This window comes from Barbatula barbatula, assembly GCF_947034865.1.
Source record: "Barbatula barbatula genome assembly, chromosome: 2".
In the NCBI taxonomy this organism is placed as follows: Eukaryota; Metazoa; Chordata; class Actinopteri; order Cypriniformes; family Nemacheilidae; genus Barbatula; species Barbatula barbatula.
Window position 1 is genome coordinate 23,717,874 of NC_136767.1, and position 246,632 is coordinate 23,964,505.

The 246,632-nt window shown below is 38.9% G+C and overlaps 11 protein-coding genes across 30 annotated transcripts; 6 read left to right on the plus strand and 5 right to left on the minus strand.

The window, feature by feature from the left end:
- The first annotated feature begins 300 nt into the window (after positions 1 to 300).
- Positions 301 to 11,790, plus strand: LOC306904405 (protein transport protein Sec24C). Its single transcript, XM_079474280.1, has 21 exons — positions 301 to 600; positions 1,022 to 1,304; positions 1,416 to 1,489; positions 1,654 to 1,722; positions 1,860 to 1,971; positions 4,420 to 4,547; positions 4,639 to 4,774; positions 4,980 to 5,083; positions 5,275 to 5,387; positions 5,746 to 5,937; positions 6,028 to 6,121; positions 6,219 to 6,323; positions 6,552 to 6,719; positions 7,194 to 7,296; positions 7,513 to 7,661; positions 7,853 to 7,991; positions 8,953 to 9,074; positions 9,951 to 10,130; positions 10,396 to 10,593; positions 10,756 to 10,845; positions 11,009 to 11,790. Exons 2-21 carry the CDS (start codon positions 1,040 to 1,042, stop codon positions 11,147 to 11,149), a joined length of 2,682 nt encoding a protein of 893 aa, XP_079330406.1. The 5' UTR covers positions 301 to 600; positions 1,022 to 1,039; the 3' UTR covers positions 11,150 to 11,790.
- Positions 11,791 to 12,607: 817 nt separating this feature from the next.
- On the plus strand, positions 12,608 to 57,494 carry camk2b1 (calcium/calmodulin-dependent protein kinase (CaM kinase) II beta 1). 13 transcript variants are annotated; one of them, XM_079477752.1, is made up of 21 exons: positions 12,632 to 12,901; positions 17,365 to 17,459; positions 20,802 to 20,861; positions 21,003 to 21,057; positions 21,515 to 21,580; positions 29,009 to 29,081; positions 32,195 to 32,297; positions 32,485 to 32,568; positions 33,390 to 33,484; positions 34,269 to 34,391; positions 34,496 to 34,579; positions 34,661 to 34,703; positions 40,728 to 40,765; positions 42,623 to 42,655; positions 45,072 to 45,140; positions 46,997 to 47,041; positions 49,265 to 49,313; positions 53,470 to 53,545; positions 53,655 to 53,749; positions 54,238 to 54,472; positions 54,550 to 57,494. In XM_079477752.1, exons 1-20 carry the CDS (start codon positions 12,840 to 12,842, stop codon positions 54,468 to 54,470), a joined length of 1,581 nt encoding a protein of 526 aa, XP_079333878.1. In that variant the 5' UTR covers positions 12,632 to 12,839; the 3' UTR covers positions 54,471 to 54,472; positions 54,550 to 57,494. The 13 variants fall into 13 exon arrangements, with proteins under 13 accessions (XP_079333876.1, XP_079333882.1, XP_079333879.1 ...); XM_079477756.1 differs by lacking the exons at positions 29,009 to 29,081; positions 46,997 to 47,041 and adding an exon at positions 25,353 to 25,425 and having other exon boundaries at positions 12,618 to 12,901; XM_079477753.1 differs by lacking the exons at positions 29,009 to 29,081; positions 46,997 to 47,041; positions 53,470 to 53,545; ... (1 more) ...; positions 54,238 to 54,472; positions 54,550 to 57,494 and adding exons at positions 25,353 to 25,425; positions 51,046 to 51,138; positions 51,889 to 52,029; positions 52,296 to 52,331; positions 52,449 to 52,754 and having other exon boundaries at positions 12,618 to 12,901.
- LOC306906454 (retinol dehydrogenase 11) lies at positions 56,646 to 59,746 on the minus strand. The gene is made up of 4 exons (XM_079477859.1): positions 59,242 to 59,746; positions 58,723 to 58,965; positions 58,157 to 58,459; positions 56,646 to 58,064 (listed from the first exon to the last, which is right to left on the minus strand). Exons 1-4 carry the CDS (start codon positions 59,360 to 59,362, stop codon positions 57,805 to 57,807), a joined length of 927 nt encoding a protein of 308 aa, XP_079333985.1. The 5' UTR covers positions 59,363 to 59,746; the 3' UTR covers positions 56,646 to 57,804.
- Positions 59,692 to 74,125, plus strand: LOC306906386 (tRNA (32-2'-O)-methyltransferase regulator THADA). Its single transcript, XM_079477733.1, has 31 exons — positions 59,692 to 59,892; positions 60,522 to 60,702; positions 60,794 to 60,880; positions 60,950 to 60,977; positions 61,084 to 61,232; positions 61,316 to 61,438; positions 61,537 to 61,657; positions 61,872 to 62,014; positions 62,112 to 62,196; positions 62,291 to 62,418; positions 62,739 to 62,936; positions 63,057 to 63,777; positions 64,003 to 64,155; positions 64,356 to 64,465; positions 64,541 to 64,701; positions 65,059 to 65,192; positions 65,602 to 65,760; positions 65,840 to 65,997; positions 66,080 to 66,205; positions 66,306 to 66,410; positions 66,682 to 66,882; positions 66,973 to 67,123; positions 67,199 to 67,436; positions 68,300 to 68,539; positions 68,730 to 68,928; positions 68,996 to 69,184; positions 69,847 to 70,094; positions 70,693 to 70,863; positions 71,789 to 72,055; positions 72,308 to 72,510; positions 72,687 to 74,125. Exons 1-31 carry the CDS (start codon positions 59,762 to 59,764, stop codon positions 72,923 to 72,925), a joined length of 5,547 nt encoding a protein of 1,848 aa, XP_079333859.1. The 5' UTR covers positions 59,692 to 59,761; the 3' UTR covers positions 72,926 to 74,125.
- A 2,058-nt stretch (positions 74,126 to 76,183) lies between these two features.
- On the plus strand, positions 76,184 to 83,434 carry pik3ip1 (phosphoinositide-3-kinase interacting protein 1). The gene is made up of 6 exons (XM_079475629.1): positions 76,184 to 76,563; positions 76,768 to 76,881; positions 77,284 to 77,400; positions 79,089 to 79,283; positions 79,387 to 79,465; positions 81,637 to 83,434. The coding sequence occupies exons 1-6, from the start codon at positions 76,494 to 76,496 to the stop codon at positions 81,854 to 81,856; spliced, it is 795 nt and encodes a 264-aa protein (XP_079331755.1). The 5' UTR covers positions 76,184 to 76,493; the 3' UTR covers positions 81,857 to 83,434.
- A 140-nt stretch (positions 83,435 to 83,574) lies between these two features.
- On the minus strand, positions 83,575 to 107,449 carry limk2 (LIM domain kinase 2). 2 transcript variants are annotated; one of them, XM_079480862.1, is made up of 17 exons: positions 107,376 to 107,449; positions 107,092 to 107,240; positions 106,483 to 106,579; positions 98,489 to 98,624; positions 93,351 to 93,460; positions 92,645 to 92,836; positions 91,549 to 91,654; positions 90,267 to 90,481; positions 89,731 to 89,917; positions 89,518 to 89,604; positions 88,809 to 88,940; positions 88,272 to 88,328; positions 87,576 to 87,641; positions 86,778 to 86,952; positions 85,733 to 85,788; positions 85,367 to 85,524; positions 83,575 to 85,062 (listed from the first exon to the last, which is right to left on the minus strand). In XM_079480862.1, the coding sequence occupies exons 2-17, from the start codon at positions 107,105 to 107,107 to the stop codon at positions 84,897 to 84,899; spliced, it is 1,956 nt and encodes a 651-aa protein (XP_079336988.1). In that variant the 5' UTR covers positions 107,108 to 107,240; positions 107,376 to 107,449; the 3' UTR covers positions 83,575 to 84,896. The 2 variants fall into 2 exon arrangements, with proteins under 2 accessions (XP_079336988.1, XP_079336989.1); XM_079480863.1 differs by lacking the exon at positions 107,376 to 107,449 and having other exon boundaries at positions 107,092 to 107,353.
- Positions 107,450 to 109,082: 1,633 nt separating this feature from the next.
- LOC306908245 (sodium- and chloride-dependent GABA transporter ine) lies at positions 109,083 to 123,334 on the plus strand. Of its 2 annotated transcripts, none has more exons than XM_079480941.1 (13): positions 109,083 to 109,644; positions 110,524 to 110,658; positions 115,851 to 116,061; positions 116,240 to 116,372; positions 116,607 to 116,741; positions 116,928 to 117,031; positions 117,155 to 117,279; positions 118,333 to 118,445; positions 118,521 to 118,661; positions 119,462 to 119,561; positions 119,679 to 119,779; positions 120,309 to 120,479; positions 120,563 to 123,334. In XM_079480941.1, the coding sequence occupies exons 1-13, from the start codon at positions 109,377 to 109,379 to the stop codon at positions 120,641 to 120,643; spliced, it is 1,818 nt and encodes a 605-aa protein (XP_079337067.1). In that variant the 5' UTR covers positions 109,083 to 109,376; the 3' UTR covers positions 120,644 to 123,334. The 2 variants fall into 2 exon arrangements, 1 of the variants encoding a protein (XP_079337067.1); XR_013787986.1 differs by having other exon boundaries at positions 109,089 to 109,644; positions 118,392 to 118,445; positions 120,563 to 122,095.
- An 8,034-nt stretch (positions 123,335 to 131,368) lies between these two features.
- On the plus strand, positions 131,369 to 163,936 carry wscd2 (WSC domain containing 2). Of its 4 annotated transcripts, none has more exons than XR_013787988.1 (11): positions 131,369 to 131,850; positions 151,375 to 151,489; positions 152,579 to 153,432; positions 157,100 to 157,214; positions 159,153 to 159,337; positions 159,615 to 159,736; positions 160,035 to 160,209; positions 160,631 to 160,795; positions 160,884 to 161,084; positions 161,883 to 163,260; positions 163,329 to 163,934. XR_013787988.1 is itself a non-coding variant. In XM_079480959.1 (11 exons), exons 4-11 carry the CDS (start codon positions 153,036 to 153,038, stop codon positions 162,233 to 162,235), a joined length of 1,713 nt encoding a protein of 570 aa, XP_079337085.1. In that variant the 5' UTR covers positions 131,378 to 131,850; positions 137,851 to 137,968; positions 151,375 to 151,489; positions 152,579 to 153,035; the 3' UTR covers positions 162,236 to 163,936. The 4 variants fall into 4 exon arrangements, 2 of the variants coding, with proteins under 2 accessions (XP_079337084.1, XP_079337085.1); XM_079480959.1 differs by adding an exon at positions 137,851 to 137,968 and having other exon boundaries at positions 131,378 to 131,850; positions 161,883 to 163,936; XM_079480958.1 differs by having other exon boundaries at positions 161,883 to 163,936.
- A 26,800-nt stretch (positions 163,937 to 190,736) lies between these two features.
- On the minus strand, positions 190,737 to 192,590 carry cmklrl2 (chemokine-like receptor 1 like 2). The gene is made up of 2 exons (XM_079481128.1): positions 192,548 to 192,590; positions 190,737 to 191,882 (listed from the first exon to the last, which is right to left on the minus strand). The coding sequence occupies exon 2, from the start codon at positions 191,829 to 191,831 to the stop codon at positions 190,803 to 190,805; it is 1,029 nt and encodes a 342-aa protein (XP_079337254.1). The 5' UTR covers positions 191,832 to 191,882; positions 192,548 to 192,590; the 3' UTR covers positions 190,737 to 190,802.
- A 201-nt stretch (positions 192,591 to 192,791) lies between these two features.
- On the minus strand, positions 192,792 to 195,176 carry cmklr1 (chemokine-like receptor 1). 2 transcript variants are annotated; one of them, XM_079481080.1, is made up of 2 exons: positions 195,126 to 195,176; positions 192,792 to 194,878 (listed from the first exon to the last, which is right to left on the minus strand). In XM_079481080.1, the coding sequence occupies exon 2, from the start codon at positions 194,848 to 194,850 to the stop codon at positions 193,792 to 193,794; it is 1,059 nt and encodes a 352-aa protein (XP_079337206.1). In that variant the 5' UTR covers positions 194,851 to 194,878; positions 195,126 to 195,176; the 3' UTR covers positions 192,792 to 193,791. The 2 variants fall into 2 exon arrangements, with proteins under 2 accessions (XP_079337206.1, XP_079337207.1); XM_079481081.1 differs by having other exon boundaries at positions 195,076 to 195,131.
- Positions 195,177 to 211,202: 16,026 nt separating this feature from the next.
- LOC306908350 (chemerin-like receptor 1) lies at positions 211,203 to 220,887 on the minus strand. 2 transcript variants are annotated; one of them, XM_079481143.1, is made up of 2 exons: positions 220,760 to 220,887; positions 211,203 to 213,029 (listed from the first exon to the last, which is right to left on the minus strand). In XM_079481143.1, the coding sequence occupies exon 2, from the start codon at positions 213,017 to 213,019 to the stop codon at positions 212,048 to 212,050; it is 972 nt and encodes a 323-aa protein (XP_079337269.1). In that variant the 5' UTR covers positions 213,020 to 213,029; positions 220,760 to 220,887; the 3' UTR covers positions 211,203 to 212,047. The 2 variants fall into 2 exon arrangements, with proteins under 2 accessions (XP_079337269.1, XP_079337270.1); XM_079481144.1 differs by lacking the exon at positions 220,760 to 220,887 and adding an exon at positions 215,193 to 215,299 and having other exon boundaries at positions 211,209 to 213,029.
- Positions 220,888 to 246,632: the final 25,745 nt, after the last annotated feature.

Sequence of the window (246,632 nt, forward strand, 5' to 3'; positions counted from 1 at the left end):
GTTTAAAATTGTGTATGTAAAAACGGTTTAATAATTGTATAAATACCATGCAGTATGCAAAACAATCGACATTTTTTGTTCACTTGGCATTTTCAATGACTAGACGATTAATTCAAAAGTAAACCTATACATATTTATTATACGAATATTACTATTTAAAAAATATATACAATTATAAATGATATAACTCAAAATAAGTTATATTATGCTTTCTGCATGTTTTTCCGTTAAATTGTGCATTGAGGGCAAACGTGTGACGGGCGAACTGGTTTTAATATACTGTGCTGCCACCTTAAGGTCATATTCGATATTGCGCATCTTGTGTGTGTACATACAGTACGCGAGATATCCATTACTTAAACGAATACGGCGTGTTGTCTAAACGAAAGGCAGGAGTCCAAATAAAATATTGACTTTTTTATGTTTCTCGAGATGTCTTCTAAGCAGCGAAGTAAATGAAGAAATGTAGACGCACTAACGGAGACCACAAGAGACAGGACACAGGCTAAGCGCTTCCCGTATCAATAACACCAACAATCTCTTTATTATTTAACAGGACGACAAATACAGCTGTCATCTCCCGACGTGACGTATTGTACGGTAAATTGTTATCATGTTCTTTAAAAATAAATATCAAATCAATTGAAATCCGTACATTAAAAAGCGCGTGTAGCACACAGCGGGCTAGCGTTATACAGGTGATGTGGGTGATCAGCTGATCAGTATTTGATACTGTAGTTCATGAATGACTCTTTAATACATTTTGTTATAAAACCTGGTTGTATTACCACTTGTATTGGCTTTGAATGAACACTCTTATGTTTTTTTGGGATCTTGTGTTGGCTTTTATTTGTGGGATGTTGTGTGGCGCTGACACCATTACTGAAATAGGACCCACAACACTAGATATAAAGAACTGTTACAGTTTTAATGGTAAAAAGGCAGCCGATTGTTCATAATGCCATTTGTAATGGAAATAATTGTATGTACTATTCCTCTTTATGTTGTCTGTGATTTTTAGAGGTAAGAAGATGGTAAAATGGATGTTCCTGCAGTAAATACAAGCTTTACACATTTACAACCACAGTCATGGGCCGGACAGAACCACATGACCCCAGCCGTGTCTCCAGCCAGCTGGCAACCTAACGCAACCTGTCCTCCTCCATATCACTACCCATATATGAACCCAAAACATCAGAGCAGCACAGAAGGGAGCTTGGCTCCGATGACCCACGAACCTGTGACCTGCTCAGGGGCTCGGCCTCAGTCGCTGTACTGGGACACGTCACAGCAAAGCTACCAGGGTAAGAATAGATTATTTTATTGTCATGTGTGTACAGAATAATGTAATTTAACCATCTTTTGGAGGACATTCAGAACATTTTAATCCCTTTATTTTTAATCTCCTGTCACAGGTGTATGTAAGTCTGTTCCTGAGATTTCAAACATGAAGACTCAAGAGATGCTGCTGGGAAGCTGCTCATTACCAGTAAGATCATTGCAGTTATCACAAACTCCCACTTACTGTACATTACTGTATAAGAGCTTACATATATATATTTAATATAAACATATCATTATTTTTTACGTACATTATTCATTTGGATTTACATTGGGAACTACTTTAACTAAGACTTTTTGTCTCTTTGTTAGACGAGTCCAACATCAAATTCTAAGTCAGAGTCACGATACGGTCTGGATCCTCAGTTTCTACCCAGTGTGGTAAGCATGTATCTGCATTTTATATAAACACAATATGTCTTATATATTATATAAGTCTGATAGTTCAGGCGTCTTTCCTCTTTTCTGTAAGACTGTGTTGCTTTGTTTCAATGTCAGTTTCCATTTTAAACACACAGGTGCATGTGATCAAAGATGACAGGGTCCAGTGGGAAGGGAAAGTGTTTGTTTCGAAGTCCAAATCCTCCGTTCCCCCTCTCTCCTCAACACGATGCACCCTGGAGGACAGAGGTGCTGTCACTGCTGCCAAATTTAGCCACATCATTTTTGACTTTATTCCCAAGTTCGTATGAAATATTAAACTGCTGTACCTGGTTTTGTTGTACTGAGAAATTATATTGACTTTAACTGACTGGCAGGCAATGATCGATACAGACACACAAAGGTAATGAAATATTGACAAGCTGCTCCTGTCTGCCAGAAACAGCTGTCATGATAAACAGAGAGGTTGTTATTCAGTCTCATAAATGCTGCAACACTTAAAAGTAGGTATGTTACTGTATAGAAAAATGGGACCAACACGAAATATGCTTTAAACTTTCATTACACATCTCTGTTCCATTTTATTTTATACATTATATATATATATATATATATATATATATATATAAATAATAAAATAATTAATAATCATTTATTTTTTAAATGTAAATACTGTATACTTTTTTATTAATTTTATAGAATTAAATATGAGCCCAATGTACACAGTGATTGTAAATGTGATGTGAGCTTTTTTGTTTACTTTTTATTAGATTTGTATGTATATAGTACCTTTGGAGCTGGTTAGTGCATCTAGTCCATATATTATTTTTATTTAATTAGGATTACAGTTCCCTTCCTTGAACCGCCACCTTACCGTGGTGGAGGGGTTTGAGTACCCGAGTGACCCTAGGAGCTATGTTGTCGGGGGCTATATGCCCCTGGTAGAGTCTCCCAAGGCAAACAGGTCTTAGGCGACGGGTCAGACTAAGAGTGGTTCGAAAATCCCTTATGATGTTAAAAATACCAAGGACCGTGACGTCGCCCGGTATGGCGCAACCGGGGCACCACCCTGGAGCCAGGCCCAGGGTCGGTGCTCGTATGCGAGCGCCTGGTGGCCGGGCCTTTCCCCACGGGGTCCGGCCGGGCTCAGCCTGAAGGAGCGACGTGGGGCCGCCTTCCCGTGGGCTCACCACGTGCGGGAGGGACCATAGGGGGTCGGTGCAGAGTGGATCGGGCGGCAGTCGGAGGAGAGTGCCTCGACAGCCCGATCCCTGGATACGGAAGCTAGCTCTAGGGACGTGGAACGTCACCTCGCTGGCGGGGAAGGAGCCTGAGATGGTGCGTGAAGTTGAGAGGTTCCGACTAGAGATAGTCGGGATCACCTCTACGCATGGCTTGGGCTCTGGAACCACACTCCTCGAGAGAGGATGGACACTTCACCACTCTGGAGTTGCCCATGGTGAGAGGCGGCGGGCTGGTGTGGGTTTGCTTATAGCCCCCCAGCTCTCCCGCCATGTGTTGGAGTTTACCCCGGTGAACGAGAGGGTCGTCTCCCTGCGCCTACGGGTCGGGGTTAGGTCTCTCACTGTTGTTTGTGCCTACGGGCCGAACGGCAGTGCAGAGTACCCGACCTTCTTGGAGTCCCTGGGAGGGGTGCTGGAAAGTGCTCCGACTGGGGACTCCGTCGTCCTACTGGGGGACTTCAACGCCCATGTGGGCAACGACAGTGACACCTGGAGGGGCGTGATTGGGAGGAACGGCCCCCCTGATCTGAACCCGAGCGGTGTTCAGTTATTGGACTTCTGTGCTAGTCTCCACTTGAGGAGAGTTCCTTCCTCAAGTGGAGGAGTTTAAGTATCTCGGGGTCTTGTTCACGAGTGAGGGAAGGATGGAACGGGAGATTGACAGACGGATCGGTGCAGCTTCTGCAGTAATGCGGTCGATGTACCGGTCCGTCGTGGTGAAGAAAGAGCTGAGCCGCAAGGCGAAGCTCTCAATTTACCGGTCAATCTACGTTCCTACTCTCACCTATGGTCATGAGCTTTGGGTCATGACCGAAAGGACAAGATCCCGGATACAGGCGGCTGAAATGAGCTTCCTCCGCAGGGTGGCTGGGCGATCCCTTAGAGATAGGGTGAGAAGCTCGGTCACCCGGGAGGAGCTCGGAGTAGAGCCGCTGCTCCTCCACATCGAGAGGGGTCAGCTGAGGTGGCTTGGGCATCTGTTACGGATGCCTACTGGACGCCTTCCCCGGAAGGTGTTCAGGGCCCGTCCGACCGGGAGGAGACCCCGGGGAAGACCTAGGACATGCTGGTGGGACTATGTCTCCCGGCTGGCCTGGGAACGCCTCGGTGTCCCCCCGGAAGAGCTAGAGGAAGTGTCTAGGGTGAGGGATGTCTGGGCATCTCTGCTTAGACCGCTGCCCCCGCGACCCGGCCCCGGATAAGCGGTAGAAAATGGATGGATGGATGGATAGGATTACAGTTACTAAGAAAAAATGATAATATGTTAATATTATAACTTTACTGTATATTAATATCATATATAACTCTTGAAATCTAAACATTTAATAGAAACAATTAAATAATAATCAGCACATTTTTGGTAAAATATAAATTTTATACTATATGTTTGATATACGTTTGATTTGATATCATACTATATACCCAATAAATTGTTGTTTACTTTGCGCTGCAGGTAATGCCACACCACATTTCATCCGCTGCACGACCTACTGCTTCCCTGTAGATGTTAAGTCAGCGCAGAAGAGCCACCTACCTCTCGGTGCAACTGTGCTCCCGCTGGCCGTGCCTGAGAGAGGAGAGGTATTAAGAGAGAAGATGGTTTGACTGACCTTGTTGAATCAGCCAAATGTTTCAAAATGTTTGAAACGTGACATGTGGATGTTTTCTGCAGCGCTCAGTACCAGTGTGTGAAGCAGGGGATTGTGTTAAGGGCTGCGGGCACTGCGGGGCCTTCATGAGCCCTGCTATGGGCTGGCAGGACTGTGGGCAAAGATTCTACTGTCCCTTCTGTGACACACTCTCTGAAGGTCAGCTGGACTTTCTTCTTGTACATGTAGATTATCCAGACTGTTATTTTGTAGATCAAATATATACAAAATCAGTTCAGTTTTGCTACTAAACAAATCTGAATCTTTTTTTTTCTTTCTGTATTAGCAAAGTCACTCTGACTCAACCTTAAACCTTGTTTGGCCTGAAGTGTTTTTGAAACATACTAACTTATCTGTCTCCCAGTGCCGTGGCAGTCCTATCAGCCCACCAATCAGGGCCGCCGTGTAGACAACGAAAGAAAACCTGAGCTCAGTCTCGGTTCGTATGAAATTCTGGAGAAACAGATGGTAAGGATTGACACGACATTGGTTTAAATTTCATTTATGCTCCATTACAATCGGTTACTGCACTTATGACATTGTTTTGTAACAATTTTTTCACTCAAGTACGAGTTAGAATTGTTATTGCATAGCTCTTGTTTTTGGGAAACTATTGTTTTATGTCTTAATTTGCAGTAATTTCTCCATCTTTTAACCAGTCCAATGCTGCTGTGTTGATGCTGGCAATAGATGTTTCTGCCAGCGCGATGAGGACGGGTCATCTAGACCTCATATGCCAGCAGATTTGTTCCCAATTACAGATTTTGCAAGGGTAAGGGACAGTTCTTGACCACCTATTTAGACATGTATATCTAATTAGGTTAATCGCGATTTAATAATATATGTTTGTGAACTGTGCAATATACATTTTGTGGATGTACATATATTAATTTGGCAGTATGTTTTTGTGTTTATAAGTACACAGACATATATTTTGTAAACACAACCGTGAATTCTGGGTGTAATTAAGCGCGATTAATCGCCCTAATAAATATATTCTAAATATATTGAATTCTAGACCAACATTGTATAAACCAGTTCATTCACGATGGATAAAATTAAGTAAATTTCATATTTCTCACGACAAATGAGCTGCAAATTGCTTTTCTTGAACTTGAACATTGATTTAGGACTGAAGGAGCCGACCAATCAGATCTTCGAGTTGGTGTGATGACCTATGACAGTCGGATCCACCTGTATAACCTGAGTCCAGCTCTGTCCCGGCCCCACATGATGATCATCACTGACTGTGAGGAGATGGAACTTCCTTTTTCAGAAGGTCTTCTGGTGCCACTGAAAGACTGCAGACACAAAGTTGAAAGGTTTAGATTTTTTTTGCTAGTGGTTTACCCTTATGAAAAAGATATTAATGTTATGTCAAACGTTCAACAATAATTATTTTTCTTTGGCAGAGTTCTACAGGAAATAGCACTTTTTAAGCCTAAATCAGATGAAAGATGCGCCTCACAAGATCTTCCTGTTTCTGCTGCAGTGAAGATTTTTCAGGTAAGATAGTCCTAAACCATTCACAAAAGCAATTGAAATAAAATTATTTTGCAGTTCATGTTGTTTACAAATCTCTTACTATGTTATATTTCAATAGGCCTCAGAGTCTCCAGGAAAGTTACTGATCTTTCATTCCTCGCCTTTGACTGAATGCACAGAGGACAAAAACTCCTCTGTATTTTTCAGTTCTAGTAAATTAAAGGTGAGCCAAATAATATGGAACTAAACTTGTTCCATTGTTAAATGTTTTAACGATACGCCTTAACACATTTCTATGCTTAAAACAATGAAGTAATAAACTACTTTTGATGTATCGGGTATCATAATCTTTTTATTTTATTAAAAAACAGGACAAATTCATTCATTAAGAAAATGGACTTTCGGTCGGGTATCTCTCAAATTCCTCTGCTACCTTTTGTTTCTATGCAAGTCCATCTTTCAAGGACCAGACTCTTCCACCTCATTGGCTAAAGAGTGTGTCAATCAAGGCTGCTGCATCCACACCTTCGTGTTCTCTGACCAAGAAGTGGGTGGAGCTTGGCCAGGGCACATCCCCTTTCTGACAGGGGGTGGCCTAATCTGCTATAATAGTCTGCAGGTAATAAATGTTGGGTATACTTGCTTGCCATCAAATGCACCCTCATGGCTTGTTATATCAGAACAAGCTCATCTCAAACCTTGGAAGCCCATCAAAACGAACTACTACACAGATTTAAACTTTAAAAACAAACCCATGGTGTCAAGAATTAGCCTGGAATGTTATAATGGGTAGTGATAGCCCTTTGAAAGCGCTCCGTTGTTAATACAGAAGAGGTTGTTAGAGGCGAGTAGGGCCTTTTTATTATCTGCAAGAGTTAGAAAGGTCTCCTTCCTGACTTAGTGCCACCTTAGTTCCATTTTACTGTGTCAGCCCAAGAGGACAACAATTACTGCTTTTCATGAACTGTGTCTGCTAAATGAGGAGAAACCAAGTAGCATTTGTATTTTGTGTGTAGAATCATATACTGTATGAAAAATCAATGTGCAATAGTTTAAGAATTGTAATTTAATTTCATTATTTCATACATTTAAGATGGAGATGGAAATGGAGCAGGAACGCTTCCAAGCTGATCTGAGCAGATGTGTGAACATGCAGATGGCCTTCAAAGCTCAGCTAAAGGTCTTTGTCAGTAAAGGTAATCAAAAGAACATCTTCAAGACGTTCAAACACAATGTTTACATATATGGGTCATTTATAAAACAATGTTATCTGCCTTGAATTCAGTCGTTTGTGTAGTTTGAATACATAGTTACAGTGATTCAACATGAATAACTGTGATTGTATGAATGGCAGATGTTATTTGTAAATTGCTGGTGGGTACATTAACAGCTCTGTCACTATGTCTCTGCAGAGATGCGCATATCTGGTTGCTATGGCGCCTTCATCGCCGGTCCTGACACCAGCCGTGTTGCCATGGCAGCGCTTGATTGGCGCACAGCTATGGCATTTGAGTTCACGCACAACAAATCTCTAGATGAAGCCAGGGGTGTCGCCATACAGGTTGGATGGATGTCATTTGATCGGATGCATGGATACAGTATATAATCAAATCATTGTAATATATGATTCTCAAATTTCAATCATATTTATGGGTTATTCTTTTTATTTTAGTGTAATAGAGATACAAAATATTTGATGAAAGAACAACTTTGTGTGTTTTTGTTCTGATTGATGAATCTCTGTTGTTGTAGTTTGCTCTGTCCTACAGTACGTCCTCCGGCGAGAGCAGGAAGCGGATACACACTGTTACTCTGCCTAGTTCCCATCAGCTGCTCGACACCTTTAGAAGCAGCCAGGCTGAGAGTCTCCTCACATTCTACTGCAAGAAAAGTATGCAAAAGACTGTTCGCTCTGTAACATGCCCATTCTGACACAGTTTGGATCTACAATGTTCTTAAAAGGATAGTTCACCCAAAACTCAAAATTCTGTCATAATTGACTCACCCTCTTGTCATTTCAACGCTCTTTCACAGAACACAAAAGAAGATATTTTGAAGAATGTTGTAAACCGAACAATGGTTGACTTGCAATGTTTTTTTGTCCATGCAATAGAGGGTATGGATGTGTCACCACTTTACCATGTGAGGGGCAAAACATTCTGCAAAATGACTGCTTACAATATCAGGAAATGCAATTCCACATAACATTTTCAGTCGGATCGCCGTCGAGTCCAGCTGCTTATAATTTCAGCAAATAATTGCGTGTTTTAGTCTCGGTCTCTTTGTTTCTCCTATTCTCCTCTGCCATTTTGTTGCGTATTTTATCACTCATATGTCCTGGTGCTCAAGGGGGGGCGTGTCCCGGCGTATTCACATTGGAAAGTTACGGCAATGCATACCCTCTATAGAAGTGAATGATTACCACCATTGATGGTGGAATTTTCATTTTAGAGTGGACTATTTCAACAAGTCAACATAAAATCGTATCTGACCTTGTTTTTACTTCTAGGGCACATTACTTATTGTGAATTGCTAATTCATTTATGGTATTTCAAGAAATGTTTGTCTTTACAAGCACAATTCTGGATCAATACAATAGCCAAATTCCTATTTATGCACTGATTTAGCAAACTCACATTCATGTCTTGTTCCATTCTGGTATGTATCATCTACAATCCAATCAATTTCCAAAAAGATTTAGTCTTGTCCCACATGTTTGTTTTGTATTGACGATCCTGTCCTGTCACATTTAAGCAAACAAATGTGTTGCTAATGGCAGTTCTCATTGACTGATCAATCACCAATATGTCATGTTATCTATCTATTTTAGCTTATCAAATTTTGCATGTCAGTGTATTCTTTAGCCCTGGAGAGTCCACTGCAGTCCTTGCGAGAGGAGTTACAAACAGAAGTTACTGAGATGTTAGCTTGCTTTAGGAGACACAACTGCACTACAGCTGTGTCCCCAGGACAGGTCAGTTAAATTATACATTATCTTTTTCTTAGAGGAACAGTTCACCCAAAAATAATGTTTTCATTTACTCACCCTCAAATCTGTTTGCATTTCTTTGTTCTGATGAACACTGTGAAAGATGTTTGGGAAAATGCCTTAAACAGTTCTTGACCACTATTGACTACCATAGCAGGAAGAATGTTGAAAAGTAAACAGCTCTGGGGCACTTTTGACTACCATTGTCATTTTGCCTACTATGGTAGTCAGTTGTGGCCAAGAACTGTTGGGTAACCGGCACTCTTCCAAAAATCTTTCTCTGTGTCCATCAGAACAAATACATTTATACAGATTTGGGGCTGAGTAAAGGAAGACAGAATTTAATTTTTTGGGTGAACTGTCCATTTAAGTTTTTCTGTTTTCTTTTTAATGAAGGTCTAATTTAAACCATTTCCAACGAATCTTGAAGACTTCCCCCTATTAGTAAATAAAATGTGTGGGGGAAAATCATCCGATTCTGTCAAGGCCTTATGATCAGTTACTAATTTATAAAAGCAAGCTATTTTCAGTCCGCTTGATTTTAATTGCCTTAGAATTGTGAACTTTTTTATGCTTGCTTGAAAATTCAAAGTCTTTAGGAAATGACTGACAGTCGAATGTCCTAGAACTCCAATTGGATAAATTGTACTTGAATGAGTTTCAGCTAATGTTTCCATTAGCTATATTAGAAATGCTTGATGGCTATTCGAGCGCAGTTAACATTACCGACACAGCCGTTCTTTGTGAATCCTATTTCATTTGGATAATGGAGTGAGTGCGTTTTAAATGTGGATCCAAGTAATTGAGTTCTGTGTGAATATTGCTTTATCGTAATTCTCTCTCTCTCTTTCCCTCTCGAAGCTGGTGTTGCCTCAGTTTCTTAAAGCCCTTCCTGTCTACATTAACAGTCTGCGCAAGAGTGAGGTGCTGCTGCCAGGGCTGCGTAGCTCTGTACAGCAGCGTCTACAACTGCGTTGCCTCATTGTCTCCATGGACACGATGAGCACCGCTTCTCAGTTCTACCCACATATTCTGCCTTTGGTGAGAGACAGACATCTAGAACATTCTGTTCATCCATATTAGTCACTAAAACGAGACATTTTTTGTCCGAAATATTTTGTCTTGTTGGCGTTTTTATTGAAGTACATCAAGAGTCAGAAAAATAGGAGCATTCTTATTTTTGGAGCTTAGTTTAAATAGTCTAGTGATAAAGCTTTGCATTGTAAAAGTTTGCATGTGATCTATTATATGTCCTTTTTAATTTCAAAGCAAACTTAATCCAACTTAATGTCTTCACCCTTTACAGCCTGTCTCCGGTGGGAATACCAATATGCCATGCGTAGAAGAAACGGTGCGCTGCACAGCGTCCAGCCTAGATCAAGGGGGTCTCTATCTGATCTACTGCCCGCTGGCACTGCTTCTTTGGGTGGGCAGCCGTGTGCCCCCTCAAACCCTCTTGCAGCTTTTCAACACCAACTCCTTCTCCAGCCTCACATCTGGCAAGGTGAGACAGAGACACGCAGAGCTCGGCTGCGTTTTTCAAACTCAATTTTAAATTTCAAACCCCATTTCCCACCACACGATCTTCATTTTCTTTTGATGCTCATCCACAGGGTGCGCTTGGATTATATTTCTCTGATCTCACTTATGTTTTGTGTTTATGTAGATTAGGCTGCCTGTTCTCGAGAACTTCCTCTCCATCAGCACAAGAGATCTCATATGCTCTTTGCAATCCCAGGCAGCTGTTACTCTGCAGGTGAATGTATCACATGACTCACTTCCAGAATGTTTAAGTGAAGAGCTGACAGGTTGTGTAAATAGAATTGACAGAGTTTAGGCTTGCATTTAACCATATTTGTTTAAAACGTGTGCATGTTTAAACACTGTGTTGTGTAACATTTCTTTTGCTTTTTATACAGCTCAAAATGGTGAAGGAGGGTGACAACTGTGAAGAGTCTCTCCAGCACCTCCTTGTGGAGGACAAGAGTCCTAACGGTGGAGCATCATATGCTGATTTTCTTTTTCACCTTCATGTTAATTCACTGCGACTTATTGTATAATGGTTTCTTGACATACACACCTGGCTGTCAGATTTGACATTTGTGTGAAGTTCTTCATATTGTATTATTTCCCTTGTTGTCTACCTGTCGAGGAATAACATCAATGAGAAACGGCAAGATGTCAGTCTCAAATAAACTCTGCAAGAACTTCTCATAGAACATTTGCTTCTTGAATACTTGAAGACTGTATTAGTTACAAATACAATGTGACCAGTTTAGTTTAAGATCTGTACTCATTGCAGATAAAAGGAAAGAAACACAGAACAGTAAAATTAGTCCTTTAATATTTAAGGGATCCAGATGCCTGCAAATACCATTTGTACTTCCAGGAAAGACTCTTTTATCAATGATTTCTTGTTTCCAGTGCGTGTGTGGCTTTGAATGTGGATTCATATTAATGTTTGGTTGATGACTTTTGTAATTCAAATTAATCTACGAATTGACGATTACAGGCAGTCGTGAGTTAACGTGTGTTAATGTTTTTAAATTTTGATCTCAATATTTAATGTATTTTTAAAGAGTTCCATCAGCGTGTGAATACATTTTCCAACTCTGTTATTTATTTAACATTTATTTTGTATCGTAAAGATATTTGACTACAAATTATGGAAATACCACAAATAAAATTACAATTAATCAGCAGTCATGACTCACTCCTCTGTTTTCCACAGTATATGCTCATGTGCATTTGTTCAACTCCTCCATATACAGAGGGCCAAACGCTAATGAGGATCATTTCTAATGAGTCATACCAAAACTAATTTGCGTAATTGGGGTTAATGATTTTGACATTGGGCTGAGAATATAATATCAGAGTTGGCGTCTACATTTGTTATCTAATGTCCAGATGACCTCAATGAGCAGTATGCTATAATAAAAGGTCATCACATTATAATCATTAGCTGAGAATGTTTTGATTTCATGGATTTGAGCACTAAAAAACACTGAATCCAAGGATTGCCAAAGATGATTGTTTATTATTGCACATGCATTGCATTGGAAAATTAACCATGGTTATATTATAGTAAATGTAAAGTAATCATTTTTTGTGGCAGTTTGTTACTATTGGTATTGTTGCATTTAAGTACAAATGACCACCTAAATATGTTTTTATTGTTAAAAAATAAATACTTAGGGAAGCATCCAGCACAATATCCTAAGCCATTCGTGCACGTGAATGTTTTATGAACGACGTGATATACAATCTTTGTGACAGATATGCTTTGCCTACAAGCCTATTAGTTTTTTATTTATATTTACTCTGTTGGTGTTTTATTTGTACATGTATATGGCTTCAGGCGAAACTATCACCACTACGTAATAGCTTATCGCAATACAAATAGCCCCCTCACAGTTTGCCCCTATTTGGAGTTACAATAACACTAACCAGCCCACGCGCGCCAGTACCGCACGCTATCGATGGGTGTCGCCCGCGAGTCGTCTGTCAGGCGCTCTCGCAGTCTATTTTGAAGGCAGGCAATTGGAGCACAGCGCGGGGGTGAGGACGCCCGCCGTCAGAGTACCCGCTACCCTACACACCATCAACCTGTCATTTCAAGGCATATCGGGCTTTTTTTCGAGCGCAAGATCGAGGCGAATATCCCGGACGTTTGCCGCAGTTCGCTAGCTCGCCGAAAACAAGCACGGTTTTTAAATTCCTAAAGCGTGTCGGAGTCCGAGACGGGAAGACATGGCCACGACTACATGTACGCGCTTCACGGACGAATGTCAGCTGTACGAGGAGCTGGGCAAGTGAGTACTGTTCTGTGACATTATAAATGCTTAATTTGTGAGTAAACTTGAGGTGTGGTGTTGGTTGCACAGGCGGTGTTGCCCCGATAAACTGCTGTTACAGAAGGAGGAGATAGAGACACGCACACCCTAGTTAGCCACCATTAAAAGCCCCTATTATGATATGAAAGCAAACCCCACGTTTCCCTGGATGCAACGTCGCCCATCGGAGCGATGTTTATTTATTTATTTATTTATTTCCAAGTGCACCGTTAATGTGCATTGTGTGCAAACGTTGACGCATGTCATGTGTCTGATATTGTCCTGTTTTGTGCATATGCACATATATATCCTGCCTTTTCAGACGCTTCATTGAAGGTGTAACTTAGCCACGCTACGAACTCTTCACATGTACTTACTTAGAAATGGGCGTTTCTTTGCAGAAATATTGCGATAAAACTGAGTTGATAAATTGCTTGGTTTCCTGGGATTGTTGACTTTGTTTCTGATTATTGAAAGATAAAAAGCATGTAATACGGTCGATTACTTAACAGAGAGGAAATCGGTCGCTTGAGCTCTGGGATTTAATATGGAGTGTATGTAAATTTTCTCTGGGAATCAGATGTAACAGGAACAGTAGTTGGAAAGCGAGGATTGGGAAATGAAGAGCAAGGAATTGTGTGACAAGACAAGAAGTTTATATAGTGATGCTTTTGGGCGTCTGAAGGGACAACACGGCAGGAGGGTTTCGTGAAAGGGCTGATGAACCCCGAGGCCTGAAGTTCAGAGCACAACTTGTTACTTTCTGGAAACATCACTTGGAAGCAACTGAAGATGCTACTTATGTTTGTTACAAAAAATCCTTCTAGAAATATGCAGATGTTGTTGCATGTGATGTCAAAGCTGTTTGGGTCTCTGCCTTTTACCCAGTGCTCCCATCATCCTGGTCATGCAGGGAGATGTGGATATAAAGGAGCTGGAATCTTGTCACCAACACATATGCAGTCTTTATAAATCACCTTAATGGACACTAAGGGCTTTAAACAGTCTGACAAAAGCAGGCTTCATTGATGAGTACTTTAATTATTGGTACTGGTTCATGAATATTACTCTGGGCCGATGCAGTATGTCTTCTGTGCTCACTCACTGTAATGTTCTTATAGTCTTAAAGGTAAAGTGTGCAATTATTGAGGATCTAATTATTGTCCCACTGTAATGGCACCAAATGCTTAAATGTTAAAGGGCCAATGTGCAATTTTTTTCGAACCTCTATTGACAGAAATGCAATATAATATACGTAATTCTGAGGTGTATAAAGACCTTACATAATGAAGCGTTAGGTTTTTATTACCTTGGGATGAGCTATTAGAGCGTGGGTCCCCTTGCATGGAATTTGCCATGTTGTTTCTACTCTAACCCTAAACAGACAAACTGCTCTAAAGAGCGCATTTTGTAAATACATTGTCTCCTCAGGCAAAGAAGCGAAAACGCAACAATATCATGTGCTTCGAAAGCCCCTCCCTTTCGACGGCTCTAACAGGGGTGGAGTGAGCAGTTGGATGCAATTTGCAACCTCACCACTAGAGGCCGCTAAAATCTCCACATTGCTCCTTTAAATGCTCTTGTATTGTTCTTTGGATAAAAGCTGCTGCTAAATGAATAAATGAAAATAAAAAGATCACCATTTCCCAACTCTTCAGCCCTCGTCGGCATCCATTTTTAAACACACAGGAACTCCAGCTCAATCTATTTAACAATATGTTAACATGCTGGTCTGCTCTAAAAAGTTGAATCTTCTTAAAATGGTTTTAAATAAAATTATGCTAATTTGACTTTCTGAACCACCTACGTAAAATATGGGGGCATGGGTGAGGGCTTATTCCAACCCGTGGGTCCTGCTTTCATGAAATGATCTTGCCCACCCCGCCTCCGCGACCGTTAAATAGTAGGGCTGGGAATCACAGGGTACCTCACAATAGGATACGGATCAAGATTAATGGTTCACTATGCGATAATATCATGATGTGATGATACTACGATAATTAATATATTGTTTGGCTATTCTATAACGGTACATCAAAAAAAACTATGAAAACAAAATGCTCATGAAAAGGTTAAGTGCAACATTTGTCTCCTTATTCAAGTCCACAACACTTTTTCAGTAAGTAAATTAATATATTACCAACATGAGTAACATTTCAAGTAAATTGAACATTTTATGCTTAAATTAAAAGCTTATCTTTGTAAACTGACACATTTAAAACATTGACACGTTTAAAAATGTTTATACTGTCACATTTCTAAAATTAACAGCCACTTCTTTAAACCTGGGAACATCTTGGTGTTAACCAGCTTAAATAAAAGAAATCTAAAAAAACATTTGAGTGCAGCAACTTGCATTAAATCTAAGCACATTAACGTTCATTTACAAATATGCATGGAGCAAATTTTATTTAACACGCAATCCTTAAACTCTTTCTCAGACTAGTTTGTTCACGTTTCCCTCGTTTGGGTGTTAATGGCCACCCAGTGGAGCCATGATATAATAACGCTTGGAAATATATTTATAGAGCGTCTTGTTTTATTAATGAATTAAATGATTGATATTTGGCGCAGCGCATCGATTCTTGTATTGCACAGAGAAGGGCGACGATATATTGTCGCACCCCTATTAAATAGACATACTAGGCATTGTAATGTAAAAGAAAGCAGGCTTTATCTTAGCCATTAGATTACATCGCCCTGTAAACTGACAGCCACATGCGCTAAAGAACCATGGAAACCAACATGGTCATATTAATGACAAAGATAGGATAATGATAAACATTTTCAACGTTTACAAATCAGCGTTTGTTTTTCATCTGTATAGAAGAACTCTACTGCCCTACAAAGGCAAAGTGCAGTAAATACACTTTTGGTCAAAATTAAGATAAGGTTTGAAATGGGCTTTGTGACATCTGTTCTGTATATCGACCAGTCTCCTGGTTCAATTTTTTCTTGTTCAGAGAAATAAGAGTGTCAAAATTGCAGTAACTGGCTGCAATGACTGGCTGGTGTGAAAACCTTGAAGGCATTTTTCTCGGTTTCAGTGTTTGTGTAGTTATTGATGACGGAAGCCTTTAACAAGACAAATCCACTGCATCATATTTTATTAACATAATACACAAACCCAGTCGAGAATTGTATTAATAGAGGCCCCCATAATTGGCTCTTGGTTTAGTAACTGCAGCCTCCACAGTCGAACAACCACTCTAGCAGAAGAGTCTGACAGGATGACCTAGGGATGTTTAAGAGGAATACAAAACTGCTGTGTTTGAAGACCACTTGAAACCACTTGAGGTTTTTTCTTTTAATTTTGTTAAAAAAAATATTTTAGTCAATGCTTGTTTGTTTTAGGCCTTCTAAAGTAGGTGCTAGTGATATCACACTGGCAGTTTAGTTTGGGGCTCAGTGCACATAAAAACTGGTCATGCCTTTTAGCCCATGATGACATTATAAACGGTGTTTGCCAGCATGACACAGTTAAGCGCCCTGTTAAAAGTTCAAATTAATTTTTAGAAGATAAATACACACCAGAAATATTGATGACTCACAGTGCACTCACTAATTGTGTCCAATAAAATGCGCTGTAGAACGAAAATGTCCCGCCCCCATCACCATAGGGAAAGCACCAGCACTGAAGAAAAAAAAATTCATTCCTACTCACCCTCATGTCATTTCAAACCTGTATGTGATCTAGGGCTGTCAACTTTAGTCGTTTAGTCGACTAATCGGTCGATGCCGTCTTGGTCGACTGACATTCTCATTGGTCGACCAGTTGCCTATTTTTTTTAGCCTATGTTTCATCCCCAACTTTAAATACTTTAATTTCGGCTATTTAAAAAAAATCACTTAATTTTCAAAGAATTGTATTATTATTATAGTTGTATGTATTATTGATGTCTTTTCGTTGTTGTTTTATAAATGTTCTATGACGATTGTTTAATAAATGTTCAATCAAAATGCAAAACATCGCGTCTTTTTTTTTTTTTTTTTTTTTTAGTCGACTGATCGCTGCGCAGGACAGGACTTTGGTCGACTAAGCATTTCTTTGGTTGACTACAGCCCTAATGTGATCTACAGAACAAGAACGTTGGCCCACATTGACTTCCATTCCATGGACACAAAACCACTAAAACATTTCTCAAAATATCTTCTTTTGTTTACCACAGAAGAAAGTCATATATAAGTTTTGTTTTACATGAGGGTGAATGCATGCTTACAGAATACAATTTTTTGTGGTAAACTCTTTCTTCAATGGGGACTTTTATCTGTGGGTCCCATCATAGGCGTTTGGTTCCTTTTTATTCCCTAAGGAAACAAACAGCTATTATCTGAAGCACTTAACTGGATGTTTTGACTTAACTTTAGAATCTTCACTGTCAATGTAAAGACTCATTGTGCAGTCAGGAAACTTTACAAACACGTGTTTGTCTTTTTACCAGGGGAGCGTTTTCAGTGGTGAGACGGTGTGTGAAATTGAGCACGGGTCAAGAATACGCAGCCAAAATAATCAACACCAAAAAGCTTTCCGCGAGAGGTGAGTTTGTTTCTCCGTCCTTTTTGTACTTTTGTGATGTATAATGGACGCTACAGCAAAGATGACAACATTGAATATTGTACTGACCAAAAATTATTTTGGTTTCAGATAATAACATATTGTATTTTGATTCCATACGTTGTGTTGCTGATTCAAGATTGCTTTCATGAGGTTTATGTGGTTCTGTTAAAAAATAAAATTAAAATTTTTATCAGATAATTATTTTAACAGATTGAACATAAAAAATCAGAACATTTCAAACAGCTTTTCTCAAATATGTTTATGGCTAGCTATTTATAAATCAGTCCGCATCCATGGTAACTGTCATTGCCAAAGGCAAATCCAAAAAGCATAGCTAATTCACAGAGACTACCACTACAACGACAGAAAAGATCTTCCTATTTTACAGCGTCCTGCTGTTGAAGGGTGTAAATCTTTTTACGCCCGTCTGTCCACCCTCCTGAAACCTGAAGCTATCAGTTGCTTTGCCAACATGTCACTCTCATGTCCCTCATTGGCTGTGTGGTCATTGTGGTGAGAATGTGTAATGTGGAGTATAAGCATTTGACATGTATTTGATTCCACACGCTCTGAAAACCATTTTAAAATAGGCTCTGCTTGCGGACATGGATGCATTGCTCACAGTGTGTGCGTTCGTTTCAGTGTATTTTTGATATGTGCTCAGAGGAAATTAAATTAAGGTTGGGAATGTAGATTAAGATTTTTGGTTGTAATTGGATGATGGTTTGGCTAAAAACATTTTGATGGTTAATGTCTACATTCTATTTCATGCCGAGCGAGAGAGAGCACGGTTAAATGCCTAAAGCACAAGACTCTCATCTGACCCAGAGAGGTCATGACCACGGCAAACAAACAAACAAAATAAATTTAAAATGAAGTTTATAAAGGATAAAGAAAGGTAAATTTAAGCAACATTAATTAAGTTGCAGGGATATTTATGTAGTTGGATATTAAGTTGGATTTTGAGAGCATTGCAACAGAAAATGCTGATGCTGAATATACAAAAAACGATTTGGTGAGTTGATTCATTTTGTTTCTTTTTTAGAACCAGTCCGCTTGCAGTGAATCGATTTAGAACTATGATTCAATAATGCATTGTCGCTTTAATGTGTCTTTTATTATACAGTATTTAAGCTGTTCTAGTCCTTATATTACAATTTTTTGAAAACTACTTGTGCAATAATGGCTGGTTGTGTGAAATGCTGAGACTTGAAAATACATAAATATTGAATTTCCATAAAAGGTTGCCCAGCCTTGGCTCATTGTTAACAGCATGGTGCTCATACCAACCAAAATGAAACATTATATTCTTATTACTTTTTGTGTCATTGATTTCCTGCCATTTTACTTGCTAGCTAGTTTTTTAACTTTAAGTTCTTAGAACAAAAATGGTACTGTGGTAACCACATTAGCTACTGTAGAATAGAGCTTCATAGCTGAATTAATGATGGCTGGTGCTCTAGTGTTGCGACAGCTCCAGGAGTATGTTTATAACTCCGAAAATGCCCAGCAGCTGAGTTTAAGGTCAACACGCATCATGTCAGTGACAAAGGGGCGGGATTCCAAACCCAGCCAATAGCCAATCACAAAGCCCTATCTCTGTGATAGGGGCTAAGACGGGTAAGCGTCAAGCCATTAAATCTTAAAATATGGCCAGGCTGAGAATAGCGACAATAAAATATTCAACTTATGAAAAAACTGACAACACAAACAGATTGGCTCTTCTATAAGTAATCTCATTGCGTCATTGTGTTCGGAATAGGAGAAATGTTGGTTCAAATAAGTGATTTTTTTTGGTTTGTCACGAGCTCAGCGTCTTAGTTGGTTACTTAACCAACTAATACTGTAGTTTTGGAATATAGCCTCATAAATCATAGAGCTGGGACGAATGGCATCCTTTCATTTGCAAAAGAATGTTCTGCAGTCACAAACAGCTGTGGTCCGGCTCACCAGTCCAGCGCTGGAGTTGTTGGTATTTGATAGATGGTGACAAATTATTGTGGTATTAGTGTAGTAGAGTTACAACAGGCTTTCTGACCACAAACATGAAACTGGATCAAAAAACATGATTCAGATGTGAAGGGGAAATGGAAAAGTCGGCCAAAAACGTTCCGCTCAGACAGGTGTTGTTGTTACATCATTGATATCGCGAGTCGATATGTTGATTGTCACTTTTTATCTTGTAAAAATGTACACTGGACAGTTATCCTGGACAGAATGCTATGGCACAACCCTACGTCCAACTTGTTTTTTTTGACAAGTTGACCACGCAACTCATTAGAAGGCAGCACGTTTAACATAGTTAAGAAGTCAGAATGCACGAAACACGTTAAACACCCCTTTAACATAGGGATGCATAGGGATTCAGTAACTGCAATACAACAAGGGGTGTGTATTAAAGTAACTAGTGTTAAAATAAGGTGTTTCAGGTGTATTGTATTGCATGTGTTCACAGAATCAGTGGGCCAGATGTATAGCCAAACTTCCTCTGCTGATATCGATTCCTTTTGTGTTCAGCTGTCACAGTTCATTCATATCATTATTAAAAGCAGATTTTTAATTGCATGACTTAAGCAATTCTGAAATGGCTTGAGGCGTTTTGTGCTGCTTTCATGAAACATTAAACCCTCATACTCCTGATGAAAACAAGTATGAATCATAAGTAATACACACATGCTTTGTATTGATCTGATCCAAATGTCTGCACACACACACTGGCAGGATTGAAGGGGATTTTGTCAAGCATGGAGAAGATAATTCTAATATCGTAACTACGATGTGTTTTTGGTCTGGTTTTGGGTCCTCTTCGGTTATCAGTGATGCGCAAGTAAGAGGTTGAATTGACAAAGAACTCCAGGTTTGTATAGCCAAACCTGTATTACTTATTCTGTGGAACACAAAATATGAGATTGGAGATAGAGTGACAATTTGTTGAGATCAAGGGATGTTGATTCTGGCTGAACTATTCCTCTTTCTATCCACCATCATTTCTGAGCCGTGCTGACCCTTAAATCAAGACGGAATATGATCCGTGACGTCGATTTAGCGCAAGAGTAGAAGTTTTGCTTGTTCCTTGTGTGTTTTTTTGCCAAATTCTCCACACTTGACACAATGCTGGCGTAATTAAAATAAGCAATAGTTTATATGTATGTGATATGTCATGCAAATAAGTTGTCAGAGCTATGATTGATGTGTTCTCTGAAAATGTTCACACACCTGCTCTTTTTCACTCGATTTCAGTGTTTATTGAAGTACTTGAATACGAATGTCACTTTAAATCACTGTATGTTTATTTCATTGCTGTATGCATTTGATCCTCAGATCATCAGAAGTTGGAACGAGAAGCTCGAATCTGTCGTCTGCTGAAACACCCCAACATCGGTGAGTTTTTATGATAGTAACATGCAAGCGAGGAGTGTATTGTTAAGGTATAGACTCAACCCGTTATGTTTGAAATGATTTCCCGACATTTATTATATTGTTCCTGTGGACACAAATCCCTGTTTCTCTTTTTTGTTGTAGTTCGACTGCATGACAGTATATCAGAGGAGGGCTTTCACTACCTGCTGTTTGATTTGTAAGTGTAAATGTACTTCCTACCAGAACTGTGCTTAGATTCCCGTTTTCAAAGTAGCCTCGACGCGAGGAACAGCGCGGCTTTAAGCAGTGATTTGGGACATATGTCCCAATGGAGCTTTTTATCAGAATATCGGTTTTCTGTCCTTTTCACACATTGAAGTTCGATGTGCTGTTTAGAAAACAAGTTCAGATACAAGCTGGAACGTTCTGTTGTCCAATCAGCATCCAAGGCTGAATGATCAATTTTATAAGTTTGTTCCGCCCAAAAACATTTCAAAATGGTAAAGCCATCTTTGAAAATCGTAAAAGCCTTCCCTTCAGTTTTACATCCCTTCTGAATTTTCACGTCAAGTTCTCATCTCCATGGCAACTGAGCTCCAGGAAGAGCCGTGCACTGTAGAACAGGAATCCTGTTTGAATTAGCAAATAGCCAAGCTGAACTTCCTACATTTCAGGGTGACCGGAGGTGAGCTGTTCGAAGACATTGTTGCCAGAGAATACTACAGCGAGGCAGATGCCAGGTAACAACCAATGCTTTTTGTTACGTTTCCCCCTTCTGTTTCTCTTTTGTGCTTTTCTCTTTATTTCCTGCCCTATCTTTTCCTTTCTCATTTGCCTTAGCTTGTTGCGCCCGTCACATGTTGCACATACACGTTCAGTGTTGGAGTGTTTTGCATTCGGAGATGCTTGTCAGAACAGCATCTTTCACGGTGCAACACGCGTCTTGCTCATTATCAGACACACGCTAGGTTGAAATGCCACCTTTTAGCCCAAAGGACACCTGACAGAACTGTAAATAAGCAGTGGCTTGAGGAAATAAAGTGTATTCTGTTGTGTGTACTGGATGAAGTGCCCTACAAGAGTATGTGTTATGTCTTTTGTCTGTCTGTTTCTAGATCTTGTTTCCTTCTCTGATCTGTCTCTGTTCTTTCATCACACTCAGCACTCTCACATACGCCAACACCTGCGCACAGAAGGTAGATGCTACATTACTGAGGATGAAATGACACAACACAACAACAGTACATTGCATAGTTTGATTCCCTGTTTGTGTGATTGTTACCAGGGTTTAGAGTATGCAGTTGAGGGTGTTAGTCCTGAGTATTATCACATCCGCGGTCCAACCCATATTTGCAATACCTCGCGGTGACTTCCCTGTGTACATACTGTTTCAAGATTCTTTTGTGGGTTTTTTGACCCCAGGCTTGTGCTCTGGGTATTGTTAGTCTGGAGAGGTGTGGCATGTGCTTAAAGGTTCTGGCCTGATAACTAAACGGGTGTAAGTTCACACCTTGAATCAGGAAAGATTCGGTTACTTCATGAGAAACTCAATATTTAAGCCACTTAATCATAAAATCATGCCGGCATTGCTCCTCAAGATTCCTCTTCCTCTACATTCAGAACATCTGAACGTTTAGTCAAAGTGAGACATATTGTAGTGCTGTTGTCTTGAAGCGGTTAACACCTATTAAACCTGAGAGTTACTGAACTCACAGTCCTGATCTATCACCACCATGCCAGTTGAGCAATGTGCCCTTGTGCCCACGACCCAGCTGTTACGGCATTACACTCACTGTAGCTGAGTCTCTGCTAAAGGCCAGTTTACACGCTTGCGGTGTATTCACATGATGCTTTAACACCATAATGACTGCAATTCCAAGTCAGCATGTTGCGCAAGGGCTTTTATAATACCTGTATATCAGCTCAAGATGCCTAAAAACCACCTGTGCTGCGTCATTACTGCAAATACTGGATTTTCAAGGTGTATTTCAATAAGTTAATGCAATATCATGGAGTCAAATTTAAGATTATACAGTAGGTAAATGTTAATAGATTTGGATATCGGTCGTCTCATTGATTAAAGCTTCGGATTTAAGTGTTTTTGAATGCTATCTGGCTTAATCTTGCCCATTTAGGCAGACGAGACATTAGGGTCAATTAGATGTTGACAAAAAATGTATGCTTGCTCATTTAAAACTTGCCACCGTGATGCTGCATTGTTATGGGTGGTGGCCATGGCGTTGCTATGCAGTTCCAAGATGTTCTGAGTAGATGACGTCATGCATACATCTGGGAGACGTCTTTTTGATGTCTGCAAAGTGTTTTTTTGCTCATCCGCAATACGTCTCTGAGATGTCTCCTGTCAGATAGACATGCTTGTAGACATAGAAGATGTCTGTCAGATGTTTTTGATTTAGAATAAACCTGCCTTTTCTAAGACATTTATCAGATGTTCCAGATCTCCTGATCTTACAGACATACCTGTGCTATCTGGGTTGCATGTTGATTAACTAGCCAAAGTTATTATTTTATTTAATAAAGCTGCAATCTGTAACCTTTGCCTCTATATTGCCATATCTGTTGGAACCTTAACTTTACGTGGGTTGAAGTCAAATGACGTCAAACTGACCTTTAATGGGAAATCATCAAATCATCATTACCATCAACCATAAAAGTTATATTTTATCAATCATAAAGTTAAATCTTTTATCAACATATTAGACAGCAACCTGTAATTTCGAAATCACATCTCAAATGTCATAAAAACAGCCTTCTTGCTATTCTCCATATACATATACTGCCCCTTGGAAACATTATTAGAAAACATGCTTCCACTGCTATGCAGATGATACTCGGCTTTATATCTCATCAAGACCAGATGATTCCTTCCAGCTATCCAAATTGGCATCGAAGATATAAAACATTGGATGACTTGTAATTTCCTTCTTTTAAATTGTAATAAAACAGAAATAAGACTTATCGGACCAATGTAGTCTGCAAATTGAAGGCTGCACTGCTACTCCAACAAATACAGTAAAAGATCTAGACGTTATATTAGACAGCAACCTGTCATTTCGAAAGTCACATCTCAAATGTCACAAAAACAGCCTTCTTCCACCTTAGAAATGTTGCCAAATTACGAAATATTCTGTGTGTTGCTGACGCAGAGAAGCTTATTTATGCATTTGTGACCTCAACACTTGACTACTGTAATGCACTTCTAATGGTTGTCCTGCAACTGCACACTACAACCCATCACGTTCCCTAAGATCTCAAAACTCCGCACTTTTGATATCACCTAGAATAACTTAATCCACCAAAGGGGTTCGAGCTTTCTTATACGTAGCACCTAAACTCTGGAATAACCTTCCCGACACTATTCGAGGGTCAGTCACTCTCCCACTTTAAATCTAGATTGAAGACGCATCTTTTCAGCCAAGCATTCACTTGATGCATAATATGGTAAATAAACCACCGGGATACCTAATTTATTAGATATTATTTACGAGAATGATCTTGCTTGTTCTATAAACACCATGGACTGTGCTGTGTTTTACTTTTTTGTGTTTCTATTATTTTCTCCTGTAAAGCTGCATTGGAACAATACACATAGTGAAAAGCGCCATATAAATACAATTTAATTGAATTACAGATTGCAGCTTTAAGTTGTATTGTTGGACATTTTCGGGGAGATCAGCTGTTGATGAATGTAACAGAAATTATATTGTCCTTTTGTAGAAATATTGTAGTTGCAGGGAAATGTCTGGTTCCTTTCCTAGTTAGCGCTGATCACCTGCAGACCTGCTTCCAACCACCTGCTGTCTGTCTCTCCTCCACAGTCGTCTCACATTCCGCCCTCTTTCTTTCTCTATACTTTCCATCTCTGTTGTTCTCTCTGACACGTTCAACGTCCCTCTTCTGGTGAAGCCCTGCAGTCGTGCGCTGCCCCCTGCCTCCTCAGAGAGGAAAACTAGGGCTTCAATTAACACACGTAATTAGGACTTCATTTTTCTCCCTCCCCCTCCGTTCTCCACCTGTTTCTCTCTCTCTCAGACACCTTCTCTACTGTGTTGTGGCTCTTGTTGTTGGAAGCGTGTCAGAAGCAGAGCATGACGCTAATCTAAATGAAAACTGGTTGGAACTTAGTTTTAACTTGTACCCATGCACGCATTTACTTACTACACCAGTTCTCCACACCCACCTCTCTCTCTCTCTCTCTCTCTCTCTCTCTCTCTCTCTCTCTCTCTCTCTCGCTCTCGCTCTCGTCTCTAATGTTGCTCTTGTTGTTTACAGTTGTGTCTCATGTCTAAATGTTTCTGTCTCCCTACTTTCATCATTCACTTTCCACTCTCTTCCTCACAAACATCACTCTTCCATCTCTTGTGTATCACTTCAACTGCCCCTTTTGTTTTCTTTCATCTCCATCTCTTTCAACGCACTGCCATCACGTCATGTGCCCATTCTCACACCCCCCACTTCTCAACCCCCTTTTCTTCCGTTTTGTCTTCACAGTCACTGTATCCATCAGATTCTAGACAGTGTCCATCATATTCACCAACATGATATAGTGCACAGGGACCTGAAGGTCAGTATGTAGCACGCACGCTGCTCGTATATCGCCTGTCTGTTTGCCTCTGCTTGCTCCTGTCTGTAGCTTTAGCCTGTCTGTCTGTCTGTCTGTTTTTCTGTGTATGGCACCATGGGCTTCCCTTAATCCATTGACTGCTTTCCCGAACTTCCCAAATCCTTTCTCCCTGTGCCTGATCTTTAGCTTGATGCTCTCAAGGTCTCATGATTGTTTTTGCTTTTAACCTTGATATAATTTTTTAGACATTTTGTTTATTTTAAATAAAGTTATTTTTGTTTTTATTCTGGTTATTTTACAATTTTCTGATATTTCTAAAAATAAGCAAGTAGAGTAACTGGTTTTGAAAATATGGTTGAGTAACGATAGAATGTTTTAGTGTTTCTTAAAGGGATAGTTCACCCAAAAATGAGAATTCTGACACAAATTTCTCAACCTGGACACATTTCTTAGTTCTATTGAACACAAAGAAATATCTTCGTAAGAAACAACTAAGATTTCTGGTGCACCATTGACTACCGTTAAAATGGTTGTCAAAGGTGCCCAGAACTAAATATTTTCTCTACACCAGTGGTTCTCAAACTTTTCATGGCCGCGCCCCCCTGTAAACCCATTTAAAGAACTGCCTATAAAAAATACCTCTTTATGACAGATTGATCTCAAGAGATCACATTATAAATGTAACATCCCTGCTGATAAAAACAAAAGAGACCCAATTGAAACTAGGGATGCACCGAAATGAAAATTCTTGAGCCAAACAAAAATCAAACACTGAATTCCGAACACCGAACATTGCTTTTACGGTGTGCGTTTATTCGCAGTTTATCTAACAATCACGGTGTGGTGTCATTTGCCTGACTAAAATAGCGCTTTACATCTTTAATAACTTTCAACAGCTTTAATCAGCCGCCCAAGTTCTGAAATACACACATGAAAAGGCACTTTATTTACACGCCACTCCCTTCACACGCACTCTGAACTCATCGGGAGAGAGAGAGACTTGCGCTTATTATGAATTCACAATCTAAAAGACAGACATACTTCCAGTATTTGATCTACCTGTTTCTTAAGATGCTGTAGAGGTAATTGCTGCTGCTTCCTGGTGGACTTCCTAGTGGACGTTTGCCTACTTTATAGATATTAAGCTTTTGTGCGCAGCCTAAAATTGGACTGCGCAGGACCTACAATGAGTCAGCGCGGCCGCTCACACGCAGCTTAAGACGAAACATTGCCCCGCGTCAATTTGCAATCACGTTCCTCCGCGCATTCGACTGTTTCTCAGTCTACCATCAGCCCCTGGGCTTCAGGAAAAACTTTCCGAAACAATATGAAATAGTAATATAAAACTACTTGTGATTCTCTAAGCGTAACACGCTGTCAAGGATGCGCTCCGAGCTACACAATAAATTTAGTAGATGGCTAGTGACAGCTGCATGCCAGCAGGGAAATGATAATATGGAAAAAGGTTCAAATGAATATCACAAACCTCTGGAAAGCATTGACCTTTGCTGTTATCTTGTGGTAAACTTCCTCACAAGTCTGTACATAACAGATTTATAGCAACATTTCATCTGTTTTTATTCCCTGTGTCCCAATAATCTGTCACAGTTCAATTTTAGTTCTCTTGTTAGTACTGGACAAACTGCATATCGGGCAACTTTTCTCCCTAAAATGGAGGTCCTCAGATTAAATATTTTTTACAGTATTTGTAACTTTATGGTTTGCAGAAAGTAAGCCATTAAATAGCTTTTTTCACTTGCAACGTGGGAAAACGGAGACTAAGACAAATACTGCAATATTTAGTGCTGTCAGTGCAAATCATGATGCTAAGATTACATAAGGCAGCACAGTGAGTTGAGGAAATCAGTTTGAGCGTCAAGTTTTTCGTTTTAAACATCAAGCCTCTTTTATACACGCACACATTTGACTGTACCTTAATGTTTTTAAATCTGGATTATTTTATTTTATGTCCCCTGAACCGCTGTAGCTTGTTTGTACATTTACCTTGGCAAACATAGCTAAACACACATTTACATACATACTCGCATACAGTACACATGCATACTGTACACAGACACACACGTACACATTTGCAGACCAGCTATGATCAGCAGCTGACAGTGGGGGAGGTGTAAAGACAGCATACACACATTCAAACACGCACACTTTCACAAATCTTCAAAACCTTACTTGTTCAGGAATCTATACATATCATATTCATTCTTTCAGTACACATATATAGTCCAAACGTGCAGATTCACGCTCAGATGTGGGTTTAGTCAACATTGTTGGTTGCACACGCTCGGGCGCGGTGTCACACATGGTGCTCTTTTAATGGGAGCCATTTAGAAAGCAAATGCGGCACTTTAATTTACAACCCTGAACTTTACTGCCATACCAGAACTTTACACACATGCCAGCAAACTCGTGGATAATAATAATCGTGGCTATAACTTTATTTTAGCAGCGCACTGCATATCTGTAGCGAGTTATTTTTTATTAAAAAAGTTGTACTGTTAATTACACTTTGATTTCCACAGATTTTCAGTAAGAATACTCCAAATTTACTTAAATTAAGTTTTAGTGAAATTACTGTTTTTTTCAACTAAATACTATATCGATTTACTATATCAGTTTGAACTTTATTAACTTTAATGAAAGTTTTTTTTTGTTTTTATATCCTGCTTTTTTTTACAATACAATTTAAAGATATGTGTTTTCACAATGACATCACATGAAGGAAACTCGCACACCGCTCTCTCAGTTTAGCTAATGAAGCCCCTCTGTCGCTCTTAGCCCTCCATGTGCTGTGTGAATATAACACGCATAACACTTCCAGTCTTAGCCTTTTTCCAATGTCGAAGATTTAACTCGTAGGGATCTAAAATAATGAATAAATTGTTTCACAACCACCAGACTTTTGTGACCCTCCGTGTATTATCACTTGAGTGTCGGATCTGGTGCCAGGCTGTCAAATACCACAACCTTTGTTCTTGAGGTTTTGCCTCGTGGTAGAGCATGACAACATGCGGTGGTCTCATGACAGCCGGCTTACATGCGTGTACACGCATTTTACTACTGTTTAGCACCCACACACTCCTAACACACTCTTGCACTGCAATCACATTGCACCCCTTTATTAATATTTCTACCAAAGACCAACCACTGTGTGCTCTGTAAAAAAACTCAGAATCGTAACGCACATCTTTGTTAATTACATTTTATAATGCATTGTCTATTCAAAACTTATGGTTGTTTGTAGTGGACAGAACTGTACGTTGACAGGACAATCTAGAACTCCAAATTGGTCAATGCTTTGCTATAGTTCGCTATCAAAATATAAATTCTTGCTCCTAATTTACGTAATCCTTTAACCTGATGGGACATTTAGCTGTTTGTGTTTTGTTGCCGTTTTTGTTTTTTAATCTAGTGTTACGCTCATATTCAGATGCAAGGTTTAAGACTAGAAAGATGCCCCGGCCCATTTCCTTTTAATTACTGACCTGCCCCAAATACCCCTTGCCTGTGCACGGGACTGTAGCATTGCTCAGACTAACCTGCGCCCCCTGCTGTTTGCATGCAGTCACTGCATCCAGCAGATCCTGGAGGCGGTGCTTCATTGCCATCAAATGGGTGTGGTGCACCGAGACCTGAAGGTAAGTGACAGGTGTCATGTCCTCACTATTCCTCAAGTGTGTCCTCATAAAAGTCAGTACCCTCAAATCTGTGTTTATCACTGTGTGGATGTGACGGTGACTGCGGTAATTGCGGTTAACGGATCGTTGTTGGTGCCTCAATTGGCTTGCTGTAGAAATGCATTGGAGGTCATTCCAATTTCGCACAGTGATAGCACACATTGTGTGTGTGTGTGTGTGTGTGTGTGTGGCCGTCACTGGTTATTAGATCACTTTCATGAATGTTCAGGTAAGATTGGACTGAAGAGAAATGTCAAATGTTGATTAGGAAACGCTTCTAAATTTGTCTGCAAGTATTTCTTTGCAGTCTGTCAGAACGGTGGATGACAGTAAAAATACAGCTTGTTGTCATGGTTGCACAATAAATCTTTATTTTGTACAAACATCTATGTGGGTTTTAAAGTAATTTTTGATTGTAAAATAATAAACCATTAAAGCACCTCCTTTGCTTCATTTTAAGTTCTCCATCAATCGCTTTTAAAGTCAATCTGTGAAAACCGTTTAGACATCAGGTGCCAAGTCCAAGACAAAGCGTCATGTCTAGATTTGAGCACACTGCACTGCTCCTATCTGACCTTTGACCTTCTCTAACACACAGTGCGCTTCTGGGAAGTGCCGTAAACAACGCAACTAGTGACTCGCCATATATTGCAGCTGAGACAAAATTTTAACAAGTGTCTTAGTTGTGTTATCGTCAATAGTAAGTGTAAAAAAAGTCCAATGCCTTCTGTACAAACACGAATCGGTGCTTTGCCTTTTGTTGTGTGAAAAGGGTGATGCTTACTAACTGCTTCAAAGTGCATGCAGCATGTTTACGTGTTTGGTGAGTGTGAACTCCTGTTAGTTGTTTGTGAATGCATGTATATGTGGTTTGATGATGAATGTGATATTGTTAATATCACAGATAAAATGCACATTTATCCACAGGATTTTGTCACTATACTTTGGATCAATTGTCCCTTTAACATGTTTTGACCATTTTTATACACTTTTCCCTCTTATATCTAAATCCCTCATGCAGTATACAGTATAACCTATGAATTATATTAAGATCTTAAATGCAGAACACTTTTTTTTGTAAATAGGCACAGATGCAGAAATGAACCGTTCAAAAGTATTTAAGTCAGCTACCCATACGTACAGACTTGTTCTCTCAATGTAATGAAATCATTTGTTGGAAAGGAATAAAATGTGCTTTTTGCGATCTTGTTCGTATTGTACTCTGGCAGCACCAATGTTCTGGTTTCACGCTGTGAGTGTCTACCCACACCAATGTGCCCTTCTGAATGGAGGCCTGTGGCACACGCTCCTCCACAGCAGGATTCTGAGTGGGCATGACAGGAATGCCACTGCAGAAAGAGGAGGAGATCGTACACGTGCTCACAGACACAAATACCCTTTTTTAAGCACATGATCAGAATCATAGTCATAGACACACATGTTACTATGGCAGATATGTGTAAAGTAATGTTAAATAAAACTCTATGGTAAAAAATGCTTTTTAGGTCACACTTAGTGTTTCTTAGTGCGTTTTTACATATGAAACATTCTCACTTTAATATAGACTAGTCAAATGCAGTGCATGTAACTTAGCCAAAAGAGTTTTGTTATGCTAACCGTCAGCTGAAACGGAACATGCTTAAAAGGATAGTTCACCCAAAAATTGTATTATTCACTCACTCTCATGTCATTTCAAACCTGTATGACTTTCTTTTGTAGAACACAAAGATATTTTGAAGAACGTTGATGACCAAATAACATTTTTCAGCCTTGACTATTGTATGGACACAAAACACAAAAGTTTTTTCTTGTGTTAAAGAGGTTAAGTAGTCATATACAGGTTTTGAACAAATGATGGTGCATAAATGACGACTGATTAAATTTTTCAGGTGAACTATCCCACCGCCACTAAACCAACTGGTTGACTGTCATGACCCAAAAATGCGTACATCCCCTAATATTTAGCCGTTGCAGAATTTGTAGAAGTGCTTATGCCGGGAAGGTCGCTTTTAGAAGATTTTACAGCAGAAGCCTTGTTCTTAAATAAGCAGGGGATAGTGATTCTTCTCTGCCAGAATATCTCACAAGAAGCTGCTTTTCAAAATACCTCCTACAGTTGAGCTTTTGGGATGGGATTAGTTCCTGGTGATCCAGCCATCAACAGCACACAACTTTAACTTCTCTTTGAAAGAGTTAGTAAGACAGAGTGCTTATGAGGTTAGAGATAATATATTTCATATAAAAAGTGTTATGAAACGATTAAAACTTTGGGTCGTTATAAATAGCGTAAGAGGCTGTAAGGCTCATAACAATACTGTGAAAAGTGAAAAATTACAGTTTTAAAAAATGCAGGAAACTACTTTATAATTGCAGTAATATCTACAAAGTGAAAAGAGAGCGAGAGAGGGCAGCGGATGGTAAATCCACCAAACACTGCAATGCAGGAAAAGCTGCATCCAATGTCACTATCTGCTGCAGCACTTGTAGTGGAAATGTGTGACAGTATCTTCGGTTTGTTACCCTGAACTTACAGACCAGATTCAGTATCATTTTGATTAATAAAATAACTGCACGTGTGTGTGTGCGTTCAGCGCAAGTATTGGAAGGCAGTGGGACTAGAGGGGATATCACATTATTAGCATCCATCAGTGACAGAGAATAATGAGGCTGGATAATCTGGGTCACTCCAGAAGAAAACGCACATCTTTTTACCAGTGCAGACAAATGCTGCCTTCATATCTTTTCTCATTTTAGTCTTTATTTAGAACATTGTAAAGATAGAAAACGCTGCAGCTGCGTTCAGTTTTCAGCTGATAATTCATAATATGGAAGTACAGTAAGCTGTACAAACAAGTGTATATTTCCAGTATATTTTCTTCGATGCAGAAGTTTCTCTGAAACTGTACCTTTTCTATTTCTTAATGTCAAATGGTAGTGTATATATATGGGATGGCTGCTGGTTGTAAGTGCGATAGATCTCTCAAAAGCACTATGTATTGTGTCTGCATGTATAATGTGCAGCACCTTTACTGTAAGTGTGCTTGTGTGTTTGAATTGTCTTTTTCTCCCCTCAGCCTGAGAATCTTCTCCTGGCTAGTAAGTGCAAGAATGCTGCTGTGAAGCTGGCCGACTTCGGGCTGGCCATTGAGGTGCAGGGAGAGCAGCAGGCATGGTTTGGTATGCAATCGTTGCTATAGCAACATACACCTTTAACTTCCTGTGTACACATGCAGACTAACACAATTCGTCAAAAACACCTTTACCTGTCTATTCATCTACACAAGCCGTTTTTGTCACTGTTTTGCTTTGTGGTTAGAATATCTGGAAGTACGTGTTTACTGTGTGTTTGTGTGTGTTTTTACAGGATTCGCAGGGACACCTGGCTACCTGTCCCCCGAGGTGCTGAGGAAGGAGGCATATGGCAAACCGGTGGACATCTGGGCCTGCGGTAAACAAACTCAAACACAGAGACATGCACATTCTTTTTCTGTAGTGACAAAGCGATGCTGTGAGGGTACTGTCGAGTTTTTTTGCCCGTTGAAAAGCTGTGCTATAAAACTATGACTGTCTACCTGTAAATAGGCATAGACATATGGCAAAGTCATGTATTTTTAATGAGGCTTGGCCATTTCTGTTTGTTCGCCAATTTTGGTTTTTCAACAAAGGCGAGCAGATCAATTTTGGACTATGCAATGCAGCACCTGCCTGTATTCCAACAAGTTTTATAAATAATTAATAAATCTGTTTTTTTATAATAATAATAATAATAATAATAATATATACATTTAGGGAGTTTTGTGGTGCTTTTTATTTCTAGCAATATGTAAAATAAAATATTATATTTGTTTAATATTGATTTCTTTACAAAACGTAAATGTTATTTAAATGTGTTTTATTTGTTGACTTGACCACATAACAAAGAAACCAACAAATAAGATATGAGCGCCTAATTTAATACTATCTAAAAAGCATATCAGGGTGACACTTAAAACACATTTTCGCAAAAGGGTGGCTAAAATATTAAATAAGTTTGGATTTGCTTCACATAATCTCATCGTCATATATTTGTGTTGTTTCCTTTATGTATTTAGTTGTATAGTGTGTAAATAGCACAAAGATAGATATTTGTCAAGTTGCACTTCTGAGGTAAAGTATTCTTATTCATCATCATTTTGCTGTCTTTTGAACAGCTGCTGTTTTGGCAGGCATGGGTTTCTTAGGTAGGGATAAGACTTGGAACAGATCACATTTTCCCATGTCTTCATTAAGGTGTCATTCTGTACATTCTGTTGGTTGGATATCCGCCGTTCTGGGACGAGGATCAGCACAAACTCTACCAACAAATCAAGGCTGGAGCTTACGATGTGAGTTTTCTGCCGTGTTTCTCTTTGTGTTCTCATGCTTGTGCTGGCATCCATCGTTATTTCCTTCTGTGTCCCAGTTTCCCACAGTTCTGATAATCTCTTGCTCTAAATGTACTGCAAGTTCGCTCCTAAGTCTGCACTTCAAGTACATGCTTACAGTAGTGCATTGTGAGAAGTTAGTACTGCCCTCTTTCGTTGTTTTATTCTCTCATCTGTTTTAATACTTTTCTGACTTTTAATGGTTTTTGAGATAGGCTCACGTGGTATTACATTCTTTCGCCACACAGCTTGCGCAATTCAAGTAAATTCTCCTGCATTCATGAAATATTTATAAGAGCTCTTTCCTTGGAGAGAAAGTAAAGCAGTGTAAGGAGTTGAAGAAATGTTTAATCATGTGCCGTTGCTGGAAAAAACTGCATGACATTTTGCATAAGCTTTGCGTTGTTGATCAAATTGTAATTTCAATTGTTTTTACTAAAGCTTATTTTTAAAAGGTTATTATAAGCTATTTATTTCCACGAAGTCCCACCAGAATCTGCAATGCAATTTTACTGCCTTCTATAGTTTGTAAAAAATGCTTTTTTGTGGGGTTTTGTTTTTGCTGGTTTCAGTTTGACATTCCTAAAAACTCATGGCTTGATGCATAGCTACTTTTATTGACAGAGCAATATCATTGTCTTGGAGCTTATGAATAAATCTAAATAACTGTAAATACAAAGCCTCGAAAGGAAGATATTTCCCCCCAGCTTGGCTTTCATATCTTTGTTTTTGTTTCCTCCGGTAGTTTCCATCTCCCGAATGGGACACAGTTACTCCTGAAGCCAAAAACCTCATCAATCAAATGCTCACCATAAACCCAGCCAAGAGAATCACAGCACAGGAAGCTCTGAAGCACCCATGGGTCTGCGTACGTATTCTCCGGCTTTATAAAACGATCGTTCAAAAACAACAGTTAATGCCAAATGACAGGTTTAGACACAGTTAACATCTTTTCACCATTTTTTTCCATAGCAACGCTCTACTGTGGCCTCCATGATGCACAGGCAAGAGACCGTGGAATGCCTGAAGAAGTTTAACGCTAGGAGGAAACTCAAAGTGAGTTTGAGTAACACAAGAGCACTAGTTTACAACACGCGTACACTGAGTGTTTAACCGGGGGTTTTTGTTTTCTCACAGGGGGCCATCCTCACCACCATGCTTGTGTCACGAAACTTCTCTGGTAAGTTAGTCGGACATGGTGAACATCAATATTAAGTTTTGAAATGTTTTGATTGACAGCCAAATTGTGTTTTCTGATCTGGTCTTTTATGTGTATGTTGTGATGGTCTCAGTATTTCCTCAATGAGTCTTGTGTCTTGTGTTTTTTTTTTTTGTCTTTTGTTTGCCAAATAAAAACATTTCTGTCACTCAGTAAAAGTTCACATGACTTTTATAGTAACACGTAAAACTGTATTTGTGCAACTATGAGCCTACAACATTTTCAGTTCTTTTACACAGCTCTGACCTCACAGATTTCATGCATGATACAGCGCAACATAGATCAGACCGCACATATCTTTCATCCACGTTTTCCTTTTTAATGACTTTTGTCCTAAATGCAAATTCAAGTCCTTCGGGTTGCACTTTCCTATCTCATCTGTGATGTCAGGGCTCTGCTTATAATCACAATTACGTTTCTACATGTAGTTTTGAATGTTTGGAGTGATGATTCTCTCTGGGTCCATAACAATCTTATATATGTTTCATGTTAGTTGTAATAAAAAATATAGCTCTCATCTACATGAGAAACATGCTTGTCTGAGCCACTCGTCTCTCAAAGTAAAAAAAAAACTACGAAATTGGTGTGACGTGTTCTTATGACTGACACTTTCTTTTGCTGGAGACTAATGAATGATTCTCTGTTACTCTGCCCCTTTTCCCTATCCCGTTTTCTCTTTTGTTCCTTCCTCTGATTCTGTTTTGGTTTTGTGTGGATGGGTACGTATGCTTCTGCGTGCGCGTGTGCGTGTGTCAGTGGGTAGCAGGCAGACCACAGCTCCCGCCTCGGTCACTGCGGCTGCGGCTGCTGTAGCCGCGGCTGCAGGCACCACAGCAGGGCTGGTGGAACAAGGTAGTGCCGCCCTGCAGGGCACAAATCTTCTGCCTCCTTCTGTCTGTACTCTCTTCGACATATTTTTCCTCTTCGTTTCTTCTCTCCCTTATTGTACTTTACATACTTTTTCATTTTATTTCAGTTTATCCTATCCCCTTCCTCTAATTTTTTTGGCTTTCTTCCTTTTTTCTCATTCCTGATTATTCTTCTTTTTATGCTCCCTGTTCCATTCTCCCTTCCTCTTTGATTTTTCAACCCAATCATTCTTTCAATCCTCTTTATCACTTGCCAGTCCATAACTGTCTCTGCATGGGGCCAGAGCATGATGACTCACTCCTTACCTTTACCTGTCTTTCCTTATCTGTCTGCTCGCTCTCTCTGTCCTGTCCTCCACACTTCAGTGTCATTATCCGTCTCATTTTGCATTCAGTTCATGTCAGACATCACATCAAGCATCACATTGAACTCTTATACTGGGCTGTTTTTGACCCATTGTTAGATTGTTATCAAATGATTCATTGAAACAAGTTGATGTCCTCCAAAAACCTCGAAAGTCCAAATTCACAGTTTTTCAGGGACTGGATGGTAATTTTATCCCTTAAAACTTAATCTTTGACCTTCAAATTTTTTTTATATCTGCCCTAAAATAGCTTGAATGTAACTCTACACTTCAACTTTATCAAGTGTACGCAGAAACATGAATATTCAAATGAGCCCCGCCTCCACTCCGTCTTGCCACTCAGTTCTTTTTTTAATGACGACACAAGCACTTTTTTATTGGTTAGATATTTGCAAACACAGAGTGACAAACATTGTAATAATGTTTGTCACTTATTATAATAATTTATCATGAAATATGGAGATACTAACTTTTACTAAGGTTTCAGAAGTACACCTGCGATATGATAATTTATAACCTAGCGGTTCATTTTTCCCCAAGTGTGGGTTAAAAACAACCCAGTGTTTTGAGAGCGTGATCCTCCAGTTGTCCGTAATCCTCACTTTCATCACAATTTCATACATCTTTTATTAATTTCACAGAGTTTCTACACCGAGGCATGTGCATAATGAATGTGATTTCCCTCTCCATCATTTTTTCCTCTCATACGCTCCGTAAATCACTTTTTCTGGTTTATTCTTGTCTCCTTATCATCATCACTTTTCTCGGCCATTTTTATCTGACGCTCATAAGCCAACTTGAGTTTCGGTCTCTGCATCTCTCCTCCTTTCCATTGCTCTGCCTTTAATATATGGTCTGTGAAGTTGAAGTTCACCCCTGTTTTAGGGATGGAACAGTCTGCCTGCTGTTGTGCTGAATGCTGCATGGGAGATTGGACTAATGCATGTTCACTAACATGGGGGGTATGAGATGCTACACGAATCTGGTGCACTTGTGCATGGTCAAAAGTAAATTTTTAGTTTCAAAGAATAGGTTTGTATCTATTCACAGAAATATAATCAGTAAAAAAAATGTAAAGTAGGATTTTGTATCAAAGTATTTATAAGAAAAATATTCACAACACGTTTGTGGGTAGCAGTTTCTCATTCTGTTCCATACTGTGCCTCAAGAATACATTTGAGGTTTGTTTGTAATATTTAATTTGGTTTCCACTGCTCCTTTGTAGACTTCCCTGATGTGGGCAATTATTCACAATAAAGCTATTATTAATTAAACATTTGATCAACAACATTAAGATTTCTAAACCTTTTCTTGCCTATTATTATTCGTTTTATGTACTGCATCTCCTCCAGAACAGATATCTAACATATACAATACATAATTTGGCTGCTTTATATTTGCTGTAAAATATACATTATGGAAAAGTATAAATAATTAAGTGCACAGCAAATGACTATGCGTGTATTTGAAACATACTGTAGGGTTGTGGGGCACAAACTCCGAGTTAATTGTAACATGATTAATTATACAGGCCTGCAATTTTTATTGCTTTGTCTTTTTTCTCACTGCGAGACTAAGTTCATCTGTCACTGTGATAAGTTATAGTTATGATATGTTTTCATGGAGATATTGTACAACGAGTGTTTTGGCAGCATGAAAGTGAATTTCTTCATCATGAGGTTTTTTCTCAGTTGGGCATTTAACGGTCCAGTGTATGAAATTTTGCTGCATCTAGCGGTGAGATTGCGAATTGCAACCAATGGCTCGCTCCAATGCTCATCATTCCCTTTCGTAGAACTAACATTTTATCATGTTTTCGTTTCTTTGCGGAAGTTCACGTGTTTACAAAACTGCTGTAGAGCAGCAGAAACAACAATGGAAAAGCCATGTAAATGGACGTGTGATGTATAGCTCGTTCTAAGGTAACAAAGACATAACGCTTCATTATGTAAAGTCTTTATACTTCTGAAGACAAAGTTATGTGTAATATTTTACATTTCTGTTAATAGATACTGGACCTTTAAGTGTTAATTTGTAGCTCTAATATTTTTAGTGATTGAGCTAAAACCAAAAAGCATTAGGTTGTGCCCTGCTCTCCCTACTATTTCTTTACTTAATAAAAATTTAGGATGTGTACTTTTTATTATGTGAATTGGGAAATATTTACAATAATTGAACATGGAAAGCATTAAGATTACCCCACTAGTCAATAGTTTGTGCAAACCGAACCAAATATATTTTTGTCACAATGTTATAAACCTTATAATGACATTTTCGTAGGAATGTGAAAAACAGCTGTTCTGCAGGAGTACCGTTGACATTGTTTCACCTCTCGAAAAGGCAGGAAATTATTTCAGATCAAATGTACTGTAAAAGGGTTGAGCTGGTGCATTGAGCGTGTGCCTCAATGTGAAGGCCGTGCTGCATTTCTGATTCTGCCTCAACATGCCTGCGATCAAATATTTATGTTGTGCTGCCTAGTCTCTGTTGTCTCCCAACTACCTCCAGCTTGAGCCACCAGACCGCTGCGCTATAGCCAGTTGCACTAAATACTCCACTGATATCTGGATTAGTCTGAATCCTGACATAAACAGAGTATAATCTTATACACCTAAGATTTTATAATGCATCGATTATAATATAGAACATGGTACATGTAGGTTAGTATTTCTGTAGTGATATGGCCCATTTTTGTTGCACATGATGCATTTAAATTGTCAATTTTATCGTGACAAGATCGATTTGGTGCTGCATGTTTTTCTTATAAAGCACAGGAGGGTCATAGATTTTAGAGTAGTGAAACTGCATATATAAATCAGCCTTTTATTTGCCTGCTATTTTTGCTAAATCCTGTTTGTGCTGACTTTGCCCTGCCAAGTAGATAGAATCCCACAGAAAAGTGGTGACTAGTCTCAAAATAAATCAACACACTTTTTGGTTTGTTTTTGGGCTCTGTAAAGAGATAGATGTGTTTAGCGTCACTGTTCATAGAGGCAACAATGGCACTCTGGTATTATGACTTCTTCTCCATTGCTCTATTTTTCTCTCCATTTCTCTCTCTCTCTCTCTCTCTCTCTCTCTCTCTCTCTCGCTCTCTGTGTTAATGGCAAGGTAAGGAGCTCGACTCACTCTAGAGTATTAGATGTTACTTTACTCCTGCTCTTTCTACAGGGACGCATGCTCCTTTCTTATCACTGCTCTCTTTGGGCCACCAGATGGATGGGTTGGTGGCCCAGATACAGCTCTAGGAGGATCTGTATCCGATACCCACCTTCAATGACCTTCCATTTGTGATACTCATCTGCTGAAATACAGCACGTTCTACTCTAAAATTCTCTATTCGTCTCTACAGTATTTTTATGAATGTCACTTAAAATCCTAAACTAAACATTTTGGGTGGTGATTCAGCTGGATTCATTTTTAGTACAGCCCAGAGCTGTAGTCTATTCCAGAGAAGATTTAAGATGTTTAAGGCCAGGAATAAAGCGCAAAACATCTTTTGCACTTTATTAACTGTCTAACTAACTCTACCTTTGAGGCTCAATGAGGAACTTAAAATAAAGAGTGCAAATGAAGGACTTTTACGGTGCATGAAGAATGGATTGTGCGATGGTTATGGATTTTTTTGCATATGTATTTTTAATTCAAAATCAGCAATTGTTGACTTGGATTCTGTCAGATTCGTGCACATTGATGGGTCTTTTTATGCCGTATTATTGAAGTGATAGTTCACCAGAAAAATGACTATTCTGTCATCCTTTTCTCACCCTTGTGTCGTTTCAAGCCTGTTTTTCAAACATGTTGTTAACTGGCACCCATTCACTTGCATTGGTTTTGTGTCCATACAATAGAAGAGAATGGGTGCCAGCGCTGTTTGGTTACCAACTGTCTTCGTAAGAGGATGACTACATGATGGCAGAATTTTCTTTTTTTAGTGAACTACAGCAAAACACCTTATTTTGTGTAGCTCTTGAGAAATCCTTCATCAACTACACATAAAACTGTTTAGCTGAACCTTAAGGTATTTATTCATTTTAAGTAATATGATCTGTGAAATGTTTGATGCTCAGATCGTATAGTGTACAGTCGGTCTGCAGCACCAATTGTTCTTTGTCAGGACACTATTAACAATATGATGCCTGGTAAATGGTCTTGCCACATGTGAGATTCACAAAAAGCTTTGTGTGTAGTTGATGGGTAACACTTTATGATACCTTTCATAACCTTTATGATGTCTTTAAGTACTGTCAGATAATGTATCAGATAACCGGTCATTATATTTTACCCTGAAGGGGTTTCTTTAGCAATAAAGGCTGCAGAGACAGATCGCAAGCATGTATTTTGAGGAAAATATGTTTCTTGGTTGCACGATCTGTTATGCATTATATTTAGAAATCATTACACATTATTGTATTATATAATGCTTATCAGACCTTTAGAGTATGGACAATAACATTGTCATTAAAGTCATTTCATTTTGATTACGTGACCTAATGATCTGTTAAGCATCAAATAATGCTTGTTTAATGTTATGATAATGTATTGAGATAAATGTTGGGTTTTTTCTCTGTAGATCATTTATCACGCTTGTCTCGAAAGTTACTAAAATCTGTTCAATCAATCTGCTTTGCTTTTAGTTTTTATTTTAGGAAACACAACCCTGTGCCCAGCAGGTTTTTTAACATTTGTTGATATTTTTATGTGTTTGATCATGTTTCGCTGATTCATCTCTTATTTTCTTCCCATTGTAGCAGCCAAGAGCTTGTTGAACAAGAAGGCAGACGTTAAGGTAAGAGATCCGTCTGACCTGTGTGACCAAGACCTGACCATTTACCGTCTCAATAACGTCTCTCTTTTCACGTCTCGGTCGCTCCATCTTTCCGTCCTGCTGTTTCACTGCTTAAGCTATCAGTGTTAGTTGGTGTCAAGAGTATTTTCAGTAGCTATTGCACACGTTTCTATCTGTCACTTCATTTTCTGTTTTGTCTGTGTGTGTGTGTGTGTACAGGTAAAATGAAAGAGTATGACTGTAAAACATGTCTTTGAGAAACATCATCGTGTTATAGGGATGTTACATATTAACCTCTTCTACACATGATTGTATCTATGACTCAAAAGCATTACTAATAATTCATATTTACTAATGTAATTTGTGTACAAGGTTGTAATGGTTATTTGTATCGGAGACCATTTTCAGATTAGCTGAAATATGTCATAGGATATATAGTTTTTGTTGATATTGCACCTACCAATAAGATTACGGTAGTACCAGCTACTTAAATCAGAACAGGTACGTTTTTCCCGGCAAGCTGTGTCAATGAGTATTTAACTGAATTTGCTGGACATTTTAGGTGATACAAGGTGATACTGTACACCATCGAGCTCTATCATGTCACAGAGACAGCAATACCCCTGAAAGAGGAGATGAAATGAGGTTTTATTTCCGTCTGCGCCTCTGGGTGTATGAGAGACGTTAAGGAGATGATATAACCACCACAGGCGTAATGCCATTGAGGAATCTTTGGAATCTTCCACAAGACCCATAGTAATTTGATTCATAAAACCAGAGTTCAGAAATGAACTTTTTCAGCGCTTCTCACTTAGAGCGTTCACAGACACACATTCCCTGCTACCTGTTTCTACTTTACCACCTCACTGACTCACACCTGCTAAATCAGTGTGTATTTATGTACGTGCGCGTCTGAGTGTGTTTGAGCAGAGAAATAGCTCAGCTGGGAATGTGACTCTGGTTCCAAGAATAGCTGTGAGTCTGAAACCCTGGAAACTCTTGAGACGAAAATAGCAGCAGAGCGCTCCTCTCATCGCCTAGCAACAGACTCCCCCACATCCTCTCCGGCCATTTTAAAAGATTTGTCGTCTTCTGCCCTTTTACAATTTCTCCTCCTTTCACCTTTTCGCTTTCACCTTTTCGCATCATGATGAGCTACTCTTTTTTTAGGTGTTGTCACTACTTTTCGAATTAACCGAAGCTGACTTTCTTCCTTTCTGCCTGAATGTTTGCGTTGTCACTGGTTATGTAATGCTGCTTTTGAATCAGAGGAGTTTTTTATTCAGCTTCTGAGAACATTGTGTGCTGGATATAACCAGTTCTTGCCGGCACCTTTTTAGGACAAAAAATATCACTGATCCGCACAGTCTGTGCTCGCTTTTCTCTCTTCGCATCTCTGCTTGTCCTTATACATTATTCCTACTTTGGTTCGGGACCATGTTTTTTTATGGAAAGTAACAGTCTTGAGGCACAAACAACTGATCCCAGATCAGTTGACTTTGCATTCACTGATAATTTACTTTACGTTTCCTTTTGCTTTCAGCATGTGTCTCTGTTCCTTCTTCCACACTTTCCTCATCCCAATTGCTCCTTCACTTGAACTACCCTTCCTTGTTCCGCTTTCTTGAGTTTTCCAAAATGTCCTTTTTGTAGGAGAACCCTTAAGTCTACATTGTCCTGGTCTTGCACTGAACCCAAGCCTTCCTATTACCCCACAAATTATCAATGTAAATTTTGACCTTCCACTCCGAAAAAAACAGTTATCTAGCAAGCCAAACAGTTTTTTGTATACGTTTTCACTACTTCACAAAATTCCCCTCCATTTCGCTCTCTTAATTTGTCTCATTTTCTCTCTAGAAGCGGAAGTCGAGCTCTACCATTCAGTACATGGTGAGAATCTTGTTCCATTTACACCCTTATTTCTTACATATTTTTACGCTTTTACTTCCACTAATATCCTCGACTTTCCCTCATACTCTTCCTTTAGATCCTGCGTTTCATTAGATCATAGGATCCGTAATGATGGCTGGCAAAATAAATACCCTCAAAGGTTTTAACGCTTTTCTTCTGCTTAATGCTTTTTACTAGCCATCATACAGTATCTCGGCAGCGGTCCCACCTTGTTGTTTAGTATATCCTGCCCAACACTTCTTCTCCTTGTTGCATTTCCTTACCTTGTGTGAATGTCCACGGACACCACTCATCTTCTGGGTTTCATTCTGCATGTTCATTCTGGAGAATAGACATGCCGTTATCTTCTCTTGTTTGAACGTTGTGAAGATCCTATTTGTTCTATTACAACTGCACCAAACCCTTAAAACTGCTTGCATCCTCACTTTGCATCTACTTGCAAGGCCCAGTACATCATTTTTACAGGTGGGACCCATGTCCTTCATCATATGGCCCAGGACAATGCTTGTATACCACTGGTAAGGGCCTGTTTACTTGGCTAAAACTGGACGTCCATGGAGATCAACAACAAATTATGATTGTTGAGAATGTTCAACAATGGATAATGAATTCCTCTAAAGTGCATTATCAATTACAAACACTGTTTGATGTGTGTATATGTATCCATAGTGCCAAAGTCAAAGTGTGTGTGCGGGTGTGTTTTGTCTATTTATTTGGTGATTATTTCTCGTTCATGAGTATCTAGAAATTGTTATTGTGTTAGGAATTGATCCAATGATCCTCCCTCATGCAGGCACATTCTTTACTAAAAAACTGAATTATCATAGTTTTGTTGTGGTTTCATACATATTCTGAATGAGCTTTTTTGTTTTCATCATAATTTTAGTTTTATTTGTATCTATTTTGTTTTGTGCTTTGCACATGTTGTTACTTATTTTTTTATTGTTTATATTGCTATGTACATTTAACTTATGCTTTAGTTTGTTTTTATAAAAAAATGTAATCAATAATTTTAGTACCTCAAGCTTATTTTAGTTTACTGCTGAGGCAACATTTCAAATTTTGTATATCTTAGATTTTTCTAATAAAATTAAGACCGATATTTGTGACCCTGGATGACAAAACCAGTCATAAGTAGATCAGGAATATTTGTAGCAATAGCCCACAATACATTGTATGGGTTAAAATTATAGATTTGTCTTTCATTCGAAAAATCATTAGGATGTTAAGTAAAGATTCCCTACCCTAAATTATAAAAACATATTTTTCTGAGTGAATACAGCAAAATCGCGAACATAAATGGTCAGAAATTCACCTACAAACTTGGCTTGCTGCTGCCCGCTCTTTGAGAATATCCCACTCAAGTTTGGTATCTATGTAAAGCTTACAATTTCCGCTTTCGGGTGCATATATTCTCCACAACGGCATTACACCGATAAGCCAATAAAGAGCATTAAAACAAACCTGTTTCTTCTTAGCGACGGCCTGTTAAAGCGCCTCTGATGGACAACTTTAAATGGGTTCGAAGCCCGGCTCGCAGCCGGGCGCGGAATGCAAGAAGCCAAGTGGGCAACTTTTGGTAAGGAGAACTGGCGCTACTGGATGAACCGAACGTCAGGTTAAGGCACACGATTGTGACGCTCATCAAACCCCAGAAAAGGTGTTTGTTGATATAGACAGCAAGACAGCGGCCATTGAAGTCGCAATCCACTAAGGAGTGTGTAACAACTCACCTGCCAAATCAACTAGCCCTGAAAATATATGGCGCTGGATGAAGAGGGACGAGATAGGCCTCGGCGAGTAGGAGTGCTGCCGTGTAGGTGCGGAAGCCTAGGGCACGGGTGGAGCCACCATGGGTGCAGATCTTGGTAGTAGTAGCAAATATTCAAACGAGAACTTTGAAGGCAGAAGTGGACAAGGGTTCCATGTGGAGATTGGCTTTATTGGTCCAGGGTCACATTTTATTTTATTTAAAATGTTTCACTATTTTTAGTTTTAGTAAACCAATTACCTTGCTAACAGCTCTTACATTAGGCAACAGAGAAAGAGGACAGTCCACTATCGCCAGAGACCCAGAGTACAAATAAGCATCTAGAACTAATTTGCCTCTACATGCAATGCGACAAATGAGTATAATGGAGTAATTCAGGAAATGTAATTGGCTTAAAGCATTTTATGGACTTCACCGAGTAGTGACCCTGTCCCCTTTCCTGTTGCAGAACAATGTCTCCTGAAAAATAACATTGTTTGACGTAAATGTGCAAGCGGGCACATCATTTACCTCTTAAAACAGATGGTCACTCTTGTGTGTTTGTGCACATGCATGTCGGTCTCTCCCTTCTATTCCTTCTTAACCAAAGCCTTAACTAAATGTCTGTTATGTTTCCCTGCACAGCCCCAGACAAACAGCACCAAAAACAGCATAGTCACCAGCCCCAAAGGAAACCTTCCCTCTCCTGCACTGGTATTTACCTCTCTAAATCCTTCACTCCTCAGTCACTTCCTTCTTTTTACCTTCTGTCTATCACTGTACCTGCATCCATGTTAAGCTTTGAATTCTCTTTGTGTTCTTGTGTGTGGTGTGTGTTCAAGCCAGTATAGTAAATGTTAAACTGCAAATGAATCTTATACCTTTTATTTTAATTCTTGCTAGGTGACAGTGAGAACAGTCACTCATAAATTAGATTAGAAAATCTATTTGAAATCACGTGCAATCTGAGCAAAGACGAAAAAAACGAAAAATGTCTGCTTTCAATGTTACGTAGATTTGAATATTTCTGTACTGTTTATTCATATGTGCTTAGTTATTTTGGTAAATCACTACACGCTCGAGTCATAAATTGCATTTGTCTTGTTGGATTTCAAGGTCTGATTTGATTGGTGGATCAGTTATTTAATGAATGAAAGTTAAACATGTTTTGAACAACATGAGGCTAATTTTCAGTGTTAGGTGAGCTGTCACTTTTAGAAAGGAGGTTACCACTGGAAACATTACACATCTGTGTATTTTAGGATAGTTGCCCTTTAATGCTGTCTGTGTGTGCAGTTTGTATCCTGCAGTCTGTGTGTGGGTATAAGTGTAGCGTGTTTTATAGTGCAGATATAGTTACCCAACCTTGAAGTGAAGTGAGGAGGTGTTTATGATCAGTAAAGACTCTAGCCTTAGTGCTTTGTTTCATAGCTTCCCCTTCAGTTGTACTATTAACTGTGTAGGACACTGCCATGCTATAGATAGGCCTAAATATAGTAAATGTTATTTTAGACAATGTTTAATATAAGAACAAAAAATAACAGGACTACACTGGTAAATAGCCACAAAGACTGATTTTAGCCCTTGGACAGGGCAGAAGAGAGGAACGTACCAAGCACAATGTTCTCTCACCATTTTCTCTCATACACACACACGTGCACGCAAACACACACTCGCAGTGTTTGTCTCATCTTTACATGAGATAAAGTGTAATGGTAGTATTGCCAAAATCCTATTATAATCGCATTACGAGGGATGCGTTTAAACGTAGTCATTTTTAAAGACTGGTAGCGTAACAAGACACATGAAAACTTATCGCATAAAAAAAAATGTTTAACTTGTATGTATGTATTATTTCTTATCAAATATGACCACATTCAGAAATATATACAGAACATTGATTCTTATGTAACGCTTTCATCCCTCAATCCGCGCATCATCTGTTACCACATACACAATACACAAACACACATCACATATCCATTACAAAGTAGTGTTAGTGTGTTAGCACTCGCAACACATCCGTATGTCGACCCTTCGTGTTCGTCATCACATCCTTAGCTTTTAACTGCTGCCTGTTTCAACGGGCAACAGTTGCCATGGCGATGAATACCTCATAATGATGGGGACCGCAGGCTGCTGATTGGACAGTGAGGGAATGTAACTTCCTGCGAGGGAAACTGGGCATTACAGATTTATGCTGTCTGGTGTGCGTCTAGCCAGCAGGTTTCCAGGGATGACACATACACGGAGGAGACAGAGCAAAATAAACACATAATTGCAATGCGATAAAGTTGAAAATCACAGTGACGTACGGTGAAATAGCGAAACATGGTTTTTGTTGGCGGATAAGAAATGTTATATCCTATAGATTATAAAGTCATAGTAATTGTTTGAAATTTAAGTGCGAAGCTGTCTGCTGTTGAACCACTGGTAATTTTTGTTTGGCTTGTTGTTTTTTTACTGGGCTGGCATCATAAACACCCATCCACCCACACACGTTCTCTCCCTCTCATGTTCTTTTCTCTCCTCATGTTTTTCCAACCCCCTCCTCCCCCGTCGCTCTGTAGGAGGCACAGACCACTGTCATCCATAATGCAGTGGATGGGATTAAGGTACCCCCTCCCACCCCCTCTTTCCCACCACTCGTCCAGTTTGAGCTGCATCCCCACCACGCATTTGTGCTAACGTGACTACGCACTGACATCATCCGAGCGTATGTGATGGCTGCATGCATGACCCTTCTAAAGTTTTTTGCATTGTTTTTAATAATACACTAATAACAATTGTTGCCTTATAACAAAACATGCAAATGAGCATACTTGATTTAAAGGAGACCTGGTTAAAAGTAATTTCATTAATGATCTAGTGATGGGAAATGACACTTGACACTTGTAAGATGTTTGCAGCATGAGGCTGCAGAGCAACAGTTGGAAATGTGTGTCATGATAAGAATATTAAACCTGCTGGATCAGATCTCTGTGTTCATGAAGACTGAGACGCAGAGTCCTCTTGTGGTGTTAACTGAAAGTGCAGCTATTAAAATGAACTCCTTCAACTTTAAAGATGAACTGTGTACTATTAAGAATTTAAAATAGGTTGTGTTTACTTACAAAAAAAAATTTGTGAGTGTTTTGGATACCTTTTTTTGGGGGGTCAAATATTATTATTATGTAATGTTTTATTAATTAGAGATGCACCGATATATATTGTCCAGTTATCGTATCGGACAATAAAAGGTATTTATGACACTATCGGCCAATAGTCTGAAAACAGCCGGTTATCAGGGCTGATATATCCTGTCAATCTAAAGAGGACAGAAAAAAGATGAATTTGTGCTCTGGATATAGAAAATGTTTAGAAAGTTTGATGTTTACTATTAATACTCATCATATGAATTAATAACATTCAGAAAGTTAAGAAATATTAATTGAATCTTCAAAATCTATATATATATATATATATATATATATATATATATATATATATATATATATATATATATATATTAACTAAATAATTGTATGCTATTCTGTTTACCAGATACTGGCACAGGAATGATACACTTCACCTTAAAATATTAAAAAGTGAAATAGAAAGTACATGAGGATACATAAATTGTGCCTGTAATTTATATACAATATGCTGAGGTTGTACTTAAATGAGGTCATCTTATTATGGAAAGCATGAACGAAATCAAACTAAATGTGCCAGCAATGTAGAGATGAGGACGTAGAAAGGAATAAGGCCAGTATCCAATGACGTCGCTTGCCTCACTAGGAAGAGCTTCTCAGAAGAGAGCAATGCCTAGATCTGCACAGAGATCTTCTGCCAGTGGTTCTTTTCGATCCTGTATCGTGCTTAATCTGCCCATCAGACCATTTCGCCACATTTGACAGTTTCTTAGTACAGGTGTAATAAGGTCTACGATATAGCTCGGTGATGGAATAAGAGAACAAAAGCCTTTTCAGGAGCACCTAATAATATCGCCCCACATACTGATGGCCTATTTACAGCAGGAGCTGATGTCCTTGCTAATCACTACGGTTACGTTGTGACAGGTGCACTCTCCTTTTTCCCAGGTGACCATGGTCTCCTCCCCCTCAGTAGGTAACATCAAAGATATTGATATTAACAAGATGCGCACAGGCCATTACAATGAATGGGGAGGAATGCAACGCTCAATATGGCCGCTCTAGTGAAGGAAGTCCCGCCTTCCAGTGAAACGAGCCAATCGTCAATCAGTATTGACTGACGATTCTCTGGGGCGGGACTGGCCAGCCTGTGCGCATGCACAAGAGTTGAAGCGATCTCGAAAAGGTGATTTTATATTATATTTAAGCTGAGCAAACTCAGGTTATGGTTCATGTCAGGTTTAATTATTGATAGGACAAATGTTTAATTGTGATTTTGATTTGCTATTAACTGCCCAAAGGCGTTGCAAACATGGCCGCCGAGTGGCACGACTTCCGTAAACGGACATTGGTAGCATTCAGAGGGTAGCGTTTAAGTTGTAGAATGTAGAATTCTTCCTCAGAGCAGTAGCATTTAGCAATAAGATACAAGCAGGCATGCTATATTGTAAATATACAGTACTTGTAAAAGTGTGCTCATGTGTTCAGTATGGTGTTTGAGCGTGACAAATATGACAAGTGTGATTTAATTGTCTTGCTGACGTTGCCATGCATCAGTGAATGGTTAAATGTGTGATCTCCAGAGCTCTGCTGTTGAGATGATAAGTTATGGTGTGTGTCCGCGTGTGAGGACTTTGGCACTAGTTGGTGTTCTTTCAACAAAATGTAAATGCATTGCCTAACTGTGATCTGTGATTATCTCAGGAGTCATCGGATAGCAGTAATGCCACAGTGGAGGACGAGGAAATGAAGGGTAAGAATCAATGATCAATGACCTTGAGTTCAATGGTCAGCTATCAAAACACACAACAAAATACATAAACCTGCAGAATAGATTACAGCCAGTGGTTCTCAACTGGTGGGCGGCGGCCCAAAAATAAGTGTGTTTAGAATAGCTCATAAAAAATATCCAACATTTTTACAATGTCCAATGCAACTGCATTTAGGATAACGGCTTTTTCTGCATTTAGTAACCAAATGTTTTTCTGTTCAGTATTGATTATTGTTATAGTAATATTTTCTTCTGTAAGAAAAATGCAGTCTATGAATAAAGATATAAATAAAGATTTATGAGTAAAGATTGAAAATGTTGTTACTTTTGCACAGTAAGCAAGATATTGTTAACACGTCCGATGTACCAGTTGAGAACCATCTATCATAACTTTAGTGAAGTCACTCCACACTTTTAAAGGCACAGTTCACCGCAAAATACAAATTCTGTCATCAGTTCAAATCTGTATAAATGTCTTTGGTCTGATGAACACAGAGAAATATATTTTTGGAAGAACACTTGTTACCAAACAGTTCTTGGCCACCATTGACTAACATTGTAGGAAAAATTGTTATGGTCCTCAAAAGTACCCCAGAACTGTTTACTTTTCTACATCCTTCAAAATATCTTCTTTTGTGTTCAACAGCAATCTATCCTACTATGGTAGTGAATGGTGGCCAAGAACTGTTTGGTTACAAGCATTTTTACAAGTACCTTTCTCTGTGTTCATAAGAACAAAGAAATGTAAACAGATTCAGAACAAGTGGAGGGTGAGTAAATGAAGACAGAATCTTCATTTTTGGGTGAACTGTCCCTTTAAGCTGAAGAATTGAATACAAGGTTTAGAGTTGAGACCCTTTTCTTTACACTTCTAATGTCAGAAATGGTTCTGTGTTGTTCCTACTTCTGCTTTCTGTGTCTGTGTGAGTGTCTCTTGCCCAGAAAGAAGCAAGGGCACCTTGTGCTATATTTAACCCTAGTGGGAAACAGAGACCCTGGCTATTTAAGTGCAAGTATGCATGTGTGTGTGTGTGTCTGTGTGTGTGTTGGAGGAGGAACTTGCCGCCAAATATCTGGGCAGACTGTGTGCATGACAGGAGCGTGATGTCGTCTTGTCGCAATCACACAAAAGAGTCGGTGAGAAGTGTGTGTTACTTTTAGATGGAAATATATGGCTGCTTGTGAAATTGTTGCGATGAATTATTGTGACGCAGCTGCGAGTGGCTCTCTTATAACAGCCACTGTGGTGTTTTGAGAAGGACTTTTGTTTGAAGAACTTTGTGACTGTGTAAATGTTTATTTTGGAGTAAATTAATTTGTTTCGAGGCAACCATGGAGTTCATTGTACTTCTTTTGTCACATTTTTCATTTGAGTTTTTTCACATTTTGATTGATTTTGTTGATTCACTTTAGTGTATTTTGTTTGATCATGTTAATTGTTCTGTTTTCATTGTAGGTTATAATTTTTATATTTATATTTGTTTTACATCATTCATTTATAGTCATTGTACTTTTTCCAAGCCCTGATAATAACAAAATGACTTGTAATCGCAATAAAGCAGTGACTGGACGGATGTAACTTTACTTCTTTTAAATGTAAATAAATCAAGATCCCGCAGGAATTTTTTTAATTGTGACTAACAATTAAATTTGATTGACGTCAGTTTGAACCATGCTTTCTCTCATGACTGTCTATTCTGGGGGCGTGTCACAGGAAAGGTTGTAGATAACAGTTCAGTTCAGTCAAACCCCAGCTCCCAGTCTGACCCCGCCCACACACCTCCAGGCCCCTCCCCTGCTGTGTTCAGTAAGTGCGTTTATTATGCCATCATTTGCCTTGTGTATGCATATGTTCGATATTGATGTGTAATAAAAAAACATTATTTCAAGTCTTATTTACTAAATTGGTGCCAATAAATGACTAAATGATTGCTATTAAGGAAAATGCACGGACGTAAATCCTATTGACACCCCAGAATGAAACATAACTCACTGACTCATCCAAACTAAACATTGCAGTTTTTTGCGTTATGGATCTTCTTCCAATGTAATACAAGGAATAATCTCATTTACTAGGATAATTCACCCAAAATTAAAATGATGTCATTATTAACACACCCTCTTGTCATTTCACAATGTATGACTTTCTTTCTTCTGCAAAACACGCAAGAAGATATTTTGAAGAATGTCTGCAAACGAAAATCGTCGGTACCCATTGACTTGGTTTTGTGTCCATACCATAGGAGTCAATTGGGACCAACGGTCTTTGTTTACTAAGATTCATCGAAATATATTTTGTGTTTTGCAGAAGAAATTAAGTCATACAGTTTTAAGATGTCAACTGGGTAAGTAAATGAGGAATTTAGGAAATGTTTGTGTTTGGGTGAACTAACCCTTTAAGTTTATTACATGGTTCCCACCCCTAGCCGTTTTCAATATCTTTTCCATTCAAGCATCCTCCGTTGTTTAGTCACAGGACAGGTATCACTGTTACCTGTTCTTTTCTAAGCCTAATTTCTCTCTGTTATTTCTGTCCTGCTTGATTCTGGGCCCACAGCTGCCACTAAGTTCACTGATCTGCTGGGTGCGGTTCGACGGGTCCCGGTGCCGGCATCTGATAGTGAGGGGGGAAACACAACCACTCCTGCTGCTGTTTCTGCCCCCTCCGCTCCCCAAACCCCTAACATTCCCACACAGAGTAAGTCCACTAAGGACCAGATAAAACGCAAAAGATGGTTCAGGAACTTCAATTCAATATAAAACTATATAAAACTAGTCTTGACAAGATATTCAGTGAGATAAAAGTGGGATTGGACCTGATTTTATCTATTGGAAATTGATTTTGTGCACTTTAAGATTAATAAATGCAAACAAATACCTTACAAAATCAACATTGCACCCCATTGACTTCCATTGTATGGACACAAAATAATTTCTCAAAATATCTTCTTTTGTGTTTCACAGAAGAGCGAGTCATATACAGTTTTAAACCACATGAGGGTGAATAAATAGCAGATTTGTTTATTTAGCCACCCGTTTCTCCACGTTGATCACCTTTCTTTCCTTTCAACTGTCTCTCTCGTCTGTCTCTCTTGTATTTTCTTCAAAAAACTCCAGTGTCACGTTTGACAGATCTAGTTGGCAGTGTGCGCAGAAGTTCAGCCCCCCAGACTGACAGTGAGCCACCGGCCCCCAGCAGACCCCTTCCAGCCCCTGCCCCTGTATCTCTTCCATCTCACCCCTCCCCTGTCCCTTCTCAGCCCTCCTCAACCCCCCTACCTTCAGCACATTGTGAGTATAGCGTGTGATGTCAGCGTCTCTGCTAACCTGAGCTGCACACCAGCATGAGGAGTTTGGTTGGAAGTGATGTTTAGAAAGGCATCATTGATGCTACTATATTAACATGTATACCGCTCCACAATGAGGACGACCTAAACCATTTTTAGCTAGCTTGCAAATCTCATCGATCACTATGACATTATTGTTACATCCTGTGTTTGTTGTTACGTGTGCAAATTTAAACATTCGTTTTTTTCTTTGTCATATATAGGTTGTCAGTGAATTAAAGTTGGTGACATTCTAACAAGTTAACAGATTTTCTTGAGGTTGCGGGAAATCTTTGACATGAGAGTCAGAAAGTGCACATTTCTTACAAAAATCACCATATGGAATCAAGTTTTGAGTTTGATAGCATATGAAACGTCCTTGTTGTTGAGCCTTGAGTGTGGGTTTTTAAAAAAGTGGTTGCTTATAAACCCCCGATGTCTTTGAATTGTGGTGCCTTTGGTTGTATTTTCACCCTCTGTTATTTGAGATGTGGCATTCAGAGTCGTGTGAATGAAATCTGGAAATGAAGTGGTGAGTGTAATGTACTGTAGGTTGCTGAAATCTGTTGGAGTGGATGTTCGCACAACCTGTTTTTAATTCCCATGCTCTCGCCTTGTTTGATGCTGCACCTTTTGTGAATTGATGCAGAATGACACAAAGATTAAACAGGATATTAACTTACAGAATGGATCTTTTCCCCCTGCATTGGTGTGCTTTAAAAGACAAGTTTACTTACCATGAATGGACTTCCTGTATAAGAGGGTTTCAAAAAGATGTCTTGTGTTAACACCGGCCTGTCTCCTTTTCTCAGCGCGCAAACAGGAGATAATCAAAATCACCGAACAGCTTATTGAGGGCATCAACAATGGGGACTTTGAAGCCTATGCGTAAGTTTGTGTTTGTGAGCGAGAGAGAAATGTATTTTCTATTTTAAACGTCTAGAGGTTAAAATAACACAACATGATACTAAAACAAGTGGATTTAAATATTTTTTAGGAAAATCTGTGATCCTGGGCTTACCTGTTTTGAGCCAGAGGCCTTGGGAAATTTGGTGGAAGGGATGGACTTTCACAGATTCTACTTTGAGAACTGTAAGTTAAGCCGAAATTGTGTATTTTCTGCTGTTGGTTAGATATCTCTGTTAAAGGTCCAGTTTGTGAAATTTAGCGGCAAGTAGCGGTGATGTTGCGAATTGCAACCAACGCCTCACTTCACCCCTCCCTTTCAAAGCAATAAGGTGGATGACACATGAAAATGATGAAAACATACAAATGCACTTTGTAGCAGTTTGTCCCTCAAGGGCTACTGTAGAAACTACATGCCGAATTCCATTCAAGGGAACCTGCGGTGTATGTAAATAGAAATAGCTAATTCTAGGGTAATAAAAACATAACGCTTTATTATGTACGGTGTTGTACACCTCTGAAGACATTATGTACATCATACGTTATGTATATCATATTGCATTTCTCTCTTTAGATCCTCCTAACTATCACACATTGCACCTTTAATATGAATGAACAAACAAGACTGTTACACTGTTGGATCTTAAGTTTTACTGTTTCACTCCCTGGCACAGTGCTGTCCAAGAACAGTAAACCGATCCACACCACCATCCTCAATCCTCACGTGCACCTGATTGGAGAAGACGCCGCCTGCATCGCCTACATCCGTCTCACGCAGTACGTGGATGGGCAGGGCCGGCCGCGCAGCAGCCAATCAGAAGAGACGAGAGTGTGGCATCGCCGGGACTCCAAATGGCAGAATGTCCATTTCCACTGTTCAGGAGCTCCAGCCGCTCCTTTACAGTGAAGGTACTTTTCTATTATTAATTTGATCATTCATTCAGGTTAGCAAGTATACACACACTGCTAACAAAATGTTTTCACAGGTTGAGCTCATTGTAGCCACATCTGAAAAGAGTGCCCAGCCAAAAATGGAGAGTGCAAGAGAGAGAGAGAGAGAGAGAGGGAGGGGAGGAAGTTGAAGAGAGGGATGAAGAAAAGCAAACCCATTGAAGGGTGGCTGCAAGTCTACAGTCCCCGACCCTCCCACACTGGGCCCATCCCCAACACCTGTCAATCACCTCACCTACCAATCACATTTGCGTCGCCACCCCATCAACTTTACCCCTCCCTCTCAGTCTCCCTCCCTGTACCGAGACTCCCCCCCCCATTGTGCACATGTGTTGTGTGGATTTGGACAGTCTTTGATTATTAAGGATGTTTGAAGCCTCAGCAGATTGTCTGTGAAATGCTTTCCGTCGCATCTTCCCAGTGTGAATAACAACCTGCGTAACACTGATTCGCCGTCCTCACTTACAGTGTGTAGATTTTCAATATTATTGTTATTATTATGATTAATATTGTTATTACTGTTGTTATTAGTATTAATACAAAGGCAATTATACGTGTCACTTATACCACTCATATTCTGGATGCCAATGATTTTTAATTCACGTAAGACGTTTATTTCTGGACATTTTTGGAGAGCATGAATTTTCCAGTATATCTACAGCGGCTGTTTCTATGGCGATACGGAGAGATATCGGCCGCCGTTTATGTACAGGCTTTCGATGTGATTCATAATTTAACGCTCAAGCTCACATACAACAAATGTGTCCGCTCAGGTGTGTTCAATCATTGGTGGACATGCATGGTCTTTGTGTGAATGTTCGGGGCGAACCTACCAGAGCCTGATCTAGAACGTCTGGGGTCTTCCATTTTTATTTACGACTCTATTTCTCTTTTCTGATTTGTGACACAGATTGCAACTTTAGGGCCGGTTGTTAGTATACATTTATACATTTTTAAAAAGAAAATCATTGTTAAGGAAAGCTCGCAGATCGTCTTCAGATCGATGGTTTGCCATACCTCAGTTGATTATGCCAATGCCATCTTATCGGATTCATGTTTTCCAGGAATCTGATGTCTGTGTACGGAGAGATGCTTCTATCCAATGACATCATTAGTTGAGAAGTAAAATCTTAAAAGGCGCTTCTACTTTTCCGGGTTGTAGTCATGGCGTAGGCTTAGAATTACTGGAGTAACGTGATCATTCGGTAATGACTTTACCTCTGAATTTACTAAACAAAATTTGGGTTTAGCTGACAAAGTTGCATATGCTCTTGAGTTGTTTTGCTTTTATAAACGACATTTATATTTCTGTCGTGACATACGGTGTTGAATACTATCGATATTACTCGATTAATATCTAGTTCTGTCTTTGAGAGTTTAAATATATTTTTGTTTGTTGTCAGTGTGTGAAACTCTTTAAAGGAGAGCGTAATTTTACATGAAGAAAATGTGCTCGATCATTTTTAAAGTGTGTTTGCACTTTGGATGGGCAAAGTGCAAGGTGTTTAAAACTCTTTAGTAGAATGATGTGAAGAAGCTCTTATTCGAAAGGGGCAGCAATAGTTTTATATTTTAGATGATGGCAAGAAATAGCTTAACGAAACGAAAGTGATCTTCTATACGTCACACCTCATGCAACTTCGTGCTGATTTATGTCTACTTTTGAAGAGAGAACATCATTCTGATGTCATGTGACTATTGTATCAACCTTGGCAGGAATGACCTTGGAGACCCATGAACTGTTTGTATCCTCAGGTCGTATTTATTTATTAGAGTATCTTAACACAACTTACGTGCTTTTTACTTTCATTCGCGTTTCGTTTGCACACTTGGTCTCATTTTTGAACACTCGTTTGTTTTAAGCCACGTCATATCGGCGATGACTACTGATTACTATTATTTGGAAAAAAGCGCCTTTTAAAGTATTTATCTCAAACCAAGTGACCCCCCTCGAGGCACGCTCGTCTGCTCCAGCGCTCTGCTTGTATGACAGCTGTGTTTTCGTTCTTGGATGTTTTGTCTTATGTTCTGTCTGAGACGAAGTGATGCAAGCATTCGCATTTGTTTATGAGAGTGATCAAAGTTTCACACCTGTCTGCTCACTAAAATAGACAGAACAAACAAAAAAGACAGCATGTAAAAAGTGTACTGTTCTGTGTTTAGCAATGGAAATACACATGTTACGAGTGAAAGTGCACATAACTGTTATCTTTGCATGACAGTCACTTGAACACTAGGTTTGGTGTTATTTCTCTTTTTGATTTTCTATTGAATGCTGGTTTTCCTAAACCTTTCTCTTATCTATTTTATCAGCTTTGTTAAGTGCATATGATATTTTTGTCCCAGGATGACGCTGACAATGGCAGTGTAAATGACGAAGACTATAGCTATGAAAATGCAGATGATATTATGGAAATGGTGATATTTCTACGGCATGCTTTTGTATTAAGCTCATTGTTGTCGACGCAGGGTGACTGATATTTATATTAACAACTATAAGAATACTCAATAGTATGAGACTGCTTGACTTCAGAGAAGCACTTGCAATATTAGAGTAACATGCATGGGATAGTTAACTTCAAAATCAAACTTATCGGTCTGCTGTTGGCAGTGATATCTAACTGCTGGAAGGAATAGGAATTTTTCCCATTGTTATCGGGGGTTTTATGACAAACCTGAAGCATCCAGGCTCTCCCGAACTAAGCAGAGGTAAAATCCACATGCACTAACAGCACTGGACTGTTTTCACTTCACTCGTATCACTGCTCAAATGGAAACAGTACTGAATAGTTTCTCTGAGGTTGAGTCTTCTTACAGTAGCCCTCTGTTAGATTTGTATTTCTGTATAAGATAACATTCTCTTTGATTTCTGATGATTCTTACTCTTGTTATTGATCTATTCTCAAACATGCTATGTGTATTCCCTGACTTAAGCAAACGTGTTCAGGAGTTATAAATAAATGAGATGATTTAAATAGTGAAGAATCTTTTGCATTTTCTTCTTTCTATGATCATGACGACTTTTATGGTGAATATGTATTTCAACAATTCTATATTTCTTGAGGAGAATTTGCTAGTTTGCCAATTCATAATTTGCTTTGCTAATTCATGTTGTTGATGAAATTAAAAATTGTATGCAATGCAACATTACATGTTTAATACAGTAATGTCAACTGGTATTCAATAAATTACACTGTAAAAAGCAATATGAAAAAATAACAAATCACATTCTTCATGTTCCATTGATATGAGCTATCAATGTCACAATCAAAAGTTCAGTAAAGAAAACGTCAGGCCAGCTTAACTAATCTCTCACTGGCCTCCCAAAGTTTTTTTGCAACTCCAGGATCTCTGGCAAATGCTCTCAGAGTGGCTGGCCGACAGTCTGTGAAGTATCCTCCATTGTGTGGAAGAACCTCATCCGATACTGCGCAATACACGACCGTCTGCGCACCGGCCTCAGAGGAAACAAAAAACATGAACATCACCACCTGCATCAGGATCCGGAACAGAACTGAGTAATGGCAGGTCCAATTACTGTGAACATAACCTGAATGACACGGGACAAAACAAACATTAAAAATGGTTTTAAAAACGAGCGTTCACATTTTTTTTAAGAAATAGAAAAAGTGTATATCTCACCAGGGTGAACAGAATATGCCGTCACTCCTTTCCCCTCCATCATGCGAGCCAGCTCCTGTGTGAAGTAAATATTGGCCAGCTTGCTGCGACAGTAGGTAAAAAACGGGAACAGGTTGTAGTTAAGATCCTGGAAGTCCAGCTTCTGGTACTTGTAGTTTGAGCAGGTGAGCGTTATCACCCTGCTGGGGGAGCTCTCTTTCAGCCTCGGGAGGAGGAGGTCGGTTAGTAAGAAATGGCCCAGGTGATTCACGCCAAAACACATGGAGAAATTGTCATCAGTCCAGTCCAGGACGCTAGGCATGCCTGAGAATAAAAACAGTTTTGAGTCGAGGACTTAAGGTTTTTAGCTCTGACAAAATGGCCATGACATGGTTCCAAATATCTTTTTACTTCAAATCCTCCAGTTTATTGAAAAGAAGCGTGTTCTTACTTTTCTAAACAATCAAACTTACTAAAAGGGAACCAAGCGATTGCTAGAAGCCAAACTGTTTTAGAGACTTGCAGGGAAGCCTTTATCCTTTTAAACAGTGTTTGGCCATTGCTTTGACACCCCTGACATCAATCACCTGCATTATTGATCAGAATATCAAGACGCTTCTCCTGCTGTAAGAAGCTTTTACTGAAGTCTCGTATTGACTTCATATTGGCCAGGTCCACTTCCATATAAATAACATTTAAGTTGTGGCTCCTGGATTTGATCTCTCGAACAGCCTTCCTCGCTTTTTCTTCATCTCTGCAGGCGATGATGACCCGGGCACCTCGCAAAGCCAGTGCTACAGCCGTTTCCTTCCCTATTCCAGAGTTCCCACCTGAAACACAATGAAGATTTTATTTAATATAGAGGGAATTTGTATGAAGAGATTTTGATTCACGCAACTCAAACAAACCCCTGAAAACAAAACAAATTGTAAAGGTTTAATCCCATTATGAACGGTACTTATGGTACAGAATAACCATTTATATTCAATGTGATGCAAGGAACTGTGGCAGACATGGACGCTCAATGACACACAATGGTTATGAATGAATGACCTTAAAGATGTTAATGCTATGTGGCCAAGGCAATGAACCCAAGACTCACTCACCAGTGATAAGAACAGTTTTTCCATTTAGTCGCGTCACATCCATGCAGTGCATCCTTCGTTTCATCCATTTTAACACCAAAAAGCACACAAGTCCCGATAATATGAAGTATAACAGAAACATGATCTGTTAGCTTAGCCAGTAAGCGTTAATACAAAACCAACCTCCTTACTGTCCATACAGCATTCAATAAAACGGTTCCCATAAAATACGGAATGTATCCATTCGCAACAATCGTGCTATTAAAAGCACATTAAAAAACCGTTAAGTGACACCAAAGCTTGTTATTAGCAGATAGCTGAACCTAGTCAACAAGCTTGACTTCATGCGGCGCCCGAATAAAACGATCAAAGTACCGCGATAGCGAGATCTCCATAACATCCGGACCACTAGGGGGCGGATGAGCTGTCGATTCATGTTTACAACACACCGTATTGCCGTAGAATGAAAACCAGAAATGAGCTCTCACATGTATTTGTGAACAGCAGCGTAAAAAGTCTGAAACCCGCGTTTAATGCAACTATGACCGTTTTAAACGTTTCAGATGGGAAGGTTGATGCGATTCTAAATTATTTCACGGTGGATGGTAATGTATCCTCTAATGTGAAAGACACGCTGAAGAGTTTCTTGCTGAAACTCACAGAAAATGTCAGGTAAGGAGGTGTGTGAATGGAGATCAGTTAACGTTAAGGACATTTAATCACCAGTGATTGCTGATAAACGCTGTAGTGTTTGTGTTTTGATCAATAAATTGTCACTACTAGATTTAGTGCGAATATTAACCATGATTTTACAGTAACCACAGTTTGACAATGGCATTTATAATAAAACCTCAGTAACCACAAATGTACCATTGTACCAGTAGTTTAACCATCATTTTTGTATTAAAACTAAACACAAATGGTAAATCAAAAAACATGGTTAATCTACTTCTACTATATTAGATTATGTTTTTTTTCCTAAGGGTAGATACATTTAGGCTGATATATATATATATATATACGAAGGGTTTGGTGCCAAAACATGTTATCATGTTTTTATTGTGTTTGTTAGCTGTATTTTTTGTTATTATGTCTTAAATCAAAACAAACCAACTGGAGTTTGATTGATATTGATTGGAATACGCAATAAAAAAAAACAATCAAAAAATTTTTTTGAAAATGTTGGAAAACTGAGTTATCGTATTTGCAGTTTAAAAGCGCTCAAATCTACAATAGGTCTGAGTGCTTTTAAAATGATTTGAAATTTGTTGACAAATGACAAGTTTGCTGTATGATGACAGTTGCACAGGGAAACGGAGCAGGGAGCGGTCACTAGAGGAGGCATTACAGATCCTGCTGAAGATCCCGAAAGAAGAACTTCTTTCCTTACCGACCGCTGCTCTCCATCAACTTGTTCAGCTGCTGTTGGCTTTGCAGATTGAAGCAGTCACAACTTCATCCGTGTGCCACAAATTAGACCAGGTCCTTTTTTACCATTGGCTTCATGTCGACAAATACATTTTATTTTGTTTCATTTCCCTGAAAGACATGTGTTTTTAACTTTTCATTATAGATGGTGCAAGTCTTGGTCGAAATAAACCGTTCTGTTGTCTTTGAGGAGGTTCAACAATGTCTTCGCAACGTATTGCACCAAGAACAGGTACGAGCGTCTACGGTATGTCTTTTCATTTGGCTAAGAGTTGGTTTTGACTGATGATTTGTTTTGCAGGTGCTATCATTGCAAGACATTCAGCTTGGTGGGTATTTACTTCTTCACATTTGTACAATGATGTGCTGCTGTTATTTATATTCAATTTGTTTAAGTAATACGTGTTATAATTTGTGCTCTGTTTCACATATCAGCTTGTATGTTCATGGAGGACAGCAGTGTTGGACGAGAAGCCTTAAAGGAAGAATGCAAGACCCTGCTTCGTCAAGTTGCTAAAATGATTCCTGTTGTTATGTCAGATGAGGTGGCACAAAATGGGCTTCTGTGTTACCAGACTGTCAAGGTAATAAATCTAGTTTTGAAGTTAAACTGCATTACACACTTGTCAGGTGTTTTATTGAATTTGCCTGTTTGCTCTTCTCTCAGCTGTGTTTGCAGGTATTCCAGGTGCTCCCTGGCCAGGTGGCACCGCTGGTCTGCAGTAAAGATGGTGAAAAAACGAGTGTGAGAGATATTTTGGAATTCCTGATGAACGTCATTTTAGGAGAGGTTGGAGCTTGTGGCCACATCTATATTTTGGAACTGTTTAGATGTTTCATGTCTTGTGCAGTATGTAATTCCCAGCTGATTGTGTCAATCAATTCCAGATTTCCAGCAGAGACACACGGTTGTTGTCAGGCACTGCGGTTGCTATGGTGATTACCGCAGTGACGGATGTTCAGTGTGCTCAATCAGCTGCCTGGAGTCTATTGCAGATCACCAACACAGGCAAACTACAGATTTTTACAGATTACAGATTGTCTACAAATGGATATATGATATCCAAATAGCAATGCTGATAAGGATAAAAAAAAACGTGTAATGTAGAGTGTTGAGTCTCAGCATTATTTGGTAAATATTTTTTTAAAACTTATATCGTAACATTTAAGTTATTCTTTGTCAGTTTTATTTTTCTTATAAGATGTAAATTTGTGCTTTCCAGGACCATGGAGATTGACAGTAGGTGAGCTACAGGTGGATTGTCGCCCCAGAGGCCAGGACGGGGTAGACAGGCTTGCCATATCCAGGGGACTTTTAAGTTGCTGCAGAAAGGATGTGCTTGTCAGTCGCCATGGCAACCAAGGAGTATGTGAGCACATAGATTGCTTTTATCAATAATAGGCCTGAGTGCAATATAAAATTGATGGATTCCATATTATCCTTCCTCTTCTGTTCCACGCAGACATGTTTTCTTTTGGATGGCTTATTTCCTCTCATCTCTGCTCTGTGTGAAGAAAAGCTTGACTGTCATTACTATGTTTTTCAAGGTACAATCATGGTCGTCATGGTACAGATCACATATTTTAGCATTTTCTTGTGGTAACAGATACATTGCCGCTTGTATTTATGCATGTCCTGCAGTATTTACCATATGGCTGAAAAGGGTTAAAGAGTGTCTCAGAGAAATTTGGGACATTACTGGTGCTCCTTTGGATTCCGAACTTCAACAGCATCTTACACAAATCATCTGGAGCAATGCAGAGAGTCCGGTAAGCCATGTATATTAGACCGAATCATTATTTTATCCAAAGCGACTTACATTGCATGAGACCATACATTTGTATCTGTATAGTCAATATCTCATATTTAATCAATTATTCAATCTGATTTCTATAAAAGTTTATTTTGGCAACCCTTAGTAGTGCAGTAGTATGAAGACATTAACTAAAAGCCACACAATTCCAAGTTTGGTTTTAAGGGTTCCAAGCAAACAACCAGTAATTGATTTGATCAATCATTAACCGTTCAACCATGTTTTTAACCAATAAAGATCTAAGGGTATATTTCTTTCCGTTCATTTTTTTTATAGTTGGATGGCCTTGCAGAATTGGCACACAGTGCTTTCTGTCTCTTTATTGAGATCTATGAAAAGGATTGTCAACATTTTGGGAATACTGAGAAAAAACTTTATGATGAGTTATTGCACAGGATAGCAGAAATGCCCTGGCAGTCAAAAGCCAAGTATTCACCACTAAGTGCAATTCTGCCATACACGGGCACAAACAAGGTAAGGTCATCAGATACTCTCGTCCCATTATGTATTTGGATTATAATAATACCACTTTCTCAAATGTTAATAAATCGAAGAATAAATCGTAGCATAAAATGTCATTTAACTTCCTAACAGGTTTTGAAACTGTATCATGCCCTTCCCTCTCACATCCTAAAATGTCTCTCCATGAACCACCTCTCTCCATGTGCCTCTGAAGTCTACAAATGCCTACTCCAGGAACAAAAACGTGAGCTTATTATTAATGCGTCCCAGGAAGCCCCGCCCACCGATCAAGACCTAGCCGACCAGTGGGCTCACCAATGGCAACCCAAAGTTCTGGAGGCTATGACTTCGGAAGTGACTCTGCTTCAAAAGAATGCCTCTTGCCATCTTCTGCCTTCAACGTTACGCACGTATCCGGGTGCTTTCAACACTCTTCTGTTAGCTCTGGATCCAACAGTTCCCGGTCACCTTCACACATGGGCTTGTGTCATGAGCGCCCAACGATCCATTAGTGGACATTCTCTCTGGGGTATGAACAGTACAGATTCCCTGAAGACCCTCCGTCTTGCCCTCTCCTCTCTGGATGACAGCGTCCGCCTGGCAGCCCTGAATCTTCTGTGCTGCAGTCCAAAGACTAAAGAAGCCCCGTCACAAGTGGAGTATTCTGCTCTGAGAGACTTTATACCGTTGAATCTTAACAGCGAATCATCGCCGTTCCGCCAGCATCTTCAAGCAGCGCTGAGGAAATTCCTAGTGAGAATAAGAGAGAGCTCTATGGCAAGCATCATCAAAGGTCATAAACGCAAAACGGGACATTGTAAGGAAGAGGAGGCGGTTCTAATGCAAGGAATCGGTAAGGAATGTAGAAACTTGCATTGATGTTCTTTTATTTTCAATTTGACATATTATCAAGTCTGTCTGTGTCAGACCACTATAGAAAAGAAAGAAATTGCACAGAGAAAGAGTTATGATGTGCGATTATTAAAGAGACTTAAGTCTAAGCAGCATCGTTCATGGCGGTTTCAGAACACAGCCATGCAACTGAAAAAAAGGCTTATTTGATGTTCCTATTTTTTAGAGTTTGTTGGCTGGTTAGCTCAGCTGGCATTGGTCTATTTGACTCCTGACAGCAGCTATCAGAGGAAAAAGACGGGTTTGCTCCTGTTGTCTGCTGTGCTGGACACATGTACTGACACCTGGAATCCGGATAGAAAAAAGGGACAACCACCTGGTAAAACAATTTATTTGCATGTTTTCTGGCTGCTTTGTCAAATGCACAGTATATTTAGGCATTTTTCACCCCACTTTATCTGCAAGTTCCTCCATAGTTACCACTGTTGACCTGACAATTTACTCTGTAGAGAAAAAAAAAGACGAGGGGCATTAAATTATTAAAGCAATAATGTGACATTTGATAAATATTTTTTTCAGCTAATATGTCTACTCTGATAAACTGGGCAAAAGATAGAGGAAAGTGGGATTTCTTCTCCAAGTCAAACATGCTGATCTTGATTGGCTGTTTAGAGGATTCAACCAATGAGGTCAGTCTTAAAGAACATTTTGATGTGTGACCCAATTTCTCACTTTTGGATTGTGAACTGTGTTTGTCCCATCAGATCCGTGAGCTGTCTGCAGAGCTGCTGCTTCGTTTTTTTCCCCCTTCTCTACCTGATGACATCACTGCTGTTCTTTTCAGCCGGGCAGAGCGACTCCTCCAGAGCCCCAGGGTCCAAGAGGCCCAGATGGGTGCTCTGATGTTCAAACTACTGCTGCAGAAGTAAGCAACATCAGAATAGTTTGTTAATAAGATCAAATGACCCATTTCATATACGTGTTTTCAGCAGTCCAGATGGAATCTGTTGCCTTGTTTCTTTTTATTTTCAGCACTTGTTTTGGAGCAAAATCTGTAAAATTCTGCAGATAAAGACTGTGTGACAGTCTTATTGTTCGCAACAATCCTCTTGTGAATACTGCTTATTATATCAATTACAAAATAATTACACAGGGTGGTGAATTCGCGAATGACGTTTTAATTCTTCAAAATAGGGCCAGATTTCAGTATGCGTCCATGCAATGCATGATGCAGATCCGTTCTCTGAATATTGCTAAAATTGTGTATCTGTTTGGACTGCAGGGCGGATGGGGTTTCTGAACAGGGAGAGAAGCAGTCCATCAGGCTGATTCGATTTCTTTTGAATAAACTGAAGCATCATTTCCTCACCGCCAAGAGTGACATGCTGCAAGCTGCTCGCACAACACCTATTCATGGTAGGGGTGGAATTTAGACAGTACTGTAGTCTAAATGTTATCTGAAAGCAACATTTTCAGACATTTAAGGTTTTAAACATCAGACATTTAAGGTTTTACAGATTTTTGTTGCCAAGAACAGATTCTAAAGCAAAACTCAACTCTTTCCAAAGTATATGTTCACCCAAAAACGAAAATTCTTTCATAATTTACCCAACCTCATGTCATTCCAAATCTGTGTGACTTTATTTCGCCTGCAGAGCACAAATAATACATTATGAAGAACGTTGGTAACCAAACAACATTGCCCCCCCCCCAAATATGTTTCACAGAGGAAAGAGTCATATACAGGTTTTAAAATAAATAGAGAATATATGATGACAGATTTTTTACTATCCATTTAAATGTGTATCTTACTGTCGTTTCTCAGGCATTGTAAGTGCTCTCCAGAGGGGTTTGATGGAAGTACCAGGAGTCCTGGGGGAGTCACTAAACCACAGTGTTGCGGTTGACATTGTGTGTTTGCTAGAGAAGATCACTCTACTGCTACTGGGTGTCCTGTATGGAGACCAGGACACTGAGGACAAAGGTATGCTAAAACTGCAGGTAGATGAAGTCAATTGTAACTGAACACAATTTGTCATAATAAGACCCTTTCTTTATCACAGAGGTGCCTCCATCGTTCTGTGACATGGGAAATGCAATCAGTTCTCTGATTGGCCAACATGCCGTTGAGGGGGCGAGACTTGATGAAGACACAGATGAGAACGTGTTGTTGTCTGAGGAACATAGTCTGGTGCTGACCTGCTGCTGGGTCTCTTTAAAGGTACAGCTACTGGATGATTGGTCTAAGCGGTTTCACATCACTGATGATGATCTAACGCTATGTCTGTCTTCTCTTTGAACAGGAAATAGGGATTTTTCTGGGGTTCCTGGTGGAAAGAATCCAGACATTGCCGTGGCGGATGACTGTTGGAGAACTTAAAAGGGCTTCTAAACTGTTTAAAGACATCATTCTGAAATGTAGACACTGGGTAAGCACACATAACTGGTATTTTCTTTCTTTCTAAGGTGTACAGACTAGAGTGACCCTTCATAAGTCTGCTTGTCTCTTTTTCTCTCGTCTTTCTTAAGGGGGCAGTAGAGGGCTGCTGTATCGGCTTCACTAAGTTCTGCAGGACTCTCCTGAGCAGCTCTAATCCTGAAGTTAGAGATATCCCAGCCCTTATATTACAACAGGTGGGATGTTATAGACTTTTTATCAACCCCTCATATAAATAATTTATAGGAGTTTCCTATTTGGAAGTTGGGTTATAATAGAAATATGGGATGTTTGTGAGATTCCAAAAGGAATGTAAAAACATATTGATTTCAGTTTTTATATGCAAATCTAAAATAAAGTTTTCTTCTGATCTTTGATTTTGAGTAAGCTGTTGGTTGCAATTTGCAACCTCACCACTAGAGGCTCCTAAATTTCATACAATGGACCTTTAAGTTGTTATCTTTCCAGGGTCTGTTTGTTCTCCAATCGCCACGTAGTACATCAGTGACCCGGCGTGCTGCCGGACTGCCCATGCTTATTTTAGGCGTCTTGGCTGCTGAAGACTCCAGCAAATCTCGCCCCCTATTGGCCCACACTATTAATACACTCTTGGACATAGCTAGAGCACCACTGCCCCAGGACTGGGACCAAACTCTCGACTTACCACAGGTGCAGTAAATCTACCCATTAACTACATCCAACAATATTGCTGGATCTCTCATGTTTCGCTCAAAGCCTCTCTCATCTTTTCTCTTTCAGGTGTGTGCTGGTCACATACTACAGGCACTGGTCAAAGGTTCAAGCCTGGGCGTGGCTGTTCTGCAACACACCCCTGCGGTGACCATTCTGTCCCTTACCCTCCTAAGCTCACCATGCTGGGCCATGAGAAACGCAGCCCTGCAGCTTTACAGTATGATTTTCGTTCACTCACCCATACAAGTCTCACAATTTTCTTTTGCAAATCTTGACCTTTGACCTCTCACAGGTTCTCTCTGCACCAGAATGTTGGGTCAGCACCCGGCCGGCGAAGAAGGGTCCACACATTCCGGCATGTCTTCCCCTTCCTTTTTTAATCTTTACCCAGCCCTACAGCCCTTCCTCCAGGAGGCGCTAGAGAGCGCAGCAAAAGACCTGCTAGACTCTACAGTTCTCCTGCACCCTTCCCTATACCCTGTGCTCACTCTGCTTGCCAAACTACAGCCGGGTGCAGAGGAACAGACACGGTATGATGGAATGCATGCACAGTGATTTGGATCTGACAAATGCATAGATGACAATTTCTCACACCCTCACCTAAAACCTTGCCCTTCAAAAATATGACCGCATATTTGGACATGCAATATGATTGACATGAAGAGAGCATCGCCCCAGGTCCCCCAGGCATTTTATTTGCTATTGATCGAGTCTAGCGCTGTTGACTTACGATTGTGATTTCACACAACACCTTTTTTTAATTGACACCTGTCAGCTAGTAGTAACATTTCTTTGTGACACTCTGTGTTATACACTAGATTCAGGAAGTGTGAGCAATGATTTACATCATGTTTTTTAGATGTATTTGAATATAGTTTTTGTAGAATCCACGCAAACTGCAAAAATAGTTGTTATGTTACAAAGTTATATTTTCTTAAAAATAAATGGAACACAGTAAGTTAATAAAGATGTAAATGTAGTATTTTAATGGCGTGATGCCCCTTATTCAAACATATGAAATTTGAAATCTCATTCTATCTTGTTATATTTCTTTCAAATGTTGTTTTTGGAAGGTGTTTACTATAAATAAAACACACCCTCCATCCCAGTCAGAATATAATAAGTTATCTATTGCCCAGAATCTTGTAAATACAATTATGGCTGGAAGTGTACACTACGATACTTTTAAAATCAGAACAGATTGTTTTTAAACTAGACATCATACACTTGCAGACTTTTTGAAAGTTTTAGAAAGAAACACTGATCAAGTCTGCAGACTTGCACAGACTTTCTGGAAGAAGTCCAGACTGAATATCTGAGCAGAAGTCTTAAAGTGTACAGTATTTTAGCCTTTAGTTGTCCTATTCATTTGGTGTCTTTGGGTTTTTCTCAGTGCACTGTCAGAATTCCTGCCGCCGTTATTCTTGCTTGCTGCAAGTCCAGTCTATGGCGTGCGAGTGATGTCATCCAGGGCTCTTGTTGCCATGATTCCCCCATCCCGATGTCTGGCGACTGTCCTGCATTTGGTGGAAAAGCTCCCGGAATCACCGGACGTTTCCTGCTGTCACAACAGACTACATGGACAACTCTTACAGATAAAAGCCATACTGACAAGAGCACTGAAAACCAACATGTAAGAGTCATTAAGAGAAGTATATCTAATAAAGGAAAAGTCACCATAAACTTAATATCTTATATACACTTTTGCAGCAGAGCAAATGTAACAGCAAATGCATGACTCTTAATGTTTCCCTTAAAATTGATATAGATATCATAGGCGAGTCAAATTCAATGGTTATTGAATTATAATTTGAATCAAACAGACAGTCATCTCTCAGTGAGGTTGTGGAAAGGTTCGAGTCCAGACTGTGGTTGGCATTGTCAAGTCAGCGGTGCCTGCTGGTGCGTATGGCATATGTGGATGTGGTGGAGCTGTTGAGAGGCCATTGCTCTGGTGCTTTCCTGACCCACCTGTCATCTGTACTGCTACAGGAGATTCACAGGACTCCAAACATACTAGAGGTGTGGGTTCATATGCTCAAAATCATGTTGCCCGTAGTGTATATGCTGACATATCTGTTGTCTGTAGGTTGGCTTTGCTTCATTTCAACAAAGCGCTGTGAACTTCCTATGTGAGGATCCTAAATGGGCGTGTCAGGTGTGGCAGAATCTGTCCAATGGCAGTACAGTTGTGAGGCTCTCATTGGTCAAGAGGGCAGCAGAGGGATGTGGCTGGAGAGGGACTGTTTTACAACAGGTTATGCTGAGAGCTCTGCAGGTGAGTTTATAGATCTATGAAGTCTTATTATCTAACCACATACAAATGCAGGAAAATAAAGCACTAGAGATCTGTTTAATGTGTTTTTTTCCATATCCGACTTTAGATCAAATAAATGGGGTGTGTCAGTCATTGTGTTCAGTAATCTTTAAGAACAGGTTGGGTTTGGTCTTGAGATATCCGCCCAGCTTTTATTGTGTTTGCGAGTCAGTTCTGCACCAAACCGGTCCATTTAATGCAATTCAGTCACTCGTTGGCCATCTTGGCAAGCTTCCCGGGCAGCTATTTTCCGTCTAGGCAGCGAGCATACAAGTGCAGCTCCCTTTTGTTTGCTTGGCTCCAATCTGCCGGTGCAAGCTCAAAGAGGACGGTCCCTCCAGTTGAGCTCGGTCCAATGTTTCGTCTAGATTTGAACAGGGAGTTGGTGGGTTCACCACATTTTTTATGCAAGGCTTTGAACCAGTATGCACTATAAAGTAGTATGCAAATAAAAATGAATTACATTCGGCATACATTAATAAATAATAAATGATGCTATAATGTCATAAATAGCTCCACGCATAAGACAATTCAATTTAAATTTTGATGTTTGTAAAGTGTGCTTTCAGATTTATTATACAACCAGAGCAAGAGTTCTCGAATAACAATACCATCACCTGCAGGCCAACCTGAAGGAGGCGCTGTTTCACCAGAATGTTGAGTACAGAGAAGCATTCTTAAAAGCATTAGTGGAGGTTACAAGCCCAGAAGAAGACAGTCTTGGCCCGTCTCATCCCACTTCGCCAGGATTTGATGAGGCGTATCTGCAAGGCTGTGTGGAGGATGTGTTTGAAGATCTGGAGATGGGTCGAGGAGGTCCTGGGTTCATCTCAATGGCTCTTTGTGCAGTTAGTGTGCTCCTCTACCAGAGGTGAACTTTTATATAAATATATGTATTTGCCGTTGATGTACATACAAAATCGAAAATACATCAAAGGAATTTATTTCTTGGAAACTATTTATTGTTGTAATGCTTTTTGTACGCACTTCATTGGTGCTTCTTATTCTGAATATATAAAAACCTTATCCTAAACTTTACTTAAACATTTCTAAACAAGTAATTCAGTCCCAGTTTCAAATATGTGCTGGTTGAAAAGTTGTTAAAATAACAACAAATAATATTTACACAATTAAGTCTTCATGAAAGAGTTATGTTGATGGTGTTTCAGGAAGGGAGGAAACCACCACAGTTCTACACAAAACATACAAGTCTGGCTCCATTCTGATTTTAAAAGCCCATGTTTTTTAATCTTATCTAGTCCAGATTGATAAAACTGTTCCCACAATTTGTTTCTTTTTTTGAATATTATGTTAATCTCTAAAGGTTAAATGAACATAATATTGTTCCTTGTCTGTGCTTTTTGTATTTCAAAACTTACAAATGTTTCTGAGAAAGCCTTTTCAAAAAGACTTTACAGTTAACCTATGGATTTATGAATGCTCTCATACTCCCTCTCTCTCTTTATCAGCATAGACTTGTGCTTGCTTGAGCGCTGGTGTAAATTATTAGAAAAGCACAGATGCCCTGAAGCTCCTGAGGCCCTCAGATCAGCCTGTGCTCGCTCTCTATTTCTATGCGCTGTCTCCGTGGTGACCAGAAGCCTGACGGAAAGCCCTGTATTTAAAGAGATCAGTATCAGGTACTGTTTAATACAAATCATATAAGAGCCATACCATTTCATAATCAAACCACAACTTTGTTTGTTTTTGCATGCAGTATATTGGAAACGTTTATGAAATAATAATAGACGAATTTGCACAGGAACGCAGTAATGTTTGTGCTGTTTTCAAAGTCTTTTTGTTTTTGAAGGACAGGACATGATTTTAAAAATATATATATATGAAGAGTTTGGTTCCAAAATGAGAACTCAAAAATCATCTTTTTTATTATGGTATCGTGTTTTTATTGTGTTCGTTGGATGTATTTTTAGCTATTATGGCCTGAATCAAAAAGCAAACTGCAGTTTGATTGATATTAATTGTAATGCACAATAAAAAAAACATGATTTTTGAAAAAGAATTTAAACTCTTCATTTTTGAATGAGAAAAATAGTGGGCGTGGCTGTCATCTTTCTCTGCTATTTGGTTGGATGTATAAAAACAACCGTTGCATTTTTAAATAGAACTGGCAGCAGACTGACAGTTGAAGGGGAGGAGTTAACAGATGCTCCACCCAAGCTGTCTGACATATGTCATCTAAGATAGATAAGGAAGTGCATTTTCAGATTTTAGCAAAAGGGCACACAAATTCTTAAAAGAGAATGACCCACATTGATCAACTATTTACGATAAACGCTGCAATATTTCATGAAAAAGTAGGCATTGTTATTTTTATTCACTGGGACTTTAATGAAGAATATTTGTATAGAAAATTGTACCTGTAACGTTTTATTAAATGTGGAAAACGACCTGTAAAGGTAATGATAAAGAATATATTTTGGATACACAATAAGAATCTTAAACTTTTAACTAGAGAAATATAAAGCCGTGTGCATCAGACATTGTCAGTCATTGAACAGAACGTGTGCAAAAACATAGGCTTGTTTATGTTTGCATATTGTGTAGGTTGATCAGCACAGGCGTCTATTTGCTTCAAGATGAGAGTCCTGAGGTGAGAGCGAAGGCAGCCATGTTTGCCTCCCTGCTCTTCTCTTCACGACAGCCTGATGCTCCACAAAGATGTTTCTACATGCAGGTGAACCAAGCTCTGCTCTCCCTGCTGAACCTGCTCTTGGAGGAATTCTGGGATACCAGGGGTGCTCTGTATACACTGGTGTGCCACCTACCTGACTGTGATCTGAATGTCATACTACAGGATGTTAAAGAGACAGTGTAGGTTAATACACAAACACATGATGATTCTATAGGTCCAGTTATTCCTTTATCTTTCTAGTAACATGTGTGTGTGTGTTATTTATATATGTTATTTAAGTACATGTTTATGATTTAAAAAGGTAAATGCTTGCATGTACTGTATGTCTACTTTTTCATTATATGCACATTTTTATAGCATGTGTATTTTTATTTGGTGTCAGGGATGTAGTTTAGCTTCTTTGTTTGTAAATGATGATGTCTGGTGGTCAGGTGCCGCAGCCTGTATGAGCGAGATGAAGTCAACGTATTTGCAGAGCCATCTGTGATGTCAGAGTGCCTGCTCCCCTATCTGTTACGTTTGACTAAACGTTACCCAGAATCCTCCACTCTTGCAGAGGACCTCGAGCTCTGGGGTCAAAACATTGTGTCTACTGTCAGAAAGAATCTCACGATTTGTTTGAAATTTCAATTAGGTATGTACCATGCAACCTAATACCTTTATTGATTATTTTTCTTTGTTTAAAACAGATAAATAGCCACCAGTCTGCTTTTTAATACGCCACAGTCGTTCTAATTCTAACTATAATGACTCGAATTCAGTGGTTGTGTAATAATCTTTATAGAAATAAATAAAATGTTTATTGTCTAGGTGATGTACTGAATCCAGATTGGCTGAGTTTGCTGACAGAGCCGCGTTTCCATGCCGCACTTTCTGGCCTGTTCACCAGGGCAATTGTTCTGCTCCAGCTGCTCAAGGAGTGTGATAACATACGACCTTTGATTGACCCTTTGAGCTTATCTACAGACCTTCAGGACCTTTATGGACGGTTTATACACAATGGAGCCTTATTTCCTCAAGCCTTCATTGACGCACTCAATTTTACTTGACTCTCTTTAAAAGACCAAGGGTTCTTTAAGAACAATTAACAGAAAATCTTTATTGATCTGAAGAAGATGCTTTAATGGAGCGTAAACTGTTGAAATGGAATCCATTATGCAAAATTGAAGTAATGCAGAAGAATCTTTGCTTTTCTTCAAGTCAATATAAATTGTCCAATTCAAATAATTCTCGAAGACCGCAGATTTAAAATGCAGTATGTGTAATTCAGAGGGGTTACAAGATTTTCATTGTTTGAGAATGGAAGGTGATTTCTGAAATACAGCAGACTGCAGGCATATGTGCAAGCATGTTCATGTGCATGTACATGTTTGTTGGTGTCAGACTGTGCACACTAAGTGCCCTGGGCGTGAGACTGGAACATTTATTTTTAGTCCAAATAATCCATGCAGAACATTGCACTCATGTGTCATTTCATGTCTTTTTGTAGACCTGTCTGTTTTAAACCAAGTGACCTCAAGTGCAATTGATGCTTGTGTATTTAATAAACACTATTCCAACCGTTTTAGATGCTTTTTTGATAGAATTGTTGTTTAGGTGCTCTAAATGCTTGTTTATTTTGTATAGAGCCCAGTTGGCCCAGTGTTACCATTTTTAACTGAACCTTTCACATTTTCTTTCTTATTTCTTCACTCCTCTCTTCATATCCATCTCCTTATCTTTTTACACCAGCCACTTCTCATGTTTCCACTGCAGGGGTAAATGCATCAAACGGTGATGTAATGGCTTTTGCTGCAACTGTAGAATCAGCCTGATATAACAGCAGGGGAATACTTTTGGTTTTATGCTACATTAGAGGTTTCTCTCCCAAGTCAAGTGTCCATTTTCGGTTCTCAGAGTTGGGCTAGTGATGATTCATGGCTTGGATGTGTGCTCAGTTGCCGTGCAACACCCCTGTGTATCACAGGACACACATTTAGGACACAGCTGCGTATCCCAGTTGCCATAAGCGCAGCAGATGGTCTGAGTTCACAGCAAACACGAAAAATCATTCATGCTTATATAACATAATTTTGTGTACTGTAGATCTTTTTAAATGTTAAAGTGTTGTGTATGACACAAATGAAATGTAACCAGATCTATCCAAAATTAATTTTTAATTGTTTCAGTGAAAGATTCTTCTGTTGTTTTCTTTACTATATTTATACAGCAGTATTTGTTTATTAAAGCATTTTCAAAACTTCCAACAGGTTTAAAAATGATGTTTCTGATTCTGAATGAGTGTTTTAATAGGAGACCTCTGTATGGAAGCGTTTTTATGGCACTGAATGGAGCAGTCTGTTTGTCCAGTTTTTTACCTCAAGGGGAGAACTAGTGTCAACACTGTTGACCTGATTAATATGCTGATGTTTTAGGACCTGTTTTTCTTCATAACCATTGTCTCTTGTAATAAAGGACATCTCTTTATCATGTTGATATAGATAAGATTATTTATTAATATCGTTTATCAAAATAGTTGTAGGAATAGCCTAAGTACCATACAGTATCTGTTATCTTTTTTTACCCTCATGTTATTTCAAATTTGTATGGCTTTCTTTCTTGTGGAGCACAAAATATGTAAGATTATTAGTCACTTATAGGTTTAGTGCCTATTTCTTTTCATAATAGGGATTTAAAAGCAGCGCTTACATTATTATCTACATGTTTTAAAACTTTCGAAGTGTAAATATTGACAGAATTTGAGTTTAAGTGATAAGGGAACCAACCTGGAGACTATACCTTTTTGTAACAGAAAATGGAACACCATGGTGTGAAATCTGCAACGGCATAATAGATGACATGCACACAGATAGTTCACCCAAGCATAAATATTCTGTTATCATTTACTCACCCTCAAGTTGTATAAAATCTGTAGAATTTTATTTTGTTCAGAGGAACACCGAGACAGATATTTGGAAGAATGCTTGTAACAGAACAGTTCTTTCCCAGTTTGCTTTCCAACAAAAGTGTACCTAGTTCTTATATTTTCTTTCATTAAAGGAGACTTAATGTCTTAGGTCACTTTTCTTGTTATGTAATTGTATCAGGGTTTGAGAAGTTGTGTTTGTACAAAAATGCTTAGGAAGAATGTATTTTTTTTGCTGTGCTAATGCCAGAAATGAGACCAGTCTCTTCTTGCTCATTTTGAATCTCAAAAGTCAAAGTGTTTTAATTTTGGTTAAAGTAAAAAAACATCTAATAGATGATCTTGGTGTTGCTGGCACGACGCCATACCAACTAAGCTTTAGGAATGCTATACTGTGTCAAACTGCTGCTGGGTTCTATTTATAATAGTTATGTCGAGCATGTGTTTGTATAAGAAGAGCAATGCATTTAAAACAAAGAGATGGTGTACATGGAGTTATCCCGAATGTACCAGTTGGGCAACTAGACAATTACGTGGAGCAAAAATTGTAAACAAAGCTCGAGATGCTGTGTGTGTGTGTGTGTAAGCTGTTTCAGCTGAAAAGTCCAGATTCAAATGGGGTTTTCCTCCATCCTCAGGGGCCTCTCTGTCTCATTGTTCTTTGATGTCCCAATAAAGTTCTGCTCTGTCACATTTGTTTAACAAGGATGGATGATGTGACAAGCAGAGAATTGCAAGTCGATGATGAATTTGTGTGCAGCTCTTGCCTCTATTTCATTCTTCACAAACGTACGTTGCATGTAAGCTTATTCAGTCAAATGGTTTCCATTAAGTCTGCACATTAGAAAGAAATCTGCGATTTTTTGCATGGTTAAAAAGTCACGCTAAGGAAATGTTTCTAATAAAGCTTTTGTGAAATTAAATCAAATATGAAATAGCCTTTTGAGACATGTTTTCAGAACCTAACAACGATTTCCTGTTTTCTATTAATATCTCTGAGACCAGACATGCCACTATTTATGTATTATGTATCCTAAAGAGGATGCATAATACATCTTTGAGCATATTTGAGAGGAAATATTTGAGCTGTGCACAAAAATTATTTTGCGTAGTTAACAAATAAATGGGTCCTATAGGAATGCAAAAATTTAGAAAATAATAACAACGAGGTAAGTCTCTCTTGTTTTATTTTATCAATGTTATTAAAATATTACACTCAAATCAAATATAAAATTGCATCTGTCCCGTACAATTATATAATATATATAATATATTTAATGTAATACAAACGTAACCGCATTGTAAGTACGTAACTTTACTAAGAATTTGATACGTTCTAAGAACAGTTCTGCGCTAAAGATCGGCCCATGACATCAAGTACCGCGAGATCCACAGTGTTTGAATGGCTCTCGCGGTACTTTAACATCATACACCAATTGTTTTGCGCAGCGTTGCGTGAAAACGAACCGCCCTGCTGTTTTAGGACCCGGAGGACGCGCAGAGCCGCGCTGCAAAGGTTAGTTCCCTACCATCAATCCACAGAGGCTGTTTACAACTCGCAGGAAGAGAAGAAACGCGAAAGCAAGAGCTCGTCTGGAGGGCAGTGTGGCTGGATTCACCACAGGCTCTTTCATACAAACAGACGGTTTTCATTTCTGTTCTTCGTGAATAATTGCTTATCTTAACTCTCCAACTTCGACGGATGAAACAAAATGTTGCGACTGGTTCACTTTGTGTTTCTGTTTGGATTGGTGTCGATGGGCTGTGCGTTAGTCGTTAAAGGTAAGATCACATTTCATTGTATAACAAAAAATGAAAGCTTGATTTAAATACATTTCGACCCAGTTTGCATTTTTACAATGTGTTTTTTTTATATTATATATATCGATTTGCTTTTTGGTGGGTGTTTTGTATTCGAAAAGTAAATATTATGTTTGCTGTAATGTGAAATATATGAAATATACATGAAGTTCATGACTTTATCAGAGTGCATAACATCCGATGGAAGAGACTACAGAGGAAGACAACAGTATTCATTCACAGGGAAGATCTGCCTTAACTGGAACAAGCTAAATCTCAAGTTTAAAGGCTTGGATACAGGTAACACGATGCAACTTTATCATTTCTTTATATACCACAAATCATTTTTTGAGTTTTTGAATTAAAAGTAAGGAAATCAAATGTTTGATATGTATAGTATTTACAGATTGTTTTAGTGCATTAGAGAGTGCAGTATGTAAAGTATCGGTCTTACAGATTATAGATTTTGATGATTATATTATAAGTCATGATGATTATATATGATGTGGGCATCGGCCCAGGTATAAAAAAGCTGAGCAATCACAATTGCATAACCAAGATGAAGGCAACTCAGACACTCACAAACAAAGTCATATTATAAATATAATTTGTGTATGTCCATGGCCGGGTTGGAAAATGTCACACCGAACGTGAATGTTGTTATTAAAAAATGTTATTTGTTCTGGTTTTCCTTGGCTGTAGGTGTCGGTGACCACAATTTCTGTCGCAACCCAGATGGCTCAGAGAAGCCTTGGTGCTATGTATCGGAGTTGAATGAAGTAGGCCAAAAAGAAGAATGTCATGTCACAGTATGCCAAGGTAGCCATTTTACTTTGCTACAAACTATTTATTTAGGATATTTATTACTTGTGCAGTTGTAATTATTTCATGTTACACCACTGACTACAAAACGTTTCATGCTTTTTTCCATTATATTAGGCAATGTTTTTATTTGGAAATGTTATTAATGGACATATTGAAAATATACATGTTATTTCATTTAAATTATTATGTAAAGTTCTTATATTGAAATGTTTGCCTAAAAATATATATGTTCTTATTTCATATTTCTAATTTACTTCATAATACCCTCAGATGGCCTTGTAAGAACCTTTTGTTGCTGATATGGCATTAAACACAAGACAAAATCAGTCAATAAATAAATAATGTCGTATTAAACACAGTTATAATGGAAATAATTATAATATATTCACATAAACATCATAAATTACAACCTAAATTCTTATCTAGAATTTACTTCTACGGAAAGATTTAAAATATTTCTAGCTCGGCACCAAATGGAAAAAATCATGAAAAATATTTGGCTTTGAAACAGGATAGCAGGAAATTTTAACAGGAATCGTGTGATTTAGATCTGTTGAATTCATGCCTTTCTCAGGCATTTCACAAGCATTTCGACATGCTTCTGTTTATCCACACAGTTACACTTCCAGTCGTACATTTTATTCCTAGAATCGAAAGGGAGTTGATTTTAAAATATTTACGTCATTTAGAGATTTGCTTTCTTTTTGTGGGATAATAGAATGTGGTTTAAAAAACGTACACAAAACATTGGCGTTGTACATAACGTTTCTGAACGTTTAAAAAAACGGAGCAATTTAAATCCATATTGAGATCACTGGGCCAGTTGGTCAGCTTTAACACAATGATGTTGTTTCCTTTACTCTTTAACTTCGCCATCCGTCAAGGCCAGATAAAGTTAAACATAACACAAGTCTAACACATCAGCCTTGAGACTTTAGACGGAACAAAGGAAAACAAGCATGGAAACTTGTCTTGCAGCTCTTGGGTAGGCCACGCCCTCTGGGATTCTAATTGGTCTAAAAGAACATGCGCACCACAGTAACAGCTGCTGATTGGTTGCTGAGCTGTTACCTCATTTACTTTAACACCGCTCAAGTGTGTAAACAACTTTTCAGAGTTGAGGGGGGGGTGAAAAAATCTAGATGGCCATAGCTTGAGAAGCCAATGTCAACGGGTTCCACTGTGAATGATTCCTGTGTGACTAAACGAAAGGATGTGCGCCTGATGTCCTATTTAAAAAAATCTAAAGTTATAATATAATGGTATTATTAACAATGCTTTGTGCAAAGAAGTGTTCAAATTTAATCGTATTGTTTCATACTGAATCATGTAATGTTAACATGGAAAAGACATACAATATTTCAATGTAGCTTTGGCAACTTCCTATGAGAAATAAAACAATAATAAAGTAACAGAGTTTGTTTCATGTAGTTTATCAGGTCTGACAGCTCATTCAAGGCGTGACGTTTAATCCAAGTTACAGCTGCAAGAGCAGACAGAATATGATATGAGAAACGATAAAATGTTTCATAAACCCTATTTAAAGTATAGGCGCAAATAAACCATTCATCCTGTATATTCAACAGCAGAGGAGAGACCACACTAGAACTGTTTTGAATTATTCTGTGATGACAGTAGACATGCTAGCGACCTTATATGAGACTATACCTGTCACCCTACAGGGCAAAACTCCACTGAAACCACGGCTGCAGAAGAGTCCGTTCCCACTCCAGCCCCTAGTCAAAGGATGGAGGAGACCTTTGAACCCGCAAACCCCTTTCCCTCGCCGGTGGAGGGTGCGGCGGTGCAGCCCGTCAAGGGAGTCCAACAACAGGTCAGAACAGGACCAAAGACGAAAAAAGACCTCGGGACAATGGGTAAGTTCTAGGACTGGGATAAATAAATCACGCTTTTATTTAGTATGCATAACAACTGAGAAATTCATGTTTGTATTTTGTGTTTCTCGTCGTTTGTGTCTAGGTTATGTCCTTGCTGTTCTCATGATGGCCATCATCATTCTTCTCGGAGGTGGGATCACAGTGGGATACTTCTACAAACGGTCAGTACAACAAACCAAAAAAAGCTTTACGTTTCAGCATCCGAATTGTTATGGTACCTTATTATTGACCTAGTTTATTTCTTAAGCTAGAAGTAGAAGATTTCATCTAGTTGAGAAGTGCAATTTGTGCGACAGTATAAAGGATTGTGTTTACTAGTTACTTTTAAGGGAACATAATGTCATCTCTGTGATCACAAGGCTGGGCATTAGATAACAACACTTAACTGGCATGAGAGAGAGATGGTGGGTGTGGGTTGTTATTGGAGGATTCTTGTCTGTCTATATATAGGAGGTTGTTTTGACATACAAGTGGGTGCTGATATAAACTAAAAACCAGCGTGAGCCTCATGTACTCAAAATGCAGATGGACTGTATTGGCAAACTGCCAAATTTGAAACATATTCAAGTTTGACCCGAAAATCGAATTTAAGAATCATTTTGGCATTTGGTTAAGTATGCTAAATCTAGACTTATTTACAGTATTAATATTTATATTAATAATGATATTACATTAATACGATTTAAGGGGAAAATGTGTTTAACTTTCATGATCCAAAATTATTTTTGTTTTCATCAAACAAAATCACTTTTATAATTTGGGCTGTAATATGACTCAGACAAGTTCTTGACTGGTCCTTCCTTCTCAAAAGGACTCTATCAGGACACCTGATAACCTCGGGCCGTGTGTCAGCTGATTGTGTGATCGGTTTCCTTGCGATTAATGGGCTCAGTATTAATAAGCAGGGCAGTATGATGGGTTGAGAAGAGGCTTCATCTATAATACCAGGGCAATGTCACCCGCAGGAAACATGTTGGGATCTCAAATGACTATAAACTATTAAATGTGGGCTATGCTCAGTCCTTATCAGGCAGAGCTTGCGGCAGATCAAGCAGGGAAGAGCAGAATACGTTTGAATAACTGAGAGTAGGAGGATTGCGTAACCTTTACATTTATGCATTTGGCTGACGCTTTTATCTAAAGCGACTTACATTGCTTTATACTATACATTTGTTTCCAAGTATGTGCGCAATCCCCTGGGATCAGACCCACCACCTTGGCATTGCTTGTGCCATGCTCTAACCACTGAGCTACAGGAAAGGCTGACATGCACAGTCTGAAGGAAAGAGAGAGACACGAGGAGAAAAAGAAAAGCAGGGAGGTGGACATCAGAGAAAAAACAAGAGTGCAGCCCAGCAGTCAAGAATCCTTAACAAGACCACTTCTAGCAACCATTAAAGTACAGTGATCCTCAATACTGTCTGCCATGCTTGGCAGTGGATGATGAATCAGAGCTGGCCCTCTCTCTGGACAGTAGCACATTCATATCTCACCGCTTAAAATAGGAGATACCAGAGCCAGTCTTCAGCTCCTCACTGTTAAATAATACAGTCTAGCTGAAGTGCTCTTCCACTCGATTCATCTTATTCCTCTACTGAATATTCAGAGCTGCAGACGCTGCAAAATAAGACAATAATTTGGTGGATTATGCAAGTCATAATGGTTCTTTGCATCTGTACAGACTGTTAGAATGACTTGGGGAAGCTTTTTTGCGGTTGGATATCAAGAAGTTACTTGGAGTCGTATTGTGGGGTTAGGATGTAAGCTCTTCCCCCCATTGGCTTTTTTTTTTTTTCCATTTGACCAACTTTCCACGTTTTCACTGTTATACGGGAGGGGATGCATTTGATTTATGAATGCTTGTACACAGGGTCATCAAAGTTTTGTAAATATGATTAAAAATTTAACGGGACAAAGGTTCAAGATTTCTACGTCACTAATTAAAGTAACTTACTAAATGCAAAAGAAATTGGAAATCTACGTACAATAGTGGCCAAATGTGATGTCTGGAGAGGGCATGTTTGTACAATATTTTACTTTAGTGGTTAGATTAAATCAATCATGGACAAAACACTTTTAAGATATTTATTGGAAAGTGTATCTACACTAATCTAAAGTGTATCATGGAATATGGGTTTTATTAACATACAGAAAATGTGTTACACAATATAAAACGTGAAGGATAAGGAAAATGAACTAAACTTCATTACAGCAACATAAATTAAACACTTCCAAGGTTTAGGTTCTAAATTATTTGTTTCTTTGTGATGATGACCATGATTTGAATCCTGTGAACCATGAATCATGACACTTTTTGTCGTTTGTCTTGCAGGGGTCTTGATCTTAAGAAACAGCACGACCAGCGCGTTTACGAGCGAGAGATGCATCGCATCACTCTCCCTCTCTCCGCCTTCACCAACCCCACATGCGAGCTGGTGGACGAGAACACCATCGTCATCACGGCCGAATCCAACAACCAGACCCCCATGCAGGAGTTCGCCGAGGGGGGAGACCCACTTATGGGCCCAGCAGCAGGGACCCCCGGAGCATGAGAGAGGAAGTGAATGATCGCCTGGACAGGCTTAGTTATGACACGTCTATGCAGGACTGCAGAATCTCCGAGGACCAAACCTCATGTCCACTTTCTGTTTCTAAGCTCTGTTTCTTTGCGCTGCCTTGACAGCCTGGTTTCTTAGTAAAGGTAGGGCAAATTCCTCTCGAGGGAGCCGTGGAATGATTTTATCCCTGGATAGTGTCCTCGTTTCCTCAATGGATCTGTTGGGGAAAGTAGGATGCTTGGATGAATTGGACAGAGCGTAAAAGGTGGTTTTGTATAAATGTGCATGTCAGGGACATGGGAATAAAATAGAGAATAAAATGCAAGTTTTAAGTGCTACAAAGTTTTCATCTTCATCACAGAGCATGAATACTGAATATGAAAGGGCAAAGGTCCTGTTCACTATTACGTATCAGATCATCTGCCGATATGCTTTTTAAAAGTGGAGACAATCCATACTTTCCCTCCTTTGGTAAATGCAACTGAGATGGACAGAATAGTGTTACTAAACCTGAAATTGTGTACTGATGCTCTAGAACTACTCTTACTATATATCGAGCTGTGCATTGATAAGCAGTTGTTGGTGTTTCCTTTAAAAGCTCTTTCTCAGAGTTGCATATGATAAGTGAAGGTTTTTGGTTGTGAGAGTAGGTCGAAACTTGGATTTCCAGCCGTATCGTCTCGGTCAATCACATTTTGTTGTATCATCGCATTTGTGGTTCATATGAAATGTGTTGAGAAGTGGATGAGACCACAGTGGACCAATCAGAAGAAGTCTGCCATTGGGGGCCTTTCGGGTAAATGTGGCTCCTCTGTCCTATAGGACCTTTTCACAATGACGTAACTAAACTTCCGACTTTTCGCAAAGCAGTGTATCATAACATCCGTCTTCTTGCAACAAACAAGAAGAACTTCCGTTGGGCTGGAATTTAACAACCGTGAAAAAAACTGACAGAACACATATTCAAGTTCTTCTCCTAGCACCTTCGCTAAGAAAACAAAACACTTACCTTCATAATCAAACAGGTACCGTTCAACGAGGAATTTGTATCCTTTATCTAGCTTTGATCTTGTCGTAAGCGAAAATTTGTATGCAAGATGATGTACATCATCTAGCCGTATTTGTGGCAGCTGTGCAAGGGACTTGGTAAACTCCAATCTGAAGCGCTAGCGGAAGTAACGATACACTGCTTCACGGCAGAACGGAAGAAAAGCAACGTCATGTGAAAAGGGCCTATTAAGACCTCTGTGTATGGTCTTGAGTAATGTTCTTTCAAACATAAAACAATGAACCCTTCATCTGAAAAAGTGGTGCAACAGAATTGCAGTATTGGTGAAAATGTTCAAGTACAAGAGGTGTTGAGAAAAGAGATATTTGAACACCCCTTTAACTTTTTTTCCCACTTTGTGTCAATCAATGAACAGTATGAAAACTGTTGTATATTTTGATTTTTAGATTCTAATATGCATTTGCTTTTGTCGATTACATTGGACTGTACGTTACTGCTCATGTTTCCAAAACTTGCATTATGTTTGGCAGATTTTACTGCTGTGAAATAAAACAAGTTTGAAGAAAATTGTTGTTGCCCTTGACATGTAGTATTTTACATCAACTTCCACAGATTTCTTAAGAACTGCTTCACTGAACATTGTGAACAAATGAACCATCAATGACGGACTTAAATACATAGGCCTCTGCATACGGACCATTATGGACTGACTACTGCGTTCTGTTTTAATATGTAGAACAATAGAACAAAACATTTCTAATAGTACTATGCATTCAATACCCAATTTAGGAGCATGTTAAAATCAGAAAATATCATCAGTTTTAATACTTTTAGTTCTTGTGCAAATAAATAAATCGAGCAACGCTGTTATTTACACATATAATATATCAATGACATTTTCATTAATGCCAATACTAAACACGAACAACAGCGCCTCCTTATGGCAACTTTAGAAGGTTGAATTGAGGAAAACTACACGCACTGCTTTTTAAACTAATTTATTCACAAAACAAAAGTGTAAGAAATTCTGCGGGGTATATGTAGTGGTTATAAATTGCCAATATGTCAGTACCTTTGACAGCTAAATCTACAAAAAGAAACTTACAAAGCATTTCACATTCAACAAACGTTTGCCTACAAAATACACATTATCCCAAAATCAGCTGACTTCAGATTTATACAAACAAGATCAATATATCCAGTTTTAATTTAAACATATGTGATCAAAGTGATGATTAAGTTACATCTTTACAAACATCCTCACATCACTCGTTCAACTGCGACTGCAGGTGTTTTATTGCGACTTGCTAAAGGCCTATAGCACTTTGAAGTCAAAATCCAGCATTACGATCTCACTCGTCATTTCACTTGGTTTAGATTCAGTTGAAAATAATAATCCTTGCTGTGCCACGTCAGGCGACTCAAAGATCCCGGTATGATCAACTCGTTTTTATGACAGCTGCTGTACCAAGTGTTAGCTACAATAACGCATTTCAGATAAACCAAATCACAAAACCAAATAAGAAATCAAAAACTTGCTTTTCCCATAACAGTTTCTTCACTCTCTGCCTTTGAATTATACAGTTACAGAGGTCGTGAGCTCAAGTGCTGATGTACAGAAATGAGGAGAGCACGCAAGCAAAACAACCCCCAAAGGGCAGTGCTGTTCAAAAACGCATGACTAAAGTCTTTTCAATAACTTAAATCATGAGAAAATGCTAAATGTTTCTTTTTGAGTAACATGAGCAAACTCAGCTCGTGTTAGGCACTCAGGTATATAGCAAACCAAATAAGACTATTACGAAAGAGAAAAAAAGCGTAAATTTGCTCAAAATAAAGCGCAGGGCTACTGAAATGTACCTGTTCCCTCAACAGTTCAAAAATGCCCTCAGAGATCTGAATGCTGTGATACATATTTTTAAGACATGCTGAGCAAATGTTCCCTGTATGCAAGTCCATTACATATGCTTCAGTTTTGTAAACTCAGCAAAAAAATCCAGCCCTGTGTGTCTTTGCCTCCGTTGCTCAGGTGCTGTTGCCTTCCTGGAGCTCAGTAGCAGCAATGCCACTTGGTCCGTAAGTCCTTAAGAGGTTTTGTTGAAGTTCATCCAGTTCAGCAGGCAGATGAATCCCCAACTCTTGATTCAGAGTTAAGGCCTCAAAACAGTCTTCCAACTTTTGAAAAGCAGGCCTGAAAAATAAAACAGGAAAAGGAAGGGGGTAAGAGGGGCCCCTTTCCACTCATTATGGGGTCATTACAGTTACCATTGTTTATAGTGCAGCTGCATCTGTAGGGATACATTCGTACAGATATGGATAGTTGACACAACACAATCTCCTAGTGCTGTGTAAATGCTACACTTAATCTAAACCTGTTCACAGCACTTTAAAAAAAGTTTTGATGCAATGCCTCGGAACATTGATTTATACACCAACTGTATTGAATGATTCAATTTGTGAAATGTGGAATAAAAAAGACACTGAACATCACTTACCGGTTGTCTGGGGTGAGGTCACAGCAAGCCACAGCCAATGGGAAGAAAGCAGGAGGACAGTCCTGAGGAAGGAATTTCTCCATGAATTTTGGTACACTGAGGCCGAAATCCATCGTTCTTGGAAGACACTCAGGATCTGCGTAAACCTGGCCAATAATCTATACGCCAAAAAGAACCACAGACAAAGTTTGAAAAAAGTTTAAAAAACGGATGAAACATCACGAAACAGAAAAGAACAAAAAGAAAACGACACTGTTTTAACTCAAACCAGCTGAGCACAATGTTTTCATTCCGCGTTCAGACACCCGAATGCCATTTCTTACATAAATGACATCGTTGAGAGTAAACACAACAAACGTGTCTTACCTCACAGAGAACAATGCCAAAGGAGAAAATGTCCACCTTCTCATCGTAGCGTTTACCTGTTCACACACATAAAAAAATAATCAGGAAAAACAAGTCTGCAGCACGCACCTTAGCAGATGTTGGCAATAAACTGGAACACAAAAACAACCAATGGCAATAAAGGCTTTTGACACTAATAACATGAGTATCAAGTGTATGTCAGCAGATTCCAGTCTTAATTTGTTCACTTGTCGATTACCCGATGGCTACTGCAAGTCACTTTGTATAAAAGAAACTGCAGGTCCCCCTGTATAGTGTTGGGGATTATTAAAGGGATTGAAAATTCTGTGATCATTTACTTACCCTCAGATTGTTTCAAACCTGTATAAATGTCTCTGTTCTGCTGAACACGAAGGAAGAAATTGGGAGGTATGTCAGTAACCTAAGCGATCTCATCCCCCATTACTGCCATAGTACAAAAATAAATGCTATGGTAGTCAATGGGGGGTCAGGTTTGGAAAAATCTGAGGGTGAGTACATGATGACACAATTCCATTTTTGGGTGAACAATCAAAGTAAAGCAAGAAATGATTCTTCAATTAAAAGTTATTATTTAAACATTCTGGATAAGAGATTATAGAAATAAAAATGTAAAAGCATTGCTTCAAAAGTGCTTTAAAAGAGGATTTTAACCCATAGAAAGATACAATGTTAACTAGGATTGTCACAGTATATCGGTGATGATAATAACCATTGATACTATGAATAATGAACCATGATAAACTGTGATATTAGCACCCGTATTAGCCCCCTTTCCCAATTTTGCGCCAAGAATGGTTAAAAACTCCATACAGACATAACACAAATGACAGAATTATATACATTTAAAAGAAAAACACCATGATAATATTGTTATTGTTGATTTGGTCAAAATAACCGTGTAATACAAATATGATATTGTGACAGCTGTAATGTGAACCAAAACCTGGTACAAACCCATATCTTTCAGATATTTAGCGACAGTTTTTTACAGCTTTAAATCAAATGTGTAATTTTCTTTCCTCACCATTGAGCATCTCTGGCGCCATCCAATAAGGATTCCCCACCACCGTGTAGCGTTTCTTGCGGTCCAAACGTCTAAATACCCTCTTCTTATTGGTTGGTTTGTCAGGGGCCGGTTTGACCTTATCTTCCACGATTAGACGAGACAGACCAAAATCTGCCACCACGACGGTTTTGTCCTACAGGGTTCAGACAAGCAGAGGGAAGACATCTAAACATCTTTATGCTTAAAATGTAAACACATTTATACACAATGCATAAATCTTATCTCAAGCCTGGTGTATCATCTATCTAAACTTACAAATATATAAAAAATTTCAGTTTTTTTTAAATGGCTTGTTAAAATTGATAGTTAAAATTGATATTAAGAACATTTCTGAGACCAGTACAGAGCATTTCCTGACCGTTTCTATCATCAGTGATGAAACCAACAGCAAAACACTGTCTTAAACGTGTAAAGAGACCCCTCTACACTCTTGGAGGTCCCCCTCATCTCCTACTCCATTCTTTCGTAACTTGTACTAGGCCCTGGCCTATTTTAGCTTTTTGTTTGTGCTGACACAAGCCTGTTAGTTATTCTTGATTATAAAAACCAGCCATATGCATTGAGACTTTGAACTCATTGAGCTTATATTTAGACATTCTGCAAACCCGTTCATCCAACCTGCAGAACATTCAAGGTATATGATTTCACTCTATGCACATTCCTTGGAATTCAACCCCGTGACTTTTGCCGTGTTAGCGCTATGCTCTAGCAGTTATGTGTGGCATGGGAGAACAAGACGGAGAAAAACTCTTGTACCAGTTTGATCAGGCAGTTGTGAGAGTTGAGATCTCGGTGGATGATGCTCATTGAATGCAGATATGCCTGAAAGGGAAGGAAAATAACATGACTTGATGGAATGGGAGATTGAGTCTGACAGTTTCCGTCTCTTCATCATTACAATGTCAACACAAACAGACAGGTAGAAACCGAAGTGGTGTCATCAGAACAACGCTTGGCAACATAACACAACCAAACACCTCCAGCAACACAGGAAATTGACTCCCTTTATTAAATTACTCACCAACATAAGAAGGGCCGTGTATATTTTTGGAGATCAGTGTAATTGGTCGGTCCACAACGTACGCGCCTGGCCTGAAGTTAACTTCCGGTCTTTTGTTTGGTTATAATGAAACAATTTATTTTATATTAAATTTACATTCAAATTAATTGATAATAATATTTTATTGCAAATGGATTGTTTAAATAAAAAATTAAAAAAACTGTGATTTATTCTTGGCGGAGGTCTACCGGAAGTTAAGTTTGGGCCACATAACATGTGTTTATGTTGTTGCCGATGAAACCGCCTCAGCAGTATTAATATACAGCTGGACCAATGAGATTTCAAAGTGGGCGGGGCTAATCAGTATAGCTGAACAGAACAATTTCATCAAAATAATGTATAATCAAAATAAGATTAACATAGATTAATATAGCAATGATATATCCACTTACCATTCCAGACGCAATGCTCTTTGCAAAACTAACTCGCTGTTCCCATGGGAATTGGTCCTGTGAGGAGAGAGAGAAGAGAGAGTGTGAGAGATGAATTGCTGACCTACATTATGGTATGACTGCATGCAACGCTGTCGTAAATAACAGAGGAAATTATTACATAATAGCACCAATTACAGACGAGAACTACTCACACCCAAACTTCTACAGAAATCATTACAGCGCAACAGAGAAACACAAAGAAAGAACGAGATCTCATCTGTAACCCTTTTGTTTTGAAGCAAACCCGGTGGGTGATCTGGAAAACATTCCCACTAGAATCCCTCACCTGGAAACACTTCATACCACCTAAGCAAAGCACACAACACTTATCTAACTGTTTGTGTATGTGTGCTTTCTAGTCCCTATTCCCTGATCTTCTCCTCGCGAAGTTCATCTCAGGTGAGCCGGCACACAAACAACATCAACACGTGCAGATGATGTACGGCCTCTCCCGCAGGCAGGGGAAAGAAATGGGAATAGTGAGTCAAGACGCACCGTGTCTCTAATAAAATCCTTCAACGTTCCGCCCTCGATGAACTCCGTTATCAGATTGAGTCGCTTGTCTTTGTACAGGACCCCGATGAACCTTAGAACGTGTGGATGATCGAGACTTCTCATCACTTTTACCTGACAGAGAGAAAGAGACAGAAATACAAATAATTAGACAGATTCTTCATGATATTCGCACTTAATGGAAATTGGATGAATCTAAGCCTGCTGTCCATCAGAGTTATTTTAGTTTTTAGCTTTATTTTGGTTTATTTGTATCTTGAATATGCTTTTATTTTCATATTGTTCATTTTAGTTTAACTTTTCACTTTATTATTTAGTTCTTTATTTTTTAATATTGTGATGTAGATAAAAAATATATATTTCAACTCGAGGTTTATGTTTTCCTATTATGGTACTCGATGGTGACAAAGAACCGTTTGGTTAAATGCATTGTTCTAAACATCTTTCCCTGTGTTTATGGAAACAAAGAAATGTATACAGTTTTGGAACAACTCAAGGGTGAGTACATGATGACAGAATTGAGATTTTTGTGTCAACTGTGGCTTTAACTTTCTATTATACACTTAGTTTAACTGTCGTTGAAATCACACTCCTGACGTTCCTGACAGCACACAACAAAAGGATGGAAAGATAAAAGTGAAGAGGTAATCGTAGGAATGAAAAACACTAACAAAAAGAAAAATCACAGTACCTCCTTTAGGAATGTTTTTTGCGTCTCTTCATCACAGCGGATAAGCTCTTTCATGACCATCACCTCCCCTGTGGCTTTATGGGTCACCTATAAAACAACACACTGGTTTAAAATCAAGAACAGTTCCATGAATAGATTTTTTTTGTTTGTTTCAATAATTGACCATCTGCATTCACGTTTGTAATAGTAGGTGAGGAAAAAATATGAGCAAACCTTGATGGCCTGTCCAAAGAAGCCTTTTCCGAGGATTTCTCCATGAATGAGGTCACAAGGACGGAAAATACGATGCGAGCAGCTGGAAGGAGAGCGGAGGGATTCGGAGCGCCCAATATCACGGGTCAGAACCAGGGGTTCTTTCAGAGATGCAGAGTCCGGTGACTTACAGCTGCTGTTGCTACGTCTACAACACACAAGCACATGTCCAGTTAAAATAATCGTATTACCAAGAATTTATAAAAAAGATACATCACTACTGTCCTTCTACAACCTCTTATCTCCATACTTTGTGTTGTTTATTTTTGGCCATAAATCATTATTATAAGTCATCCCTTATGTTTGTCTGTGCGTTTTCAAGTATCTAACCGATAAAAAGTATTAAAAAGTGCTGGTCAACTTACCAACACAGTTTTAAAACATCTAAAAAGTACAGCTTTTTTCAATTTCCTGAAAACAGCAGATTTGGACATCCAAGGTTTTGGAAAGAAAGCGGCGATATAACAAAAAAAGATTCAACTGGATGATATAAATACCTGAGGGACCTCCTCTTTAAAGTCCCATTGTCCACAGAGTCGCTCCGCTCAATCTCAGCGTTCGCTGAGGTGGACAGACGCATACGGGAGGCGGCCGGGACACCCAGTTGGTTGCGGGGAGAGCCCAGGCGGAGTCGGTCCAGCCGCTGTCTGACTGGATCATATTCGATCAACAGCTGCAGCGTCTGAGTGGTCCGATGGATGAGGTCCTCCACCTGCAACGACCAATCAGAATTCAGAAAATCACAATGAAACCTGTTTTTTATAAATGTCAGGAACAAGAAAAGGGTGTAGGATGACTTGTATTTAAAACAAAGAATGTGAGCGATAGAATTACAAAGAAGTGCTGGTTATACAGATAACATTTATTTAAGTCCCCGGTCAAAGCAGGGACCTTTAAACACACAAAAGGTATTTTTAAATGCTGAAAAGATAAGACCAACACTGATTTCCCTTGAAACAGAGGAGTATGTTTGACTTTTATATTTTAAGACAAATTCGGATATTCGGAAGTAAAAACACTAAACTGATTTAATGAACTGTAGCCCAGGCTGGTTATTACAGATTGTGACATTTACAGTTAGAGACAGATTGTGACACTGCTAAGATCAGACCAGAAACCCCAAGAGTAAGGGCATGTTCACACCAAGAATGATACAATAACTATAAAGATTAAGCTATCCAAATATAACTTAGTAAAAAGTACTTTTGTACGTTGGTGTAGCGAATGTAGTTATCGTTCTTGGTAAGAAGATGTCTTATGTGCGAGAAAACAAATAAAAATAGCAAATGCACGATGAGAATGATGAGCATTTACACTGTATTGTCAACCTATACAAATGAACACTCCCGTCACAGGTATGAATTTAACTGTTAATCCTACCTGCCTGAACATTTTCACACTTAATGCTTATTTGAAAGAAAAACAGATTACCACCTTGTTTCCGAGACATCCACAACACGTCTTGCCCAAAAAAAAACCCGCTATAAATGTGTGCCAGAAATAATCAAAGGTAAACGGCTACATTTCAAAACAGATTAAATTATGTAAAAAAAACTGTAACTATGAAATATTGTAAATGTCAGTACATGTCACTATTAAAGTCATTACCATGGCATTAAGTAGTGTCAGCATTTATGTACAGACAGGTTATGATATGACTGTTTATATTTCAGATGCTTGTCGTGCCGTTCTTCTTTACTGTCACATTGCTTGAACGCATTAACATCTGGACAATCTCACCCGACCTCAACGCAAACACTGTGGTCAAATAAAAATTACCTCCTCCTCCATCAGCGCTGACACCGGTAGCCCGTTGATCTCCAGGATCCGATCTCCGACGTGTATGGCGTTCCGAACCTCTGGACTAATATGCATCCCTCTAACCCTGTAAGAAGAAAATGTTTTGGGAGATGAAGTCAGTCTGGGAAAATTCTGTCGCAGGCACAGAACAAAAAGTGTCCTGTGCCCTCAATCCACCACCGGCCATCGTATAACCACAGTTATGCAACACATTCCATTTACAATATGTCTGGCATGAGGTGTGGCAGCGCTGCGGTGAATCTCGGAGGTGATAAACAAGCTTCCTCAGCACGGCCATAATACACAGAAGGATCCTTGGTTTATTTATCAACTGAGCCTGAAGTATACAGTTTGCGAAAATCCTTAGTCTTAAACCTCAGTATGCAAAAAGCATGCGAGAAACATCTGGATGGTCTACCGCATCTAGTGAGATTTTTAAGGTGAGACACTTTTCTATCCCACGAGGCCAAAAAAAGTATTTTACAGTCCTGTTTCCCATGTACATACTGTGTACTTATTACAGTTAATATAATAGCTGGGTAATAACTAGGTACTAACCCTGAATCTGCCCCTAAACGTATAGTTACCTTATACTACCCAATACTTTCTTCTGTAAGAACACTGTAAGTAGACTATAGGTACACGTACTGTAAAATAAAGTGCAAGCATTATTTTTATGGTTTGTGTTATTACGTCAAAGATGAACAAGCATATGGATCACATGATGACAAAAACATGGTGGATGTAGTATGTAGTATGCCATCTGCACCACGCATACTAAACGGAGCATACTGTTTTAACAGCAGGGCAAGAAATGGGGGGAGATCCAGGGAGTTAATATCTAGGGGGGACGGAGTATTTCCATGTCGAGGAATTACATCTTTTATCCGTGAAATGGCCTCCAAACATTATGCACATTTCATACAGTAGGTACTGTCACAATTCACAATCATTGACAGAGGGATAAACCTATAGTAAAAGCTCTGTCTGAAAAGAGCTCTTCATCACAACCCCTGAGTGAAAAACACATCCATAGTTGTTGTCGCGTTCAGGTGTTTGTTTGCAGTTGACTCACTCTTTAACCTGGACGCTGACCGTGGCACTGGTGCAGTCTCGAGTGACTCTGACCGAGAAGCCGCGTTTGCCATTGGTGGCGGACGGCATCGACACCAGGGTCACTGTGTGAGGGAGGAGGTCCGTCGGAGAGTCGGCCAAACTGCGTTTCTCCAAGACGGGTGTAAGAACCACCTGCTTGTAGCATTTACCGCTGCGAGTGAGAGAGAGGTTGACAATGATGACTTGACGTTTAGGACAAGACCCGACAAGAGAAAAACCTTTCAGACGTGTTATGAAACGCTCAAGTGTGTCAACATCTCCCTGTGCTGAAAACAACAGATGAGGATAAACAAAGTGGCAAATGATAATTCCTGAATAGACAAGAAAGGACTATTATACAGCCTTTTGAATGCAGAACTTGAATATCATCATAATAACACTAAAAATATAATTTAATATGATCAAATATAACTTTTTATGTAGCTCAATTCCTTGCTAGTAAAGTGTGTAATTTCAGATTTTTCAATTGAATTCAATTTATTTATAGCGCTTTTTACAATGTTGCATTGTTTCAAAGCAGCTTTACATGAAAAAGAGGAAAATTAAGAGGAAGATTTTTTCACCAGTACTTTTTTAATGAATGTACATTGAGTTTTTTCCACTGTCAACATAGTTTTCTCATTGTTTCCTATAGTAAAAAAGAAATAAGAAAATAAAATTCTCACCAGTAAAGTTTGGTGCGTTCTACTAAGGCATAAGTGTCCCGATCCTCAATCACCACCCTGCAGCTCAAACACACAAAGCACTCTGGGTGATATTTATAATCGCCGGCCACCTGAAAAACATGAAATCCCAGTGTTGATGATCAGCACATCTCCACACTTTCACCACGCTTGTCATCTCAAGTCAGACAAGCTATTCCTATAACACTCCTAAACTCTCAATGTCTTCTGATCACCATCTCTGTCAAGTCCAGACGTGGTGGATCATGCCTCTTTGTGCTTCATCTGCTTTGTATTGGTGTGGAACTTCGTCTGTGTGCGTTCCTAGGTAGTGACGCAAGAGTGCGTGCCTGCTTTCTTTCTAACACCTGCTAGTGTCTGGGCCCATCTGTTATCAGAGGTGATATAGTGCGACTCAACTCCGCCCTGTATCCGTGATCCCATGCCCTTAGACAACACATCATTTGGGTCAACCTTTCTCTCTGGAACTCTCTGACTCCCCATTCACAAAAAGGTTTTTGTTTTAAGAAATGTTTTGCGGTTGTCTAGTTTTGTTGCTTGCCCCCGAGTTAATAATTCGAATAAATCGAAAACACACAACCATACACATAACAATGAAGTCTGAGGTCTTCCAGGAAATACACTAGGACCATTAATCCATTTTCTAGCAAACAATTCCACAGCAACACCTTTATTATGAGACAAACAATCAAACACAAATTTGGTTTTAGATTAAACAATTACATGCATCATGTCTCTTCCATTAAAAGCTCGCTCTCACATATGTTTACCTAGCTATTAAAATACATACAAAATACAGACGTTTATTGTTTGATATGAAGCAGATAAAGGTTTGGGACTAACCTACACCTGATTCAGATCCCTACTCCTAAGAAAACAGAAATTTCTAACATTTGTTTTACCAAAACCAGTGTTCGAAGTAATATAAAATTTGTAATCTTATATCTTTTATTCTCATTTTGAATGGAAAACTATTTAAACATTATCCTTAAGCTTTTCATGCTAGCTAAACAGTGAAAGTATGAGATCATGCTGAGGTTTCCTTTAACGTGAAGCACAAAAGACAGATTAGTGGATATGCTCACTGAGCTGTAAATCAGTGATCATAGGGTTTGACTAAACAGATTCTTGGGCAATTCTTCAGCCGGGCAATCTCCGACTTCAAATGCAGACTAAACCACTCGACCGTCTGAGTTTCGAACACGCAGACAAGCAATTACAGAATTTCAAGTCTGCTAGATTTTTGTCTTATTTTAGTTGATGAGCAAACATGTGTCAATAATACAAACTCTTCTTTCCATCTATAGTACAAATAAATCAGTCTACGTTTGCTCTAGAGCCGTGAGTTTGGTGAGCTTGAACCTAGGCTGAACCTGTGAGTAAGGATGATGTTTCATATCTTTGTGCTTACGCGACTCTTACTCGCCTGTGTGTTACAGATAAAAGTGAGTGTGTATGTGTTTCCCATCAGGGCTTTGCAGAAGAGCCCCTCCTCTACAGACTATTTCTAAATTAGATGTTGCAAGATGAATTCTGTCTTTAAACATATGGATCGAAACTAGGGCTGAGCGATTAATTGCATTTAATCGAAGTGGTGCGATATGATTTTCTAATCGCAAAGACTGAGATTTATTATGAGGATGCACAGTGTGATGAGACCCTGCTAAAAAGCGTAAAAAGTCCCCAACGTGCTTGGGGTGGATGCTTGCTCTCTCGTGGCGACAAAGCGGTGCAGTTCATTTGCGTCGCGACTGCTTTGCTCTCCATTTCAGCGTGCTTGCCGCGTGTCTGTTTTTGACCCACGAGCCGCGGCTGAACAGTGCGTCTGTCTCTATTTGTACATTGACCTGTTGTACAATGGCATCAGGGTCGACAGAACGTGGCACTCTGGAAACTTTAGTGTAAAAGAGCAACAGCTAGTCACTATTTTGGCTGTTTTATGTGGATGATACTACACAACAGTGTCAGTTGTTGTGTGTGCTGGCATTAATGCTACATCAATGCAATACTACTAACGTCATGCAGCACTTACACAATAATAAAAAAAACGATATATAGGATAATACATATATTTAGTTTATATTTTTACTTATTTATTTAAAGATTGTCTAGTAAGTTAACAGACAGTGTTTAGGTGGTATGTTTATTACAGTGAAATAACCCGACGCTGTTGTTTTTCAGCAATTATGTTTTCAGCTGTCAAGACAAATCAAGCTGCATATGAAAAGCACAACATTTCTTTTTAGAATATTGAAAAGGGATAGTCCACCCAATAATAAAAATTCGGACATGAATTACCCTCAAGTAGTTCCAAGCCTGTATACAATTATTTTTTGAAAGAACTGAGATTTGTGCAAAGCTGCCCCAGAAGGTTTTCTTTCCCCCAAATCTTCAAAATGTCTTCTTTTGTGTTTAACAGAACTGAAAAAAAAGAATTCCTGCTACGGTAGTGAATAATGTCCCAGAAATCTCAGTTGCTAACACTTATCCAAATATCTTTCTTTGTGTTAAACAGAACAAAGAAAATATATAAACAGGTCTGGAACAACTTATGACAGAATCTTCATTTTGGGGGGACTATCGCTTCAAATATTATAAACAATAATATAACATTACATAAACATACTGACAAATAGTCATATAAATTCTATATAAATACTTCATTACATTGAACATTCAAACGTGTAAATGTGTAAAACACATTCAAACAAGCACTTAAGCCTTGAGGATGTGATTTCCTCTGACAAACTTTCAGAGATTTTGACCCCCCGCTGCTTGTGCCTCTGGGCCCATAACTGGCAACGCACCCTGACCAGAAATACTTGGCATCCTTCGATTCGAACAGAAAAGCCCTATTATGCGTTTTGCTTGCTGGCAAATTCTCGACTCTCCCTCTTTCTTCCAAGTTGATTTTAAGTCCCTTCATTAACCCAATTAAAAAAGTAAAAAAATTTCCCAAGGAATGATATGTTGACAGAATCTCAGATTTATGTTGATATGTCTTCTGTTGGCGTTATAATGAATAGCTCTTCGTTGAAAGGCCATGCAAAGGCATTCTAGACGCATGATGAAACAAGACATAACACTGAGGCTTATTGCAGCCTCCAGATCCTGGTTCCACTGCCCTCGCAAGAGTGAGATCATTTATAACAGTCAGCGATAAAGGCGATCAGACGGTTATGAATCAAGCTTTACTTGAGGATAACAACTACTTCCATACCCTATAAGATTATAAAGGACTCCATCCACATCTAAACTTTTAAGGCAAAACAGATAAAAGAACAGGGGTTAAAGCCGGTGCAATGTGTGATATTAAGGAGCATCTATACAATACAACCGACAGAAATCTAAAATAATATACATAACTATGTCTAAAAGACTTTACATAATGAAGCGTTGTATTACCTTAGAATTACCTATTTCTATCCACATACACCGCGGGTCTACGGAGCACGTTTCGTAAATCTCATTCCGTAAAGAAGCGAAAACGTGACATCACTGAAGTGGTTTGAAAAGGAGGGGTGTAGTGAGCCGTTGGTTGCAGTTTGGAACCTCACCACAATATGCCGCTAAATTGCATATACTGGACCTTTAAATGTGCTTGCCAAACGATTACACCCTGCAACCTTTTCGTTGCCAGCTTAGATCATTCATCACAAGGCAAACACATTATTCATATAACAACAACAATGGTGCTTTCAAAACATCGCTCAGTTTGTTTAAACGATCACCTTCTGCTTTAACCAATGGTGTGAGTTTATTGCGGCACGAGTATGGATATTAACAATAGGAGCCCTATGCGTGGCGTGTATATTTGTCTTTGCGTTGAAGTATGGGGCACGCATTGGGTCTCATCCAGCACTGACGCTCCAGATGCTGTGAATCTCCTATAGTTGTTTCAGCAGGTGACTTTTCCTCCAAGACTGCAAAACTTTGTATTTGAGAGCCTAGACTCTGACATTTCCCACATTCAATACTATATCACCTTTAAACCAACACAGTGTTTCCGTCATTTGTAAAACAGCAAAAGGGGTATTCAAATGTCATTCACTGTTCATGTTATACTTTTAAAAGTGAAAAAACAACATTGTCCTACATTCCATTCTTTACCTTATCAGTGACCTCCTCAGGACCAGCAAAACATCAGCATTTATTGATTTTCTCTTCATTCAACTGCTTGTTGATGCCGTGTAAATATTTACCGAATGAGACAATGGCATGTTATCTGAACTCCTACGGATTAGTCCTTGCCTTGAAAAACCCTTCTTGCATGGTTAAAAGACCCTTTGACTGTCTACCTGATCAGTTCCTTTCCTTTCACAGTGGAATGCTATGAAAGCCAGACAAACACACACTGCCACGCAACAATGAGTCCAGATAATCTTTTAGGCCACATGAATCCGGAAACTTTTGAAAATGTTTAAGTCACAAAAAGCTCTCCATCCACATTGGTATTTTTATTTGACACTTTATTGTATTTTAACGTGTCAGTCAGTTTATGGATTTAACAACGCTATCAAAGGGAATGGCAGGCACAACAATGCCAGTAAACACAGGCCACCATCTTCATTGTTTTGGGCTGAATGGAACACATGAATAAGTAAATCAAATCATTGTTTGACAATATCTCGGTTTTCCAGGTTAAAGTAAACAATGAAAGGAGCTTTTAAAAAGATTTTTCATTTCGAGAACAGAGATCTTAACATAGACGGAAGGCCAAAACATGGACAAGAAATTATACATAAGAAGATATTTTGAAGAATGTTTTGAAAACGAACAGCACCGCCACACATTCACTTCCATAGTATGGCACAAAACCAATGCAAGTGAATGGGTGCCGGTAACGACACTCTTCAAAATATCTTCTTTTGTGCTCTGCGGAAGAAAGAAAGTCATACAGGTTTGAAAGGATATAAGGGTGAGTAAATAAAGACAGAATTATCATTTTTGGATGAACAATCCCTTTAATGTGGACCTCAGTATTGTGCAGCTCATGGGTTCGAACCCCAGATAAAAATAAAAAGAATAGAATGATGCACTGTTAGTCACTTTCAATAAAAACATATGTCAAATGCATAAATGTAAATGCAAAAAAGACAAGACAAAACAGATTTTCTTACCATAGCAGGTCCGGTCATAAGCAGTGAGCAGCCATGGCACAACTCCCCAAACTTCTCGCAGTAGTGCTTGTGACAGTACAGTTTCCTTTCTTTCATAAAGTACCAGTTTGTCAGGAGATCAAAGCACACAGAACACCTGGGGGAAAAAAAAATGGAAAAGCCAATAAATAAAAAACATTCTGTTTGCAAAGATTTTCTTGAGTAACTGGCCTGTTTAGGTGGTATGTTTATTACAGTGAAATAACCCGACGCTGTTGTTTTTCAGCAATTATGTTTTCAGCTGTCAAGACAAATCAAGCTGCATATAAAAAGCATAACATTTCTTTTGTGTACATATTGAAAAGGGATAGTCCACACAATAATACAAATTCGGACATGAATTACCCTCAAGTAGTTCCAAGCCTGTATACAATTATTTTTTGAAAGAACTGAGATTTGTGCAAAGCTGCCAAAAAAATGGAAAAGCCAATAAATGAAACATTCTGTTTGCAAAGATTTTCTTGAGTAACTGGCCTGAGATCAGCTCGAGACAGGGGAGGTACCTGAATGACTGAAATGTTTAGTGAGTGAAGATTGTTTTGTTGGGCCATAAACAGCACCAGAACATGTCACCGCTTGAGGTATTTGACATTCCTTAAAATTCCAAATGTACAATTTTAATATCCAGAAAAGGTTCAGACAAATTGAGGTGATTTGGCAAGAGAAAGTAAAAAAAAAGTTTGAAGTAGATGAAATGAAACTGCTGTCTTGAACTTAAAGGGATACTCCACCCAAAAATGAAAATTCTGTCATGAATTACTCGCCCTCCAGTTGTTCCAGACATGTATACATTTCTTTGTTCGGTTGAACACAAAGAGAGATATTTTGGAATGATGTTAACAACCAACATCTTGAAGAACCACTGACTGTCATAGTAGGAATACAAATTTTAATTGTTTGGTTCTGTTGAACACAAAAGAAAATATTTTGAGGAATGTAGGAATACAAACAGTTTCGGGCCACTTTTGACTACCAAAAAAATTTGGTAAATTTTGGTTAAATTTGTCCCACTATGGCAGTCAATTGTTCTTCAGAACTGTTGCTTGCGAAGATTATTCCAAAATATCTCATTTTGTGTCCAACCGAACAAAGAAATGTATAAATGTTTGGAACTACAGGGTGAGTAATTCATGACAGAATTTTCTTTTTTCTGTGGAGAAACCCTTTTAAAAGATCTGTGGCTGATTTTCAAAGTAAAGCTTCTTAGCTAAGTGTTTCAAGTATAACAAATGAATGACAGGCTTATTTTAATGTCAGGACAATTTTCTTTTTTTCAAGTATAAGGAAGATCTAAAGCGTGTATATAAATGTATATATTTACCTCAACGTCCAACTCACAAACACTACAGTTTAGGAATTTGGGACATGAGCCAAAACTAGTCATGAAACGCTCTTGTTCACATTCTCTCCTGTTGGCCACCCTACCTACAATTGAAACCTGATGTGGGGATGCATGCTATGCCCCTTAAAACTATAATCTATTTTCCAAGGGAAAGAAACAGTCTTAATTAAATTGACTTAACTAAAGACTTTGAAGTGCGCGGAGCGATTGCACCTCAAGGCTTTACAATAAAGGATCATTTGTTTCAAGATGACAAGAAAAGATGCTTGAAAAGCAAGAAGTTCCAATTTACATGCCACGGCTTGTTTCTGGACCTACATCATATGTGAAACACCTAAGGGATGCATAACTTTAGAGGGAAATGTACAGCCGTAAAGGCAGACGATGTTACCGTGCTCAGGGTATATACAGAAATCATGACGCTAAATGTAGTACTTTTTAAGACCTTTTTTAAGACTCTTTCCATACATTCATGGACCTCATCACCACTTGAGGTTTTAATCGTACATTGGCGAAACTTTAACGTACATTGAATATCTACAGACTTATTGCAAGATAACAAAAATAAACAGTCTTTGTTTGTGATGACTCCTTATTAATGCAACAATTCAGAAGGATGGGAACAAAGCCTCAGATAATAAATTGAGTGACTAACCAAATGCAGGGTTTATTAGAAAGAGAAACGAGGCTATGCTTAGCGCCTTCCAACACACAGAGCAGTACGTCTCACAGTTATTCCCAGAAACAGACCTCAGCCATGGTTCCAACTCTTTATCCTCCAACCATTTGCATGAAAACTTGCATTTCCAACAATGTTGTTTAAAAAAACGGGTGTAATTGGGCATCCCACTATTCGACTACACAATGATTAAATTAATGCAAACTTCAGCATATGAGCTCTTTCGACAAATATGAAAAGATGATACAAAATGTAAAATCACTCACTTACTTGCTTGCTTTCTGAAATGAGTGACAAAAAATATTGACCTTTTTACAATATTCTAATTATTTGAGATGCACCTGTACAGAGTAGTTTTGCATACTTCATATCTTTGAAGAGTAGTTAGTTTAATCACATTTATAAAAAGATGGATACAGCTGTACGACTATTGCAGAAAACATACGACAGATGTAGCGGCAGGAGGAACTAAATCACGAACAAACAATACATCAACGCATTATCTGAGACACACATTATCCGAGTAAACTCATTATCCGCAGCCAATCCTGACACGGCGCAGCCAATCTTCATGGTAGGCGGGCCTTTCAATCGCTCGTCCATTGACACATGGGTGGGCTATTTCTTTCATGGGTGTGCTTTTCCAGGAGAATTGCCCAATAAAGGACTGAGAAATATTGTTAAGTAACATTTTGTCATTCATGGTCGAAAAAAATTGTCTGAACCTTGGGGGAGTGTATCGAGCACAGAAATACTACGTAATACATCCAACTCGTTTTTTTAACAAGTTGACCATGTTAAGCATGAGAAGCCAGCACTTTTAAGATTGTAAAGAAGTCGGAATGCATGAAACAGCATCAAATCTCCCGTTTTATACCTTGGAAAAAGGAATATAAGACTTTTTAAGGGCCTTCATTTTCTCAAATAATAATCAACTTTTATTTTTTTAAGACCCCGCGGACACCCTGCATGCAACATACCAAGTATTTCGTGAAGGTAGGACAAAGTCTAGCTAATATAGTGACTACCCCGGAAAAAAAACTATTTTGAATACATTTTAATTTTATCAGGATTTCTAGATGTATAGTGGCCATTCCAGTCCAGTGTCTGTTGAATTTGAACAAAAAGCAAACCTCAGGAGTGACAAAGTCATCCAACAACAATAGATGTGATAAGATAAAAATCAAGGTTTCACTAAAAAAGAACATTAACTTATTAAATCTTTTGAGAATTGTAATTTAAAGGACGATTAAAAAAAATGATCCAGACAAAATTAAAATGCGGCACACTGCTTATGACTTGCGTGACACGGGGCACATTTCAAATCAAAAGCTTCAAATTTGAAAGCTTCCCGCAAAATGCAGGAAAGATGGTCCCTCTTTGGTAATATAAAGCGGGTTTTTGATTTACACACTGTTTAATTTTTTATGATGATCACATTATTTTATATTTGAGTGAGTGAGCAATCTTCTATCACTTGTTTCAGCTTCTTCTCCTGTGTTTTTATCCGGAGGAGATTCGGTACTAGAAGATGCCAGTACAAGTGCTAACATATAACGTTAGCCTATGGTAGTAATAACTAGCTAGTTAAACAAATAGGACTACAGTGAAACCAGCCAGATGATGATCTTCAGAATTCTTACCCACTGACTTCTTTCCAAAAATCCCCAAAGTCTTGTTTGCTTCATTTTCTTTCATTTTTTCTTTCCTGCTCGCTGACTGTCTCAGTTGTTAACTCGCACTCTTGCGGTTGACTGTGCTAGCTCCTCCCCTACCTGCTGCATATCCAGCAGAGATGTAGAAACGGAGTAGCCCATAGGCTACCGACAGTAAATAAATGTATTCTTTAGGCTAGATTATTTTTAAGGTCTATTTTAACAGGCTGTTTGCAGTATATGCAAAGCCAAAGCACAATGAAATAAAGCAACTTATGAGAAATAAAGCAATTAATGATTTGGGGGGTTTACATAGGCTATTGTCCAGTTTCATATTTGCTCAGTGACTGTCATTACATTCGGGGCTGAAGCCCCGGCAAAATTGGCTGGCGCCGCCCCGGTGCTTCACTAATTTAGGCTCATTTAGTTGCATAATTTCGACAGTGCGCTGTATTTTTGCATTTGTCTTGGGTGGAACTCAAGCAAAATAGAAATCTTTGCATACTGTTTTACCGGTCACAAAAACCTCCAAGTTGAAATAATTCTGTTCCAACATTGGCATTAAACTGAAGTAAACTAGCTAGATTTTCCACTGTGAGCGGAGCAACAATAGTGACAGCATGTTCAAACTCTAGGACCCAATGCTTCAAATGCCATAAAGGCAAGTTAACACCAAGAGTTTAAAAATGTAAACATCTCAGCAATTTGCTGCTCCTGGGGCAAAACAACAGGATTACACTCTTAAAGAATATCAGTCACGTGATTGGAAAATAGTAACTTTTTTGAAACATAATACCTTAATGAGGCAGACAGCCACCAGGTCTGAACCAAAGCAAAGTCCAAGCATCCAGGCAGGAAATCATCTCCAGGCCTTGTTCCAGGACTACAATGATCCTCACTTCCACAATGAGGAAAACATGAATGCTCTCCAATGCAGAAGGGATTAAAAATTGAACCTTTAAACGCTCTATTAAAATTATTCGGTCGGTGCACTGCACAAGCAGCTCGGCATGCAGAATGGAAATTTCTGTATGCTTCACAACCAACCAAGTGCTCATATTTAGAGTAGTGCTACAAACTTTTTGAGTCTAAATCAGAGTCTGCACACAGAACGCCAAAACCAATGCTTGATAACCTACTAACAAAACCAAGTGCCCAGGAAAACATCTGGCATGCTGTGTTCTCTGAAGGCCTCTCTTTCTAGCACACCATGTGCCAGAAAAAGGCAAAGAGAGGGGAAGAAATAGAAACGACTGAATAAATATTCACCCAATAGTTTGAAAGCAGGGAGGATGTGAAGCAACAACACACAGCTGAGACGTTCTGATAAAGATCACATTAGTGCGAGACGGCCACCAAACCTTGTAGATCGCAGACAGAATAACTGGATTTTGGACATTTGCCTGGTGGGTGCCTTTGTTTGGAGGAATGTTGACAAGCTCTGTTTCTAGAGAAAGACACAATAAGCCCACGCAGAGTGGCCAGAATTTGTCATCTAACTCTGGGATACCATTTGTGCGCCTCCGGGATAAAACCTGTTTACGAGAGTTGGGCAACCTGTGCTTGTTTAGACAGTGACATCATGGTACTGCTTGGGGATGAAAAGGTTCATGAATCACGCAATAGCAAACACATGAACTAACATCTGTGAGGACATGACAAAGCCCAAAAAGGTGCACACATCTCATAAACTTTCACATGTAATCCAGATGCCACTGTTACGCTTTGGATACTAATTACAAAACAAGACGATTCAAATGATACAAAGCACTTTTACAGAGCAGATTTTATTGTGAAATATGTATTTATTTTATGAATATCTATATCCCTCTTTTGGAGATCTATGTGTTGTTTTAAAGTGATCATTGCTGTTTATTATATTGTAAGTTTGTTTGATCTGTAATTCTAATAAAGAAAAAGTACAAGTATTTCTGTCTTGTTATTGTTTACAATGGAAACAGGAAAGCGTGATCAAATCTAAAGTGGCTGTACAAGGACATTAAAATAATTAACACAACAGAACCTAGAACCTTGAGACTCTTAAAAATCATCAAATATCTCAAGAACGCTCCTCCTTTCATTTGGCTCACCGTTTACACCCAGAGGAAATACAACAGGCTTCAGGTGTAATAAAAGAAATGATTCAAGCTCTGATTTGCACACTCCAAGACAAACACAAGAGATAGAGAAGAGAACAAACACTCCTTCACTTCCTTCATTCCACAGGAGTTTTCACGTTAACAGAGAGGCATTACTCTGACTGTGACAGAGATTCAGGTTCACCAACACTGTCAAAGATTTATTCTACTTACTAAGAAGTAAAGATACACAAGAAAGGAGATAAAGAAAACAGATAGAGAAAGAAAAGAGAGATCAGCAAGAGGAAATGGTTTTGGAGGAGCCGGCGGATATCTTACAGGCCCAACAAAACACTAAGCACTTTTCAATAAAAAGCCCCCATTTATGAAGCTCAAACCTCCCTTTGTAAAGGTAGCAAAAAGCAATCATTTTTGAAGTGTCATAGTCAAAAACAAGGTATGGTTCACACAAAAATACGAGGTTCACCGCTCATGTAGTTCAAAACCTGTATGACTTAATGGAACACGAAAGAAAAAAGTCTGAGAAATGTCTCAGTGGTTTTGTGTCCATACAGTGAAAGCCAAAGGGGTTAAATGTTATTAGGTTACAAAGGTTCTTCAAAATAAAACAATATATGTCATAAAGGTTTGAAGTGATGTGAGCCGAGGGTGAATAATGAGCAGAATATTCATATTTCGGTGAACCGTTCCTTAAATTGGAAAGCTGAAAGCCAAGACAACAATAAAGAGCTGATGCTATTTAGAACTGGCATTTACTACAACCATCCAATAACATTAAATCACAAGGCAATTGCCAGAAAACTCAAGGATGCATCCAGACGTTCCAGCCTCTCCCGTAATTATAGATAGAACAGTCATTACGGCATAAAAATCCACTCTCACTGTCCATTAAATAAAGTACATGCCAGGCAAGTATCCTGAAGGGTCAAAAGGACCCAGACTCAATTTCTCTACTATATAATGTAATATGATGTGAAAGTGCCCTGGACTGATTGTAGGGTCATTGTCTGAGAATAATCTGTTCTGTCCTGGTTTTCCACTTCAGGACTGATTCGATCATGATGACAATACCTTTGCGGGAACTTGGGGTTGACCTCCACAACCTCATTCATAAAAATGTTCTGTCTTTCCTCGAATCAATTAATAGGTCTAGAGGTTTGACGTCTCTCAGATCAGACTTCTTCTACTTATTTGAGTGAATTTATTAATGATTCATGTTAACCAATGTCCTTTGTGCAACAATGGTACCCAGTTAATAGTAAGGAATAGTATTCTGCAGACTTTAACAGTATGGAAAACATGGACAGGTATAGATATTTAGCAGTAGATAGCAGTCAAAGGTGCTTCAGAACTGTTGCTTGCTAACCTTATTCCAAAATATCTCTCTTTTTATACATATTTGGAACAACTACAGGGTGAGTAATTCATGATAGAATGTTCATTTTTGGAAGGAGTATCTCTTTAAAGTGGGAGAGAGAGGAGAGAGAGAGGAGAGAGAGAGGAGAGAGAGGAGAGAGAGAGGAGAGAGAGGAGAGAGAGAGGAGAGAGAGAGGAGAGAGAGAGGAGAGAGAGAGGAGAGAGGGAGGAGAGAGGGAGGAGAGAGAGAGGAGAGAGAGAGGAGAGAGAGAGGAGAGAGAGAGCGAGAGAGAGAGAGAGCGAGAGAGAGAGGGAGAGAGAGAGCGAGAGAGAGAGAGAGAGCGAGAGAGAGAGCGAGAGAGAGAGCGAGAGAGATCCTTGTGCATGCAAAACAGCAAACCTTTTCTAAAAACAAATTTCCATTTCACAGAAACAAACATTATTTCCTGTGCAAACACAAGTAAAACACACAATCCACATATCTGAAGGTGTTTCAATTCAACTGCCCATAACACCTCCCTGTAAGTGTATAGGCATTACAATGTAGCATGGATTTTTATTTTAATACAACAATCTGCTTGCATTCTTTTGGAGAGAAAACAAAAATCAATCCTGCCTGTCAACGGAGCAAGCTTAACCTTATTTAATACTAAATTATTATTCTGCGTTCGATGCTTCTACCTGAACTTTTGAAACCAAAACAACTGATGTTTTAGTTCTCATAAACGCCCTTCTTAGAACTTTAAATTGTTAATACTTCAAAGAAAACTCCTCGTCAAACATCAAAATATGCAGAAAGTGGATAGTTTTCTGTAAACACCTACTGGAAACATGAGTTGTGCCAGGCGTCTTGAAGAACCTTCACATGAAACGCATCCTGAATGCTTCCGCCACAACCAGTGCACTCGCGCGATGTCACATCTGTCAATCAAACATCAGAAATTAACAGCAATCCTTTAACTTCACATTCGTATTTTCAATTCGACATGGGAAATTCTGTGTTTTCAACAAAGTTATTCGTTTTATCGATTAGCTTTATCTATTCGTTCTTCGTTTCGTTCGTTCTGCAATATCCCTTTTTAAAGGGAGGTCAATGTTGTAGCTGGAGCCATTTGTTTATTTAATTGATTTTGGGAGAAAAGCACATAAAAGAAAGTCCTAAAACGTTCGATTCAATAAAACTGTTTAATATTCAAAGACTGTGTAATGAATATAAACAAATTAAAAGCCCGGGCTCGCGTTTACAACTAAGGTTATCTCGACATTATTGTAATGCGACAAAAGCAAATCACTGCACGTCAGTTCGTCTTCTGATTAAAAAAAGAATTGAAGTAACAAAAACGTGTTGAATCTTTAAACTGAGTCATCCTTGGATAAAGAAATACAGTGTTTAATGAGCACAACCAAACATTTGTGAAAACAAACCTCCTTACCTTCGTGTTCGTCCATGTCCTCCCTGTTCTGATGGTTGTTGTTTGTTAAAGCTCACATGCTGTTTCAGTAATGTGTACAATCCATACGTTCCGCGTCAGCGATCCTACATATGTAGTTCGTGTCTGGGACCCAATGGGGAAAATCCAAGCTGAATGTGAGGAATTTCGAGGAAAACAAAATTCCATAAAGCGTTACGAGTTTCGCTCTCTCGCTCTCGTACGGACAGATGACGTCATGGTGTAGAAATGTACGGAGACCGGAAGGGATCAAACAGCATCATTACCTGACACAGGGGCGTTTGCAGTCCGCGAGACAGCGCTGGGTCAAATGATGTCGCAGCACCATCTATCGTTGAATGAAATTCATGCAGCGAAGCTTGCTTATTCATTTACTTTCTTCACCCATAGACCAGTGACAATATCTGTTTACAATATAGGCCTTTATTCTCCTATTTCTGGCAGTGCACTTCACTTTAGTGGCCTACTATCCCCACCTTTGTGTACTTATCCCTTAAGGCAAAATGTGGAATGATTCCTCAATGGTAAGATGCTACACGGAGAAAACTAAATGTATAACTCGTGTGTCCTATTCAAATGCTTGAACCTCAGCAAATGTTTTACAACTATGCAAATTAAAAAAATCTAATTTGTTTATTATCTCCAATTTCCAATATCCGTTCAACCACAAATGCCACACAAAAGTGGGTCAAATGTTTTTTTACAACACACTTTAGGTTAGGTCAGAAAACATTATTTCACTTTGATACCTTTTTTTCAGGTAGATATAACATTAAATAGCACCATTGGCTCTGCCCTCATTCCACCAAGCGCTGACTCAGTTTTCCTTTTTATAGAAGCACCCAGAAGAGGGCGCTCACGCCCAATCTGTTACTTGACAGTGGGAGAAAAGTGCCACATTTAGCCGTTTCATTCCGTTGGGTTTACCGTTCACCTTTTTACTAAGAAATAAACACGCTTACCTGCTAACGTCGCCCACACCATTTCACATTATTTACACCAGTTACATGGCAACAGAGAGAGTCGTTATAGCACGCTGGGCCCATCCCAATGCTACTTATAATAAAATTGTATAGGAGAATTTAAACAATGTGTCAAAGGAGAGGCGGTTCGGCTATTTGACCCCTTTTCCAATTATCTCTGTTTTCAGATGAACGTCAGAATGACATTGCTCGAATAGTGATGATGAAACGAGGGAAACAGGTTAAATGATTTCAAGCCAAGGCAGGATTTTTTATATAGCGCTTTTTACAATTTTCATTGTTACAAAGCAGGATGTTTAACCTTAGAAGTCCTGACAATACTATGACAAACCATAACCACAAAAGAAGGTTAAGGGATATTCTAGCATATTGTTTCTAAAACATTTTAATGGGAAAAATAAATAAATAAACAATGCAGTTGTGGGTGTGTCTCTAAAAACACGCCCTTCCCTCCATCATTTGTTTAACATCACCGCCTCTTTTTCTTCCCGTTTCTGCTCACTCACCATGAATCGGCAGTTTCATCCATATGCATTTCATACAGTAAAGATTTCTTTAAATCGAAAAAACCCTCAAATTACTTTTAGGCAGTTGACCAAAATATGTGTATTACTGACACAGATACTAACGCAGCGTATTCAGGTTATTACGGAAATCCACAAAGTAAAACATGTCCTTATCAGCATGAAGCAATAGTATCATAGTAAAACCACGTAAAAGGAATACATTCTATATAAAGCAAACATAAACGGCTCGCTTTTGAATTCGCACGTTTTATTGAAACAGGATAATCACAAAGAACAAGGCGTATTTTCACACTCATATTTAACAGTAGCTACTATGAGAAACAAATATATATTAAAAATACATACATTTCCGTGCTTGCATGTTTTATCAACGACTCGCGTACATGCGGTGCTCCTGACGTCACTCCAGGAGGAGGAGCACAGCGTTGTCGCTCCTATAGTCTGAGCGCTGCTACGTAACGTCAAACACAGAACGCTGTGCTAGGGGGGTTTGGTCTAAAAATTGTGTTGCTCGACTATACAAGCGGCTAGATCAGCAACTGCTGTATGCAAGTTAACCGGAACATGTATTGACGATGCGGGATTTCGTTGTTTCATAACGGTGGAAGTAGACGTAACAGCATGACATAACTCTCAGTACGGACTGGTAGCAGTTGTGTGTAGTGAGAAGAAACACGCCACATCAAAACTCTTCTTTAAATACTCATTTTGATTCTAAGTAGGCATCAGTCTTTATTTCCGCTGTAACGTATTTGTAATGATGGGAGTCGGAGCCGAGAACAGATCGCCGAGCACTAGCAGTGCATTTGCATTGCACCTTGAAGAGGCAAAAGAGGAGACGGAGCTTGCCAATTTATCTCCCGGTAACGATGAAGCCACGAAGCAGGCGGATGTTGATCTTCAGACGGAGGAACCGCGAGAAACGTGGAGTCGGCGTCTGGAGTTTGTGCTCGCCACTGTCGGTTATGCGGTGGGTCTAGGAAACGTGTGGCGCTTTCCGTACCTGTGCTACAGGAGCGGAGGAGGTGAGTGAGTGATGAGACTGCTGCTGCTACTTCCCTTATAAAACATAGACTGTTCGTGCTTATTGCTATACCATGTTTGCGAAAACGCAGCTTGTAACTTGTATCATTGCGTTAGCTGCGTAAAGGTCATGGGGTCGTATGTAGTTTGAATGCAATTCGCTTTGGAGAAGTGTGTGGCAAGCTAAGCCAAGGGTAGACATAGTTGTCTGTTCGAAAGCTATACGATTTGTATCTGTCTATCGGTCGAGCATATTCACAATATTCTTCATTTCATTCATTATTTAATGGCTTTACAGAAGGCTTTACACTCACATGAACAGTCACCTCAGGGGCAAATGATGTCTCTTTAAACAGCTGCCACATGAAAAGCATGTGTAGGGTTAAGGTGTTTCACGTGGTTTAATGCACATACATCATAAGCAAGAGGTTATCCCTTGATCTTATTGTTAATCATTGACATTTTTAAGAGGGTCAGCGCATATGTGTTGTTGCCTTTTCCTGTTAAATTGGCAAAATTCCATCTCCATACAGAGTTTAGCCAATTCCTGACAATGTATGTTTAATTACAGGACAATTTAAACAAAGTTCAAAGCAGATAATCTTGCTGTTTTTGTGCCACCATATCGTTTTTTTATGCTTATTTAAAATATGCTCCTATTGATATATGCTACCTATCCATACCTGTGTGAGTAGAGATTATATACATTTGCATTAATGTGGCTTGCATGACACATTGTTCTAAGGTTGCAGAATGACTCTGCAAAAAACGCCAGATTTAAATGATGCAATAATCAAATCACTTGACAATTATGAAAATATATGGAATCAATTTGTAATTCTGTTCATACATTAAAACACTTTTTATGTTCTATATGTCAGGTGCTTTCTTGATTCCCTACTTGATCATGTTGTTTCTCTGTGGCATCCCACTGTTGTTTATGGAGTTCACCGTTGGACAGTACACTCGTCTGGGGCCTGTCCATGCTCTGGCAAAAATATGTCCCCTCTTCAAAGGTGAGTGGTACATGGGCCCTTATTCCTCTCTTATTTACTGTTCTAGCAAAAGTTTTATATTAATCATATTTTGCATTATTATATTTCATGTGGGAACTTTCTCTCGCATCACTTAAAATATTTTTTTTGTATATGTTTGAGTCTGCAGAGTTATGACATTATCCCTTTGTGTTTTATTAGTTGTTATCTTTGTTGTGCTTTCTTCGTGGTGGTTTTCTTACTCAGCATGCTGATAATATTCTATGGTATAATGCTTGGCACATTACATACATTCAGGAATTGAACTTCCTGTGTTCTTAAATCTTAAATCTTCTACTTTTGTAGTATACTTTTGTAATTCATTGATAACATTTGTGTGTAGTACTTATATGAATGGTATGACATGAATTTGTTATATTTTACTGGACTGTGTTCTGCAAAGGTTGAGGTCAAGCAACTTGTCCCTCTGCATTTGCATCACAGTTACTAGCATGGATGCTGGGGGCAAAACTCACAGTTTCACAATGGTTTTTCCTTTTAAAATGTGTGGTCACAACACCGCTTGATTCCTGATGATCTGGTGATGGCTGATCCCCTGTGATCACCAATCTCTGTTCTGTGACCAAATCAATCGTTTAATCTCAAATTCAATTCTAATTTGTTTTCAAGAAATTTTCACACTTAAAAACAAAATATGCTTCATAGGACTCTTCTCAGAAATTAAGAGCCAAATTCATGACTTGAAATGCTTATTTTTCAGGCTTAAAATGTTTAAAGTGCTCTGTAAAAATATTGACGATAGTTACAAAGTTCTGAATTCAACATAAATTTTGAGGTAAAGCTTTTATTCATGGAAAATGCATGATCTTTGAGAAATCGCTATAAAGCAAAATGTTACTAGCATTTATACAATAGCTAAGATCATGCAATAGAGATCATGTTAGATGCCTACCATTTACTACATGGGAAATGCACGGTGCCCTAAAATGTAGCTCACCAGGTTTTGCCACAGAGCAACTCGAATGCAGGGAATTCAGCCATCAACATTCATGGGGTTTCTTTCCTTTTTGGTTTGACATACTTTTTCACCTGCTAACTAAAGACTTCTCTCCATAGTTTTTATCTCCTCAAAGACAGAGATAGTCTACCCGGTCAAATCTTTTGGGTCCGTCCCTTGATATAGCGCACATTTCAGCCGATAATGGCTCCTTGCTAACAGAGGGACTAAAGCAGGTAGTTCTTTCTGTATATTCTTCCAACTGAAATGTTTTCTTATTCTTATTTGTGATGTTTCTGATCCCCAACAACAGTAAGTTATGGGTATTCAATGGCTTTGCTTCGTACTTAATCTTTATTCCTGTTTTAGTGGTTGTCTAATGGGGCTTTTTAATTAATGGTATCTTGCTCAAGAAAATGATTATCTCACAAAATTCAATAAGGTTTTGTGGGTGTTCTTTAAACACACAACTGTCACCATGGTTTTCTGACTCTAGGGAAATCTGCTTTCTAAAAGGTTAGTCTTTATTAAACTTTAAAGTTTATAGTGTCATCAGGGTATAACGAATTACCAGGGTAAAAATCACCTGCCTCAAGGTGAAAACATTTGTGAACAATAAGAGAATGGAAAGAATTAATATGCGCTGGGAAAGAGAGAGTTGTGTTAACTCATCCAGCAATAATATAATTTAATTTAATATAAATAATTTTTGCTCGGATTTCACCTAGGATTTTATGTGGTCTTGTCTGCACAAGAAAAGTAAATACAACAAAATCAACACAATGTTTATCACCGAAATCGGTTATGTTTTTCGACATAATACATTTAAAGGGGAAGTTCATCCAAAAATAAACTGAGCAACTATGCGCGTATGGACCAATTTAACAATGTCATTAGTACTTTTCTGGACCTTGGCAAAAACTGACACCATGATGTCTATGAGTAGGCCTGGAAATCTCTCGATTGTCACCTAAATATCTTTATTTGTTCTCTAAACATGTTTAACGTTATGTGCGTGAGTAAAGGGAAGTTCACCCAAAAATCTACTTTGTGTGATTTAACAAAAAGAGGAATAGTTCACCCCAAAATTTTAATTGTCATAATTTATTCACCTTCAAGTTATTCCAAACATGTGTGAATATGTTGTGCTGCCAAAGATAATAAATATGTAAAAGATGCGGCACTGCCAGTACAATGAATGGGGTGCAATGCAACATTCAAAATGGCCGCCCTAGCAAAGAAAGTCCCGCCTTGCAGTAAAATGATCCAGTTAATAAAGACTAATGATTCTCTGGGGCAGGGGTCTTGTGAGGCGCTTGCCAGCCTGTGCGCATACGCTGTAGCTGAAGCAACCTCAAAAAAGGTGATTTGTATCACAATTTAAGCTTATTGATCGGAAATTTGCTATTTATTTGTGATTTTTGCCAGCGACTTTATAAATATCTGTCTTCCACCATTGAAGGAGGTAGTATTGTTGGCTTGCTATGACATAAATGGCTTCCCAGAGGCATTGCAAACAACATGGCCGCAGAGTGGCATGACTTCCGTAAACCTACTTTGAAAGATATTGGGAAGAATGTTTGTAACCAAACAGTTCTGAGGCTTCCAAAGTACAGAAAACACTATGGCTTCATTAGTGCCCCAAGAACGGTTTAGTTTTCCACATTCATTAAAATATCTTGTTTTGTTTTGGTGTTCATTTCATTAACTAAAATAATGAAAAAAAAATTAATCAACGACTATTTTGACAAGACAATGACGAGTACTTAAAATATTATGTCAAGCTATTTTCCATACAAATATTGCAATAATAGAGCCTTATTGAATTAAAAAAACTGGCATGTAACATCCAAAAGTAATATTTTCCCAGTAATATGCAATTCTAGTAACATTTTCAATGCTTTCTTCTTAAATTGACAAACCTTTCAAGAACCTCAACATTGCTTTTGTACATTGTGGAATTAAACACATTACACAAAGTTTACCAAATATTACATAGAGATTATTGTTCTTGCATGACTACAGTTAAATCCATTATACACTAAGAACCAATAATCCCACAATGCCTATGGGCTGTAGTGTTGCTGAAGCGGAAGGCTCATTTAGGGGAATTATAAAACTGTGCCATCAACAACATTCCTGTTTTAAGCCGAGCTTTCATTATTCAATAAACATTCCATTAGATGGTGGGAAGAGGGCACGATATAATAAGAAGAGCCACGCGGAGTGATGATAGCTAATCCAAGGAGTTAAAACGGGTGTCAAAACATGGCAAGGGTGAAATAAAACCTGGGATCTTATTTCATATTGATTTGGGTGACGAGATATACAGGTAATGCTATATAATGGTATATATTGAGGTCAGAACAGTTGTAAATGCGTGTGTTTAGCAAATGTATTATGAATAGTCTACTAACAAGAACTCATGGACAAAAACTAAAACTGATAAGAAAACTGTATTAAAGGAATCCTTTTCCCAGATATAGACAATTTCATCCTGTTTTTAATCCGCAATTGTTTCTATTATTTTGGTAGGTGTTCTAGGTTCGAGTTCTAAATGAAAAATTCACCCCCGGATTAAATCAGATTGATCTTTAAATCCTCATTATAGCATAAAGATTGAATCAAGGTTCTTGAAAGCAATTTTGTTCTAAAGTTTTGGTTGTATCAGGATGTCAGTGGCAGCATATCAAGTTAACTCTCCTTTGTAAAGAAGAGCACATCACAGGGTGTGTTGGGAGTCTTGTTTCCCTGTTTTCTTAGAAATGAAATTGATTCAGTTTAAGATGTAGGATTAACTACATATGAAGTAAAAAAAGGAATTTAATTCTTGAGATTTAGTATACCCGGGCTGCTACACGGCTGCTACCCATTGGCAAATTTAATACATAAAATATTTCATAGCTCAGTTTATATGGTTAGCCAGTTTCACTCTGGTCAACTGGTTAGTACAGTTCTGTGCTGGTTTACCAGGCAGACCACTATAGAACCAGCACAACGTAGACCAGCATGGAAATTCAGATGGTTCTAAGCTGGTCTTTAAGCAGGGTAAACCGACTAATGAGACCCTTTTTAGCTCTTTGTTCTTGTGCACGTCTGAGAGCTTTTTAAAGTCTTCCTTGTGCATATTTGAGGTCTGCCGTGTTATGTGACCGAGCTTTAGGATGCCATTTTACACACATACCTGATCCACCAATGCAAACCAAAGAAAACCATCTTTGCCATTGAAATCTCCTGGAACCTCATACATTGGATCTCTTGAGCACAGAGAAGCCCTGCTATGTTGGCTAACCACCAATAAAATATTAAATAAAATAAGGATCACAGTAGAATCCTGAGAACCGGAGGGAAGGGTTTTTTCCATTTGTGTTTTTTTCAACAAGAGACTCAATATTACTTTGAGACAGATGTTTCTCATCAAGCTGGTCAAAGCTTTTTTTTCTTTAATGACGGAACCTTGACACAACCTTGAAATGTCCTTTTAAATGTTTTTTAAATATAACTACAAACAAACAAGCTGTGGCATTTTTAAGAATCTTAATTTGTTGCTTAAAATATACTGCTACCACAATAACCATATAGGTGCTTAAACAGGGCTGCAAAGTTATTTGCTATTAAATGTAAAAGTACACATATATTGTATTCTAAAACATTCTTTACTATTATTACAATTATTATTATTTTAAATATATATAAAATATATATGGTATTTAATAATTGTACTTTCAAAACCTTGATTAATACAGTATTATTACAGTAAATGTATATGCACTGAATTGTTTGTTGTATTGTGAATACAATTGTTATTATAGATTAAGAAGGTAATATCATTTGACTGGCAATTTTAATTGTATAATTTAATGATTTTCACAGTATTATTACGGAGAATGCACTGTACAGTGCTTAAAAAGGACGTTGACTCTATAACTGTATAGATTTATTATTTTTAATAATAATAATAATAATGAATTGTAATTTATAAGTTAATATAGCCTGAATGAAATGGTAAATTCATACTTTTACATACTTACTTATGCTAAAATTATTATTGCAGTGAAATTATGTGTAAATTATAAATAACCAACTCGCATGTTTTTATTGTTTTAACAGTTTTGCAAAAAGTATAATTTTGTTTGCAGTGGAAGACGTGGTTTGACTGGAAGCAGTTGCATCCCCTAGTGTCTCACTTCCTGTATCCCCTCCTGTTTGTCCTCAGGTGTGGGACTCGCGACAGTGGTCATTTCATATGTGCTATGCACCTACTACAACGTGCTCATGACGTGGGCCCTTTACTACCTGCTCCACTCTTTCAGCCCCTCGCTGCCATGGCAGTCCTGCAACAACACGTGGAACACAGTTGGCAACTGTTCCACTGGTTTTCCCGGCAATGTTACTCATCTGCAATCTGCGAGTCAACAATTCTTCGAGTGAGTAACAGACAGTTTTTTTTACTCTTGTTGATGTCATCTTCGCTGTCCTAGAGGGACTTTTCCCTTGAAGGTATTTACAGTTTGCATAATTGGAAAGGTCTGCTTGTCTAATCACTGTTGTTTTCCGTATTTTCCTGGTTAATGTTGTTTATGTCTTATATACATATTTTTTTAGCCGTAAGGTGCTCGACATGACACAGGGCATTGAGAATTCTGGAGGGATTCGCTGGGAACTCTTCGGCCTTCTAATTCTGGCCTGGGCCATTGTTTATCTCTGCATTTTTAAAGGAGTCAAGTCCACTGGAAAGGTCAGAGTTAAGAGGTCACACTAAAATCAATGGAAACTGTTTTGGTGGAGCCGCTACAGAACACAGCAATTGGAATTACACTACAAAATAATTGTTGTTTGGCGTTTTGTCTATAAAATAAACAATTGTGTATTTGAGGTTTATATTATAGGGCTGAGTATGTTCACTCTAACCGTAAATACTGTATATATAACTCACTTTTCTTAATCCTCACATTGTCAATTCTATTCACAGGTTGTGTACTTCACTGCTACTTTCCCGTATTTCATACTCTTTGCATTGTTGGTCAATAATGTCCAGCTGCCTGGAGCAAAAGACGGCATTCTCTTTTTCCTCATGCCTAACTGGAGTAAACTCCTGGAAGTGCAGGTGAGGTGATATTGTCAACTATGTTTAGGCTGTTTACACAGTGCCCCCTACTATTGAAAAACAACATTGTTGTGGGATTTGTGGCTGTTTACCACAATGCAATTGTCACTTGTAGTTGCCGTGTAATTTCTCACTTTTATGTTTAAAAATAATTATCTGTTGTGCTTTTACTGTTTTATTTGTTAGGTGTGGGTCAATGCCGCTGCTCAGATCTTTAACTCCATTGGAATCTCCTTTGGTTCCATGATATCAATGGCCAGTTACAACAAGTTCAACAATAACATTCTTAAGTAAGGCATATATAAATAAACTTCTATGTACAAAAAATTTTAGATTAACATTTGGGAACCACTTTACAGGAAGCCGTTTAACATTTGCAAAAATACCCTTTTTAACAACTTGTTTTTTAATAGGGACACATTTGTCGTCTCTCTGGCTAATTCAGCTACAAGTATCCTGGCTGGTTTTGTCATTTTCTCTGCCATTGGCTATATGGCCCACATTCACAACCTACCTGTGGATGACATCGCCACAGATGGTAAGTTTGTTTCTTTCGTTTAGCCTCTATTGTCGGTTTCTTCAGCTGTGGACCCAGTTTTTCCATGACCTTGACAAGCCAAAAGAACATTAAATCTCTTGGACTGGCAAGGACGGACAAATTATTATCTGCTTTTATCTAGCTACAGCCAAAAAGCACAACTCTGAATCACACAGGGTTTTGTTTTAAGTTTGTTTGGAGTAGTTAAACCCAGCAGCGTTATTGCGTGGAAATTGTGCTATGGGCCCGAAGGCAGTAAGGCATTAAGTATCGCATTGACTTTAATGTTCGTTTGATTACTTATAAAGCCGGTTTATAAACGGTTTAGCCCCTACCTACATAAGAGAGCTTCTATCACAATACAACCCATCACACTCCCTAAGATTTTAAAACTCAGGACTTTTGATAACACCTAGAATAACTAAATCCACGGATTAAGAGTGTGTGAATGTAGTGAATGCATTCCTGTCCTACAATGTTGAGATTAGCAGGATGCTACATGAAAATTGCTCAAGTAGTACATGACGTATTTTGAAATTGAAAAACAGCACTGTCAATGACATTGCAGTTTTAAAGGATAGTTTACCCAAAAATGAAAATGCTGTCATCAATTTTTCTACATAATTTTGGTAAACGAAGAACAGCGGTACACATTGACTTGCATTGGTTTTGTGTCCACACAGTAGAAGTGATAGAAATCGCTTTGGATTAAAAATCTCATTAAGTGAATTTTAAAATGAATAAATGTAGATTTTAATTTTTTTTCGGGTGAACTATCCCTTTAAATCGATTGCCGTTTGCCTGGAGACTAAAGAAGCACAAGCTGTGTGAATAAAAACATTTCACTGGTTCAACAGCAATCGCTTAAATGATTAAGAACATACAATTTTGAGTATTTGGTGGCCTATGCCACATTCATATTTATTTATCTATGCAATGTCACTTAATGTACAAGCGTCATTGCATTGATGATAAATTGTCATCTTGTGTAGCTCTTGTCCATATTATTTTGCTTGTAAAAACTTGTTATGATGTATGTGTGTGTTTCTACAGGACCTGGTCTTGTGTTTGTGGTCTATCCTGAGATCTTCTCCACCATGCCTTTCTTTCAGATCTGGGCTCCTCTGTTTTTCATCATGTTACTCTGTCTGGGACTGGACAGTCAGGTAGAGAACACACACAAACATTGACGATCTGTGTTTGTTGAGGGTGTAATGACGTACGTGTGTGTATCTGCGCAGTTTGCCATGGCAGAAGTGGCTGTAACGTTTATCATGGACGGTTTTGGCAAGAAGGTTTTGCGAGTTTTGAAGAAGAAAGAGCTGGTTGTTTTGGCGGTGTGCAGTGTTGGCTTTCTGCTGGGGATCCCTCACATTACCAGGGTAAACATGCATTAGTTTCCCATTATAAACAAATTTTGTGATAACATTTAAATAAATGACCCTGATAGATTCTACTATCTTGTTATTGACCCAAAATGATACAGTAGGTTCGTACATTTTGTTCATACACCAAAACTGATAGATCTAGATATGCTGCAAACATGGATGTCAGAGGGAAAGAACATCACGCAGGTGACGAAGTGATGTTATAATAAAATGAGCAAAGTTTATTGTAGAGAGAAAAATCATAGTTTAGTTCAGATGCCCTTAAGTTCACTCTATAGCCATCTAACTTTGTCCGACTTCATCTGTTCCAACATAGACAGTGGAAAAATACTGCTTCACAACTTTGTCGTGTGACGTTATTATGAACCTTGAGAATGAGACCAATGCAAACTCATATCTTCTTGCGAAGAAAATGCAAATGCAGCATCCAACAGAATGTAGAATAAACCATTAAGAAAGGTAATATAGAATATAATAACTAGATAGAAATACATACAATCTATTACTTATTAAGCAAAAAAGAATAATATAAAGAATAAAAAGTAAAAACAACAAAAAATATATGTCTGTACTCTCAAGTCAGAATTTCATCATCACTAGGAATTACAGATCCTGCAATCTATCACCCAAAAATAAAAATGTTGACATAATTTATTCACCCACATGTTGTTTAAAACCTGTTTGAGTCGTTCTTCTGTGGAACACAAGATCCAATATTTTGAGAAATGTCTATCCACCGTGTTCATACAATGGAAGTCAAAACTGATTGCAATGATGTGTGTGTATGCATGTAGGGTGGCATATTCGTGTTTCAGCTGATGGATCACTATACAGCTGTGGTGTCTCTAATGTTTCTGGCCTTCTTCGAGGTCCTCGCCGTCACTGTCATATTTGGTAAAAGCAGTTTGATAACAGTTGTACAGAACTGCTGGTGCTGTTGAGATATGTCCTTATCTCTTTCTTGCTCTCTTCCACCTCTTATCTCTGTCACTCCCACACACACCCACGCAGGAGTGAGAAACCTCAGCGTGATGGTGGAGAACATGCTGGGAAAGAAACCGAACCTGTACTTCCGTGTCTGTTGGCAGTTCTTGTCCCCCATGCTCGTTCTGGTAAGAAACAGAATTTTTTTTTATCTGCGAAATATATTGTTTTAATAAGCATCTCGATGAGTATAAACAGAACACACAGTCTGTATCATTAAGGGATTACGAAGTGCTGTCTGGGAAGTCTGTGGTCAGTACAATGCACCTTTCAGAAAACCACAGGCACACTACTACACTATGTCTATGTTTTTTGTTGGCCGCAGTTTGCCCAACAATTAGCACCATGTCTATCATTACAATGAGTCAAAGTATTCTGTACACACACGCTCTCATGGTTTAAGGATACTGTTTTTAGTACATTCAAAGAACGTAATCTATTTCCAAAACAAGTCTTCCTTTACGTTTTTCCCAAAACAATTACCAGTGATGTGTGATGAGGCAATAGAGGAAAATAGTGAAATGTCCTTTTCTAGAATCTTCTTTTTTTATTAAATGAATGAACTCGTAAATTAAATGAATGTATCTGTGTTTTGACACTAACAGTAAACAGCATGTTTTTATAGAAAGTCATGTAGTTTCTGTACCTCTCTTGCAGGGTATTCTGATTTCCAGTATTATTCAGTATACTCCAGCTCGATACGGTAAGTTTTACACGTACCCGCTCTGGGCAGAGGTGGTTGGCTGGTTCATCTCTCTTGTCTCCATCATATGGATTCCACTGGGGGCCGTGCATGAGCTCTGGAACACTGAAGGATCTCTACTCGAGGTGCATGTAGTGCATGACTTCTCTATATGAATGTGTTGTTTCTCAATGTCAGAAATAACCCAGTTCTTCTTTCTCTGTCACAGAGGTTAAAGTCGTCCATAACTCCAACTATAGATCTGGAGAAACCAGCTGCTGAGTCTATCACATTGTTTACTGCCACGTAAAGGCCTGTGTGTGTGTGTGTGTGTGTGTGTGTGTGTGTGTGTGTGTGTGTGATGTTTTTTCGTATTGGAGACACAGATAAGCTCTGTGTAAACTGTACAAATATCTTCTTATCTTTTGTTGAGATATTTATAAATCACTTATTGTATTTCAGAACAATGTTGAAACACCAAAATGTTCCCAAAGTTACAATATGGCAATTGTAATATTAAGGAAACATTTTACTACTTCAAAAAAAGCTTTTTTTCTAATTGAATGACATGTATTTATTTAATTGAGTATTTGATCTTTAATTTAGAGGGCTGTTAAACAGCTTTATCAAGAAAACTTCAATGTCAGACATTAAAAGACATTACTCTTCTTCCAGAAAGAAATCTAAAGCAAATACAATCGAATAATTGCAAAGTGTGAAGGAATATTCATAATTCTTCCGTTATTTAGAATCTGAAGTTGAACTTTTGAACATTTTGATACTTTTATTACACTGAGTTTAAAGATTGAAAACATGTTTATAATATGGACAAAAACTTGATTTTGCAATTCAACATTAATAAGATTGATGCCACAGCACCTTAAATGCCTTCACAAAACAAGAAACTTTCAATGACAAAATGTAGTTCTTGTTAAATCTTAAATTGTGGATATAGCATTTACTTTGATATAGCTATAGTGCATTTATACAATGTTCTATAGATTACAGAACAGTACAACAAAGCTGCTTTCGGTGCATTACTAATGCCATAAGTTGTGTTCGTAGTCAAAGAGGGTCAATCTTACATATACCAACATGTACTGTATCAGCTGAACTTCAGCTTTATAATGACTTAGTATTTCAGAAGACTCTACATTGCAATCTAAATAGTTACAGTGGCACATATTTTAAAATATATTTACCTGTATATTTGCCTAGTATCCAAAATATTTGTTTTGTGTAAGCACTATTGGTTATTTCTTTTCAAGCCTGTGTAATCTGATAGTGCTTGTGCTAACAATCAATGTTTACAAATTATATTGGTGACTGTTAATGTTTTTATTTAAATTTAGACTTTGAAATGTTTACTTGAAGCGAGGTCATTTGCATTATGTTGAAATTGCTGGATGACACCAGAATGAGAGATGGGTATGTTGTTTATTTTTGGCAGAAAAGTAGAAATAATATAATAAATCTTGATTACAGTTAATTTACATTGTTGGAACGGTTCAGACTATTCCAAATTTCATTGTCAAAGAGTCACAACCGCTATGCTGTTGTTTTGGTCTGACTGAAAACGTAATAATTGTACCATATCTAAAAACATCCCAAATGTGGCAATACATTTATTATGTCATGTGGTAATACTGTGTGGTGTTTAATTTTTTTACAATAGCTTTTGAATGTATTTTTGTATGGAAACATTGTTCTTTTTATATTTATGTCAGCAGGACCTTTTTAAATCTACTGAATTTATCACCTCAAATTGTATTGTCCTTCATTTTAAATAGCTGAAAATCATTTTCTATGAAGTCAACGTGAATTCGGGTTTTGATTATTCAAGTTCACGCTTTCAGGTCGTATAATTCAGGTCTCAATATTCAGAATCAGGGTATCTTCCGTCCATTCAATATTCAAATCAAAAACTGAAAACATTTTTAATTTTCGTTCACAAAATACATAAGGAAGATATTGCCTCTTTCTATATTTAGTTTAAACTGAGAACGTTTGCACCTATTGCCAACAAAACACAGACATATGCCTCAGTTTCACTTACCGCATGCGGTTCATGTACGGCATCTTTTAGCACTAAGACTGCTCCATCTATCAGTTTCAAGCGCTCTCCTAATCCAGCATTATATCCACCGTTTAAATAACATTCTTCACCCAAATGCAGTGAACCAAACACGACTTAACTTTGCGTTCATAGTGCTCTCTCTCTCTTCTGCACACAAGTGAAAGTGATGTGTGCCCATGCTTCTTCTCCCGCTCTCCTTGGTTGATGCGGGGACGTGCCTGTGCTTTTCCAGGAGAATTGTCCAATAAGTGACTATAGAAAAGGTGTTACGAAAGTAATTCTCCTGTTCAAAAAAACTTTCCGAAACCTATACGAATGCTGGGGCATGTATCGAGCACAGAAATCCAACGTCATACATCCAACTTGTTTTTTTTTTTGTTTACAAGTTGACCATGTTAAGGACAAAAAGCCGGCATGTTTAGCCTTGTGAATAAGTCAGAATGCATGAAACACCATTGCATCCCCCCTTTAAATTAATTTTTATTTATTTCCAGATCTAACATTTAAGATCTCCCAATTAAATATCTCCATAACAAACACAATGAAGGCTATACAAACATTCTTTTGACAATATACATATTTGTTTTTACATTTTAATGTCAATACAGTTACAGTAGACAAAATGTCTTAGAGAATGACCTGAATTTTACGTCCTGAAAGGTCGTGAATAACTAAAACCTAAATTTCGCAACACGAATTTTAGGACGGGGACTTCATAGAAAAATATTTAAAGACAATGAAATTCGAGGTTTTAAATTCTGTAGCTTTTTAAATCAAGTCCTTATGAAATAAATCTAACGCCATAGATATTTGGATATTTGTTTTTCCTGTGGTGGTCTGTAGAAGTAAAAAAAGATTTGAAATGTTATCTCACGACAATCAACAGCTGGTTAACTAAAGTAAAGGGCATTGTTGTCAAATTTCGTTTTACTTGTCCATATTGTGAAATGTAATACTACTACACACCACTAGATGTCGTGCCAGTACAACAACTGAATGTGTAGTACTGAATTTTGACCATCTGATGTCGCTTTATTGCAACTTTCAAACATGGTCCTGAAACAGAAATTTTTTTTACAGGAAATGGATTAGAATGCATCAAGGATTTGAGGCCTGTTGCGTGTCATATTCAATAAGAACCTGTGGTTGTAAAAATACAATTGGTGACTTCTTTCATTTAATCAATAGAATTTAAGCATTATTAAACAATGTTCTGTGCACAAACTGAAGTCAGTTGAGACTGCGGTTCAGATGGCAGATCAATACCCTTCTTCCGTGCAGAACAGGCTGGATGCCACCACAGCGTTTCATTTATAGCCAACAGCAGATCAATATACTGCAGCAGACCAGTCTGTGGGAAGGATATGCCATAGCCAAACTGCATGTACTAAAAATGTACAGCGAGTGAAGGGCAGAGGATGTTTTGTGGGGTATTACATTTACATGCATCTGAAATGGCACTCACTTTACTTGTGACTTGTGACAATGTTAGGTCATCATTGAGTTTTTCTTGCGTGAAAGGTAATAGCAGAGTACACGGCGCTGCCACTGTACAGTTTGATATGTTTGTGACCTGACAGGACTGAGTGCAACGAGAGAACCCAACCCTTTGGAGAGATGCCCTAAGGCTTGGCTGACCTATCTGGCTGACCTCTAGTTGATCATTGCAAACGAAGGCCTGGCAGATCGGCTCGCTTCTTCTCCGGTGCGGAGGAGCGCAGGTGTGCTATATCACACTCCATATCTACTGGCCTGGATTCACTGCCAGTGAAAGGGGAAATCAGGCATGAAGGGAAATGAAGACACATGTCCCTCTCTTCCCCTTCACACACACGCAAACAGGCTGTTCTGATGATAAACCAACACTGTTTTGTGAGCATTTGCATAATCTTCACATAGTCGCAAATGTTTCCTGCGAAACAGCAAGTCTTGGCTAAATTCATAGTTGTTCTTTTTGCAGACAGTACATTAATGAAACCGAGAGTTTGAATTATATTGGATAGCAAGAGACTTTCTTTCAAAGGGATATTTTCTCACCAGTATATCATTCCAAACCTTTTTTTCTTCTGCAGGACACAAAAGAAGATATTTTGAAGAATGTTAGGAACCAAACAGATTTCAAGATCTGTCTGGTTACATGCATTTGCCCAAAAATCTTCCTTTGTGTTCAGTCGAACAACGAAATGTAGGTTTGGAACAACCTGAGGGTGAGTAATTGATGACAGATCTTTATTTTTGGGTTAACTATACTCATATAAAACAACCTGAACAGTCTCCCGATCAGTAAAAGATCATCCTTTAAATAATAAAGATGATCTTGGAAACAGTTATCAGGAAAGACAGCAATGGTCAATAAGAAAGGTCAGTTACATAAAACTCAACAAACACGATAAAATGAGAATGAATGTGTTTTTGAACAAACAGGACGGCTTTTCTTCAGGAAAAGAATGTGTTCCTGATAGCAGCTGACTGTATGCATTTCTGCCAAACTGTGCCCTTCTTCAAGTTTGCTTAAGGGGGGATTGTACTGTATGTTCTGTAGAAGCTGCGTGTCTTAAAATGATGATAAGCAGCTTAAAGACCGGATCACAGACAGACAAAGCAAACTAAAATCAAGTCACCTCTGAAATACACACCTTTCAACTTTCAATCTGGTGTCACACTGCTTGTCCTTATTCACATCTGTCACTGGAGTAGACGATCCAGGGTTTTTTTCTGTGGTCGGTGTCTACTGACAGTTTTTGACTAGAGCTCAGAGGTTTGATCTGGACCACAACATCACAGGATTGATCTGGTAAATGCTTGAGGTAACTTCACTGTGGGTGTGAACCGATTCTGACCTCCCGAACTAGAGTTTGCCTCCAGTCTGCATATTTCTCTTTTAGCTGAGTGCAGTTTTTCTGTAGTCTCCAGTCAGCTTGGTGTTATTTTGGCAGAGCTCCTACACTCTCAATAATGATGTTAGCGGCAGTCGTCTGCCACAGTCTTATGAAGGAATAGTCCTATTGGTGTCACTTCCTAATAAGCATGTCATTACTAATGTATTGAATCACACATTTGAGTATTTTCACAACTTATTATATAACTTGCGTTATGACCTTTCGTTTTACAGGAACTCAGTAACAAATTCCATTTTTTGGATCTCACAGTCAGCAAAAATAAGGTATTACTGTTTTGTTTATTTGCCTTTAAAGAGACAGTTCTGTTCATTACACATTTCTGTTTCATGTAATGTTGCAATGCCATATTACTCTCTTAAAAAAAGGTGCTTTGTGATGTCACAGAAGAACCATTTTTGGGTTTATGGCTCCACAAAATGTTTAACATGAAATATCCTTAGTTTTTACAAAATGTTCTTTGTAGTAGAAAAAGGTTCTTCAGATGATTAAAAAGTAATAAATAATTTTTATAAGAACCTTTGGGGAACTAAAAATAGTGTAAGGCATCACTTTTTTAAGAGTGTAGCAGAAGTATTTTGGTTCCCCAATCTATCCTTTTAGTCAAATTGCTTCTTTAAAGAATCATTCTTTCTTACCTTTTTTAATAGTTTGAAAAACCGTATTCTACTAGATGCTTTTGTACAAAATAAAGGTTCTGTGTATGTTGAAGGTTCTTTTTGAAACCATACAGCCTGACAATTTTTTTAAACTTTTTAAGTATATGAATGCACATTGGGGAATACCACAGTCACTTATTTACCAGTCCTGCTTTACAGGTAAAGTTTGATTCTATTGTACAATTAGACTGTAAGCATATTCACAAAATCCATGTTAATTTTTATTTCACAAAAGGTTGTGATCTTCACATTTTGTTAGGAGATTGTGTCTCATGACTGCACAAAACCACAGGAGCCTGTTGAGAAATGAAATTGTTTCATTTGAATATGTATGTCCAACAGTGGAAAACTGTGTATTCATTGAGAGTCTGTTTCTTGTCTGCTGGTGCTTCTGTCCCCGGATGTCCCTTAGCTAGCTGGATTAGATTTAAGGCACTATATTTTACCCACAATGCAGTTAACGTGCTGATCTCATCTTTAGTATGAGCCATGAGCGAATCATACAGTCCGTCAATACACACGTTTGACTTTTTCCTGGTGTGCTGTCAAAAATCTAAAATGATCTAAAAGAATAAATATAAAGAGTAGTTGATAATTTAATAATCCAAAATGTGACATTTCCAAAATTGTAGTAACGCAGATGGATTAAAAGATTTGTCTATCTCACCCTGACACTTCAAAGTGAATAATTGTATGGGACTTTATTTACAGTACCTTTTTTAAATCCTTTATTATTTTGTCTATATCAGATGCCTCGTGACAACCATGAAACCCTAACAGACCGCCCAGAATTCAGCGAAGTTTTCTTCAGATGTCAGCTGGACTACTGATGAAATTTGAAAGAAAAAATAGGGGCTTGCGAAAGAAAGTCTGAATCTTACTTCAGAGGGAATTTTCTATGTTCCCTGTGAGATACTCATCAGAACTTTTACACAGAACAGAGATGAACAGCAAATAAAATGTTGTATGTGAATTCTTGCTTTAACACGAAAATGTTCGACATGGTTTTTCATGTGTGATTGTACATTGCATGTCTATGTGTCCGTGCATTATTTTGCATTTGTCAGCCTTTATTTACTGAAACTATACAATCATTTCATCATCTTTATACTTTTTTTAAATGTAACATGTTTTGATAACTTGATGGATGTTTATTAGACCTAACATTTTCTTTATGTTAACTACTAAATAAACAGTAGTGTAGCAGGACAGGATGTCTTTTTTTGGAAACAAACTAAATCTTTAATCCAATCTATTGGCCTTTGTTATACTCCATACTAAGCCTTCTTTTAAAGGACTGTTGCTTGTTGTAGAAGGTTGTTGCTTAGAAAGGTTTATCTTGCAGTACCTTGCAGTCGGCCAATATTGGTTTTTAATGGCAGAGAGCTGTGCACAGTGGGTACTTTAATATTTCTGAAGCAAATAAAGGGACTCATGTTCTGAAATGAAAAGGCGTAGCAACGTTTAGGTCGAAATGTGTAGAGATTTATTGAACCAACAAGAAAACCAACCATTTCAATCTGTCCATCCACGATCTTCCAAGTATGTGGGTTGCTTATACAGACAAGGTTGATACTTTAGCTTTAAACGCTATGAATAAACGATAGCGTTTATTCATAAAAGTGCTTTATTAAAGCAGTTTCACATATCAATCCTCTTTAAGTTTTTACTTGTCAGGAAATCTGTGATATCTAAGAAGAGAAAGGGAAACATAAACCAAGGTAATCTGGATTCCTGTAGGATAAATTCACAGCCCTCACTGATCCATTTGTCCTGTTCAGGATATGGAGATGGGATTTTCAGTTTTAGTGCTGACAATTTCCAAAATCTACTCTCCTAATGTTACCATTGTCAGATATTTCTGGCAAGGTGGATGTGTGTATGGGCATAAATTGCAGATTACATGCGAGAGTTTAAGATAATCTTGTAATTTATTCAACAGACTAATACATTTTGCATGTACCTTCAATAATTCACATCCTATATTTCTGCAGTCTTCTTCATGTAAGCTGAATAATTCATTCGGGCAGACTTTGCTGTGTGTGATAAATGTTGGTTGCTATTTCAATAATGTTCAAAATGTCCTGGTTCTCCCTTTGATTCAAGTCTCTGTGGCTCTGATAACACTCGAGGTTACTGAAACATGCGTTTTTAATCAACATAACATTGCTGTTATTATTCCTGTTCTCAGGAGTGATAGAGTAGACTATTTTTATTCATGCAATAAGGCACACACTGTTATTGAAATAGTCATTCATTTTGTTTTCAAATAAAACATTCAGAATGCAGAAGGTCTACTGTTATTCATTAAAATTGAGTTGAAAGTTGAACGAAGACCTTCAAATTTGACACGAAGATTCTTGGTGCAAAATCTTTATATTTCTGACATTTGATATGGGGATAACCAAACATAAATTTGCGATAATCAGATTTTACATTATAAATTCTAACATACTTAGATGATAAAATGTGTTTGTTTAAGGGGGAAAGCAGAAAGTAGGACTGTCATATACACACACAGAGCTTGTTTGGTAGGTGCTGTTACAAATTCGTCATCATTGTTGTTACAGGCTTTAGGCCACAGTGTACTTCCCACCCAAGTCCGTAGCTTTAAACACAATCTCATTGAAAACATCTCCTTGTTTGTTTTGAGGGCTGAAGTTTCAAAACGGGATGATTATTTTTCTTATTCTGGAAAAGAGATTTGTTTAATATTTTCACAGTCGATTGAATGCCGGTGCTGAGAAAGTCATTGAAAGTCATTACTTTAGTGTATCATACCATGTACACCAGACCCAGCATCACAACAAATTATAAAACGTATTTTTCCGTGTTACTTAGAGTTTTTGTCTACACCAGGTGTTCTGCGTCAATACCAACAATTGATTAATTTCAATTATCCTAGACAGCAATGAGATTAAATGGAAAGAAAGAGAAGAGAAGGGATCTCAACTATTTGTCCTCAAGATTTTAAAGTTTAAGATGTTAATACATTCCAAACGGACGAACCCAGCCTTTGGGTTACATTTCCCCAGATCATTTCTGTATTTGACCCAGCAATGGGTTATAACAACCCAGCATAAGTACATTTACAACCAAAAAGTCGATTGGGTTTGTTCCTTTAAAACCCAGAATATTTTTAGAGTTTATGAACTCATTTCTCATCATTTTCTTGAACCTGATCTCAAGGGAACTCGTAATGATTTTTCGAGGTGGCTAATTCGTATGAATTCAAACGCTGCGAATCATACACAAAAGAATCATAACCCACCATTAGAAAATCAGCCCCCAAACCTGACTTCACGGCGTGATAGCAAATCGTGATAGCCAAAATTAGCCACCTTGTAAAAAGGTTGGGTTAGGCCGTGAGATTGTTGTATTCTTCCAAAACCAAGTTATCTGTGCAGTATAAAATCCACAATGATTCTATAATTTAACTTATTCAAGAAAGACAAATCTGAGACAAAGCTGTTAACTCTTATGTTTAACTGCTTGTGGGTGACCTGGTCAATTGAGTTCTCGGCAATTCCAAGCCTTAACAAAGCACATCCATTCTTTTGCTAGTCTAGAATTTTTTTTCCATTCAAACAAGTTTAGAGCTAATGTAATTTCACATGTCCGAGCAGCAAGCCAGCAGCTCCACAGTAAGGCTGTTTTCAGCGTGGTTAGCTGGCAGTGAAGGTCTCTGTCTGGCCCAGCATGAACATTACGATTGAAGCAGACTAGAGAGGCCCCAGCACTGCCCTGCAGGTTGGGTTCATTATTTTTCAAACAGTGAAAGTGCAGGGGAATGATCAGAACTGACAGCACATGGGGCCCGAGTCCAACAGCCTGGACCAACAACCTCTTAACCCCACCCACCCAACTGTGATGTTATTCAGAATCTGCTGATATTCAAATAGGGTCATCATCCAGAAAGAGGCGTCTGATCAGCATTGATAATTTCCTTACTATTCTTAGATCTGAAAACAGTAGATTCTGAAAACTTCTAAAGGTTCTGAAATAAAAAGCAGGATTTTTTGGCAACTAATAAAATCAGTTACTGTTTAACTGGTGATCTCAAGACACCCAACTAATTAAGAAATATAGCACATGCACATAAACGGATCAACCAGACAGAAGCTTTATTCAATGCAGGGGCATGAATACAGCTTATAAAGTGTTGCATGAGCTCTCTGTATTCCCCTTTGAACCTTGTGTCTTTGGACGAGAGATGCCTTCAGAAGGATGAGATCAGTCTGAGATCTGCGTGGATGAAGTTGCATTTATTTCACCGAGCTGCTCTGGCAGGGGAACGGTTAGCATGTGGAATATCAACACAGAACTGAAGGAGCCTCAGTCTGAATGGACAGATAGGATGGGTGGATAAAAACAAAAGTGACATGATAGCCTAGTTGGACGAAATATTATAGAATGAACCAAATAGAGATTTTCAAAATACGGCACAACTTAAACGGCATCTGTCAGCCTTCATTTAAAAAATTTGTGTGTTCAGTGAAATGAGGTGAAAAGCTCTATGAAAAGAATTAGCAGTGTAATTGCTCTATACACGGAACGTGTTTAAAACAAACTAAGTGTGAAATTCATTATGCCTGATCTCTAAAGTAACTGTCATGATTCTCGAGTGGTGAGACAAGGACAGAGGACCCAGGTGCAAACAGTGGTTAACATATATTTAATAAATAATAAAACAAAGACCCACGTGGGGGTAACAGAGCAAAACATGACATGGGTACAATAACAAGACGGGACTAAAACTAACTACACTTAAACAAGACTACAATAAACTTTAAACATGAACTACAAATAACTAAACTAACAGGACACATGAACTCACCACATGAACCAGCACAAGGGCATTAAATAAGGGAGCAAATCAAGAGGGAAACAGGTGAAGGGCATTAATCAATAACGAGGGTACCGAGAGGATGGGAATAAAGACGAGACAGGAGAGAGAGTGTCTGTAAGACCATAATAATTGCCTCTCTCCACATTAAACATGAGGTTCTGTCATGATCCTGCCACTACACTAAGAGAAACATGACATGATGCAGCAGAATCATGACAGTAACTGGACATTTCTTAATACCAAGCCAGACAATGAGTTGTCATTCATGTCCATGGCTTAAATAAAACAGCCTAAAATGATCATAACTTGCAGTGATGCTGGCCTTAGCTTTACTTTTCATCTGTGTGGTGTTTTTTATCTGACTGTGGACCAAAAAACGTTGAATTATTGCCAAAACTCGTATTCCCAGTCGTGCACTTCGCTCTTCTTGGGAGAACGTACTGTTCCAGAGATCGTTTTGTTATGTTTGTATATAACAATGTGCGTCGTGCTGTGGTGGCTGTATGAGAACTGTAGGCAGGGCTGTCGGGCTGCGTGCAGGGCGCGCTGACGCACGGCTGCTGCTGTTGCTGTGAACCGCAGGGATGTCAGACGCGCGCGTGTACGCGAGGATGTGAGAGTAGACACACACGTCTCCCGGCAGCATCAAAACAGGACAGTGACACCTCCTCTCTGACCCGATTCAGTGCCTCAGAGGAAGAGGAGTCAAATAGCGGGTATGCGTCCGCGTCGCGTGTGCGCGACTCTGAGCGCGGTACGCTAACAGCGCGTGCGAATTCTGCGGCAGCTGTGAATGCGGACTGAACGGGAATAACGAAGATTGGAAAAGTCAGCCAGGCATGAAAAACCAGGCTGATCAATGATCAACTAGACGATCGTTTGCATACGTATGCATTGTGCGCAATCTCCGGGTTCTTTCAATGAAATACCACACAGTGGATGGGGAGAGAGGCGCATAGCGTTTTGATGTGAATCGAGACTCATTGGATTCGGTTTAAGTGATTCTGCAGTTTCTGCCAAGAGATCTTACATCAGGTAAGCAGTCAATATTAAGTCTATCGGATAGTTTCAGATGTAAAGAATGTATGGCGTGATTTTGAAAAAACGTTTTGGGCAAAAAAAATAAAAATGTGTCAGAGTTCACGTGCCATCTGCAGTGTTACAGATATATGTTTTAGCCCTTAAAAAGATCAAGATTTTTAAAGGGACGTCCAAAATCTGAGACAACCTGTGAAAATGTTTCTATTATACGTTTTGTTAATGGCAAATTATCATCATAAATTATATGAATTCAATCTTAGAACAATTAACATGAATTTAGATACAATGTTCTTAAGTGGGTCCAGGGTCCCTTTTTGTTGTGGTAAATTTATTTTGAACTGGAAAAAAAACTTATTGCAAAAGTTATTGGCAAGAGCCCATGGGGTAATCTCCCCAAAACATAGAAATATTTTTTCTTCACTGCATGGCTATTTGTTTTAAATATGACAATTTCTCAATTGTAAAACCTTATTTGCACATTGGATTTTGTCAATGTGTTCTCAAACTTCCGTATAAGAGAGTGCACATGTTGCTGCCACTTTTATCACTATTTTAATAACCTGTTTTTTCGAAAGTATAAAACGGAATTTGCCATCACTTCTTCGCCAGTCATCTTTTCAGAAGTGTGTTTTATCTAACACACTTTTAGGAATTTGCAAAAAGAATATGACAAAGTTAGGTAAATTATACAACCATCAGCTACTATCAGCGTCTTTCAAACTCAAAGTAAAAATGATGACACTCATTCAGTTGCACCATTGCGGTTATATAAACATGTTGATACGTAATGACAGACTATAAGTCTGTGATTCTGAAACAGGATCATTGTTTTGACGGCAGTGCTCCATAGTGTGATCTCTGTTTTTCTTTAAGGGTCTTTATCATCAGGCACTGAATTCCGCAAGCTCGGGAATGTTCAGGAAGAGCAATTGGACTCTTTGTGTCTTGTGAACACAACATTGGTATTACATTTACATTTAGTCATTTAGCAGACGCTTTTATCCAAAGACTTACAGATGAGGGAACATTGGAAGCAATTATAACAACATAGGCAACAAAATACATAAGTGCATCAAAACTAGTCCATTAAAGCCTAGCAAAGTATACAAAGCTAGAATAGTGTGGTTAGTATTTTACTAGTTAGTATTAATATCCACAAGAGCCAGATTTGCACATCACACAGAACTCAAGACTGTTCACACAACCGAAAGACTCCTTCATTACAAAGTTGTCTGAACAGCTTAACTTATAAGCAACAATAATGTTTATTAATTAGCTTTAAAGTATTAAAGCAACAAATGTATTATGATTCTGCCTGTATTCATCCACATTCCCAGAATTCCGTGCATGGAGAATAGAAACGATAATTATAAACTCATCTCTCATTTTCACAGCGGACATTTGAAATGTAAGATGGTTTTGAAAAGGCTTTCTCCCCTTGCCTTCCCCTCACCATCCTAAGTGCTAAAACATCTATAATGAAATTGAGCTCTCTGTTAATGTGTCATCTCTGAAATGACGGTTGTCTGAAGATTTCTTTCTTATTTTTGAAAGAAAGGCCAGACCAAACTAGTAAATGTAAAACAGATAGAGGTAATAAATGACGACATGAATATTCAAACAGCTTGGAGGGATTTTGGTGAATGAACACATCAGAACCTTATGGGCACATTTGAACTCATTTCATTTTTAATTCCATGCTGGAATATTAGTCTTTATAAGTGGTTTTGCTCTGTTGAGTTGATCTGTTTGTTTGTATCAGACTCTGAGTGCACTGGGCTGGGTCTTTTTATCTGATCATCAGGGTGAGATTAATTATTCTTTGTATCTGCGAGATACATGACTCAGATGATCTTAGGCTATGTTCCACGTGACTTGTTATCGGACACAAAACGCTAGATTTGTTGGAAGCTGGGGGAAATTGGTGATTAAATTTCTCTGACAAAATCTGTGATGTGGACATAAACCGGCTGCTCTTTTTGGGTTTCAAACCAGAGTTCATATTTACATAAGACATATTAACATAGATCATTTAGTTGTTTTTTAATATGAAATGTTACAATGAATATTAAATATGACATAGACCTTTTTATAAAATTTGATCTAAGCACCTGCAGTTATATCGCACGGTGTAACCCTTTTAGCACTGAAGGGATTTTCAGAAAAGCTCTCATGAAAGATCTGTTCTGAAAGTTGCAAGTTAGGTAAGAATCTAAACTGGAGTTCAGCATTCGGATAAAGTAAATCAATCAACTATTTCCCTGGGGGTTGTGACTGTTCAGTGCACATTAGATGTCACATTGAACATTATCCATGTGTCCAGGGCCAAATGTGGAACAAACAGAGTTTGTCTCAGCAATTGACAAATGTGAATAAAATGCATTTATAATATTATATATAAATTAGCATTATATTATAGAAATGGTTTGATAACATGGTCAATAATTCACAATAACGGTCAAATCACAATATAGGCTACTGTATACTGAATAAAAGAAAAATGATGCCATGAAGTAAATCTTATATTTGGTCAATGAATCGCACTTAAATTTAAGTTTGGAGGCAGAGAGAGTGTTTGTAACCATTGTGACTCTTAAGGCAAAACTCTAAATTTGGTGCTGAACCGTTTGCAATATTACGATATGTGTAGAATTCACATGATATTGATATTTATATCACGATTCTTGAAAATATAATGGCATTTTGCGTGTAGACATATTCGTGATCTAGCGGGTTTAGACTGGTTCTGACACAGGAAGCTGCATGCAAACATCAAATCTATACTGTAGGTTAACAGACTGACAAGGTTTGAGCATTATTTGTGCATGCTTACATTTGGATTTATATATATAGAATAATCTATATACTGTATCTTTATAATCAGTTACATAAACGCAATAGATTAGGCTATGTAAATGCTTTTCCATGCCTATATTGCATTTTACACAGACAGTTTTAAGATTTCTTCATGTGTTCTTCATGTGAATATTCACTAATGTGGAGCATCTAAACAAACGTCCAAAATCTAGATGTTCTGAGAGCTTCAGTAAAATATCAGCCATGTAAACATTTCAACACTGTCTTTCGATTCTCTGTCTCTGGGTAACATTAAAATATGTATTTTGACCGTCCTCTGGGCTCGGGCTGGGTTTCTCCTTGATTTACCCTTTATTGCTTTCTCTGGACTACATTCATGTGCTAAATTTCCTCTTATCAGCAACAGAGTGTATGAGCTGAAGACATACTGTCCATCTCTGAACTCTCTCCTGACCTTGGCAGTCAGGAGTTGATTGCATGTCTGCAGATGTGTCTCTTGGCCTGCATATAAATGTGCAGGTCTTGGAGGTGGTTTATTGTGAGATTTTCTTGCTGGAAACCAAACCAAACTGGCTAGTGTCGACTAAATGTGAGTTTTGTTTTTGTACCTTCAAAGATCGAGAGAGGCATTGCATGCACTTAAATCAATCTTTTTCAGCTGTGTGAGAGCCCAGTGTGTAATATCTTTCTTTGATCATCCCCATTTTATGCTTGACACTTCGTTGACTCACAGCATTGGGGTGAGAGATGAATTCAGCTCTGAGGAAGATCAGAGTAGGTCTATGAGTTGGTCTGAGCCTCACTGTAAGCAATGTTTTTAGTAAAGATGGCTGGCTGTCAAAGCTTGTGTAGTCATGCCAAGGTAAGCATAATATCTGCTGTTAATACTTGGCACAGAGAATGGGCTTTAAAGGTTCGGTCAGTAATATCTAGTGGCAAGGTTGCGAATTGCAACCAACCGCAGAATCGGTGGCCGGCTGAAGGAATGACGAGAAGGGAACAGGCGGCTCGGGATTGGAGGCCTCGGACGAGGACCCCCAGGATTCCCGTCTCCCACGCTTGCCACCAAAGCTGACTGCGGGTGGGGAGGCTGTAGGTGGTGGAGCAGATGGTGTGGTGATGCCCATAACCCCGATCTGCAGGGCACGACCCTCTGGAACTGCGGCCAGCGGAGATGAATAGCCAGGTTGGCCTGAGACCCTAAACTCAGAGCGTGCGACGGCGCACCTCCACACATCCTCAAACTCCAACGGCCTCAGCGATCTCATCTCCGCTGGCGAAAGAGGGTCCCTGAGACCGACGTTAAAAAGCACCGCCAGCTCCTCCTCCCCACGGACCATCTCCTCTGCGGCATCCAGGAACCTGCCCAAATAACTTTCCAAGTCCATGCTCCCTTGTTGGACGCCACAGAGGAGACGAGGTTTCCGGGACTGTGTCGTCATTGCTGCCTGCTGGGTTCAATATTGGCTCGTTCGTTCTGTCATGAAACGTGGTGGAAGAACCCAATTGCAGGCAGCGTTTGTGAAGGGGTTAACAAGACTTTTAATAAAACAAAACAACCACCCACAATGGGGGAAAATACTACTCAAACTAAATACAAAAACCAAACACTTCCCACATGGGGGGGCAAAAACAAAACTACTAGGAATCTTAAACAGGAGTATACATACAACACAACGGGAACTCTGAACATGACCAAGGGAACAAGTACAACGAACGAGCACAAGACAATAGACATGAGGGCATCTTATAGGAAAACTAACAAAGGAGATAACAATGGGCAGGTGTGGGTACTGAAACACTCAGGGAAGGTTAACGAGACAGAAGGGCGGGAAACACCGACGAGACACGAGAAAGCACATGGCAAGTCAGAATCAAAACAAAGCCATGTCTTTCTCACACAAAACCTAAGGCTATGCCATGACTCCGCTGCAAGACCAAGAATAAACATGGAAAAAACATGTTGTCATGATTCCGCCATCATGTCATGTTTCTTCAAGTTAGTCAGCAGTTATAGTGGACACAAAACACTTTTCTGTAGTGCACTGTAAACAGAGCTCTGTAAATTACTTATATGGGGGATTTATTAACTTTGCGGGGACTTGCGGAAAGACTACAAACCTATATTAAGGAGTCGGACAGACAATGTGGAAAAATATTTAGAAGATAAGATCAATTAAAAAATAGATGTAAAATATACTTAAACATCAAGAGAACAGCTGTATATAACAAACAGAGACTCGCACTTTACGTCAGTGGCTCTTGTCAAAGTGGCACATCAAAACTAAATCGCAAACCGTGCTTCATTGATTAAACCTCAAGTAGATGGCAGACGCGTGTTGAATTAACACTTTACAGCAATAACAACAGCTTTAAACAGCGGTTCAGAAATAAACATAAAAACTTAATATACACGCAGCTCATCGGATAGAGAGAGAGACTCACAACAAGCATCTGTGTTACATCGACCAAAGACAAATAGATTAATTAATACAACTATATTACAATTTCACATAGGTTGAGATGTATTCCATATTTATCTATCTTGTATTAAACATTTAAAATTGTATTTTAAAACACGAAATGTAAATTAATATATAGAGTTTTACATTTTCTGTCGTGTCACGTACCACCAGGGGTCAAGTACCAGTGGTACGCACACCACAGTTTGAGAAACAATGCTCTACACCCATAAAGAAACTGTAAATCTGTTGATATTTTTTTGATCAGTTACAAGAAAAGCCTAAAGAATGGTTCAGCTACAGAACAGCAGCATTCATCCCAGTCAGCTTTTCAGATTAGTACTGGATTACCAGCATCACTGGGCTTTTCTAGCAAATAATACTAAAGTAATCACTCTTCGGACAGGTGGTGAGCCATATTTTCCTTAATAGAATAAAACGTCCGGTCAGTGCAGTTATCTGTTAGCAGCGGATTGTTTGGGGTACCGGGGTGCATTATTACTGTTTGGAAAAGTGATAATAATGCAAGTTATAATAATTCAATAAATCATAATAATGCATTGTTTAATAGGCTGATCAGTTTTGATCTAAAGCCTTTTTTAGTATTTATTTTCGAAGCAATAAATGTTTTTAAGTCTGACCAAAACATACACAGCTGTTCTCCGTGCCCACAGAGGTTTGTAAAGAATGACTGTTCTTTTGTGTTCTTATGAAGGTGTAAGCAGGGTGTGTTTGAAAGCTGGACTCCAGATGCTTTGGCGTCTTAGTTTCTTCAACTCTTCGCAGGTCTAAGGCATGACTGATTATTTCACTGCATGGATGATCAACCTGAGGTCAGTTTGATTAATGACTGTGGTAAAGCACTGTGGGAAACTAGCCATAATAGAGAATAATCACAGTGAAGCTAAAATGTTGTATCACAATTATAGTACATTGGAACACATCACCGTAAAGTTAATTGAGCTATTCTATAAATTCAGCTATGAGCGTGAGATAATGACCATCAACTTATTTACTTTACTGCACTTGATGGGATGCTAAACATCGCATAGCAAAGATAAGATTATTTATAATGAATGAGTGATAGGTATGGCATCAACCCAAACAACTTCAAAAATCAAAATAATTGGGACACTGGCCAGGCTTTATCACAAATGACACGAAGAGCCTGACACTTCTATAATGGTGCGCAAGAATGTCACAGATGTATTCTAGGTTGATCTGTTGGTCTGCTCTTCGTTATGGAAACCTGCATATGGCTTATCAGAGTTCTCTTGCTATGACAAAAGAACATTTGAACACAAGGTGATGGTGTAGCTTGGCGTCAAAAGGTAGGGTTTCAGTTGTAGCGACCCTCAGCCATGGACCATAGGCGCTCTTTAAAGAACTTTAACGTTTTTAATGACTAGTAAGGGGAGGATTGAGAATGAATAAACCTTAGATTGCTGACTGCAGCATCTGTTTTCAACAAAGAAGCCACTTCTCCAGATATTTAAGCAAAGAGTATAGAATACCAAGAGGCGAAACTCAATGGAGCTTTCAATTGCAACACCAGCGCCCTGAGATTTCGGGGTGAAAGCGACTCTTATTTTGCTGTCGCGATGGCAATATCAGCTGCTTTGTAAAGAAAACATAAAAGCTCAAATTCAACTTGAATGATGACAAAACATGATGACAAAAGCCTCGGCTCGCTACAAACCATGTCAATTATAAAGCATTTTCACCCCAAAAAGCACCAGAGTTTCGCCTCTTGGTATTCTAAACTCTTTGATTTAAGGGTGTTGACATTTGCGTACATTGCAGGTTTAGGAAAAAACGGGGGGGTTAAAAAGGATCTATGGTCCATTTGGTTTAGCACATACAGAAGAAATTGACTGTGAATGGTTTTATTTCCATCAACTTGTCTTTTGAATTGCAAAAAGGCAGATCTGTGATGATGAATTGGCCCAATCTGTACATTTATTCACTGGAAAAAAAGGGTTAATCTGTCACTGTTTTACTGCCTATAATAGATACCCTTCTCAGCAGCATGGCTGTTTCTTTATTGAAGGCTAGACCGGCTACTGAATCTGACCTGGAATAATGAAGAAACAATTGTGTGAGCGAGAGACACATGACCCTGAGAAAGAGACTAGTGAAAGAGAAAGAGAAAGGAAATAATAGGGATCTCACAGTGGTCTTGAGATAAGATTCAGCTTGTCAGGAGGCTTGTAGCAAGCAATAATTACCCACTGGGAATAACAGACCTGTTCTTGTTCAATGGTGAACTCTTCTATTGGCTCAAAGGATGGGCTTTGTGGGTGTGTGTGAACCCGAGAGGGTGGCCATACACAGGGCCACCAGAGTCTGGGGATCGGCCAATATTCACTCCAATAAGGATGTTGGATGCAGTTACCAGCCACAATGGCAGCAATGTGAGATCAACTTTCACTGATGGAATGGAATTGAACGAAATGAAAATGAATGGCAGTTAATGGATAAGAATGGCACTCAGTTTAATGAAACGAAATAGAATAGCCCGGAGCACATTTTGGGTAACAGTAGAATGCAAGTTAGAGAAATACAATATATGCAAATATAGAGTGAAATATAAGACGGCTTTGTAAATTAAAGAGAGAGGAAGGATTCCCTCCATTTTCCACTAGATTTAAAAGTCATTTAAAAAAGCAGTACAACTCTCAATCTGGGGAATTGAGCTGATAATGCTTAATTCTATTAAATTCATTCCTATCCTGGTGTAATGAATGCACATGGGAGATGAACAGCTGGACTGAGTGAGACAGATAAACAGCCTGCTGTTGTTTTCAACCTCTGTTTTGGCATTCTGTTCATCATAAGCCAATAATATATTGCTAAACATGGATAAAAACCTGTAATAAAGGAGATAACTTAAAGGAAAAGTTAAGTGAACAAATTTTAAATACTTTCACTATTTACTCACCCTCTTGTCATTTCAAACCTAAATGACTTCTTCTGCAGAACACAAGAGAAGATATTCTAAAGAATGCTGGTAACCAAACAATGACATCACTTCTATTGTATGGACTTGTTTTGGTCACCAACATTCTTCAAAATATATCATACAGGTTTGAAATGACAAGAGTGTGAGTAAATGATGACATGACAGAATTTTCATTGACCCAACTTATTAAATACAGCCGCAAAAAATATTAAGAGACCATTTCAAAATTATTTTGAGTTTTTCTGAATTTATTATTTACAGGTATTTGTTTAGACACAATTATCATTTTGTTTCATTCTTTGAACTACTAACAATATTTCTCTGAAATTTCAAATAAAAATATTGTTTATCAAATTTTGTTTATCACAATTTTCATGTGTCTTGTCGTGCTGTCAGTCTTTCACATTGCTGATGGATGACTTTATGTCACTCCTGAGGTTGGTTTTTGTAGAAATTCATCAGACACTGAACTGGAATGGCCACAATACATCTAGAAATGCTTATACAATTGAAATTTGGAACAGACCAGCTTTAAATATATAATAAAACAGAAAACAAAACAATTACAATGACTGTCTGGAAAACTTGAATCTGATGCAACATTTTGTAATCACAAGGTTTTAGAATTGACAGTCGGCCCTGGCAACCAATATCCAACACTAGACTATGCTACTTTTATATCTATTGTGGCGCTGTGGTGTCTCTTTCATCTCACATAATGCAATAATTTTCGAATCAATATTTCATGTTTGTTCATTTATTTATTTATTGAGTAGCTGTGTATTGATGAACAGTCTGCCGGTCATTAATGCAAAACAAACTTAATAAAACCCTGTGTGAACTTTTAAATAAGACACTTTTCACCCTGCTGAGGTTTTAAGGACTGGCTGACTGTACATCATTCATTACTTAACCAAATGCAATGTAAACAAATGATCGGAGCATGCACTTTTTGCAAATGTCACTGGGATTTGCATTCAAAAGCAAACTACAGTTCAACTGTTGTGCTGACTTAACACAAATTCTGCTTGCGTAATGGATTCGCTGTTGTTTTAAAATGCTGTCAGCTGACCTTTTTTTGTAAATAGTAATTTGTGTAAATCATAAGTACAGTAAATATTAGATATTCAGACTCAAATCACTATATACAAAACAACAGTAGCACTCTGTTGAACTGCATTAGCGCAGTGTTGTATATACAGCACCTTAGATCTATTCCATGTAGACCCCCAAAAATTGAAACCTGGGGCAGTGTGTCTGGTAAACTTCTGTCGTAACTTACGCGGATATGAGGCATTTTAGCTCTGGAGGATGAGTTTTCTTTGGACCAATCATCAAGTGATTCGCTCTCTCTACCAAAAGAGTTTATAATGTTGTCAGGCGCATTTGGAATGTCAACAGCGAGTCGGTAGAGAGGTCTGGTTGAGGTAATGGGTAAAACGATTGCGATATGAAATTATTCTGTCAACTGTGGAATTTTGCCATTTCAGACAAACATGCAGAATAAGCACAGCTCAGGACAAAAAGCGCGTAGGAAATGATAATGGCTTCCTTCACCATTGTGTTGTACAGGTCTGAGAACTTGACTTTTGCTGCAGGGAGGTCAAATTAGATAATCTCCTTTTGGCAGTCCTGGGTATTAGCCTACATACTGTTCTGTTGTATGAGGGTCCACGTGATTGTGTGCGTTCGTTTACGTTTTTAAAAAACTGTTCTTAGACTTTTAAAAAGGTGCTGCAAAACAGCAGACAACACAAAAGAAGATATTTTGAGGAATTTAGGAAAGCAAACAGTTCTGAGTCACCGTAGACTAATATTTTAATTATTTCTCCTATGGTTGTCAATCATGTCCCAGAAATGTAAGTGTAAGGAACAAGACGGGACGAGAGCCGTGAGGGAATGGCTGAGGCCGGTGTTGGAGTGATTATAAGTGTCAGCTGCACGTTGCACTGGTCTCGCATCTCTCACGGAGGAGCTCCGGGAGCATAAAAGGACGAGCGACAGGAGGGTACGACGAGAGAGTATGTTGTGTTTGTATTGCTAACATTTTTCCAAACATCAACAGAACAAAGAAATTGATACAGGTTTGGAACACTTGGGGGGAGTAATTCATGACTCATTTTGGGTGTAGTATTCCTTCAATAAATCACTATTAAATCATCACGTATATATATTTTTCAGCTAAATATTTTATATATTAACTTATTTTTTGGGTACAAATGTGTCATATGTGTTTCCATAACCTCATACCATTATAACTCATGCCTCAGTGTTGCTGATTCGGCAGGGAAAGACATTTTTTTTCTATCGACCACTGTTAATGTTTTAATACATTTCAGCAGAATCCCATGTAAATTTAGCATATACCCAGAACAAGCAGGTACCTTTCTTCTCTCGCTCCTCCTGTAAACATTTTTCTCATATCTCACTGTTACAAACATATATATAAATAGCCCCCACTTCTATGATGTATCTTCAACCCACACCCCTCAAGTCTCACCAGCTCTTTATCTTGTTTTTGCCCATTTTCTTCATCTCTGTCTCTTGCGGTCTCAGCTCATTTTTTATCCATATTCAGAATGGTTTCTGAAGGGAAGGATGAAAACTTTAGTGCTGGGTGAGGGATCTAAGAAGCAAGGACATTCTCACAACACGCACATCTTAAGGTGTTTTAATGTCTTTGAGAGACACTCGGCTCTACTGACACTCTGCATCAAGAGCCAAACTGTGCCTTCCTTCTGCTGTCCCAATTGTTTTAATGAGATTAGCCGATCCAGAGCTCATCCCCTGCGATGAAAAGCATACTCAGTACTCGTATTCAGTTACCATACAGAAATACTAAGAGCCCATTCATTCAAAACACATTTTCCAATAAAAAATATTAAAAAGAGTTTAAAACAAAGACAATTAATGATGTCTTTAAGCCTCTCGGATGCTTAAAAATAGGGGTGTGACGAGAAACGAAACTGAGTTCACGATAACTTTAGTCATTATAAAACTTGTACTTTATGAAACAAATTAAAATTATATTTAAAATAGTTACTATGCTAACAATATGTACATGTATAATAAACAATATGTAAATAATACAAAATGTCACAAACTCAACTGATAAGTAGCTCAGTGGTAAGAGCATTGTGTTAACGCCGCAAGGTTGTGGGTTCAACCCCAGGGGATTGCAGATACCTATGTAAAATGTATAGAATAATGTTATGTAAGTTGCTTTGGATAAGTGCGTCTGCCAAATGCATAAATGTAAAGAGCTGTTGTTGTTTTCTATATGCTTTTTTATAGTGCTCCTGTTAGCAGAGGTGGCGATCATATCACAATGTCAATCTTCCTTCCTCCACTGACTGTAACCTCAGAGAAACAGTTAAAATTACATAAACATATCATGTTTTATGCTTACATTGCACATAAGGGAGAGACATATTATCTGTTTTTGAAGAGGTTTGACTGTGAATGTATTTAAAATAACGTAATTTGAATTTATTATTGCTATATTGTACTTGTGGTACAGTCGGCTTTGGCTGCAGTTCAGCCGCGCACACCCAAAGTGCTGCTGGCAGGGGGGACCACCGAAAAATGTTGTAGACGCAAGTGAACGTTGAAACCAGTTCGTCTAGCGTGTTTACATTAAAAAACGGCGGGAAAGTAGGGCTGCAGGATGACAAAAACTGTAGCTCTGCTCACAGTACACACTTACTTTTTTTTGTGTTCTGTACACCAATGAAAACAGGGTACGCCACAACAAAATGATGAAATATGTAATATTTCATCTAGATTAAAGACACATCTTTTCTGCAAAGCATTCACGTAATGCAAATATGCTAAATAAACCACCGGGAGACTGCATTTATTAGATACTATTTACTAGAATAATAAATAGTATTATTAACTTGTTATATTAACACCACGTACTGTGTTTTACTTTTTTTTTTTCGGTTTCTATTTTCCCATGTAAAGCTGCCTTGGAACAATGTACATTGTGAAAAGCGCTATATACATAAGATTTAATTGAATATATTTTGAAGTCACACAGGTTGAATTTAGGCTCCCTAAAATGGTCGCAATTTCGGACTCAACACCTCATGCCAATTGCGTGAGGATATTGTGTAACGATATTTCGTCACACCCCTACTTAAAAGTGTAACTTCTTTTTTTTGTAATACATTTTTGTTTAATAATGTAAATAATTAAAGCATTTTTAAATAATTCTATTGTACTAGTTAATATTTATGTAATAATCATTACCAATTTTTACCCACTGAAAACAATAAAAATTTTTAAATTAATGCATTATTTTAGGTTACAAAACAGAGTTTTGATTAAAATCAATGAAAAAATGTTTAGCCTTCTGGTTGTTAAAAAGCAAAAACATGTGTAAGGGAATGTGTAATGGAGTAACCACCAGGTTCTAGTATAGCCCTCTATGTAGTTTGTGAATTCCCTAGTTGTTCAGATATGATTTAGGATTTGATGATTTTGACAGTATTATTTTTTGTTCAACTTTTTGTAAATCTTTTGTCAACTTGGTTTGATAAGTACCAAGTTTTGCATTATGCCTACAGTCAAACATTACAATTTTGTTATAAAGGGAACACATGGAAAGCCTTTTTGATGGCATTGTGTAACTTCTAGGTTCCTTTGTGTGGGTGGATGTGTGTATATGGGAGTGCAAAATTTGCTCTATTGCAGCCTTTCCAGTTCATTTTTTTGTGTTTGTGTGTGCGTGGATGACTATTTAAATATATATATATATATATATTGTCACAGACACACCAGGCTCCACCCACTCCCAAGCACCACATGCAACATCTCCCGAGTACTGATCACAAACACCTGCAACTCATCAGTACCTCATCCCGTCCTGCACTTGAGCCCCACGCATTCACACAGTCACTGACCGGTCTTGTTAGCACTACGCTTACAACAAGGACGCTACCAAGCTACTTACCTGGTCTCTGTGTCGTAACACATTTGTTTTGTGTGTTCACAGAGCTAACATGACAAAAGTATTCAATTGTCATCTCATTCCGATGAAGCTACGATTTTTAAACTGAGGTGGATCAGAGCAGCATGTCAGATGTTATAAATATGAAACATATACTTATGCTACATATACAAAATAATTAATGCTGATTATTGCCCTCGATGTTTTGATTTGTTACTTTCAAATATTAGAGGTGTAACGTTTTACACGCAGAACAAGCCGAGAAGCTATTATAGATGATTTTATTGCTGTTTTTGTGCTTCTATTAAAAATGAGCTCCATTTTTCTGCCACGTGACTCGCTTGACTTTCGTGTGCGGTGATGTCATGTGCAAGGGCTGCCGCTGAACGTCAAAAAAAAGCTTTGTTCAACTATGTGGAATCAGTTGTCAATCAACAGAAGTAGCGAATACAATGGCCAATTGGCTGTCGGGGTGTTCAGTGCCACCCTGGAACCCCCTCTGGCTCCGCCACTGGTTAAGGATACATATTAATGTGTTGTCCTTGACTGAACACAACCATTTAGATACTTGTTCCATGAAACCATACACCATGAAAAAGTTTAAGAACCTTTATTTGTTGAACTTTTCAACTTTCTTTCCCTTCTATGGAAAAAGAAAATGGGCAAGGAAATACTTTAGGTGGGAGGCGAGAAAATATAAATAAGACAATCAGCCCTTATGTAAGGAGCGTGAGAAAGCTGCAGTGGGAAATTGGTGATAAATTCATGAAGAAGAAAACTATTTTATGACTTGTGGAGTTATCATTAGCTCTGTGTTTATTTGCGATAACATTTCAAATAGCTGAAGTTAACAAATAATATTTGACTTTCTACTTTGGAACATCTGGTATATTAGATTCTTGTAAATATAATGTACTGAAAATGGAGGTGTATAACAGGCATATAGTGAGCAAGGTGACGTTTGGGAGAATGAAGGAGAATGTATCTTTGAATATGGATTAGGTTAAGGATTCATTTAATACCTGCTAGAAGTCCAGGATTGTGTTGACCTGTAGAGAGGAATAAGTCTAGACTAACTGCAAATAACAGACAGGATTATACTATGTCTCACTATCATTTACTGTAACGTCTACAACATATTTAACATTTGTGTGTATGTAATGATTATGAAAGCGTAATTTTGAGTTGAACCTATTGTACACAACTCAAATTGTTTTAGTTTAACTGAAGGCAGCTATGCATCGTATTGTTCTTGTGTTATGTCAAGAATCTGTTGGTGGAGGTTTGACTGACATCCAGATAAGACAATCCATCCTCTGGCCAGCCTCAAAAAGAAAAAATAATCTCTGCCCTCTTCTCTGACTGATATGCAGAGGTCAGCGAATGGCAGATTGAAGAGGCCGGGTATGTGCGTGTGCTTTTTAATCTTTGCTCTTTGCTTTGATTTAAGATATGTCTTTGTCTCCAGGGCATGAGAATTTAATGCTAAAACATCACGGATAAATGATTCTCTAGTGAGCTTTTGTTTAACATCAGTAATGCAGGAGGTTTATTGAGAGAGATCATATTTTGGAGGTGGAGAAAAGGAAATTGCTGTTATATGGAAGCCTCGTCCAGGAAGGGAGAGCCACACTCCTTGCAGGAAGGATAAGTAAAAAATAATTCCAGCTTGACTACAGGGTGGAAAAATAGACTGTTACTGGAAGTTAATTAATGGCGCTGTTGACCAAAGGTGACACAGGAAAGCGTGAGACTGAGATGGAGTAGAGTGCGTCTTGGGTTAACTGTTTGTCTTATCTCTATATGTCCATATTTAGTACACATTCTGTTTGCATCGATCTCCATAATGAAAACAATGTTTGCTCAAGGAGCCAAATGCATTGCGGAATTATAGGAATATGAGTTTGTTTAAAAAACCGAAGCAATCATCATAAAACCTTCATGCGGTGCTTCAATAAATATTATGTGTTTTAATGAGAGTAAAAACAAAATATCTAATCAGTTCAATGGCCACAACCTCATTATCCTGATTGAAATGGCATGAGAGAATTTCAGGTCAGTTATTTTTGAGGTCTAGCTATTGCTAGTTGTATATGCTAGTTGTGTAATTTTTTGGAGGATCTATTGACATAAACGCAATGTAATATGCATAACTGTGTGTTAAGAGGTGCAAAAAGAACTTACATAATGAAGTGTTATGTTTTGATTTACTCCAAATAAGCTATTTCTATTTACATACATTGCGAGTCCCCTGGCATGGAATCTGCCATGTTTTTTCTACAGTAGCTCGAACTGAGCTACTGTTCTTTACAACGCACTTTCACAAACACGTTATCTCCTTCGGCAAAAAAGTGGCACACATCTTATTCTTTGAAAGTGCTTTGAAAGGGAGGGGGAGAGGTGGAGTGAGCCATTGGTTGCTATTCGCAACCTCACCACTAGATGTCGCAAAATGTCATACACTGGACCTTTAACATCAGGTATATTAGATTCTTGTAAATATATGCAACCTCAAAACCCACTGTACATCACATGTCAGACTTGCACATTGCACATAGCATCTGGAAACTGTACATTGTAAGAAACAATACAATAAACCTGCAAACAACACATATTCATTTACACAATATTATATGTTGTTTTTCTCTCATTATATATGTATCCCTCATCTATGTTTGCACCATGTGTACACTTTCTTCTGCACTAAGCTCCTGCCGCCAAGTCAAATTCCTTGTGTATGTAAACATACTTGGTTATAAAGCTCCTTCTGATTCTGATTCACATAGAGAAACATGCTATGAACTTCAATTATCGCTAGCTTAGCGCATTTGAGTAATTTTGTATACTTTTAAATAGCATTATGTGCATCTTACCTTATAATTTTTTGGACAAGAATAACTTAATTGCGAAAAAATCCGATTACAGAACCAAATACTGTATGTCGTTGGTCACAATATCTAGAAGATTCACGTGTTTGTTGTTATAGCTAACATTGGACAAGTTCTTCTGTTTTCATTTTTAGCTAAAGTGAGCAAGAGACTAAATTAAATCTCATTAAATCTTTAATCATAGTAAATCTATAAAATAAGCATATTACTGTACCAGTATATTCAATTCTGCAAGCCAATTGAATGACATGACTTCGGTTTCTTGGATATAATATGTGCTATCTGAATATACAATGATGCATTGTACCCAGCAAGAGTTCTTTATTATTTAGACTAGGAATCTGAATCCTTGAGAAACATCAAAAGCATTGGAATGAACAATGAGCATACAGCAGACTTATGAGAAGAGCGCAGTTATAAGCTGAATAGAGCACTTTGTCCTCAGCGTTTAAGCTCTCAGACACAACTCAATTCTGTACAGACTGAAAATAAAGTACTTTAAAAGAGACGATTTTTAGGCCTGTACCGCTTGCTATGAAAGATGAGCTTTTTTATTTCTTATCGGCTTAATGAGCATCGTCATTATTTATTTTGCAGCCAGCATGGGTTACATACCTGTATGCGTTCTGAGTTTCATGTCTCTTAAAAATTATTTAGGTGTTCATAGTCGTTTTTGCCATTGTTTGTCCTGTTAAGGTGTGTGCTCTTTTAAAAGAAATGATCCTATGTCATATTAATATTCTCTCTAATAAACTCTCTTTGAGGACAAATGAGAAAACATAAACATGCCCAAATATACCGCTTTACAAGCAGAATATCATGCACAAAATCGGGGACATTGTGCAGCAAACATGTAAAGAGATTATTCTTTTTTCTTTGTTCTCTCTCAATCTCTCTTTCTCCGCAAACGAATAAAAGCATGAGGATTGAGGGTAATGGACTGTGTAATATAAAGATTACAATGAGGCACTTCTCTCCAATCCCTCGGTTTAAGCTTCTTAATGCACTTATTGTTTTTTGTGTAGAACATGAAGAAAAATGATTCTATGATTAGCAGATTCTGGGGTTAGACGTTTTATGAAAGCGTTGCTCAGTTTCACTAGGATAGAGAGCAAAGGACAAATTAGGTGTTCTCAAATCAGGTATTGTCCTATTTTGCAGTCTGATCTTGTGAAATGTTGTTTCATGTTATTTGTATCTTTGTCTGTATGTCCCATATCCTCTACGAAGGGTATTTTGCATCAACAATATATTTATTTCTTGCTATGTATTCTTGCCATTTCATAATTTCACTAAGGCTATCTGTGGAAGGCAATCTGAGTAGTGCAACTAAACAAATGCAAAGGGTTAAGACAATCTGTTGCAACAATGTAGCAGACATATCCCCCCAAAAATCTATTACCTGTGAAATGGAAACCAAACCAGATACACAGAGTATGAGTGTTGTTATTTTTAAGATGACAGCTACAGTAGCTTACAGACCACATCTCTACTCTCTGTGCCCATATAAGCTCATGGGGAAAGATTCAGCGTATATACGAGTGTTTGGAGTCGGAGACACCAAGATCTCCAAGAGGTCTCCAATAAACCACCTCACCGCTCACCTGCTATACTCAAGAAAATGGTCTTAAGTGGCTTATAAACAACACAGACAGCAGGATCAAATTGAGGAGAGGAAATCCCTGCAGATTCTCACTGAGAAATTGTTTAAGATGGCACACTAGTAATTAATTGCAGTTGGGCATCGAGCCAGTAAGGACACATGCTAAGAGATCAGACATGTCTCTAATTAAAAAGGCTGGCAAGGTGAGGTCGACTTTATTGCCAAAACAGGTTATGGCGCAGCAGTCCGGAGATGAAATGTTAAAGGAATAGTTCAAACAAAAATGAAAAATCATCTAGTTTTTCAAAGAAAACAGGAGGCAGAACAGGACAGAGAGCAAGAAGAGCCCCTGTGGTTCAGGGGTCATGGCACTATTTATGTGGAAGCTGATGCTGTCATTCTTTACACACTACAGGGGTCTGGCTCGTAAATTGGCGGGGACTGGGAAATGTTTTTGTTAAAGTTCTTCCAGCACACAGAATAGAAGATCGACTGTAATGCCTAACCCTAACCTACAAAAATACCTGTGTCCCAAATATTGATCTTCATTGGTCTGCAACTCTTACGTGGGGTTTTTGTAACTGTAAGCATGACACAAATTGTCAACAAACCGGATGTTCCAAATATGGTAAGAGGTGTTACATTTCTGTCACACGCTTGCAGTATTAGACCAATCACTACGCACTGGTTAACTGGCCAATCATAGCACACCTCGTTTTTCAGAGTGATGAGCTTTGTAAAAAATCTGCACGTTTCAGAGAGGCGTGGCAAAGGGGATGTCTCACAGAAGCGGTGGTATTTTGTGTTTACAGTAGAGCATACACAGGGCACTCTTGTTCAGTGTGTTCAGTGTTCAGTGGCTTTGGTCACCAGCAGTAATGGAATAAGTATTTATGGAATGTCCTGTGGAACATAAACTGAGGTTACGACCCTTAGCTGAAGCAGCCAAGATGAATTCTGACATTGCTGCTCATAATTTTCTCTTACAGAATATTCATAGGTTTATTTGGTGTTTTTAGTAAAAAAATAATTAAAGGATTATTGTAATCTGATGTCATCCGAATTCAATGTTTGCTGAAAGCAGTATAAATTGTTGTTAAATGAAGCCAGCTTCATACAGTATAATGGGCCCAAAGGGATGTATATAAAACATTTAACATCTTCAATTTTATTGTATTAGATTTAAAAAATATATAAAAATGAAAAACAGATTATGCTAAATATTTAGCTTGAATTGAGGTGCTGTGTGTAATCTATGTGTGATCTATTGACAGAAATGCAATATAATATACATGACTATGTGTGTCTTCAGAGGTAAAAAGACCTTACATAATGAAGCGTTATGTTTTTATTAGCTTAGAATGATTTATTTCTATCTACATACATACGTAAATTTGTTATCTCCTTCGGCAAAGAATCGGAAATCTTAATCCTGTGTTAGCCACCATAGTGCTTCGAAAGGGAGGCGTGGAATGAGCCGTTGGTTAGATGCCGCAATGTTTCAAACACTGAAGACTTTTTGTTTATTTAAATTGTAATTGTCGTTTTGGGGGTTTGAAATGTTTATCTAAGAGCCTTTAGTGTTCTTTGGGCTTTTACGATACTAAATCAAACAAATAGACGCCGAAATAGAGTTATACCACAAGAAAACCCCTCTTGCCCACACACGCAGATTTACAAGCACATTTTAAAGACTAGGTTCCACAGAGTTATAAAACATGTGTCCAGAGCAAATAAAAGAGCTTGCAAATAAAATCTTTGACACACTGGCAATCAACATGAATTTTAATGATTTTTCCTTCTCTTTCTCTACCGTCTTGCCTACCTCATAGGTGTTGAGCTATATCTGCACTGAATGAGCCCTGTGTGCTGCCGGTGTAGAATGTTGTCTCGATAACATCAGCCCGACTCCGCTCTGACTGCGGCAGGTGGAAGTCCAGGGGTCAGGTAACGGTGACATTGGGTGCTTGTATGTCCAAACACACACACACTCTCTTTCACATGCACACTCACGCACACTCTGTAGTTTGGAAAATTCCATTACCCCGAGAAGGAGACTGAATATGAGTCTTGGTTTAAACACTCCGGCCGATTGTATTTGCCCACTGTAGACACTGGGGTCTTTGATAGTGGGGAAACAGAATTCATTTCGGCTCAGACATGAACTTATTAATTAAATTAGCCTATACTTTTCTGTATTTTGTATTGGTTTGTTTTTCTTTAAATATTTCTGAAATTCCACCTCTCAACATTTTTAAACATAATATAAAATAAATAACTTGACTTGAAAATTGTGTAAGATTTGTTTTTAGAGAATTTGTCTTTAAATAAGAGTAGTGGTTGTGATTGCAACGGGAAGAACGGCAAATGTGTTTTTCTTTGGAAAACATCTCAAATAAGCGCATCTTAGGATATTTATCAACACTGTCCTTTCAGAACCTTGTACCTCCAAATTCTCAGGAAATGGAAAAAACACTGCACTTTCTAAAGGATTTAATCGCCTACTGTGATGTCAAAGTTGACAAGCACTTTTTAATAGTTGTGATTGGTTAGATATCTGCAAAAAACTGACAAACATAAAGGGTGACCAATAGTGATCATTTATGCCAAAAAATGTTAATCATGAAATTTGAAGAAACAAGGTTTCAGAAGGAGACCAGCGTTTTAACTGTACACTTGACTAAAATGTTTCTGATCATCTTTAAGACCCCAAGAACCTGAATGATAAAATGCCAAGAATATGCTTTTGCAAATTCTATAGCGTGGCAACTTATTTATTTGAGATATTTTTATTTTCAACATAATTCCCAGTTACAATTGTGCTACTCTATAGCTTTAATGGTTTGTAGAGTAAATTGTGTGATAAGACAAAAAACATAGATATATTATCGCATAAATGTAACCTATAGTACTACTGTGTTTGGAGATTTCTTATAAAAACACCTGCTTTTTAGCACAAATAGAGTTGTTCTTTGCTTAGAAACTGCACCAGTATTTAGTCCTTGTTCAGTATCTGTGTCGTTTTTTGGTTTACAGTCTGTGAGTCGGGAGTGAATCAGCACGGCTTTTGATTGACAGACAGCTTGGTGGGAAACAAGGCCTCGGGAGAGCGAGAGTCTGATAACAGGAGTGAAAGCATCGCCACGGCAATATCATCTTTCACTCTTCACTGCCACTCGTCTTTCTCAACATGGCCTCTGCAATGGCACCGCTCTCTTCCGTCCCTGCCTCTTGGAAACCCAACACATTTCTGTAGACTGCTGAAGAGGAGGTCTGGAGACTGCTTTAGACTTTTGAACAGATGAAGAAATGATTAAAACAAGTGTTCTGTGTAAAGTTTTATATATATTGTTCCTACGTTGAGGAATACTTCTGAGGGATTTAAAGAAGCTCATTGTAAAAAAAAAAACGTTTTACAAGGACATCGCTGTCTCTCATTTTATATGTTTCTGTGTAACGTCGAAGGCCAGTGCGTGTGGCTGGCGAGCCCGTCATGGCCAGAACTCTGCTGAAGATCCATCGTTATTTCCGCCGCAAGCCGGTGCGCTTTTTCTCCTTCATCATCCTCTACCTCACCGCTGGCAGCCTTGTTTTTCTTCACTCTGGCTTCTCAAGCGATTCTACCACCAGCGGTTCTGTGAGCGGCCGTGACCCAGTTATATCTGAAGGCGGAGCAGGTGGTGCGAGCCCTACCTCTAACGGTTTGGGAATCATAGGGAGGGTGTTTAAGGAGACACGGAGAGCCCCCCGGAGATTTGGGCCACCTTGGATGAAGGAAAATGGGGTGCAGGAGGCACCAGAGTGGGCAGGGCGAGGAGATCATGCCACCAAAGGAAGCTGGAATCATGGAGCCAAAGGAAGAACAACCAAAGAGATGGATGATGGGAGAGGTAGGAACTTATTCACCGTTACACTTCTGTTTAAGTGCATTTTTGGGGGTCAGCTTGATGTATTTTTTGTTATCAATTTAGCAAAGCAGTAAGAAACCATGATAAACATACAAGGCATACACACAGCATTACATGGTAGTTATAAGCATCCACAAGGAAACAATGAAAAAAAAATGTTCACAGGGTATTAACACCAGATGACATATGTAGTAAAAAAGATTGTTTTCATTTAATGACACAAACCAAAGCACAGTTCTAAACATAATTACAGAATAGGGAATCATAACTGAGTGATACATAATTTCAAGATACATAAACACACTGATTGTTACGAATTCAATGGCTTTCCAAGATCACAACAGAATGGTTCAATTGGTGGTTGAGTCGGTGTAGTGTGGCAATCTGCCTCTGTCTTTGAAGTTTTGAAGAATTGGAGTGGCCTTTTCCTGATTGCTTAAGTAAATAATGAATGTGTGTGTGTGTGTGTGTGTGTGTGTGTCTGTGGTTCTGGTAAACCCTACAATGTGGGTACCATATCTAAGATAGAAGAACCGTTGTTCGACCTTGTGGGGACATTTTTGGTGCTTTTGAGAAAACAGCTTGTAAATCAAACCAAATGATGTTTATCTGAAAATAAACAAAATCAAAAAATTACACAAAAAGTAAAACTGCAGTTAGGTTTGTGAGAGTGTTAGGTTTAGGAGTAGGTTGAGGGGATGGAATATACTGTTTGTACAGTATAAAAATCACTAGTCTATATCTATGAAAATCCCCCCACATGCATTTCTGTGTGTACTTTATAGCCATTACTAATCTTATAATAGGTGTTGCTTACTGCAGCATATAGGCACAACACATTTTGTTCAATCTGGAAATTTTATTCGCAAATGGAAAATTAATGGATTTACCCTTATGTCCTTCTGTGTAACACAAAGAAGAAAAATATTTTGAGATATTTTGTTAGTGGTTTTGTGTCCCTACAGTGGAAGTCAAAGGGGGCCAATGTTGTTTGGTTACCAAGATTTTTTATATGATCATCTTTTGTGTTCTGCAGCAAAAAGGGCGAGTAAACGATGTAAAGAAATTTGGTGAATTATATAAAGGTGGAAATGTGATGCTTTTAATTGAAAGTTTAATTTCAATAATTAATTCCCACATGCACGTCATAGGTTACTCCTGTGCAGATTAAAAATGTGACCTTTTCTAATGTTACTGCATATTCCTGTTTACATTACTGTTCATAAAAGGGAAGTACATTCATCTTTGAAATAAAATCTACTTCCATTAGGTGAGGACATTAAATATAAATGTGACCTGCATCATATCTGACCCTCCAGAAAAGTGTATTTGATGAGGGCTTAGATTATAAACCTAATGTGTGTGTCTACACGTGTGTGCATCATTTCTTTTGCATTTAAATGCAAACTCATGCCAGTTGAACATTCATGCTTGACAGAACTGCCCAGATTTGGCACCACTAAAGCTTAACAGTTTATTTTTCTGTAAAAATGTTCTGGACTAAATCCAGAATAAAGTCCATATGGTTTCATAAGGTGCTTGCTATAGTTTCATAAAAGCCCACAAAAAGGTAAGTGAAAGCCAATTAGTGGACTGTATGTAAGTCTCGGGTCATTACCTTCATCCATATCGAGGTTTCAGAGGCGAGAACAGATGGTTCTCAAGCGTATCCCTCCGGATCCCTAGTTAAACTCAGCTTGATTTACTTTTGACAGTCATACAGTATGTTCCATGATTTTGAAAGCAACATCTGAATAGGCTGTAAATTTGTAGCTACACATTTAATCTCAGAGGAAGTAAAAAAACAGGAAGAAGCTCAGCCCTGCAACATCCTTCTCCGTGCAATATCTAATACCAAATGCGCCAGAGTGCCAACACGTAACTGTGTAATGTCTGAAGTCTGACACTCAGTATTTCGTATAAAAACTCAATTACATCATCTTATGTGTTCATTCAGAGAGAAAAACATACTGTGATACACATTGCTGCACCAAAGTTAAATGGCTCATTTGACAAAAACCTTTATCATACTACGACTTACTATTTTAAATTGTTCTGATACTCTCAAAACGTATGACAACACACACAAAAAAACACATTCACGCAGCGAAAGAGAGAGAAAAGATCCTCTTTACAGGTCAACACACTTCCTCATCTTAAATTATCAACGTACAGACCTTGTCTCAACTCTGCCCTCTTCTGGACACACACTCATTAACAACATTACCAAATTAAATATTCCTGCATGGGGATTAGTTTAAACCAGGACTAGGCTTTAGTTAAATTAGGATATTAAAGTAAAAGAACATACCTTATAAAAACATTACTGGTGTGCATCTAGTCTGGGACTAGTCTTAAACCCTGTCTGGGAAACCTTAAAATGAACCATTTAAGTGTTTAAGTTTAGAAGAATAAATATAAAAAGTCTTCCCTCTTGTTAAACAGTAATACAGTTTTTTAGGCCGCAATATACTTTTAAATTTGAAATCCACTCCTGGATAATTACAAGCTCTAAAATCACCCCTGTTCATTATCTTTCATACATCCAGAACACAGACGGCACACCATGTGAGGTACACCACAGCATCATTATCTCCGTAGTCATGCTGTGAGTGAGATTTGTCATCCTTGCACTTAGCTGCTTCACAGAATGCCAATACAGTGCTGAGTGAACGGAGCCTGACTTGTTGATAAAGCAGATTAGTGAGCTTGCCCTCTGTGTCTGCCAGTACGATTAACTCGTGATCCTGCTTGCTGCTTTTTAGACAATTGCAATTACCAAAATGTTATACTGGTCAGGGTGTGTATAAGACGCGCTAAACCCTTCGGCAGCCCATCTCGGCTACGAAAAGACATTAAATCCTAATGGGGATATGTGAGATTATGGAGAAAGACTGATGTCATGCAAAAGGTATTGCGTGTCACAAAAGATTAAGATTGATGGAGCAGATGATCCGCATCCGAGTGTAAATATATTAGGGAACAAATGCCAGAACAATGTAGCTGTAACTGAATTATGCGTGTTTTGTAATGTCTTATGTCACCAGCATTCCTCCAATATGGAGTTAACACTGGGTGTAGTTTGATGTTTGAAGTCGTTTTTAAGGAATGTTTCAGGTTTCAATTTATTTTTACTAAAGCAATTTACAGATTATAATACAATAAAAATGTTACCCCCTTTGTTTAATATAACAATAAATATTGCCCCTACAATAGACTACTATGAGAACACTATGAGGGACATAAGTACAATATAATATAATATAACATAATAAAATTAAATATAAAAAGGTGTCTTTAATTTCATTGCTAAAAGCTAGACAGTGAAGCTAAATTAAACCGTTTGGATGTAGTTTCATTTGTTGGCCTCTAGAAAGCACTGTTTTTCCAAATTAGAAACGCCAGAGCGTGCTGTTGAAGTGCACACTGTCTATGGTCACTTTAAAAATGTGTCCTGTATTAACGTCATTGACCAACAGGATGTGAAATGTCATTTGAATTCATTTCATTAGTTTGTGAATTAATTATTCATCAATTTTCCATTTCTCTGTGTTTTCGTTTGGTTGTTGTTTTTCCCACCTTCGCAAGTTCCTTTGAGTATGTTCTACCTGATGTAAATGTAATATTTTTGATGTCCCTCCCCTTGTAGCTAAATACATCGGCTGCTACGTGGATGACACGCAGAAGCGTGCGCTCCGAGGCGTGTCCTTTTTTGACTACAAAAAAATGACTGTCTTCCGTTGCCAGGACAACTGTGCAGAGAGGTACGTGTGCTGAAACTTTTCATCTTAATGTGCATCAATACACACAAGTAGGCCGATAACCACTCAGACCCACGTTATCATGCACAAACGCACACATACAGTGAGTCATATACATGTAATCTCTCCCACGCTAAGAGTTGACGTCCCTAAAGCGACAAACATTACTAATATGACACTTGTTCGCTAATGTTATTCCCCACATCCTGTTTCCCTCATTAACGGAGTCAGAAGGTATTTCAGATTTCATACCAGGAAAAATGTCACTATTTATTTTAGTCACATAAAATGGCTATTAAAAGTTATACAAAACATACTACGTATTTGGATGTACTCATTTGTGAGAAAGTATGTACATTTTAATACTTAGAAAAGTATGGAAGGATGTTCAGGCAACGGAAGTGATGTCAAGCATAAAAACGTTTTTACTTTTTTTTTCATTCCTTATCTCGGTAATATTTATTATAAATATTTTATATTTCAGTTATAATTCAATTAACTCCTCTCACAATGAATTGTGGGTAATGTTAGCTTCTCAAGTGTGAATGGATATGCACTTCCATTATTACCAGAAGTAATAAGACTACTCATTTAAACATCCTACAATTGGGGACATGCTAATTCGAATAAAACATTTATTGAGAGTCTATAATTGTCTAAAACGTTTTCTCTTTAGCCTTTTTTTCTCTCTTTTGCATTCTTGCACTCTTGTTTCCTTCCTGTTTAATTGGTTCCTCTATTCGGCCTGCTTTCTATTCCGTCTTAACTATACTTATTTCATTTAGTTTGTTGGAAAAATGGCAAACGGAGAAAGACAGAGGTTGCGACTGAAGGATGTTACACTAAAAAAAAAATTTATTGGATTAACATGAAAAAAGGATGTACATCGGTTGCACAAAAAAATTTTATGTTTACCTTAAAAAAGTATTTACTCAGCATAATTTCATTATATTTAAGTTGTTAAACAAACATGATATTTTTATATGTTAACGTTTCAAATTTTCATTTAACGTGCTCAACATAAGTGTTTTTAGTTAATGTTACATAACATTTTCTTTAATTTTTAATAAGATAAGAAGTTAACCAAGCTTAAGAGAAATTCAAATTCAAAAATGTAATAAACTTCAAAAAAGATAAATGAACATTAAACCCTAACAAGTGTTTCCCTTTACTGAAAAACACATTAAACAACACTTAATTAAGAAAATAACTCAAAATGCAGTTTTACGCAAAGCATGCTGGAAAATATAAATCCTCGGCCTAGTTGTAACAATTATATGTTAACACAACACAAATCATTTATGTAGTGCCAACATGAACGGATTAAGTTACATAACTGAACATGAAAATTATTTACAAAAATTATGTTCATTTAACTTAAAAGAATGTTTTTAAGTGTAGAGTGTAGGGAGTTAAAGAAACAGAAAGTCAAAACTGGATTCAAGGGAACCGTGAAAGAGATGGATAGTGGTGCTTGGGAGAGTAAACGCTTCTGTTAGCTCCCGCTCAGTACTGGGCGCCCACTCAGAAGTTCAAGAGGCCTGTCATAAATAAGACTTGAGGAGGATTAGAGGAGAGGAAGCCAAACCTGTTATCCTGCAGTCAGCCACTAGAAGACAGACTCCCTTCAGTACTCAAAATTGTCTCTATAACTGGCCTTGGTCAATTTAAAATAACAGTAATCCCCACCTAGTATTTAGTAAGTTTTTGCTATTTTAAATCCAAATGGTAACCTTTTTTTTGCCCAGGCAGTATATTTAAAAGTTATGCTTAAAGTATTACCACAATCTGTATTTCATTATTTCTGGCCCAGTTACACTGTTATTAATAAATGAACTACAGACAAGATAGACAAGGATGAGATGAATATGATAAAATACGAGGAGGAAACAGGATGTTTTTTAAGACTTTTATTGACATTAATTTGACATGTTTCACCAGGGGGTATCTCTACGCTGGTCTGGAGTTTGGATCAGAGTGCTACTGTGGTCATAAGATCCAAGCGTCCAATGTGTCCGAGAGCGACTGTAATATGGGGTGTAAAGGGGAGAAGACTAACATCTGCGGTGGACCTAATCGACTCTCCATATATAGACTGGAGCTGAGCCAAGAGTCTGCCCGGAGATGTGAGGACCCTTAGACACACTTAACTTGTTTGTTGAAATCCAGACAGTAGTGGCAAACATGAGTGGAATACAGTACTACTTTCATTCTGCTGAGTCTAATTATGACCGGCCAGAAATGTTTTCTAGAATTAGAATTATAAAAATGCCATCCCGAAGACCATATTGATGGTCAGATTTTTCACCGTCAAGAAGCACTCACATTATCCTGTGAGAATGTTCAGATTTGTTTGTTTCTGTTGTTGTTAGATGTTAAGTTTGTGTTTATTATGTTGTTTAGATGGAAGCGCTATCTTTAAGGGATGTTTCAAGAGGCCAGACAACGTGACATTGGCACTTCCTGTTAGCGCCGTCATTCAAAACATGTCAGTGGATAAGTGTGTAGACATGTGTACAGAGAAAGTAAGTACTGTAGCACACATGTCAGATGTCTCCCGTGCAGATGTTTGTCTGTTTATAGCCCTTCTCACACATACAGACTTTACTGGTGAATTGCGATGACATGTTTACTGTTTTTATGGAAGTCAAAGAAACAGTTCAGGAATTAAGTTTATTCTGCATGAATGTGCCACAAAATGCTATCTTATTTGTGAAAAGAAAGGATGTCACTGTCTGTGTGAACAGCACATTTGAAAAGTAATTCATGTAATTTTACGGTAATTAACCACGAGGGCTTTAATCTTTGCTTTGGTCTATCAAGGAATTTTCTCTGGCAGCATTGGCTGGAGAAAAATGTCACTGTGGCTTTCCCACTCCTCTCTTCACCCTACATGAGCACGAGGATGAGGAACTGTGTGTGCATCGCTGCGCTGGGGAGGATTTCGATAGCTGTGGGAACAATGACTTCTTTGTAGTGTACCAGACACAAGTTCAGGGTAACGTTCAACAGCATGCCATATTGACCTATCAGGCTTTTTTTTTAAGTCTGCGACTGCTCTCAGGGAGACCCTTTTTTACATTTTTTACATCTTAAGGTTTTTACATTAAGACTAAAACCTATTACATCATTTCCTGTTGTCAGTCTGACAGTCTCCTGCTTTGTGTTTCATTATCGGGCATCATGTACTGGTTTAGACTGGTTGAAACTAAAGCACAAAAACAAGCACAAAAACACGTGATATGATAAAGTTTTCATACATGTCCCTTTCAAAGTTAAAACCATTATTATAGTCACACAGCTCAACCACAAAATGACTATAGCAGCTTAGTCCCAACATGGTGTTGTGTTAATTATTACATTACATTTATTAACAATTACATTTATTTTACATTTCAAGTCCTTCTGTATCTCTCCAGACAATCGGTGCATGGACCGACGCTTTCTACCCACCCGGTCTAAACACCAGGTGGCTCTTGCGAGTTTCCCTGGTGCGGGGAACACCTGGGCTCGTCACCTTATTGAGCTGGCCACGGGCTACTACACTGGCAGCTACTACTTCGATGGCTCACTGTACAACAAGGGTTAGCTTTATTTCAACAATTTTATATGCCCCTGCCTAATCTACTCCCCCGTTGGCTCATGGTCGTTTCTATTACTTTGCATGCACAGGTTTTAAAGGAGAGAGAGATCACTGGCGCAGCGGTAGAACCATTAGCATCAAGACCCACGAGAGCGGCAAGAAGGAGATTGAAGCCTTTGATGCTAGCATCCTCATGATCCGGAACCCTTATAAAGCCCTAATGGCCGAATTTAACCGAAAGTATGGCGGCCATATTGGATTTGCATCTCAAGCTCACTGGAGGGGAAAAGGTAAGGGAAAAAATAAATAAATAACTATGTGATACTATCATAAAGGAGACGGAAGAGGGTATATTGGGTAAAAATCAGGCTGTGAGGTACCCCTTGCAGTGTTTTCATTCATTATCATTCAATATTTCAAGTTTTGTCTGTTATATTTTTGGCCTTTTTCTGCATTAACGTCAATTCAAATGTTATTTTAGATGGTGATATAGAGGCGCAGAAATTATAGATAAACAGTGAAGTACTTTTAGAAGCCACGGCTTCTGGATATTCCACTGTTAGGTCATAAGATGCGTCCAAATAACATTTAATAAATTAAAATGGTTACTTGCAATACCAGCTTAGGCCGTGGTCACACTAGAGCTTTCATTCCATTGACTTCTATTATACGCAAGTCTATGAACTATATGAAGAATGATAAGAAATTGTGTGATGAAGTAAATGTTCTTGTCGTCATATCAAAACATATTGCTGTTTTATTGTAGATAATAATAAATTGTGTTTTAACACACAACCTCAGCAGCTGTTAGAGTATTGTGCCGCTCTTGTTTCCATGCCAACAAGCTATTAGTATTTTGATTCATCACTCGATTCACAGCTCTCCCACACACCCAAACACAGAAGCATCTTTATTATCAGCGTTATGTTTTCCTTTTTAATATTTGGCTACAAGTGTCAATTCAGAATGAATAATGTTTGAGTCAGTGTTAAAAAAAAGTCTACACTTCTGCAGAAAGAGTATGTGTTTTCCATGCAATTCAAGCGTGCGCATGAAACTGTAAAAGTAAATCTTTCTCTCTCAATCAGAGTGGCCAGAGTTTGTGAGGAACTACGCACCGTGGTGGGCGTCTCATACGCTAGACTGGCTGAAATACGGGAAGAAAGTTCACGTAGTGCATTTTGAGGATTTAAAGCGGGAGCTTTTTTCTCATTTGAAGAGGATGGTCCTTTTTCTGGGTCTGGAGGTTTTCGAGGAACGTCTGTTGTGTGTGGAAGGACAGAAAGATGGGAACTTCAAACGCTCTGGATTGAGAAAGCTAGAATATGACCCTTACACGCCAGAAATGCGTGCCAACATTGATGGGCTAATAAAGACTGTGGATACAGCTCTGACGAAGAGAAACTTGTCTGGTGTACCTGATGAGTACAGACCAAGATGATACTCATCTCTTACTTCACAACTCTCATTTTTAGCTTTACATTTTTCCAGCTTTTCCTTTTTTTAGAATTTTAAATTGTAAGTTTATTGTCCTGTTCGCATTCTGTTTTGACAACATTAAGCATTTCACAAAGAACACAGCAAACTGTGTCTGATAAAAATAGTCATGGGTGGTCTGAAAATACACTACATGTTTTTCCTTGGCTTATTTAAAGTTTTAAGTTAAATCTTCCTATAAGCCATCTTCCTTCTTCTACTATGAAAGTGTGTGGAATAACAAGTTTTGTTTATTATCACAGGCAATGGCTGTTTGTACTGTCTATAAAAGCACCTTTAATGTCAGAAAGACATCCAGACCACTGTTTAGATACCTCGTTTTCAGCATATTGCCCGTACCTCTGCCTCCTTTGGACCAGATTGGACATTATGATCCCCTATGCACTCTTCACACAGCTATTTATGTACATTTTGGACCACAGTATGCTATGACCTCAAAATCTGAATATTACTTTAGCTAGAACAATAAATCCCCACACCATGCCTCAAGTATAAAAAAAACAGCATGGACAACTCAAAATTCAGATTTTGTTGGAAATATTACATTCTTATTGGTTTCTTGGTTTACGTACTTTATATAAAAGCAACAAAAGTCTGCTTTTCCTGTTAGGAAAAATCCTGTACTAAAAACATTTCTACAAATTATTTGACTTTTGGGTTTCTTAGTGAATTCTTTAGATACAGTATTTGCAATAGGCCATAATTAAAAACAAAACGCAAATCCTTTGTTTACAAATTTGAATGTTAAAATGAAGGCTTCTTGTAAATATTTAAAATGACAGACCCTTTAACAAACCCATGTACACTGTCACAAATGACAGTTATCTGAACAGTTCAACCTAAAATGAACATTCTGTTGTTTTATACTCAGCTGTGCGATGTAGTTCAAAACTGTTTTGTCAAGAAACAATTCTATAGAAATGGCTGCTTTTGTGCACCACGAAGAACAAGATAAAGATTTGGATGTGGGTGAGTAAAAATGACAATTGTATATTTTGGTTAATTATTGATTAGTGAAAACACCTTTTGTTTTACAGTGTCCTTATTTTGCTGTGAGAGCTGCAGTCTCTACAATGCAAGCTCGATGGAATAACAGTACTTCAATATACACCTGTATAGTCCAATAATTCCTCCCAAATGATTTGTATACATCATGTTTGGATCTAATTGTTCTAATTTTGGAAATTTGTTCTCTTTGTTTTAATTGTTTCAATTTGCAGCGGTTTTTCCATATTACTAAAATTGCAAATGACAATGACAAAAAACTGAATTAAGGGGTGAAAACAAGCATGAAGCAACATGTTAATTAGATTCTCAAAAATCATCTCGCCAGTAAATTGTATTATTAGCGGAATATATAAAGAAATAACATTTATTATATATAGATACAGTATATATGTATATACACACATAAGTAAAACACAGATATTTTTGTAATGTTCACCAAAATAATCCCATGAATTTAAAAGACAGAAAGTATATCACTTCTATTTTTAACAGTTTCAAATTTGTATGCGTTTGATTAGAAATGAAGTGTTATTATGAATGTTTTTTGTATGAAATGAATATAAGTTATTTCTACCTTCTAAGTAATTGCACCTCCCAGTTTTTCAGATTAAATAAAATGGTCGTGACCATAACACTTTTTTCTTTTGGTTTGGGTTAGACTCACAATTTACAATTTATACAAAATACTAAATATATTTGATCATACTATGCATAGCTATATAATATTTATTAAAAACAGGCTTTCATAAAAGAACAGGCTTCTTTTGCTATATTTTGGATCAAATCCATGCAGGCTTGGTGAACAGAAATGAACAGTAGTTTACGCCCAATAGAATAATTCTAGCATTATTTACAAATGTAGTATTTATTATTTTCTCTAAAAACAACTGGATGATTCACACTTTGTGATAATAATGCTTGTTCCAAAATACTTGTTTAAATGCAAGAAACTAGTTTATTAGATATTAAAAATATAAATTGTGATAAGAAGACCAGCTGTCCAGTCTGTGTGTTAGTGTTGTGGGGAATTTTCAACAACTTCAGTTTACGTCCAGTAGGTAGCAGCAAGGGACTGTTATGAGTGAGTCTGTCAGTCAACAGATTATTCAACCATTTCAGTCCAAAATCTGCTTTATTCAGAAACTAACTATGGCTATCAATATATCAATCATATCTATTTCAAGAGTGAATCCCGCATTTATATGCCGATGTAATTCCCGAAACTTTACAGCGTGTATGTGGCCGTTGGTCTTAGCAGCATGAAAAACAAGTTTTATACAATTCTGAATGGATTATATATAGCACAGAAACCGCACAAGGAGCACTCCCTTTATAATAACTAAAAAGCCGTCACTGATCTTCATCGAGATCTCTAGCACCCCAGGACCAGGCTGTATAATAATTTACACAAGGAATACAAAAGCCCCGACATGGAGTTGATAAATATAGTCGAAAGATATAGAGAGAGAGAAAATTACCCCTCTAAAAGTAGAAGCTGACTGCAAATGGTGGTTTATTATTCTCCATTTTTAGCGGGCGTTTAAAATTTAAAGAGAAATGACAACTAGCCCACAAACAAACTTAATATAAATTCACATTTGTCATTATCATTATTACGCAAATAAAAATATCTAAGGTGGCCCCCTAAGTCTATTTTTTACTTCTTATGGGGGGTACCTTATGCCTTATGGGGGTCCCGGATCCCCCCAGTCCCCCTTCAATACGAGCACTGAATGTGCATTTTTGAAAAAAAGAGAGCTGTGTGAACTTATCATAAATTGTCAATAAATTCTAAATTATCCTGTACCACTTCATGTTTTTATTAACTTGTTTATGGGTGGGCTTGTTACAAGATATTTCTTTGTCGAAGAAAAATAGCCTTTATCTATTCGATTTACATGAATGATTTAAACAATGTAAAGGTAATTCTTTAAATTTCCAAATTCACACTTAACGGTGTTCTAGTTCAAAATGTACATGGTATCCATCTTTTATATCTCTCTAAATAACCTAAATATAGTGAAAATTTCTGATTCTTTGGTTTGGAAGTATTAGTCAAATGTCACATACACTCATTAGCTTTCATATTTTCAGACTGCAGACAGTTGTTGATCCCCTGATTTGCTCATTTAAGTTTGTCTCAAACCCCTGCTGTTCTCCTTGTCAATGGCACTCTCAATCTTTGACAAAAATGAATAGCATTTCTTTAAATCCTTGGCCATGAATGCATAGAGGAATGTGTTTAGACAGCTGTTTGAGCAGTCACTACTCAACTCCACAAAGAATTTGAAATGGCATCCGGCAGAGAAAAAAATTTCTGTAAGAAAAAAACTGTCAGTTTTTCCAAATGTATCGTAATTGAACTTATGATAAATATTTCCTAAAAAACTAATGTCTGATTTTAATCTAAAATAGATTCAACTACATAACCACTCAAAAAAAACTAATTACAACATTTCTCCCAAATTCCGAATAAACATATTGTTTCTTATTTGACAAAAATCTGCAGTGTTTGCAGTATATTTACACTGTCTGAATTTTGTGCCATTCATCATATCGGTATGTGTAGAGGAAGGCGGGACGAGAGCCGTGAGGCCCGCATATCTTACGGAGAAGATCGGGAGCTTAAAAGGACGACCGGCAGGACTGTTGACGAGAGAGGATCGGGCCCGAACATGTGTTAAGTTTGTGTTTGTTTTATGGCCGGCAGTCTACCGTAAGGTGGCTGCCGGTTACTTCCATGTTTATTGTTTGTTTAATTAAAGGTTTATTGTTTTAATGTCCGCCGGTTCCCGCCTCCTTTCTCACCACACGGAAATAGCAAATGAATGAACAAAGGCAGATGAAAGAAATCAGTGAGGGTATTTGTAAGTTTCATCAGACACTGGCAATAAAAAAAGCAAACCACACATTTATTTAAAATTACATTTATATTAATGTATAAATTACAAAAAAGAGAGAGCAAATAAATGAAGACACAATTTTATTTGGGTGACTATCCCTTTAAAGAGGAGGTGTTTCATGTATTCTGACTTATTTACAATGTTAAACGTGCTATCTTCTCGTGCTTGAAATAGTCAAAAAACCCTTGGACGTATGACATAGTAATTCTGTGCTCGATACACTCCCCCAAAGTAAAAGGTTTTGGAATATTTTTAGAACATGAAAATCTGTTTCGTAACAACTTTTCTTAGTCCCTTATTGGGCAATTCTCCCGGAAAAGCATTCACATGGCAAGGCGAAAGAAATAGCCTGCCCACGCTTCAACCGACGAGCGATCAGAAGACCCGCCTACCATCGAGATTGGCTGCGCCGAGGGCCTCCAGGTGCAGCTCGTTACTCTTGCAATAGTGAGCGAAGTGGATGTGTACTATGTTTTTTTCCCGGCATTTCAGAGATGGATGTTATATACATGGTGTATAAAACGCTGGATTTGAAGATCGTGTTAAACTGATAGATGGAGCAGTTCCAGTGCTAAAAGATGCCGGACATGCACTGCACGCGGTCAGTGAAACTAAGTCATATGTCTGTGTTTTGTTGGCAATCAAGTTCCTCCCCCACCCCTCTGCACACCCCCGCCCCATGAAGTCATATTTTTCCGGAAACAATCATATCTATCTTTTATAAATGTGATCAAACTAAACACTCTTCGACTATTCGAAGTATGCGATACTACTCTATAGGTACTGAAGATTAATATGAGGGATTAATATGAGATCAACACGATCTTTAATACATCAGCATCTGTTAAAACTACTACAGCATGTTTTTTTGTGGCCTTGCTGGTCTGTCCTATTACAACAGTGTCACCACATGAACAAACACAATACATTTAAGTATATTTATAAATAAATTAGAATTTGTTAATGTCTTTGCTCTAAGTAGATCGTCTAAATGGTCTTTCCTTTGGCATTGAAATAAAATAAAATGAATGTGTGTCCAGTTGAAAGAACTGCGCTCTGAAACAGATATGTGTAAGACTGTGAGAAATGGCACTGTATGGCTAACAAATATTCGCTTTAATCTTCTGAACTTGAATTTTGAACACCCTCCAGCAATTCTTGATGTGATGTCTCCAGGCTTCTTTGTTCATTCATTGTTTATGTAATAATTGAACTCACTTACAAAACACCCAATTGTGATCCGAGACTGAAACATCTGCAAATTACTTATTGTAAATAGAAAAGTCACCAATTCACGATTAAAGCAGGAACTAACATGAAGCATAACATTGTAATGTAATTTTGGACACTGCAAATGTGAACAAACCTTAGAGACAAAAACCCAACTTATTCCTCAACAGTTTAGCATGACACCACCCACTTTTGATATTTCCTCTTCAAAATAATATATGGCTTTGTATGAGCATGTTTTGTACAGATCATAAGAGCCCATAATCAATGCTTTAGTAATCGATCAGGAGAGAGGGTATCATGGAAACGCAGATGAGGTAACTATATGCATTCACTTGAAGTGGTAGAGATCCAGAGATGGATGAGAACTATGAGAACCCTTTGCCTATTGAAGTTGTCTCCTGTTACATTTATTCTTGTGAACACCCTATTGAACTGAATGAATTAGGAACAAGCACTTTTAGCAACAAAGTCTAGCAATTTGACTTGTTGACCACAAGAGATTGCTGTTCCTCAGAATACACCAAAGCGTGCAATTGAACGCAGTGCGTCACACTGTCAAAAGTCACGTTTGTAAATGTATTCATCCCAAACATTCAGCACTTAAGTTTAATTTTAAAATTGTTTGTGCGTGAAGTATTATTTATAGATGCATTACCATAGATGGTTTTAGTTTTGTTGTTTTTCCTCACTTTTGTGGGTCAACAACTCCTTGCATTTCAGTTTTACTTTATTATTTCTATAATTTATACATAATTTATGCAAATGTTACATTATATAATTGTATTTATTAATTCAAGTGTAGCATCACTATACTCTTATGTCCTCTTGCAGTGCATTGTATAAGCGTGCATGGATTTCCACTTTTAACTAGAAAAAGTAGTACTTTAAAATACAAGCTTCAACATATGATTATTGAGACACTTTTTCTCATTTAAAATACCATGGATGGATAGTATGTGAACTGGAACGAAGCAACAGTTTCTTGAACTTGATGATGTTTTAAATTTCTCACTTTGGCCTTTTGCACTCTCGCTTCTGTCCTTCCTTCCCTTTAATCAGCCTGGTTTAAATTTGATCTTGATAACCCTAAGGCAAGCAATCCCATGAATCTGGCAAACAGCAATAGAGAGACAAAGAGAGTGGGATGGTGCGAAGCAGGAGGGACTTAAAGAAACATCAGAACTGGACTGAAGGGAGCAGAGATAAATAGATAAAAAATTGGCCCATCATAAATAAGACTGTTGTGGAGGTTATAATGTTTTCCTACCATACATTATTCAAATTGTCAAAATGATAACCATATGAGTCAGTTAAAATTAGGCCCTTTGACTGTGGCTGAAATTACTTGTCTTGTGTTTCGTGTGGCATGAACTACCCGGTATCCTAAACAAGAAGATCAGCTTAACTGACAAATGATTAATAGGGGACACAAGGTCTCGATCTTTCAGGTTACTGTCGCAGCCGACTAGACATTCTCATAGTACATGCACAGGGAACATTTGCCAATGTGTACACAAACACGTTTCAGACACTGTCAGCGGTGTTCTGGTTTCTGACACGAGCGTTGCAACAATGGTATAACAAGCAATAAAGAATCCAAAATGTGATTCTGAATGTACTCTAACAGCCAAGAGGTGACATGTTTTGTTTTGTAAAACATGCTTTACCAAACTTCTTTTAAATCTAAAGGAATGACAACAAAGCTGTATCAGATGAAAAGTACACCGTGACCTCCTCATTGTACGACAGTGAAGTGAAGACATGAAAATAAGGCGAGACAGAGGGGGTGGAATAAAGACGTATGACCCACAGTGCACAGAGCAATCTTCTCCACACACGCTGTAATATTAAACGGGTTAAAGTGCAGAAAGATTTTAAAATACTTTGAAAGATGACCTGTACAAAGATTTATATGCATTGGTGTGTGACAAAACAATGTCACTCGATCTGTCTCCAGTTTTTTTTACTTTGTGTTAAGTGAGAAACAAACATACAGCAGTCCACTGGGTGTCAAAACCCCAAATTGTGTAGCAAGTTAAATATAACACGCTTTTATATCGATATATATTTTTTTACCACGTCCAATACAACCAACAAAACATTTATAACCGAATCAAAATGCTAAACAAATATCTTTAAAATGTAATTTGTAATATGTAAAAACTATAAAATTATAAAAATCTTTCTGGACCACATCTTGCGAAGTGGCATTTGTTGCTATTTGTGTAGATAAGGTCCACAAGAATGATCTCACCTATTTTTAAATTGCCGAGCATGAATACAGAGAGCACAACATCTTCAAACTATTAGAGGAAGTTTCTCGTATCTTCATCTGAGAAATGCACAGTATCTGAAAGTATTTATCTTTCATCGGTTGCAGAAAGAACCACTTTTCTGTGGGTAGCAAATGTTTGCCACTGTCATTTATTTTTGTGTTCCCATGCATTATTGTTTTGCCAGTGTTATTGTTGTATATGCATGATTGTGTTCCTTTATTGATCAGAGACATGGCTCAAGCAGGAACTTGTGACAGTCCATTCCCTGTGTCCTGAATAGGCACTTTCTTCATGTGACAGGATGTCTGTGTGCGTCAGAAAGATAGAGCGGGGTTGTGTGGATAAACAATGCAAGCTAAAACCACAGTTGTCCAGACACTTTTAGGGACAAAGAAGCTTGAATTGCATATTTCCTATATCATCAAAGATGTATTATGCTTTAATAAAAGCAGTATAATATAATAAAATATTTTGTATAATTGTATTATAGTTTTTATTTATTTTTATAAAGAAATGTATTCATTATTTTATTTTTCATCTTAAAAAGACGTTCAAGAGCCCATACAGCGCGACCCTGATACTTTCTGCGTCGTTCAAAGCTTTTCATTAAGTAAGCGTCAAACAAAGCAAGTACTGTATGCATAATTAACGCAAGGCTCATTTCTCCCATGCAGATGCATTTGTGCGATATCCTCTTTTTACAATCTATTCCTTATTTCCACTGCAGGACATGCTATCTGTCAGCATTAGCTGTGAAAAATGTCACTGTGGGTTTCTCAGTCTTCGTTTCAGCCTACACAAGCATGAAGTAAAAAAAACTGTGTGTGCAGTGCTACAGTGTACTAGACACAAATTTAGGAAAACGTTAGCTTGATTGCACCAAATCATTACAACAATCATGTGACATGGAAGATCAATAGCTAAAAAAGCACAGAGAACCAGTTTTATCACCGTAGATGTTGTTGTTTTTTGCAGTAATCTGAAGTTCTGTTTGCAAGTGTGTGTGTCTTCATGCATTCTTCTGTGCATTTATGACTGCATTTCGACCACACACACATATGCTAGATTCACATTGTCATGTATTCTGTCTACAATAAAATGGTGTTGCCTCCTAAACTACATAAGGAACCCAATGTAGTAATGTCAACTTGCCACTAAATGTTAAACATAGGCTAGTTAATGCATAACTATTAATGGTTTCAATAAATGCATTATTGCTATAACGGTACTCTTATACCCCAAAACATATACCCCAAAACATAAATTTCAGTTTGCCAGGGAGGAACTAGTTTATAAAAGTTCAGCACCCTGAGCCTGAAAGTTATTTAATGCAATTGAGTATTTTTGAATACACAACTTTTAGGATGTTTTCATTTATTTTATTTTGGCACATTGGTAGACTGTACGTGAGTGGACTCTGCTGCAGCACTGTGGCATGCCGTGCCACAGCAGAAGACGACATCTGAAAATTTGGGAATGAATGACAGACTGATGATCAATAGACAAGTTTGCCTAATTTCCTATTGTCGGTCTGACAATGTTCTGCTTTGTGGTTCAAAATCTGATTGGTCATCATGTGCTGTTCATAATGAATTTTAAAGTTAAGCACAAAGCAAATGAAAGGGTTAGTAGCTAACATGCCTCATTTTGCCAAAGTTCATTGTGCCATCTCAGTCCCAGTTTAGTGTTGCATTAGTCGTTGGAAATGATTTTATCAAGATTACATTATTATCGATGTGAAGAAAAAACAAGTCCACATTTTTTGGAGCTCTATGAACTATCCACCTTATGTTTGGCCTAAATATGGGCGCTGTTAGTATTTTCATTTGTATTTAGCAGTTTAAAAACCTAGACAAACCTTAGTGCCAGCATATCCCTGCTGCATGACTAAGTTAACAGTTACAGGACATTTTGTTTTCATTAATTCGGCAGACACTTTGATCACATTTAAAAGGACTGATTACCTAGTTTACCAGGCCATGTTACCAGGAGGATGAAAGTGGAATTAAACAAGGGAGAGAGCGAGGATTCGAGGCTAGTGCGTGAGTGATAATGATAGTCAGCTGTACGCTCACCGGTCTTGTATCATGGACGAGATCGGGAGCATAAGAGGACGAGCGACCGGACCGTCAGTGAGAGAGGACCGGGCCTGGACTTTATGGTGTGTTTTATTATGTTTGTATGGCCGGCAGTCGAACGTGAGGGAGCTGCCTGCATTTTAAGTTTGTTTTATGTTTGTTTATTTAAAAGATGTTGCACAGTCACTGTGGTGTATGGAATGTGGGGGAACTCCGGGTTTGTTATGCATGTCCATTCTAAGAGAGTAACCTTTGTTCGGTTTTGATGGGCCAACCGCTCGTGTTCGGGAGGCCAGTTTTTGTTCAGTAAAAGAAGTTAGACAGTTCGTTTGTGTCTGATCTTTATTGTGTTAAATTGTACAAACACAACAATTGGCGACGAGGATTTAAGGATTTAAGGATTTACGGATACGTTGTCGACACGATGGCTGGATACATTGGGATAATTGAGTCTTTTGACAGTGCCACGGATGATTGGACATTGTACTGTGAACGGATCGAGCAGTATTTCGCAGCTAATGAGATCGCCGTCGATAAACGTGTGTCAGTATTGTTGAGTTCAATCGGAGGAAAAGCTTATGCATTGCTGAGAAGTCTTGCTGCCCCCGTGAAGCCGGCGGAACTCGGTTTTGATGGCATTGTGAAGGTAATGCGGGAACATTTAGCTCCGAAGCCTCTAATCATAGCGGAACGCTTCAGATTCCATAAGCGGAACCTGAACGAGGGGGAGTACATTGCAGCTTACGTGGCTGAACTGAAAAAGTTGTCAGAACACTGTCAGTTCGGAGATGGACTGAATGATGCGCGGAGAGACCGCTTGGTCTGTGGGATTGTAAATGAGAGCACCCAGAAAAGATTGCTCACGGAGGCGGATCTCACCTTTAAGCAGGCCATTGAAATTGCTGTCGCTATGGAAACAGCCACAAGAGACGCAGTGGAGCTACGATCAGGAGTGAAGATGTCAGTGAATAAGGTAGCTACTGTGTACAAATCAAAAAGGACAATGCTAAATACCGAATTGTGTTACCGATGTGGAGGAGAGGGACATAAAGCAAATCAGTGCAGATTTAAAACGGAAACATGCAGGAAATGCAACAAAGTGGGACACATACAAAGAGCATGTCGTTCAGATATCTCAGTTAATGAAAGAGACAGACAGTACAAGGCTTCAAGGAAGACCTACAAAGAGTTGCACGTTGTTGCTCCACAGTCGGATGATGAAAGCGATTCAGGATTGGCAAATTTGGACATTTACAACCTGAAAAATGAATCGACAGAGGCAATTTGGCTAACCCCACAAGTTAATGAGAAAACTGTCAGAATGGAGTTAGACACAGGCTCAGCTGTATCAGTGATGTCGCAGGATGAGTTTGAAAGACATTTCAAGAGAGTCAAATTACATCCATCACCTGTCAAACTAAAAACATATACAGGAGAGCCCATAGTTCCCCTCGGAGTGATGCCTGTGACGGTAAAATACAACCAGCAACAGGTCAACCTAGATCTGTACATAGTGCAGACAGAAGGACCAGCACTCTGGGGACGAGATTGGCTGAGGAAGCTGAATTTGGACTGGGAATCCATTAAAAGCCTACAAGTATCTAATCCGGGGGTACAGCGTACACAGGAACAACTGAAGGAAGTGCTGGGTAAAACTACAACTGTGTTTCAACCTGGTATTGGAACCCTGAAACACATTAAAGGAAAAATAACTCTTGAGGAGTCTGCAGTTACTAAATTTCACAAGGCACGTCCTGTTCCTTATGCTATTCACCAGAAAGTCGAAATTGAGCTAGATAGACTAGAACAGGGTTCCTCAATTAGTTTTCACCAAGGGCCAAATTCTACTAACAATAGCAAGTCAAGGGCCACCGACTATAATTGGATAACTACAATGTTTGTTCTGCTATTATTATTATTATTGTCATTATTATTATTATTATTTTTACAGTTGTTTATTTGTTTAAAAAAAATCACAAATATGTTTTTATTAGTTCTATTTCCTCAGTTTTGATAAAACAGTAACATTTTATTCACAAACTCTCTTCAGCACACGACGAGCTCTGAAACGACGATGTGGCAGACTCGAGCTCTCGCGAATAAATTTTACCAGCCTCGTGACTGCATCCATCGTCTCTTTCATTTTTCAACACCGATTTATGAAGCTAGTGCTTATCAGGCCTTTTTGATGTCCAACCATTGAGGAAGCCCCGTCAGTAACGACAGAAACAACTTTGCTCAAATCTAATTCATTATTTTTAAAGAACTCCGTAAGTTCGTTAAAAAGTATTTCACCGGTTGTGCGGCCATGCATCGGCAGCAAACAAAGCAGCTCTTCGCGGAAATCCTTCCCATAAAATAAATCGGACAAACACCGCTGTGCAATGTCGGTTAGTTCGCGAGACGAGTCTATTGCGAGTGATATGGCTTCTGCTTTCTTTATGTCTTATAACAGATTAGACAGGCACTCACCCGCCAATGGCTCCACTCTTCTTGTTGCTGTGCAATCAGATAATGGAACCTGCTCCGTTACCATTTTCTTTATTTTCGCGTCGTGATTTAGAAGTCACTTTGTCAGTTGCACAGGTTTTAATTAATTCGGCGTCAGTGAACGGTTTTTTGGCCTTTGCCAGGTTCCAAGCCACACGTAAGAATGCTGCGGTTACAGGCTTTCAGAATGTTCCGGATAACTGCATTTGAAATTTCTGCGCAATGCCCCGAAATGCCGTTTCAAGTTATCATTCTTGCAGACCGCCACGGTCTTGTGCATAATAAACACGTTGGCTTTGCATTGTGGTGGTCAGGCAAAATAAAACAAAACTGTTAAGTCCATTCGCTTTTAAATATTCTGTGTCTACCTTTCTCTTTTTTACAATCGCCATGATTTCGCTGTCAACCCTTGTCACTAGCTGTCAATGAACCTGCGCCGTTTGCATTTTCGCGCCAGCATTGTGATTGGCTGATGGAGTACCGCGAGAGCTATGTGAGATCAGAGTGCTTCGTGTGTTTTCGTGCGGTGATGTCATGCCAACCCAAATGAAACTGAATACACTTTTAGTGCATCAAGCGGGCCAAAAAAAATAATTTGCGGGCCGAATGTGGCCCGCGGGCCGCCTATTGAAGAGCCCTGGGCTAGAAGCTGAAGGAATCCTTTCCAAGGTCGATTGGAGACCCTGGGCAACCCCAGTCGTTCCAGTTACAAAAAAGGGACGAGACGGGAAGGCTGTGGGTGGGGATTTCAAAGTCTCCATCAACCCTGTGCTGCAAGCAGAACAATATCCACTCCCAAGAATTGAGTATATTTTTGCTAACCTTTCAGGAGGGCAGTTTTTCAGCAAAATAGATCTGGCAGAAGCATACTTGCAGATGGAAATGGAATAGGACTCGAAAGGGTACCTGACAATAAACACCCATAAAGGACTATATCGCTACAATAGGCTGGTTTTCGGCATCGCCTCAGCCCCAGCGCTATGGCAAAGAGCAATGGAGCAGGTACTTCAAGGATGCCCAGGGACACAATGATACCTTGATGACATTATAGTCACAGGAGAGAACGACTGCAGTCATCTAGAGAATCTGACACGTGTCCTGAAAAGACTAGAGGAGTATGGACTACGGGCAAGACGTGATAAGTGTGAGTTTTTCAAGAGCACCATCACATACTGTGGACACGAGATCGATGCAAATTTACTACACAAATGTCTTGACAAACTAAAAGCTGTCGCAGAGGCACCGCAACCAAAAGACGTCTCACAGCTGCGGTCCATTCTTGGATTCGTTAATTATTACAACCGGTTCCTGCCAAACCTTGCCAATGTACTACTACGGACAGGAAAGACATGGATGTGGACAAGGCAGTGTGAACGAGCATTTCAGGAGGCTAAGAAACTGGTGATGTCAGGCACAGTGTTGACCCACTTTGACCCGCACAAACCCGTGAAGCTAGCCTGTGATGCCTCACCATATGGAATCGGTGCAGTGTTGTCGCATGTGATGTGTGATGGAACGGAACGCCCCATAGCCTTTGCTTCGCGCTCCCTGAGTGCTGCAGAGACAAATTATGCACAGATAGACAGAGAAGCTTTAAGCCTGGTCTGGGGCGTAAAGCGATTTAATCAGTATTTGTATGGAAGGAATTTACCTTGGTTACGGACCATCAGCCTCTGCTTTCCATTTTCAGTCCTCAGAAAGGAGTACCACTGACAGCTGCTGCACGAATGCAGAGATGGGCACTGTTTCTGGGAGGACACAGATACCAAATTGAGTTCAAACGAACGCTCAAACATGCAAATGCAGATGGACTGTCACGGTTACCTTTAAATGGTCTCGGCCTAGAGTCAACAATGGAAAGCACAGCCCTGGACGTTTTTACTCTGGGGCAGCTTGAGAATTCTCCTGTCACAGCTGAAATGATCCAGAGAGAAACCAGAAGAGACCCTACCTTGTCACAGGTCTACACAGCCACTCAAACCGGTCGGAGTGTAGAACAAAAAGATCGATTTCCACAGTTCTATCAGCGGCGGGATGAACTATCTCTTGACGGAGGATGCATCATGTGGGGGTTAAGAGTCGTGGTACCACCAAAATTACGCACTCGAGTGTTGGAAGAAGTGCATACTGGCCATTTAGGGGTGGTAAAGATGAAGTCGCTTGCACGGAGTTTCGTTTGGTGGCCGGGAATAGACCAGCAAATAGAACAACTTGCCATGTGTTGTTCAGGATGTCAGCATGTTCAAAAGATGCCAAAGACTGCTCCGTTGCATCCATGGGAATGGCCTACATCACCATGGCAACGGATACACGTTGACTTTGCAGGGCCGTTTATGGGACATATGTTTCTGGTCATTGTAAGTGGCCAGAGGTTTTTGATATGACCACTACAACGGCTAGTCAAACCATTGCAGTACTGAGAGATCTGTTTGCAAGGACCGGTGTTCCACACCAGTTGGTGAGTGACAATGGGCCCCAGTTTGTGGCTGAGGAATTCCAGATGTTTTTGAGGAACAACGGCATCAAGCACGTAACATCAGCGCCATACCACCCCGCCACAAATGGGTGGCGGAACGATTCGTGCAAAGTTTGAAAAATGCACTGCGAGCCATGACGAATGAAAGGATCTCACTAAGCCAGAAGCTGCACAACTTCTTGTTTGCATACAGAAATGCAGTACACATCACCACTAATCGAACACCTGCCATGCTGTTCATGGTAAGACCTCTACGTTCCAGGCTGGATTTGGTGAAACCTAACTTGAAAAGAACTGTAGAGGACAACCAACTGAAACAATCAACAGGAGGACAGACAACACGTGAATTTGGAATTGGAGAGTGTGTGCTCGCTAGAGATTACAGAGGTGATCACAAGTGGATGCCTGCAAAGGTTAAAGAACGCACTGGACCGCTTTCTTATACAGTCGAGGTTGCTCCAGACACCACTTGGAGACGACACATCAATCAGCTGAAGATATCAAATGTTTCTCAGGGACATGTGGAGAATGTGCCTATTCCACCTTCTGTGCCTGTTATCAATGGTAATGATACCACTGTGCCACAAGATGTTTTTGAACCAATCAGTGAGACACCACAGACCCCAACTTCATCCTGTGTTCAAGGATGTTATCCTACACGTTTGAGGAATCCTCCACATCGACTTGATTTATAAGAACTGACTAGAAAGAATTTAATGCATATATATATATATATATATATTTAGATGTGTACATATTTATTATTAAGCGGGACATTATTGAAAGGCCTTGGTAAGATATTTTGTTGTAAACCAGGTGTATCTGCTTTGAAAACAATTTCTTTGTTGATTGACTTCTTATCTAGAGGGGAGGAGTTGTGGTGTATGAAATGTGGGGGAACTCCGAGTTTGACTTGCATGTCCATTCTAAGAGAGTAACCTTTGTTCGGTTTTGATGTGAGGCCAGTTTTTGTTCAGTAAAAGAAGTTAGACAGTTCGTTTGTGTATGATCTTTATTGTGTTAAATAGTACAAACACAACAGTCGCCGGTTTCCGCCTCCTTCCATCCTTTTATTGAACCCGTCTCCATTCTTCCGTTATTAGTTGTAAGGATCCAGGAATGTTTGCTCCAGTTTGACTGGGATTCACATCTACTTTTAAAAACACGAATTTGTGGTCTGAAAAATTTCGACTGACATTCCTACTGTGCATCATGTGAGTTACTTGTAGCTTGCATCTCTGTGCTTTTATAGTTGTGCATCGAGACCGGACAGTGTCTGTGTGTTTGTGGCTGGTTTATATAGTGAGTGCGTGATGAGGAGTAACAGGTGCTGCAATTTCACATTGTTTACTTCCACGTTCAATAAGGTGGATAGAGCGTGTTTCGTAAATATTTTATCTCCTTCGGCAAAGAAGCAAAAACGTGACAACATCCTAGTTCTGTGTCAGCCACTAAGTGCTTCGAAAGAGAGGGGTGAGGTTTGGAGTGAGCCATTGGTTGCAATTCACAACCTCATTGGTAGATGCTGTCAGTACACGATCCGTTCCACCTGCACGATCCGTTCTGATCATGCGCGTAATTACGTATTAGAAAACGTCATGGTTTTCCTACACTATTGGTACCGTGACGCAGGCGAAGAAGCATTTGACGGCAGGCGGCACAACTGACGGCATATTTTTTGTTTTGTAGACTAACGTTACATAGTTTAACCGTTCACGGCGAGTCTGTTTTTATGTTTTTAAATGTTGCTTACGTTACCATGATTACGATGTGTTTATGTGGTTGTAAATCCAAAATAATAGAGTTGTTACATGAACATGGATGATTTTGGTTACATGTGGAATAAAGTATTTTTATCGACTGCAAATCTTCAGTTTCCTCCAAACTCCATTTTGCGATTCATTGCTGTATGGCATGTCTATTTACCTTACAGTGTTTCGATCTGAGGTCAGTAGTATTGTCAAAGACGTTTTTTATTAAATTCTGATAATACTAGTTAACTTTAAATGTAGTATTAGTATGGGTCTATATAGGCTAATATATCTATCTATTTAATCTAAATTAGTAAAAGAATCCCTTCAATGGCGTTTACAGAAGCCAATGAGGAACATAACACATATGTCTAACTAGACTATCATTTACATGAAGAACTACAAAGTCAGGGGGAAACATTACAGCATTTCAAACTGACTTGACAGAACGTATAGTGAAATGATACGAGGTGGACAGCAGCGAAGTAAATTGAGTATTGTATTTAATTTAACAGTAAAATATAAACAAAGTAAAACAAAGCTGCGCAAGCGTGGAACAGATCGTGCAGTGTCGTAAATCATCGCACAACTAAATCATCATTTGCGCACGAGCGGTTTCTACAACGTCGTGGTGCGCATGCGCGAACGGATCGTGCAGGTGGATCGGATCGTGTACTGACAGATGCTATGAAATTTAAAAGGAAATGTAAAAATCTATTTTGAAGACATAATTTGTTAGTTGTCATAAGTTGAGTAAATTATCAAAATATTCAATTATTTGGTAAAATGTAATTGGGGCAGTGGATCATTATACATGTGTAGTGTCTGAGGCAGGTCAGACATGCAATTAATAGTTTCATTTCCTCACTTGATTGTGATCATCCTCACAATTTAAAAAGAGATTGCCATCTCTTTGTTATCGCTGTTTTGCTTTTGACCTTTGTAACAGCCCGGTTGAAGCATAAAGGATTGAACTCATGCACTGATGTTGTACTGTCTTCCTTTGTTTTTATTGCCCTTAACTGCACAACACCGTAAGAGCTAGAATAACATATAAACATACATTGTATTAAACAGCAACAATATTTGATAATTAATACTAACATTAAACAAAAGGAACAAAAAGTTATTGGTAATCAGAAACAAACATAAAAACCTCATAGTGACACGATGAATTGTGTGTATACATTTTAAACTACCTTGTTCTCCTTTCCAACCAGGTGTTAAACAAAAGGTAAAAATCAAACAAAATACTGCAAATAAAATAACAAACAGCGACTTAATGTGCTTTAAAGTGTCCTTAATCCTTCAAATGAACTCCGTGAACCGTCTACATGCGCTCTCTCGTGTCCCTTTTTGATTTCCGTGCGAGCGCAGATACCGTGCACTTCCGCCAAGCCGCCTTTCAAAATTAAAGTCTCCATCGGATAGATAATAGATAAGAGTGTAAAGGAACAATCCAAATTATAATAAAAACAGTAATATTAATATGAATTAAATTATAACAGAAAATTACATCAATCCTGGTTATTTACACTCCCACCAATCATATGTTACTATAGATTTTAAACCTTAGTCACAAATGATTCCCAAGGTAAACTGTCAATGTTTTAGGCTAGATGTAAAACTAAAACGAATACAAATTCTATTACGAACTGCTTAAATCAAAGGATACATCAAGAAAGTCAGGCTGCCTCCAGTAGCAGGACTAGTTTCTGCACTGTGCGCTCAACTACTGAGGGTTTGTTCACACGTTTACCATCCTTCCTCAGATTTTTGTCTCCAAAACGTATCTTCACTCTTCTTACTAAATCATCCTTGTCAACGACAGTCTCAATAACTTCTGCCAAGCGCCACTCATTCCTGGGCAGATCGGTTGCCTTCTCCAAGACTATATCTCCCACCTGCATGTTCCTTCTTGGTTTAAGCCAGCGTTGTCTTGTTGCAATATTAGACACATACTCCTTGCGCCACCGTCCCCAAAACTGCTCAGCTAAATATTGGACATGGCGCCATCTCTTGCGAGCATACATGTCTTCTCTTACAAATTTGCCAGGGGGTGGTAGAGCTTGGGTTGATTTCAGGGTGAGTAGATGATTGGGAGTTAGGGGCTCAGGACTGCAGGGATCACTTAAATTATCTACAGTGAGCGGACGGCTGTTTACAATGGCCATGGCCTCATAGAAGAAGGTTCGCAGAGAAGAATCATCGAGTCCAGGTGACATGGACAGAGTGGAACAAAGGACACTTCTCACTGTTCTAATCTGTCTCTCCCAAACTCCACCGGTGTGACTTGAATGTGGTGCGTTGAAGACAAAATCACATTGTTTTGCTGCTAAGAACGCTACCAGACGGTTTATGTCAATCTCGTCCATGGCCTTGGTGAGCTCATTCTTGGCTCCAATGAAATTACTTCCTTGGTCACACTTTATTTGACGGACTGCTCCTCTAATAGCGATGAAACAACGCAGCCCATTAATAAAGGCATCTGTGGACATGTCATCCAGCAACTCAATATGGATTGCTCTGCAACAGAAACAGGTAAAGAGAAGTCCATAGCGCTTGTATGATTTACGTCCTTGTCTGGTGATGAATGGACCAAAAACATCCATCCCACAGTACGTGAATGGAGGGGATGGGTCTATACGCTCGGAGGGCAAGTTTGCCATTTTTTGCTCTTCCGTGGGTCTGCGAAATTTGCGACATCTCACACACTGTCGTATAAAGGAGGCTACAGTCCTGTTTACTCCTGTAATCCAAAATCCTCTTGATCTGATCTCATTTATAGTCAAGCCCTTTCCTTGATGTGCCGTTTTGTCATGACAATCAGCGATAAGCAGTTCTGTGAGATGGTGTTCCTTTGGAATGATTGCTGGATATTTAACAGAGTTAGGAACAGAAGCGTTGCAGAGCCTTCCTCCCACCTTAAGCACTCCGTCATGGTCGACAAAGGCATCTAGATTGTATAGCCTGTTGCTGCGTGGGAGCTGTTTGCCCTTACGAAGTAAAGCGATCTCTTCTGTATAGGTCTGACTCTGTAAGTCCTTGACAATAATGCATTTAGCATCCTCACGTTCTGCCACTGTACTGTGGTCGCTTGACTTGTCTTTTCTGACACGCCGAAGTAAACGTGCAACTGCTTGGATGACTTTGGACCACGAGGACAGCCTTATTAGACTATTGGATATGCAAGAATACTGAACAGTTTGCGTGTTTAGAGACTGAGCCTTCCTGACCTCTGGGTCACCAAGTGGAAGTTGTGTGTTAGCGTCTACAGGGGGAGGTATTTGCCTTTCCCACAAGATCTTTGGTCCTCTGAACCAGCGGGAAGTGATAAGGTCGTTAACATTCAGACCTCGTGATGCATAGTCAGCTGGATTCTCATCCGAGGGAATGTATCGCCACTGTCGAGGAGCTGTAGTGCGATGAATTCGCTGTACTCGATTTGCGACAAACGTGTGGAAGCGACGTGCTTCGTTGTTTATGTAGCCTAACACTACTTGAGAGTCAGTCCAGAAATAAACATCTGCATCTGCAAGGTTCATCTCTTCCTTTAGCATATCATTCACAGCCACTGACACGACCGCAGCAGTTAACTCTAAACGAGGGATTGTTGTGACCTTAAGGGGGGCTACTCTTGATTTCGCTATAAGCAAAGAACAATGAATGTCATTTTTCTCATTCTCGAGCCTAAGGTATGAGCACTGGCCATATCCTCTCATGCTGGCATCTGAAAAGTGATGGATCTCTCTTTTCGTGATTCTCCCAAACCCAGCAGGCACGATACAACGAGGGACCTCAATCTTCTCCAGATTAACAAGATCATTCTTCCAGTGCTCCCATCCTGGTTGCAAACCTTCGGGTAAGGGATCGTCCCAGCCCATGCCATTTCGGCACATTTCTTGAAGAATAGTCTTTCCCTTGAGCAAGAATGGAGCAAGAAATCCTAAAGGGTCGAACAATGATGCCACAGTGGACAGTATACCTCTACGGGTTGCTGGCTGGTCCTTAACAATGGCACGAAATTTGAAATAATCATGTTCCAAATGCCAGTAGATGCCCAAGGCTCTTTCTAAAGGCTCGTCAGTGAGTGAGAGATCGACAACGGTGACATTTACAGCACGCTCAGAGGGTGGAATTGTCTCCATAACTGCCTTGTCATTGGATACGAATTTATGCAGCCTTAAACCTCCTAGCCCACAAAGCTGGCGAGCTTCTTGAGCTAACTTGATAGCCTTCTCTGCAGTTTCAATGCTGGAGACTCCATCATCCATGTAGAAATCTTGCAGGATGAATTGAGAAGCCAGGGGATATAGATGCTCACCTTTTCTTGCAAGATGCTTCAGTCCATAGTTAGCACATCCGGGCGACGATGATGCACCAAACAGATGAACTCTCATGCGGAATGTTTGTGGCTGTGAGTTAAAGTCTCCGTTTCTCCACCACAGAAATCGCAAGTAATCACGATCTGCTTTGTCAACGTGGAACTGGTGGAACATCCGCTCAATATCACACATGAATGCCACAGGGTACTGTCTGAACCGCAAGAGAATGCCAATCAGGCCGTTCAATAGGTCAGGGCCTGTAAGAAGATGATCGTTCAAGCTGGTTCCCTTGTATTTGGCAGAGCAGTCGAAAACCACTCGTAATTTTCCTGGCTTCTTCGGGTGATACACTCCGTGATGGGGGATATACCATTTTTCTCCCTCTCGTCCTTCATCAATGAGTCCTTCTGCATCACCATTCTCTATTACCTCTTCCATGAATTTAACATAATGCTCCCTGTACTCCTGGTCCTTCATTAATCTTCGTTTTAGATGCTGAAGTCTCATGACAGCAAGAGGCTCATTATCTGGAAGATGTGGTCTTTTCTTGAATGGGAGAGGCATTTCCAGGTGACTTTCATGATTCATTCTGATGTTTTCTTCGAGTTTATTCAAGAACATAATGTCCTCTTGAGACACCACCTTTGTGTTTTCTTCTGTGTCTTTGAAATCTGACTCCAGCACTCTGATCACATCAATTGGCATTACAGCAGGAATCTCCTTGATAGATACTCTGTGACATAGGGTAACACCGCTTTGAGACTCATGAGGTGTCAAGGAAGGGCCCACAATACTCCAACCGAGGTCTGTACGAACTGCATAGGGCTCATTGTCTTTTCCAAGAATCACTTCTCTGGGGGCTAAAGCTCTGGAACAATTATAGCCTATTAACAGACCAACCTCACAATTTTGAAGTGGGGGAATTCTGTCTATCAGAGAAGCAAGATGGTTCCAGCACCTGGCGGTCTCTCTGGTAGGAATGTGGGATCGATCTACAGGTATACAGTCCTTAGTGTAAGCAGTAGGAAGGTCTAGAAACTCTGTAGAGTTAAAGCCTCTAACTCTAAGACCGGAAACTCTTTCACTTGATATCAATGAATCCTTTCCAACCATAGTAGTGAGTTTAAGTGTCACTGGACATGAATCAACCTTTAGAATTTGACTTACGGCATGTTCAATAAAAACTGTGTCGCTTTGTGTGTCTAACAGAGCATAAACAAGTTTCTCAGAAAATGGGTTGTTTTGTGAAGACAGCCACACTGGCACAATCATTGAGGTGTTAGGAGGTGTACATCCAGATTCTACACTCAGCGACATTGTGGCAACTCCTTCGTGTGTGTTGTCTGAGCCTTGAACGGAGAAGGACTTTACCTTTCTAATGAAGCTGTCATCGTGCAAGCAAGTAGGATGTCTTCCCTTGCACGTGTTACAGCTATGCCTGGAGCGGCATTCTCTGGCACTGTGACTGAGCTTCATACATCCGTAGCACAGCTTTATATCCTTTACAAACTGTCTTCGCTCTTCAAGAGATCTTGCAGAGAATTTTGAACAATCATGAATTTGATGCTCACTGCTTTGACAGAACAGACATGGTTTAACGATTTTACCCATGGGCTTTGGATTCTCATGTTGTGTGACTATCTTTGTATGGAAGACATTAGCCCTGTTCTTACTAACGTTAATGTTATGTTTCTCCTTATAAGTTTCAAAAGTATGAAGAGCATTAAAGGAAGTGACTGGGTTGCAGGCTACTTCAGCCTCAATGGACATGAAATGGGCAAAATGATGAAAGGTTGGAAATTCTTGGGTCTCACTCAGCATTTGCGTGGCTTGACGATTCCAGCGGGCAGCCGCCCAATCAGGAACTTTGCTCACAAGTTTCCTATTCTCCTCGCAGTCATTGAGTATTTCCAACCCCTTCACATGCGGCATAGCATCCCTACATGAATTCAGGAAGTCTGAGAAATTTCTGAGTCCTTCAGAGTCCTTGGGCTGGATTCTGGGCCAGCTTGCCAGTTTCTCTCTAAATGCTCGTTGTATGATGAATGGTTGCCCGTAACGATCGTGAAGTCTTTTCCACGCATCCTTGTAAGCTTCCTCATCGTCTCTGTAAAACATGCCTTCTAGAGTTTTCAGAGCAGACCCAGCAACATACTTCTTCAAGTAGTATAACTTATCTGCTGAGGAGATATGTTTCTTGTCAATGAGTGATCGGAATGAAGCCTTCCACTCTATAAAGTGAATGGGGTCGCCCTTGAACACTGTAGGCTCTGGCACGGGCAGTCTGTTTAACGTTATACTGTCTTGGACAGCCTGCGCAAGATATGACACATCAGCATTTGGAGTTGGCGACGATAACCTATCATGGAGTGTTGGCTTTACTGAGACCGATACAGGTTTGTGTAGCTCATCGTTCTGGTTAGCAGAGTACCCGGCTTCTTCCTGATCATACACTTCTAGTCTTGCTCTCGCTGCTCTTACCTCCCTTGTTGCTTGTAATTTTTCAAACTCACTCCTTTCAGCATCAAGTTCTTTCCTTTGTTTCTCTTCTAGAAGTCGTATTTTTTCCCTTTGTTCCTTTTCTTCCATTACTGTTGCATATTCTGCTTCTTTTGCTGCAAGCTCTGCTGCTGCTTCTATTCGTTTTGCCATCAGGACGGAGTTCCGTGAAGGTTGACTTATGGGTGTGCTTGACTCGGAGCTGATACGTGAGACTGTAGAACCGTAGATAGAACGAGCATACTCTCTATCAAGCAATTCACGAAGATGCCCTCTCACTCTCTCGCTGTCAAAGTCTCCATCCACACCTGCTATCCTCTCATAAGCAATCTTTACAATATCCTTTGTCACGGCATCGCAAGCATCAATTCTTCTTCTTGTATCAGCGGGCGGAGTAGCATGACTTCGAGCTCTTATGTACGCATTCATCACATCATCCCTTTCCTTTTCCAATGTGTCTATTAGTGATGCTAGCTGACTTTCAGGAATGTCTGTTTTCAGCTGCTCTCTCGCCTTTCGGGCCTCAGCTTTCCATTTTTCATATGTTTGCCAAAGCTTTCTTTCTGCCTTTTCTGACTCCTCTCTATGATATGCAAGCATCCTTTCTGTTGGGATTCGTTCACGAACAGAGCGACGTAATTCATCTCTCTTTACAACTTCAGATTGATCTTCCATCACTTCATTTGTATTTGTGTTTTGTACAAACTTTAATACTTCAATATCTTTCACAGGAGTGCACAAATTTAATTCTTGTTCAGTCATCGTTTGTATTAGCAAATGAACAATGGGACCAAGCTCTTACTGTCCCAGCCCGGTTGAAGCATAAAGGATTGAACTCATGCACTGATGTTGTACTGTCTTCCTTTGTTTTTATTCCCCTTAACTGCACAACACCGTAAGAGCTAGAATAACATATAAACATACATTGTATTAAACAGCAACAATATTTGATAATTAATACTAACATTAAACAAAAGGAACAAAAAGTTATTGGTAATCAGAAACAAACATAAAAACCTCATAGTGACACGATGAATTGTGTGTATACATTTTAAACTACCTTGTTCTCCTTTCCAACCAGGTGTTAAACAAAAGGTAAAAATCAAACAAAATACTGCAAATAAAATAACAAACAGCGACTTAATGTGCTTTAAAGTGTCCTTAATCCTTCAAATGAACTCCGTGAACCGTCTACATGCGCTCTCTCGTGTCCCTTTTTGATTTCCGTGCGAGCGCAGATACCGTGCACTTCCGCCAAGCCGCCTTTCAAAATTAAAGTCTCCATCGGATAGATAATAGATAAGAGTGTAAAGGAACAATCCAAATTATAATAAAAACAGTAATATTAATATGAATTAAATTATAACAGAAAATTACATCAATCCTGGTTATTTACAACCTTTTCCTATATACCTGCCTCGACCAGAAATCAGTTTGTGACATCTCTTCGGAGACCGCCTTTCCGCCCCACTGGAGGGGGGAAGAAGGAACAAGGGACTGGGGCCACAAGGGCGGAGACCGCATCCTGAAACCAATTTAACTTTTCCATCTCTCCAAGCACAATGGGGACACACCCTAGCACAAAGCTCGCAAGTATCCATTTCTATTTATAGAATAGCTGCGTTACGTTTGTGGCCCTTTGTTAAAGATGATTTTATTGGTGTTCAGGAATCGCAGTAATGCTTTCTCCCTCTTAAATTCTCATTCTCACTCACTCTCTCTCTCTCTCTCTCTCTCTCTCTCTCTCTCTCTCTCTCTCTCTCTCTCTCTCTCTCTCTCTCTCTCTCTCTCTCTCTCTCTCTCTCTCTCTCTCTCTCTCTCTCTCTCTCTCTCTCTCTCTCTCTCTCTCTCTCTCTCTCTCTCTCTCTCTCTCTCTCTCTCTCTCTCTCTCTCTCAGCGCTCCCTAAATTCATGTGTGTTTTGTGTTATTTTGTGTTTCATTTGTATTTGTGATCATTATGTGTACCATGTGATCATTATGTGTACAATTTTCATGATTGTTCTGTGCACCTTTCAAGTATTGCAGCTTAATTTTAACTAAATGTTACACTTCCATTTGCACAGGCAATTTATTTCTTTATTTGCTTTCTCTACATCACTTTTTATGTTCAGATTTTATAGGAGAGAGAGAACCATGTAGATACAAAGCCCTTACAATGGCAGAGTATAAATGAAAGTGTGGCGGCCTCTTGGTTTTGCTTCTCAAGTTTACTGGTGGAGAAAAGGTGAGAGAACAGATAACCGCAGTGTTTCAGCAATCATCAGAAGTTAACTGCCATCATGTTAGTCTGTGAAACTAATATAAGAACACAGAGGTTAAAATGGATCAACAGAAAGCCATAAAGTTAGCATTAGCTGTTTTCATTCATTTTTCACTCATAGAGGCTTTGTTGAATTTCAATAAATTTTTGTACATAATCGTCAGCTAAAATGTTATTTAAAAACTTTGTGTGATTGAAAACAAGTTAACGTTGCATGTGAATGTTTTTTTAAGTATCAGATTTAATGCATTTAATTCTATTTTCTAAACACATTCTACAACACAAATATCTGCTGCTTTGCCACAGCCAAGAGTTAATGTGTTTTAATTTATAAAAACTTTTTTAACTCCCTTTGTAACACCTAATAACACTTGTGCTGTACAAAATAAAAAAGATTTAATTAAAATAACTTTCAGTGAACAAATTGGGCAAAGCTGTTCTAACCCTCGCCGAAGTCCATTTTTAAGCAATGCTTGCCATGTAGTTCTGCTTCTGTATGTTTTCCCATGTAGAAATACGGTAGATGCTATTGGATTTTTGGTGTTATCAAAATGAGAACTTTGTTTGTCTTTTTGTTTTGTTTCAGTTTTGATGAAAATAATGTGACTATCACAATCACAATGTCTGTATAACACAACTGTGTTCATATTCATTTGTAACAGCATGACTGAGATTAGGGATGTGGCATTGTTAGTTCAAATGATGCGTCCATGCATCAATTAATCGAAAACTTCAACGACAGCTAAGACTGTTTATGAGAAGTTGAGTAGAAAGAAGGAGATGTGAGAGAGTCACAAACAGATCCTGCAGCAGAATGTGTGATTTATCGCACTTGCATTGACATCACATCAATTCTTACTTCTAGTTTAATATAGAATAATGTGTTTTGTAGCTCATCTTTTTTTATTTTTTAAAAGCTCTCTCTGCATTTTGTATTTCCTTGGGACCAAAGGACATCATGATGCACTTTTGATCACATCATTTATGGACAGTAAATGTATCATCACTCAGTTTCAGTGCTTCTTAGAGACGAGTAATAAAATATAGTATCAAATAAATACATGAACACAAAATATTAACTGAGTTGCGATATACAGTCTTTATTGATTTTCTGTCTCTACCTTTTTAACTTTTAATTTAGATTAAAACACATGTAAAGAATCAAATATTTCCCAAAATACAGTGGGGCAAAAAAGTATTTAGTCAACCACTAATTGTGCAAGTTCTCGAACTTAAAAATATGAGAGAAGCCTGTAATTGTCATCATAGGTACACTTCAACTATGAGAGACAGAAAGTGAAAAAAAACAGAAAGCTATAATCAGCTATTATCTAGACAAAGTAATAATCTTACAATCACATTGTCTGATTTTTAAAGAATTTATTTGCAAATTATGGTGGAAAATAAGTATTTGGTCAATAACAAAAGTTAATCTCAATACTTTGTTATATACCCTTTGTTGGCATTTACATTTACATTTACATTTAGTCATTTAGCAGACGCTTTTATCCAAAGCGACTTACAGATGAGGAAACATTGGAGGCAATTATAACAACATAGGCCACAAAATACAATAGTGCATCAAACTAGTCCATTAAAGCCTAGCACAGTATAAAAAGCTAAGAATAGTGAGGTTAGTAAGGTATTTTTTGTTTTTTTTTTATAAAGAAGGAGAGGGAAGAGAATAAGGAAAAATCAATCAGCGACGTATTGACGGAAGAGTTCAAACGTTTTCTGTAAGTCTCCACAAGGTTTTTACATTTTACACAAAGCCCATTTCTCCATGCAGCTCTCCTCTAGAGCAGTGATGTTTTGGGGCTGTTGCTGGGCAACACAGATTTTCAACTCCCTCCAAAGATTTTCTATGGGGTTGAGATCTGGACACTGGTTAGGTCACTCCGGGACCTTGAACTGCTTCTTACAAAGCCACTCCTTCATTGCCGGGTGGTGTGTTTGGGATCATTGTCATGCTGAAAGACCCAGCCACGATTTATCTTCAATGGAAGGAGGTTTTTACTCAAAATCTCACGAAACATGGCCCCATTCATTCTTTCCTTTACACGGATCAGTCGTCCTGGTAACTTTGCAGAAAAACTGCCCCAAAGCATGATGTCTACACCCCATGTTTCACATTATTATGATTATGGTGTTCTTTAGATGCAACTCGGCATTCTTTCTCCTCCAAATACGACAAGCTGAGTTTTTACCAAAAATATATATTTTGGTTTCATCTGACCATATGACATTCTCCCAATCCTCTTCTGGATCATCCAAATGCTCTCTAGCAAACTTCAGACGGCCCCAGACATGTCCTGGCTTAAGCAGGGGGACACATCTGGCACTGCAGGATTTGAGTCCCAGGCGACGTATTTTGTTACTGATGGTAGCCTTTGTTACTTTGGTCCCAGCTCTCTGCAGGTCATTCACTAGGTCCCCCCGTGTGCTTCTGTGATTTTTGCTCACCGTTCTTGTGATTATTTTAACCTCACAGGGTTATTTTCCACCATAATTTGTAAATAAATTCTTAAACAATCAGACAATGTGATTTTTTGGATATTTTTCTCATTCTGCCTCTCATAGATGAAGTGTACCTATGATGAAAATTACAGGCCTCTCTCATCTTCTTAAGTGGGAGAACTTGCACAATTGGTGGCTGACTAAATACTTTTTTTGACCCACTGTATGTATACTGTAAATAACATTTTACATGTATTGACATTCTCTCAGGTTTTGGATGCAATTGTTCCCTTGTTCTCTGTGGAAATGTTAAGAATTGTTCTCTGCTTTCAGTGATTACATTGCAAAAAATGTTTCTTTACTTAAAAAAAGCCAATCCACACAGAACAAACTAAAACAAGATAAAGCAAGTAAAGCAAAAACAAAATCATCATGCCAATAAATTCCTAATTGCAAGCTTCATATTTAAAATGTAACAATTTATAAATGTTGATACAGTATACACACATATATTGTAATGCTCACCAGAAAAAATACTTTGAGAGGTAAAACGTATACCTTCTATTTACATTTATCTTTATATTTTTATGTTAGTTGTAGAAAAATTAGCTTGTAAGAATTAGTTCTATTAAAAGTACATTAAATCAACTTTAGATTACAGAAAAATCTGGCTACATCCAAAACACAAAAAATTAATTGCTTCTAAATGATTTGTGTTGTTTTTCCATGTAAAGACTCATAAACCTTCACATTTTCAGACCGCTGTGGACAGTCTGGGATCCCCGGTATTGGTAACGGAAGTTCCTCTGAAACCGCTTCTGCTCTCCTCGTCAATGGCACTCTCAATCTTTGACATAAATGAATAGCATTTCTTCTTTAAATCCTTTGCCATGAATGCATACAGGAATGGGTTTAGACAGCTGTTTGAGCAGGCAATTGTAATGATTATATATTGCGCAGAGTGAAAGATTGGGTTATCCTCCTCCATACTCAACTCCACTATAGAAAGAATTTGAAATGGCATCCAGCAGAGGAAAAAAATCACGATCAAAAGTGTCATGATCTTGTAGGGCTTGTTGGATTTGGATATGTGGTTCTCTTTAAGTTTACAAATCAGGATGGAGTAGCACATGCAAATACTCAGGAATGGAATCAAAAACCCGAATGTAAATCGAATGAACACAGCAGTTTGGTGATGTCCCTCATAGTCGTTATAACATATTGTTAATGTTTGTGTGACATGCAGGATTTTTCTGAATTTCGCCGCTGGTATACTTAACAAAACCGATATGAGCCAAGCCAACCCAACAACAGCATTGGCTTTGGCTATAAAGCGATTATTCTGGGCCCATACAGGACACCTGACAGTCAGGCAGCGGTCCACACTTATGATGACAAGAATGAAGATGCTACTGTACATGTTGACAAACATCACAAAAGATGTGAACTTGCACATGAAGAGTCCAAAAGGCCAGTTGTTTGTGACTAATTTGACTATAGTTAAGGGGAGGGTGCTGCAGAAAATGAAATCAGACAAAGCCAGGCTCAGGTACCATGTGGTGTTTACTGTCTTCTTCATCTTGAAACCAGCAATCCAGATCACCGCTCCATTTCCAATAATGCCAAGCAGGAAAATGATCACATTTAAAATAACAGAGAAAACCCATGCTGTTCCCCGGACATGTGCAGGACTTCCTTCTGAAGTGCGATTGTCTGCCAACTCAAACATCATGTCTTTGTAGTTTTCGTAATCGACATAGTGTCCTTCAGTAGTTGAGGTCATAATGTCTCTATTGCCTGGAGTAACCAGTTAGAATTGAATGGAGAAAATGTTCTGTAACAAAACAACATATTTTTTTTAAAGCAAGAAATATGACTAAGCAGAGAGAGTTGCATATTTCATAATATTCCCTGTAGATCAGTGAGTAGAGCATGGCGCTAGCAACGCAAAGGGGAAGGGTTCCATTCCCGTTGAACAAACATACTGTACTGATAAAAATGTATGCATTTCCTACTGCATCACATATCTTTTTATTCAGGTATTTTTGTGGATATTTAATAAAGAAATGTTTTGCATCTCTCATAGCTTCGTATTTTTCTACTTGAAAACGTTTCTAATGCTCCAAGTGACCTTAAAAGGGACCATACCTGAGACAAGAATACATCAGCCCTGAGCCTTATAATCTCAACCATACACTTTATGAAATTTGAATAATTTGTTAAAAGCACAGCCATTTCAGTTCTTTTATTTACAATTAAAACACATTTCGCAAGGGTCAAATTTATTCATATTGATCAATATTAGAAGTTATTTGTAGAGAGTGTGGCAAAATTCTACTTAGATACATCAGTATCTATTACAATTCTGGAGAATGTTTTATGAACGTGTTAGTCAGATGCTTTTTAATGCGTTTACTGCTATGTGCCATTAAAACATTCTCTGATCACTCAAATCCCTGATGCATATTTGTCTTGTGACCAAAATAACACAGAACTTACCTCACAAAGTATGCTGTTAGTCTCACAATGTCCTTTGCAATGCTTCACATACAGCTGCTGGGTTTATGATACACTTATTTCCTCTCTGAGATGCGTCAAAGTTCTGAGAAATTAGATGGTATCACTTCACAAGTGCTACCTCCTTTAAAATGGTTAAATGTGAGAGTGCATTGCCGATGTGCAACATGTTTACCGCCTTAACCGTAATGACGAGGGTGATGCTGTAATGTACGGCACAATCATTGCAGTCAAAGAAAAAAAGTTTATTAGTTACAGTAAAAGTTTCAGTTTAACGTCATGTTAATTATAAACACAGACTGTACACAACAAATGGTACTGTAAAGGCGAATGCTTTCAAAAGTTAAGTAGAATAACTGTGGTGCCAAAGCTACAGACTAATGGCATATTCATTGCACTTTTTTTAACACTTTATGAATTTAAGAGTAGAGTTTAAACTCAAAACTTCTTCAACCGGCCAAAACTTAAATTATTGATCATTTAATGGACAGAGATATTGTCATGTAATGACCACATTAAAACATTTTTACAGTAGTGACCTAAACAGTCTTACATCTTCTCATCTTACATCAGCAATCCATTTGAATTATACATAATGACAATTTAATTTCTAAATCATAAAAATATAATGCTATATTTCATTGATGTACATTTTGGCAGACAACCGATATTTATTTAACATCGAAAGTCAATAATATATTGGCAGATATACAGTATCTAAATAATAATATGACATTTTCTGAGACTGAAACTAAAGGCTAAAAGTGGGCAAATGCTTATAACATTTACTGGAGAAAACAAGGTAACCATAAGTTCAATTTTTTGCCTAAAATCATGTACCAAGCCTGCTTTACACTAGTTAAAGATCTTTTAAACTTTTCTGTTATCAATTTTTTAGATAAACAAATGAGATGTTCTTCTAGAGCGACCCAGAACAGTATTCTTAATAGCCACAAGTCTAACAGGTTTTAAAACCGAAAGCCTTCGGCCAGCCATCGGCTTCAAACAATATGCTTTTGTTCCTATAATTTACACATTCATACATATCTACATAGTGTACCTACATTAACAATGTTTTGCTAATAGCGGAAAGTGAATGATCATGATAGAAAGACAGTACCGTACTGGAATTCAACTGTGAGCAGTGTGTACCAAAAGTTTGTTCATAGACAGAAAATTATTTATCGTCTATTATTTATCGACCTGATTTTATTATCATTTATACTTTAGATATGAGTGGATGCTTTGGCATCTACCGAGCTCGAGCGAGATAGGTATCGACTCATTGTCCGTCCCTCCTCACCAATGGCATTCTCAATCTTTGACAATATGGAGCTCTTGAATTTCTTTCTGAAGTCATTTCCCATGAAAACATACAAAACAGGGTTCAGAAAGCTGTTGGCAGCAACAACGGTGGTTCCAATTCTCAACCCGTGTGCTACGACCTCATTGAAATGAAAGCTGTGGTTAATTTCAATGAGCACAAACGTGTGGTATGGCATCCAGCACAGGAAGAATGTGAGGATTAGAGCCGTCATAATTTTAAACGGTTTGCTGGATTTTGCCATGTGCAAAGCTCTGAGTCTACAAAGGATGATGGTGTAACAGACGATGATGAGCAGAAACGGAATCACAAATCCAAAAATAAAACGACTTAAAGCGATGGTTTCGTGAGTATACATGCTGGATGTGTAGTTGTTCATACAGCGGTTTGTACCCAAGTGATTCTGGACATCACGGTATACCATCGAAGGAATGCTTAGGGCTGCGGAGAAGACCCACGCAAGCACGATTATTAGAGATGCTTTTCCGATAGTACGATGATTCTGGGCCCAGACAGGAAACATGACAGCTACACATCGATCCACGCTGATGATGACGAGGAGGAAGATGCTGCTGAACATATTGAGGAACATAACAAAGGACGTGAATTTACACATGAAGAGACCGAAGATCCAGTCGTAGGTTACGCTGTAGACGATGTTGAAAGGCAAACAGGAGCAAAATATAAAGTCAGACACAGCCAAACTCAGGTACCAGGTAGTATTGACTGACTTCTTCATGGCGAAACCCGCAATCCAGATAACTACGCCATTTCCTCCGATGCCCAGCAAAAATATGATCACGTTGACCACCAGCAACAACAGGCACATAACCTGAGTGAAACATGTGGTGGTGTGGACTTTAAAAGAAACCTCCTCACCTATAGTTTCTGAATTATTGTACGTGTTGTTTTCGTAATTATAGTCAGAATTGTAAGTAAACTCAAAATCTGCTGACTCCATTGCAATTCACGATGATGTCCTCGAATTCCTTTAAATGTAAAACAAAGATATTTTATTGAAGTTTTCCGGTAATACCAAAACCAAGGTTGCTAGATTATAATTTCAAGAGGAAAAAAAGTGTTCAGTTATCAGTAATTACTATTTAAAAAAGGGTATATTTAGTATATGAGATGTTTAAAAAGTTGATAAGACCCTGAATATACATTTTCAAAGCTCAACACTTACAGAGTAAATAAATATGCAGAAATGTTAAAAATAACAAGGCAGTTTCTCACCTCAGTGTTTTGCGCGTAACTGTGCCAATACTTATCTCACATCTGATCTGTGACATTTAAACCTGATGTCATACTCCCTCTCTTGTGCAATAATGTGCATGACTTCTGATGCAGTAACTTCCTCAAAAACACTTCCACAACTTTGTTTTTTTTCCTCATCAAAAACATCCCCTAATTTCACTTCTTCATTGTACTTTTAGGACACATTCTTCAGAGAAGACAGATCATTACACAGAAGTAACCTATAGACATATAGAACTTATGGGGTGAAAATGATAAAGGTGTACCCAAGCTCCACGCATACCCAGTTAGTCTGGTCTGTCTTTGAATTGGGCCATTGGGCCTATTTTGAATTTTGATGGGTCTAGTATAAACGGTGTTTCGTTTCACACTGATGGAGCTATAGTTGATTCACGCCTGCATCGCAGCTCAGTACACATTCAAAATTAATTTCTTACCAAACATTTTCATTCTGTTTTCCAGTACAAAAATCTTAAATCAAGATGCATCCTTTTGATGAGTAAAATAACCCAAGAAAAATATGTTTTTTTTGTCTAAAAACAAGAAATTTGCTAATCAAGAAAATGCACATTGACTTCAGAAATTGTACTGGAAAACAAGACCAAAATAGGTGGGAAGAATTGTAGTTTTGCTGTGTATAGGCGGTGTGTTATGTGCAGGGGACACCACGTTCAATCTCAGGAGGTGCCAAAGAATATTAGTTACTCACCAAATGCTTTCAAGATATAGGATTTTGTTTTTGACTGTAATTACCTAAATGCCGCAACTGTTTATCGAAAACAGATCAAATACTGATGCATTATAAATCATAATAAATCTGTTTGTCAACATTTAATAAAACTGTCATGCTCATGGTAATGCTTTTTTATTAAAATAATTATCAGAATGATTTTTCTCACATTCATGAAGCTACAGACCCTGAAGCTAAGGGTGGTGCATTGACCTCAACTATCATAACCCTCTTGGATAAAATAGTCCCATTATAGATATGCCTTGGATGACTATTCAAATTAAAGATCTGATAAAGGCGCATTTTGTTGTCCGGTGACGCTCTTATATGAAATTAAAAGCAACCATAGCCAAAAAATCAAGTGCTCAAAGAAACAATATTACCAGCATGAGGTGGAGGAACTACAATGCTCCAAGCCTAAACAATGGTTTAAGTCTGTGAAGGCTTTAATGGGGATGGAAGGAGAAAGGAGAAACATTGTGCGACGTGAGAGTGACATTCTGGCAAGGCACTTCACTTCTGTGTGGAACAATTCCACACACCACGACATTTCATAGTAAGTCGTAAACATCACTGTTGAGTCCAGCTGCTTTCAATTTCAGCAGCTAGTAGAATGGGTAAATAGGGTTTGGATGTTTAATATTAACAAAGTTGTCTATGTTTAAAATCTTTGGGGGGGCATGCAACCCACAACACTGTGCTTCTAATGCCATGCTTTAACCAGTGAGCCACAGAAACCATGAGCTTAACTGCTTAGTATTTAATAAAATATGAAAATATTTCATATATTACTATTTAATGATGCCTGTCAAAAAGCATATTTGAAAGAATTTTTTATTTTATTTTTGGCCTATAGTCCTGGGAAGTAAGGGGACAAGGGATGACAGCACTTTTTGTTATGAAAATAATTACTGTTTCAATATAAGCTGCACTTTTCTGTAGAAGGCAAGATTAAACAGAGCATTAGGATCAGTGGTTAGAGCCATTTAATTTCAACACAATAATAAACACAAACGTTCTTCAGCATTTAACATGCTTTTCTGCAGAGGGGTAATTTTGTGCAGGAAGATGATGAAGAGCATTTGCATCAGTGGTTAAAGCTCTTGCTCGGAGTGGGGTACAATTTAGTTTGTGAATCTATTCTGACCACAGTCAGAGAGCTTAGGGAACAGACCTTGACATTTCTTACTCCTCAGTAGCCTGCACATTATAACAAATAATAAAAACAGTGTTCTCCTTTAAGCAGGAAACACACAGATGGGCTATTATTAACTGTCATCATTTAAGTAAAATGTAAATAGCCCCATGGCAGCCTAATAACAGGAAACTTTACCACAGAACAAGCATGCATGGTCTGCACATTTCAAGTGAAACAACCAGACCACCCAGCATACATATACAACCCACAAACCCACTGCGCTCAAACGCAAACATGCATACAAAAACTTTTTCTGTACTGTCTTTCACCTAATTACAAGTATTTGTCAAGTAAGTTAAATGTTATGATTGATGTAATGTAATGAACATTTTAAGGATTATTGATGCGGTTCAATTAACATCACAACTGGATACATAAGGCGATCAAAAAAGCAACTTTACTTTTGGTCGGAAGAGGGTAGATGAATCAGACTTCAGAAGTAAGTCTGTGTCACCACTGCTGGTAGATCCAATAAATTGCTCTAAATAAAACAGTTGTCAAATATACAAATTTAACCAGGTGGTGTTTACTGGCCTTTATTTTGCTGAAACATATCTTCATCATCGCGTGCATGGCAGAGGCTACGTCCAATATCCCCACTTGCAGTCTTTGCTTGACTACTTTCATGACTTATTTCCCGTGTTTGGCACAAGTGTTCTAGTGGGCGTGAAGATCCCAAGTCAGCATATAGTATTTCTAACCCAAAAAAGTCTCATTTTATATCCAGAACTTGATGCATGATGGGATACACTTAGCCCTGAATACGGTTGTTGCTAGAGGGGATAAAGCTAAAGCCAAAGTGCAAAATCTCGCCGTATAATAACAATAAATTACATTCACTAAATCCTACTCCTATTTGAGTTGGGAAATACGGGGCGTGGAGGATCACGGTTGCAGACGTGGTGGTCGACGTGGGACTGATCATGTTTACAGTGTCCCTTCGGTCTACGTGCAGCTTAGCTCCCAGGATTTCGCAGATGCATCTAAGAATTGGAAAGGACTGAGACGTTTGGACGATTTTGTACAAAGGACCTTGTGAGTAATTTTAATTTTGACCTAATTGTTTAAGATGTCGGACTCTGAGGAACTGCCTGTAGGGGGTAAGGCGTTCCTTTTTTTTGTGATCAACATTTTTATTGTTTTCCAAATGAAGGGGGGAGGGGGGGTTAGAGACATAACCAAATACATGTGACTATATGAAAAGAAAAAAAAACATACAAAAAAAACATCACAATGGTAAGAAAACACATAAAACAATAGAGAACATTTTCGGCAGTGTTTTGCAACAATGATTGCCTAGCTGTTGTCCCTGGTCCAAGAGATCGTGGTTGACAATGTTGACAAGGCTATGGATCCAGAATGATTTCATGCATATATCGGGAAAGAACCAATTTTTCAAAATAGTTTTCTTTGCAGACGTAAACCCTGCAAATACCATTTTGAACTGAATTTGCTTTAGATTTATATCACAATTATCATTAAGGAGACAGAAACCAGGATTGGGAACATAGAAAATATCAAGAATATCCGCTAAAACTGAATTTACATGCAACCAGAACTTAGAGATAACTGGACACTCCCAAAACATGTGTAAAAATGTCCCAGGTGAGGCAGTGTTGCATAAATGACAGTTGTGAGTAGGTTGTAGTTTCATCTGGAATCTCCTATAAGGTGTGATATAGGCTCTATGAATAGTTTTGAAGTGAATTAGTTGGTGAGCTAGGTTCTTAGAAGTCATACTTAGATTACTCCATATCCTCTCCCAATCAAGTTTTATATTTAAACTCCCCAACTCCCTATTCCATATGGATTCAATTGGAAGAGCCTTAGCACTATGCTGGATCAACGCACTATATATCAAAGAGACAGAAGATCTGCCCAGTAACGGTGCAATCCATTGTAACATAGGATGTGAGGGTAGAGGAGAGTTCCAGGGAACTCCGTACGTTTTTAAGGCTGATCTTAGCTGAAAGTAAACAAAATAAGAGGACACAGGAAGCGAAAAGCGTGTTCTTAAATCTTGGATGGAGCAAAGACCTTGAGTATCATATATATCTCCTAATGTATTCACCCCAAGGGATGACCAAGATCAGGGCCGCTGCTAGCCATTTTGGTGCCCTAAGCATAATTCCATTATGATAATTCCCCCCCCCCTAAAAGGTGCAAACTTTTCTTCAGTAAACAGAATAGTAAAACAAAAAATATCAATGTTTAACAGTAAAATCTCAAGTCAGATTGCAAGCTGCACCGAAATTAATGTTACTCGCCCCGCTCGACACGGTCTTCGAACCGACGTCGGTCCGATTGGGAGACGAGCGCTCTAACGAGGAGGCTAAAGCGTCTCAGTTGATTGATAGTGAGGTTTACACACTACATAGCTCTTCACTAGCTGGCCTCTGTCAAACTGCGTCAGGCGCACGCGCGATCAACCGGCACTGCCGTGGTGTGGATGGGGTGATATGGGATTGTTCGGCCGTTTTTTTTTTACATATACATGGCTAAAATATGCCTTAAAATTTTTAAAATTCATCAGGCTATTTTTGGTGCCCCCTCGGCACTTGGTGCCCTACGCACAGTGCGTGATGCGCGTGGTGGGAGCGGCGGCGCTGACCAAGATGGTTGATTGAATGGTTTGTTGCCACATAAAAACACTGGTTATGCCATAGTGGCATGTTCTGATAGAATTTAGGTGAGCCGCCCATCCACCGTTCTGCTTTCTTCCACACTTGAATAGAGTTAGCAATGATGGGCCCAAAATTATTTTTTATTGTTCCGATTGCTACCCTGGAGAATAGTATGTCTTGCAGCTTGTGTGGAAATATCTTGTCAGATTCAATCAGTCGCCATGCAGTGGTAGACTGCGGATCCGCCCATGTGCTGAGTGCTCTGATCTGGAATGCCCAATAATAAAGTTCAACGTTCAGTACTGCCAGTCCACCCAACAGTTTAGGTCGTTGCAGTGTATTCAGACGAACCCTGGGCCGTCTACCTTCCCAAATAAAACTGGAAATCATGGAGCGAATGTCTTTAAAGTAATTTGGAGGGGGGCAGAGTGGTAACATAAAGAAGAGGAAATTAAGACGGGGCAATATGTTCATTTTGATTGTATTAATTCTACCTTGAAGAGACGTTTTTAGATTCCTCCATCTATGAATGTCTGATTTTATTTTGCTTGGCATAGTATTGAAGTTGTCTCTGTTCATTTTATGTATGTTTTTATAAATCGTAATGCCCAGATATGTAAAAGAGCTTTTGGACTGAACATAGACGGGAATAGGAACATTTGTGTGTATCCTATTTAGAGCCATAAGAGCAGATTTTGTCCAATTAATTTTATAGCCTGACAGGTTGCTAAAATGATCAAATTCCTTAATTATTGGGTGAATAGAGGTGTCAAAGTTATCTAAGAACAAAATGATATCATCCGCATACAGAGATATAATATGCTTATGGTGACCAATTTCCATAGGGGAGGCCGTAGATTGCCTAATAGCTTGCGCTAGAGGTTCCAGAGACAGACAGAATAAAAGTGGCGAGAGTGGACACCCCTGTCTTGTACCACGCTGTAGGGTGAAAGGAGAAGAGATTATGTAACCTGTTAAAACACTTGCTAACGGTGAGTGGTAGAATGCCTTGATCCTTGCTATAAAATTATGCCTGAAACCGAAACGTTGCAAAACTGCCCACATATATTTCCACTCTAACCTATCGAAGGCTTTCTCTGCGTCGAGTGAAAATACAGCACAAGGATTTGGGTGTGTCTCTGCAACCTCTATAATGTGTAGCAGCCTTCTCATATTATCAGATGCATAGCGCCCCTTGATAAATCCTGTTTGATCCTCATTGACTAGAGATTGAATAACTTGTTCCAGACGTAGAGCGAGTACTTTGGCATATATTTTAAGATCGCTTGTAAGTAGAGATATCGGTCTAAAACTAGAGCACTCAAAAGGATCTTTCCCCTTTTTCAACTCCCAAGCTATGAGCAAACGCACGCACACATGACCAGATCAGATGCACCCATCCCAAACATATTAAAAGTAAATTTTTAACCAGATACTAATTTACTAACGTATTAATTAAGGCAAAACATAACATTTCAACTTCCTTACCAACATGAATATTAAATAATTTAAACTGATTACTTCATTAAACCTTAGGTAAACGCATACAGTAAATCCAATTCAGCATATTACAGAGGGACATATTTCCGCTTTTGAGTGGAGCTCCACTCGCCCCTATTGGAATTTTCTTGGATGATTTGGAACGTGACAAAACTAAGAAGTTTACATGTGCAGCTGAGGCCTGTTCTTGTGGACAGATTGAGATTTCGTTTTCAAAAAGTTGCCACTACCATATTGCTGTCATTTTTGTTGCATTACGGTATTTATTTTGTTAAATACATATTGTTCGTTTACATGATTTGTGGATAATTGCATTTTTTACAGGGTATCCACAGAGGCCTTGTATAGGCTATGCATGTGACCCATGTATTAAACAGAGCTAAAAAAAACTTTTTTCCATACCAAACTGGATGGAGCCCCCTCGGGCTTATGGGGGTCAAGGGGCACTGGCCCCATTGGCCCGTTTAGTAATCCATCCCTGGGAAAGTGACATCAATGCATAACCTCTATAGAGGTTATGGACGTGTCGTCACTTTACCAGGTGAACTCCACGTGAGCATGGCGGAGCGTTCCCTCCTGGGTGTCAAAACACTCAGCAAAATGACTGCTTACAATATCAGGAAACACAATTCCGTGCAACATTTCAGTGTCCAGGTGCAACACCTGATTCCTTTGTAAGTCAGGCAAGTCAAAAGGTACAGCGTCTAGTCCAACTGCTTGTAATTTCAGCAAATAATTGCATGTTTTAGCCCCGGATTCTTTGTTTCTTTACCATTTAGGGGAATGTATCCTGGTGCTGAAGGTCGCGTGTCTCAGTGTTCACGTGGGAAAGGGACGTCGATGCATACCCTCTATTGACCTCTGGCAGCCATTTTAAGTTCATGGCTCTTACCCTTTCTGGATCCTACAAATGCTTAGCATTTATATGTTAATTCAATAAACACAAATTTACAGCAAGATAGAAAATAAACAAATACACAGAGAAAAATATACAAAAGACTGCACTGGGATCATGACCGAACACACACGATATTCTGATACATTAACATCAACATCTTAAAACAGTCCATGATGTTATCAGCGCCGGCATTCAGACCATGTAGTGCAATATATGTATGAGATATGTATGTATATATATGTACAGTCTCATTGTCACAAGATTACGCAGTGACAGTGATAAAAAAAGAATAAATTAAAATAGAAGAATACAGTTTATGTATTTGTTTAAAAGCAGATATGCTGTTCTTTCATTTGATATATTGTTTGTCCGTATATTCATTACAGGAAATGTACTCTGATCCATCAAAGTTTAGTGAAAATGTTAAAAACGCTGGCGCTGGCCCAATCACGAGACATATTTATGAAGCAATAATCTTCTACCCAACCTGTCTAACCTGTTAAGTCAGACAAGTCAGAATGAATATCAACATCCAATAAGATTATTCCAATCACATGGCTGATCTAAGGCATGGGTCTTCAACCGGGGGTGGAACTGCAAGTGATCCGCTAATTACTGTTTACTCAAAGGCAACTTTTTGTAATTTATTAATTTTTTCAAGAATTTAAGATAATTTTCATTGAAGCTCCTGCACATTGTAATTTTAGCCTGCGTGCGGACAAAAACATCCATTCAGGCAGCAGAAGGGATTAAAGAAACCAGTAGGTCCAAAATCAAATAAGTATCCATGTCTTTCTTTCAAGACTGTAAATTTAGAATCAGTGCATTCTCCTTCTCACTTCCGATAAATTCAGAGTATGCAATGAAGGAGTTACTAGCTTAAAGAGTCGAGTTCAACTCGCATGAACAGGAGAAACGGATTCCGCACCTTGAGGCTTACTCTCGTCGGTGGAGTCTCAGAGTTCATGGGGTACCTGAAAGTGAACGAGAAGATGTTTGCAAGCATCTTCTACCAGACGCCAAAGACAAACTTCCGGATGCCAAGGACACCGTTCATTGCCTGGGTCGCAAACGTCTGAACGACAGCAAGACCAGAGGAATCATCGTCCAGTTTACATCAGTTTAGCGCTGCTAAAGATTCAAATGTTCTAAAAAATAACAACCTGAAAATTTCCAAGGATCTGTCTCCAGCAGAAAGAGAACGAAGAAGCAATCTATGGCCCATCGTGGAAAAGGCGAGAAAAAAGAACAAGCGAGCTCACTTCGTGGGTGGAAGAGCTTTTGTCGAAGGATCTGAAGTATTCCCTCCTGACTAATGGGTTTCTCGTTTATTCTGATCATCTTTTGACTTTAATACTGATTCCATCCTCTTGTCTGGTTGGCCCTTTTCGGTGTTCTGGTCTATCATCAGTCAGTTCTGCCCAGGATACCGAAGACACTCGTCTGACGGTGCTACACTCTTTGTTAATGTAAGACATTTAAAATTTTGTTTAAATAGTTCTATTTTTCTTTCTTTTTTCATATATATTGAAACCGTCTAGTATGTTTCAGACACTTGTGTTGTCTGGCTTGTATAATACAATACAGTCTCGTATCGATCTGGTATACTTATGTTTTCAAATTTCATTAAAAGTATTGCTATTGAATAAGTATTGGAATTTCCTACTGTATATCAATATCTTAATCAGATTGTTTGAGTTGCGGTTCTCATCATGCTCATTGCTTGACCGGTTAAAGCTCTTCACAACAAGTTTCTTGTTTAGCTTATCTAGGTCTATTCAACTCTTTTTTTTCTCCTTCTTTTTTCAATTTACTTTCATTTAGTTCATGTCTTTAGCTGTTGTTTCTTTTAATGCTAGAGGGCTAAGAAATCTTACTAAGTGAAAGGCTGTTTTCTTTTATCTTAAACAATTCAAAACAGATTTTTGCTTCCTCCAAGAATGTCACTCAACTATAGAGGATCTTAATATCTGGAGGTCACAATGGGGACTGGACATATGGATGTCTCATGGTACGAGACATCAGCTGGTGTATGCACCTTAAAAAATCAGTTTAAAGGAAAGGTGTTGCATAATGTGAGTGATCTAGACAGACGTTATATCTGTCTCGTTACTGAAATATCTAATTTGACGTGTATTCCTGTTTGTGTTTATGGCTATGATCAGCAGAAAGAAAATTAAGCCTTTATTTGTCGTTTAGAGCAGGGGTTCCCAAACTTTTCAGACCGTGACCCCAATATTAGACTGCTGATGACCCGCGACCCGTTTAGATCTCAAAATACCGATTGCTGTTTAGCAAAACACCAAATATGCATCTAGCTAGCTAGCGCATGTTGTTGTGCTGTAAATTGTGATTGACGCTGTTACACTGTCGTAATTAATCGGAGCAAACAAAGTTTTATTTCCAGTTTATTTTAATTTATACTTGCATCATTACAACCTTTTTTAACATATAAATAAATACAAATAAAAAAAATTACGTTTCTGTAAATCATCTCGCGACCCCGCGCCCCCCACTCCGCGCCCCCCACTTTGGGAACTACTGGTTTAGAGGATCAGGTGTTAAAGTTAATAACTTAATACCTAATTCCATACTTCTTTTTGGTGGAGATTTTAATGTTGCCTTAGATGGCAGCATAGACTGATGGCCTCCAAAACTCCATGACAATACTAGTTTATACTTGAAAATGTTTACGCAAAGATCCTCATTAATCGATAGTTGGAGCGTGTTACATCCCTCTCAAAAGATGTTCAAATGGAGTAATAACTCTCTCTCTCTCTTCACAATCTAGAATTGACACGTGGCTTATCTCTAAAGAATTACTTCTTCTGATATTTTGCCATCACCTTTTTCTGACCACAAGAGTATCTTTATTCATACTAATTTTTCTGCTTCTGACATTATGCACAGATTCTCTTCTTACTGGAAACTTAACAACTCCATTCTCTCTTATTGGGAAGTAGAAGATGAAATTAACAAGATAATTCACAAAAATTGGAATAAAGCAAGAGAGGATAGTTACAGCAGCAATTGGGAATTTACTAAATATTAAATTGGCAAATATCTTATATAATATATAATATAAATTTAGTATTGATTTTTACAAAAAAGAAAAGAATTCAGTTATCTGCAAAATCACCAATCTTTTATCTAAAAATATGGATGATTTCCTTGACTGTGAAAAAGTCGAATTGGTTTATTTACAGTGCAAATTAGACAACATATATAAACATAAAGCTGAAGGGTATATATTAGATCGCACAGAAAATGGATTGAAGAGGGTGAACAAAACTCTGCATTTTTTCAGGTTGGAAAGACAGCAAGCTAAAAACAACCAAATTCAAGAACTAATGATTAATTGTAATATAAGTGATGACCCTAAAAGTATAGCAAAGTTCTGTGCCGACTTTTATAGTGATTTGTATACTTCAAAATTTTCTCAACAACATATGAATGATTTCTTTAAATCTTTACCTAATTTTTAATCATAGTATAGCACCATTCTTGTTAAAGGTTTATAAGGAAAGTATAGAAAAACTATTACTTCCAGCCACATTAAGTCAAGGATTAATAACTCTTATACCAAAATCAAATAAAGATCGCACTTAATTGACAATTGGCGCCCAATTACACTATTAAATAGTGATTATAAAATAATAGCTGCAGTCCTAGCAAAAAGATTAAAATCTGTTTGAACTTTATAATTGACGAAACACAGTCAGGATTTATGCAGAAAAGACACATTTCTAATATTGTACGGCTAGTGTTAGATATGTTAGACCAGGGCTCTTCAATTGGCGGCCTGCGAGCCGGACCTGGCCCCCGAGATATTTTGTAGTGGCCCTTGAAGTGTAATTTTGTTATTACATATGAGCAAAACCGTAGATTCGGCAGACACGTCTGTAAACAGCTGGCAGAAAAAGCAATAATAGAGGTACAGCGGATAATTTTTGGGTGTTGTACCTATATGCGCCAGTAGGTGGCTCCTATAAATTATGTTCTGTTGGGTGCATTGCTGTTGTTCTGTGTACGTTACAATATCTAGTCCTAGGCCTACCTGTTTTGGCCGGAAACATATTTTGACGGACCGCTCAAACTTGTCTCTTTCAAAGCCAGCAAGCAAACAAGACAAAATGTCTCTATCTATTTTAGGAAAAAGGAAAGTTGACTCAGAGAACAGGCAGTTCAACAATGAATGGACAGAGAAATATGCGTTTATTACAGTCAATGTGAAACCTGTCTGCCTAATCTGCAACGAGTGCCTTGCCGTGTGTAAAGAGTTTAATTTGAGAAGGCATTTCAAGACAATGCATGCTAACTTTGACACTACTTTCCCACTGGGATCCGTTGCCCGGAGCCAGAAGATATCGGGGCTTACATCTTGTTATGAGCAAAGACGTCGCATGTTGTTTCGGGCATGTACGGATCAAGAGAGGGCAACGGCAGCATCTTTGCGAGTGGCATGGATATTGGGCCAAAAGAAAAAGCCGTTTACAGATTCTGTGACAGTCAAGGAGTGTATGTTGGCATCCATTGAGGAGGTTGTAACAGACGAGAAAGCTCGAAAAAGCATTATCGACTTAATCAAGCAAATTCCAATATCTGACTCGTCAAATATGAGGAGAGTCGAGTGCCTTGCATCGGACGTTTTCGAGACGCTTTTGGACAAACTGAGGAAGGCCGAGGTGATGTCTTTGGCGGTGGATGAGTCGACAGATAACAGCGATGTTGCGCAGTTGTGCCTCTACGTGCGATTTTTTGATGGTGAATGTTTTCGCGAGGATTTGCTTGGACTAATTCCCATGGAGGGGCGCACTACTGGTGAGATTTTATTCACCGAAATTGCTTCATTCTTTGAGGAAAACAACTTGGATTTGGCGCATGTCAACATGTTGGTGACAGACGGTGCGCCCTCCATGGCGGGCTGGGATCAGGGGCTCGCCGCGAGGATGGCAGCCGTGACTCCTCAGTTGAGATCGCTACATTGCCTCATCCACCAAAGCCTCTTATGTGCCAAGCTCAGCGGTGAGTTAAAACAGACCATGGACTCTGTCATGGCAATTATAAACTTTATCCGTTGCACCTCCAGTTTACAGCACCGCCTTATTCGCAAGCTGTTGAACGACATGTCTGCTGAATATAAAGATTTGCTCATTCACAATGACATTAGATGGCTTAGCAAAGGAAACGCTTTGAAACGTTTTAGTGAACTACGAGAGGAGATTCTGGTGTTCCTCCAGTCTTCGAAATTGAAAAAAGCTGGCAAGTTTCTGTCTCTGATGGAAGAGGATGAGTTTATTGCCGCTGTTTGCTTTTTGTGCGACGTTTTCAATCATTTGAACCAACTCAACATGGAGCTGCAGGGCAGAGGTAAAACAGCCGTGGAACTTGTGGAGAAACTTCATGCTTTTCAAAGAAAGCTATCTCTTTTCTTTGCTGATCTTTGTCCTGGGAAGATGCTCCACTTCCCCACACTGAGGAAATCTGGCCTGCAAATTACTCAGCTGATGTCAAGCTTTATTGACGCATTGAAAAACAACTTTGCCACTAGGTTTGGTAATTTCAGCATCTCCAGTGAAGTGATGAGATTTGTGAAGGACCCTTTCTGTGTTAATGTTGAGACAGACTTTGCATTGAAAGGAAAGGAGGTGGTATCATCTTTGGATGAGGGATCTTTACAGCTAGAACTCATTGACATTCAGTCGTCAGATGACTTGCGACAGTCATTGCAGCAGGCAGGTTTTATGGACCCATTTAGTCAGCCGAGACAAATTTCCACACTCAAGAGGTCTTGCACTTTTTCTTCTGACAATGTTTGGCTCAACATACACATGTGAGTCATCATTCTCACACATGAATGCCATTAAAACTCACAATCGCATATCACTCACTGACCAGCATCTGCAACACTGCTTGCGCATTTCCCTAACAACATATACACCTGACTTCACTGCTCTTGCTAAATAAAAAAAATGCCATTTCTCTCATTAGATGGCAAATGTTGGCAAACATACAACGTAACATGTCGTTTATTTTTGAACAGTAATGTTTTATATGTTTTTTGCCAGTGTGATGTTGGTTTTATTGTTCCATTTGTTGGTGTTGAAGTTATTTGTCAGTTATAGCCTATGAATGTAATTCTAAATATCTAATATTACTCACCTAAACTGAGTGATGTAATTTGCACCATGCTATGCACTTTGGTTTTAGTTTTTGTAGTTTCCTGTCACTCAAATGAGCGCAATCGTAAATAATCTGTGATATTGCTGGTTTCTGATTTATGTTCAAAATAGACAATAGTAAGAACAGCAGTAGCTCATGTGTGAATTAATGGGGCAGTCTGTTTTATTATTTTGTTTGAGTTGTATTCAGTTACCAATTAGCTGCATTTCTGTTTTAGAAAGGGGACAGTTTGAATGTGACATTTCAATTTAAATGTAACAATGCCTTGGGCCCATGGGTCTTAATTCATCATAATGTGCATATGTTGTTCTGCATAAAAAATTTAATATATTGACTCCTATATGTTCTGTTAATTTCTTTATTTGTTACCGTGATTAGTCATATTCTCCGGCCCCTTGTTTTGCTTCAGTTTGATGAACTGGCCCCAGTCCCAAATTAATTGAAGAGCCCTGTGTTAGACTATTCAGAATTAATTGACAGTGATGGCTTCATTTTCTTTTTAGATTATTACAAAGCCCTTCGACACATTGGAACACACATTTTTATTTCAGGGTCTTCGAAAAACCGGCTTTGGCGCCTGGTTCTGCAGAATAGTCCAAATGGACCAGTTTCCCCTTACCTATTCCTAATTGCAACACAATTCCGCGTACATATCAATAACAGTTCTTTAAAGGGTATCACAATTGGTAATGCTCAAATTCCAGTGGCTTTGGGTATTCTTCAGTCCTTCTCTAAAGAGGATGTGAATTGCTAGCTGTTAAAAATTGCTCTCTTACCTCAATAGATGGTATTTCTGTTAAAAAATAGGGTAACATGTTTAGGTATAAAAATTACTAAAGATAATTGTAGATGTTCAATAAACTTCAAACCTATTATTACCAAAACAAAAAAAATGCAATTGCTGGTTACAAAGGGACCTGTCCTTAAAAGGCAGAACGCTACTCACTAAAGCAGATTGGGTCTGTCTCTACTGGCCTATGCAGCTCAGTCTCTTTTTGTGGACAAGATAACTTCTAATTTAATTAATGAAGTTTTAATAAAATTCTTATGAAAAAATAAATCTCATTATATGAGAAAATCAGTAGTGTTAAACTCTTATAATATTGGTGATTTTAATTTTATTTATTTTGATTCTCTAAATAATACATTCGAGATACACAATAATACACAATTAAAATGAATTGGCTGAATCATTACCTAGCCAAACCATCTTATCAGGAATATTATTCCTCAACTTGGTGGCATTCGTTTTTTCTTAATGTGTAATTATGATGTATCCAAACTCCCTATCAAACTCCCCAACTTTGATCGTCAGGTTCTCTTAGCATGGGCACTAATTTATAAACATAACTTTTCACCACATAGATGTTTTATTTGGAACAATAATAACATTTTATTCAAGAACAAATCTCTATTTTATGATACTTGGTTCAGTAAGGGTTTATTTTTTGTAGAGCAGTTGTTTAATAAACAAGGTCTTTTGTTCAGATATTCAGAATTTCTTTCAGAATACCACATACCAATAACCCCAAATTAATTTGCTACAGGAATGGGTGCTATTCCTTCTGGCTTACACACTCACCTAAAGGATTATTAGGAACACCATACTAATACTGTTTTTGACCCCCTTTCGCCTTCAGAACTACCTTAATTCTACGTGGCATTGATTCAACAAGGTACTGAAAGCATTCTTTAGAAATGTTGGCCCATATTGATAGGATAGCATCTTGCAGTTGATGGAGATTTGTGGGATGCACATCCAGGGCACGAAGCTCCCGTTCCACCTCATCCCAAAGATGCTCTATTGGGTTGAGATGAGTGAACTCATTGTCATGTTAAAGAAACCAATTTGAAATGATTCAAGCTTTTACAAAATAATGAATATGGTAAAACAACAACAAGCACGAGATTAATCGGAAAAGTAATCGGTAGATTAGTCGACTAATCGAAAAACGAAAAATGTTAACAAGCACCTCCGACATCCATTAGTCTTGGGGACGAATTGGCCAATGTTCTCTGTATTATTGGGGCAATTGTGCATGGATGTCTCTTGGTCGAACCAAGGACGGCGTATGGGGGCAGTCACGCAACTGGGAGAGGTTGAGCCGGGACCTCGGACGACTGACTCAGAGGAACGAAGTTCTGTGGGCAAAAGAGATTTCTCCCAGTGCGATGATTTCCTTCTGGAGCAGTTTCAGGACGACTCGCTCAAACACGTGTTTGACCAGGTCAGTACCATCGACGGTCAAACTCTTCAACCTGCACAGCCACTATCCTACCGGTACTTTGCCATTTTAAAAGACTGGTTGTATCGAGTGACCCAAGACACTCAGTCAAAACAGGATACAACACAGTTAGTCGTACCAAAGAGCCGTTGTGAAATGCTTTTAATCCGATGGCCGGACACATAGGACAAGCTGCAAAACTTTATTTCGCCTAAAGACAAGTTTTTTTCTGTCCGTGCGCGTCTTGTCCTGAATGGCCACCCCAAGAGCACCATTGTCCCGGTTCCCCTTCGAGTGAATTGGTATGGACCTAATCAGGCCGTTAGAGAGATCCGCACAAGGGCACCGATTTGCGTGAGGCAGTGGTGCTATGCAATATTTCAGCAAAAAGCGTTTCGGACGCCCTGTTTCGATTAATCTCCCGTGGGGGAATCCCAGAGGATGTTCTCACAGACCAAAGCACGGCGTTCATGTCACGGACCATCTGCAAACTGTACGGGTTATTGGGGATTAAGATCAGTTCAGTAATCCATGAAAATAATTTCTTTAGTTATATTTTCCAAAACTCACTCATGCCTTGTGTAATAGGTGTAATCACTAAGTAACACTCAACTCGCTATGGGAATAGTCCCTAACAAAATAACAATAGATGCCGATAACATAGTCTTCGTGCATGGACCAAGGAATCAGCAACTTTTGACCATAAAACATTTATTGTGGTTTGTTAGTCACCGTTTACAAGCATAACACACTGACGAGGCATGATCATGCTACATAAGCTATTGAGACATTACACTACATCTACAGTGTATAAGTCATAGTCAGATTGATCTCTTTCCAAGAAGGGGGAAACCCTTTCAGATTAATTATCTTGAAATTGAATAAGAGAACATGTACATCATCATACACAGACCAACAATTACACACATTGAAAAAGTAGGCGAAATAAAAAAGGTACAAAAGATTTTGAATTCACTGAAACTCAGTTAATCAACTCAGTAAGAAAATATTGTTTGTCTATAATGGATAAATAATGATGTTTGAGAGCGTATGCCTAAATGTACAAAAATATCAAAACAACTCATTGTTTTGTCACATGAAACTAAAATTGTTAAAAAACAGCACTATACAGATTATATAAACATTAATATTTACATTTTTCCAAGTAACTTCCATTTTGTCAAAGGAGCCAACAATACACGTAGCTTATCTACAAAGCAAGATCCTATACGCATGTTATGTGTTTCACCAAATTGTTTTTGAGTGTTTCAGTCATTGTAATGTAAAATATGCATAATATACTGTATGGAAGGTCATGTGACGTGATATTTCTTTAAAGGTATTTTTGAACTACTAAGCCACATGCTGACAACTATTTACAAGGGTAGTTGAAAAATTTACTTTTGTGACAAAAATATATGATTTTATATTATAATAATATTTTTAACATACAATAGCCTAAGAGAGATTTATCTTCATGTCACACACCATATGACACATGTATACAGGATACACATTTATCTGTCAACTACCCACAATGTATTTATGCACTGCTATTATTAACCAAATGGATACTCTGATTTTCTCCCTCTTTAATGTACTCAGGGTCATGCACCATCCAGTGCATTTTAATGCTACGTGCTCCTAAAATGTAGATGAGAGGACAGATGAAGCAGTGTGTCGTTGCAAGTGCCGTTGCTATTGGAAGTCCATATTTAAATGCATTTAGGTATCGACTATTTGTCGTAGCTTGAAGTAGGGTAAAGACTATTAGCGGGCCCCAGCATACAAAGTATGCAACCTTTACAGCACAAATAAGCTGTGTCTGCTTCTTACATTGTTTACATTTATCGTGAAAAGATTTGGATGCCAGAGAGCAACTGACAAAAATTACAAAAGCAGGAATGACAAGCCCGAACAGAAATCGCGACACAACGACAGCCCTCAGCTTTTTAATGGCATCAGGACTTGTTTTAAAATCATCAAAGTCATAGTCATCAACACACTGACTATGCTGAACCTCTCTGGAAAACATTGATGGCATCGCAAGGACAGCCGCTAAAGTCCAAGAGAATAAAATCAGAAAAATGTTGCAGTTCTTGGACCTTTTTATGCATGCCTTTTTGGAAAAAGCAGAGCTAAAGCTCCAAAGACTCAGGATGGTCGCAGTGGAATACATGCTACCGTAGATGAAGTAGGATGACAACTTGCAAGTCACAGTTCCATAATGCCATTCGAAATCATAATAAGCATAGAGCCACTGAAACACTGCAGCTCCACAGAAGATTAAGTGTGTTGCAGCCAATGCCAAAACCCAAATGGCAATTTTATTGTAACTCTTGTTTTTCTGCCATCCAACGAACAAGAGGATGAAGTTGAAGGTCAGACCCAGGACAAGGACGATTCCGTATGTAACAAGGTACATCTGCCTGATCTGATTTTGGTAGTGCTCTTTCCGAGTTTGATTTTCTTTAAGCTCCAAAACTATGTTCTCATAGTCTGGGGGGGTCGACATCTTGTAAAGCCTGAGGAAAAACATACACACAATGAGACACTGAAACACTGAGGATCCAATTCATTTGTGCAGTGTTTTCCTAATACAGTCATGGATAAAAATGAGCTAAACTGTATATGCTAATAAATATAAAGCTCCAGAAAATTACAGTAATCGTGACATCACCCAAGGCAAAAAATACATAGCCTATATAAATAATATAAACATGCATGAACATTCATTAAAGTAGGGCTGGGCGATCTTCCCAAATAGTATATCAATATCTTCATAACAAAGAATTCACAATCATAATTGAAATACAGGACTGTACATTCACTTTTTTGCCCATAGCACTGGTGCTGCAGAGGTTTAAAGTTTTGTAGCACAGGCCAAACAGATGTATAGGTAGCATAAGAATAAAACGTCTGTTATCATTAAAAAAACACAATTGCACAGATCAACACATAAATAGACCATTTAAAAACAATAGACATTAATGTTAAACCAAACGGATCAATTAGGGCCATATCAATTTTTGTTTCCCCATTTCCTATAATTGTCCATTTTTTACTATACAATAGTAATATATTTGTCCACATAAAAAACTGTAGTAGCCTATAGGGGAAAGTGGGGTGAGTTGTACCAGTTTTTACTCAAAGTTAGAGTTGGGTGTTTTGAAAACTTTTAAGGAGTTTCAGTGTTTGTGCAGTTATTTCACTTTGCCTTTGTAGGGCAGTACACTAGTAATTACATTTAGTCATTTAGCAGACGCTTTTATCCAAAGCGACTTACAAAGAGTTCGGGGAGCAATAAGCGATATACTAGGCCTATAGTATATAATAGCGATATAATAGGCCTATAGTAAACTGCAGTCAAATTCCTAGATAATATAGTGTGTTTGAACCTTACTATAGTAAATATTAAAGTATACAACTATTACTACAAATTTACAACAAGAAAGACATAATTTGCTATATCAAATACTATAGAATGCTGCAGTTTTCATTGGAGCGTTTAGGTTAACCTGTGTTCTATTTTGACGGGTCGTCGTGAAGACGCTTCCACAATAAACACTTGAGTTACAGTGTATGTACACTGAAAAAAGTGTTTCATTGGATCAAAGTAAAAAAATTGCGTCAACTTGTTACAACTAATTACTTTACTTTAGATAAACTTAAAATTCTTTCTTTGGCTAAACTTAAAATTCTTTCTTTGGCTAAACTTAAAATTCTTACTTTGGCTAAACTTAAAATTCTTACTTTGGCTAAACTTAAAATTCTTACTTTGGCTAAACTTAAAATTCTTACTTTGGCTAAACTTAAAATTCTTACTTTGGCTAAACTTAAAATTCTTACTTTGGCTAAACTTAAAATTCTTTCTTTGGCTAAACTTAAAATTCTTACTTTGGCTAATAATGGATAATTAAATCTTTTGAAAGCAAAAAGCTTCTTTGAACCAAATAAAATCTTTAAATTGAATGAAATCTCAAATTATACTTTGTCTTAAGTTTATACAAAGAGAAAACATTTAATTATTTTACTTTACTTTCAAACAAATGTCATTTTAAATATTAATGTAAAAAAATGTACAAACTGTATAACAATGTAAACACAAACCTTTAGAGAAATGTATTGTGAAAAATTGTCAATGTTTATTATACATTTATACAAACACTGACAGTATAAGAGTTTAGATTAGATTAGATTCAACTTTATTGTCATTACACATATACAAGTACAGTGTAACGAAATGTAGTTTAGGTCTAACCAGAAGTGCAGTTAGCAAGTGCAGGATATACAGTTAAAATAAATACAGAATACAATGAGAGAATATAATACAGTGGGCATGGATTATAAACATATTTAGCAGTAGTTATGTTCTATGAAAATATGAAAGTAGGTATATACTATGAACAATATATACAGATGGCTATATACTATGAACATTAATGTACAGGATGGATGTGAACAGATAATAATTTAGACTAAGATAGGTGCAATAGGTGAGTTAATGCAGTTGTTGAAGTTAATGCAGTTATTAAAGTTACGGTGCAGTATACAAGTTAATCCAGTCAATAGGTTGCAGTCCAGAAGATGAGTATATGCAGTTAATAGAGTTACCGTGCATTAGATTAGTTAATGCAGTTATTGAAGTTACAGTGCAATAGATGAGTAAATGCAGTTAATAGAGTTACCGTTTGACAGTATAACAGTTTTCACAATGTCCAGTGCACGACTGAGAGCATCACTTTCACGGACCACAAAAACTGCCATGGTGGTCTTTTCAAATTCTCTCTCCGCTTCCTCCCTCTGGTCAGCCTAAAAACATACAAGAACAGAGCAATTGAGGGACTGTCAAAGGAAAAACACTCCTTTCACATCTGAAGAATTATTTTTAAAATGAAGTTAGCTTTCCTACTCTGGAAGTTGCAGACCCAAAACGTCTCGGTTGCTTCGATTCAAATATCTTTATTTGTGTTCTGCTTAACAATGAAATTTGAACGGTTTATAGCAGGAGGGTGATTTAGTGACTAAAACATTTACATTTTTTGGTGAAATAGAATTGGTAACGAGTGCAACGATGTTTAAAGTAAATTCTGTTTAGAAGCAAAACACTGCTACACACTTATGAAGCCTTAAACATGATAATGAATGGCGGAAGAGCACTTCGCAGCACTTCAACCTCGGCGCAGTAATATAACTCCTGAAAAGTCACGTTGGTTGTAGTGGGAAGTGACGGAAGTGAGAGGAAGCAGGGGAGTTTTTAGGAGAAGAATGAGTGGTGTTATCTATAAACTTTCTGATGATCACAGAACTATATTTGAAAGAATGCATGTAACCAAACAGATCTTATTCCCTATTAACTGCCACATGAGGAAAGTTATACTATGGGAGCAAATGGGGGATGAGATCTGCTTGGTTACTGACAGTCTTCCAAAAATAATCTTCCTTTGTGTTCAGCAGAACAAAGAAAATCATACAGGTTTGGAACAGTTAAATAATATAATTTTCACTTTTGGGTAAACTAGCACTTGTTGTTGACATTCAATATGACAATTCTGTCATTATCTACATGCTCCCTTTTCATTTCAAGCCTGTATGACTTTATTTCTTCAGCAGAATTTTGAACAATGTTGGTAACAGAACGGCACAGCTCCCATTCACTTCTATTGTATGGCACAAAACCAATGCAAGTGAATGGGGTGCTGTTAACAACATTCTTAAAAAAAACTCATGTTCTGCAGAATTACCTGTTATTCTTTGATCAGTCAGCTTGCATCTTCACCAAGGTACATGATGAGGCACTTCAGCAGGCACTCTCTTATGATGTCTATGTCCAGACTCTACAAGATGTACAGTTTTTATTAGACGAAAACACTATTGAATTCTAACAATTCTAATTGCATCCACCAATACCTGATCCATAACATTAATAGTATCCTTCGTTTTTCATGGAGGACTCCCCTTTGCTCCTAATAACCTGGAGAAGTTGAGAGCTGTGTCGGTCCAAAGAAGCCAAAAATCTTGATGCGAAAAAATTCAGCATTAATCTGCAAGAAAGAGAAACAGAAAATGGACTTCGTAAAGAACCTGATATTACTTTGAAACTAGGTGTAAAAATACATATATGTTTAACATTTTTTGCTGGAAAAGCATGATCTGAGGCGTTGGTTTTCAGGGAATTTGCCAAAAACTCAGCGCATCCAAGACCTTTTAACTGTGTGCGTAGGTTTCCCATCTTCATTTTAAATCTATGTGTCCACCCGTAGCAACCATTGAATGATCCTTTTTCTGCCAAGCAAGGGTGTTTCTTCAGGTGCTGCCCAATGTGATGGAAATACTCTTTAAACGATTATGTGTGTTTGTATTCACAAAGCATGCATTTATAAGTTGTCAAAGCATCTTTTTGAAGGTGATGTTGAGGATGCCTCCTCGACATGTGGCTCTTCAGAGAACTCTAAGTTTTAAATGAACAATGAGGATAAGGATGACGATGTCCAAAATGCCTATGATCAAGCTTAAAATGCTTGAGAAGCTCAGGACGCTTGGCTTTGGTGACACCACAGTCTTTGCATTTCTACATCGAGTTACTTGCCAAAGAGAGGGGTTAGGAAGAGCATAGAAGAGAAAACGATACATTACAAAACTGACCATACAAAGCAATAATTAAGGTTCAAATTACTTACTTTTTCACGTGACTGGATTATTCAGAACCTGCCCTGAAAAACGTTACCCTATCCTACAAAAGACAAAGAGAATTATAAGAAACTTGGGCTCACACATAACGTAAAATCTAAACAGGCGACTTCTTTACAGGGTATGCTGGTAGACGCAATATGTTATTATGTGTTGATGCCCGTCACTTGAAGTCATGTGTTTGGGCCTTCACGTTAATATGCGTTTCGCGCACATAGCTTGGGTTAGGGTTAATCATAAATGAGAGACGTTAGCGTTCGGAAGACACTCGCAGTCTCGTGCACACAATTTTTAGCTGAGCTGACGTTAAGTGTTAAACGTACATTGTAAAAACTACTTTCTTAAATAGCAAATAATCATCGTTATAAAAATAGAGCTTCATAATAGTGTTAAGCCCATACAAAGCGTCTAAAGCGGGCATGTATTTTCTATATGACAAACTCACATTATGAGTATCGCACTCCAGCATACACGAAACAGCAGTTATACTACTTTTCAATATCAACCCATCTAACCTATTTGCTTGTATAATAATTATTTTATTTCCACTCAGTTTAACTTCATAGTGATGAGGGGAACTTGTAAACTTGGTAGCCGAGTTAGACCCTTCCATCGTAATACTAACCGTATGTAAAACAACAGTATATCAGTAAACAGTAGTTTATGTAATTATACGTATATGATTTCAATAATAAACCCAAACGTATCCTTAGAATTACTTACCGATTTTAGATATTGTCGTTTTTCCAAGCCGTGTTCATCCATGCGGTGTAAGAAGATGGCGGAGAGATGAACGTCCTCACGCTCGACACGGGTTACGTTAGACACCACGTGATAATGGGAACGTAATATTTTTAAGTTGTTTCAAAGACATGTATTTACGTTACACTAACAAGTCTTACTTTTAATTTGAATCAACCAAACTTTTTACGTTACAATGATGGCTAGACAGAAAATCAAATGTTTTAAGTCAGATCAAGGTCAAAAACTGCTTTAGAGTAAAGACATGCCTTGTGCACTTTTTACAGTGTAGTTCAGCGACGATAGTTTTTCTCAAACAGTGAAAACCTGCGCTCGAATTCAATCAAGTCTTATGGTGGGCTCCCCACCATAAAGCCGCCGTCACATTTGACTTTTCCCTCCATTGACTCTCATTAATGCGCATTCGACAGACCGGAAACGCAAGCCCATCAGTATTTCGCTTTTCGCTGCATAGTAAAGTTCAAGTTTGGTAAACTCTGGCCTGCGAATTCGCCTCACGTGAGTGCGTGAGACCAGTAGAAGATAAAAATGTCACAGCGTGACCTTTCGGTCCAGAAATATAAAAAATTGAGGAATCGCGCCTGCCCGTATTCGTACCACAGTCTGAACGATCTTAGCACGCTCAAAATCAAGTCTGACCGTGACTTAAGACTTTTTTTGGTTACGTCCAGTAAGTGAGTATGTCAGTCAGCAGACTATTTAACCATTTCAGTCCAAAATCTGCTTTAACTATGGCTATTAATATGTCAATCATAGCTATTTCAAGAGTGAATCCCGCATTTATATGCTGATGTTCCCGAAACTTTGCAGCGTGCATGTGGCCGTTGGTCTTAGCAGCATGAGTTGATAAATATAGTGGAAAGATATAGAGGGAGAGAAAATGACCCCTCAAAAAATAGATGCAAGTGTTTTTTTTATTATTCTCCATTTTTGATTGAAGTTATATAGCTTCACAGTAGCGATGCCAATCACGCAATCATCAGTCAACGATATCCTGCGCTTAGCGGTCTTGAGACAACTAGCCCATAAACAAACTTAATATAAATTATTTTAAATAATTAATTCTCGAAATTTACAATATCCATTGCATGGATTTAATCACATTTGTCATTAATATTTTTACTTAAATAAAAATATCTGAGTGCCATGGGGGATCCCCCATACCCCCTTCAATTTGAGCACTGGTGAAAACAGTTAAATGCACCTGAAATAAAACCCTCAGGGCAAGTCTGGTGTCAGACAGTGGCACATACAAATCCATGAGCGTCATGCGTGAAGCACGTACACTGTGCAACACATTCACTCATACACGCAGATGATAACAGATTTAAATAGCAGCATTCCAAATCACGGAAATCATAGGGGGCTCTAGATATAGTCTATATGAACTCGGAAAGCGAGTTTCAATCGCAAAATAGACTAAAACCTGAACAATTAGCTGTGCGCCATCGACTAACGTCCCACACAAACAAGCCGCCCAGTCTAATGTATTTGCAAAACAGTGTCGCAGCACGGCGAGTGATCCGAAAGCATACACAGCTCTCTGCTCTCGGGGTGCTTCAATGTAATACGCCAATGGGTCTGTGCAGCGCTGAATGACGTCGACCACCTTTTATTTAAGATAAGATCTCTTGACAGACAAGATCTCTTTTCTCGTGATTCCGTATTGAGGACGCCGTCAACATCGATCGCGATTTTAGATCGTCAGATCGCCCATCACAGTAGTACAGTCTCGCACGCGGGTAGCATCGCCTATCTATTTTTGAAACGGTTGTTAATGTTGCATATACGCATTAATATTCATCTGCCTTTTATTGGTGTTTATCTCCTAAATAAGTGTGTATTTTGAATGACGAGATAATGATTCAATTTAGCGTTTTTGAACGAATTGGTTAAATCAGTGTTTCTCAAAGTGTGGGGCGGACCCCACTGGTGGAGAATAGAAACATGACAAGTGGGGGGCATATATTTTGTAACTTTAGTATTGACCATACACTCAAAACAAAACAACGACATTTAAATGTAAGCCGTACATTTATCTGCACCAGCAGAGAAAACCAAGACAGACAGTGGACCTAAAGTTAATTACCCTTTTGTTTTTGGCTATTGGGGACAGGAGGGGCTCGGACCCCTTCCCTACCTCCTAAGTGGGGAATGGCAGAAAAAGTTTGAGAAACACTGGGTTACATGATTCTCTAACTCAGTGGATAATTGACGCCACCTACTTGCCGTATTAGTTCTGCATTTAAAGTTAGCCTAATATTTCCCTTTTTAAAGACTGCTGTACCAATTAAATTTGTCCCACGTTTGAATTAGTTCCCACGTAAAAATTGATCTAGTGTACTTTAGTATTTAGAACAGTAAACTACTAAAACTCATAGACACTAGTGTATACTACAGTATTTGCTACAATTTATCCAATTACTACAGTTGATACAACAACATATTTTAGTGCAAAGTATAATACGGTTTATTAAAGTGAATACAAGATGTTTAATGTAAATCTGTGTTTTTTTGTATAGATTTAAATTATGAACATGGCACAGCATCGTGATACTACTTGGTATCGAGATAATTCAGCTGGTATAGTAAGACATGGGTATGGTACCGTGAAGGAGTACATCTGGAAAACATTGCAAGCTGTGAATTCCTATACGTCACATAATATTTAGGCTACAGATCATTGCATCATCTGCACGAACAAAAGTTCATTTAAATTGTTTTATTTAGAAATGCATTTTAATTTTAAAAACATTTTCTTAATCCCATTGTATTCTAAATATTTTTGGCAAAAAGCTCTTACCTCTGGCAGTGAAACAAACGAATCAAGAAAAAAGTAGAGCTGTGTCTAGCTGGAAATACTATGCTCTGATAAAAAGAGAACGAATGTGAGAAACTGCGCTGTAGTATGCTGTTTACAAAAATGCAAGAACTCTCTCTCTTTGCATGTACAAGGCTTCGGAACGCTTCTGGCAGTTCTACTGTGGGTGTGGTTTCAGAGGAAACATGATCCAGGCTGTTACAAACATCCAAATGCCTGAGTATCAACGTCTGTTGTACCTGTATAACGCAATATCTGAAACTCAGAATTTCAGAAAAATATCTGATTGTGATTTGAGAGGATCACACCTACATGCACAATTTACAGTTGACACATGTTGTTAACAGCAGCGTGCTGAACAAAAGCTGTAATTGGTACCTTTTATTCAAAGATGCATGGCCTTGCATGGTTACATTCCAGGAGGCTTTATACAAAGGTTAACCTTTGTTGCAGTTAAATGTGAAATGAGGGTTCGTTGATGAATGAATTTGAATGTATGAAACACGGTAGGCAGTCGGTAAGAACTGAGTGAGATGGATTCTTGGATCAGAAAGCACTCGACAAATGTTTAGAAGATGTCCACTTTACTGAAGAGCTTGGTGGATATACAGATGTGTTTTTTCTGTAACAAGTTAAACAAAGTACAAACTTAATTACATGAATATACAATGGTTTCACAGCAAACATATCTCAAACACTGAATAGTAACACAATTACCATATAACAGTATTAATTCCGCATATGAGGTAATTATACTCTAAATGTCCACAAGGGGGCCCTAGCAACATGCAAATGCGATATAGCGGCAACTTTCAGACTAAACATGGATTCCCGTGTAAACGTTACATAGCGTTGTTACATAATACACATAACACCAATAATAATGCAGATAGGTAAACTAGCAGTTTAACATCTTATAGCAAACAGCATTCTGGAATATACAGGATCGAGCATGTTATATAAACAGAGCTAGGCTAATTGGTTAACGTGAACAGCACAAGAACAATAGCGCACTTTCTATATAGTAACGAGAGATAGGAACATACGTTACTTACTTCACATACACGCACACTGTAACCCAATAAAGTCTTTATCTCAATTACACTGAGTGGATTAGAGTACAGCCGTTGAACTTCGCATCTCCTCATGTGCGCTGTGTAAACTATCTAACGTCTATTTCCGCATCACCGGATGACGCTGCTAAAGCGATGCGTGCTCTGATAGGTCCATATCATCCGGGGCATTGAAGACAGCCGGGCCTTTTGTACAGCCGCCCCTGAATTCAGGAACGGAATTCGCTCATCTAACAAGGTCTATATCCTTACCTAGTCGCCCTCGGGTAGGGCTGGAAGCTGGATGAGACGGGCCACAACACGGGTGTAGATCTTCCCTTTAACATCTACACTGGCAGTACGTACGCGACCATCTGCACTTGGGAACACTTGAGAAACCTTGCCTACCGGCCAAAGAGCACGAGGAAGTTGGGGATCAATGATCATGACTACATCTCCAATTTCAACTGTCTTCTGTTCCGTCCTCCACTTCTAGCGAGCTTGGAGGTCTGGTAAGTAATATTTAAGAAAATGTTTCCAGAAGTGCTCAGCAAGCAATTGACTGTGGCGCCAATGTCGTCGACTCAGGATCTCTGATTCCTCATAAATTACTTGAGGCAGCGATGCATCTCGTCGGCCAATCAGGAAGCAGAATCGGGTGATTGGGTCGATATCAGCAACATCAGAAGAGGTGTACCCTAAAGGCTTTGAGTTAAGAATACCCTCTACTTCAATCAGGACTGTCCTCAGTACTTCTTCTGTTACAGTCTGGGCTCCAATAGTTACCCTGAGGGCTTCCTTGATCGAGCGTATCTCCCTCTCCCAGCAACCACCAAAGTGAGGGCCACTTGGCGGGTTGAAGTTGAATTTGATCTACTGACTGGGGAGATGGATCTGTAACTCATCCTGGAGGGCAGCGAAGGAATCATTCAGTTCGCGCTCTCCTCCTTTAAAGTTTGTCCCTCGGTCACTCTATAACTCATGTGGTTTCCCTCGCCTTGCAATGAACCGTCGAAGAGCCATTAGGAAAGAGTCCGAGTCTATACTGGTGAGGAGATCGACATGGATTGCCCTTGTTGTCATACACTTAAAGACTATGCCCCACCTCTTCTCGTTTCGCCGGCCGATCTTGATGAGGAAGGGGCCAAAACATTCCATACCGGTTGAGTAGAAGGCCAGGAGGAAGTATCTTTGTCTAGAGAGAGGTAGGTCAGCCTCTCCATTTCTTACAATTAGCACACTGTCGTTGGTGTCGGCGGACGGCTTCACGGCCTCTTAGTATCCAGTACGTTCTTCTTATTTCGGCAAACAACCGCTCCGTACCTGGGTGATGCAGCCGCTCGTCATAATCCTTTATGATTAACGTTGTAATCGGATGTCGAGGGTCACGGATGGCTGGATGTACTACATCTGCTTCGAGTACTGCACCGTGGCGTAGACGTCCTCCAACCTTAATCAGACAAGTAGCAGTGTCAAGCTCTGGAGAAAGTGTGATGAGGTTACTTAGATGATACTGGTTTCCCAGACTGCAGAAGTTTCAGCTCGTCTGGAAAGGACTCAGCTTGAGCTTGACGGATGATTGCATATCGAACATCCTTTTGGAGGTCAGCACTGGAGGTGTAGGCCGCCCCGTGAAGCTCTTGACCGTAGGAGTCTAGGCACTCTGCCAGTGTGTTGTATTGCTGCAGATTAACTGGGGGTGTGGTGGTAGTAGTCATTAGCCCGGAGAAGGCTGACTGTCTCAGTTCGCAGTTCGGCGCTTCCGGCGACGAAATAGGCTGCTCTGGCCAACTATCTGAGTGAAGCTTGAGAAAAGCTGGTCCTTGATGCCATCTGCTTTCCTTGGAGAGGAAACTAAGAGGCTTGCCTCTGGTTATATCGTCGGCTGGGTTGTCTGCAGATCTGACATAACGCCAGATGGCCAACTCTGTCAACTCTTGAATCTCTGCTACCCTAGTTCCCACAAACACTTTATAATGACATGAGTCCGAGGTCAACCATGTGAGTACGGTGGTGGAGTCGGACCAGAGTGTCGTCGAGTGAATAGGAAGGGTAAGTTCTGTGTTCAGTAGCTGGGATAGCTGTGCTGCGTTCAGTGCAGCACACAACTCTAGGCGGGGTATGGTTTGTTGCTTGCTAGGGGCCACGCGTGATCTGGCGGCAATGAAGGCTGTTTCGACTTGACCCTCCTCATACTCCATGCGTAAGTAAGCCACTGATCCATACGCTTGCTCAGATGCATCACAGAAGACATGAGGGTCATATCGACAGAGTAGCCGCTCTTCCTGTGACTGAGAGTAGCACCCTGGTAGAGATATTTCTTCTAATCCAGTAAGCTCCTTCTCCCATCCTTGCCACGATTTAATAAGATCCTGGGGTAGCTGTGGATCATCCCAGTCACGTTTTTTTGTCCCAGAGACGCTGTACTAGTATCTTAGCCCGGGTGGTGTAGGGAATGATATATCCGAGAGGGTCATATTGGCTTGCTAGTACTCTGTAGATGTGACGCATTGTCACCGGAGAGGTACGGATGGCTCGATGCTTGTAATGAAGCATATCAGATTTGCAGTGCCACTGCAATCTGAGAGTTGACTCGTTGACGTCTTGTTGGCCTTGACTGAGCCAGAGGTTACAAGTACTGGATCGGGATTCAATGGGGAGGTGACTAATCACAGACGGGCAATTGCTGGCCCATTGTCGAAGCTCAAAGCCTCCAGTGGTCAGAAGTTCGCGGAGCCGGTCAACTAGGTTCTTAGCCTCTTGGGGGGAGTTAAGGCTGTGTAGACAATTGTCGACGTAAAATGATTTCTCAATTACCTCTCTGAATTGGTCTCCAATCTGACTGTGATCCGTGATGTGTCGCTGCAGGGCATAAGTAACGCAGCATGGGCTACAGGTGGTGCCAAAGGGGAGAACTTGCCACTGGTACACGTCGGGAGGGCACTCTGTCTTAAGATCTCGCCACAGAAAACGAAGTAAAGGCATGTCACCAGGAAGCAGCCTCACTTGGTGGAACATGCCACGGATATCACTGCTTATGGCGACTGGATGTTCTCGAAAGCGGAGCAGGACGGCTACTAGTGAGGGGCTTAACGTGGGTCCAGGTAGAAGGAACTCATTAAGGCTTTGGCCTTCAAACTGAAAGGAGCAGATGAAGACAATTCGCGATTTGCCATTGTGCTGTCCAATATGGTGGGGAATATACCAAGATTCTGTGGAGTCCTCCACTTCTCTAGAATCCAGATTAGTCACATAACCTGCTTCTTTCAATCTAGTGATTTCGGCCTGGTAGGTGGACGCCTGGTCTGGGTTTTTAAGCAATCTTCTCTCAACACTCCTAAGCTGAGGGAGAACAGCTTCTTTGGGCATAGTCAAGCATGGCATGTTCTGCTTACGAAGGAGCGGGGTAGCATACCGCCTGGTCCCTTCTACTTCCACTCGCACCGTTTTTTCCTGTAGGAGTCTGATTGATGGCTTCTTGATTTAGTTTAGATCGTGTCGCTACTTTGTCACTGTGGCAGGGAATCACATCCATTTGCCACAGTCTCGCAACATGAGCAAGCAAGTCTGTGTGGGGAAGCACAGAAGTGAAGAGACACTGGTTTGTGTTCAATCCATGACGAACTTCATGAGTAGGACCCTGAAGTGTCCATCCCAAACGTGTTTTAACTGCTGATGGACCTCCTGGTGGGCCTAATAGAACTGGCTCAACTGGTGTAATGAGATGTGGACAATCGGATCCGATCAGCAACAAGGGCTGGACTCCGTTCATCTGCTGCAAGGGGAGACCGGCTAGGTGCTTATATTTCTTCTGTAAGGAAGCCACTGAATAGGTGTGTTCAGCAAGGCCTAGTCTCTCAGCTGAAAAAGCATGCGGAATGAGATATTTCTTGTTACGCTGAGCCACAGGTGATACAGTGAAGGAGACAACCATCTCATGCAGTACTTGCTGCTCTTGACTCACCGTTCGAAGTATCAAATCCTCTGGTTGTCCTTTAAGCTTTAGTTGCTGGGCTGCAGTATGGAGGAGGATAGTTCTTTCTGACCCGTCATCCAGCACAGCATATGTCTCCATGGATGTATCCTCGTTTGCAATGATCACCCGACTGACTTTCAAGAGGACTTTGCGGCTGCCAACAGAATGGTCTGCAAATAAAGTGCCCTTTGTAGTACTCGCTAGACACAGGTTCTCCTTGGGTTTAGTCTCAGCACTGGGGTTCACAGCTCTCTCGTTCAGATCATGTAATCTAAGCAGGTGTTTTCTGTTACAGGTTTTGCACAGGGCCTTTAGAGTGCATCTAGCTACGGTGTGGTTGCGGCCACATCTCCAACACCTGTTATTCTGACGAATCCATGCCTCTTTCTGTTCCTTTGTAAGCTCTTTGAAATTGCGACATCCATTGAGGAAGTGACTTGCATTGTCACAATAGGGACAATAAGAGCGTGGCTTCTCTCTGAATCTTACAGGGCCAGGCTTCGGCTCCAGGGCAGATTCTCTGCTATCGCTGTTAACAGTGGGCTTCTTAGCTCCCATCAGGATACTCGTGGATCTGCCCTACGGCTTGTGGTCATGACGATAGTCTTTTTTTCTCCTGGTAGGTAAGGGTGGGGCATACGAAAGTAATTTGGCAGTGTCATCTTGGACCTGTAGCTCGTAGACCGCAAAGTCGAAAAGTGTGGGCACTGTAATCCTAGAGGGATGGACGTATCTCTTAAAGCTGATCTGGAGCTCGTGGGGAAGCTTGCTTTGAAGTCTGGACACATGAGATCCACATTCCAATTCAGCCGCTCCCTCAGATCCCAACTGCTCCAACATACTCACTGGAGAATGCACTCGAAGAGCGAAGAGCTTGAATGCTTTCACTTCACCTGTCTTGAGATAAGGGCCTTCCAATACCTCAGTGATGCTTCGCAGGACCAACTTGTGTGGCTGGCCATACATCTTCACTAGTGCTTGCATGGTATCGGTATATGGTCTCGTTGAGTTGCAGTAAGAGTCCGCTACTAGAAGTGCCTCTTCCAGCTCCAAATGATTCGTCAGAATCTGATACTTGAAGTGCTCACTCGCATCTGTAGGCAAGAGGTTCTCGAGATGCGTAATCGGGAAAACTGTCTGGGGTCAGCCACTGTCAGACTGGGTATGGTAGGCTTGGGGCCTCGATATATCTGCTCTTGGGCTTGCAACATCTCCATTCTGGGCACCACCTGTGGGCGTGAAGGAGGCCTCAGTTCTCTCTCTCCCTGAAGATAGCTGTGTCTTTGACTAGACGACCCGGCATGATACGGTCCTGGATCTGCGGGCTGGTCGGGGAAGATGAACGATCTCTCTCGATCTCTGATGTTGACTCCCATCGGCAGGTGCCATCCTATTTGAGAGTGTAAAGTCCTCAAACTGGTCCGACAGTTGCTGATGCAGGGCAAATGGAAGTGAAGGAGTGTCATTACCTTGCAATGTAGAAGGTCTCAGTCCACGGGCTGATGCACGGATCATTCTGTGTTAGCCCTTAGGCTATTAGCATTATCAGGCTGCATACTGCTTAACTCTCTGTTCTCGTTATTACATCACTAATGGCTAATGCCATTATATATGCTAAATAAACCACCAGGAAATGCTGACATTAGATATTATTTACTAGAATAATTGGATTTATTATATAAAACACCATGTAGTGTGTTTTACCCTTTCTTGGGTTTTTCCCCTGTAAAGCTGCTTTGGAACAATGCAAATTGTGAAAAGCGCTATATAAATATAATAGAATTGAATAATAATGCAGATAGGTAAACTAGTAGTTTAAACATCTTATAGCAAACAGCATTCTGGAATATACAGGATCGAGCATGTTATATAAACAGAGCTAGGCTAATTGGTTAACGTGAACAGCACAAGAACAATAGCGCACTTTCTATATAGTAACGAGAGATAGGAACATACGTTACTTACTTCACATACACGTACACTGTAACCCAATAAAGTCTTTATCTCAATTACACTGAGTGGATTAGAGTACAGCCATTGAACTTCGCGTCTCCTCACGTGCGCTGTGTAAACTATCTAACGTCTATTTCCGCATCACCTGATGACGCTGCTAAAGCGATGCGTGCTCTGATAGGTCCATATCATCCGGGGCATTGAAGACAGCCGGGCCTTTTGTACAAATTAATAGTTCACCTGAAATAAAAAAGTCTGTCAACATTAATTTACCCTCATGTCAATCCAAAATGAATTGTGGTTTTGTGTCCATGCAACGTAAGTCATTGCGGGCCAATTGTTTGGGTACTGATGTTCTCCAAAATATCTTTTGTGTTCGGGTAGGCCGTTAGAGTAGGCCACACCGACACCGTAAGGAGCACTGGGAAACACAATGGGGGGGACACGCTACGGAGACCACATCTGCCAAGGGAGATAATAAGTGGAATACCTACACGGTCTCACCATTGGGGAGAACTCATGGGAGTAGTAGTGCGTTGTCCCAACCAGGGGTGCACAGAAGTGGTGGAGTCCACCAAGGGGAGGTCACAGGTTCGCTGACAGGGGAATTAAAAGTGAGAAGCGTCAGACGGGACTACCCAAGGAGGAGTCAATACGTGTGTAAAGTCTGCTGACTTACCTGCCGTAAGTGGAAGTGGAATGTCACAACATCGAATTAAGGCTGTTGCATGATGTGGGCACCCAGGGAGAAGGAAGCTCTCCTCGTCATGGGCTCGACCAGCCGTAGCCGGGAGCTGCAGGAAGTCCTCAGCGTCTGATGTCAGGAAGTTGCCACCCAATGTTGCCACCAGATCTCATCCTCGGCACACAGTGGCGTGGCTTAGCTATGGGTCTGTCTTCCCCTGATATTGTAATTTCAGTCATGATATTGGTTAATTGAATGTACTGTACATTGTTTTAATCTCATTGGGTATTTCTCTTTTCACACGGTGTATTTCTTTCATGAAAACTTTTCACAAATTCACACAGGTATTTGCAGCAATAGCCAATCATACAAAAATACTTTTTTATGTCAATTCAAATAAAGTCAGCTTTATTTATATAGCGCTTTTTACAATTTTCATTGTTACAAAGCAGCTGTACCAGAAAACATTAACTATAAGCAAAACATATAAGATTAAGCAAGTAAAACACAGGTCAAATATCAGACTGTTATATGGATAGAGAAAACCCAAAAGCGAACCACAGTCAATAAAGTCTTTAATGGGAAAACAAGGGAATCTCCCGCAGTGGCATACAAAACAGAAATCCTCCCGCAGATAATCAACTGAAAGCAACCGGAACAGCGTCCGTAGATGGGGGAAGAAAGAACCACTGATAACTTAGTCCCTCAGGAGATGACGCAGCGGGTATTCAGCGGAACCCCGAAGCGGCAATGGCAAAAACAGCCGTAGCACTGAGCAGACACGGAGAAAACAGGTTAGAGCATAAATAGCAATAACTGCAACACTACAATACCCGGGATGACAGGAGAGCTAGGGCAGAGTAACTCCTTTCATTGGAGAACAACAAACGATCTGACAAAGAGATAGAGAAAAGAGAGGAAAGAAGTAGCCAGTGTAATTACCGGGAAGAGAGTACAGGTGCGCGGAATCAGGCGGAAGGCAGGGGGAAACAAGAGACAGCTGGAGGAGAGTGTGTGATGAGTGCGTGCGTTAAGTAGGTGTGTGTGTAAAATACCGAGTGTGATCAGGAGAGGGAAGCACAGGAAAGGGAGAAAGACTAGATCATAACACAGACAGACCTTAAATGCCTAAATGCAATGTTAATTAAATATAACTATAAAATTCTAGCAGCCCCCCCGGCCAGGCAAACGGTGGCGAGGAACCAAAAACTTAATTGGAGGAGAAAAAACCTCGGAGGGAAACCAGCCTAACCAGGGGATTACAGTTCCCCTCTGGCAAAAGCTGCAGCCTCTGCACAAGCTTGACAGTGCTCAACAAGGCAAAAAAATAATTAGATTTAAGATTATCATTAATAATTTAGTAGAGTCGCCACATCCTTTGTCCAGCTCTATCGTCACAGCATTTGTCAGGTCTGGGCATGGACTGTGTCTTGCCCACTCTGGTAACCATGGACTGCGTCCTGCCTGCTCTAGTTACCTTGGAACAATGGGACAAGACTGGCTGAGAGAAGAGTACTGTTCTGCACTCTTTGATGCAACAAATGCATCAATTGTTATTGGAAGTGTTCCTGGTTCCGGTTGATTTAACTAGTGCAGCCTAAACCTTCGGAATATATATTATGATAGTGTAGTTTATGCAAGATTAAAAAGATGCGTCTTTAGTCTAGATTTTAACTGACAGAGTGTGTGTGCCTCCCTGACAGTGATGGGAAGACTGTTCCAAAGTTTAGGCGCTAGATAGAAAAAGGATCTGCCACCTGCACTTGATTTTGAAATTCTAGTTATTACCAACTGACCGGACGCCTGGGAGCATAGTGCACATGAAGGACTGTAATACGAGAGAGGTTCACTCAAGTAGTTAGGAGCTAAACCATGCAGGGCTTTATAGGCGATAAACAAGATTTTAAAGTTAATGCAATGCTTTATAGGTAACCAGTACAAGGTTGAAAGAACCAGGCTAATATGCTCATACTTTTTTGTATGATTCCGCATTTTGGACCAGTAGGAGTTTTTGTAATAGCCATGCAGGGCAACCACCTAATAGTGCATTACAGTAATCTAGTCTTGATGTCATACAGTAAAGGCATGAATTAGCTTCTCTGCATCAGATGGTGATAGCATATGACGTAGTTTAGATATATTTTAAGATGGAAAAACGTAATTTTACAGGTGTTGCCGACTTGTTTCTCAAATGACAGAGTACTATCGAATAAAACGCAAGATTCTTTGCTGAAGATGAGGCTGTAATGGAACATCCATCAATAGTTAAGCAGTATTCTTGGTTGTTACGTATGGGGGTTTTCGGTCCAATAAGTAACACTTCAGATTTGTCCGAGTTCAGTAATAAGAAATTGTTACTCATCCACTTTTTTATATCGACTATGCATTCCACCATTCGATGGAATTGCTGTGTTTCATGAGGCTTCGTGGAAATATAAAGTTGCGTATCATCAGCATAACCGTGATAGCAAACTCTGTGTCACTTTATTATATCTCCGAAAGGAAGCATGTATAATGCGAAGAGCATAGGCCCTAAGACTGAGCCCTGTGGTACACCGTACTGGACTTGCGATTTGCATGACACCTCATTGTTTATTGCTACATATTGAAAACGGTCCGATAAATAAGATCTAAACCATTTCAAAGCTATTCCCTTAATACCGACATTATTAATGGACCACTTTCATAACTGCACTAACTTATCTACTGCACTGTATCTCTATCAACTGCATTTACTCATCTATTGCACTGTAACCTCAATAACTGCATTAACTAATCTACTGCACTGTAACTCTATTAACTGCATCTACTCATCTATTGCACTGTAACTTCAATAACTGCATTAACTCATCTTCTGGACTGCAACCTATTATTAACTTGTATACTGCACTGCAACTTTAATAACCGTATTAACTCCACTGCATTGTTACTTCAACAACTGCATTAACTCACCTATTGCATTGCAACTTTAATAGCTAATGTTAATAATCTATGCACACTTTAATCACTTGCACTATTGTTTACTCTAAATTATTATCTGCTCATATCCACCTGTAAATTAATGTTCATAATGTTACTGTTCATAGTATATAGTCATCTGTATATATTGTTCATAGTATATATTGTTCATAGTATATACCTACTGTCATATTTTCATAGAACATACCTACTGTAAAATATATTCATAATCCATGCCCACTGTATAATATTTTCTCAATATTGTATTCTGTATTTATTCTAACTGTATATCCTGCACTTTCTAATTGCACTTCTGGTAAGACCTAAACTATATTCCGTTACACTGTACTTGTATATGTGTAATGACAATAAAGTTGAATCTATCTAACTATTATTTTCGAGTCTATGTTGGAGCATGCTGTTCTAAGATCTAGCAGCACCAATAAGAAGATACAACTTTGTTCAGACGCCATAACCAGATCATTTGTAACTGATCAAAGCAGTCTCTGTACTGTGATGTGCTCAAAATCCAGACTGGAAATCTAAATTGATGTCATTCCTTTGAAGGAAGGAACAAAATTGAGTTGAGACTACTTTTTCCAGAACTTTAGATATGAAGGGTAGATTCTAAATAGGTCTGTAGTTAACTAGTTCCCCAGCGTTGAGATGTTTATTTTTGACAAGGGGCTTTATAACAGCCACCTTATATGCTTTAGGCACATGTCCCAGTGTCAGAGATGAGTTAATAATGCCAAGAAGAGGATCTATAATTTCTTTTTGGTTAATTTAGCCACCGTGTTAAATAAAAACCTAGGGTTGTGTTGGTTGGTTCCATTAATGGAAAGTGTTTTTATTCCACCTTCAGATGATGAATAAGTCTAAATAAAAACAAATTGCCCTCATGACTGGTTTTGTGGTCCAGGGTCACATTAAATTGTGTTTTAGAAATATCTCCATTTTATGTGAATATTTTGACATTGTCAATGTTATAATTATTTTTGTGGTAAATGATGGGTAATTCAAAAGGACATGTAGCTTGTTAGAATATCAAAATTAAATTTGTAGTAACCAAACCTTCCCTTATTCGATCTCAGAAGCAAAAGCAGTCAAATAAACTATAACATTTGGCCCTAAGGAGGTGCACAAGCTCAATCATGTTTTATGTGTATATGATTTAAGCTTATTATCTCTCCCACATTGTCAGATTTCTTGGTTTTATATTAAATAATATTTTAAATGAAAAAAAAGTAAAACAAATACTGCATTCACTTTACTGGTATTAAAGTAAGCTTATCTTGAATTGTCTATCATATAAAATAATTCAAATGCTGATGCCTTTCAGGTTCTTTAGAGTTCAGTATTATTTCAAAGACCCTGTTTACATATATATATTTCAATTTGCTCTTGTAGCTGATTTGTTGCTCACGAAAATAATATAAGTACAACAAATGGTTATTACCATTAACACGACTGGTTTTGTGATCCAGGGTCACATTTGAGAAATTTAAAGATTTTAGATATATCTCCCTTTATGTGCAACAGAAAAAAGACCAATAAACACACATGCCTTGGGAAAACAAAACCATCTTGAAACTACCACAATAAAAGTTTTCTCTTCAACAATGTCCTCAAAGGGGAAAAGAGGATCAAGGGAAAGTCAACAACAGTATTTTCACAACCCCCTAATGTTACAGCTAGTGGGAAAGAAACAAATAAAAATAAAAAAGATTCCAATACCATCAGACAACCTTTTAAACACAACAGAAGACAACACCTCCTGTTGTTTGTCTGTGTGCTTTCTCTTTCTTCATAAATTTGTGGGAGTGTGGGTCACAAGAGATTAATTGTTCTGCTCTGTGTGCTTGGGTAAACAGTAATGTGGGAGGATAGCAGAGTTGAAGTTACCGTCACATTCCTAGACCCATCTGGCAGTACTTTGATTCATCCCTCATTCTGTGACATCATTTATAAAACGTGCGTATGCACAAATTTGATCGTAAAGTGTGCGTACGCATTAATCCTTTTTTTCCCGTCTTTGACGTAGAAATGTGCTTGGCACAATGTCAGGGTCTGTACAGATGTACAGCAGATGTACGCCCTTTTGCTTGTCCGAGGGCTGCAGGTTTTTGGAAATTTAAGTAATTTTTTGCTGGTCGTAAAGGATTTGGAGGTTGACATTTGCTCTTTCATATATCAATGACATTAATTAGACGTCATTAAAAGGCGGAAATCTGAAACAGTTATTATTAACTTATACTTGAGTATTTCTTGAGTGATCTATTTCATTCATATATAAATTTTACTATAGGCCTGTGTTACTTTGCTTTTTACATTTTATGCGTTCTTGTCTCGGAACAATATTCTATGCATGTATCATCGCATGTAAACAGTCGCATTGTAATGACGAAAGCACGCTCGTGTCAGGATTGTAAAGTACAGTGTGAGAGCAACTGGACTAAATGTGAGTACACCCTTAGAGGGTTGGAGCTGAATAGATTGAACAGGTGTAGTAATACCAAGAAAACAGACACGTATGACTCGGACAGTGTAGAGAGACAGGAAATGGTGGGATATGGGAGAGGGGTACAAGAACCGGGAAAGGACAACGACAATGCAATATAAGTCGCTTTGGATTAAATCATCTGCCAAATGCATAAATGTAAATGTAACTCTGTGGGTCTTCCCAGCGGGAAGCGCACTGGTACGAGAAGAGGCGCATATAAGCGTATAGCTGCCTAGTGGTTAGTGATCTTGCCTGAGTGATCATGCTCAAGACTGCGTAAGACAGGTCACTAAGGATCTCCTCGTCCCGTCCGGGGGCCGGACGTTGAAGTTTCAGAGGTCTGGTCTTGGGTGCCAGGCTGTGCCCTTCCCCGAGAACATAGGTCTTCGTCTGGGGGAATTGGCCAGGGGGAGTGATCGTCAGAAGCATTCGTTTCCCAGAATCCGAGAACCGACCAATGACATTAGCTAAAGGACGGGGTGTCATGATTCTGCCACATCATGTCAGGTTTCTCTTGGTCTAGTGGCAGGATCATTAACCTAATGTTTAATGTGGAGAGAGGCAATTTATGTTGATTTGGCTTGCCATACGGTCACTCTGGTCTCGTCTCTTTTCCGTCCTCTCGTTTCCTTGTTATTGCTTGTTAATTAGTTAATGCCCTACACCTGTTCCCCTCTTGATTTGGTCCCTTATTTAATGCCCTTGTGTCTTCTGTCTTGTGCTGGTTCATTGTAATTGTGTGGTGAGTTCCTGTGTCCTGTCGGTCTGGTCTGGTCTGGTCTATAGTTCTTGTAATGAGTTTATTTTTAGTCTTGTTTAAGTGTAGCAAGTCTTAGCCCTGTCTTCTCATGTTATTGTTTCCACCCCTGTTTTGTTATGTTACCCCTCGTGGGTTTTTGTTTTGTATTGATTATTAAACGTCTTATGTTAACCCCTTACCCGCTGTCTGCGCCTGGGTCCTCTGTCCGTGTCATACTACCCCGATTATGACACAAGGCTTATGAAAGCTCGTAAAGACAAGTCGATTCCTTTAATGGAATCTATTCTGACCTTTGGAATCGACTCTCGATTCTCAACGCCTTGGAATCGATTCCCAGCCATACCTAGTACCATTGTTCTAGAGGGAAAAGAAGGGGAGAGTATGTTGCTGTTGGAAAGAGTCAGAACTTGTTGAGTGAGTAAAGCTCGTATAGTGAGACAAAGCAGAGACTGTTGTATTGTTTGGGGCCACTTAGATGGTTTAGCCAAGTTATAACTTTAGTTGTAGCATTTGCTTGAAAATTCTGTTCAAACAAAAATAACTCAAAATTATTCTAAATGTAAACTTGAGGTGGGTATTGTCTGTAATGATATCCACTCTACCACTACAACTATCATCGAGCCATCCCTCATCTAAACATCCTTCTATTATATATCTATATATGAATAGATATTTTAGAAAATGCTGCACAATTATAACAAAAAATGATAATTGTCAATTAATTACTCTGATAATGTATTTTCAGTCATGATTTCGATTAATTGAATGTACTTTACATTGTTTTAATCTCATTGGGTATTTCTCTTTTCACACTATTTCTTTCATCAAATCTTTTCACAAATTCACAGGTGACCGTCATCTGACCGTCAATCCTGTGTATGAAAAACTTTTGTGTAACAATTAAACCTGTGTTCGTCTGGGCCCTGCTCAACCCTGTAGTCCCTTGATCATTGATCAGAAATATGCTATTTGTGACCCTGGACCACAAAACCAGTCGTAAGTAGCACAGGTATTTGCAGCAATAGCCAATCATACAAAAAACAATTTATGCAAATCTTTACAAGGAGAATAGGTAAAGATCATGTTCCATGTAGATAATTTCCTACAGTAAATATATCAAAGCTTTTTGTGAGTGGATGCAGAAAAATTGCGAACAAAAATAGCCGGAAACATGCCTACAAACTTTGCTCACTGTTGCCCGCTCTTTGGAAATTAACCACTCAAGTTTGGTTTCTATCCAAAGTTTAGAATGTCAACTTTTGGCATCGTGTACTCTCAACAACGTCATTATAACGGTAAGCCAATATAGAGTGTTAAAACAAACCTTGTTTCTTCTTAACCACTGCCTGCTACAAGGCCTCTGATGGACAACCATAAAGGAAGTTTTCTCAATATTTAGATTATTTTCCCACCCTCAGATTCCAGATTTTCAAGAAGTTGAACCTCGACCAATATTGTCCAATCCTACATTGATCCATCATTAGTTATAAATTTTTATATTCCACTTTCAAATGATGAATAAATCTCAATTAAAGAAAAATTATGTTAAATGGTTTTGTGGTCCAGGGTCACATTTAATTGTGATTTTTGCCAGTGATTTTAGAAATGTTTACTAAAGTTCTTGCGTTTTGTGTACTCCGTTTACCTTGTGTTGTGAGCCTGCTGCTTTGACAAACGGATGAATGATCACAAAGAAACTGGGTTGTGTAGTTTGATTAGCACAAAAATTCAGACAGTTTCATAGTTCATTTTTACTCAAGTTTCTTCACTTACATCCTCAACATTATATGTGACCCTGGATCACAAAACCAGTCTTAAGTAGCACAGGACATTTTTTTGTAAAAGCCAAAAATACATTGTGTGGGTCAAAATTATAGATTTTTCTTTTATGCCAAAATTCATTATGATATTAAGTAAAGATAATGTTCCATACAGATATTTTGTAAATTTTCAACCCAAAATATATAAAAACTTTATTTTTGTGAGTGGATGGGCTGCTACAGTGCCTCGGATTAACAACTTCAAAGGCGATTTTCGCAATATTTAAATGTTTTGCACCCTTTACTTCCAGAGTTTTACACTCTTGTATCTCTACCAGATATTGTCCCATCTTAACAACCCATATATCAATAAAAACTTAACTATTCAGCTTTCAGTTGATGTAAAAATCTAAATTTCAAAAAATTGACCCATAAGTCTGGTTTTGTTGTCCAATGGTCACATATGTGAATATTTTGACATTGTCAATGTTATAATTATTTTTGTGGTAAGTGATGGGTAATTCAAAAAAAACATGTAGCATGTTAGAATATCTAAATGAAATTAGTAGTAAACAAACCTTTCTTCCTTCGTTCAATCTCAGAAGCAAAAGCAATCTAATAAACTATAACATTTGGAAGTGATATGAAGTTATTAGGGGTGGCACCAGAAGGTGTCCAATCAAAGACCATGCTGCCAGGTGGAGACACTGAGCAGCTTCACAAGCTTTTATCACATCATGTTTTATGTGTATATGATTTAAGCTTATTATCTCTCCCACATTCTCATATTAGTATGCAACATATTCATGTAATTTTATATTAAATCATATTTTAAATGAAAAAATGAAAAACATGCTGCATTCACTTTACTGGTATTAAAATAAGCTTATCTTGAATTGTTTATCATATAAAAAAAATCAAATGCTGCTGCCTTTCAGCGTCTTTGGAGTTCAGTATTATTTCAAAGACTCTGTTTACATATATATATTTGTTGTTATGGCCTTCCATACGCTCTCTCCGGTCTCGTCTCTGTTCCCATCCTCTCGTTATTGATTAATGCCCTACACCCGTTTCCCTCTTGATTTGCTCTCTTATTTAATGCCCTTGTGTCTTCTGTCTTGTACTGTATCATTGTGGTTTGTGTGGTGAGTTCACGTGTCTAGTCTAGTCTAGTCTAGTCGTTCATGTTTATAGTTTATTTTAGTCTTGTTTAAGTGTAGGTAGTTTTAGTCCTGTCTTGTTATTGTACCCATGTCATGTTTTGTTATGTTACCCCCACGTGGGTCTTTGTTTTATTATTTATTAAATTATCTGTTAACCCCTTACCCGCTGTCTGCACCTGGGTCCTCGGTCCTTGTCTCACCACCCGAGTTCATGACAGTCCAGGGTCACATTTAATTGTGATTTTTGCCAGTGATTTTAGAAATATCTCCCTTCCACCAATGAGTGTCAGGATGTACAGCAGAAAAAAGGCACAAACACATATGCCTTGGGAATAATAAACCATCTTGAAACTATCACAAAAATTGTTTTCTCTTCAACAATGTCCCCCAAAGGGGAAAGTCAAAACAATTTTCTCACAACCCCCTAATGTTACAGCTAGTGGGACATAAACAAATAAAAAAGATATCAATACCACACACAGATCTATTTTAGCCTGTGTTTACATACTTTCCATCGATGACCTTTCAAACACAGCAGAAAGCAACACCTCGCTTTGTTAGTCGGTAGGTTTTGTTTCATTATCTCTTGTGACCCACACTCCCTCAAATTTAGGAGTTGTTCTGCTCTGTGTCCTTGGGTAAACAGTAACAGTATGATTATGTTAACCTGTTAAGGCTTTTTTGTTTCCTTTTTGTATTTATTATTTCCCTGTTTTTGTCTGTTTTTAGTTCTCATTCTGGTTTTATGTGTTGGTTGTTTTTCTCAGTCCAAGTTTTTGATGAAATGCAGTGTGTCCCTAGTTTGTTTTTGCTACACATGAATAATTTCTTACTCGAGTATAACAGAATAATAACAAGTTTTCATTAGTTTTGTGAACCACACATTTCTGTGTTATTGTTTGATGAAACTGAATTAGAAGCCAGGATCCTACATGGAAGGTCTTTTTTTCTTTGGCACACAAACTATTAAACAGCTCACTCTTGTTTTAAAAAGACTTGGACACAAATTTCCCCCTTTCTCATTTGGGTCAGCACAACCTTTATTGAGTCACTCAGTACGACTTTCAATATACTTACAGTGTGTGTATATACATTTATATATTTATAACCTGATATGTCTAGACACAGCTAGCTGTTAAATCTCTTGCGGAGTTAAGACACAATTCTTCTGTAACGATGTTGACCAACACTTAAAACAACTTTGAGCACCTGGCAAAGGTCTGCCAAAACAAGTTTGACCTTGAATAACTTGAAGGAAAAACTACCAGTTTCAAGAAAAATACCCGGAGTTTGAGTCCCAGCTTGTGGTTCTTTCCTGGCTCCTGTTCCCCTCTCTCTAAGCCCGCCATTTCCTCTCTTTATTTACACAATTAAAAGGCTGTGCAGTAGTGTAATGGTTACGTCGGCATGCACAATAAAGAGACACGTGGTGGCATAGCATGTTCTCTTCTCATTAATTCATCAACTCTGCAAACAAGGGCATGATTTGTGTTTGTTGGTTTCTGTACGGGCTATATCTAGTAGCGTAACACGCCCTTTCTGCAGAAAATCATGTATCACAGCGCCACTGCACATTAATTCATAAATATCTCACAATCAAAGTTCGGTATCAGCTTTCAGTCTCTCTCCGTTGCGTGCATACGCAATGTCAACTTCGCAGCCAGTGTCCTGTTCTGTCCCACTTCTGAGAGAGAGAGATGGTAGGGATGAGGCTACCCGGGGCCCGCCACCATCTGTTCCTCAGCCAGCTGGATGGCCACACTCATCGACGTTGGTCGGTGACACTGGACCCACTGTGCGCTCTTTCTTGCCAACCGCGCCACGAGCTGTTGAGCCATCAGAAAGGGTTGGTCGCACTCCCAAAGTCCCAGCGAGCGGAAGCGCTGGCGGTGTTGCTCGGGGGGTCAGGCCCGACCGGCTGGAGGATAGCCTTCTTGAGGTCCACGTAGATGAGCAGACTCTGGACTGGCAGTTGATAGGCGGCCAGTTGGGGGGCGTCGGGGATCCAGATCATCGTACCAATCTCCATCACTGGACAGCGATCGATAAAATGACGCCGGTCTCCACACCAGCGAAGTGAGTTAACTAATTTCTTTAAAACAGGAATGGTAATGAGGAGGCGTTTATCTATGGTTTTCTGCGTTTCTTTAGAAATAACATTCAATAGTAGCCTGTAGAAAATAGACTGTGAAAATCAGGATTTTGCATTCTGGCACAGAATTGAATGCCTGCGAGTAATTTGCGGATAGTGGAGATTTTTAGATTGCGGGATTGATAATTATGAACTAAAAAGGCACAGACAGTCAAAACTAAGATTGGAGAAAGGTTAATTTGAAAGGCTAAACAAAACGCTGCGAACAAAGACCAAGCGGAATTATATGCTTTAAGGATGTAAGATGTAAAAACCTTAGAGATAAAGGGCCAGATTTACTAAACAGGGCAAAATAGCGTGTCAGCGCAATTTATAAAATGCGTTGATGGGAGTGGAAATTTAAGTGGGTTATTTACTAACATGGCGCACATTAAAAACACAGGCACAATATCTCATTCCCATAATGACCAACAATCTACGAAACATTGCACAAACTAGCGCAGGGTAGTGATGCTGATAATCCGCCGGGTAGGGAGTACCAATTGATAAAAATTATCATTGTTTGCTGTTAGGTCTCGGGCGGATATGATAAATGACTATGATGAAAATATCAAGCTTTTTTTATTTTACCAGGCACTCAGGGGCGTAGCAAGCTTTTCAAAAGTCAGGGGGATGGATGTGACTTGTTTATTAACAATAAAAACGATGGATACAATGACAGAGGGGTTCAAGATGTATAACATGCAAGATATAAAAAGCATCCCATTTAATTGATACTAGAAAAGTATAAAAACACACAAAAAATAAGTCAAGACTCTGTGGTAAAAATGCACAACAGTAGACTTGCTAAAGAATCACAAATACTTTTAATAATCCTTCTGGGCTTTTTTCCCTTACTCAGGACATATTGAGGAAATAAAAATCAGTTTGCTTCTGTTGCAATTTGTTCAAGGTTGACGGCCATTTTGGCTTAAAATTTCTGCGGGTCTGTTAAGACAGCTGCGAAGTATAACACACTGTTGCCATGAAAAACAGAGCGTTGCTAGAACACAGTTCTGTTCACTCAGCCAATATAATCATTTTTAAATCCATAAACTCTTTTTAAAATGAATATTTTGTGTCAAAATATTGATTTATTTGGTAGGTAGCCATGTAATAAGCGTATAATGTATAGCGAGGCGGTTATTATAGCAAATTCAAAGAACATGGAAAAGGGAGATGTATTCCTCAGACACAAGAGAGGCGGGACTCAAGGCAGAACAGCCAATTATCAGCCGGTCACACTCAAAGCCGGTGACATGTTTGAGAAGGAGGGTGGAGAGGAGACAGGCAGACAGCCGCATGCAGCTCTGCAGCGCAGACCGTAGAGCGGCCAGAGAAATGGAAGAGTGAGTGACTGTAGTAAGGCGTTTGTGCAAAACTGCGGAAAAACTGCAGAAAAAGTGTGGGTGTTGAACCCTCTCACTGGGAAAAGTGTGGGTATTAAAATTAAAACCTTAAACGTAATATTCGCTTACTCAGAATAAGGCAAATCATTTGATGAAATAATGATAAATGGATACTTTAACCTCAAAGTCAAATCAATACAAAACATACGAATGAGTTGTAGCAAACTGAAAATCAAACTAATGAGCCAAATAGCTATGAATTCCGATCAGATTGCCTTGATATAAGCTTATTTACAGTACACATATGAGAGATAATGCGTATTAAATGTTAGACTGAAAGTCGTGTTGACTGAAAGGGGGATATTCGTGTCCCAAACATGAATTAATAGATTACAGTTTGTGATAGTGTCCCGAAGTCACTTGAGACTGTGTTAAAAATAGTACATGTTGGGTGGCTTTGTGTGTTAACAATTGTGAGTTTCCACTTATTGTTCTCTTCTAAAAGGCTCTGTTGTTTACAGAGGAGGGACCTGCAGCGGCAGTGCTAGGGAAGCTACTTTCAAATTGTAGTTAGATCTATTCATAAATAAATGTAACCCTGGGTTAATTTCTATATTATTACTCATTATTATTATTATCTGTATTTTATTTATTTGTTTATGTTAAATGGGAATATACAGAAATGTGCTGTTTTGGTTTTGAGTTTATTACTGAATCAAAGTTTACCTGTTCAGAAATGTTCATGTCAGTAAGTTGTGTTTGGTTTAACGTTATTGACTAAAGAAACAACTTGATCCCGTCTCATATCTGTTATGGCAACTGTGATTGGCCGGGGCGGGGGTCAGTCAAAAAAGAAAAAGGAAAAAGGAGGAAGCGAGAGTTGTCGGCATGATAACAATGTGCGCTGTTTTTATTTGTGTGAAACATAGTCAGAACTGCAGTATTTAGGTGTTAAACATAATAATATTCTGTTGTGAAGTCAACACGACGCCGATTCAGAAGAACTGTTATAGTTTAATCTTTGATCGTTATTGCAGTGAACTGTACTATCAGTGTTACCGGTGAGAAACTTTACTCAAGTTTATCCTTTACACCGGCGGATGTGCAAATATACACGGTGATCTAAGCGATTTCTAAGAGCTGTTGGTGCATCGATCGAGGGTGACAGAGCCGCTGAGGAGAGTCGAGATAGCGCTCCAAGCGCGGACATTACGGAGTTGCCTAACGGATGACGTTTTCGCGTGGATGGATCTGACGGGAGACGGAAATCGTTAAACCTTGCCATCTACACCCAGGTACACTTTGTTTATTTGTTGGTGCTCTTATAGAGTGAAGCGGCCATTTTACGTTTTATTCGGCCTCAACGCACACAAGCAACGTATCAGGCCTGCAACGGGGGTTTGTGTGTGTGTGTGCGTGCGTGTGCGTGTGTGGTGGGCCCACAATAAGTTGTTTATTTTGAATTGGTGACTTATATGTTGTTTCAATACTTTGTGATTTATTGAGTATATTCATCCAGGTTTACAGTTTGTATTTCTGATTGAAACCGAAGTTTGTTTACATATTTTATTTCTGTACTGAGTTTGCACAGGTGCCAGAATCACATTGGTATATTGGTTTCACTATGTGAAGACAAATTTGTACTTTGTGTATATTTTGAGCTAATTTAAAGAGTGATTCATTAGCCTTATTTTGATTGAACTTTAAGTGCTGTGTTGCATAAGACTCAATCAGATACTGTATTTGAATACACAAGTTTATTCTGAAGTTGGTGGAGCAGACTTTATTCATGTTGAATTGAATTTTGGTTCTTTAATCATTTTTGTTTATTTCATCTTTTAAATAAATTCATTGCATATTTGAGCTACATAGTGTATTGTTCCCTTCAATAGAACCGATAAGTAGCTGTAACAGTGGGTTTATATGGGTCTAAGTTGCACTTTGTAAGAAGTAGTGTATAACCAAGGGTCACATATTGATTATAGGATCACGTCGAGAGACAAAATAAATGAATCTGGGTTTAAGCGTCCAATATTCCAAAGGTTAGATACACCTAGGACAGGAGGGGGCGCTACATAAAGTAGGGGCTCGTCCGGGATGATCCTTGCTCATTACACTGCTTGAAAATCAGTAGGGTGCTACGAGAATAGGCCTACTGTTTGCAGAAAAAACAATTATGGATGCTGACTATTCTCTCCTACAAGCTGAACTTGACAATTGGCGTCAGAAAGCAATTATTGACCAGAAACATGCTGTGTTACTGTCGGGAGTTCCTGCCGATGTGGAAGTGGCACGCATTGAGGAAACTATCCAAATAGTCAAAGCTTTGGGAAGAGTGAGAGTCAGGGATTATAAAGAAGGGCCAACTCCGGGGTTTCTACTGGTGCTATGTGAGTGCAAAGAAGTGATTGATCCTTCTCGTGTGCCTAAAGAAGTGATACCTGAAGGGGGTGGGACGCCTTGGAAGATGATTGTAGCGGAAAGTGCTGAGTTGCCGTCTGCTGGGTTTGCTGAGAAACTGTCAAAGCTGTTAACACAGGAAGGAAAGTCTCTCACTGATCTTCAAGCTATGTTTTCTACACCCAGCTCCAATGCAGGTTCTCCAGAAGCAATAATCCGTGCGGTGGGTGAACTGCTGGAAAAGACCTCAAAACCTGTCAGTGATGGAGGCGCATACAGACGTTTGAGGATTTTTTCAGGCACTGTCCCTACTCCAACAGGGGAAGAGGGGCTGGAGAGCTGGATGGATCAAGCTAGAATGATGATCATGGAGTGTGAATGCTCAGAGAAAGAGAAGCGGCGACGTCTCATTGAAAGCTTAAAGGGTTCAGCCCTGGACGTTGTGAAGGCTGTCAGATTTTCTAGCCCAGATGCAACTTCTCTTCAGTATCTCGAGGTTTTGGAGGGAGCTTTTGGAACTCCTGAATCAGGAGAAGATTTATATTTTGCTTTCAGATTACTAAGGCAGAATCCTGGTGAAGCTCTTTCTGATTTCTTGAAGAGAATGGAGAAATCTCTGACCAAAGTAGCACAAAAAGGTGGGTTATGCTGGAAGAATTTGGACCAAACAAGAGTCGAGCAGCTAATTCGGGGAGCTGTTGAATCTGACATGCTGTTGCTCCAGCTGAGATTAAGAGAGAGACGAGGAAATCCCCCTACTTTTCTAACTCTCCTGAATGAGATAAGAGAGGCTGAAGAAAGTGAAGCTGCCAGACATAATCTGAGTTTCATGGTGAAGCCGGTTTCCCGACCAAGAGAGAGACAGAGTAATTCGGCTGTAGTGAGAGAATTGAAAGCTGAGATTGAAGAGCTGCGGACAAAAGGGAAAGAAGGACCTTCTAACGTAGCTGTGTCAGAGGTGATGATGGAATCAAAGCCCATACCAAGTAGAAGAGGGGGTGACGACACATCAAGAGATTCAGAAGTGCACTCCCTAAAGAAGCAGGTGCAAAGACTAGAAGAGCAGTTGGCTTCGCTGAGTATTAGGCAGTTGCAGCAGACGACAAGAGACCCACGACTGCTGGAGCAGGCTGATGCGTCTGCGAAACCCAGGTTTGAAAAGACTAAAGAAGATTACTTCTGTTACAAATGTGGGGAAGATGGCCACATTGCTCCGAAATGCAAAGCACCTGAGAATTACTGTCTGGTGATACAGAAGCTTGTGCGATCATTACGGAAGGCTAAGAATGAAAGAATGGAGCAGAGTAGCAGTAAACAAGCCAATGATAAAGCCAGCTTTTCCTGCAAAGGCCAGACAATTGTGGTTGAGAAGAGTAGTCTTCCTGTAGGGTTGGTGGGTCCGGCTCTCACAATCAAGATGAAGATCAATGGTCAGCCCTGTGAATCCTTACTGGATAGTGGATCTCAGGTCACTATCATCTTTGAGCCATGGTACTCTGAAAACCTGTCAACAGTACCCATCCAGCCTCTCTCTGGTCTGTCTATTTGGGGCCTTAGCACAGCCAGTTACCCCTACAAGGGATATGTCTTGGTTGATGTTTCTTTTCCTGCTGCTGTCCTGGGTGTGGAAGAGACCGTTTCCATCCTTGCATTGGTTTGTCCAGAACCTGAAGGTCCTAAACAAGTGCCTGTGATAATTGGGACAAATGCAAGTTTTTTCCAACGTTTAATTGGACTTGGCACAGCTGGTGATGAGACAGATGAGGCACACACATTAAGAATTCAGCTTCAGAACTCAGAACAAGAATCCCCTACCAGAGTTGACATACCTGCTGGAGAAGTAAAGTGGGCAGGTCCAGGTGCTTGTGTCATACCATCAAGAGGAGAAATGTGTGCTGTTTGTACAGTTGAGTCACAAAAACCGCTGGAGAAGGAAATTTTCATGGTAGAAACCCCTTCAGATGATATGCTGCCTGCAGGACTGTTCATTCTTCCAGTGGTACTGCCCTCTTCTGCTGTGGAAGAGAACAAATTCAAAGTGTTGATTAGAAACGAGACGTACAAAGAGGTAACCATACCATCCGGAACAGTCGTAGCACATGTGTTTCCTACAGATACAGTGACTGTGGCACCTGTTACCCAGACGAAATCCGAGACAATTGATCAAAAGGTGTTTAATTTCACCAAGTCCCCCATTCCAAAAGAGTGGGAAGATCGACTTCGTCAGAAGCTGTCTGAGAGAGGAAATGTCTTTTCCCAGGAGGAATGGGATGTAGGACTGGCAAAGGACGTTAAGCATGGCATCCGTTTGAGTGACTCTAGGCCATTTAGAGAGAGATCTCGACGAATAGCTCCAGCTGACATCGATGATGTCCGTCGACATCTCAAAGACCTGTTAGCTGCGGGGATTATTAAAGAATCCAGAAGTCCTTATGCTTCACCAATTGTGATTGTACGCAAAAAGAGTGGTGCAATACGCATGTGTATCGATTACCGGACCTTGAATAGCAGAACTCTTCCTGATCAGTACACGACCCCACGCATAGATGATGCGTTGGACTGTCTTGCAGGAAGCAAGTGGTTTTCAGTCTTAGACCTGCGGAGCGGATACTATCAAATAGCCATGGCCGATGAGGACAAGGAGAAGACTGCCTTCATATGTCCTTTAGGGTTCTATGAGTTTGAAAGGATGCCACAAGGAGTTAGTGGAGCGCCTGCGACTTTCCAAAGGCTCATGGAGCGTGCAGTTGGGGACATGCATCTTCTAGAAGTAATAGTGTACCTTGACGATATTATTGTCTTTGGGTCCACTTTGGAAGAACACGAGCAGAGGCTTCTGAAAGTCTTGGACCGGTTGGAGGAGTATGGTTTAAAAATCTCACTGGATAAGTGCCAACTCTGCATGACGCAGGTCAAATATGTGGGCCATATTGTCTCTGCACATGGTGTTGCTCCTGACCCGGAAAAAATCGAAGCAGTCGCCAAGTGGAAGGTGCCCACGGATGTAAAAACCTTAAGGTCATTCCTAGGATTTTGTGGGTTTTACCGACGGTTTGTTAAAAACTACTCCGTGATTGTGCGACCCTTGACGGAACTCACCAAGGGGTATCCTCCAGCCAAAGGGGGTGGAAAGGTCATCACAGAGAGAAAGTACTTCAAAGAGTC

Excerpts from the sequence above, each read along its gene's own strand:
- LOC306904405 (XM_079474280.1), top strand. The coding sequence starts at position 1,040 with ATGGATGTTCCTGCAGTAAATACAAGCTTTACACATTTACAACCACAG. Across the intron at positions 1,305-1,415 it reads GTCACAGCAAAGCTACCAGG|GTGTATGTAAGTCTGTTCCT; the intron begins GTAAGAATAGAT and ends CTCCTGTCACAG. Across the intron at positions 6,720-7,193 it reads TCTGCTATAATAGTCTGCAG|ATGGAGATGGAAATGGAGCA; the intron begins GTAATAAATGTT and ends CATACATTTAAG.
- camk2b1 (XM_079477753.1), top strand. The coding sequence starts at position 12,840 with ATGGCCACGACTACATGTACGCGCTTCACGGACGAATGTCAGCTGTAC. Across the intron at positions 34,580-34,660 it reads ACGCTAGGAGGAAACTCAAA|GGGGCCATCCTCACCACCAT; the intron begins GTGAGTTTGAGT and ends GTTTTCTCACAG. Across the intron at positions 52,332-52,448 it reads CAGTTTTAAACCACATGAGG|TGTCACGTTTGACAGATCTA; the intron begins GTGAATAAATAG and ends AAAAAACTCCAG.
- LOC306906454 (XM_079477859.1), bottom strand. The coding sequence starts at position 59,362 with ATGTTTCTGTTATACTTCATATTATCGGGACTTGTGTGCTTTTTGGTG. Across the intron at positions 58,966-59,241 it reads AAAAACTGTTCTTATCACTG|GTGGGAACTCTGGAATAGGG; the intron begins GTGAGTGAGTCT and ends ATTGTGTTTCAG. Across the intron at positions 58,065-58,156 it reads GGCATATTCTGTTCACCCTG|GTTATGTTCACAGTAATTGG; the intron begins GTGAGATATACA and ends CGTGTCATTCAG.
- LOC306906386 (XM_079477733.1), top strand. The coding sequence starts at position 59,762 with ATGACCGTTTTAAACGTTTCAGATGGGAAGGTTGATGCGATTCTAAAT. Across the intron at positions 65,761-65,839 it reads CCAGGACACTGAGGACAAAG|AGGTGCCTCCATCGTTCTGT; the intron begins GTATGCTAAAAC and ends TCTTTATCACAG. Across the intron at positions 68,929-68,995 it reads GGACTCCAAACATACTAGAG|GTTGGCTTTGCTTCATTTCA; the intron begins GTGTGGGTTCAT and ends TGTTGTCTGTAG.
- pik3ip1 (XM_079475629.1), top strand. The coding sequence starts at position 76,494 with ATGTTGCGACTGGTTCACTTTGTGTTTCTGTTTGGATTGGTGTCGATG. Across the intron at positions 76,564-76,767 it reads CTGTGCGTTAGTCGTTAAAG|AGTGCATAACATCCGATGGA; the intron begins GTAAGATCACAT and ends TGACTTTATCAG. Across the intron at positions 79,284-79,386 it reads AAAAGACCTCGGGACAATGG|GTTATGTCCTTGCTGTTCTC; the intron begins GTAAGTTCTAGG and ends GTTTGTGTCTAG.
- limk2 (XM_079480862.1), bottom strand. Across the intron at positions 92,837-93,350 it reads GAACGCACCAAACTTTACTG|CGGTAAATGCTACAAGCAGG; the intron begins GTGAGAATTTTA and ends TCTCACTCGCAG. Across the intron at positions 89,605-89,730 it reads TCTTTGGACAGGCCATCAAG|GTGACCCATAAAGCCACAGG; the intron begins GTTTGCTCATAT and ends GTTGTTTTATAG.
- LOC306908245 (XM_079480941.1), top strand. The coding sequence starts at position 109,377 with ATGATGGGAGTCGGAGCCGAGAACAGATCGCCGAGCACTAGCAGTGCA. Across the intron at positions 110,659-115,850 it reads AATATGTCCCCTCTTCAAAG|GTGTGGGACTCGCGACAGTG; the intron begins GTGAGTGGTACA and ends GTTTGTCCTCAG. Across the intron at positions 116,062-116,239 it reads GCGAGTCAACAATTCTTCGA|CCGTAAGGTGCTCGACATGA; the intron begins GTGAGTAACAGA and ends ATATTTTTTTAG.
- wscd2 (XM_079480958.1), top strand. The coding sequence starts at position 153,036 with ATGGCCAGAACTCTGCTGAAGATCCATCGTTATTTCCGCCGCAAGCCG. Across the intron at positions 159,338-159,614 it reads CCAAGAGTCTGCCCGGAGAT|ATGGAAGCGCTATCTTTAAG; the intron begins GTGAGGACCCTT and ends TATGTTGTTTAG. Across the intron at positions 161,085-161,882 it reads AGCTCACTGGAGGGGAAAAG|AGTGGCCAGAGTTTGTGAGG; the intron begins GTAAGGGAAAAA and ends TCTCTCAATCAG.
- cmklrl2 (XM_079481128.1), bottom strand. The coding sequence starts at position 191,831 with ATGACCTCAACTACTGAAGGACACTATGTCGATTACGAAAACTACAAA.
- cmklr1 (XM_079481080.1), bottom strand. The coding sequence starts at position 194,850 with ATGGAGTCAGCAGATTTTGAGTTTACTTACAATTCTGACTATAATTAC.
- LOC306908350 (XM_079481143.1), bottom strand. The coding sequence starts at position 213,019 with ATGTCGACCCCCCCAGACTATGAGAACATAGTTTTGGAGCTTAAAGAA.